This window comes from Bombus vosnesenskii, unplaced genomic scaffold (assembly GCF_011952255.1).
Source record: "Bombus vosnesenskii isolate JDL3184/JDL3185 unplaced genomic scaffold, Bvos_JDL3184-5_v1.1 scf7180000013263, whole genome shotgun sequence".
NCBI lineage: Eukaryota > Metazoa > Arthropoda > Insecta > Hymenoptera > Apidae > Bombus > Bombus vosnesenskii.
This window is the reverse complement of record NW_022882923.1, coordinates 530,019-773,811: the sequence shown is the minus strand read 5'-3', so window position 1 is coordinate 773,811 and position 243,793 is coordinate 530,019. Positions and strand designations below refer to the sequence as shown.

At 39.9% G+C, this 243,793-nt stretch overlaps 1 long non-coding RNA gene across 3 annotated transcripts; it reads right to left on the bottom strand.

The window, feature by feature from the left end:
* Nucleotides 1-340: 340 nt before the first annotated feature.
* On the bottom strand, nucleotides 341-175,456 carry LOC117232142. Of its 3 annotated transcripts, XR_004493075.1 has the most exons (10): nucleotides 175,289-175,456; nucleotides 174,436-174,854; nucleotides 174,047-174,161; nucleotides 173,657-173,940; nucleotides 158,518-158,567; nucleotides 157,781-158,087; nucleotides 2,195-2,454; nucleotides 1,573-2,104; nucleotides 1,318-1,476; nucleotides 341-1,209 (listed from the first exon to the last, which is right to left on the bottom strand). It is a non-coding gene; the product is annotated as an uncharacterized LOC117232142 (long non-coding RNA). The 3 variants fall into 3 exon arrangements; XR_004493074.1 differs by having other exon boundaries at nucleotides 1,318-2,104; nucleotides 173,657-173,880; XR_004493076.1 differs by lacking the exons at nucleotides 173,657-173,940; nucleotides 174,047-174,161 and having other exon boundaries at nucleotides 1,318-2,104.
* Between the last annotated feature and the right edge of the window lie 68,337 nt (nucleotides 175,457-243,793).

The window sequence follows — 243,793 nt, the reverse complement described above, 5'->3', positions numbered from 1 at the left end:
AAGAGCTGGGGGACTTTAAACAAACATCATCTAGTTTAGTGAGGGGTTGTATCGGGTATACACGATCTCGTGTAAACATGACAGATCGAGTCGAGCCACTCGAAACATCCATGAAGGGCTGGTAGTTTTCTTAAGTCGACGTGGAAGCCCCTGTCTCGTTTGAGACAGGTTAGGGCAGCTCTTAACTTCGATTTATACAAGCTTGTAATTTCTATATACATACATATTTCTTTGATAAAGTCCTGTGTGGCAGGTGGACCTTATACCTACATACCAAGGTATTAAATATCCATTAAACCATTAAAATAAATATTTAATTCGTAATTAATTAGCAATTAAGTAGTGGCTTCAACATCCAAATTGTAATTTTATTTTTCCTTCATATTTCGATCAAAGGAATTGAATTCACGCGTATTAGGTATATATACATAGAAGCTTAGATGAATGAAAATAATCACCAAAATTACTTCAAAGAAATAATTTCAATTTGATCAATGATTTTTTAAAATTTTAGTATTGTCCGTATATTTTCCCAGCGCACATTGATAATCAAATAAACTAAAAATGAAATGAAATACTTAAAGTTTCAGCCTAAGACGACTTCAAGATACAACTTTATTCACAGTCGATCGTTTGCAATGATAGCACATCGCTAATAATTCCCAGTTTCTAAATGTCAAATGGTAAAGAGCGGCAGCAGGCTTCCGTTTGCTCTGTGAAAACACGTTGAACCATTAACAGAGATCCGGTTAACACGAAGCATATCGTGGACGATCGTAAAGACGGCAGGAGGCTTGATACGCGTAAATAAACTTCCCTCTCCCGAGGATCTCGTTCGAAAGAAAACACGACCGGCTGTCTGTCTCTCTGTGTGACTTGCAAGTCGGACGATAGGTTTGTCGATGGATCGAGTACCCTTCGAGTGTTCGTCTTTGGAGGGTCGAACGGAAGCCGGTTTGCAGGTCGAACACTTCTCAACGGATTTGGAGGCAGGAAAAGCCAGCCAGATACTTCATCTTCCAAACAGATGCAGACAAGTCTGGCGCCAGTCTTGGGTACCGAGGTTTCTAGTTGAGATTTCGAGGCCACTGGGGACATGGACCACTTTCACTGACCACCCTGAATCTTCCGCTATATATGTTCATTTCCATTGAGAGCCACTTTACAAGGTCGCCAATTCTTTGAAACTTGCAACATCTCTGCTGTGTACTTTATTTTGAAAATTACGTAATTAGAGATTATTATTTTGTGAATTATTAAAAACTACACAAACGTAGCTCCATATGGATTTTCATTAAATGTATTAAAATTTAATACCTTTAATTGTATTCTGAAATAATTTCAATAGTCTATGTTCATTAATTTTACACACAGATCTCGAATACTTTTGTGAGATTTTTGTTACTATCATTATACTAATTTTCGTTTAGATGGCCCAATATGTAAGTGGATTTATATTCCATCGAAGAGAACTGTCTAAAACGTTAATTGAAATTGCAGATGATTTTAAGTACAAAAAGCAAATTTTCTCGGTTTATTTGTGCTAGTAGGTACTTAGAGAAGGAAACGCACGTGACACGGACAATGGCGCGTCGGCCGGAGAAATACAAAGGTAGTCAATAATGCGTGTGATTTGTGCAATAGGCGCCTACTGCACGTGCACCCGGTGCCGCGTAATTCGACGCTCCGAAATCGTTCTAGCTCGAAACATCACCGATGCACATGTGCGCCCACTACGATATCCGGGCCGAGTTGTATCGCGCGCATCCATGTTACGTGCATTCGTGCTCGTCATTACGTGCAGCGCTTGCTCGATACGTATCTGGGCATTATCTCCCTTACGTTGACACTCGCCATCATTGGTCGTGATTTTTGCGGTTAATCGAATGTACTTCCTCGGAAACTCAGGCTGCCATTCGAATTTCGATCTTCTCTTCCTTGTTTCACAGAAAGTATCGTAAGATGGAATGAGTATCAAAGATCGTATCTTTATAGATACAAACACAATTTCAAAGAAATGGCACCTAAACAAAGATTTATACCGCTGCTTTGTATATTTTTCATATTTTAACATATTCTATGTATCTTTGCATTTGTTAATTTCCTGTAAGTATATAAATGTCAGTTAAATGTCCATTTAATGCCGTGTGTCCGTAATTACAAATAGGAAGATAGGAAGAAAAAAACTATTTACGCGATTGAAATGTGGGTCAGTTTCTTGCATAATCTCCCTGAAGTTCCGAAGCGCATTTGGTCCATTTCCTAATAAGGTTCTGTATTCTTTGCTTGAAGGAAACTCTTGTTTTCAAGCGTAGTCGCTGTCGTTGCAGCGTATCTTTTTGTCGAAACGAAACTCTTGTTTTGAAGCAGAATCACGTTTCTTGAACAGTTATTCTGACTTTTGGACCTGATTTTTCTCTTTTCTTGCCATCTTCTGGATTTAGTCTCCTAAATCTGGAAAACACAATAGTCTCCATTACTAATTACATTTATGTAGTTGATATGACATTAATTAACCATACTTCATACTAATAAAGTCTCAAAACGCTCTTATTTTATATATCCAAACGATGTAGCTATACGTTGAAAGATTATACAAATATTCCAATATTAAAGCTTCTATAAATCGGAGATTATACCGAAGCTTAAAGTTTGTAGCTCAATTCTCGATTGAACAATTTAAAACACCTCATCACACCCAAAACATTCGAACTATTCGAAGTTTTCGTGAAATAAAGCGGATCGTCGTATGTTTTCGGTGGATGGCAATAATTAACCGAAAGCACTGGCCACTAATTTCAGCGAATCGTCGGATACACGGGAATGCGATGCAATGATCTCGATTGTCCTGCTGGTCGAAACGATGGACCAGTCATCCGTGGTGAATCGGGGGTGGCGCGGATGAAGGGGAACGATCCATACGTCCGATGGGTGGGCGATGCACATGCACGCTGTGCACCGGAGGCGCCGCTGCATCAATGCACTCTCCACGTTTTGCGCTCGTGCCGGTTGCACGTTGATCGTACCGACATCGAAGATAGGGGATAGGATACATATAATTATGGAGGGACCGTGCTCCATTTCACACGTCACACACCGTGTGACCGCGTCACACGGCCAACGCCTCGGCATCCTGCGTTCGATGCGCTCTGCATGTGCGCTCCGCATGTGCGCTCCTCTACCCGCGATTGGTCCACGGAAGGATTTCACGCAACGACAACCTTCGCTTCCATTTGGAAAATTGCTTGTTTTCCTTGGAAATCGTCTAAATGCTCGGTAAAACTACCAAAATTCCAGCATTTATTTAATGGTACTTTGTTTTACGGAAAAATAGGTAAAAATTACACGAAGTTGAATCCTATTAATTGAATCCTTGTTATTTGTTTAGTTTTATAGTGAAATGATTATGTATGATGGTAGAATTTTGCTACTATTTCTGTTTGACTTCCTGTCGTGCTTACATAGGTCATTTTATTTTAATTGACGCAAATCACGTTCAGTTAAGTAGGCTCATCTTATTTTAATCAGTGTCGTTGCACTCTAGTTTCGAGCACATCTTTAACATACTGTGTATCTGGATCGTATATATATATATGTTAAGATGTATAATTAGAGAATAGAAGCTTCTGTTATCCGAATTTGCAATGTCAATGTTATAAAACTATTGCTATATTTTCAATTTGATATACATATTTTCTGAAACAAATTTATTGACGATTTATAGTTAATTTTTAATATAATTTTTAATTATAGATAATTTTTAATTACTTACATTTCACTCGTTTTCAAATATCGTAACTGAACGAAAAAGAAGTGCCGAAGAAGATCAAAAATCGAAAGCAACATTTTAATACCAGTTACATGTTACATATACATTTTATTTTTATCGTTACTCTGAGACTGATCTACATGGCGTTCCATTTAATCATTTAATTGATCGTATTAACAGAGATTTACATGAAACTTACGTTGATCGAGGGAACGGAAGACGCAGTCAGGGTAGATGTATCGACGGCGTTGCAGCAATTGCAGGGCTGCGAGGAACAACGAACGCGACAGACGTTCGACGATCATACACACACGTGCATGTAAAGCGATTGAACAGCGAATGATTCAATTTGTCAGACCAATGAGTTTGTCAGGTGGTACTCTATGCCACGGTGTGCAACGCGCAAGAGCTCAAATTGGATTTGATTTAACGCCGCGCGTATTGCCGCGCATTACACACTAGAAATATCGCAATTTCTCGCGCCCCATCCAATCGGTTCTCCCGCAGTTCACAATAGATAAAACGTCGAATTTGTTACACCACTGATATTCCTCTTATTTCGTTAACATCGCTTTCTACTTACAAATTTATATATAATTAAATAATGAACATTTTCGTCTTAATCTGGGCTTGAATTTTCCAGAAATAATCAAAGTATTAAAAATATGTAAGCGATGTTTCTGTACATATAAATATTTTGAAATACCTAATTCTCCTCATATAAGTTATTGTCAAATAGCATGAATCTAACAACTTTGATGCATTTCACGAAAATCTTTAGTTTCGTTATATTAAATGACAACTATTTGGTAAAATTCATATATATTGAACGCTTAATTAAAACGTGGCTTATTTTTATATTTGAAAGATCGTATCAAATGTATCTATTTACTTAAGAAATATATAGCGTGAATTTAAAAATTACAGAATTGAAGATTCGTAAATACTTAGTTTCGTAATTCACCATAAGAATAAATTCAGCGCCAGATAATCAGAAATTTATTTAATTTTCTTTCAATTTTCTAATCATATTAAGCTAATATATACCACTGCCAAAGGCTCTGTTGTACGATTATTATCTGTATCTCTATCTTAACACCTTCATCTTATTTAATTTCCACGATATTTAAAATCCATCGCGATTTACGTACTTCTACCCCGTAAAAGTCACCGAAGAATACTTCGAGATTTTCCATCGGGGCTTTACTTTCTCTGATTATGTAACATGAGTACCGCGTAAGGATACCACTCCCGATGGTGTTGTTTCCCTATGGAGCGGGAACGAACGACATTACCGACCAGTGGGCCTGACTTAATTAAATGGCTTAAGTCCTGACGAAAATCCGGGGGTCGATACGGCTGCGGGAAAAATATTTCAACTGGATTAAGGACATAAGCTTTAGAAAAAGGTTACGAAGGAGGAAGGCTAGCTGCCGGGAAGCGGTATAAATTCTAATGTGGCGGCATTATAATTGCGCGGTTTACGTTCGCCGCCGGCCAAGGGCTGTACCAGGTCCAAATTAGCAACGATCATTATTTATGTCTCGCGAGGAAAAGGGGTTAAAATGGCCACTCGTTGCTGTACCGGTTCCTCTAACCCGGAAGACAAAGGGTACACACTCGAGGAAAGGGAACCTCCAGTCCCCAAGACATTATTTATGCGAATGAAACCAGTGCCGAATTACAGCCACCGATATGGCCGCCGTCTTTCGGAAGAACAAGCCAGGGGTAAAGGGTTCGCTTGCTCGTTGTACCTACTCTTAATTTTGCGAAAATCAAGATTTATTTTGTATCTTGGCCGAACAAGCCAATTTTAGAATCAACATTCGTGCTTTACTGCCGTGGTAAGTAATTTTACATTCATCAGTGAAACGCGAATATATTTATGTAAATGTATATTTTAGTGAATTCAATTAAAGAAACGAAACCCGAGGAGAGATTTGTTTCACTCGCTGAATACTGTAATAAAGAATACTTGCACTTTGGATATTTTATACATTTTTCCATATTGTTTACACTCCGTGTATTTTTTCACAGTTAAATTCCCCATTAACGTATCAACGTACAGCTTGTCTTTGAAAGAAAATGTACTTGCATCACTGAGTGCGTTGAATGATTAAGCGATGTGTCGTATTATATATGAATTTTCTTCGAAACTAGACTTTATTCTGTACCAGAACGAGATGTATAAAACGAGATTTAAATCATATATCATTGAGTGAAGAAATAATCAGTTTCCAACTCCATACTATTTTCGTCGTGCATGAAACGTCAAATTTCTTTAAATCATTCAAGTATAATATTACGTAATTGCAGGTAACTCTGTAGCGTAAACGATCCTAAGACTTATACAGGCAAACATAACGAGGCCAAATTCTTCTCATATCGTCTGTGCAACGAAATTCCTCGAACGTTACCTTCGCCAGAAAGCTTTCTCCGCATCTGCCATGTAAATATGAAATCAGGTTCAGTCGCCACGAGGTTTGTCGTTTCGATAACGCAAGCAGCGTGCGTTTTTCAACAAACGGTACAGGTAATTTATAGGACACCGTGACACTCTGTCTGGACTTTATAACGGGCTTTATGGTGTAGCGGCAAACAAGACCAACTGATAAGTAGCTATCTACCATGTTAAACATGTTATCCTAACGTGTTACAGACATGTCTACGCCGAAGCGGAGATAAGCAACAAGTGTGCAGTTCACATCGAGCCGTTTGGGAAAAGGTATTGTGTACTCGCTGCACGTTAATTGTCCCCTGCTCGCCACCCCCGCTCCAGCCAGCATCCCTGTGGACCACCCCCTTTTTTTCGAGCGAACCGAGTTGGATAACGCCACGGCTGCCGATATGAAACGACGTTTTAATCATCGAACAAGTACAAAACCAACCTTTGATTCTCCCCGCCACGCGAATATTTGCCCGGTATTGAAGGGCGAACCGTCGGAAAAAAGTCGCTCGATTATTTCAACGAACTCTTTTGTACGCGTAGGAGAGATTTTTCGGTGATTGTGATCGCAAGTTTTAAAAGATGGCTATTGATTAATCTTCATATATGACGTTTGTAGAAAACTTTATAAATATTTCAAAATAAGGTGGATGTATATGAAAGTATTTTCAGGAAATTTAAAAGAATCGAACGATACAGTAGTTATTACATCGTATAGATATTCCTTTTTCGATGATTGTAGAGGTAATGGGATGGGTTCAGTTACACATTTTTATGTATACAGTTTCATTAAAAAATATATACCAAGCATGATTGTAGGCTGCCTTTATCGCTATCAAATTTTATTCGTCCATAGCTAACGATCTTTTTTTTACATACTCATCGTATCATAAAAAGTTTCAATTTTTGTTTCCGTTAAAATCTATTCAAGATACATTAAGTCTACAGAAATTCGAAATCTAAGTCTAAAGAAGATCGAAAGAAATCATTTGTAAAATTTTATGCATTTAACATATTTGTCAGTAGAATTACCTATAAGGTGGTATGATATAATTCATCTCCATATCTGCATATGTATTATTTAAAGAATCATTAACTATTAATTGCAAGAGTGTTCTGAAAAAATTCTTCGACAAATATTTTGTACTTTCCTAAATAGAAACTATATATTTTAATTATCGCAATTATTATTAAAATACATTAAATATATATTGTAATAATTACAATCTACTATTTCATTTGATTTTAGATTTTATGATATTTAATTTTGTGGAAAACGTTCATCCAGTAATTAATTACACTGTAAGGAAGCTCTTGTGTTGGGTATCTTTCGCAGAAACGAAAGGATACACGAAAACAACGGAACGGAAGAATGATCGCAGAAACCCTCAAAAAGCCGTATTTCACGGAAATAGCCGATGAAGCCTCCTTATGGTCAGCAAATATAATAAAGTCCAAGTCCATATATACGTGCTTATGGTCTCGGCGTGGCAGACCCCAAGAAAATGCAACGGCATGCCGTGTACCCAGGCATGGGCCAAGAAAAGAGGGAGACGCGACCTCCTCATATTTTCTGATTTTCCGCCAATAAACCCCATTACTATTTATCAGGCTAATGCGTCCTTATAACTCCCATTAACAACAATCTATACGGTCTCAGGCATTAGCGGACCTGTATACATGTACCGTGGGTAAATCTTCTTCAGAGAAGAACGCTTTCTCTTAATTGTGTACATTTTTATTCTTCCAAAATTTATCAGACAGAAACGTATTCTTTAAATTTATTGACATTTTGAGAGCGTAGATATCAAGTTTTATTTTAAAATCGATTATCGACGAAAAGAGATAATACCGTTATCCGTAAAATTAATAATTATTATGTTGCATTGACTTTGTAAGCATGTAACAATAACTGAAAAATATTCAATGCTTACAGTATTTTCTTAATGGATAACTTTTGAAAATCTGGAGACGAACGAAAAATTCTTCGAGAATGGAATGACAAACTGTCTGAGGATAGAGAAAGATTATAGAACAAGGTGAACAATAAATTGTAATTGTTACTTGTCAGATTCTATCATATATATGTCGTATATAACATCATAACGTTCCTAAAATGTATTTCTATGATAATCTTCAAATCGTGATTTAATCGAACCAGATTCTAAGAAATATCTTGTAATTTAAACATTTTATAGACAGTCTGTGAACTTTGGACTTATCGTGTCCTCCAAAATACACTCCTTCTTCTCACTGATTTTATTTAAGAAAGTTTCACAGGGGATAAGGAATGCAGTTTGAATGGGTCACTTTCTTCGTCAAGTGTTTCCAGAAATTCTCAAAGAACACTAAACAATCTCCCTTTGGAATAAACAGGAATGCATCATGAGTAATTGGTAGGTCGATACCGCTGAGCATCTGTCACGACAGGTCTACGAAAATAGGCAGGATTATAGCCTGTTTGTCGGCGACCATGAACTAGACTAAACAGTGTCATAGGTCGTGGCGTTAGTCTGTATACATAAACGCACGACGAAGGGTGTACGACCGGTAGCAGCCACTCGACTACCGTCTGTTTCAAGGGTTTTTAGAACATAAATAATTTTCTAGAGGACTTCGAAGACTCGAATCTTTTACTTGATTATTTTGCTACCATGAAATACCGGTGGGACGTTCTTGAGATAACGTTAATTGATTTAAATGTATTTCAAGTTCCCGTTGAAACACATACGTGTTCTTCCAGTTTCTCACAAAGATATACTATGTTATACAAAAGATATGTAAATTAGTTGTGGTGATTAATTCGTACCATGTGTTCTGTACGTTGAACTTCATAAAATTTCACTTGGTGTTTCTCAGATATAAGTAATAGTAAGGATTTCGGATAGTGGTAACATGATTTTAGAACATTTAATATTATTTACAGATATCTAGAAAATGGCGTTCCAAAATTAGGTGTCCTCGCTTTCGATGTAATTTTCTATGAATACACTACCAATAAAGAAAGAATAATTTCCTATATGAAAATACCTTAAAATTGAATCGATCTCCATCCAAACCTCTTTTCAATCTTCGTATCGGTTCCCTAATAATTACCTTGTAATCAACAATCAGAATAAAAAACGAATACTAGTGTTTCTTAAACAAATGACCACTAAGCAAGGCTCGTCCACAGCTGTGTAAGATTTATTCCACGTACGACCTCACGGGTGAAAATGTGAAGGTGGTAAAACGTTGGCTCCCGAAATTTCGAAAGCTTCATTTCGGCCACGATAAAACAAACGTCGAGAAAGCGAAGAAAAGTCCGCGACTGCGGGCGAGACAGAGGTAAGATTCGGGCACGCAGTGTAATATAAACGTCGTAAAATAGGAAGCAGGTGAATCGTATAATTCGCGAAGGGGGCCAGGTTCGTCGAGTAATTCTCAGCCGCGTTGCGACACGGCCCTCCTCCTCTCTGCGTACGCGTTACCACCATACCAGCCACCACGTACGACGACCGCATCGCACCACGTGCTGCTCATATCGCCCTCAGCGCGAACGGCTCACCGGAAGGGGTGAGTCTGCCGTAATATACGAAGAGAACGCGGTCACATCCGATTTCATCCGGCTTCGGTTGTGTTTTTCTTCGCCTGGATATGCTAGATGCGCCACGAGAAATTGTCTACGAGCTCCTTCGCCAACCGGAAATGAATGCGGTTAGGTGATGAAATGCACCGCCTTTCCCTGTTAACCCTCTATTAACGTCGTCGAGAATGGAAAATTGTATATTCAAGTATACTTATTCCATTTTTTCTATTTTATTTTAGTAGTTTAAGATTGCGCTAGTGCCATATGGATTATCCTACACAACTGAACTAATAGATTGTAGACGAAATTTTACAGGTCATAAGTTATCAGCATTAGTAAATATCCTCGCATAATTCAACAAGACGTAAATGAATTTTACGAATCATAATGTATTGGATTATCTTATTCGTGCGAAGATTATAAAATTATAGGAAAGAAATCTGTAGCTTGCAACTTGTCAATTTACTAACATTATTAGTTGGTAAATTATTGTATAAGACGATCCTATTGATGTAATATTGGGTAGTTCGAAAAACTCATAGTAAGTGTTGTATCACTCAGAATTTACATTGGTCAACTCTGTAAATTGAATAGTAGAAAATCGTGATGATGTTACAAATGTTTTCAAATATGGAATTTACGATTATTTGCCTCACATGCTTTATATGTATAAGTAATAAAATCGAAAAATTTATTAAAATCGAAGTTGACCAGTCCGACTTCTGAGAGGTTTGTTTAAGTAAAATCGTTAGGCAATATATTTTTACAAAATTAATATTTTGCTAAACAATATCTTTCAAGAATAGTGTTACAAACAGTGCGTGTCAATAGTAAAGTATAACAACTTCATTGACACGGTATCTCACTTAATCGACTTTCTGTAATTACCACTAAATGAACGAGATCGAAACGAATATCGAAAATGAAGCAATCACGTCGTGTTGATTGTGCGGAAGCAGCAGAAATTCATCGGTAAGATGCACGCATACGTTTACAGTGTTGCGTCACGGAATGAGTTGATAGCGGGCGGTGGATCCACGAAAAAATCGCTGACACCACCTGGGAGTCATTCTGTTATCGTCGCATATTTGGTTTTCCCTGCAAGGCCCCCTTCCACCTGTACCGTTAATGCCGCAGGTATCCTTCGGTAAACAACGAAGCAGCAGGTTGTTCAGATTTTATTTGTCAAGCCCGGCAGGCACCCGTCTCCCTCTCGCCTTCTCTCTCGCTTATCGTCCCCAAACGCATTGAGTGGCCGGCGCTTCCTTCCTCCCCCAGCCCCGCCAGAAATCCGTAGACGGCCAAATATTAAACTTCTCCCCTTCTCGTGCGTACCGATAACGGGAGGTCCCGGTTTCGCCTGTGATACCATCTTTATTCCCCGCGACTATAAAATTTTACAATCGCTGGACAGGGATTTTTATCGACGTGCCAGCTCGTCGTTTCTTTTCTTCGCACGGTCCGCGCCCGCACCCCGAGGAACACCTTTTGTGGTTTACAGCCATTGCGTCCGTATTTTAGCGGGATCAATAAGGAGGAAAATTAAACGTCCAGAATAGGTAAATTTTGCCGTCTGATTTGAGTAATTATTACTTATGATAGAGACAGAGTTGGTTTGGCATAACTGGTTTGAATATAAAAAGAGTGATTTTGTATCATATCATTTATTACATAAAGAGTCGGATACTTGAACTGAGTTCTTTCGAATTTCATGTGAACCATGTTATGTTAGGTTGATTGAGAAACTATTCTTGAAGGGGAAATTAACTTTCTTTATCGAAAATTGTGTCAATTATTTCTCAATGTAATGTCCATTGCTGTTTCTGGCATTCATTGCTGAAATCATTAACGACAACTCAATTGCCCAAGGTCTTTGTTTAAGTATCTTTATAACTTAAAAAAGCTAGTATCCATATACTTTCTAACTGAAACTATTCATGCTACAAATTCTTTCTGTTGCCAATCACTTAACTCCCTAAATAATTATGATAACAAATTTCCGATACCTATTACTTAATTAACTATATTCGATGAAAATCGTAGATTAACAGATGCTCCTTCTGATAACCGAAACGAAAGAGAAGGCCAAAGAACGTCATATGTGAGTGATTTTGCAGCGTCGGTTTCTACGCGCAGGCTCCCTTGTCCATTAGCCCGCGTCCTCGAAAATTATTTGTGACAGAAGGACAATAGGTGAGCGCGCAGCAAACAAGTTAGCAGTCGCCTGATTCCGCGGAGTGGCAGCCCCATAATTGTTACGACATAACCTCCAGATAATCGCATCTAAAGTTTCAGGACGTTTCGCGGAGTTAGTTGCCGGTTTGCTTGGAGCTGGGCATTTAGCCCGTATTGTCGTGCATATGCCGAGCGTGGATGTACACGCTCGGAGGCCTCTTTGCCTACAGGCTCGTTCAAACGGAACGTACGTAGAGGTACGTGTTCCTCTGGCTGTCGGCGGTGAGCCTTGTACCTTCTACAACGCGAATGTGTCCGTAATCCGTTCACGGACCAACTGCCGCCTCCGCTTCCGTACAATGCTCTGTTACTTAAACTTGCGCCTCATTGTGTGCTGCTAATATGCCTCGAATCGTGCGAGATTCGGACTACCGAGCGCCGTCCCACTCCATAATCGCTGTCGTTATGTTAACCGCCGCGAGATTTCTGACGTTCGCTGTGTATTGAATTTAGAACGCACAAAGGAAAATTATGCGTACGAACAACGATAACTTCGTTTCTCTGTCTGGATCTCGGGGATTCCTTGTCTGTCGGCCGCGATCATCAAGAACCGTGAAAAGTTTATTATCTCTGTTACTTTTAGGTAGAATTATTCTTATGGAAAATTTTTATTTTCATCTTTAGTATTTAGATATCTTAATGTGAGTACGTAGGAATATTTTAGTAGATGGAAATATCGAAGGAACTTCAGATACATCGGGATGAATATTTGATTTTTTCAGGATTCGAGAAAGGTTAGGAGATATTGATGGAAACTGTTGTCGAGCACTAATTTTACAATCTCTTAGAAATTTATCGGTTTTTATAACATACAATTTTATTTTAAAATTACAAGTTCTTTATTAACGATTCTTAAATTAGTCTGAATCCTTAACATCTATTCTACCTTCGTATTAACAGTCATGATAAAAAGAACAGCTTTCTAGTTTCGATACACATTATACCTCTGTGATCCAATATTCTCGTATTCTCTCATAGCGAAACACGCGAAACCTCTGACACGACGATATCCCTGTCAAAGCATATAATTCGTAACTCGAAATTCTAGTAACAAATGGTGGTTTTTCTTTTTTCGTCGCATCGCTCCAATCGGTACACTTGATTCCATGCGGCGAAATGGCAACTGGGACACGGAGTGACGCACAGAGGCATGCACGAAGCCGCGATTAATGCGAGAGCGAGCGACCGCACGAATTAACGCTTGTTTCCAAAAGCCCTAACGTGGCCGCGACAATTCTTGAGTGCTGTCTGCTGCAGAGGTGGCTAAAGAGAACGGCAGGAAACGTTGGCTAGATGAAGAGAGACGGAGAATCAGTGACATAGTAAAGTGAGAGGGAGACAGAGAGATACGTTACCGGGTCTACCCCTTCTACGGCTGTTTCTACCTCCTTCCTACCCAACCAACCCCTTTCTCTGACCCCGGGGATGCGGAGCAACCACGTTAAACGTTGGTAATGTTAACGTAAATAGATTATAACACTCTGTTAAGCAGGCAGGCAGGCTCGGGCCTCGGCTCGTGCGAATTACTCACGGATCGCGTGACACGTTCCCCTGTCCTGCCAACCGCTGCTTTTGGCTATCAACCTACGTGCTGCACGCGTCGACGACGCTGTCCTGCCACCCTCGCGCACCCTCTGACCTCCCCCGTTCCCGTCCACTTTCCCACCGTGTAAACGCAATGTCGTGTTTTGGAAGCGTCCGACAAACGAAACCGTGCTCGTGCGATGGAAATTGTTCGGGGTCCTCTCGGTTTTGACGTTCCTTGCTCCTTTTTTTCCTTTTCTAATCCAAGATGACCGACGTCTGGCTCCGCCCCAACTTCTTCCACATACTGTGCCATTTCCTCCCATTTTTTGATAGATGATCCTGAATTATATATATTTTAAGGTTCACTTTCGAATAATACTGGCAGGCAGTTCGTAACAAATGAACACGTAATTAGTGTAATAAATAAGAACTGTGTAAACTCTTAGCGATAGAGGCAGCGATCAGGTATCGTCGGATTTAATTATCAATCGCCGTGCTAAAAGACAACTAGTGGACAGAGAATACGTAATGCACAATGCCAAGTCATATATTATAAGACGCTTAAAGTTAATCAAAGATTTGACACATGCGCAGTCTGGCATTGTACAATTTTTAGAATCAAGGCAATCAGGTGTGAGCTGTGCCATTGAAGACGATGTGTCTCAACTTTTCGTCAGTATTGCAAATATGTTCATCAGAGATCACGGTAAAAATTCTACTTGAAGCTACAGACACTTTACATACAAGTGAATATAATATAACAAAAATAAGTGTAATGAATTGCATGGTAAACAGGATGCGCATTAATTGATTTAACTTTCCTTGCTATACCATTGTCATTGGTTCGCAGGTTAAGAAATGTCTATGTTCTTCACGAAATTGCGAATTCATTACGCTTTCTAGGCAACATATTGGCGGATTTTAATATGTGTTGCCTTGGAATTTATGAAATTTGTGATAGAATGCCTGGTTTAATTTTTTGAAAGGTTTCTCGGAAAACGGTATTATGGGAGGAAATTGGTTGTGCGTTTGGCGAGATAAGCGTTTATGGAGAATTTCCTTTCGGCCTGGAGCCAAATAAAACGATGTTTCTGTTATAATACGCCGCTTTTCAAGTCTACGTCATTCTCCTGAACGCATTCTTTGTTTAACCATTAACCTGCTCGCCTTTTATCGTACGATACATCACCCCTGTTCGTAGGTCACGAGAGTATTATTGCCTCTTACAGTTGTCCTTTCGCATGATTACTTCCGCTTCTTAGCATTCTCACGCACCACTAAAATATGTACGCAATAACGCGGTCATAACGTTTTTATGGCAGGACGCCTGCTTTCTGAACTTCGACTGCGAAGCTCCTTTCGACGTCCATATAAAATTCGATCTCACGGGAACGATGTTCTTCTAAATATTTCATGAATAATAATTATATTTGAAATATACCAGAATTTCTATCGATTGATCTCTTAGAGGCGTAGATGATGAACGAAAACTTTCTAACTTTATAACATTCGTATACAATTTGATATTAGTTGTTAATTTAATTGTACTTGTTAAGATTTATTTTAAAAAATCGTATTTGAATTATTTTCTACATAATATAAAAATTGTGTTTTACATGATTGATATAAAATAGTTGTGTACAAAAATATCTTTCTTTTTGTAATAATAATAATAGTACGAACTATAGGCAATAAATATTTAAATCTTATAAGATGAATCATCTATGAAGTAGCAATCAAATATGTAAATTTAAATCACACAAGGTTCGATCATCTTTAAGAATACCAATTTTTAAAATTCTTATTCTGTGAATCCTAATTCTCTAAATCATACTACTATCAATAACAATAAGCATGGAAAGTTTCCTAGAACCGGTGAACGACATAGACATGTTCAATCTTGGAGGTATATTTTACTGCTTGAAGTACGTTAACTCGTCACCTCGTCGACCTACAAACGCTACTTCCCAACAGGACCCTTGTTTTCCCGAGCCAAAAGTGAATCTACTTTTACTACCGCCTTTTCCCGAGAAAATGTTTAGCAAACTGGCGGGGCCAAGAAAACTGTTAGCCACAAGAAGTCAGCCAGCTGGCTTTATAGTTCCTTAAAAGGTGGCGCATTTTCAGACACGCGGCTCCTTCTCTGTCCCGATTTTCACGCGTCGCGTATGTAACCACGTGTCACGCGCCTAAACGCGGACTAATGCACCTTCCCCGCGGTGACTGAAATCATTTATAAGCTATAAATGCGAGTTATTGACCCGGCCATGCCCCTTTGCGTGCCAATAAAACTGTACTTTGTCCCGACTAGACACGACCAGTCACTTCAGACGCTCTTCCATCCCGACCTTCTTTTATCTCTTATTTACAACTCCTTTATTCGCCGATTCCATCTCAATCAGGCTACCCTGGCTCTATCCGAGTTCGTCGTCCTAAAAATAAGGTTGGCCAGGGATTAAGGTCGTCCCTTACACTTCGTTTCCGTCAGTCAAATGCCGGCCGAGCTGCGGTTCCCTCCTGCAACTTCGCATCCTCCGGTTTAGATTCTGCTCCATTTGATCTGGCCTAATTATTGGGTCGTCATTTCTTCTGCACGATAGGTGGGACGAAAGATCGAGATTGAGATTTAAAATTTTGATGTAGGTATGATATATGAAAGGTATTTTGGAAATATCGATCAGAATACCTGGAAGAACGTGTATATTGATTGCATTAAAGAATTACTAATTTGCATTAAGGAGGTTGCCTGGTTTGTGGATGTCTGATAATTAAACGGTTTTCTTTTTGTTAGTCGATCTTAAATACCTTAGAAATGGGATGAACGAGAAAGAAGCAAGAGAAGAAGGAAGAGAAAAGATAAAGGAAAGTAAGAAAGGGGAGAAATGAAGGGAGACAGTAAAAAGTACTGTGTATACCCGATCAAATAATACTAATCAATTGTTAATGTTTTAATTAGTCCAGAATACCAACGAAATTACTTTCTTATATAGCATAATTACTCGTAACTGAATTTCGACGATACGAGAAACTAAAAATTTAGTTTACCCAGAATACGTGATTTCCTAAGATACATAGACAATAATAATAACGAACAAAATCTGGCATTGTTCTTTCCCACCGACTGCACATTTCGCGAACATGCATTCTCAATAACTATTAGAGCTCACGGTGACATCGCTTGCCGCGATATTCAAATCCAAGCCACGAGTATAATGTCTGTGTTTCAGTATAGATTGCTTGTACTCTCTGTCTGGTTTCCGCGGATCACAATAATTTCGATATTGCCTACCGTTCCCGCTGATCATTTCGCTAAGTACAGCGTCACGGCTGAATTTTTACGGACGTGCAAGCAATATCTATTGTTGGATATAAAAAAATACACGCGTACTCCGTGTCGCGTTTGCTTCGCTTCTTTTTTTTCGTTTTATTCGTCTGCCTCGGCGCATACGTTTCTTCGCGACCCAATGTTTTATAAAGTGAGCCACCCATACCTGAATCTCTCCCTCCACGATTTACCTGCACTCGCGCATCACTCTAACGTGCGGTTCTCCGATTTTTCAATATCCATTCCTCCTTTTGTTCTTTTCGACGTCATTCGCGATATTTCGTTCAGCACCGATTACGATAGCAATCACAGATGTTAAAATATTGCCTGCTTAATGAGTTTCAGTATTCGGAAATTGGAAGAACTAAATGTCTAGGAATGATTGTAGATAGAAATCCAACTGAGACCATTTAGTGTACATTTGAATTCTATTTTCATTTCTGCATTTCTTCTTACCGAAAAACTATCTTTCTTATCCATGGCTTATTGTATAGTTTCTGTAATTTAAGATTAAGTCAAAATTTGTTGATCAATTATCACAATTGCAGTGTTTGTACTGAAATAGGCAGCAACATTCCAGCGTCGTGGATAACAAATTGGCCCGTCTATTTAAAAAATAAATTTCCAGTTACTAGGAATTGCGAATCCACTAGTTAGCCATGGAATCTTTTCTAGGAAAGGAAGTTAAAAAGCGAAAAGAAGAAAGACGAAAGGGGATTGAGTCTCCAGACTGTTCTGGTTCTTCGATAAACCACCTCGATATCTGATGTCGGCCGAGCAAAAGGAACAGCGAAACCGAGTTTTTAATTTGGCGCGTGTCACGTGACAGGTTGGACGGCCGGTAGAAGAGGATTCGAGAACGGAACGAGCGGGCAGCCAGATGAATCTCTCGCATTGTCTGCGTTTCAATGGATACGCCCCGACTCTCTATTCCTTCCCGGTTTTTCGGCGTTATTTTCGGTGACAAATATTATCGTGTCGAACAATGTGATCGCCTTCACTGAATGCTCCAGCTTCGCTGACGTTCCCGCACGGTCGGTAATCTTCGACATTGTTTCTCGGAAGCGTGCCCGCGGCCATATTGGAATTGCTAATGTTCCAGTCTGCCGCAACCTGATGAAAATGTAGGATGGATGGCTTTATGTTGACGAGAATTACGATCCAGCCGTGATCGAAACGGGAACAAAGAATTGATCTATGATTTTTTTGTTGCAACATCCTTTTCCTCGTGTCACGTATAATCTTTGACTTTAATACTGGATATATGAAAGATTGGTATTCTTTCTTAGGCTTTAGAAGCAGTAACTAAACTTGCTGTTACTTTAAACGCCATACAGAAAAACCTATTATCTTTCATTCGAGTCAAAAACTTACGAATAATTGTACTTATTAGCGAAGACAATAATTTTCGATGACTTTCTGTTATGTTAATATTAAATTAGTGCTGAAGAATATATTCAAAATATGAGCATTGTATCAACTTATCTCAGATTCTAGAGTAAGAACATACTTCGACTTCTTCATTTACTTGCTACGGTTTTTCAAATAATTAATATCTGTTGGACGTTATTATTAACGGAATTATCAGAAAAGGGGGAGGCTTGACACTTTTACATATAACACTCCCAGATATTACGCGATGAAGCTCGCGATACGCGCGTGAGGTCCGATACGTGATCGAATAAAAAGCGTGGATGGCATCAGCCTCTATGAACATGGACAGTTATCGAGATTGCAGAAGGTACGGTTATCACGATGAGGAGAATGGAGGATTCCATTCAGTTGGACTCTCGCCGGGGGCGCAACGACGATGGAACGCGAAGCTGAACGACTGTCATTGTTGTCATTTTTACGGGCATTAAAATCGGGGGTCGGCTACCTTCCTCTGGCGAATTCCGATCCGACTAGTAATGAAAGTTCAGTTCCTCTTCCGTTTACGTGCATTACTACTACCCTGAAAACAACTCGATGCTTCCATTTGTTAAATCCGACAAAATCATCATGCATTGAGAAATTATCGTCACAGAAGAGATCATTTCTATTGTAATACAACGATTTCGTTAGAAATCCAAGTTTTGAATGGGAAGATGGACAGTGAAAATGAAAACACAGGTAGGATCGATAGTTTACGTATGAAAGTGGCGAATCGGACAGTTCGAGGAACACAGATCTCGTATCAAAGCGGCAGCTATTCGAAGTGACAGAGAAGACCCATCTCGGCGAAGACAACTTCAACGAAGAGGATGGTGAGCCTGCGAGGGGGTGGTAGAAGGTGGATTACGGCTCGATTCGGCAGCAGGCCCCCTAGGGCACGTCGAGGATCGAGAGACGCGCCATTTCATTCGCCGACTGCCGATATCGCCAGCCCCTTCCAAAATATCTCATTCCCAAACGCCTCGAGCTCTCGATGGATTACAAACCTATCTATTACTTCCCTGTCCCTATCTCTGCCGACGAGGAATCACGAACGAAATGTGCTCGTCTGTTAGCGTTTTCAGACTCTTCAAGATTTCCCAAAGAACGCTTTTTTCAATAGCTTCAATCGCCAACCGAAAGTTACGTTGATTTCCGCCGAAAGGCAGCCTCTGATCAGAAGAACTGATACGGCTGCGAACTGAACAGTTGCAGTCTAGTGTGGTGTGATGTTTGGATTGTTCTTGTTTTGTAGCAACGATAATACGACTGGTTAGTTTCACTATTACCATAGAGAAAAGCTGGTGGTAATTATTAATTACTATATATTTAGATCCTTATTTCTATAAAAGCGCTCCCGCTTTTGGGAAAATATATTTTTGTTTGACTAATCTAGGTATTGTTCTTTTAAGGAAACAATTGCAAGATATGTAATTATAATTGGGAATTGAGTTAGTTTGGAAAATCAGCGAAAGGAGATATACCATTGAAAAATATCACAATATATAAGTTGATGAGAGTTTTGCTAACTCTGATGAGCTACCAATGACGGCACATTTATCGATGACACACAATCTTCTTTGAATCTTTGAAGCAATATATTAACACGCATACGTAAGTCCTCTTTTCGTCATTCAACGCTAAACATAAAGAAACGGGGTGTCTTATTTATCCGCGGCGACATTTCCACGAACGAAAAGGCGTTCCGATTGCTGATATCTCTTTCCTTGAGCAAAGTTGCGAAGGTTGGTTGCAACAAACTAATTCCACCGAGAGAGAGTTGTATCTCGGTTTGCAGCGGGTCGGCTCAGCAGGCGGGAAGAGGATTCTCGCTCTTCAATCCTCTACGGCGTTCTCGATGCGCCGTGTGCTCGGTACACGAGAAGGGACACAGGCATCTTCTTTTTTCGCTCGTGTTTTTTTTTCTCTCCTCCGTCTTTTTTTCCTCTCTCTCTTTTTTCTTTTTTTTTTTTTAAGGGGTGGTGATGATGGGATACTCTCGCCGTGAAGAAACCGGCATAGGCGCGGCGAGAAGCGGCACCTCTTAGTCTAATTGAAAAGTCGGCGGAAATTGAAAATTGCGATCGCGAATTGCGAGCTGCTTTAGGGAAAGCAAAGGGACAGAGTTTGCCAGCCACTGAAGAAGATAGATAGAGGGAAGAGGCGGTGGTCGCGGAACGAACGTGGAAGTAAGCGCGAGCGGGAAAGGGTGAGAGAATGCGGAGGAGAGGGTGCAGGCTAGCGTGTCGGAATACGGTAGAATGAAGATTCAGTGTTTTGTCTTTCGTTGGCAGGGAGATGGAAATGGTGTCGGAGGGGGTGCGAATCCAGCCTCGTATGGGCATTCTTTTAAAGAGTCGTCAATTGTACCGTTCTATATGCCCGTTCTGAGGGTTGATTTCCTCGTGCCTGCATCCAACCATCCATTCATCCATTCATCTATGCATATAGTCTTCGCGGAGTGTGCGCCTGAACAACAACTTCGTTGCTAAATTCCTAGCTCCCACCACTCCGCCACCCCCTAGTAACCCGGCAAACCATCCAAACCTTGCTTGCACCCTCGCCCACCTCCCATCCCTTGCACCCGAAGGTACTTGTCGTTTGAAACGGGACTATGAGTGTGTTCAGTGCATCGAGAAGGAAACGAGGGACGAATTGTAACCAGACCGTCTGTCGGAAGAACTATAATTATGCTTGCTTTAAGAATGAGGCGTCTTTGATAATGCTGTCTACGCACTCGTCAAAAGCTATCGTTTAGCGAGGGAGTGCTTCAGCCGGATTGTTCTTCGGACAGAGATGCTGCCTGGATTCAGATTCTTGTTTAGAAGTATCGTCGTTTCAATTAGCTAACGATGTCAAGTCCCGGAACGACCGCTATTCCGCAGACAGCAGTCGATTTACCTTTCAGATAAATATGTACTTTGTACATTGATCTGCTTGCACAGCGGTCTCGATACGTGTTTCGGTTGCTTTGCTTCTTCAAGGTTGCTTGATTAAATTTCATTGACTGCAGTTTTATAGAATGTTAAACGTTCGAAACGCTTTTTTAAGAGACATCTATATTTTCTACGTTGCAGATGTAGGAACATCGCGTCGACGTTAGTAGGAATTGGAAATGCCAACTCAGATGAAGAACGTTTTATCAAAGATTGTTGCGAATTATCGATTAAAGAGCAACTGGTCAGGTCAAACCGATCGGTCGATATCGCGTACCTCGAATGAATTAACGCTCAAGGTGGAGGAGATTTAATAGATCGAGTGTTAGAGTAATCCAGCACTGTATTTGCACTTGTTGTATAAACGTAAAGTGTGATGTTGAGAACGCGGCAGTGGTAAGATCTTGTTGGGAGTGAAGTATTTCACCCGCACGGTACGATGTCTGATGATGAACTGTCCTCCTACGTTTCGGATTCTCCCTAACAACCGTTGGGCTTCGTCTGTCCATCCGTGCCCTTCCGGCTGGTCCTTTCCCGGGGTTTTTTACCTGACCTCAGAGTCATTAGGTTTACAGTTCGGGGAGGACATGTAATTCGGAATTTCCTAAAGAACGGAATGGGCCTGTCCGTGCCATAAACGGACGGCCACTCAAAATTCCGAACAAAGATATTTAATTAAATGATGCAAACTTAGGATGGTGCATTTAAAATGTCGATGGATGGTACTTTGGTGGAAAATGCTGTATCGTTTTTTTTTATACATCTTGTTTATATAGTACCTGCATCTCTTGGTATTGTGCCTATGGCAAATTGCAAAAATATTCGTAGCCTAATCGTTAGTTTCACATCAGTTTGCTGAAATATTTATTTTTATTATGTCGATATATTGTTTCTTCGTTATTCGCTTTATCCATTCTTTCTATTAGTTCGCTTTACTTTTTAAACATTTCTAGTGAAGAAGATTTACTGCCAAATGGTCGAATTATATTTTTTCTTCGGAAAAACAGCACTTTTTAATTGAACAAAATTAAAATTGCCAATAATTTTACAGAAAAAACACGTAACTAAAATGGGATATAACCCTTCGTCTCGTTTTACCGCTCTCACTCGAGGCAGAAAACAAACCAAGTGAACGAAGATGAACATGAAAGTCGCGTTCACTCGGGAATCTTGAGTAAACGAGTTAATTTGCATTGAGAACGATCGTGATGACGGTTCGAGAAGGGTGATTAGAAAATAGCTGTCCGCGAAGGAAGGAACCATCAAGAGTTCTAGTGATTGCTTGTAATTGGAAGAATGCATTCCCCGAGACCTGACATCCTGACAGTGCGAATTATCGCAAATCCTTTTTGTAAAAGGAAAGAACGTTATTTTTTTCTATTATTAATTATATTCTTTTCAATGGAGCAAAGTATCATACGTAGATTTATTTTTAGCCTTTAATAATTTTGTATCTTATAACAAAATATCTGACCTAAAGAAATTTAGCTATTTCAGAATCTGTGATACTTTAAAAAATAATAGAAAATAATGTAAGTAATTCGATCTAATAAATATTTTAACTTTGCATAAATTCTATGTTATTATTACTCAATAATGCATTATTGAGATAATCTAAATTAATATCTACTTCAGAGATTAGAGACGAGAGCGACGCGCGCGAAAAGTTAACAGTATTTCCCGCGCTCATCAATGTTCATTCGCATTACTAAAAAAGTCAGGATAGTCAATTAATGTAGTTGCCACGATGCGTTTCGCCAATGCTGCAGATTAAAACAAAATTACGTCTTTACCGGTGTGATGTTCGTCGGCGACGAATCGAGCAGCTTTGCCCTACGCTCGTGAGCTGACGCGCGTAATTACACGGCAGGATTAAAGCAACACGTCGTGCTGTAGCAAAACGACAGATTCTGGGACACTTCGATAAGCGTCTATCTGCCCCAACCTTTTCCTTCCGCTTCCCGGCAATACAGGGTGTCTTTAGAAACTGAATTTGACCATAGTATTTTCCAAAATAGTTACGCATCTTAAATTAAATATCCCCGTAGTCTTCTTTGTACTTTAAGACAAATAGTGTAAATTTATTAAGTGAGATATAAAGATTCTATTATACTTGAAAATACTTTGCTTTTAGAGTTAAATTTTGCACATTTCTATTGATCTCTATTAAACAGAACTCTGAAGCTAATTTCTGTAAATCAACGAAGTTTTAGATATATCATTCCTCTACACCTAGCAATATAAATATCGGACATTAGACACTTTGTAAAGTTTCTTTCCCTATGAAAAAAAAAACAAAAAAAAAAAGAATGAAAGAAAGTTTCTATTAATGCACCTACACAAGCAAACCTCCTTATTTTCTTGAAAAACCAAATTCTCTATTCGATAATTTCATATCAGCTGCTCTCTAAAAAGCTATATCGCCCTAACAACAACTAAGAATGAAAAGAAAACTCGCATTCTACAAAATGTAAAAACAACCCCCGTGTTTATCGTGCAGTTGTCTAACGTCGCGAAAGAAAAGGTTTAAATGATCCAGCATGCAGGTGGTTAACGTGGAACCCGGGGGCGTGGGTTCGCCGACTAATTGGAGATTCCCGAAGTTGCCGCAACGAGAGTTCACACGAATGAATTTCGTCAGCGACCTGTGCTCTTCAATTCCAGCCCATAGGGCAAACGTCGAGTCTCCGGCGCCAGCTCTGCATAGGCGTTCGTTGGTTAAAGGGATGATCCCTGAACCTGGGGATGGTTGGTAGTAGTAATTCTGCCGGGGCGGTGTAACGTATGTCGAGCAATAATTATATCGAGGCCCGTTTAAAGGTTCCAAGGAGGGCAGCGTTCCTAGTTTGTCGGAGTCATGGACGAAGTTTAGGGACGGGGGTTGGTAAGGTGGCGCGAACGACGGCTCATACGGAGGCGGCTGGGAGGGTTTTAATCACAGGAGTCCGCCGTTAGGTAGGCTCGGTTCCACGAGCTTGTAGTTTAAACGTTCGTCGACTCTGAGAATGCGAATTGAGAGATAAAACGGGAAAGTTGTGTCCGGGCGCAACGTCTCTCTATTGCTCTGCCGCCCTCTGTCCTCGTTCATCGTTACCGATTCCACGTCTTTGCCTCCGTTTTCTCTGCGAGCCCAGGCTGCCGCTCACGTACGCCGAACTCTCGTTCGTTCGTTCTCCTGGGCGGGCGCCTCTCTAATTTTCTTCGGAGTTCAGCTATGTGAACTACATTATGGAATAATTGCGCGGCTCGTTATTCTCGGCTTCTGTTTTCGCCGGCGGCCATCATTTTCATCCCCGTATAATAAAAGAAATAACGGTGGCGAGTCGCCGAGAGACGCGCCTCTGCCGCGAACGCTCGCCATACAATTGCGTTTTCGATGGGCTTTTACGATTCGCGAATGACTCGTGAAACTATGACTAGGTGATGACGAATCGTAGAATTAACGATTTATGAATAGCTGATTTATCGTCCACGAATTTTTCCGTCTCGATGAAATGGAAATGTGACATTGTGCGTATCGATAATAAATTCTTTCATGGTTTTTGGGTTGTCTTGACAATGATTCAGAGAATTTAATGAGACCGTTGATCATATGAAATAATTAAACGAGACGAGATGGTAACGTTTAATGACAATCATGAATAAAAACGTAGATAGATTTGTAACTAGGTGTATATGATGAAAAGATAAATTCAAAAAAGGTAATAACCGAAACCAAAAGAATAAAGAGAAAAGATAAAAAATTAATATTCCGAACATTTGTAATAACAGCAATCCGTTACTGTTTTCCCTCGTGTTCCAACATTTGGAACAGCCCGAAAAAGTAACTCTCTCATTGACACAGCGATGATGTAAAAATTAATTAATACCGATATTGTAGACAAAATTAAAAAGATTCCATCAAGACTAGGGTGAGGAATATCCATGCGGATAACGGGGGAAGACGTCCAAGCGGAACGATCGGTCTAGGAACATCCACTTTTATTGAATTGACCTTCATCAAGGATTTATCGCGAGAGCGACGGCTGGAGTCTCCGGTCTATTTTGGCCAGGACCGAAATGAGAATCCAACATGGAGGGAGAGGACGAAGGTAGACCGTCGAAATAAACGGGGGAACGCCACTTTAAAGCTGCAATTGCATTGCCAGGAATCAGACCCATTCCTCTCTATCTCGCTTCCGCGTGCTTGGATCGGTCGACAGAGAGAGCGGGGGCAGCTCGGTGAGCATCCTCCCCTTGCTGCCCCCTTAGCCGCGACCCTTCGAGATTGCTGAGCTATTCTCGCGACTGAATGTTTCATTAAGGCCACCCGGTATTGCTCTTAGATAACTCTACGAGGGGTAAATGAAATTTCCGCCATCTCCGATATCGCCACGCCACCACCGTGCCACCTCCACCACCTTTCATCCTCTAATACACCCCTGCCGCCCCTCCGCCGCCTCCGCCGCGTTCATCGTAGAGCAGACCCGAGTCTGGGGTTTAATCAAAGGCCCATTGCTCGTTCGACGGAACGAACCAGTGAACGAACGAAAGCGACGAATTTAATGCTCGTCCGTTTGCCGTTCGCGCGCGCGTTACACTCTGTGTGAGAAGCAACCTCTGGCTGACGAACGAACGAACGAGTCGCTGCTAGATGCGTCATGGAAAACGTTGTTGCTGTTTCCGTAACACCGGCGGAAACGGTGAGAAACGAGAAGAGAGGAAGAGAGAAATTCCGGGCGCTGACGGCGTCGAAAGGGATAGGAAAAGGGGGCGGCGGAGGAAGACGCAGCGGCACGGGGAGGAGGCAGTGGTGGAGTTAGAAGGAAACAGAAGAAAAAAGCGAACACCCTGCAGCCAGCCGTCCACCCACCACTCGTAACGATCTCGCATCAGCCGTCACCCGTTAAATTCATCCGGAGAGAGGACGAACCCTATGGAAAGAAGACCCGGCTCGAAGCGAAACCCGTAGCCGAGCCTAGGCTCTGGGATATAGGATAGGTGGGCGCTCTTTAGCGGAACATACGAGCGCCCGGGACGGAGGCTAGGGATGCATCAGAGAGAGCCTTCTCTGTATGGCCTAGATCGAGACGAACTTGAATGCTAGAATGTCAGAGAAATGGCGAATCCTCATTTGCCGTTTCCGCGAGTACATGCATACACAAAGAGGAAGGAGTTAAACAGAGCGACGGAGACAGGGCGAGACATATACAGGGGAGGGGAGAGGGAAAGATGGGCTACGATGGGCGCTGATGCGACAGAGACAGGTAACGGGCGGCAGAGGGTTGGTAGGAGGTAAAAGGGGGGGGGGCGGAAAGGGAGAAAGGCTACAAAGAAGGGAGAGAGAAAGACACGAAACGCGCGCGCGTGCACAGGGCCTGTGTCTGCTCCGGTGCTGTCTGCCGTGCTCATTCCCGCGATCTTCAATTAATGAAACTCGGGTGCAGTCGCGTCGCATGTCAAATAAATATGTCTCCTGCCCCTTCTTCCTCCACCCACTAGGCGCCGGCCTCCGCTAGCAACCCCCAGCTTCCACCCGCGCGCGCGTTCCCCTGTACGACTCTCGTGTCTCTTCTCGCCGCCCTTCTTCCCGGATATTTCTCATCCTCCTTTCGATTCAAGCCCTCAGCCCGTTCCAACACTTTAACCCTTCTACGTTCTCAACCCTTCGCGTCTTTAGACTTCAACGTAGACGCGAGCTTTCCTGATCGCCTGAACGTACACACGGCCACCATCGGGATCCGCTGCGATCCGAAACCGGGAACCACCGTACAATATTTAAACGTACGTGCTCGTGACAGCTTTCGTCATCGTGCCTCCTTCGTACCACCCTACGTTTCTCAACTTCCGAAAAATCAACGCCCTTTGATACGATGTACTTGGACCGATTCCAGATGGCTGAACGATCTTTGTTCAGGATGTCGACTAACGACGACAGTGATGAACAAATGTTAAGCTTCTGTGTTTACGACTAAGAAAGCGTCGATTTTACAATCTTAGAAACACGCGAGGTTAGACATTTTTTGTAATTAATGACTTAGAGAATAAAGAAAGTGGCAGTTCTCCTAGACCTGTTACGAGCAATTAGCAAAGCGTATCGGTAGGAAGAGCGTGTTAAGATATAGACGTAAAGTCTGGCGGAAAGTCGAGCTGAGGCAAAGGTGGCGAGGCCTTCCTGATTAATATTTTTTTACGACTGCAGTGTGTCCTGTCTTCAGAAAGGGATTAAAAAAGAAAAATGGGAATAAAACGGCAGAGAGGAGCCGTAGAGTGGTGAAGACAAGGAGAAAGACGAAAGGTAGACGCAGTTCAGTACACGGGTCGTCGACACGGTCGTATAATGTCGCTGGTGGCTGACAGTGTATCTCCCTCGACTGGCCATGAGAGAGAGAAGCCAAGAGCAGAAGGTAGACGAAGTAATGGGAAGGAAGACAGAATGTTACAAGAGACGAGAGCGAACGAGACAAATTCCGCAAGGGCGAGGAGGAAGGGGAGAGGGAGAGAAAGAGAACGCGCTTCACGAAGATCTCTTTATTCTTATTAGCCCAACAGTGATTTCTGCAAAATTAAAATTGCCTAAGGAGCTATCATTTGCCTCCCCGTCGTCCCACCCACTCGCCCCGCTCCCTTACTTCCCCTTTTTTCGTATCTCTCGCGCACTTCACTTTGGTTCGGCGTCCTTCTCATGCCAGGCACTTCTTTGCCTCCTGCCAACCAACCAACCAAGCAGCCAAGAGCTCCTCTGATGTTGCTCCTACAGATAAGTGGTCGGCTCTTGGGTTGCCTGCCTGCGGGCACTATTGGTCGATGCGTTTTTCCGTCCTCCTTCCGTCAGTTTTTTCCCCTCTTCATCCTCATCCCTCTGCCCACCTTGTACCTCCGATCCACCTCCCCTCTGCCCCGTGTCATCCCGTCACCCCGTCATCTCGTTCTTCCTTCTCTCCGTTTGCGCCTCTTTCCCCCTTGTCCCGTATCGCGTGCCTTCTCTCCCTCGTCTTTCACCCCCGTGTTTACATTTTATTTTACGTCACGCTCTTTCATTATCTTTCTCATTTCCTAGGGATACCCGTTCGTTCGTGACAATTGTCGGAAATGGGGTGGAAGTCGAGGAGTCGATGGCAAGTGGTTCTTCAAGGCTCCTTCGGATCCGGATTTAAGAGCAATCGTTGAGTCGCGATTCTTCTTTTTTCTTGCTTCTGCCTCGTGATACCGGTCCGCTGAGAGGAAACTTGCTGAGATATCACGTTTCATGTGAAAATTGATCGTAGAGATACACGTAGTGTCTGCGAACTTTTCTAGATGATATTGTTACTCTGAACAGGTTTTTAAGTTACCACCATACTATCTCTTTCTATGTATCTAACATTCGTGCAAGATGCAATGTTCAAGCTGCGCTTTGTTATAGTATAGTTTATTGATCGAATTCTCGACAATGCTAGAAATCCCAAATAAAGTTGTATATGTACAAGCAAATCAAACTGATATAAGCGAAGGAATTATACTAGATAATTATATTGGACAATTCATAAAATAATGTTAATCGTCATTTGTCCAGATAAATATATTCTCTTTCGACTTGGAAAAATACAATAATCATAACAATACTATCGCCCTAATTCTATTCTTATTTTTATCATACACTTTGAGAAAGGCTATTCTTTTCTAGTCGAACAGAGCAACGCGATCCATTTAACTACCCTCTAATGTTACTGCAGATACCAATTTATCGGAGAATTTGGGGAAATTTTCATTGAAGCTAAATGCAAATCAAAACGGACCAACAACCATAGGAATCAAGGAGTCAGGTACATCGTAAAGGCAATCCGAGATTTTGGACATCCTTGAGGAGCTGCACTGAACAGGATTAAGGACAGCCAGTACCGGTGGAATTCTAGTCAATGGATGGACAGAGGAGATGCTTTGACTTCGAAAGGGTCGAGCAAGAGAGGGTGTATGCTATCAAACGCTCGGTATGCCACGGAATGTCTGGATTCCCTTCGCGAGTCGCTCCCTTAACCGATAGACAAATTGACGCGGAATTTCCTCGGTCTCACGCTCAATCGGCTCTGCCACTTTTCTCTTTCGCCATGGAAAGCCACCCTTAGCTAGACAGTGCCGCCCTGTCCGCAAGAGGTTTATCACCGACACCTCACTGACGCTCTGATTTCCAGCCCGCAAACTGCTTTAAACCAACTGCTAATTAATCCTTCATCGCTGCGGATGGCTTTCGAGCTTTGTGCTTCCGCCGTGTCCTACCGATTTAACGAATCATTCGACGTTTGTTAAAATTTTCAAATGAAATTGCGAAATTATTTGATTTTGCGTGTTAGAAGTAATTCGAAAATCATTTTCTCGTTGTTTCTTTTGAGGTACATTGAGATTTAATTGTGTTAAGATTACATGTTAAAGTTTTTCGAGCTAATGCGATTTATTTGCTTCTTCTTCTCTTAACACATGATTCTTAATTATTCCTTTTTTTTTTTATTGGACCGGTAAAATAGCACATGAATCTTCAAAATACGAAGTTAGACGATTCTTTAAATCATTGTATGGTGTACAGCATTTTTTGAGAAAATATTTACGTAAATGTAACGAGTCAGACTATGTAAGTAACTTCTTGGGGTGGTTTGGTTCCGGATCTTCGTATTTGTATGTTTCACTTTTATGGTATAGGTGCTTCAATATAAAAATGCAAAAATCGTGATTGCACAATCATCTGTTTCTTTTGTTTCGGCTCAGTGTTTTAAATTAAAGGTTTTTTTCTGCGAAATTATGCACGGTAATTGTCTGACATAAAAAGCCGGCGAATTGGTAATTGGTGTTCATTAGCACTCATCTTAGCAGCATCTTTCGAGCTGTGATTAAGTTAAGAACGGGTAATTAAACAACGTTTCACCATTAGGGAACTTGATACAGCAATTTTATGCTGTTATTAGTTAATACAATAATTCGGAGGGGAAGCGTATTAACACTTTATTATGTATGACTTCCGTTGCAATCGATGTAAAGTCGTTTGAGCCTACCATTCATTTGGAAATTATCTGATGTTTCTAAGAATTGCAAAGAAAACACGACATTATAATATAACTATCATACATTATTTCGTACTATAACATCGAGTAATACATATTACAGCAAGCGATTATGGAGTAAGTTCTACGTGAAATATGCATATTGCCGCTCATAATTATTTGAACGACATCAAAGATCAATGAACATTGCTTAAACAATTTAAGCTTAAATCATACTACATAAACAAAGTACGGTAGAAATCACATCACCTCCATTCCGTTAGCTTTAATAAAAGGAACTAAACTAAAATAAAAGATCTAAATCATTCTCGAATAATTACACGCAATACTATATAATTACACCCTTTCTGAATTACCCTAATATTATTACCGTCGAATAAATAATCGAACGTATAATTCAGAATCAATTTACAATCCAGAGCACGATAGCAAACTCCAATAACTTAATTGCCGTGTATGCGCAACTCGCAGGAAGGGAAGAACGAAACGATTTGATATATTTTTTTTTCTTTTCACGGAAGAGAAGGAAACGCGGGAAAAAGCTCGCGCAGAAATGAAAGAATGACTGGAGGAAAATAAACAAATTATCGCCCGCAAATTAATGTCTACTCTCGGTCCGTCGCAATTATTCAAGCCGAATGATGGCGACAGGAAGAAAGAGGAAACGGAAGGAAGCGCCGGGCGAGTAGGAAAAACGAGGAACAAAAAGGGAGAGGGAAGAGAAACGGTGCTTGGGATCGGTGCGACAGCTCAGTTCGCTGCTACGATTTCCTGGTATAGGCTGTTGTCGGTGCCGCGCGACTCTGCCTCTTCCCCGACGCCGCCTCTATAACGGGGCTTGAGACCGTTCTCATTAACCCGCGAGCGAATGCCGCTGTTCCGTCTATTCTGTTCTATCTGCATTTTGCACCCGGGAGCATTCGGTGGATGCCTACTTTGATTTGTCTTGGAATATTGCGTCGCGTTCTGTTGAATCGTCTGAGGATCCCCCCGTCTCTGTCTCCCTCGTTTTATCCGCCCATCGTTTCTTGCTTGTTTTTTTTTTTTTCACCCTACCGAAGACGAGCAGAGGGTAATTGGTCGGCTGTTTACCTGTCGAACGCCCAAGAAGATTGAATTTTTTGATTGCCATCCGATAGATTGCTTGTTTTGCGCGAATAAAAAGTTAAAGGAACGTGAACTGGGATTGAGATTAGTTTCTACTGGATAAACGTAAAGAGTTTTATTTCGTTCTTGGACACGTTTAAATAATTGAATATTCTTCTTGTTGGATGTTGGATAAAATGTTTAATTAAAAGGTTACAATATTAAGATCTACTATATATGCATTGATTATTTTAAAAAATGATCTACGTCATTTGCTCGAAATTGATAATAATCTTCCTTTGTATCTTTATATTTCATTAATCTCTTAAAATCTGACTTTGTATCTTTATATTTCATCCAATCCAGAATCGATGATTCTTCATTAAAAATATATTACATTTCATACATAAAAATTTATTTTACTTAATCTACATACGAGTACATTTCCATTAGCTTCAAGAAAGCTTCGAACGTAACGACGTTTGAAGTTAAACGTAAGCTGAATTTCAACAGAATTTTAATTTTGTCAAAATATAAGATTATCTTTTAACCACAATGTGATACTGTACAAATTCAATTTCAATTATGGAAAATGAAAGTCACCAATTCTGAAGATATACCGAACCAACCCTCTGTCTTACCTACGTCTTTTAAGTTTCCCTTTTTACTCAGGAAATCGATATTTTGTCATAGTAGTTCAGTAATTTTGTTCATTTTACAAGTCCGCACATTCGTCGAGATTTGGTAGAACCGCTTTGAACATCATTAATCACGCTGGCGAATAAAATCTCTCCATTGTGCTTAGCAATAAAAAATCAGTTTCACATTGTATGCGAACGGTTGGTTTATTTTTCGTCCCGATACCAAGAAATTTACAATGATCTCTTCGTGCCGTAAACGAAATTGTATTGAATTATTCATCGAATGAAATAGCAGACTCGTATTATGGAAATCTCTTGTTGAGTTAATGGGTGTTAGATCTATTACTATACCCGGAACTGTTCCGTGTAAGATCGTTTTAATTTGTTCTACTAGACTACGTCGCGCTCTCTGATTTCGCCCTTGGCAATTTCGTATCGTTCGAGAATTAGTTTCTTTCACTGTGTATCGATATTGACGAATTTATTGAAATCCATTACATTGTACCAAACTATCAAGCGATAAATAACTGAGAGTTGCAAGTGCGATGAGTCGTAACACGATTAATGAAAGTACGTTGCAAAGGTGTAGACATTTTACGTTGATTAGCGAATAAATAAGTATAAACCTGACATTTCAGGGCTTAAGGTCTGATATGCTCACACTCAGCCCCTCAATTGCTTCTTATTACGAATTAATTCGCTGTATCCGCACAATGGTATCAATTACGAACTCGAGTTTCGTTCCTCTGTTCGCATTAAATTACCGATTATTTTCTTCACTGGTCACCGGTTGCCCTTTCATGAGACGATCCCAGACAAATGATACACGTGCACATATATACGAGGCCATAGTGTCTTCTCTTCTTACGCTCTTGTTACCGTTAAATTTATTATAATTAATTTCCCTATCTATGCAGAGTATCGCCGGATGGACGTGACCGGTAGGTAAGCCACGTTACTTTCATGTACGAAACGTTCAATTCGGTTTATCCAGCGTGTATCTCGAGGTGTGTTCATCTTGGTATTTGGTTGAGCTTCAACTACAAGCTCTTCTTTGTAGAAATATCTTTTACAAACTTCAATTGGGAGATTAACTATCAACGATCAATTATTGTACATTGGATTTAAAGCTTTCTGAGTTTAAACTCATATCGATATATGCACAACTCATTCTCTCGACTTACGAACGTCTTTATCAAAGCATTGGAATCGCTGTCTCAATTTATTTCTACTCATTTTGTTATTAATTCGAAATTAATACAGCATTATAAAGGTTCTTCAAAAATTCATGAAACATGCATTTGACAAGATTTGATTGCGGTAGCCTATGAACAGAAACAAAGATGGTTAAACGAATTTTTCCTTGGAAGACTATTTTTGCATTATTTGTCCACGATGTTCTATTTTGGGAAACAATCCATATGAAAATAGTTAAAAATGTGAACTTTGATATCGAAATTGAACATTCGTCATATTACAATTTGCATATTTCACCATGTCACGGCAATAATGGTACCGCTAATTTTGACAACAGAATGAAGACATAATGCCGTTGTTGCAGTGTAATGTTATTACAATGCTAATTTTACTGCACAATTAACACGTATATCTCTACTATGAGATACACGAAGAATGCTAGACAGAAAGCGTCGCTCCAAAGCTGTTAAACCTTTATATTACACTACTGTGACATTAGTCTTTATAACTTCGTGCTACAACATACAACCGATGACACAGAGTTTAGTCCTGCGCAAACAACGTTCAACAGAAGGCTATTACAGTACCGCGTTATCATAATTATGCTGTGGCTGTAAAACATTGTTAATTGATAGCACTAGGATTCATTAATACAATAATGATACAGCGTACAAACCATATTACATTGTAACCGTATCGTCGTAACATCAATAGCATATAAGGTGTTAAAAAGATAAAGCTTCAATACTTATAATACGCGTCAAAAGGAATAAGATATTCTCAATCGATATAATTTCTAAAATCAATATATTTAGTCCAATGAATTAAATTTACTCGTCTATAACAATTAATACAAGATGTACGATGCTTTATCTACTTGGTATCTCTTGTGAACTAAAGTGATAAGAAAAAGACAAGTCACGAAATTTACTTTAGAAAATACGATCTTGAGAAGACTGCCTTTAAAACACCTTTTTCCGTGAGCTCTTAAGTTGTACATTTGAGTCTTGTATCTTTCCAACTATAGTTTCACTCGTTTTAGCAATTCCAACATGCATCTTTCTACATATATCCCAGATTACATTTTTTAAGAACATCCAACAAAGAAAGGAAATCAATTGTATCAAAGGTTCACAATACCTACAGTTTGAGTTTTAAAGCGGTGCACGTGTTCTCGAGCATCTTTGAGATATATTTTCTAAGAAAATTGATTTGTTAAAAATGTACGATACAATATCCTGTCACAGTTTTTACTTCCTACCACCCAGTATATCTGTCTGTTAAAACGTTACTTAGTTACCACTTAGATTCCCCCAGTAGGAACGATTTTTGTGGAATGCCTTTTGCTTTTCGAGAAATTTAATGTCCGGCTAGGCGCATAAACGCGCGCCTACGCAACTTTAGGTATACACGCGTGTACACGCACGAGTCCGTCTGACCCGTGTGTCAAGAATGGGAACAACGCCGCGGACGGGTGCACACGTGAGCGCGAGCGTAATCTGTAATTAGCGATCCCGATTAAGGTTATTTACGAGCGGTGCGCGCTCACACTGTGTCAGCTATTGTATTTTAATGCCACCGCGCGATCCTCGCCTATGGAAAAAACGTGCGATCCCCCCAGCTGCGGGCGAAAAAGGAAGTCAAGCCGTAACGCTTCGTGTGCAACACACAAATTAACGAATCGGATCGAAATCGCAGCCGTACGCCATCCTCCAACCCTCCGCCTCTCCTATATCCAACCCTGTATAAGTTGTAGAGAGTACGCGTTTGCTATAGAGGCGTTGTGACGTGCTCGCTAATCGCGCGCATTTAAGAAAACGCGCCCACGTCCCTGATTACCTTATCGTTTATGGCCGGTCACGGTCCGCAGAACTTGGAATTCATTTACGAGTTATCGGGACAGCTGTATGTCTTCATCTTAAGAAATTCTATTTTCGGTGTGGTATTATATTAACCTCGAGGATCTGTAACGTCTACGTGTTCTAGTTGCGTGGAAGGTAGTTGAACCGCATTACGAAGGAAAGGAATGGATTCGAAGTTTAGTGGCTGAAATTAATTTGAAACTATTTTGTTACGAACAGGAATAAGGAAGGAAATTGACTCGATTGTGGTTCGAATTAATAATTTGCAACTATTTTGTCGTGAATAGAAAGAAGAAAGAAACGGACTCGGAGTTCCGTAGTTGGAATTAATTTAGGATTATATACTTTGGTATGAATAGAAGTTTTGCAATACTGATTTTTGGGCGCTACTGTTTCGCGTGGAAATCGTAGAAAGTTATTAATAGACTGTAAATGTTCGTGTAAAAATGTACAGTATGCGCACGATGTTCAATATTATACGAAATATCTAAAGCAAGGTACTTACTATAATATTTAAGGGACGTAACAAATGTGTATTTAAGTTTCGCTGTTTTAATTGTATTTAAAGAAATCTCTATTTATATTTCACTCGTTTAACAGTGTTTAGGAATCGTATAACATCTGTAGTCTGTGTGTGTATGCGCGATGATTTAGTTTGCAATATATATTTAATACAAATGTTGAGCATATAGAAATAATGATAACATTGGAATAGGGGACATGAATTCTGCATCGAGCTGAAAACTATAGAGATCCTTTGTTACTACATGTATTTGCGTGCTTAATATACCTGACTTTATGAATTGAATGAAACTGAAATAATTCCTGTTACGAGATGTGTTCTACACTTTCGTTTTGAAACGGACGTAAACATTTCTTGATGGAATTTTTATGTATGATGTATAATAAACGTAGATGTTCTGCATAATACTTCAAATATGGCAAAAGCAGCGCAACACTTTTCCAAGACAATGCTACCTACATCTTGAAGGAAGATCATGCTGACTATTTAATGGTCCGCGACTGACATCATTTGCTACAACTTCTTGAATTCAAATGAAACAACTTCCTCAGTTCAAGATGAAAAATCGAAGAAATGACTCCGTTATTTTACATAATAACACTTGGCTACATGTTGTGTATTTATCAAATCTTTAGTCACTTGATTATACTTTGCAAGAAGAAGAATGCATAAGAATTAAGCCACTGTTGCAATGTTGCACTGAAGGGTTCAACGCCTCCGAACTTTTAGAACTCCGAAGTTCTATTCCAATTAGACAACTCTACTTCAGACTAAGTTACATAATATTTCGTTAAACTTTATGTTAAAGAACAAGAATTAATTTTGACAATACAAAGTGCACGATCTTTCACGATTCTCAGTTATTTTAATCATAGATATTTCACGATGCTACCAGAAGAACAACAAAATAAATATAGGAAACACGCGAGATTCCCATTTGAAGATCAAACTTTAACGAATCGACTTGGCAAGCAGTCACGTAACTGGAAAATGTATAATAACATGGATTCCATAATTCGAGAAGGTAGATGTTCGTCAAATAGTTGGTTTATTGAATTGTAACGAGGTAGAGCTGCGGTCTAGGAATTATGCCTCGAAGCTATCTTATAAATAAAGGTAACAATCAACGACCATTAAAATCATAAGCATGGAAAGGAAGCGTAATTCGCTCGAGTCCGCTGTCTGGATTTTTCCACACAACACACACAAACAATTTTCCTTCAGTGGAACACGTTACCAGTCGCATGTCCGGTTATCGTAAAAACTGCGTCAGGCGTAATGACCTTCTCTCTGAATATGGTTAACCAGTCAGCCAGCCAGAGGTAATAATTAAGATGCGTGGAAAAGTGATTTCGCGCCAAATTGCTTAGAAGCTGACCCCTATGTAATATATAGATGATCTTAACCCCGAGATATTAATTACGGCAAAGCAATTACGGCTTCCAGACTGTTTTCCATGTCAAATTACTTTTTCAATCTACGCGACGCGTTACTTTACGCGGTAAACATTTTCTATAGATCTTTCGGGGCTGAGCAAAGTTCTTAATCATTGAACTTGTTCTGTCTCAACCCATTTTAATGTGATAGACGCAATTTTAATAAGTTGTAATTCGTTTTAAACGCACGATATACTTATGCGATAAGTTTTGACGAAATAAATTATATAGGGGACGTTTTATGTTCTACACACGTGTAATAACTTTGATTAAAAGCGCGGACGGTATTAAATATGTTGTTGATAGAAGGCGTTAATAAGCAGGCACGTTTCGTTTCAAGTCGCGATCGCGAGCTGAGCCGCGTGACGCTCGTAATAATGTTTTCATCGAAAGTGTGCGGATTCGCGCAATCCGCGTGCAACGTTTCTTCGTGTACCTATCAAGCTGACGCATCTTCAGAGATGTGTAATTACTCAATGAAGGTATCTCCGTATATGTACGCACCCGATTGATATCGCAGATTATAAGAGCAATTACCATTAGCATAGCTAATGGTATCAGGCATGCCGGCTGGCAGACATCATGTAACCAACAGATTTAGGAAAACTCATTGTGTGCATATCGTTATCTGTCCTCGAAGCTATCTCTGCTCTTGCGTCGTTCAATGTACTTCTTTGTTATCGCGACAATTTGACGAAACTTGAGGTTAACACGCTGTGGATCTACCTTACCCATTTGATTGCCGAAAGTTCCTTAAACCGGATCTTTCAACAGAATTCTCCTAACGATAGATTAAAAATCTAACACAGATCTAATTAGGCGATACGCAACGCACTTCTTAGCAAGTACTGAATCTATTTTCGCAGCCAGTGCTACTCGATACACAACGATGATGCTTTTCGCAATATACAGTGCGATGCAGTTAACATGTTTTTAACATGTGTTAAAGTGCTTTTTCGCATAAAGTAGAGAAAATTGGAATTACGATATTTATTCGAGAATGAAGTCTTATTAAGTATACATTGCAGACACATTTTGAAATAGTAGTTCTCGCTGAGGCAAGATTAAAGTTAAAGCTAAACTCAAGCATATTGATATGTCTTATAGCGACACAGTACTATAAAGCAAGGGGTTAACCAGACATTGCTACATAGATACGAGACCCAACGTTCATATCGCATGAGATGGAAAACACACGCGTTCGTTCACATGCTGGTTCTTGAGATGACAGAAAAAGCGTCGGTCTTAGCCGACGATCGTGTTGATCCGCAAACAGAAACGTCAGGTCGGTGTAACTTTATAATTAGTATGCGTACGGCCGGACGGCTTTTGAATAATTCCAGGCGGGCGTCTCTCGGCCCACCGCGATGAACTTTATCGACATTAATTAAAAACGCGGCGTCGCGGTCGACGCAGTTAGCATTGCGACGCGTCCCTTCGCTTATCGCTGTGACCGGCCGTTTCGTGGCAAACATTGCGAAAAAGCGAAGGATCACCGGTCCCGTATTCGTTATCAATCTCCTGCTCTCTCACGTTCCGTCTTCCACTCTCAACCCTCCCCCTCAACCCACCGCCTTTCCTGCCCATCCTGCAGACAAATCCCCGTCCCCGCAGCCGTGAACGCCTTCCTTACGAAAGGGGGATGAATATTCATGCCCTCACGCCGCTGTCGTGCTTGCCATCGGACGTCAGTGGTGATCAACTGACAAGCCTGAGTATCCGCGATACCGTATCGGAGGGAAAAAGGGTACCGAGGATCGGTCGACGTCCAGGATCGAGAGAAGCTACCTTCCAGGATTCTTTCAAATTTGCATAAATTAAATGATACTGACGTGGAACACGTATAAAATGAGAACGAGAGCGACTATGCCAACAGAATACCAAATTTTCGTGCAAATATCGATTCTTCAAGTTTATAAATGTTGGTATTAATAACGTAATGAGATAGATACGTCGATTGTTGTCCGAAAGTGTGAATTTATTACGGTGCTACGTGTAAATATGAGGCATATGTTAGCTCATGAAAGTATGCGATGATTTATTATAGGAAATTTCATTGGCACCTTTATGGGACACGGCTAGCATGATCGTATCGTCAAGTCTGAAATCAATCTGAAAACGTATATGACAATTATAAGATGCTTGTGTTGCAGGTAGAGATATAATCGATAAAGGATGCCGTTTGTTGGAAATATTTTGTGCCTCGGTGTATTATACCTGGTAATTTAGCTTTTATCGATCGATCTTCTGCATTACGTAGTTTTCATTTCATTATCCCGGAAATGTAACAATGGAATACCTCACCGTGGACACAACGTCTAATTTGTTAATTAAATCCGACTAAATTCGTTAATTAAATTCAACGTCATCTGCAAGCACTATTGATTTGTGTCATTGCGAACGCATTTACTCTCTTTCTACCCTATCAAATTTCTAACCAACTTCGCAATATCCTTCCGACCGCAATTTAAATACTGCGAAAGCATCAGATTCTTTCCTGCAGTTCCCTTCTCTTTAACAATAAAACAAAAGGTACGGTGAAGTATACTGTTATACTCATATATAATATACTATATCTCATGTATCGCATACTACAAGTTCATACTATTGGATAAATATCGTAGCTATTCAAAGAACTAACTTCGAAGCTGTAGAATTCTACACGATAAAAAATAATGGAAGACTTATTGTCAATAGGAAGATGATAAACGATTGAAAATTAGAAGTACATCAATGATGGATGTTTATGCAAATTTACATTTTTACGAATTAATTTTACCTTCTAAATATTATAACGAGTATTTTGTTCTGGATATATACAAGTAGATACTGTAGATAACAAGTATTTATTATGCATATTTGGATTTCTGGCTTTTTTCATATAATATACGTTCTTATAATTATCTATCATTCAAATTCCCATGAAAATCAATGCATTAATTATGGATCAGAGTTATTTATTTTTCACTATCCTATATACAAAATGTACACAAGCTATATACAAATGCACACTGTATACCAATGTACAGTAAATACCAAATTATTTGTAGAATCATCTGATATGGTTCCTTTTATCGATACGAATCCCTGAATTTCGAAGAACTGAACTCAGCAATCTCTCTCCCTACTCTCGTAGTTCCTACAAAGTTCTAACACGAATCTAAACGCAAGGTGAAAAGGTGCGTACACGTAACAGTATGCGGAAAACGCAGGTGTTGATCGATAGAGGAAAAGAGTGTTCCTCCGTCCCCTGTGGGGGAACTGGCTGGTTCGATAATAGTCCGCTTGTAGCACTGGGCACAAAGAGGATCGGTGTTCGCGCAACCGGAAGTAGCATTATACGCGCGAGTAAGAATACTCGTCTAATTGTTCGGTAGAGATAATTCCTCCCAATTTGCATACGTTTCCTCGTCCGTTAAGCCAAACCGCGTCAGGCGAGCAATTAGCGATTACTGATTAAGTCAAACGGCTAGGCCAGGCCCGTTGTCATGGAACGAGCAAGCCCAAGGGGGAAAAGGGAATTCTGGGAGAGGTAGGCAGGGGTGCTGATGGCGAGCGATTGATATCAGGTGGGAGGAGTGATGGGTGCTGCCTGTAGGCTCGACTTTCTGACTCGTTTACCCAAGCCTCCGATCTATCCGATGCCTCTCTTATTGTATGCTAATTATTCCTCGGGCCTAATCAACTCGCGGCTCTTCACGCGGGACCACTATCTTCCTGAATCCCGGACGTTGGCTGATGTAACTGTGTGCCCCAAAGTCACCCGAATTAATTGGCAAACCAGCGTTAACTGGCACCTGTGGCGCACTGAATTTAACTACGAAACCGATCCATGGTTGTTTCAAGTTCAACGATCATCGGCTTCAGGACCTCTTTGTTGCTCGAATTATTGTTTTCATAACAGTGTCAACTGCAACTTTAGGAACTTTTTCGATTTCGTTTCGTCAAGAATATTATCTTTCGCTTCATTAATAATCGATGGATCACCGGCGCTCCAAATTTTTATTTTTGAGTTCCCTGTTTTCTATCAATTAAGTAAATTTCTCAATTTCTAAAAAAAACCTCGGAATGGGCCTGTAGTTTTAAACCCTGCTCTCAAAAATATTGTATTACTTATAAAATGATCTAATATCTTACTAGACGAATATCTAAGAAAGATTAATTTTTAGTCATCGGGAATCATTGCACTTTTCGCAGGACACCTTAGTAGAAAGTTGACGACGAAAGCGAAAATATGAAAACAATGATGTATCTCTATCGTTAGCAAAAGCACGAACAAAATGAAGACAGCAGGATGGATAATTGGACTGTACTCGCGCACACCTTCATTTGCAATGTAATTATTACGTGAAATAGGGATTCGTTCAGGCATGTATCAGGTGTAGTATTTGGCAGGTGTTGCGAAGGGTTGAAATTTATTACACGGACATCATGGCGTATCGAAATCTGATCTATTCATCAATTTTTATTGTATCTTAAATTGCTATGCTCATGTGATACGTACTTTTTCAAGACATTGTTTAAAACGTTCGACGATAGAAACGAGTAGCCGTTGTTCACGCTGAAAAATGAATGAATTCGTACTTCGATACACGTGTTTTCGTTGTTATTAATTTGCGCTTGTCAGAATTAACACGTTATAAATTATCATTCAAAACCATACGTTTTCTTGTTCGTTTCTATGAAGTGAAAAGGTCTTATTGAAACATTGCGAACATTGTCGTTGGACACGTTTCAAGTAGATACAATTATTGGAGTGATTGATTGCTTAGAATTCTAGCTGCAATCAATTAGTGCCGTGAAAGTTACAGTTTAGCATCGAAAGGGTTTTATGTTTTGCTCGCTACGATTATTTTCATTATTTACTATACTTTTCAAGAATAATGTGATTATTTCATGAAAATGTTTTAATAAATTACTACTTTTGCGGATTTCTTATTTTGTCTTTATTCTAAATCAATTATTGAACTTCGTGAGGCGAACGAAACTCTGTTCTAGTTTCAATATTAGCGTTAAAGAGAAGCATCTGAGGTATGTAAAATGTCTAGAAAGACGAGCATTCACTTTCGATAGCATCAGCTTCAATTAAACAATTTTCTATATTAAGAAGTATAATTGTAAGTTGATCAGTTTATCCTGCGCGTAACTGTTTGTTAACGATTCTGATTTACAGTTAATTCGATTCAAAGGTGGAATGACTTTATCCACGACGTAGACAGCGAAGATCGGTTATCGGTGGAAGAAGAAACTTCAATGGAATCTATTAAACTAGGTCCGGGATTCTATCAATTTGCATAGATACATATGTAAATGAAACAAAGTTGCTCATTAAGCGTGAGAATTAGAAACCTCAATGTGCGAATTTTAATCGCATTAATAGACCGCGGTTCCTTTTTGCCGACGTATAACTATTCGCGAAACAAATGAATGATTTATCCTCGATGATATCAACGTCAGGGTAAGCGATTTATCACAGATAAAAAGGACGTCTTTAGTAATCCCCGGGTGATTTACTAACGAACCAGAATCATATACTTTCCAAAATTATCGCGAAACATACGGTCGGTTGAGTTTCTTCCGCGATACGGTTAACCGCATAGGTACATTTAATTACGCAGTTAATACTAATATCAGTTACACCGTATTAACATTCAACTATGTTAACGAGTTGTTAATGACGCGCGTAATATTCCTTTTTCAAATTTAAGATTATTTGTTTATTAATACCATACAAGGACATGATTCGATTTCGTAATACGTACTAGCTGGTATTCTAATTTTTAAAATTGGAAAAATTAATTAATATATCTTCTGGATTCGTTTGAAGACTCAGAGAAACGTAGTTATTTAAAATTATTGCAAAGAATAGTTGACTGTCTAGACATTTCTGTAACATTTAATTCTTCGATCGTTATTCAACAATAAGCGCTTACAATTAAATATTGGTATGGTGTCATTCTTAAAATGGTTTAATATAATATAAGCTACCTGTAATATCGATTCATTTTAGCTACTAATTCCATTCTTATCACGTTCAAACTAAGCTTGATAAGATTATCGTCTGTTTTGATCTCAGCAAATTCAAATGATAAATAAACTATTTAATTGCTTCATAAATTGATATTTATAATGGCAGAAAATACACAGTGACATCATCCAACAATGAGTAACATTAGTTACTATGATATTCATAACGAGTTGGAATATCCACGGCGTACAATTGTACAATTGTGTGGTTCGAATGTCGATTGTGCAAATCGGTCATTAGCAAATCAATGCGAATCTTTTGAAACGAATTTCGCCATTATCTTGAAAAGTGGCGTAATGACGAGTCAAAGAACAGTTTAGATTAATTGTCATGGCGATGCATCGACGAACGCGATCAAGAAAGATAATTCGCTTATTGCGACAAGAGAAACTCGAGCTTCGTGGATTTTTGTGTTCCTATTTGCATATACACAGACGCGCGGTTAAGCGTGAGAATTAGAAACCGCGGTGAACATAAAGCGAATTAATTAGCTGTAACGTTTTTTCCCTTTTCTCTTCTTCTGCTTCTCCTCTTTTTTTCACTCCTTCCTTCTTTCTTTTTCTATATTTTTTGTTTCATTGACCTTCGTCTTCCACCAGCGAGAGACGAGACGAGCGAATTAATGATTTATCATTGATATTATCTATTCCACTTTAATATTAACGACGGTAACTTTACTCCCGTGCATAACCTTAACGACTTTTTCCCCGACGATTTATCACAGGCAAATTACATCTTCGATGATTTATCGCCGGGCCTGTACGTAAGATAGGATTACCTACGTAAACGCTAAAGAAGCCAACGCACCTCCGCCGCGTGTATTTAACTTTCTCGAGATAACCGCCCCGGCGACATCGATAACCGCAAATGCAGCCGACGCTGTCGTTGCGTTTAATAACCGAGATCCGAGAATTTATTCGGAAATCTCGTGTCGCCAGGTGTACGCTATTCATCCCACCGACGAATTTGCCAATTTTATGAATCTTATAATCTGGATCATCTTTTGTAATATCTGCGACATTTTTCAATCTACCATAGTCCTAAAATGCTTGGATTAAAATATGTTAAAATACAGTTTGCTAGCTTTCTTATCCTTTTGTGTTCTAGTTATAATTTCAACACCGATGAATATTTATTAAGCCATAACTAGTAATTAGAAGACTCTGAAACCCTAAGAATTTTTATTTATACGATAATTTGGAAAACACGTATTGTGAAGTATTCTATCGTTAACCCATGTACAACTGGACGTATATGTCTACATGACAAAATGATATAGATTAAAGTAAGAAAGGGAATATTTTGATTTTCAAAAAAAAATTAAAAAATAATGTACGTCTTATTTCTTTTGTCCAACAGCCAATTGAAATACTTAACATTTTTGCTAATGACATAAGAAATTTTATTTAGTCCTAGAAATATGTAGAATTCTCAATCCTAAAACTACCTCTCGATTACGATCAACCCTTGCAGCTGTTATTCGATATCGACGAATATTTCATCAATTAGTTGTTCAACGCTTCTCAAACGGTAACCCAGTATCGTAGCCAGTAGTCGTAGTTGGGAAGCAAGAACGGAGGCAGACAGCTGTAACTCTGTCTCTTGTTCACGGTCATTATCGCCGTAATTATAGTGTCTCTTACACGCTGAACGCCTTGCGGGCTTCGAGTCATAGACAAGCCCGGGCTACGCCGTGAAAAACCGTACGTACACGTGTGTCATTTATCGTGGATGCCTTGATACAAAAGTGAGCAGTAAAGCGCTAGCGTGCATGTCCTTTTATTTGTATTCCAGCGTGCTTCGTTCTAAAAGTTTTAATTACGTCCATCATAAAAGTCGACACAGTCCGTTCGTTTGTTCCTATACAAGCGTCAGCCTTTCACCTCCTTGCCGCGTACTTTTTTTCCCTACCCCTTTTTCCGCGTGGCCCTGTGGACGCGCGTGCGTCAGCGCGCGTGCCTCGCGGCTCACGCTACCTTTTGTGACAAACAGTCGGATACGTGAGGCGAAACGTCGGCTCAGATTTTGCCCCTTTATGCGGGAAAAAGGAAAAGAAGTGGCGAGTAACGCGTCGTCGTTTAAGACTTTCACGTTTAACGGCCGCAACGCCAGCTTTTCGGCCAGGCTACGCGGCTCTTTGTCTCGCGTCTGGTCTATATACACTTCTTCTCCTGGCAAAGCTCCTCGCCTTTTCTCGTTACGATATCCTGGTACGTTCTACGTTCGAAGGATACTTTGTTTATGGAAAATGACCGTCTGGACCCTCTTGCATAATCGAATCAATATCGGTGAAATTTTACAAGTTAATGGTCACAAATTGTTGACGGTAGATTCGCATAGTAAGAGAAAGGTTGATAATGCAACAAATGAATCTCTACATGTGAATCTTGTAAATTACAAAGATAAAATTATAAAGAAGAAGTTTATATAACCTGTAATTTGCAACTTATTGATCCATTTGTTATTTTATTCACATTTCATATCTTACATAAACAACTTCACCGACTGAGTACTTTAGGTGGGTTCTTCTTACGTGTCGCGCGATATGATTCTCCTATTTCTTCTCTTATCATTTGCATTATATGTATATTAAAAATTTACATAAAAAATACAATTGTATTATATGCAACGCACAGACTACAAACGTAATAATACACTTAAAATTATCATTCAGCTGAATTCATAATAGTTAATGATATCCATTCAACGATCAGAATTTTTGAATTGCAACATGTTTAAACATCTCCTCTATATTAATATTTTAAAAAATGATCTATAGAGTGACGGTAATTTTTATAACCTCACGCGAAGAACTATTATTTTTATCAGAAATTGAAATACTGATCTCATCAACAGATACCGATTCTCTCATTTATAGTGACACGACGTAAAAGTCGTAGATACAGACAAGATTACAATCATCGTAACGAAACAGCAGTGAATTTAAATGGCATTAAGAATTGACAAATCACCGTACTAGACTCGGCAACATTTTCACAAACGACAGCTAAAGTTCCGACTTTTAATTGCTTCTTATTATTTCATTACAAATACTTTTATGAATGTAGATAACACAGAACGAATTCCTTTTTAAGCCTCGGTACAGTAACAACAGCTTGGAGGAATTCGGAGCGAACTTCACGCATTGTTCCATAGGCGGAGCTGATTCCTGGAAGTCAGTAATGCGAAGAAGATTATAAAACCGAATGGTAGAAACGTTAATGGTTTTCCACCGATCCGTGAGTAAAGGGATCCGGAGATTTTTCCGTAATTAGCCAAGCAAGAATTAGCAGCGAACGAAGGCTCGTTGTGGCCGGCCGCGTCTAAATCGCTCGGCTAGACGTTCCTCTAGGAAAATAAATAAATTATCACACAAAAGAACTAACGAGTCGTTAGATGCACAGCTTCTTGCGGCTTATGCATATGGATCTCTGACGCGCGTTTCGTTGATGACCAGATTTCAGCATTTTGTCTATTCTCTAATTATAGAAGCAATACAGCGGCACCAAATTATAATTTGAACGTTTAATCTTTTTCAAAATGGTTTTCTTGTTTCACGTGAATTTTGTATTATTGCCCTGGCTGCAATTGATTGTACTATACTATGTCATAAGATTTTTACAAAATATTGTATCGTACTTATGCTCTTTTTCTGTCAATGTTATGTAAATCATTCACATCGTTGAAAATTCTTACAGAAACTAATTTTATTTCTGTCACTAGATAATTTAGTAAAACGTGGATCACCGACGATCACAGTACCAGTCAACGTGCTAAATAACAGTGCTAAGAAAATTTTCAAATGTTCCGTATACTACGCACGATGTGTTCATAAATAGCGTCTACACGTGTTCCAATACTTTCGTGAGCATATAAAATCAACTTATAGGTCAACTCAAAAAGGACAGCATCATGAAATCACCTATCTGTATCAGCAAAAACAAATTGCAACTAACATTAAATTGCATTCCCTTTGTACGCGTTTTCCAGTATCCCTTCCATGGCCACCTTCTCTTGTGAAACGCGATTGTTCCATGCACTCGTGTGAAACTCCGTACGCGGTTTACGGATCCTGAGCCGAAACGTTTCTTGCTCGTCCATTCGGTGTTTCCCGCGTCGCGTTTTCCCTTTCGTGTCATCAACGGCATTCGAGCGAGTAATTAGATGGAACGGTTGCGTTTTATGGAAAACTGGGTTTCCGTCGATCTGAAATCGCTATCGGACGATCATTGGGCAACCTTCTTCGCACAGGGGTCCCATTGAAAACCGTAGGTGGTTCCCACGTGCTGAAATATAACTCGCAATAAACTAAAGTGATAGTAGGTTAGGTCCTACGATGCTATCTGCCAGCTAATTGCCCCGCGGACTCCAGGTAACGGCTGTGCACAGGATTCTGAAGCAATCCGTCGTTTGTCGTCGAGTCAGGGAGAATAAAGAGCAACGATCTGTTCTTATTCTTTCTTCAACCGTCTTTGGAGGAGGAGGAGGAGGAAAAGCGATCGGCGCGAGTTAAGGAGGTCGCCTCTTCCTGAAACGGTATTCCGGATAAAACAGAAAAATCCCAACAATCGTTGCCGATGGATCAGACTTGAATAGACTTCCCACGTTTCCTTCGAATAACACCTTTCGAAATGCTGCTGCATTCCAGACTGTTTCAGAGAATATAGCAAGTATTCGGGGAATTGCGGTTATTTAGTCCATGCATAATTGGAAAATTCGATTCTTAGAGGATGATATTGTCTGGAACGCGAAAGAAAGTCAACTGAATGCTTGGGAAAGAGATTGCTATCACGAAGAAATGGTTGCGAAGACTGACTATTAGTTGTGTTTAAACTTTGGATATTTATTATCATACAGGGCAATGAAGGTCTAATATCGAGAATATGTAGACATTTATTTGGACAGGACGAAATTCTACTCACGATGTATCAAAATTACTGGTTTTAGTCAGAAGTTGTTACTCGCAACATAGGAAACAAATTGAACTATATTTCGGTATTTATATTTTAGAATAATATAATGTTCAAAGTAAAAGATATTCCAGATCAATGTCGCGATCAAACGAACGGTATTAAAGAAATCTTTCGAAACAAATTTACAATGATTTTCGTCTAGAAAGTAACTTAAAGAGTAATAGAAAATTAATAAAAAAAAAAAGAATAATTTCAAGTAGACTCGTGTTAATCGATGTTAATCAAATTTCATAAATTCCAACCAAAAGGCTAAAAAACACAACTGGTCAATCCTACGTCCTTACGTTTACAGCCATCCCGCCACATGCAAATCCTCGTAGCTCTGAACATTCGAGAATAATCACGGACGTCTAACGTGAGGTTCTCAGAGAAAACTCGAGAGTAAGCCGACTCCGTATCGCGCATTTAAATAGCAACACTCGGGCAACACGCATTGCCTCTAATAACGGAAGTAATTCGCTCTCATGCACCATTAACTCCGTTCGAAGTGATCTCTTCCGGAGACGAACGCGTTTCGGAAAGGGCACTCCTCCTTGCAGAAGATACGTATTTAGCCTTTCAACGCGCGAACGAGAAAGACATATAGAAACGCGAGGGCTCCTGATAACGTATTGCCAGACGGCCTCGTATAATCAACAGATTAGCCGAAGAATAGATCAGACGCGATGGGTAAAAGGAGACTCGGTTAGCTGAAAGCTTTCCCGTTGCCCATTAACGGAGGGGTTGATTTCGTTCTTCGTGAAGGCGTGTGAGCGCCGCGTGGCCGCTTGCTTGCTCATGTGCTGCGACGAGCCGGGAAAATGCGATTATAAGTCACGAGGTGTTCGTCGTGCCACGTCTGTCACCAGAGCTTGAGAGAGCCGGAATTGATTGGATGTGGGGAAGCACGGCAACATCGAAAGATGAAAGACAAAGAGCCTGCACTTTGGCTAACAAAGGAAATGTGTTTTCCTGAAAGCTATACGTGTTACCTCGATCGACGCCGAACCTACACGATTACTCGGAGAAAATGTTCCTCGTCATGGAGGTTTAAGGGATTTATTGATTTAGCAAGATGCTTCAGATATTTCTTTTTAAATTTCATGAATATAATTTGTGCAGTATAATATTGATTTTCTAAATTCCCAATCGGCGTTTAGTTATCGGCTGTTCAGTCTTGTTGTATTTGGTGTCTGTGATAATCTTTTGTAGAATTATTGATCGGTTTAAAGCGAACATTTTTCAATTATTCTCAAGTTTGCGAACCGTTAGAAAATGTTTCATTGAAATCCTTTTACCACTTTTGCGATTTTTATAAATTCTTTCAATCGAGTTTCTAACAACACAGTTTTGTAAGTTTCATTTCTAGATACTGAAAGTGACTGATTTTATTACTTTACTTGTGTTCCTCCTTGCCTATGGATTTTGTCCGGATAATTAATACTACATGTTTTACCGTTAGTCATCTTGCAATCTCTGTCATCATTTAAAGAGTACATATTTGTAAAGAAGGCGTATAATTCATCTAGAAACACTGACATTCTAGTTGGCGATCAGAATCAATTATTTTCAACTGATTTGCTGTAAGTGGTTATAAAATTGTACTTACATTATGTCGTACAAAAGACATAAAGATACAATCGTCAAATTTGTACGAAGAAAGTATTCGAGGTATGAAGTTAAGTTAAAGATACGTCATCCACCAATCGATCACCCATCAACGAAATTGAACACCGGAAAATCATACGATCAACATCAATTTCACGTAATTTCATCCGCGTGTTCCTTTAAATCCCCCTCCAACGGGTGATTTTCCATTTAGTACGGGCGTAGCTGGAATTCCGTGAAATCATGGAATATATTATATGAGCCAGTCGGAAGTCCATCGCCGCAAAATAAACGTTCCGCGCGGAAATGTCGTTCGGTAGATAGGAGTACGATCTGAAAGGATTTGCGCGACGCGTTGAAGCGTTCTTCCTGTACGCCCCTGGCCCCTCGCACGCAATCGAGGCAAACGTACTTAAACACTCGCGCAGGTTCGTTCACACGTATCTTTCGGAATCCTGGTGGTCGTCGATGTAACCAAGACACCGACACGCGAGACCATGACACACGCGAAAATGGAAGACTTCGTAGTGCGTAGGTATCCCAGGGATACCCATCGAGAGATTAGCATTTCTGCTTTTCTCTCAACAATTCCTCGTTCCTGTACGGATTAGCCGTTAATCTGCGCGGGCCAACGGGGAGAGGCGGAGCACTTCAGTCGAGCGAATTTCTCTTCCAGGTACCAGCTGTATCAAGTATTATTTCAGTATCGTCTCACATTGGAGAGCATTTTGCCAGAGATGTGTAGTTCGCCGAATCGAGCGAGTTGCCTCAATGAGGATCAATTATTTTCAAGCGAAATCATACATTAAGGAATTAAACTCGATATGTAGTTTATGTTGTAGCGGTTTTACATTTTCTTGTGGTGCAAACGAGGAACTAGAGAATCGAATGGTAATAGTTCGATGTTATCGACATTTGTTTAATTCTTTGTCATTTATAAATTGATGGGTTCAATGGTGTGCAAATTACTTTGTGCGGCCGTTAAAAGAATAACGAGCTGGCTTACGTTGAAACGTGACAGTATTTTTGACGCGAGACTCGAACGAAACACAGCCACTGGTATTAAACAACGTCGCCCATTACCGAAACTTGAATCTGGAAAGCACGTAGCGCGAGCGTGGTTTTTCTTTGAAACACACGAAGCAGCCCCAGGCCGGTGGCTCGCCAGCCCCCTGCCACCCCTCGCAAATCAAAGCTGCGGCAGTAATAAGCAGCCGCGGCGCCGTGCACAGAAGGTGGACCCACGCTCGAAGGGAGGTGGTGACCAGTGGAGAAGGAGGTAGGCAAGAGGGTGAGGAGGAGGTGGTACCGGGAAGGAACAGTCTTCCCGAGTGGTCATATATGGACGGGGCTTGAGGTCCTCGAATAGAGAAGGATGATGCATTATTGAGTGGACTGTCGAGAGGGGTGTATAATCGCACACATCCTCACTGGTCTGCTAATGGACTCCATCTACCCGTTTCAGCTCATCCCCTCGGCCAGCTACGCTCCGGTGGCAGCGGACATCGTGATATTTTCACTGCCTCAAGATTCATCCGGGGGTGTACCTACCGGCATTACAGATATACGTAGGTGCTGGCACGTACTCCGCACATAGACATGCCGAGGCATGAGGAAATGCTCGCGCAGTGCTGTACCTAGTTCGTTGGATTCCTCGGGGCACTTGCTATTCGCGGAACTTCTTTACCTCTCACTTCTGGCAATCGACTTCTAACAATTGTAATATTCACATGCCAAGTGTATAATTATATATACGTTAATTGGAAAAAGGTGTCGAAAATTTTATTTTACAAGAAAAATATATTTGAGATAGAAGAGAATCTTTGATTAGAGAAAAAATAATTTCGGGATAGAAATTTAAAGAAATGAAACGATCGATGAGGGTAAATGTATAGTTTGTATGTAGCAACGAACGGAGTAATTATGTTTGAGAAAGAAACCCTGGACGACCCGTGCATCCCTTATTTCTACGCCACTATCTTGGTACATACTATATGTACGTACGTACTTCCACGGGCACCAGAGACGCGTTATTATTGGATTACATTTTTAATCCGCCCTCTCTACCGCCAGCACAGCCACCCACTCTCTCTCTCTCTCTAGCAGACCACCCTCCAACCCTCCGTGTCCGACGTCGTACGTAGCTACGACCCCGCGGCGCATCCTCCACTTTCGTATTCCGAATGGAATTACTATGCAGGAGATTTCATTTGTTATATATGCACGCTACAAACGAGTGCATTTTCGCTTAGGTTAATCGAATTATGGCCCCGGGTGTATGCATTTTAAATTCGCGTCGCCTTTCCTGCTTTCTTTGGGAGACGAGCATGTCGCATCGACTTCGCTCTGCCCAGCTTCCAAGTGCGCGTTGCAAGACTGCGCGTTTTCCAACTGACCAAATGGCATATTAATGTTTTATACATTTTCCCTGAGTAGTGGCCGTAATATGTAGTTTCTATCAAAAAATGAAAATATGGAAGGCACTGGTAATTTATTATTACATTTTGTTTTAGTCAGTTCAGTCGTAATATTATTAAGCAGTCTTTTGAACAGTACGTAATACTAAGAACCAGATATAGCATAATATGAAAGCTTCTTCTTAGAGAATAAGGATATCGATTTAGCGTTAAAAAAATTACACAGCTTGACTTGATATGCTAAATATACAATTTGTAATCCTCATCGATCGTTTCAATATTTTATTATATATTAATTTATTTCTCGTAAATTATTCATTTACACGTGATCCTTTTAAGTAACCAGCAATCTGTGAGTCTGAAAAAATTCTCTGTGAGTTCTATTTGTACATATAAAGATTAGAAGCTAATTATAAAAAGCGACTCAAACAACTCACGCGACGACCTAATAGATTTCGTTGCACCCTTGTTCCAGTCAACAAATAATCGAGTCGGTTGATTTGTCATCGTCGGTAGGCGAGGATTCACGATGATCCACGCAACAAATCCAGAACACGAAATCACGATCACGCGCGAGATCGTGACTACGTTTTAAAGCTGTGAATAGAGAGGATCCCTTCTCAAGCGCACAGTAGCCGCGCGTCGTCACTCTCGCCTCATTCATGAATGATCACGGTCGATCGTATTGTGACAGGGCAGTGATTGGTACGTCGTCGAGGCGAGAAAAGATTCATTGTCCTGCAGTCACGTGCATCAGAAAGCGACCAGTCATCGTCCCTCTTGACATAACCACGGCCGAGAAATTTCTTGCCGAATCATGTCCACCGGTTCTTGTTGCTTGTGCACACCTTCCATCGAAATACAGGGATTTCAGACAGCCTGTTTCGAGTAATTTCGATAGCCAGTGTTAAATTTGATAATTGGCATCGCGATTTACAATTCTGTTTGTACTTAATTTTATACTTCTTTATACTTATCCTTCATGGTCGATGAGTTAGAATGGTAAATTACGTAAGAGTAGAGAAGATAACAGATTCTAGCGAATGAAAAGGATATTGAAACAATTTATTTGTAAACTTTCTCGACAATTTCCATTGTTCCTAAACTATTGCACGCAAGGAACGGAACATAACAAATATAACAAACGACTGCCATTGGCTATGGTCATGATTATATTCAGATTAAATTTCAATAAAAACGTACGAGTACAGGGAATGTTGTTTCGATTACGTCTTTGATATAACTTAATGCTCAGTAGCAATTCGATTCCTATAATTGTCGTTAGATTCATTCGACTTGTTCCAAAATATGAATCTTCCAAAGCTATAATACACCTACATACGAATCGATGTCTATGAAAGTCGCCAAGAAACGTACAACGAAACTTCGAAGAGCAAAGACGGACGACAAACATCGGAAGGTAAAGATAGCGGTTTCCTTGAGCCTTCCTTGCCAAATCGAGTCCTTTGCATACACTGCAAACGCAGATGGCAACAACAATGTCCGAGCGGAAGTAATTTCCGAGATGAGCGGCGTCGGCTTGGCTCGCAATAGTGGTTGAACAGTCAAAGTGGGCTCATTTCGGCATACATGCCAGATCCCGCGAAGGGACGCTCTACAGGGAGGTCATATCCTGTCCACCCTGGTGTCCTGACTGGTCGCGCATTAAAGCCACGGGCAGAAGTAATTTTCTGAAGAAGCCACGCAAAGTACCGGGGCCCATGTGGAAAAGTGTGAGAAAAACTGTCCGTGTTCCCGCTCCAAAACGCTGGAAAATCCATGACGCTATACGTGGTACATCGCGTGTCTTTCGTTCATTAATCCTTCGATTGCCACAGATATTTATCAGATGCAATTTTCTATATGAAACGTTCAAAAGCCACAACGATGAACTTCGTAGATTATGCATAGAAAAAACTAACGTTACAAACAATACTTTTTAATTCTACCTTGGAATTCATTTATTTCTGTCATTTCCTTCTGATAAATTAAATTATAGAAGTAAATCGTTTGCTTCCTGAAATTTGGATATTCATTGTACGCAATGAAGTTGAGAAATTTACAGTTGGACCAATTCGATTTCCGAGAAGCGTAGGAAAGAGTTGATGATTAGTTTAGCGTATATTCCAATAAGTTGATTGTAGTATTGGTTTCGTTTGTTCTCTAATCATTTTTAGGAGTTTCATTAAAAAGAAGCGTGTTTATGTTGTTCTATTAATCTTGTCTCCGTAACGATAATTTTAACGCAAAAAATATTTTCTCCTATCTTAGATATTCAAAACCTTTCGAGTTTACATTAATACAAATATTTTTGTTACTTCCATAGGCAAAGAGAATTACTAAACGAACTTACTTTTTCACATTATACATCACACATTTAACGTTATACGCCACAAATTACATAGTTTATCGAGCACAGTTCAACTGGTTGAGCACAAGTGGTTTTATAAAATGACACTTGATGAAAGGGGTGTTTCGTGAAACTCGGTTAAACGACGTACAAAAGATTCGTTTAAAACAACCTTCAAGTTGTAGTAGAGTGTTGCTGGCAGCGAGAGGAGAGAAACTTAAAACGCGAATTGCATCGAACGGGTGGAAAATTAGAAGGTCCAGCAAAGTGATGTCTGCACGGGTAAGGATTAAAGACAAGTGATTAGTAGTTCCGGTTCTCACACTCTGCAAAACAAATAACTGGCACTAACGAGGGCCAATCAATAACCGACGGATAACGACCGGTTTTGCGGGAGAAGCTGCGATCGCGGCAGAAACTCCGCCCTTGAAATCTTGCAGACACCTCCGAGAAAACCACTCCTCCTTCACTTTCACAATGTTGGGAACCTTAACGAGGTCTCGGAATCGATGCCATCATAGTTTCCCTTCGTGGAAATCCGATTCGAATACTTCTGTTAATTAAGATATTCTTGATATACCTATGCTGATTTTATTAAACTAATTATGACAAGATTGGACTGCTATGGAATAGAATGCTTTATTTTAGCTCAATTTGATACTATATGGTAGAAAATTATATGTATATGAGTTAAGAAGAATTGTTTAAGGCAACGAATTATAAGACAAATCATAGAAAATGTATTACTTCTACAGAAGAAAAAGAAAGAAAAAAAGATACGTTTACAAGAAAGTTAATCATAGCAATATCCATGCCACTAAAATTGTTATTCTAATTCCCAGTGAAACAAAATATTCTCGTTTCTTTCAAACTAAATTCTTTCATGGACGAATAGTAGTTTCTAAGTAGAATGAGACGTACTATTCAGCCACATTGCTTCTTCCTCATTCCATGTATTATTAACGTAACTCCTGCATAATATTACTTCACGATCAGGTTCTTTTAATAGAATTTCAATAAGACCACATGCCATTTTATCGTTGTACTTCAGTTAAGAGCTAAAATACAAATATTCATCGATCCTTCAATTAATTATTAAACTGCAGACGTTTATGCATTTACGTGAAATTGAAACGTGCAAAAATGTATAGAACGATAAATATTATACAGAAATGTACAAAATATTTCAACTGAAGTATCTACTAATTATATCTAATATTTAAACAATAAAAAAATCTTTCTTTTGAATTTATTAATTTATACACACATACACGTTACCATGTCTGCATCACTATTTCAAGAATCATATTAAATAGAAAAATGCCAACATCTCAACGACAAAGTAAATCGTTGTACAAAAGACGGAACACGCGTGAGGAGCGATTCCAAGAGGGCAACGGGCATGACTGCGACAACAATGGCGCACAGGAATCTGTCAATCCACGTACACGTCTTCCATGAAAGCGGCTTCCTCCTTGGAGGGCATCCGGGTGCCCCATCATAGCTAATGACATGCACCGACTCTTTTCTCGTAGACAACGCTCGAAAACCGAACGAGCACGGCTCAGATTCTTTCATCCGCTGCCTGACCGAGCTATTGCTTTTTCGGATTGTGTCTAGTGCCGCGTAAAACTCGTCCGCCCTTCTTCCTGCCCCGGCTATGATTAATATAAAATAAATGATTGCCAAGCATCCGGTCTCACAAAAGGCTCTTTCTCTTTCTCTTTGACTGGACTCTTCAATGTCCCCTCCACTATACCGATGATTTAGTCTCTTTTCCTCGATTATTCCGCGTAATTTGTCGGTCAAGCCACCACGGCTAGTTAAATGTTATTTCATGCTTATTGTCCAAGGGAATTGTCGAGCAACGCGTTTCCGATCTACCTGCAATTGTTGCAGGCAGGTTATTTCTCGATTGTGTCGATCTTCGACCTGCAGAAAGCATATATTTTATAGAAAGTTTTGTTCCAACGATATCTCGTGTAATATACTAGTACGTGTAAGTTGATATTTTTACGAAAACAATTGGAGAAATGGAATTTAAAGCAATTTGTTGTCACCTAAATATTATTCTTTAAATATTATTTTCATTATTGAGACAAACCAGACTGTGAAAGCAACACATTTTCTTAAGGATTATTTAATTATCATATAAATTCATAAACGTAAATTTTAATAAAAAAGGAATGAAAAGCCAAGTGGAATTTATTCAATTTAACATTTTTCCTACGGACTCCTCTTTTAGAGCAGGTTTAGACTAACTTGCCGCTACATTAACATCTCATTGATATACAAAGTACTTACAAGAATATTCACAATGCATTTTTTCGCACACGTTGCGTTTTGAAACCTACTAAACGCATACAACCGAAACGCGATTTACACTCCTCGCGATAATCACGAGGTATAATGCGATGCATTCTCAACGTAGCAAGAGAGTTCGTTAAAAAAATTTACGATCCCGTAAACATCAAACTCCCTAGTGCGCGTTCCAGTTTGTTACAAGGGGTTTCTCGTTTAAACAAAGTTGTCAGGTTACAAAAGAACATCCTGCTCGAGGGGCAATCCTTCCTATACATTCTGCACAAGTGGTTCCCAGTATCAGGAAATCCGGTTTTCCCAACCCAGTCAAAGGGGATGGAAATTGCGTGATTGGAAAACGTGCGATGGTCGACTGGCTCGTGTCTAGACGAGAAGAGAGAAGCTGTTTGCGACTTAGAAAGGAAGGAAAGAGGAATTCTCCCGAAGGAATTTCCTTCACCCTCGCGACCTCAAACCGAACGGTGCCAGCGAATCCCTTAAAAAACGGATTTACAACCTGTTGCTAGCGAGGCCACTTAAAGATTCCCCTCGATATTGAAAGAATATCCGAAAAGGAGGGCAGCTTTTCCTCTCTTCCGAACCCGGCTCGTTCCTCAATACCTTGTAGATATAAAAGTCCGGATATTGAGTGGAAGATTGGCGAAAATTCTTGCAGGGATCCGTGTTCCCAACGATCGAGGCTCCCTCTTCGCTTTGGCTTCCTCCGATCGGAACGGATTTATACTGATTTCTGCTATGTCCGCTTCGCTTCGCACGGATTTACTGGTTTACTTATTCGCTTGATAGGTTTCCTTCTTATAATTTTTAATAACATTCTTATTTACTTGTTTAATAATATATTTTATATTTGTAAGTAGTGTAACAAAGCATAAAGATATTTTCTACCATTTCTTCTCGTAAGTATTAAACAAGTCATCAAATACCGTAGAACTGTATTTATCTGAACCTGTCGGAGGATCAGCAACTTATATAATTCAAACTCATATATAAATAATAAGATTTCACTAATTCTTCTCGTTACATAATAAGACTGCAGGTTCAGTTCAAGTGGTTTCAATCGGCAAACGTTCAATTAGTCGTGCGTTAATTAAATTGTCCAATAAACGGAGCTCGAATAAACGGACTTCCAGTGTACCATCGTCGCTAACCCTTTCTATAAATTCAGAAACACCGTGACAATATGAAGTAACGATTCTTCACTGCCGAGTCACGGGATTTAAACGTGACCGATCGGGAAACTGACGCACAGAATCGAATATCCGGTAATAAATCAGTAACGGCGGAATATCTCGCGATTTCGAGCGGGGACCGTTCATCTTTGCGGCCAATATAGTTGCACCGGTGCGCGTAATTCTCGCCTGGAGGTTATCAATGGCGACACGAAAGCACGGGGACACACAGACAACACACCATCGCTGCAGAAGGGAGAAAGGATGCGTAACGTAGCGGCTCGATTTTGCTATTCATTAGAGCCGTCAGTGGGTAAACAAACAGCGGGTACTCGTGTGTGTGGATATGTGATTAACGTGGAAGCTTCGCGTAACCACCTCGATATCAGTCGGGGGTGAACTGTGCACAAGCTTCCCCACAGTCTGCACAACCTCTTCCCACCAAGACTCACCCCAACCTCACCGAGTCTATACGCGAATCGGGCTCATCGATCGAATGTCCCCCAGTCTGGTCCATAGCAAAAACCAGCAAAACCACGATCGCATGTGATCGAGGCACCTTGCCCTATTTACGCTGAAATGATCAATTTTTCCATAAGTTCTAACTTTCATTTAATAGGTTTACTTAATAGGTTGTAACTTTCTGGAATAATATACAAGATCCTTTTGTTTGATACAGGTATTAGAAGTCATTGTATCTTTTCTAACGGAGGTTGTTTCAGGAAGAAATGAACTCTGGAATGTTTTTGGGTAAAAGTTGAATTTTGCGGCGATAAAATGATTTCTGTCTCGAGACGATGAACTCGACGACTCACTTTCGCCCCTCCTTCGCATTTTGGAATTTTCGTTTCGAGGAAATGATGTTATGTTATACCTTATTTGTTACATTTGATTGTTGTAAAATTGATTCCCCAAGATTTGTCTGTCGTAACTGACACTGTAAAATAATTCGATATATTCTACACAATGCGTAATTCCTTAAACTTGCAAGTATGTCACCGTTTTCTCCAAATATGTTCCAAATTCCAGCTATCTGTAACTCTACGTAACTCATAGTATCAGTTACCATTAGCAACTTCATTTCGACTACGCTGGCTAATCTTGAAATTAATGTAATAATTCTGCCATAAATATTCCGATATTAAAGCAGATAATACCGATCGATGCAATATTAATAGGACATTTTTCTACAAGAACCGCATGATGTCGCGGTCGTGCAAAGGCGTCCGCATTATTCATGCGCTATTGTCTGGAAGAATTGGTTCGCTCGATCCAGGAATAGGTTTCACTGGAACAAGTTACGGTATCTTCCTTATTCCATGCTGATATACATCGCGAGGCAAACGTAACGAGGGGGATGACAGGTTGCAGGATGTCGATGAACAGCGTCGCGATTTTGCCTTTGTTTTTAATCACTGACCGAGTAGATTTGATGTTCTACCGCGGAACGTCGTTAATTGGCCTAGGATAGCAGAATAATCAACAGTGCTATTAGTTGGGCGAATTAAAAGCGCTGTTAATGCTAACGTGGGAATATTCTGATCATCCATTGTCTAGTCTGATCTACGTGGCTTCTTATAATTACGTGGTAACTGTATCGAACCGGGCCTTATGCGTGTGTACACGTGTTCCTCCACGCGGACTATAATATCATTTGCACTGCAGATTCGTTCCAATAGACAGAGGTGTGTTTAATTGGTCCGTGATTGCTTCGTGATTGCTTCGTATTTGCACGAGCCAAGATATTCAAATTTCGACATCATTTTTTATGGGTTTTACAGTTTATTGTTCTACGTCCTTGATGAGTTCATCGTCAGCTGCTAGGTGCCTAGGATGGCCCGATAATAAGTGATCCGAAATATAATAAACTGGCAAGTTCGAATATATAGATATCACTATGTCAGAAAATTGGGAATATACAAAATTAAGTTACCATATAGATATTTCGCTATTAGCATATGGCGAGCTAAAAATTGTAGCAGTTGGAGATTTTGAGAATTTTAATATAAAATTTATGTGTGTTCCTCAAGTCTTAGAAACGTCGTCCTTTTAATTCCACCGTGCATTAGTTTCATAACTAATTAAGTTATAATTTTATTCTCTGTCGGGATACATCCTCATGACTTGAAAAAACGTAATGAGATTTTGTAATAATAAACAGACAACGCTCTGTTTTATGAAGATTAGCCATGATCTGATTTACACCATTATAATTCTCAAACAAACTATATGTATATTTTATATGATGACTACTTGAGACGAATATGATCGAGGGATTTTTCTACGAAAGCTATACATTTAAGTAATACGCGTTGCTCAAATAAAAATTCGTATTGACACCGTTGTAATTTCACTTCAAATGCTATCAAGATTGTAAAGAAAATCACAGGTGCTTGTCAAGTACCTTCGCAAATTGACGTTCATTTTTCGCGGACCGTAATATGCGCGCGATAACGTCGAAGTGAGGAATATCGGTTGGACGATTCAGCGTGAAAAGAGGAGGGTTGGGTCCCGGGATCGGAGGAAGGAAACGCGTTCGGGACGGTTCACAGGCATCGTTCCCGGGGGAAGCTATCGGCTCGCGTATCGAGAGGAGGGTGAGCGAACGGTTCCGGAAAGGGAGAAGTAAGAGGGAGGGAAAACAGGGGGAGGGGTGGGCATGCAACAAGTAGTTCGGTTTTCAAAGCCCATTGAAATTGATGGCTTTCCCATACCCTGACAACTCCCTGTGAATCTGCGGCGGCGGGTTCTGTTCGCGGACGAGCTTACAATACATCCAAGCTTTCATCGATATTGCAACGCCCCGGCTGGAAAGGGGATGAGTGAGAACTGATAACGAAGGAAGCAGAGGAAGCCCGTCCGCTGGTTTTATTACTGCATTTTCACCTTGTCATAGCTTCTCGCTTCGGCTCTTTATAAGCTATCGAATGTCGAGCTATTTCCCTTCCTCGTTTCACCATCCCCGTTACGCCACTAAAGAGTGCCTCTGCACGCTTTTCCCTCGTTGTGTTTGCCCCCTTCCGTTCGTGGTTATGGTTTCCCGAACCGGATTTGCATCCAAGCCGCGCCAAAGGGTATCGATGTATCATTCGAGCACCGCCACCGGGCTAAATTAAATTCCACTTGTCGCGCTGCAGCGATGAAAATCACGCGACCTCTCGTCTCTACGTACACTACCGTCCATAAGTATTTTCAGACTTCCACATTATTGCAAATACGTAAGATAGGGTGATGTAGCGTTATTTGAGTCACTAACACGTTCGAGTCGTGTTAAGTAATTCGTCATATAAGTTGTGAAATTCGATTATGAAAAAATCTTGCAATTATGGTAAGAGGCAAGAAATTAACGATAGAGAAACGTATTTTAACAATAACTTTCATAATATAACAAAAATGTTAATTAATATTATTGGCGACATTTTGCAAATTTTACAAATCATGTTACTAATTGCTGATATTATGTAAATACCTTTGCGCAACAGTGACACGTTTGATAACAAAACAAATAATATAGTAAGAGTAAATTTAACAAATTACAAATTACCTGATCATTTACTTGAACCGTTATTTGACTAAAGAAAAATCTATATAAAATCTACAACTTTTAATTTGTCAGTTTACTAATATTATTAATCGGTCAATTATCGTGCAGAAGTGTCATGTTCAAATACTTATGCTCGATAGTGGGTAGTATAAAAATGCTTACCACGTATCTTGGAAAGTCTCTGGTTCATTGGGACGCACGGTGCATTTCCATCGAGGATGGGCGATGTTTGTTTCCGACTTAATTGGATCCGCTTTCCCGATAGGTCTCGCGACGAGAGCCGATTTTCCAAGGTAATTAGAATTGAACGATCGAGTTGAACAACGAGAGGATTAAACGTGTGCCCGATTAATTTTTCAACGGGATTATCAACCGGCATTATCGTATTATTGGATCGCCATGTTGTTTGCTATCTACGATATTCTTTGGAGAATTACTCATCCGGAAAATGAAAACGACCGCCGCTTATTAATGCTGAAATTTGATTGATCACTGACCGGTTAAATTTGCAGAATAATATCTTCCACCGCGCATAGATGTTATGGCTTTTCGGCGTGCTTGTGGCTACTCTAATATGGGTTAAATCAAGACCGCTTTGAAATCGCTTGATAATTCATTGTGACGAAATAGAAATTATTTAACGTTTGTTTTCGTTTCATAAGTCACTGGATAATTAGTAGATTCAAGATAAATATTACATTAAGTTTACAAAATGCAGCTAACAATTATATAGTTGTAATGTAATTACATAATATATAATAATATATATGTAATATATATGTAATATAATTACATAATATAATAATAATGTATAGTTGTAATTACTGTATAGTAATTATATAATTATATAGTGCTAGTTATATTGCAAAGTAAACCATTGTGTAAAGTATTGTGTTTTTATGGCCTTTTTAGAAACTTATCTTAATTCTTCCATTTGCAAATTATTTCATATTTAATATTTATCTATAATTTATCGATCTATTTTTCAGTGGATATGAGATTCCATAGAAACATTTTTGCATTTAAAAATACGTAAAATTCTTCATAAACTTTATCGATAATTGATGAAAATAATAATTCTACTTCAAAACCTTACACATGTAACGATGACCATCACAAGAATTCAAGAATCGCTGAATAGTTTCTAGTAACTTACTAATTTAACAAATTTGAAAACACACGAATGTTCCATAGGTAAGAGTAGGTTCGTCGCTGTAACTCGAAAAATCAGATAGTATCGCGATGGTTGTTGAAAATGTTGGCTGAAAATGCTAGTTGAAAATGAATAAGACGTTGGCGGAGCAACCGGCTAATAAATAGTAGAACATTTTCTTTCGAGTCGACACAAGTACGTGCTCAGTCATACTGTCGTCCCGCGAAAAAGTTCGCGGTCGATCCCCAAGCAGGGGCGGTCTTTGGTGATGCTTAGCTTTGCTTGCAAATTATCACAGGTACACACCATAGGCGCAGCACGTGTTTAGCGTGCACTTTAGTGCAATATGTAGTCGCTCTGCGCTTTAGCTTGCAGTCGATATTACATCTCGCCTCTGGGGACTCCCAGTGTATTAGCAGTGGTTCGCAAATTCGTTCCAAGAATCAAGTTCACCTTCTTTGAAAACCCTACGAACATCTCTCCTTCGTAATCGCAAATGAAACAGAGTTTTAAAACAACAATATCTTACACTCAGAAATAACCACCAAAATTTCAAGATTCGTCAAGAATACATATATTATCTATCTTAAAGAAAACAAAGGCTCTCGTGATTTTCCAAAAAATAAAGAATTGTTAACGTTTCGATATAAAATTGAAGTGAAAAACCTCGCGTATTGAAAAAGATTCTTGCTTGGCGTTTCTCAAGCCTAAAGAACTTTCTACTCATAGAAAAATCCGATTGAAAGACGACGATAAAAGGAACGTAAGAGGCTAAAGCTTGCGTCGATGGAACGTAACACGCGTGACCAGCTGTTCCTAATGATGAATATCGATGGAAACTCGGGCGTTCCCGTGATCAGCGGATTCCCGTCGCGAGCGAGACCGTTACGGTCGGCGATAATATCGATCACACTCGATAACCCGCAACAGGTGAAATCGTCTCTCGACGAACTCACCGTACTCCCTCGAGCGTGGCCGATTGAGCAACCGATCAGCTGCGGCCGTAGAAACCGGTAGATAGGTATCTGCGCGGAAGCGTCGTTATCTTGGTTCAGGGAAAAGATCTCGAGAAGGAGAACCAGGTGAAGCGACCGAGGCCCCGGCGTAATACGTTTATAATGATAACTTGTCATTACTCCGCGCGCGGCTCCGCGCTCGCAGACGAAGAAACCGAGGGGGACCAAGAGAAATGATGATCCCGCCGCTGCGGGCTAGGTAATAGCTGCCGGTCGAAGGAGCATGATTATTGATTAGTTTGGAGGTGCCCGATCGGTGCCGGTGATCCATCAACGATGAAACCCGGCCGCATCGATGCTTCTCGCGTTGCTCCCGCCCTCTCAAGTCCACACACGAAGGACTGGTCTTTAAAAACGCATTACCAGACCCGCGCCCCCCTGCGCCCGGCCCAGGTTCCAGCCAATCAGACCGATAGATTCGAGACCGACCGATCGCACAGACCGTTCAATTATTTTGCAATCAACGATCCCCTTGGTCCTTTGGCTCTCTTCTTTTCAACGGTGCCGAGAAGAAGAAGTTCCGATTCCGAGACTTACACTTCGACTCTGGCGAGGTTTTCTATCGAATTATGGAAAAGAAATGTTTGGATTTAAGGGTATTTTTTTCTCTAGTTTCTCGGTAGTTCCGATTCCTTCTGCTTCTACTTGAACTCGCAGTTCCCTATCTTTCGGATAATGGAGAAGAAATTTTAGGTTTCTGGTTTTTTCCTTTTTTGGAAGGAAGTTTTGATCTTTTACTTCACACTTGAATGATATGATTTCTTATTGTTCGAGTAATGGATAGCAGACAATGGGCTTTTGGAATTTTTCATTTAGTTAGTTCTTGGAGATTCTGATTTTTCAGTTTCCATTTGAACACGAAGGTTTCTATTGTTCGCATAATGGAAATTGACATTCTTGTAAATTCTTCTTGTCTTTTAAATAATTGTAAAAAGATTGTACGGTTTTGGTATTTTGTTTAATTCTGTGGATTTTCGATTTTCCAACTTCCATTCGACTGTGAAAATTTCCTATTATTTGAATAACGTAAACGAGATTTTAAGTTTCTGAGATTTTGGGCGAGTGGACATCCATAATAAGTATATCTCTACGTATATCTAGTTCTTATTGAATCCATGAAAAGTTTCTACGAATTCCAGCACAGCGATTAAAAGTGTAATTTGAACGGACACCTGCGGTTTACCCAGCAGTTCGATTTTCGAATTTCAATACGCAGCCAGCAAGATTTCGCTCGGAAATAATTTCCACCTGACACCAGCACCTGTTCGTTACATTCAATAAACGACAGACGGACTATTTAATTATAAATACCTAATTCGTAAACATTCATCGGTATTTCGATATGTTCAATAGAATTCTACACGATATCACGCTGCTTAATTTCTTTGTATATATTTAAGACAGTTAAAACAATTTTCCAAATTCTTCGCTATCAAAACGCGACAATTATGAATTTATCAGAAATTTAGAATGTATGAAAAACATATAAAATATTCAAAGCAAAATACACTCCATAATATTTAACGAACAAAACAAGTCACTACTTGCATCCATTTTCGTTATTTACTTCTAAAAAAAACACGAATTTGCATAAAGATCTGTAATCATAAGCGTTGGCTGAAGATCCATGAAATTTATCCACTTATTATCTACCATAGGAACGCTATCAAAATGGCGTTTTTTAACTGATCGTCCTAGAAGAGCATATCGTCGAGTGCTCTGAAATTTTTACGATAATCAACTGGAAATAACTTCGTAACTTTATTACGGATCTCCTTGGCCGGTGGGGGTGGCCTAATAAAAAAATATAGGGCGCGGCCTGCTTCAGATTTTACAGGCGAGCTGTGTCTTTAACGCGGCTCGATCATCGTTGTTCGAGTAAAACTCGAATAAAAAATTATCGCCTCGAAATGCAACGCTTTACGACTGCGCAGGGGAACGCAGCGATTGTTTACAGTAAGTAACGATAACTGAAAGTTCGTTACTCGCAAGTATCGCGAGCTACGATTCTCTCATACTAGATGATACTACGTATAGTATTATGCAAAAGTTTAAACTCCCTTTTTATGTGTTACTGTATATACCTACTAATATTTGATTCAGATTATCAAAAATTGTGTATTCAAAGTACGCAGTAAAAATTTATAGAAGCGATCTAATATAAAATTAATAGAAACGATCCACTTCTCAGCGAGCTGCCTGCTCTCCGAATATTTCGAAAATAGGAAGCAGAGCCAGGTGGAAAAAAAAATGGTGGTTCTCAAACGACGAACGTCGCAGCGGTCCATCAACGCTGGCAAACAATAACGGTTGCGAGCGTTAACGAATGTTTATGCGGCTGCAGCGGGTCCCAGTCCATCAAAAATTGATTAACAAGAGAGTCGCACTTTTTCCCCCGGTCTTTGCCCGCCATTCGTTCCGCGAATAAAATATTTTATCTGCCTTTGGCCATGGACTCGCGACCATTTGCATATCAACTGATACAGCTTGCAAAAAAAAAAAAAAAAAACGAAGGAAAAAATATAAAACCAAGGGAAAAAAGAGGAGGGAAGAACGTATGGCGCGGGCACGTAGCTAACTCTCCACGACGTTCATTGCTAGACCGAGGAGAGGGGGGAAAAGCAGGCTGGCGAAATTTACGCGCGGTTTCCCGAAAACAGATTAATGCTCCCTTAAATGCAGTAACTTTGCTCGTGATTCGAATGCAGGTCGATTCGTTCGAAAATGCACGGTCTCGCGCACGTGCGTCGCGTCTGCACGAGCGTTAATTGCCCGCCGGGATTGCCACTCTTATCTGCCTTTAAATATTCGATATTTATATGCGGAATTGTTTTACGCGGCGCGCGAATTTCACGGCGATAAATCGCCGGTTTATGAACTGTACGCTCACAAGCGTGGATCGCAATGAAAAGAGCCGACAATGAAGATCTAGTTGCTATGCAGACTGTGCTAATTAAAACGACCATTGTCGTCGATTGCTGGTTTTTACTATCGTACAAACACGTCCCGACCAATTATCGGCCCTGGATACAAATTCGTTACGATCCATTTTAATCGTGCCACCGTGTCGTTCGGTTTTATCCGTTGATTGGTAGTTGCTTTGTTTATCGCGTTTGGCTAGTGGCTATTATACGGGGCGCCTCTGTAACTTTGATGACAAATTGATGCAATCTACTTGTAGCAGATACAGTCGATAGAGGAAATATGTTTCAGTGGAAATTGTGAAAAAATCTGGTAATAATTAAAATATGTAGAAAGCGTTGTTTGATAACGAAGAAAGTATTTTTGAGACTAAATGTCATTCGTGAAATATAAATAATCGATATGAGTTAGCAGAAGAGATACGCGTATTACTTTGTTGCTATAGATACATTGTACTGTCGGAGAGTTACAAGAAATGTACTTTATTATTAAAAAATCGCATCGCAACATATTGAATCATAAAACTGACAAACGTTATACAATTTTGCTCAACGTACAAAGCGCCTTTGTTTTCTTGCAACTCCTTAATTCTTTTATGGCTATAAATCCATAGCAGACTAAACACTTGCTGCGGATTAAACATACATTGAACGATATGTCGGTGAATATTCACACATTAACAGACAGTTTAATGTATCACTGAATCTTCTGAATGGAATGCATCAAATTTGTAACAATTTTCTAGGACACTCCGTACATCATAACTTTTAGAACTTTAACGTGCGGCAATAATGCCTATTTAATTTGCATAGTACAGCAGAGCGAAGACCAGAAGAATCGAACGAACTGGAGTTTATAGTTTGAAATTTGATAACCGCATTCGAGAGCAGCAAACATTAACTTATGGGCATTTCGAAATCTCCATAACAAATAACGATAGTCGTTAAAGCAAGCTATAACACGCAAATTGAACTTTTACACGTGGTCACGTGTAATTTTCATTGACTTCTAAAGTTCACTATTCGAAGAATTGCACTATTATATTGACATCAGTCGAGCGTGCCGAAATTGAAAGCTGCGCACCTAATGACCGATCATTTGACAGTCCAACGGTCCCGTGGTATTATAATTTCATCAAATCGGCATTAGCCGCGACGATCGGCTCCCTCTCAGTATGTCGATGCCAAACATTAGCCTTACGCGCAGCTTCGAGATTTATGTTATCATTATACGTATCTGAATTTCCACATTCTATGCATTTGCATATTTTTTGCTTAATTTCTTCGCATTTGCAATTAAATCTTCGCATATTAATTAAACACGAATTTCGTGCGGCCGTTTTATGTGCTAATTAGCTCAGACTTGGTGAATTGTAATATGTTCTGCGTATAAAGAGGTAAAGGGAAATATCGAGAACATGTTTATGAAACACTTATGCGATAACAATATAATTGGATGTTGCAAAGTTAGAAAATTAATTGTCCCAAATTGAGGCACTATGCATAAGAAATGGAATATATATTGCGAATTTGAGACACAAGCTATGGATATTAAGAGAGGAAATTTTCTAACTAAAATAGCAAAACGATAGATGAAGTAATTGATCTAGAGAAATAATGCACCAAATTAAAATCCGCTAGACTATACATGTTGCTATGATTGATATAATTTAAAAACCAAACATATAGATATAACTCTCAATATTACAATATAGTAGGAAGAAATAATTGTCTCGTGTCTTATTAATATATAAACACAATATATATATAACATGTGGAAATTAAAAAAAAAATCTTAATTTGACCATTCGATATACAACATCTCCTACAAACTTTGGGGGGGGGGGCAATATGTGTTAAAGTGTGAGTCATTCGCGTGCAGAAGCCAGCCACGATAAGTTTCTCGGTCGACGTTGATAATCAAATTCGTCGTGGGATGACGAATCGGCCAATTAAAGCTCGATCGTTCGTCACGATAAGGGTAACTGGTCGATGAACCAACCCGTATTAAGATACGATACCAGCCTCGTAATGACGGCACCGACGAGCGCCGTCCTGCATAGAAGGTCAGTTGCTCGATTATAAATTTAATTTTTCGTAATAATTTATACGGTCTTTCGGGCAGAACGAATTTGTTTAGCAACGGCCTGGCAACCACGAGAAAACGACACTGTCACGATGCTTGCCCAACGAGCGATATTTATTAAGGGAATAAGACCATTTATTCGATGAACATTTGCGACCCCTAACGCAGCAAAAAGATTATAAATATCGAATAAACGATAATTAAATAAACACATCATTTTTAATTTTATAGGTTGGTTCGATGGTTTTTTGTTGCTTGGTAATAGGAAAAGGTAGAAAGACGAAAGAAGTGACTAAACGAAGTTAGATTAAATGACTTTGACGTTCAAGTTCTTTGAGCTATTTTGTAATATGCAACTCGAGACACCCTTGGTACTTTTTTGTCGATGATCTTCGTGAATCTGCTTCGATGCGGCAATGTCTGATGAGCCTCTCGAACGTCGACGACAATTATATTTCCATTAGAGACTTTGACTCTCTGGACCCTTCGCATTTCTAATAACCGTATGGTCCGCGAACCATTGGTCCCACATATCCTCTAATTCTTGGCCATTAAAAGGGATACCAAAAACCGTTACTACGCATACACGATACGCCCTCATCATTCACGAAGCAGTAATCGAGAATTCGAAGAGGAAAAGGCTAATTGTAGGGATTTGATAGACACTGCTTTCATAAATCTTTGTTTAAAGTATTCAATCTAAACTTTCTGAACGTTTTCCATGTAAGCAATGTTTTATAAAGTGTTTTTGTAAAGTGAATCAAGAAAGGAATAAAAGAGAGATTAAGTGAAACGTACTTTTATTACCATGTTTTAATGCAATTGATTGCTTTTTTTTATTACTGTTTTAAACACATTGAGAATAAATATCGTGTGCGAAAATCTAAATGAAATATGACAGTTCAAACTTTCGAGCATTACTTCTTTGAACAATACCTGGTTAATACGAAAATTAAATTTGCCAGTCTATTCAAAATCTACTTCTCTAATTCTCTACAAAATTTACTTAGAAATTCAAAGTTATATCTTGCAGAGGAAAATTATCAGAATTCTACGTCGTATCGTGAAACTATCAAACTTCTAAATCTATCCGATTCTACCGACGCATAGTCCGCCATTAATCCCATCTGTGCTAATATGTCAGTTACTAAAAAATATTTGTATAAAGATAAAGAACAATGAACGATAACAAACTGGCACAATAACCCACGGTCTAATCCTTTTCTCAACTTTAGAATCGGTTCGTCCAATCGATAGTATTCGACTAACCGAAGAAAGTCGGCAAAATCCGGTCGCGGCCACCGCTTTTAATTATCAACTCCTAATCATCAATCAATTTCGTCTTTATGCGAAGCCTGACCCGTGGCTATCGGCATTTTTTGCTTTCAGTTTCGAAACCGCTCTCCACTCATTCATTCTCCTCACCCTTACACCAACCCGACCGTCATTATAGTCGATCGTTACATGCATGATCATCCAGGTCAAGTTGATTTCCATCGAACTTTTTCTTCCATCGTTTCCTATTCTTGGAACGACATTTATTCTTGATTCGATGTACGTCCGAATCCAGAGAGGATGCTTTTTCTGACTTCACGGTATGCGTGCGAGTTAATACGAAAATTTTATATCAAAATGAGAATTTATCTTTCCCGAAAATATCGCTATTTTAATTTGGTTGTTTCGGATTTTATAAACGATAATGGACATTTTAATGTTGGGTAAGTTTTCGTGGATAACTAGATTGTTTATTTAAGAAATTTGTGTGCTGGAAGAAATATTGACCTATTTTTAACGATCGATAATACGAATTATTAATGTGCATAAATTTAAATCTGAAGATACAAAATTGCGGAACATTATGAACAGTTCTGAAATTAGAATGAGAAAAATGCAGAAACATTCGAAGATGTGTTGTTGAAAGTTGTTGAAGAGAGTAAAGAATAGCTGCGATGTCGAGAAACAATGCTGCTGACAACTGGCGCCGCAGCAGCCAGCAGCGGACACTTCAACAACTAACGACAGTGCCAAGAACATTCCGTTTCTCCGAGCATCCTCTAACTATAACTACAGAAATACTAAGTAAATAAGTTTTTTAACACCAGCAAATTTTGTTCGGATATGCAAAGAATAAGAAACTCGTTGTATTCGATCAACTTTTTATCGAATCTAACGTATTTCAGTTTTTATTACATCGATGCCAGTTCAATCGCAATAAAAGTGTATTTTAGATATAAAACAGATACAACGTAACGTTATGTCATTTCTTGTTGCAAATTGAATAATACTTATATCAAATGAGAAAGCAGTTCCCGCAAATTTAAAAAGAATATTATACTAACCAATATAGTATAATACTTCGAAGAAATAAGGTATGTACAATTACTTGAATAAAATCAACGTTACAAATGAGTTTTCTTTTTGTAGTAAAAACTCGTTATAATAATCTTTCTTTAACAATCGTTGTATTATAAAATGCACGAATAATTCAAGTTATAATAATTCTCTAACTATCGAGCAATCTTTCTATACTTTCGAAGATTTAAAAATAGCTTGCTAAACCGGTTGTATTACGCAGAAAGTAACACAAAGTATTTTTTTACGCAAATATTGCTCCCGTAAGACTTGAAAAATTAAATCCGTCAGCAAAATAGATTCGAGTACATTGAAATCATATACACGTTTACATATAATTAACGTGACGTCACACATTCTACATAACACCATCGTTCCAGCGGATTATGTCGGCAGAAAAAGCCGTGGACGACAGGTCGAGAAGGAGCAACGGTACGAAATAGTTTCTGTCATTTATCGGTGAGAGATGACTGCGCTGAGTGCCGCGGAACGCTGCCGGAGAGATAATGTTTTGCAGCAACAGGTGAGGCAGGTGCTCGACCTGAATGCCGAGCTGCACGCGTCTAATAATCTGGATCTATAGATCAGGTGTCCCGACCCATTTGAACTTACGAGAGGTAATAATTATCACCGAAACAGTCGAAAAAGTTCGAGCCTGCTAGTTGTTCGACTTTCACGGCAGTTGCATAAAATGACACGATACTCTTAAACATTAATAAAAATAAGCGGGTTAGAGTTGCGGTTATTTCAAATGCTTCGTAATGTCCACAATACTGTATGGAACATACCTACAATTATTTACAAATTAAAACTTCTTCCAAGTTGACTTTTATTCCATTAATGTATTGTAAATTATTATAAAATAAATTTACTTAGCTCTCGAATTATTTTGTTTTCCACTTTTCCTAACCTAACGCCAACTTCTATTTGCTCTACCACCGCATTTTTATTTTGATCATATTATTTTTATTACTAAGCGATTTTATGATTATTCGTTATATATAAACATATTCCGCAGAATATTCCACAATTCTACAATAACGTAAATTTTCACTTGACACCACACGAAACTCTAAAAATCGTCACACATAATATTCCCACTCGTAAACGATTCTCACATTACTTCAGACACTAAAAAAAAGGGGATCGACAGGATTCGATCGTTAAAAGCCAACGTATTTTTTCTCCCTACAATGTCGTTAAGTTTCGATGCAGATTGCTAGAAGGATCGGGACAGCAGACATTAATAAAATCTGCAGGATTTTACGATCCCCCTTCCCAACCTGTAACTTTGTATCAAGACCGATAAGTCGGCCGACTGCCACGAACTAACGTTTTACACCGAAGTACTTCATTCTCGCCCCTCTAACGAACAGGCAGACCTGGCAATTCGAAGGGAGTTGATCGGTCCGCGGTCTGTGTACGACTTTCTTGCAGGACCCCGCCCTGCTCGCCTCCTCTTGCCCGAACTTCGAGGTAATCAAGAGTCTATAATTTAGCCCGATCGAAAGGCACGGGCTAACGAACAAAAACGATCACGGTTTTTCGTGTTAAAAATCATCCGAGCCGCTTGACCAGCGCAGCCGTGCGTATTAACGATCGACGATTCCGCGGAACGACGATTTATACAGCATAAACTTTCCCCGTACCTGTGCAATTATTATACGATAAAGTTCCTAACGATTTTTGCGTGAACCGAGATTTCGCCTTGTTGTTAATGCGATGGAAGATGGGCAAAGTGGGCGGACAAGCTGCTATTATAATTTCGAACTGCTTGGCAAACTTGAACCTCGATCGAGTTGACCCAATCTTGTACGAGTTTTATATCCGATTTCTGTATAATTGTAAGATCTCCACTGGACAAGCTGTAGAACAGGTTTAGCAAATCTACGAATTCAGTGGAACAATGTCGCGAGGAAGATTGTAATTTTTATTCATGAAATCTTGAGATATTATCACTTAAATATCATTTACGTCGATTGCTTATTTATGAACGATTCGCACGGTACAGTTAAACTGTTTAAATGTTTTCTTGCGGTTGTATTTTAATCCGTGTACATCATAATTAACCAACAAACTACACTGACAGGATAATCTCCAGGATAGTGAATAATCGAATAATTTCAAATCGCTCAATCCCAAAGGATTAACAAATACATGTGTACGACTTTCGTAATAAAAACATTCGTTAAGAATTTTCCCTAAACGACACCGATTACTGCTCCAACTGTCGAGGCATGGAAGGAGAAGTCTGTTACATAATACACGCGGAGGAATTCGAGATCGTCGTACGTAGTTTCAAAACGACGGCGCAATAGCTTCTCGAAGGAATCGACCTTGGAGCAGCTTCCAACGGAGGGATGCATAAAACATAGGGGCATATAGTGGCGGTCGTATACCGGTTTCTTTTCTCTGTCTGTCCATGCGACTTGTCCGTTTTTCCCCCTTTTCCCTCTCGCTCGACCGTGTTCCGGGGAGCTGCGAGGCAAAAACTCACCCCGAATATGACGTATGTACGTGGATGCAGAAGAGCGCGGTGGTCTCCCTCCATGGCTCTTTCCCTCTGACGCTACCTTTGTCTCTTTTATTGGCGTTCTCCGGAGAATTGATAACGGCGGAACGCCGCCACGAGTACGCTAATCGTACTCGAAAGGATACTCGAGACTGCCGCGGTATTTTTCACGATTTCCACGATCCCTCCGCGTCTCGCCCCCACCTACGCTTTCTGGCCCGGTTCTTCCATACCCTCGCGTCCTTTCCCCGATATTTACTTAAGCTATACATTTTATGCGGAACAACCGCGTGGGTCAAACCGAGATTTTTCGTGCCGCGCTCGTGCAGGGAGGAGAGGAAACTCATTTGTGCGATATGCGATGATATTTCGTTAAACGTTCGCCTACCCTCTCTCTCTCTCTCTCTCTCTCTCTTTCTCTCTCAACTATACGCATGTACGAGTTGTGCTTAATGAAATACCTGGACGCTTTCACGACGAAAGGGACATGATTTCCGACCATCCGGTGCTTGCTTATATTCGATTATTCTCCCGTTATAGAGAGCCTTTCTGTTTCTTGCTAAATCGGCTATTCGTTCGTTTATTGCTTCGTTTTACTGTCATATTTTGTATTCTTACGTCGATTCTTTCATGTTCTTATTTTTTAACCTTCCAGAGTTATGTCCCCTCGATTGCCAGTGCTGTGGTCTCTGTATCGCCTGTTTTATGGGTATTAACATTTATTTCTAAATGTTCCATCAGAATGTGTTCTTAAACTGGGAAGCAATGCTCGAATCACAAAGAAATTAAATAAAACCTCACGCGTTACTTCGCTCGCGATATCGTGCCTTAACAAGTTACTAATTAACCAAACGATAAATTTGCTTGCGATGAAACTTACGACACGACGTTCGATTACGAGTAGTTGATAAAGAGGATCTTTTCTGCGTTGCAAAAGGAACTCAATCCGGAAATTCCAAGCATCGAACAACTTTCAAAAATTACTTATTCAAACACGAAATCGCTGCGAAGCGAAAAACAGAGTTTGTGGAGGATTTTCGGGCACGTGGAGCGCCTTGATCGCATTTTTTCGTGCAAGACGCTTGAGCACCCCTGCGAAACGTGCACATATATACCGGGAAAATGCAGAGGGCGAAGAAGGAGGGGGAGGTATAGGTAAAACGGCAAAGCCGCGGGACGTAACGTTGAATTTATCCGCGGCGTATCCGCATACACGAAGGTATCCGTCTATCTTACTTTATCCCCAGGACGCGGTGCTCCGTATGACAGCCGCGCCAGCTGATCTATCGCATAAAACATAAAGTGGAGTATTCCATTTCTAAGACCGTCGCCCCTCCGCCCGTCTTCCGGAAATATATCACGAAACGAGGCATACGGAAAACGGCTCGGCTCCGACTCTCTTTTCTCCTGTGACGGATGCGCCGGCTTAATTTTTTAAAACGCTCCACTTGCCCTTCTACCAATCGACAACGAGCGTACGATAGACTTCATACGGATTTTTCAAGTATTTCGATTGCACAGACAGTACAATGTTTTATTTTTTACGCCACGCGATAAATACTTTGATCATTTTAGGTTCGAGTGGTTTAGAATGCTAGAGGCATATCGAGATCTTAGAAACTTGAGAAGTTTTAGTATAGGTTAGTACAGATAGTAGTAGAAGGTTTAGTATAGCGGAGAATATTGATCGAGAGATTATAATCGGTGTTACTGAAATAGCTCTTCATTGAAATAAAAATCTTAATATATCTATTATTTGCTTATTATTCTTTGTAATTTAATCCTCCTATATTTCTTATACTTTCGCTTAGGTGGGTTTTTCAGCATGATTGAAAACTAACCAAAAGTATTAACACATGCGATTTAGATCTCAAACGAAGGATAAACACAACGGAGAATTCGGATATCTGGGTTAAGTCGTTATTACGCTAATCGAAACTTATAGCTTTCTGGTCGATTGATTGCAAGACCCGCTATACCGCTTACAGGATTATACATGACTCTATGTACATTCGTGCAATTAGTCACCTCCGTCCAGATAGATCATCTGGTTTCTAAAAGATTAAACTCTTAATCGTGTGTTATACCGCTAACATGAACTTAATTGTTTGACTCAATATGAAAATAAAAATTTCCTGAACTTATGAATGACGACGTTATTAGCCGTCAGTGTTAGTCATAGTTTTCAAAACCGCGACTGAACATTACGTTTGAATCAATCTCGTGACTTCAACACGTGCTGGTCTAGGGGCCAGTATACGGAACAACAAGAGGAATTGCAGCTGCTCCGTGGGGACGATGATAGAGCTCGGATAGCAGCGGCAAAGGTGGTGCACATAGCTTGACGAGTGCCGAAGAAGAGAAGCGAGGAGAAGAGAGAAATAGAGAAAGGGAGCGTGAGAAGGTGGAGGGTGAATGCTCGTGAAGAAATAGACGGAAGGAAGGAAGGAAGGAAGGAATATTGCGAGGCAGAAACGGAGGCACTCCGAATGCAATCCACGTACCGACTGCTTTCAAATATTAATGTCACGTGACTTATTATATCCGAGGCGTGTGCGGTGGAGTGAGTGGCTCTCCGCTATGCAACGCTCCCGTCTCTACCTCAGCCTCGGCATCTCGGCCCGATGAGAAGCAACGGTGCAGACTATGCACCACTGCGGCAGGACTAGCTTGTCTGGGCTTGATTGTAAAATTTTTCGTGCCGCATAGTGGCCCATTTTATCGCCTTGTGCCGCGAGATCGTGGGCGAGACCGGGGGTGGCTGGCGTCCGCGGGGTGCGTACCGTAGGGTTGGAGGAATGATGGAGGTGGAGGCGGCGGCCGACGGAGAAGGCCAGAAGGGGTGCCGGATAAGCGTAGGGGCCGGGGAATTGGGGGAAAATACTCGAGCGCGCCGCAGCTTTTAATCCGAGCGCTCATTCTCGTGGATTCCTTTCTAATTTTTACGCGGTCGCTCATGCGTAATCGAAAATGAAGGAAAAAGGGGGAAAACGGCGTGACGAGGGGGCGGCTGCACACGGGGGGAAGGAGCACTTCCGTCGTTGCAGCCGCCACTTCAACCCTCATTGGGTTGACTTCTTACCACTTGCGCGAGAGAAATGTTATGAATTCGCGTTTTGTCGGCTCGACTGCGAAAATTCCTGAAGAATGCCCGATGATTTTCCTTTTTTTTCCCCTCATTTTCTTCTTCTTCTTCTTCTTCTCTATATACCGGCAATCCACGACCACTTTCTACCAACTCTGTTCGAACACATCTGTTGCATTTTTTCTTTTTTTGACAGCGTACCCGGGTTTCTTGGACCCGCATGGCTCTTGAGCGTATTTTTGTCTTTTTCGGTTACGTCTTTTATATTTGCGATATACGCAGAACTGTTCAAGTATGATGTAATCTAAGGAAAAATAACTTTGTGTTTAATCAAAATGCAAAGTAAATTGTTGCTTCAATGGTTAAGCTATGAATCTATGCATAATTGAAAGTACTTTTTTACAAAGTTATATCGAATTTGTGATTTGTTCCTCCTATCAATTTTTACCAATTACTAATTAAAAACGAATAATATTCGACACAATTCCGCTCTATTGAATAAAAGACAAATACCGATATTGTTTAAATAAAGGAAACATTCTCGACTTCGATGAAGCATTCTCTTTCTCTGGTGCACCCTTTGACGAAAAGGGTCGTCATTTTGGAAGATAGCTCTTCGTTGCTCTCCTTCTCTCTTTTTCTTTGTCCCTCTTTCGAGAATAAAAATTAATATAAAACTCGTTCCAGAGAACTTTCCGCACACCAGGTGTCTTTATAATCTGTAAGTGACGCCGAGTTTCTTGTCTCTCTGCTACTCGTTCTCTTTCCCGTTAACAAAACTGCCTACAGAGTGTGCGCTTTTCTTCAAACGTTTCCACCGTTTTAATGCGACGCGATACCTTTTGCATTGCTTCCAGGAGTGAATAACTTTCAAGTGTATTCCACTGTAATTACGGTTAGACAAGACCGCTCTTTCTTTGCCTCACCCATAGGCGTGCGGATATTCAATTTGCTAGAGTTTTACGATTCTCTTCAACGACGAGGCACCTTCTGGACGCTCGATATTTTGACTCACAAAATTTTCATCATACAAGAACGGAAACTCTCTTAAGCATCTTTATCAAATTACGTTTAAAGACAATAATACGATACAATTGTATTTTTTTATATCATTCTTAGATATGATAAATATTAGATAATTTATCGTTGTGTCGTTTTATATTCCTAGAATTCAATATTTTTGTATAAAATTTTATTATAACAGACTATGCGTAGTATGTGATTGCGGCAAACGAAACGAGAAAAAGGAAGGTAAAGGAAAGAAGTGAATTATCGAAGGATTAAAAGAATGAGCCGAGAATCGAAAAAAGAGATTTCTAAGAGTCACTGTTCCCAGATTGTCATTAAATACAGTTTCTATCATTTTATCTTTCATACATGTTAGTAAATATCTAGCCGCAACGTTATTCGCGTCGCAATAATTACTAAAATTTGTCAGAAGTTAAAACTAAAAATTCTCAAAAGGCATACGTAATTATTAAACAGCCTCGTTATATATTCGTAGGGTAATTGGAGAACTGGAAATCCCATCGCTGCTAACGGCATTGCCCCAGGGACGTAAGAAGCAAAAAGTGAGAGGGTAATGTCGGCCACGGGGTTGTCGCGGGAGCACGAAAACACCAGCTTTACATCCATCATTGTTCCTCGCTTGAAGACTGATAGGCCGCCATTATCTGCGAACTCATTACGATCCCCTATTGATAAAGCTACGATTATGCCGTGGGGTTAATCCGGCCTCCGATTCGGAAATTGGAATTTCTGGCTCTGCCAGCGAGACGTCAGCTACCTTCAAGATTCCCTTCCTCTTCCAAAGGTTACCGCTGTGAGTCACTCCCGTTCGTTTCACTTTCTAACCTGCTTTGCTTGCTTTCCTCCCTTTCCAAGCTTTTGCCTTCACCTGCATTTCAACCTTTTATATTCTGTCATATTTAATATATTATATTATTGGTTTTGTATTAATATTATATAACGATGTTTCAAGTATGTATATAATAATAGACAAAATTATTTAAATATTTAAATATGAAATAACGATATCGTAGTTAATTTCAAGATCGTCAATTGCTTCTTGCGAAGTTAAAAAAGATTTGACGCGGAACTGAATAGAAAAGAACGCGTACTTCTATTATAATTCATTAAAATAACGCTTGAGTAAAATAACACAAATTGAATAACCTGTTCGTGATATTATGTACGAACAATATAGAAACAAACTGGGTGAGATATGGAAATAAATTATGACTTCATCACAACATTTGAAATATTTCACATTAAAGATCATTCTAAAAGATATAACTTCAAAATTCATTCTCTGTATTATCTTAATGCAATTTATGGATTCGAGGGAGTGATTTTCGTTGCGCGATTAACCGCTGAACTTACTGTTACTTTCGAGCATTCAATTTTCCGGAAGCTTAAGAAACGCGGCGCTCGTTCAACCGAAATCGCAAGAAAGTCCGCGCAGCGTTGAAGATTCGAAAGGAACGATTACATGACAGGAAATTACGGTGCCTCCGATCGCGTCTGAGCGCACGCAACCCTTCGGGAATATAAAGGGGAGACCCTTGTAGAGCGTGGTCCCGACAGTTTCGGACACGAAGCGATTGGATTCTCTTCTTTGCGGTTTAGTTTCACCTTTGTTTCGACAATGTGATTCTCCCTGGAACGGCAAATCCTCAAGCTCGTTTAAAATCACAGAATTAAAGAACCGGTTACCCTTTCGATCTCTATCCCTAAGTATATTGGAAGCTTCAATTCAAAGAATTTTCCAATCGATGATATTCTAGTCCTACTACTATCTTCGACTAAAAAATTTCTTAACATTGCGTAACACATGAATAATGTACTAGTGCTTTCCTTAAAATAATATTAAACTTTGAAAGTGAAAAAATAGATGATGCAGCATTTAAAAGCATTTTAAAGACAAGCTACGTTATAGTGGATCTGAGTATCGACCAAGTACTCCTCTGACAAATGAACCATCCGAAGACCAAAATACAGTCTATTTTATTATCTATTTAATGATTAATGTTGAATCCTGAAAAAATAAAAGATTTACTTCCATAAGTTGGTTTATCGTAGAAAAAGTGGTATACGAGTGACAACAAATTTCAAAGTAAATAAAAAAAAAATAGTATTTGTAACGTCACTTTTCTCTATCTCCCTACTTTGAAGCTGATTAATGTGGCAGAGCGATTCGATTATGAGCCTCAATCGTAGATACAGAACAAGAGAACGCTACGCTTAACTCGGGAGACACGCGAGCGCGTGAAATCGGTGATCGTAAGCGGGCCTAATCGCCGTTCTAATGAAGTGTTCCGGTAAACAGATCGACGTGTAGTTTCGCGCTGTTGAACGTAACTGCCGCGAAACACTCGGCTAATCTCCTAAAATATATGATTACGGTCAGCCCCGGTTCAAGAGTGTGTGCCGTTAGAAGAACGCCATTTTTCAGTTTTATCCCCGCCGGTTTCTTAACGCGGGACGCCGCGCGTTACCGCGTCCCGACGAATGCGCAGGTGGTGTCGCGGCCACGTTTGCAAAAAGGCGGAAAAGGAGCGGGTGATATATAGACACGAGGCGAGGTCCGCTCACGGCGCATATAACGTTTCCGTCGGTCCGTTCGTAATCCCCGACTTACGGTCTGATAAAATCTCAATTTATAAGTGTCCCACCGGCCGCAATATCGAAGACCGAAGGCTAGATAGGCCATTCTTACCGGGGGTGTATGGTATCAGGGACGCTGGTATTACTCGTAAGCACGCGACTACTTAGCATGCAAATGCATGAAAGCAATAAACTACTCAATACAGTTGCGGGGAATTCGCCCCCCGATCGATTTAGTCTCGTGTACTCCAAATTTAAAAGGACGCCAGAGCCCGCCAACTCGGAGACCACCGACTATACATACCGTGATCGAACTTGCCTGCTCGACACGTACACCTGCATCTCTCTGACTCGCTCCTTACAATCGAGTAACCGCAAACGACGATAATCTACGGACCCTATCTGCATCGTACGATCGATGTGTTTGTGATAGTCACGAGTCACTGAACGAGTCGTCGACAGTAGTAGTAGCGATTTTCTATTTTCTACCGGTTGATAGATGCACGATGATAGCCAGCAACGTCTAACCGCGTGATTAGGCACGGTATCATCAGCGTTTAGGCACCAGTTGCAGGATATTTCGTTAAGATACCGTAGCCATATGTAAGATACACGACACTGTGTCCAAGTCTTAGGTTATTTATGATAGGGATCTTATAATGGCAACTAATTATACTTTTAGGAAATATTTGGGTATGGTGTCATATACAAGGTGTTCCGTAGGAAAATGCTCCAACTAAACGAGTGTCTTGTCCCTTTGTGGCTCGAAGGTTCTTCGGATAATAACAATTCATCTAGAAGTTTGCAGTTTTTGTTTGTCTTATTGCGTGAGTGCTATTTTTCTAGATAAAACAGCATACGTGTAGAGGATTTTGTGGCGAGAACGGATTTGATTTCAAGATTTTTAGGATGCAGAAGGAGATAAGACGATTTGAAAGGCTTTTTAACGCCTTTCGAAGAAGGGATTTGAAAAAAAAAAGAAAGAAGTTTATCGTCGGGGCAATAAATTTTAAGCGTGCAGCACGATAGGCAGAGGTATAAATGCGTCGCGGTGAAGTTTTTATTCGTCGATCGATTCGCATAAGGACTCCGATATTCCTGAGCGCCGGCTAAGCCTCGGCTCAGCCTCGAGAAGTTAGTACGATAATTAGGAGACGGTATCAGGAGAAATAAATCTCCACGCCGTTCGTATCAGGGATCGTTAGTTAGTCTAGCGTAACATGAAAAACATGCGCAAAAATAGTACTTGCATTCTCCGACGAGTCTAACAGACTGTGCTCGATTCGAAGAAATTTTTAATCTTTCACAATTCCATCGTCTTCTTATGGAAGAATTCAATTCTTTACTTTTTATATCACAACTATTGTATATGTTTCTGTGTCGTTGAATATTCAGTTCATCGTGGGTTGCCAGACAAGAGACATTTATAAAGCGTTGTAATCGTTAATTAAACCGATTGTAATCGTTAATTAGACCGATACAACTATTCGAAATAGGGTTGTTTTAATCTTTTTTTTAAATCTTGGATAATATCATAAAGAATATATATATATATATATATGTTAACTCAATGGAAGATGTGTTTTCATTTGCCGAATCTTTTATTTTAAACTAATTTCCCGATTCTACTTTTTCGAATTCTGTTACAGCGAACCAATAGTACCTATCCTCGAAAAAGGTATTCGTGTGCCACTATAATTCCTATGAAGTTTTTCTAAACATCTCGTCTTTAAGTGACAAAATTGACGCGAAACTTTTGGTTTGTCGCTGGTTAGTGTAAACTAATATCATTTTCCACGAATGGCCATGAAATTCAACGAGCAAGGCTCAGCTTTTAAGAAATCGACCAGTCACGTTACTGGGAAAGGACTCGTTAAATAATGGCCGGTGGACGGGCGTCTGTCATTAAATTGTTAGATCCACATTAGCCACGTTCAGATCACAATCTATTCTTCGATCATTACCCCTAATGCGTTTCCAATTAATACCGGACCAGCGACATTCCCTGATGCGGCATTTTACTAGTTGCGTACGCTGCTAATTCAACGCCAGCTTTCTCTGTTTTTCGAAAATTGAGAATATTTTTACTTTTACATTTCTTATTTTTCTTATGCAAAATATAGAATTCTAAATATTGAATATATATTTTACATAGAATGAAATATATTAAATTATATATATTAAAATTACATACCCTGAAATAAAGTAGCTTCTCTAACACAAATACAAACTAAAATTTTTACCAAATTTTGCAACATTTCATAAGAAAACGTTTCTCCTGGGACGAGTTAATCGATGAAAATTATATTAATGCATTAATTAATTAATTAATTAATTAATTAGTGCAAAATTATATAAATGCATCGTGCATTTCCATTTTCATTGAAATTGTAAGAAGTATTTCAACAATATTATCAGGAATATTTATGTCTAATTATAATGGCACTTAATTTACAGTAATCGTAACGCTTCTAACATTCTTCGAAACACCTCGAGTAAAAGTGACTGAATTTTTACATAACGTTCGCGGAAATAAAGGTAGCCCATTTTTTTTGCCAGGGTTTCATTGGAAAGCCGAAAGTACTGACTTAATCAATCTCAATGATTAATTTAATTTTCATTTTAATGTTTTTCCAGAGTCCGGTGAAAGCGGCAATGCATGAGAGCATCGACGCACTTGTATTGTGCTTTAAATCATTTTCACTGACTGACAGAGTTCTTGAAATAACGATTAACTTTTCTAATTCGCATGTTTCCGTGTTGAATCTTAGAAATTGGTCGTTTAAAAATTAAAATAGAGACGTGATATGTTTTTAAACATTTGCTTCGTTAAGGGTACTTCGTTACTAAATAGTATTTTTTCTATTTGATGCTTTTTCGCAATCTGCTTCATGCATTCCTTACTCTTTGTATTATGTAAATAATCTAAATCTATGTAATTATTCACTGGAAAAGATATAGCCGAAACGATCTCACTTTCGTTGTCGAAACGGATTCTAAATGAGATATTAGTGTAAAGGGTAGTGAATGTTTCATGTATGTAGAGCAGAGTTTTACATACAAAATATAGTTATGCGAATGTTCCTTGCTATACATTACGTAAGATAACACTTATTGTATCTACCAATATTCGCTTTCTATCAAAAGTAAAAGGTTTAGAAATTTGTGCTATGTAATACCTTTGGTATCATCAGTGGTTCTGCAAAAATCGATCGATCGATTTCGAGTGTATAATTTCGAGAATAAATCATATTTTAAACAATGCAAAATTGTCTAACGCTAGAATCCTTTTAGGCCTGATACTATTTTAATGTATGAAATAATTTTTTGAAACAGTCCACGCTATTATTTTCTGTGTTTATAAATATTAATATCTTTTGCTGAAAATCTCGCCAAAAGTAGCTTAAATTACATAGTTTGTGATACTAATAATAAACATAGAATTTGAAAAATGAGTAACTACTTGCAAACGCTTCGTTATAAGTTACAATTTGATGTAGTTTCTCGCAAATAGCAGACATTTTTATGATTTTATGATTAATTGCGAAGAGTAGAACTTAAAAGTCATTCTTCCATGTTATGGAATTTACAAGCAGCGTGCTTTTCGTGTGCGCACATCGACAAAGAAAATCTCTATATTAAAGCGAATCATACTTTCACGTTAATTGGAACATTGTGAATGGTCGGAGACTTAACTCGTTTATTATTTCGTTTCATTCTAATCATTAAACCGATATTCACGTCGATGAATCCTTTTAAAACTAGGAATTATTACTTCTTATGTATACTTTCCCTCAATCTTTCATCAACGTTGATAAGATTAACGGCCTTTCTTTTCCATTTTCATTACTAACAATATAATTCGACATCCTTCTGAAAGTTTCAGAATTAATTAAAATTCGATTAACGAAACTTATTCCTTGTTTTAGTGATCGTATCGGTTACAGCAAATTCTTATCTGTAACGTTAATCTCCAATATACGTATATGTGGTGTAATAAATAATTCGTATGTTATCCATCAATTCATCAGGAAAGCCTGTATTGCAACGATAATGTTAAATATATAATAATGTTTCACAATAAATCTAACTTTAAATAAATGCGTCGACAAAAATTGAATGAGGATACTACTCTTATGTTTATGATCGTTATATCAAGCATTATGGAGTAAAACGACGACGTAAAACATTGCAAAGACGATAACATGAAAGTTGTCTCCTTACTTTCGTAAATATCACGTCCAACCTGTGAAAGTTCCGAAGAAACACACCTTTCTAAGAAGGAAAAGAGCAGAAAATATCGGTTGAATTTTCGTTCGACGGTACCGTAGAGATGACTCTTTGATCATTAAGGTGAATTATTCCCAAGACTTGTCACTATTAGTCGAGGGAATTAGTTGGCCCGAAATCGTGCATAACGCGATAAATTTCGCAGGCATGCTCGTACATTAATGCATGGAACGACGAGAAAGGTGTTAGGTGCAAGTAAAATAACGAGTGGGTTGGTGGCTCGGCTTGGTTCGCAGCATTAAATAGAATTGCGCCGGCGTATAAACAATTGGATCGATAATTTAAGATCATTATCAACCCCCTTTATATTAGTGCCAACCTCGCGGCAGTAAATTCGCCCACGAAGCAGCGGTTCTCACTTTATTGCTCGAATTATGTCAACGCCGTTTTATAAAATCACTAACTGCCCTGACCATAGCAATCGATCCGGCGAAATCGACCTCAAGATACACTTGTCGACTAAAGTTAGAAAACCAAGCACTTACTTTGAAATTATATAGAGTATGTTTCGTTGTTTCATTTTTTTTTTTATTTAAATATATTGTTGAGGACTTTAAAAACATTTATTTCACGAATTATTTACATTTGATTAACTTTGCTGCGATTCTCAAATTTTAGCATCCGAATCTGGATTTCGTTCTAGCCGAGAAAAGAAATTTCAATATTTCAAGAAAATTGAGAGGAGAAATTACACGTAACAATAAGAATTCTTTCGTAGTTTAAGATAACTTTGGAGCAAGTTAAGAAATGTTCTAATAATAGAAAGCCTTCATTTAGATATCGGGATATTTCGATTTTAATATTTGCGAATATGATTCATCAGACACTCGATTGACTTCTTTTTTGTCAAAGAACGATATTTAAAGGACAGGTAATGAAAAATGTTACGAGCTATGCTCGACTGATCGATTGTGTTCGTTAAAAATGAAACGATATAAAGTCTCAAATTGTTCCTACAGCAACGATTCAATACACAACACGATACACAAACATGCCGAAAGTCGAAGTCAGAGAACTTGTACTATGTAAATTCATCTTCCGGTATGTAATTGAAAAAGCAAACTGTAAACGTTGTTCGCGTTATCAAGCTTGAACGATAGCCCCGCATGCTGTTGTACCGTTTATTATTTTCCACGGTTCACGATATCGCGCTGTTTCTTTCATGATTCGCAACGTGTGCTCCGTTCTTCGAAAGACACGAGCGTGAAATTTACGACAGGCCACTGTTCAACAAAAAGAAATCGAAAATTACTGCCCTTCTTCTGTTTTATAAAATTCCTCCCAGTTACGAGTGAAATAGTAGTATATTTTCCTATTTTATTAATATTAGAAATGACAGAAAATGTTGATAAAGCACAAAAAGCATTAAATGAAAATATTATAAGTTAATGGCAATAAAATAGATCTATTCGATAATTTCAATAATTTTTCAATAGATAAATCTTCTTGAATAATTTCGATCTCACTAATTAGTTACCTTTCGTTAATTTATGGATAATACGGGCTTACTTTCGCGACATTTAACAAACCAAACGAATTTTTAGCCCTTTGAATTGTTGCTGTGAAGGGTTTCGACCAGATCTCTATTTAGATATCGGATTACTTTGTACACTGGGTATGCAAACGATCGAACCCTGTATCGTGGTTCTATCTATCAATTTCCACGAACCCCTATTTATCAAGCTGTATAGTGAAACGATCAGGAGGAATTATCGAAAAGGTTAAACGCAGGGGAACACGGACTGCAAGGAGTCAGCACGACCTTCTTAGACCGCCGACTTTCGATCGATTTCCTAATGTGGAACGAGCCTGAGGACTTATTGACCGTCACCAGAAGCCAGCCGAACTATACTTTAACGCTTTGACGAGTGCGTGCACGCGATAGTCGGGGCAGTTGTGACGTCATAATACTGCGGCTGCCCCGGTCGCGTATGTAAATCAGAGGCGAGCGCACGCGAGTAAAATTTCATTTGATCGCGCCTTAATTGCTCTCTACGCAAGACTTTCGCTAAAACCTGTTCGTACAAACTCCGCTTCAAACTCCAACACCTGTTCCACGACTTGCGAATCGGTATTGCACTGAATTCCAATTCAATTAGAATAATACCAGAGCAAACTAGATTATCACTGCCACTTATTCGTTAGCGGTCAGATATCTTTATGATTGCAATCACTATTTTCTATGCTATTTTTTAATGGCCCGTTTCGAATATAGGGAGAATTTCGAATTACTTTGAATAGTAATGTTTCATTGAAATCGCAAAACTTTGGAAATATTTAGGTTAAAGAAATGTATGTTGATTAATGACTATAGTGTTGGCTCCGTATTTGTGTTTTATGTTTTTGTTTCTTTTGTATATTTTAATATTCTTACAATATTTAGTAGTATTTTCGTAGAATTGTTTCTACTCCTCGAGAAAACTTTCTTGATGTTTTGATCATTTTGCTACAAAATTTTAAACAACTATGTTTTGCTTTAATATTGGGAAGAAGAAAGCCTTTGCTTGCCAGTTACACGGAAAAGTAATACGTTAACTATTTAGTCACGCAACTTTGTAAGTTTTATCATTAGACTACTTGTTGGAAATCTCTTCTTTCAACAAATTTATTCCAATAAAATCTCGAATCTCTAACGCTGCAGTTTACGTATGAACCGTCTGCCAGGATAAATGTCTGTTTTTCATGTCGTCTTCTCATGTCACTACAACGAGAACTAGTACAAAAATAGTGCATATTGTTGCGTGCCAATGCACTGTATATCTAAAAATGTGTGCAAGGTCTCTTTTTCTAGCGTGTCAATTGTAAACTTGACCGACAAAAGGAACTACTTGCACGCGAAACTTGTTCAGTTGACAATGCAGCATGATTTATCAAATAATTCGATACATAAATGCTACTGGCAGTGAATCACAGGATACAGTAGAATTATTGCAATTTGTTTGCATAGACGAGATTAAATAGAAAGCTGATTTGGCGATCAAATCGATCGAATCAAAAACGTATTAAAAATTCACCCGATTTACATATGACGGTAAATTGTTGTTCGATTTACGAGCAGGAAAAATTTCTCGGGATTTTCTTCACTTCAGAAATCAACCGTTGCAGTTTCCTTTGACTAATTGCTAGCCGCACGAATTTCACTCGCGACCGTAAATGTCATGCGTTTCAATTCTTCATCGTTGCTCTGAAAGTATAAGGATCTAATTAACAGAAAATGTCAGTTAATTAGTTCTGCTCGGCGGTGGCAATTTCTGACGTCAATTAGGAGCACGAACATACGGGTGTAACGTTCGACTAATCTGTCGACGACGACAGTTGAAGTTAAGAATCGAAAAGTCATCGAATTGTCTCGATCGGATAAAATTCCAATTTCTCGTAGTTTCTTCGACAAATTATGTATTTAATCAAAATAATTTCCGTATGATTTAATCCACTTGCCTGATGACTACTTAGATCCGTCAGCCCTTTGTAAAAATTGTTAGTCCTAGAATTCAAAGATTTTCGGAATGGGATTACACGTTATAGTTCCTTGCAAAATAATTTACACATTAAAAATTGCACAGATGAAGTACTACGATTATAATGTACGTCGTATTATTGTAATCTTCGGCTATAAACTTCACTACGAAATAGTAATTCAATACCAACGATAGGAATAATTACTTTAATGACCTACACGTCATAGAATTCTAACAAAATTACTGATTAAAAATTATTTCTTACGTTTTAAGTGATACAACCTAATGAAACAAAGAAAAGTTGTGTGTTGTACCTAGCAAATGCAAAAATCAAACAAATCGTGATAACGAAATAGCGATGACAATTTTAAGTGAAGCTTTAGTTTTCGAATAGAGAGAAGAAAGGAGAGAAAGAAAGAGAGAAAAGGATTAGAGGTAGTAGGGAAGACACAGAACGGTGAAAACACTGAGGGAACTGGCAGCAAAGGCAGAAGGGCGAGTCAAAGAGTACAGGGGGTGGAAATACTGGCGGCATTATCCTTTAATCAAATATATTACAGAGAATTTATCGCGGCCCGTGAATTAATTAAATGCCGAAGGCCCGAAGCGGAGTGGCCGCATGAAATTTAACATTCAATAAAATAAATCGCCACCCCTTCAGCGAGAACACCTCGGCCACCCTCCTCGCGATTTCCTCGGTCGTCGGTGTTATTAACGCAGTCGTGTAAATTATTGCGTTGCCCCGATTTACGGGGCCGAGTTGTGACGCTCCAGATACCCCTTTCACCTAGGGCTGGAACTCGATAGACTCCTCTTTTCCCATCTACCACTCTCTCCATCTTCTTTCGCCTCAATCTTCTCGTATCCTTCGTTAATCTTGCCCTCTTCCGATTTTCCCGACTCCTGATAGCGCTTTCTCAATCTCCGATTTCTACATCTCTATGGGTCCCCTACTTCTGTTTCTTCCTTCATTTATCCTTCCAGTGACATCTTCCTTCTGATTCTCGTCTTTTTAAAGATTTGGTATTGAAGAAATTTGATGTTTTAGATCGGTAGAACTTTATATCCCAGCTTTAATATTCTTCTACTCTCCATCGGTCTACGTATATTTATCATATAACATGTTTCCCAAAGACGAATTAATCAAAGAAAAGATCTACGAAGCATCCAGAATTATAGAAAGAACTATTACTCGTTCATTGGATTTCGCATAGAATGCACATAATATGTGAAAACACATAAGATATCCACACTCGTTTCGCTGTTTATAAATAAGTATCTGCAAAAGGAGACACTGTAAATATCTATTTCTAAATAAAACAACCCTCTATTTAGATTTCTATTTCTATTAGATCTATTTAGAATTTTCAGAAAGATTCACAATGAATCCATTACCTACGACCGATTTACCGACACCTACTTCAAAGCAACAGAATTCACCAAGTATCATATAATAGACGATGGACCAGTTTTATCAACAGGAAAATGGAAACGTTAACGGACGACTATCCAACTACCAGCCATCACTGACAGCGAGGACTGTAGCCAGGATTTTCGACCAGCCCTTAAGAGACTTTGTCCCAGGGAGCAACAAATCCGGCTCTATCCGGGCGAGTTTATTCGTGCAGTTGTTTCACGCGTGCCGACCCTGACATCGAGCCTGCGAAAATCACGGGAGAATTTCGCGAACCGGGAGCGGAAATGCGCAGATCCTCCGCAGCTTGGATAAAGAGAGGGGTGAATGGACGAGCGAGACGGAGAACAAAAGCCCGGTTTCCGCTCTCGATGTCGCGCGCTCGAGTTAATTAATCCTCTCGACGCGACACGGTCAGGTACGCCCCAGACGGGTATCTTCCTTTAATATCGATAATGCGAGAGCCGCCGTTGAGTGGAGACGACTGGCTGCCAGGGGGGAAAAGAAAACTCAGGGCCGATGTTTAATAGATAGATACGTCGAGGGTGGCTGCGGTTTCTGAACGGCGCGTCGCGTGTGTGCGACCGTGTGTCGCTAACCGGATGAAATCGCCGAGAATCCTGCACAGGATGCGTGTTACGTAGTCCTGTCTTAAATATACCGTGACATGCGAGATTTTTTCTTGTCGCTTGTTTCACTTCCGGATGTCTGCTGATTGATCTGGAGGGGTTAACGACAGCATTTCCTGCGACTATTTAAGTCTTCTTCGAGGTAATTTGTTCTTTTTTTGCATTGAGTAATTATCGAACAAGAGGATACGCACGTCTTTTTATCGGTAACTATATTTTCGTTTGATTCGGTTTATTGAATCTTTCTGTATGCGATAATAACCGTTAATTATATACACTGAGGGTAATAATTAAATATTAAGGACGCATAAGGATGTAAAAGGGATAATAAAATGATTGTCAGGAAAGGAACTATTTAAATACCAAATTGTCGCTCAGATTGTACAATGTAACATAACGAAAAGTATTTTCAATTTGCCTGAGCTGAAAAGACTATACATGCAGCTAAACGAAAATATACATTTACTCTTAAAATGACAAAAATCACCTTAAAATCTCAGAAACACATCCGCTTAAACAATAACCGCGATCAACATAAAGTATGTTCCTCTAAATACAATAAATTTTATGTGAAATATTTCACCTAATAATGAATAGTCAGGCACAAATGCAACACCCTGTATATGAATATTTCTTACACATAGTATTCGAATCGAATTAAATGAACTTGAGTATCGGAACTGATCCGGATTTATAAGTACGTATTGAGCTTGATCCCGTCATTAATTTTATTACCGTCCACGTGCACAAGCAGACGTTGCACGCACGCGCGCGCATTCTTCGCAAACGTGAAATCAAATACACATCTATATTTTAATACAAGCGTGTAGAAATTACGCGCACGTAGAGAGGTAGACTCGTCGGTTACTTACGTGTATACACATAAATATGTAATTTCGACGGCTAGTCTGTTCCAGACTGCGTCCGCCAATGCGCATTCGTGCATGTATCAGGGAGTACGCGAGCAAGTACGTAATATTTGCCTTAGCTCAATCCACACCCAGCTCCTAATTACTTACTGCCCGGCTTCCACGCCACGATGGATCGCTGGTCGCCGTATATGCGATGTATTACGGCCCCGCTGCTACTTTATTATAGGCACTGTGCATAGGCGCGAAGACGTGGATCAGGAGCGTAACAATGTAATCCTGAACGTTGTATTTTGTTACTCTATACACAAACGTGATATCAGTGGTGTAAAGCAACGATGAAAGAACTGGCAGGTTATTATTTCGGAATTTTTATATTTGAGGCTTCTTGTGGGATAATTTATTAAGTAATAATATTCGTAGATAGGTTCAACAGTATCCATAGTAGTTTTATGTTATAGATACCTGTTGCACGAACAGTTTCCAATTTTTTCAATTTCAATTTTATTGTCTTACCTTAAATCGCATAATCAGGCTGACTTGATTCATTTATTAATTTTGTTTATTTGACCAATGCGTTTCAAGTGTCGTTCACTCTTAACGTAAACTATGGTAAGTTGGATTGACAGTGTCCAAATTATATTTTGGTTCAGAGAGCTGTGTGAGAGAAGTAACTCTGCCTTCGCTATTGTAATAGAGGACAGAAAATGCAACGTTATATTTCAGAAGTGGACCTTTGGAATACAAACATGTATTTTTATTATCTTATTGTTATTATTTTCTGCGGACGATCAATACGTATCTACATCACTGTATAGATGGTTACAGAACTTGAGCAATATAATCTAGAAATAAGTACTTGATACGTATACTTTATACTTTAAGATGATCATATTAATATTACTCAGAAATTGTTTGTTTAGAAATATTGCAATAGAAATACATAACAAAACATTATTGTATGTTAATAATGATCCACAATAACTATATGTTAATAAAATCTTCTTCGTATATTTGTTATTCGAATTCATGCTAATAACGTGCCTATTCATTTATCGACTGTGCATCGTTATTTTCAATACACTAAACGCAACTACTGGAATTTGTACGACATACGTAGGTGGATTAAGACAGTATCGGACGCGAATTTTCGATGCGGAAAACGTTTTACTACATCGCGAATTAACCACTCGCGTGCATCAGCGGTTAAAATTCACTCCTAAAATTCATCAACTATTCAATTCTAATTTCCTTTCTCCCGGGAGTTTATGTTCTTCCATCTCTCTCTATCCTTCTTCCATTTCATGGTTAAGTGTGGCCAGCTCGGCGAAGTCAGAGGGTGGCGCCTCTTTCCTGTACGTTATTCTCTATTCAACAGAGGGTGCACGACGTCGTTCCCTTTTCGCCATTTTTACGTTTTAATGTAAAAATGAATTTTACTAGTTCTCGTACGCATCCGACTTTATTCTCGTTTTTTCCTCTCTTTTCTTTAAAAATAATATATTGACGTGGAATACGATCTTCATCTTGGTACATTTGCATATAAAAATTTGAAATGAAATTGCGAAGAATCTTTTGTGGAAAAATTATTTCAGTAATGATAGGATAATTACTTTCGGAATATTCTTCAGTTCGTGTTTCTCAGTAAAACGTTACAAAGTTCAAAAAACACTAAAATGCGTATTTCATATCAAATTTTATCTATAACAAGTGAATCCATTTCCGGTTAAAAATGTATAAAAGATTTTCCTAATTATCTTGATCTTTAAATTTGAATACCGTTCGTGTTCGTTTTTCCATGAACGGTTTCCGCTTTGCGTCCCTTTACTCCATCATTTTTCTCAAACTTCGCTTCAACTCCATTCTTCTTTTTCTCAAAGCCTTGACCTGAGCGCCATATTTTTAATTATCTTCCACGTGCATACAAATAAGCTCCATAAATACTTGTTCCATGCTCGCCTCGTGTAAATCAATCGTTGGCTGGTACCGAGGCAGGACGAAAGAAACTCATGTGTTCCCGGTGACAAATTTACTAGTCTTGGTAACGTTTTGGTTTTCTGTATAGTATTTTTATTCAAGGTCACAGTGCCGTGACGTTCTTCATTTATACGAGTGCTATTACACATTTTCCTTTCCCTCTTTTTTTTCTTATTTTTTCCTGAAATCGATGCTCCATCTCAAATAATTACGTAAAGTGAAATCAAAGATCATACAATTCTTACAAAAGTAGGTTTTTTCAGATCCATTGAAACTATTAATATCGTATTTCAATTAATAGAGATTGAAACGACGATGTTTAGATACCATAATTCCTTTAATCCAATCTTGTTAACAATAAAATACCTCGACGGTTAGCAGCATGTATTACATCGAATAATATCTACGTTATTTAAGTGAAACTGCAATAATAATATAACGTAAGATAACATAAATTTCAAGAGAGTCTGAATATTATTAATAATTAAAAATTAAGCTTTGACCACTAACAAGCTATAAAATAGGATTAAAATTAATATTGAGGAGAACGAACTATCATAATCATTATTGTTTAAGATTATTAAAGATCATTTCACCCTCAGATTTTCACCCATTTAGGTCATTACAAAATTCCCTTAATGGTAAAAGCTTCAACTCTTTGGTCGACATAAAAATCATATTGAAAAGATTTTCGCCGAAAAACCTGAGAGATTCTGGAAGGATGGAATATTTAGTTGGAAGTTTAGTTTAGTTAGTATTTAGTTTAGTTAGGAAGTTGTTTGAAAGATGCAGAAAGATTGTGGCACCTATACAATTCAGTAAACGTATGTCGAAATACGAATGTGCTGCGCTTGAATCTTCCTTAGAAATCGGAACGAACTTTTCGGACAACCCAATATCTATATAAGTATCAGTATCTACATATAATCGCTAAATACATAAAATGCCAAAAAGAAAAAAAATATTCTAACAAAGAAGAAATCTTATCTCCATCTTATCTAACCGCCATCAGTATAATATCCATCTTGAAACCCAAGATAATTACAAGTACGAAAGTTACGTCTCTCTACTAATTAGAGTATTACAAATCTCATTGTTTTCGAAACAAACGTCAATTTGTACAGCGATAACTACTCAATACAGTCGTCATTGAAAACGATTCTTGTATATGAGATTAATCAAAATAACTCCATCAAGGTTGACTTACAGGTTTCCTTTTTGGATGAAGTGATTCTCCCTCGAATGATTCGGTAATCATTAGGCATTCGCAATATAAACTCCGAATTACACTGTCGAGGTCGACGGGTTTGTTTTCACGTGCGTTCCTAACACAATGCGCTGCACGAGTAGCCCTGTTTGTTTGAACAACTGGCCTCTGATGTACATTCATAGCGCTCGCTATTAATAGGCGTAAATGTCGCGGAGCGTACAATTGCGGTGCATAAAGTTTATTCGAGATTAGCCCGCGTGCCACGCAACGCCGACAGAAACGAGAAAAGGGAGAGAAAAGAAAGTCCGAGCTATATCGTCGTCGTTTAAGCTAGAAAGTCAATTTTTCTTATAGGTCACCACTCTACACCTTATTGCGTATTACTATTAATTGCAAGATAGAACGTTTTTCACTCCATCCATCGCGTTAACCCCCGTTTTACCCCAAATCTCCAGCATACCGACGTGGAAATTTTCATTTGTGCCCGTTGTATTTTAGACCGTTGCAAATTTCATGTTGCAAACACTCTGCGAACCGTAATATTGGACAATTCCATCGCAATATCTGATCATTCTTCTGGATATTTCATAATACTCTCGTACGCCCTAGGAAAATTTATATTATCTGTGTACGGTTATCTACACTTAGCAGTAGATAGTTTGTATTAGCACCGATTAGCAAGTTTTCTGACTCGAGCAAAGGTCTGAGGATTGGCTAAGAAGGTTAAGAATGAAAGCGCTAGACAAGAAAATTTATTTTCTATAGTACGAAAGAATAATTCGTATTGAAAAAGTTAATTATATTGTAAGAATCTCGTGTCGATACTAAACAAATTTCTCTATCAGATTTTTGAGGACACGAAAGTATCATAAATAAAAGAATCTAAAATTCAAATAAATCATTAAATGGATCCCCATAACATGTGTGTCTCTTTAAATTCACCGCAAAAGTAAAATTTTTTGCTCGACCTCGCTATCTTATCTATCTACCACACGAACGTATTGTTTATGCTTCTTGAGATCCAAGAAGTTGAAGAAGTATGGTGGAATTATCACATCGACCTCGTGACTACATATTACGCCATTAGCATATCGGATAGATAGGTATAGTGGAGAGTCGCGACCTTTAAATTTAAAATCCGCCACCCAGCGTTGTGCTGAAGGTGAGAAAACACCCTTCGATATTAAAAATTGCGTGGCACTGAGATATTACCCAGGGGCTACTAACAACCACCCCTTTCTCTTTCTCGTTTTGCTTTGACTTTCGCACACCTTCCTTTTCTTTTCCCGTGTTTCGTGCTCTCTTTTACGCGTGTTTTCTTTCGATTTCCACCCCCTTCCGATCCCACCCTTTACATATTGGACTCCTTTATGCAGTCGGCGAACGTAACACAACGAAAGGTATACTTTCTTTTCCTTTCGTTCGAATGTATCATGTATACACATGTTGGCTTTCTATTATCCCTTCTCCTTTACGCAGACACTCATTCATGCACATAATACGCGTAATGTAAATGCACATCCTACTCCCCCGTTTTGCATGCACGCACAATGACGCACAGGATACCCCTTTTTTCCTTGCATAGATTACTCTTAACACATTTATCGTCTAATATTAGAATCCTTTTTTTTCCATTGCGTAGAATACGCGAGTTGTTAAAACCAGTCGGAGGTTCTTGTGTAATATAGGCCGTTATTATCGAAGGAAACGCAATAATTTACACGCGCATGTAACGAACCTATTTATTTTTAATTGTTGCGTTTACTGTATCTCACCGTTAATTGTGTGTCTACTGTACATCTTCTCAGATTCCTTTTAAATTGATAATTCATCATTCTATCGTTCAGTTATGATTTTCATTATCTGTGCTTAAACTGTTATACATTCTACTGACAAATAATGTACCTATTGTTTTCATATATGTTAAAAATATGATTCTAAACATTTCTCATGTACATTAACGGTATTATTATTATTAAGGTGTCTTCACCCGAATTTTACAAGAAACTTATACTAGGTTTCGAAGAATACTTTTTTTATTCCATATCAATTAGTAATTTTCCAATTTTTTAATATCATTCTCGCTCTAAAAATTATGTATACATAGATATATATATACAAAATTTAGTACAAAATTCTGAGAAACTCTAGCCATCTCCTGGCAAAACCTTTTCCTAACTTACCTAACGTTAACTATAAAATTCATCAAAATCTCATGTTTTGCAAAGTGAATATCAGTGACTGGTTTTGCAAACTCGAACCACGTCTGTAACCAATTTACATAGTTTACTCCTGTTCGAATTATCTTACAAATTCTATCTCACTATCACGACTCTTCTTTTAAATACCGTGCACGAATGTTGTACATGTAATACACTTCCCCTTTTTCCTGTAGTCTCACCACAGTTGCCTGTTGTACTGTACGTATCGACGTCTCTCCTTGGACTTTATAACCGGTAGTGGTTGTAACTCAACCAGTTTGCGCACCGATTCGTGTCGGTTGGCCACATTTGCACATTTCACGTGGCAGCGGAGGTGCGAGGTTATTGTACGGATTTGTCGTGCGACCGTGTCGCGTGATCGACATTGCTCACGATCGTGGAAAATCGTCTGAATTTTCCCAAGGGATGAGAGAATGCGCGGGACGAAGGGGAGGGGGCGAGCATTTTCACGGGTGAAACTACCATGACCGGCGCATCGGGTCCCGTAATTGATGATGCAAAGACGCATCGGAATTCTGCCGCGGGAACGGCGAGCAATTTGAATTAGTTTTGCGCGATAAATTTGGGGAAATATCGAAGTCGCGTGGAAACAACGAAAAACTTCGATGTACGCCCGTGAAATTGGAGTCACTTCGACTCTTTACTGTATATTTCTATCAGCACATGTAGGTGCTTTAAGTTTAGATTGTCGTTTGAAACACAATAGATTATGCGAATAATACAATGCGAATTTTAATATAAATTTTTCGTCAAAGATATATAACAATACATTTTTATGATATAAATAGGTGAAGCAGTAAATGGAGTTACAAAATGTAACGAGCGAAATTTATTCAAGATTTGATACTGTTACCTCCTGATATTGTAACATGAATTCATAATTGGGACTTTCAACCTGCTTGATTTAATATATGATAGAAATTTAATTACAGATTAATGGTTAATTATAGGAATTATTACATATACTAATTAGAAATCTGAAAGTGTAATGTGCATTGTTGTTTTTGCTTGTTACGTTGTCATTGCATGAAATTGATTAAATGATATAATACCAATTATAATACAATGCATCATATCTTATTGCCTCTGTCATGAGTCTAAAAATTCGTAAACTTATCATAAACAACGTCAACTGACATTACATGAAAATATTCTAATTGTTACTTTTCCTAGGACTTCCTTATTATACTCCATCGATACTTATTTATATTTCATATCGCAAAAATCTAACAGAAAGTGACCAACGCAAGAAACTATAAGAATATTGTCCAATAACAGAATATAATCTGGGAAGGGTTACTTGGACGATTAGTCGCATTGATCTTCGACTTGGGGTCGAGGCCGGCTCTATCGATTGCTGTGATATATTTCGTCACGCAGTTAGTTACCTGTACTGGTAACGACCAAGGCAATTCGAGCATGAAGGCCTGGTGTCTACACGGTTGCGCGCGTGCACGTCCCGTTCGTACAGCTTAAACCGCCTTAAACCACCTTCGACTACCTCTTCGACCGGCGGCCGAGGCAGTGATGGATCGAGTCGAGTTATCACCACCTCCGGAACACCTGCACCCAAACAGGACAGACAAGAAAGGGTTGGAGAGAGGGTCAGAAGCTTCTAGCTGCGATATCGCGCAAACAGTCAACGGGGCACTCACCCCCGGATATCTAGCGAATAAAAGTTCCGGGTTTCAGGTTCGATCAATTTTTCCTCCAAGATACTCCACCGTAGCTACTTCCTGCCTACTTTCCTTACAGCTACCCTACTCCAAGATAATATAAATCTAATTTTAAAAGAGAACAGGTCGATGTTACGTTTGAAATATCTTGAAACACGAAATTACGCAGTTGTATTTTTTGCAAGAAATGGTTCACGTAATTACCTATGAATGAAATTTTTAACGGGAAATCTAAAACTTCGGATCGTTTCTAGTCAAGTAGCTATTTATCAATTGACGTGAAGTTTTATTTTAAGACTCTTTGCTTTTGATTATTTTTAAACAATTTTGTTAACAACTTTTATTAAGGAGGCTCTATATAAACGATGTATAAAAAAGGGAATAAATAATTGCTGATTGAACGCATGAGAAATTGCAGAACAGTCTTATCCACGTCTGAATCTACTTACTTACGCAGTTTTATTCTACTTAATATTCTGCAATAGGAAGACGGTATATCTTTTAGTCATATCTTTTCACATTCGCTCGATTTAATACTACCTCTGTGGGATTATTTACACAACTTTTTTCACTTCCGACCAATATCTAATATCTATCTTTGAAAATAACCAATTTCATTTTCAGCTCTTCGCGTTAAGAGCAAGAAATTTACGCACGTCTGACGTCTGTATTTTCCTCGTGGAAAAACTTCCATATAACCGTTCGAAACCGTGCAATATAAAATTATGTCTGAACTGAAATCTATAGGAATTCTAAAAAAGATGTTCAACTACTAAAGTACCTGTTAAGTCTTCCAACAAGTAAATTACGTCCGTGGCATAAGCATAAGAAATTGATTTCTTACAAATGTCGAGTTCGAAGAGCCCTGTTAAACGATCATTAAGCGATCGTAAATCGTTAACGCGGCAATTAAAGATTAAATGGTAGCAAGATCCAGGCGAACAATTAAGCAGTGGGAACGCAGTTAGCGCGCGTAGAAGGAACACGATCGCTCTGTGCAAGGAGCTTAAGGATCGTCCTCGAAATTCTTCTGGAGACGTGGCCGCCGCATTGCCGTTAAAATATCGATGCAGGAATATATTTACTGCCGCGTACACCGTGTAAGTTTACCAGGAACACGATTCACCGCGCCCCCGTGGATCTCGCGCCAATACGATGAATATGCAGCAAAGAATCGTGTATTAAATATCAGCAGCCGCCAGGAACGACGACATACTAGCAACCGTACCGGTATGCTTGACCAGCGTACGCTTGATTTTGCTCCTTTAAAACAAGACAATTTGTTTGCACGCTCGATACTGTGCACAGCGTCAGCGGGTGGGATGCAGACTATTTTGTACGTCTCTCTTTTGCTCTTAGACGACCTCTGCCTCCCAAGATCCTTCTGTCTAGATATTCCCTCTTCTCCAACAACATCCCCTTTCTTTCTTAATTCTTTCCTTTTTCTTAGTTTCTCGTCCCTTTTTCCTTCCATCGTGTCTTATTCCGCTCTAACTTGTTTCACTTTTTAAGCGACACGTTTACTTTCACTTTCAGCCCGGCGTCTTTCCAACCTCATCTTTCGCCCTCTGTCCTCTCCTATCGATTTTCTCTATCTTTAGCTTGTTGTGGAATTTTCTCGTATATTTGTTTCATTTCAGATACCATTTATATGAAAATAATTGAATTATTCAGATACCGAGCGTGACACTTCTAAATAACGATATCGTATGGGATATATAAAATGAATCATTTAGTGAAATAACTAATCTTCCCATGAAATATATAAGCGATATAGTCAATTCTCTTGTCTGTTTCTGGACCTAATAATTAAGAAAAAAGATCTATTTATGTGACATTTTACAAATCCATATAACGTAGATAAGTTTTTCAGTAGATACTATTCTTCCATTTTTATGATTTCCTTCTTCTAAATTTTCTTATGAATCCGATTCTACGCTATTTCATGAAATACAAATTCCATCGATACTTTCCTCTCCCTTATTTAAATTTCCGTTCTTCCATGCTCCTTCCCCTCTCTCTCTCTCTCTCTCTCTCTTCCTCATTGAGATACAAAATGATCTAGTTCTTAAGCGGCAACCGGCAAGCAACCGAGAACACGTCGCAACAAACAGATCCATAACTAATATGGGACAGATTAAAATTTAATTCCACGACTTAGTCAACGGCGGCAGGCCAAACTCGGTCGACTGATTAATTGAATTTTAATTGAATCGCAGCGGAAATATTAATTGGAAAGCCATTAAAGACTCCGTGCTGCGCGGCCCCGGGGAAAGCCTCGGTTTCCTCGCCAGGCTAGGGTAATTACCGATTGAACGCAGCGATAGATAACCTGGAATTATTTATGAGATCTTCCGAGAATAAATAAACGATCCTGCGACATACTTATTTGAATTCGGATACAGCCGATGAGTTTCGGCCGGAATTTTGCACCGGTAACAACGTCGTATTATCCAACAATGAAAAATCTGCAATTTGTAATAGTAATTTCACGACAATGGCAAATCTATCAATTGATAAACCTCGACGAATCTATCAAAAAATGCAATCTGCCTAAATTCGAGGATAGTTTCAGTGATGGCGAATACCATTTAATTCATATTTCTCAGCGAAAGAAATGAAATACGTTACTTTTTAGAACATACGTTACGAGAACTATCAGAATGGTTGAAATAACCAATTCATAATTTTCCACGGAAATTTTATAAATTTACAGGTTTTTAGGGATCTGAAAGATTTCCTCCGTTATATATCATTTTTCGCGTATCTTCCTTAATATCTCTGGTACAAGTTTCATATTTCAATCACCGATAATTCTAGCGTTAAAAAATATACAGGTAAAATTGCGGTATTCAGACACGACCATAGCCAGTCGATTCCCCCAGAAAAGGAATATAAAGAGGAACAATGAAAAAGGAAGGAACAGTCCGAAACAGGACACACGGCGGGGCAAGAGAGAAGGCAGGATAGTGGCTCGTCGTTATGCGAAAATTATCGACGAGGCCGGATACACTCTTTAAAACAAAATCCCGCCTCGTAAAGTTCCTTCATTAAACGTCGAAGGTGGCCCATAAAATCGGTGATTCCGAGAGGTGTTCGCGCGAGAAGAGAGAGAAGGCGTCAGGTCGAGGAAGAATGAACGGAGGGAAGAGCTGCCTGCCGGAGACCAGGTATATAAACATACATATAGGCTGGCCTGGGGTACAGGCGCCCCGCGCCTCACGCCGGTTATTGTACGTGTCGAACCCCCGTGGTGCCCCGGCACCATCTCGCGACTCAGGCTATTCCCCCGAAGTCCCCCCTTCAGATGCTGCTTGATTAAAATCCGCGAGCATCCGATATACGAACAGCCAAACTTTGCCCGACTCCTGGCCTCCAACTATCGAGACACCGGCTGCACCCGCTATCCACCCTTTTCCCTTCCACCCCATACCTTGATGCTGAATATATAAATATCAACGCGTATCAGGGAAAATATAATTCGCGCTAGTTGATGCTCTATGAGATTCCTATTATTGGAATCAATGGCTGTTTGCGTTTTTATATCGGTTTTGTTATTTGTTAATGATCCACTAGTAGATTGTGGATATTATATATAGTGGCAAGAAGAAATATTTTCACATACTTTTAGTTCGTAACGCAGTTTTTTTTTATCAGGTTTCACATTTTATGTTCGTAGGATGAAATTTTTGTAATCGTATGAAAGTACGTACTGGCAAATGATATGAAATTCGATATACTCGGAATAAATTAATTGGTATATGGATGCTATGAGTATTTTTCTAGCCACTATACGTAAGTAGTAACTTTTTTCATTTCATCAGAATTAACTTTTACGTAAGAAATGATGTTCAATTTAACAGTTTGCTCTTTTTAGATATAATGGCGTAATTATGATACCGATGTAGTATGCAACATCGTACAGGTAATATAATTTATTAGCGAGTGTAGTATAACTTCAATTAGACATAAATCAAAAACTGGCTATTAAGAGTGAGCCTGGACCCCCTGTGAGCACGATCCCAATTCCTGTATTAGTTATCGGGTATCCTGTTTCAATCGTTCGACCGATTCGAATTGGTTCTCCGATCGAAATTGCTGTATCAACTATAATTTGAGCGATGAATATTGGTTTAGGTTTAGTAATGAATCTCTTCGAAATCTTCTTTGATATTTATACCAACATTTTTTATTTCTCATAGCTTTCCAAAACTGTAGTGAACATTATTCACGCTTATCTTACATTTATTCTTACTTTCAACCACTTAGAAGAATATTTCACAGAAAGGAGGAATATTCTTTTAATTGGACCATAAGCTAACCCAATGGAACAAAGGCGAGACGCTCGTAAAATCCGGAATCGAACGAATTCCATGTTTCGTGTGGACGTTCCTTAAGGCAGTCCCCAGTGCGAGAACCAGTCCCCGTGCACAGTGTATCATATTTATGTTACTCGTATTCAATAATTATTCATCCCGGCGTACAGATTTGCGCAGATAAATTCAAGGTCGATCTCGGCCTCTAGCAGGAGCCGCGCGCCCCAGGGACTCTCCTGACCGGCCGAGCAAACAAATATCATAATTCGCATTGTTCTCGTCTCTTTTTTCCCGTTCGCGATTGAATATAACGAAATGCAAACACAGGAACGTAGGGGAACCTGAAAGCGACTCCGTGAACGGCGGCGGCGGAGAGAGGAGGCGAAAGTATTTCGACGGGACTACGGTTTCGTCAAAGTCAAAACCTCCCTCATTCAACGAAGATCGTTCTGGAATTTAATAATTAACGGACCGCCCGAAGCCACTTGTATTTCCGTTTACGTTGGCCCGCGTTTCGTCGATTCCACTGGTTTTTGATGTCGAATCCTTCGGATACTCGATCAACTATTACCAGATGTAACTTCCATGTTTCGTTCCTGCATTCTGCTCATAAACCAAGGCAAACAATTTATTTTCTTTTTTAGAGAAAAAAGCGTAGATACACCTTGTGTTTGTGGATACTACAATTATAGTAAAGCATCTGCTATAGTTCAGAAAAATCTGATCAATTTGTAGTTATCAATACAGTTGGTAGTTGTTTGCCCAATAGAGTTCAAAGTATTTAGGTGAAACAATTTTATATAGTGTTATTTCATTTTTGGTAGAAGATATTTTTAATACAGAGTGTATTGTACTTTTATATACATATATGACAATCGTCGTACAGATTTTTGTGGGACTTATATATATTTTCCAAATCTAACTTTAACGATTATATACTATCGATATAAATAACAAAAGCCTATTCTAACTTGTTAGATATATTGGCAGTTAGAGACAAGATGGAAACCTATTGAATAAAAATGAAAGATGTTGCATAAAATATTTTTCTGTACTTTTAAAATAGGTAAATTAGGGTCATTTTTCGTACGGAAGCTTCGATCGTAGGCGAGGTTCGTTAGAGAAATGCCGATTCCAAGTGTCGCGATATTGCTTGGAGATTCTCCGTTTCTTTTCTTCGAGGGCCATGCCTTGAATCAGGCACGAAACGAATGACAACGGCAGATTGTTCCTGTCATTCCGTACCGGCGACGTCTCCCGGCGATCATCCGGGATCCCGTGAATGGGCGACGCAATTTCCCCGGATGTCTTTCGAAACCGTACTTGGAGAAAACTCCTGGAAATATCTCGGCAGCCCACGTCCGACCCGGCGTATAATTGAATTTTAATTTTGTAATTCCTCCTGGCGTGGGTCGGTGCCAATCTCCGAGAATATCGGACCTGTCCTGACCATGCTGACTTCTTTACAATTCGTTTCCTTTGCTCGGCTCGCAAGTCCTTGCTGGAAAACAATTTAGCCTGGTCGCTGTTATCGGACCGTCATTAAATATTGTTGCGAATCCGTCATAAATCGTGGCGAGAGTTCGGCTCTGTTCGAAGTAGAAATGATTAGAATATGATAAGATCTTATTTTCAAGAGAAAATTATTCTATCGAATTGGAATTTTAAAAAGATTCTCCGTTACTATCATTGCACTGCACAAGTATTCTTAGTCGTCAATGGACATCTCCAATTTTTTGAAATTTCCGATGCTGACAGAAAATTTAAGAAAAACTTAAGATTTGTATTACAGTTAATCCCTACTCTCTTTTATTTTCAAATTATAACCTAGCAAAGTGAATTGTTATTTTTGAAATCTCTTAGGAAATAAGCTATGCAAATAACAGCGGCGAGCATGATATTGGATAATATAATAATCACTGTTTGTTTTCCCACAGCGTTTAGTATTCTTCACTCCAGACGACGAGATTTCAGCAAGTTTACTTAACCAATCATAACGGAGAAAAATCAGCACGGTAGGGTAAAGTCGAGGTTACCCTTAGCAACGTCCGGGGGAACATCATCAGGCGAACCTTGTAATTTTGATCATTTGACTGGAAATAATCTACTGCCCCCTGTTCTTACCGCAGCATTTATTGTCCGGTTGCAGGGAGTCAGAGATCTCAGGAAATCTGGCGAATCTGAATGTCGATGCAAGTATTATTGTACACCAAACATTTTCGATATCTTTGGTCGTTAGAAGATCGAAACCATAGGAAGAACGATTCGAAACCTACGATATAATTTATAAAAATGCAATTCAAGATATTCATTAAGCTCTTCAATATTGCTAGAGTGCATGTACGGAAAAAACACAATACGAAGATATCCAAAGAATAATATACTTATTGTAATATCTATTTAGTGGGCAAAACAATACTCCGGATTTCATTTGTTAAAATATATTTGCAAAAATATGAATTTACGTAAATATTGATAGTTACTAGATGTTACAGAGAATATCATTAATTTTAGCTCCTCATTGAAATAAAAAAATAAAAAAGTCAAGAATGCCAACAATTGATCAAACGTTGCTAATAGATAATATTTCTTATATAAAAATCCAAATCTACTATAAGATCAATAAAAATAAGATCGCGTAATTATCTAAAAAAGAAAATTCAACGATACATAGAATTAGTGAAAAATCCGAGGGAGACCGATTTGATCGGAAATTCACACGGTCCGACTTGGGTGTACCGATTGCTCCTATCCGTCTCTGACAGAAGGAGCAGCGATTATCATTGTCTGGGCGCACGGTGCAATCTATTTGCGACGAGAAACCAGTCGTTGCGGTATCGTTAACCAGAGACTTACATTAGATGCACGCGGAAGGATTAGATCGTGACCTCGTAATTTCTGGACTCTAACCTTCGTGAGCCAGGACTTGATATCAGCCGGCTGCATCTTCCTTTTCGAATTGACGGTGTGGGCACTTGTTCGGAATTAAACTTGTCTGCGATACGTTGCTACACTGATCCAGATGCAAAAACTTGTTCCAGACATCCTGCAGTTCTAATTCCTGATGATAAATGCGATCTTGAGATGTATAAGGTAGATCTTATCTATCCAAATGTTGTCGTAATACTGATTTAACAAGCGTTAACTTAGTCTCATTTACCTGGCTAAATTTTTCCTATTCCAACCCATAGGGTGAGGATATCTGTAGAATACTTTACGATCCAATACTATGATACTTTATGATTCGAATTAATATTAAAATTCACACTTATTTGGAAGATTTAACTAAAATAGGCAACTACTTGAAAAAATACAATTAATAGAAAGTAGAGTTACCTTACGTACGTTATTCCTAAAATAGAAATAGCACAATTCACTACTTTAAATTATTACCTTTCATCTATATGTCGAAATAAAATTTTCCCAAGTCCACAGGGTCGTTCCAATTATTGTCTAAAAATTAGAAATCATTTGCTTTGAAAGGAGGTAAAAGATGGTATCGGATCCCGGGGCATCCTCAAGGACGATAGACCTTGTTCCTCTCGGTCTTTATTCTTCCGCGAGATGAAGAAGCGAAGTAGTAGGAGGAGAAGTAGGCGGATAGCAGCGAACGTGGGTATCCGAGGCACGAGTTGAAGGGACTATCGTAGTAGATAATTCAACGCGTATCCCAGTAGCCGGTCGCGTCCCTGCACATTGCGTCGGCCATCACAAAGACAAACCTCTGACGCGGCACCGGAACGTTCCACTCTGCACACAATCATCCCACATGCCGTGTACACTGGCAACGCGAGTTTCTCGCCAGGAAGATGAACACTGACTGCACCAAAGCAGGAGAAAGACGAAAACAGAGAGACGAAGGGCTCGGTTAAGGAAAAGGAAATGGAACAAGGAGCGAAGCAGAGAGAAGGACCGAGTATCGAGGAATAACAAAACTCGAGATTGCTGACGGAAAGGTTGGCGCCATCGCGTGATTACCAATTTCGAATTATCCACTTGCTACGCCGATGGACGATACGGTGAACGAGGGTCACTGAAGGAAGCACGATTATTCGGAGTTCTGTGTTTCACCTACGAAATTTTACTTGATAGAAAAGAATATCAAGATCGGTTCCAGACTTGATACGTAAACGTAGCTTCAGTGGTATAACACAATGAATTCAAGTAGATTTGATTGAAATCAAATTGAACATATGACCAGACGTCTTGCGTTTATTCACAGTCAGGCGAGGTTCTTTACACTTCATGTATAAACAATGAAAAACTATTAGAATTGAAGATTAAACTACAGGTTTATACTATATATGACTATCACTAAAACGCTATAATGAAAATCAAAAGTCATTTGTTATTACTTACAAATATGTTTTTACTTAAATGAAAGTCAACACCAATTTTACCAAAATACCTGGATATTTTTAATAGCTACAACGAACAGCTTGTAAATCAATGAAAAAGACACTATAATTTGTGCATATAATTCATCATTCGTACATGATCTTAAAGCACAAGTCATCGACATATGACTGATATATTACAATGAATAGTAGCTGTTTTCTTTTCAGTATTAGAAACCTCCTCGAGGATTTGCCGAAGAAAGTAATATATTACTTATGACTCAATCTATGACTTACCATACTTCACTTTACCTCACTTAGTAAAATTATACGCATCAACGACGCCGAACGCAAGGGAGCGCTAAACACTTTTTACAGAATTTCTCGAAATCGTACGAACCTTGACGACGATCAATTTAACAGAGAGGCGTCTGCCTGGAGCAACCGTAAGGTATTCGAGATAAGATGTTCCCGCAGTTGTTTGTGCCCACGGGATCGACCAAAAAATCAGCCAATAACATCGATGCGCGAGACCGCATTCCAGAACTGGCCGAAGCCATTCATCACCTGACCGCGTTGAACTACGCGTGGCCATAGGTGCGTGTTCGAATGTGAATGTCGTCGGGAGACCCGCACACGAGTCGGCCAGGGCACAGCCAGTAGGAAGACACTGATTGAATTGAAGTAATATCAGGAGCAGTGAGTAATGATCGCTTCGAATTGAAACGCAGCCCGACTACTGATTTCCGTACACGCACAAGAGAGGTCCCAATGCCATCACCGTACGCCGTCTGGTTCGATGTGCGTGCGGATCAGATAGTGTGTAGTCATGCCAGGTGATTATATCGCATTATATGAGAAGTCTGCTACTGTGTACTCAGTTCTCGCGGGTTCTTTGGGCCTCTCCATTCGCAGACTCCTGTCCACGGATAGCTTTTGACCAACTGATCACTCGTCCGCGAAAAATTTATCATTATGAATAACGCTGTTACGGGAATTATTTTCCATTTTGCTCTCGATTTATACCTGATTCGAACGTATTGAAATACTGGAAATTATACATGTAAGTATTGGAAATTATTTGCAACATTATTTGAAATTTTAACCTTCAATCAAATTGCGAATTCCGTGTTTGAATTTTCTTGAAAAAAAAATCTACATTTTTATTGACAAACTTCCAAATATCTGTCGTTGACCCAACAAAAGATTATACGATATATCGACGACATTGATAAGCATTCGTGAATTTTTTCAAATGTTTTCAAAGACTGGAGTATTAAAAACTTTAAATTTATAAAAAAGAAGATATTAAAAAGAAATCACATATTCACATATGGAGAATTAATTGAGAGCACTTTGATCAAGATCTAATTTCATGAAAATAAGTGAAAGTGAAAAATGTCGTGCAATATTATTTTAGAAAATTCCAGTGCTTGAACGACACACGCGAAGAGAAATTATCGAAATCTTGACAAAGGACTTCTTGATTCGACGGTTAACAATTCCTACTAGTCATATTCGAAAGAACCGGATAACCGTTTCTTTTTTCTTATCTCGTAGGGCACCTTCAGATGCAGCAAGATGCACCGTAAGCCACTTGACTCAAGGACGTGGCTACGATTCGACAGAGTTGTGCGGAGTCAATACGATCCTTGTCGGGTCTATAGGTTCAGTCCGGGTGGTCCCGAGCTGCTGGGCACTCGGGGCCTCAAGCATAAGGGCCAGGCGCCCCTTTATTCGCCTGACGCGTAAGACAATGTGGCCCTCGGCATCTGATTGATACGCAATACTATCCACCTATTGTAACACTACGCTTCGAAATATACCCCGTGTATTTTCTGCGCTGTATTGCCTGAATTATTTTTCTACGCGTCAAACTCTTCTGAAAAATATATTTTAATCTTCTTCACATATATTTCACTAAGTAGCATGAAAGAAGGATTTGCAACGTAATTTTGTTGTCCATCTTTCTTCTTTAAGCCATTCTAGCGTTGTCTTTTAGTCATTCTAATTTCTTAGATCAATCTTAATTCCAGATTTTTTCAAATAATTTTGAACGTAACTTTCTTCAACAATGCTCTGATTCTAAATGAAATAATTTTAAATTACAAAAATACAGAGTGTATCTAATAATAATAATTGACAGTGTTCATGGAAATTCACTGAAATGTGTTATTTTTATATTAAAGCAAAAAAAAAATTATTAAATATCAAATTCGTAAAACCAATCGCTGTATAGTCCACCCATCAACCGGTTTAATAAATAAATTAATTAACAAATTAAACATTCAAGTATTCTAATTAATTTCAAAGTACACGCTTAAGTATACTCGAACGTAATACGAATTCCATTCAGTTTGGAATTTATCGAGATAAAGTTCATCAAGTCTAACCATTATCACGTTCTCGCGTTCCGGACGATTAATTAACCCGCATCATCTACTGATAAGAGAGGCGGGCACACGCGTGTCCGATACTCTTGCGACACCCGTTGCATCGGACACGGCGATGCTACCCGTCAACTGACTCAATGATATCTCTGACGTGTCCGCGATGATTTATTCGATATAAGATGGCTGACTTGGGTTACCCGGCAGCCCCTCAACCCCCTTCGGGCCATAAGTACTCTAAACAGAAGCTATTGTGAACGTCTACGTCGAGATGATCGTACCCCACGCACGAAACATGGATCTTCGATACACGCACATCACGTACACACACGTGCTGCTGCACTTGTGTTTAATCGTCAGTCGGAGTTTGGTCATAACCTTTGATGCGGGAGGGCATGGACAAAATACCTGACGAGATAAGATCGCAAACGTTATTTCATTTGCCATTCCCTTTGACGTAAAAAATGTTTCGTGAGGGGCTCCGGTTGCTTCCGGCAATATGTTGGAGTTTGCTGCCATCAAAAATGCATTGACAGCTTTCTCTGTATCTATACTCACGCGGTCTGACCATGTAGGAACCATTGTGCGTAACGGATTATAGCAATTAGTGGAGATTTTAGAAAACAGCGTTTGTTTAACCCTGCAGGGACGATCTAAAAGTGAATCATTGAGTCATTTATGGGAAACTGAAAGGTGGGCAAATGTGGACGATACGCGAAAGTAGATAATGCAATGTCATAATATTTCGCAGGTGAAAGAAAATTCTACTTAGGTTTCACTATTTTTTAAATCAATATTTAATCACTCAATATTTGCAGCCTAGTGACGAGTGTTTAATTTGATTAAAAAAAGCAGAAGACGTGCTTTCATAAATTTATTTATTTTTCATTGTTCGAATACTTTGTATTTTTGTATTTTTGATGTAAAAAAGGCAAAGAAGTTTCCTTGAATAACTTGAATAACCCTATGATATTAATCTTATTTCCTTTAGTTTACATTACAAACTAGTAAAATCTTAATTTCATTCTTTAATAAGTTATGATCATTGTTCATCTGGATTCTTCGCATGAATATTGACGTTCCTGTATCAACAATGAACCGTAAGATAAATACAAGTGGCAATTCAAAGATCAAGATTTAACAAAATGGGGATTAAAAAATATAGCGTGCAACGTAGGTGTTCGGAAGAGGCTTTTGCTGTTGAGAGACAGTAAAGAAACACTAGCGAGTCATAAACAAAGCCAATAAAATATTATATATACGCGGCGGACGAGGCCGAAGAATGGGCCGGTCGGCGGACACAGTGGAGCCATAATAACAGCCGCAACGCATAATTGCCTGAACGATTGAATTTCTATATTACCGCGAAGCCTGGCCAGCAAGATGTATAGCTGCAGAGAAACTGCAATCTACTCTCCGTACACCTTAAGCTTTCTAAGATAGCTCGGATGTACAATAACGACAGACAGAGAAATACTAAGTAACGCCATACATCTTTTAAAAGAGGTGTGTAAAATGTGTACACTGCTCGATGATACTCGCGATATTTTATGCATATTCGTTCTAAATTATTTAGGCTACCTGCACTGTACTGGCAAAAGATTGGCAACATTTTATTTCTGTTATATTCTATCTACATTCTACGCGATAAACTAACTCAAATCTAATCCAAACGTTACGATCTATGACTAGGTGGTAGCAGTTTCTGGTTATTACAAGTTGCCAATTCTTTTTCTGTTCGATATTTTATTCGCTGTTACTCATGAACTAAAAATAGTTTCACACGTGGAGGTGCCAATAATAATTTCTGAAAATAGCTGAAGTTAAGAGTTTGGAAAATCTGACTCCATTAGTTATTTTGACGTTGGAAGAATCGCTTGTTGGACGTTTATAAATTTAAAGTTATATCCATAACTTTAGTCATTTTCACAATCTATTACCAATTTCCACGCAACATGAAAAAGCAGAAGGGAAAAGATTTCGTTATCGATAACTATCAATTATTCACCAGCTTTCGAATCACACACGCAACATGGTAGAGGCGGTTGAATCTGCGTGAACCGGTTTTCCAATTCTCAGGAATTTTCATCTGTTTAAAATGCCATCGATTCCCGAAGACCGTACGATACGCGCCATAGACTAGTGGATGCGAGCCAAACGCATTGCTAGAAACGACATACGCTCGGCAATGAGTTACCGGGAGGAGCCTATAACTCGCACAGTGATATACGACTGTATCTCGGTACCATTTGGCAGACGTAGATATATTATACGCATTCCAACACGACGTGAATTTATTTATTCTATAATTATCGCGTACAATCGGTAATGTAGTCTCGCGTGAACGCGCGCGGGGGATCACCGGCCATTTTATGGCCATTTTCGAATTCGCCGAAGATTGCTCTTTAACTGTCCATTACTAAGTGTTACGGGGATTATGAGGCGGTCGACTTGAGAACCCGCGACAATCACTCGACGAAAGGAGACAGATCAAACGTTGCAACGACTAACCATCGACTCACTTTTCTTTTATCGATAACGACTCTTTTGTAGGAAGTTGCAGGATGTTATCAACTGGAAAATAGAGATGACGAAAATCAAAATAATAATTGAGCGGCGTTAAAATATGAAGAGCTTTAGTGGATTTTCCAGGGTGGACAAAAATTCTTGTCGTCTACAGAAAAGAAAAATATTAATTCAGAATAAGATACTTTCCTCCGAAAAGTACGAAAGAAGGTAGAGTTTGGAATTTAATCGGTGAAATATTAAATGACACTTATTATGGAAGGATTTCCTCACCAAGCAATAAATAAAATAAATGAAAAAAAATAGAAGTTTGCAACACGTAATTAGTCAAAAGTAAACGAGCAATAATTTATCGTTTGCTATAGGTAATTTGCTAAATTTCACAGTACACACGCGACAATGAGCGTATCAATAAGCTTGACGATATAAATTTCCTAATACAAAGTTCCGTCTGTATGTGAGAAGCGTTTCGCCATCATCGAAAACACAAAGGAATCCTTTGATGACATAATTTATCGTGGCACAATAGCCTTTCACTCAAAATAGAAACATTTAAAAGGTATTTATAGCTGTTAATGGCACAATTTAAAATGACACTTGGCATAGAGAACAAGCGGAACAATAAAACTCACGATCCGAACGCTTTCGGATGAGACAATATTTCTCCTGGTCGTGATAAGTACCAGTGGATATGGTGAACGCTCATAGTTCGAAATAGATGCAAGAGCGCACTCTTCCTTTGAAATAACATAATGTAGCGCTTTACGATCCGAATAAATTCGAACCGTGACTATAATCTTATTTTCAGCAGGCACAATAAATTCTTCCAATTATAAGGAAAGCAGCTCTATGACGATAAACTTCCGAGTGAATAAAATTACAAAGCCCGGTCAGCAGGAGACAGGAGAGCTATCAGACGCGAATCTGACGATGACACTCCTTCGTTTTATCGCAGAAACTCTCGAATATATTTTTATACTCATTATTATTATACTCATTCTAATATATATTCTAATTACACACTGCTTCTATTTAAAATTTTTCCACTAAGATCATACCTATACTATACATCAGCCATTACTGTTTTAGTTGTAAAACAAATTACTCTTTTGTCAGAAATTTAAAAGTACTACTTTCTTCTGAAAACTTCTACAAGAGCTCAAACAACAATGCCCAGCTCGTCATTTTTTCTTTTTTTTTTTTTTTTAGCCATATCATCGAAGTCCCGAGAAGTTATGCAAAATACGTGGCGAATGTTACGCGGGCGGGCTGAAATTCACGTGTTCGATGTGTGAAAAACAAAGCAATCTTTGCTACAAAGGAGGATTTCCACGTCGAAAAATGCGAGAACCTCGAGGCGAACAAAAAGAGGGTCACGGAAGGCCGAGAAACCAAGAGAGGCGAAGTTTGAACGAGTAATGGTACGGGGGGTATGACCAATCAATTACTAGTAGTGCAACTCGGGCCCCACACACAGCACCGATATTACCGGGACCATTACCTTTCGCCCGCTACACCTTTGCCGCGGCAGAAGGGAGAAGGGACGACCAAGTCGCATGATGCACGCTTACAAATTCGCCCTCCGGTTACAGCGCAGCCTCTGTTCTCCATGGAAATTAACCGCGCGATTTGCCTTTCAACGATACCAAAGTTCCCTCTAACAATAGACAACATGCACGTTAGAATCACTTTTCGAAATTGCAATATTCGAAGAACCGACATTTTTAATTTGGTTTTTTAGTTTGTGATTGAAGCACCTCTATTCATAAGTTTTCATTGTTGGAACTGCTACATATATTGATTTTTATGCAGAACAGGGAAATGAGGGAACAGAGTCTTTTACAAATATATATAAGATTCCAATGCAAATTTAGAATGACATAAATGCATTAATCTTTTGTCATTTAAAAAGTTTGTGTCCCTTTCGACTAAGAAACGAAAGGATGGATTTTTAGTGTTTGTTTGCTATTCAACGTTTATGATATTATTCTACGAGTTATTGAAATTTAAATATAGAATAATATGTAGGAAAGGGATTCAGATCGAATGTTTTGTAAATGCTTGACCCGGGATCACCAACGTCGTTTCGCTCCAGGCACGTTCAATACGTCCCAGCCACGAGTTGCACCAAAACCATCGAACGAGACAGCACCGAGGAGGATATTTTAATTATCGTCTACGTGATCTTTGTTGCTTCACGGTCTTATTAAGGTTTCTACCTACGTTCGATTGCGTCGAAGACCGCGTCGATTTTATAAAATATTCTTGGCACATTCTGGTCACATTGGCAACTGATCAAATATCTGGCAAAAATGTAGCATCTATTGATCTATTCGTAACCTTTTAAACCTTTATCGAAATCCTAGCACATCGTTGGTTCACAAGTTATAAAATCTGACTGTGTAAAGTACCATTCGTATTTGCATATTTTATATTCTAGCTCGCTGATATATCACGGCATTAGTAAACGACGAAGAAAATAATGCAACATTAACGAAACATGAATCAAACACAACGTAAAATTGCAAAATTCTTACATCCGCCACGGTCCACTTCAGAGTAGAAATCCGAATTAGCAGGGAATAGAGTCAAGCTAATAACGTACATTAATTACCGATCATATAACTCACGGTATTCATCATTTTCGCGGAGATTAAATTAACGGTTATAAAGCTGACGCGGAAGTTCCTGAACGGTTCTCTACTTTCGGCTTGTCAACGATGCCCGCGACGCTTGTCCCAAACCCGTAACCTAGTTCAGCTATTTTTCATCACGCGTAATAGCGTCGATAAATCAAATTAAACATGATGTTAGTGGCCGTCGCGAGTGTGAGCGCGCGCGCGCTCGCGCACAGGTACCGACGAAGTGCGCCCTTAAATCATTGGCGGGCATAACGCATTGGGAGGATCAAAGAAGCTTCAGCTTACGTTGCTCGCTCAGGCTTTTCGTCTTCCTTCCTTCTTTTCCCTTCATTTTTTCTCCTTTCTGTTTTTCTTTTTCTCTCTCTTTATTTTTCCAGGCAGCGTCGAGGCTTCTTTCCTTTTCACGGAGACGCTTGTAATTACCCTTCCGCGTGATCTATTTAGTTTCCGCGAAGTGTCATGGACCATCGAAAGGGTTCCAGAGACTCGGTTCTTGTGCGCACTTTAAAAGACTTCTCGGAATAAAAGACACTCGGACAGAGACAACGACTCGCTTCTGTATTTACGCTGAAAGATCCGCATTGATATTCTCGACAGTTATTCAACCGCATACTTGATATATTCTCCTGCCAACGCTTGATAATGCGACACTTCAATTTTGTACGTTATCTTAGATTCTTTTATTTACCTAAATTTGCTTATTTGTGGCAAGTCGTTCGTTATATAGTTACTTATGCAACTCTTCGTACGTCTTATTTTACAGCTAAATGTGCCATTTTTACAAGAAGCATAGCTTACGTTAATATATTTTGGGAATCTTCTTTTAGAATCAAGGTAGCTCTTGATTAATCTTCATAGCATAGGATGAACTGTATGAAGACTTTCGTAACTAGTTATATATCACATAGTTTCTATAATTTTATTCGTATCTATCGATAACTTTTATCGTAGGAAGAGTGAGAAATAATTTTGGAACACACGTGTCACACCTACTTGATAACGAAAGCTATAAAATTCAAGAATATGTAGGTTAATTTTAGGAACTTAAAAGAGTATCAAATTGGACTTGTTGGCGCAAAAACAGGCACGTAAAAGAGGATAAACGTCTCGTGAGGATAAACCAAAGCATTCTCGTTTCACGCGTACAATATTGTAAGCAGGTATTTTGTCTAAATTCAGAATCAGTCGGCATTCTTCTTGCGAGAGCAGAGCTCGAAATCCATTTCGAGTTTTCGCACTGTTTCCTTCGAATGTTCCAGAACGGGCCATTCATAAATCTCAGAACGGACCACCCGGTGCCCAAGTTTATTCCATCTCGTTCTCCACGTCTCATTGAGTACGTAGATTCGAAGAGGTACTTTCGCGAGTAGCATCTCATCCCTCGTTTCATGGAAAGAATTTTTCCTGGACACTTCGTGGTTCGCGAAGCCTCCTTTCGTCACCCTTTTCCCTCGCGTCTTTCGACGATTCTTCGTTAAGCTATTCGCAAGTTCTCTTGAAAAGGCGTAGGATAAGATGATCGTTGTATCTGAAAGCTCCTGCTGTTTATATTTATATTTTCCATTATCTTATGTTTTTATTGTATTCTTTCTTTTTGCAAGCCTAGTATTAGCAGTATTATAGCATTATACTATGGTTCAACTATTGCTAGATTATAAATCAGTTTGCTTCGATGTTTATTGAAATTAGCTCAACTTTTGAACAGATATCTAAGAAACTGCGAGTGTTTGTACAAATTCATGCTTTTATCTATGCAAATTAAGAAACTTATTTCACCCTCCAAATATCATGCCAGATACTTTAACTTAGATATTTTGTATATCTTCGCGTTTTATTCACATTCTATACAATTTTTATACGTTTAAATTTACGATTTATTCTCTACTTTATTACCTACAATTTGTAGCTTCTTAAAAAACAAAAGGCCTCATTCCCTAAGCTTATAAATAGCTTTAAACGCCGAGAGAAGCTTTGAAAAATAATATTTCATGTATTCAACTATTTAAGACGAGAGGATCTATCAATGTTGACCCGTTTGCAATTCAACGTATTCTTATAACCAAGCTCGCGCACTGGATTATTTTCGAACGCTAATTATCTTTCTGGTGATCCTTTTCTGGCTGGTCAGTATCGTGACAGTCTACCGTAACACACCGCGACGAACATCGAGTGGGAGTTCTTGAAAACAGTCTGTGCCGGTACAATAAGAGTAACCGGGGCGGGACAAGAAAGCCCGGCGAATCCATTGAACAGCAAAGAGTTAGAACCGGGAGGCTGAAAGATACGGGTAGTCCATAAAGGAGTAGCACGCATCAAAGCGACAAAGGCCGACATGCTACGCCAGTGGTCGTATAAATGCGTACCGCGTATGGATTCGCGGAGGTGGCACGCGGGAGGAGTAAAAGCGAGAGGCCTGCACCTGCTTCTCGGTCCATCATGCAGCGTGTCACCCACGCTACTTTACTGCACTGCGAACCGTGTTATGCATCCACGGGACAAGGCGGTCCGAGGATCTATGGAGGGATTTCAGTGGTAATCGAGAGATACGCAGCATCGTCGCGATATTTATTCCTACGGCACGCCGCGCGTTGTTTCATTACGGCCGCCGGGAGCTGCTGCCAAAGCAATTGGCTTCGACGCGCCACGAAAATATTAAGATGTAGCTCACCGCTGAGAGGCCACCTCCACGCCGGAGACATAAATCAATGCCGTGTCTTTCGCGTGCCCTCGTCTCTTTTCTCTTCTCTTCGCTCTTTGCTTCGTTTCTTCTGCCCATACCACCCTCTACCCTTCGTCCTTTTATTTTCTATCTATTTTAAAGTAATTTCAACCGACGCCGAGACGCTTCTTGCAACGTTGTTCCTTGCTTATATTCTGAATACTTGCCGGCCTAGAACTGTTTAAACTCGCCGCTACTAAGTCTCAACGTATCTCCGTGTGCTGTTACTGTCGTAGGCGTTTCTTTGCAGAACGCACTCTTTGGTATCGTGCCGAGGACGAAGGCTAAGGAAAATAGTAGTTGCTTCGCGATTCTAGTCTTTTTAGACTCTATAGTTAGTGTTACACGTGCTAACGTATTTAAATGTAGCGTATAATACGTCGATATGTAGGGACGTTTGACGGACGTGTTTCGCTAGATGAAGCTTTATCGTAAGCGTTTCAATGATGAAATGCAGTTGAACTGAAATGAAGTTTTGTACGTAGTTCACTTACGACGAGTGTATTGGTAATATTAATATTTTATCGACGTCTTTCGTTTTTACCGTGACAATGTGAATGACATGTGCGGTGACTCGTATGCCTGCCTAACTAATTAGGAGAATTTAACATGACATTTTATGTTGTAACATATATTCATCCCATATTTTCCGTTTATCTAATATATATAAAAGCAGGAGGAATTTATACTATCTAATATAATAATAATAGATAATATAACATATAATTCAACAGAACACAACAAATAATTGCCGCACAGAAAACATTATAAAAGTCTCTCTTCGAAGTATGAAAAGCTTCTGTTCGTTAAACATCGGATATATATATTTGTGTCTCTCAAGGAAGAGTTATCAGCTTTATCAAAGACACTTGTTATTTCGTATATGTACGTATCTATAGAGGTTCAGGTGGTCTACGTTGCTATAATTAATTAATCTGTTCGTAATTATATGTAATCGGCAACGTGACTGCACAGTCACGCGCATAATAAGTAAGGCTTAGACCGTCGGAATCCCGTGACTGGTGATAAATTGCCAGCCAATGACTAACTACCGTATGGAGGCGTTCCTGGCGTCTAGGAAAACGCGCTGCATCCGTCGTCTTTTAATGAATCCCAGAAAAGATATTCTTCGATTGATATGGGTTAGACGATCATCCTTCTTCGAAGGATTTATAAGTTTGTGGTTTAATTTTGAATTTTCAATCGTTTGCGTCTAGAATTGGCATACACGATCAAAATTATTCAAAATAACTCAAGATTATTTAATCTCGATTCGCTTCTTCTTTAATATGTTTTTAGACGAGAACTCGAGGAGCTTAGGCAAGTTTTCGATTCAATTTTCACATAGAACAGATACTGTTCATTATACTGACATCGAAATATTATCTGTGTCTTTTGTTTTTATAATGCTGATAATATATAAGAATAATATCATTGTCCAACATCATAATTTTGTCGAACTAGGGAGAGCATTTATAAAATTGTAACCGAAACGCTAAAATTCCAGGTTACAAACAATCACGTTTGATCATTGTAAAATCTATTAATGCACAGAGACAACTGTCTCTACCTGTAATGACACAGTGTTGGAATGAATGCTGGAAGTCACGCACGGTGAACGTCATCTTGCATGTCGTTAGCGTGTTCCAGTGTGATTGAGCATCCGCTCCATGCGTAATTCATGCTTGGAGGAAAGTGATCGCGTGCCCGGGTTCGACTCTGTTCACCATGGCCCGTGAAAATGGACTCCTCAGCCTGATAGAAATTGAATAATGGCTGGAAGATCGAATCGCTCCGCTGGCGATTAATTGAACGCGATTGGGTAAACACTTTCTGCTTTCTCGGCTCACTGATTTTCGACCTATCGTCGATGGCCCTCTCTCCCAATCAGTTTATGCAAATTCTCGACTATCCTGCAGATAACGTTGAGTGCAGACGCAACGAATAAGAGAATCAAAAGACAGAGCTGTTTATGAATCGACGAACGCAATGTAAAATGATGATTCTGAGTTGTAAAATAATCATCGCGTAAATATAGAATTATTCATATTTAAAAATAAATTATGATATATTATGATATAAACTTTTTAAAAGAGACAGTTTGGTGAAATAAAAATTTCTAAAAATTCTAACAATTTGTTTTGTTCTGTAACTTCGGAGATATTCAACAAGCATAACTACAGCTGGAAACGTTGAAATAATTACATAAACATTAACGAAAGGAAACTTAAAGGATCCATTATGAAAACAAATATCTCTACCCTTCTATTCTTTACTTCTAACAAAGGATAATAGTTAACGACAAATTTCCATAAAAAATTCTCCTCTTGTAGATCCTCTTATAAATTTAACCGAAAATGGAACTGCCTAGATTAAAAGATATGTTTATTAACATGCGTATTAAAACCAACATGAAGAATCTTACTAGATACCCGTTATTCAAGTCCAATTTACTACTTGCAATCCAATGTTTATGGGACGAAAAAAGATTCCACAAGATCGAACGTCTATAACCAAGCATAGTAAAAATAGGAACTTTTAAAATCGAAGGAGACATCACATCATACGTGGCTCGATTGCAGAAGAAGAGTGGCGATTCAGTGGAAGAAACGAGTCTGGGCGATTCAGTTTGACGATTTTAGCCTCGTATAAGAAAGATGCTTGGCCCGTTCGCACTTTCATCCCCGAGCTAGACAAAGCTCGCAGACTGCGAACGTCTCTTCTCTCCCCGTACAACATAGCGCAGACGTCGACGGCTCGTAGTAAGGCGGGCAAGGATATTTCGGGCGCGAAAGCCAAGAACGTGTAAACGAAGTCGCCCCCACCGACGTCGAGCGTCGCTACGCGGCGCGCCTGCTTACCGGCGCATAAATCAGAATTATTACGAAGCTATTAGCGTGCCGTGGTAACACCGGTTCGTGTCCTTCGTGCTCCGGCAGAAGGTGGTGCACTCTCTTCGAGCCACCCCTGTCTGCGTTCCTGCATCGGTTTAGCTATAGGCAATAATTAATCATTTCGACGAGAGGCACTTGATTGCGGTGGCTGGAAAGCATTAGCATGCGTCGCGGCTCTATATTTGTCATTTTTCCAGAGCCGCTCGTTCCTTCAAATTTGGAAAAGTATTTGTTCCAATGAAGACGACAGACTAATGGTAAATATACACCATATATACAGGTATAGTAATTCATTTATAATAATTGTCTTTGAATTTCAGCTATGTATAAATTATTGATGAATCAATAGCTAGAATGTTAAAGAATATAACAATACTACATACTCGTACTATATAAAGTGCACTGATCAGAAGACTCCATATACTAAGTTATAATTAAAAAATTAGAGAATCTGAAGATGCCCAGATGCAGATTGCCAACTTGTGTCATTCATACATAGATTTCTTCACGACATGTATTCACCTGTACTGATACGCAACATCTAACAACCTATACTCGGCCACTATAGAATATTCATATCACGGAGCAGTTTCGATAAGATTACACTGTGCCATTAAGAGCGTATGGACGAGCATGTTACTATGCATCTAGGTTGACCGATCGGAAACTCGTGAAATGTACGTCTGACGTTGCTTCTTTGAAGGAAGGGTAGGTAAAATGAACGGTCACAATTAGATATTCGATTGATGCACACAAATTAGATTTCCATCACAATACTATGGAAATCCTTGCAATTTATCGTTTACAACCTAGCACATTCTATTTCTAATTTCTAACTTTAATCGACAATTTAATATGTGTAAAATAGTTTAAACAAAAGAATTGCTATAAAATACCGAAATGTATCAACCAAAAACATCTACCAAGATACGTAAATATGCGAATAAATGTGGGTACTTTTCATTAACAAAGCTCGACAAGCTTCAATATAAATCATAAAAAATGCTTCATTCCACATCCCTAAACAGTTGCAGAAATTCTTCTTTCATCAAGTAAGCCATTGCTATGTTTAGATAAATTAGCAGAATTTAAGGCGCAAGCGAATCGAAGAAATCGAGAGACGTTTCACGGTTGGGTAAATTTAGGCGAGCATTCAACCGGACATTTTGCTTCGGCATTGTCCTGGGCAGCGTCAACGATCCGAAACGGTCGAATGTCGGCATTTTCGCGATTTTCTAACTTGACGACGCGGAAATCCGCGACGCTAGAGGGCGATTCTCCATACATTCAGTCCGTTTACTGCGCGGCCCGATAAGTCTGAAGGGGCTGAGCTCGAGAAGATGACATTGACGGGCTAAGCGCGGGACTTAAAGCCTGGGGCTTAACTCATCCGTCAGTACACGATACACATACTTGGCCACTGTTTGTCTAAGTTGATATTCTCACTGTTCTAGACGGGGCTGAATGTCGGAATTCCTTCGGTTCTTGTTTTAGCTTCCATCCGCGTCTAATGGAAAAGCTTCCGATTTCGGGACAACCAACTATTTTACTAAAATGTAGAAGTGTATTGTAAATCGTACGCGGATATGCGTGGGATGATGTCATTGACGCCAAGTTCGATCAAATAAACTGTCAAATAGATCATTTGTCTAAAAACAGTAAAATATTGTAGAACTTGTGTCATAAAACTGTAGGAAAATAATTAAAGATACAGGCGTGCAAAAATAGTAAAACGAACAATTATTTATTCGACAGACGATTCATTTATTCATAGTGTTCCATACTAGTTTCAGACCAAGAATTAATCAAGAATTCCTTCTAATATTCATATAGTCGAACAAATCAGTATTTAGATTTCCATTCTTCAGTTCTATTGATAAAAATCTGAATTTTCAAGCATCCACAGTCTCATTACAAAGACAATTAAATTTTAAGAAATTGTAAATGTTTACTGCTTCCTCCTGGTTGATTTACCTCTCGAGATGATTGTGATATCTTTTCGTTATTGCTTTCTATTTGGTAATTGCTTCTTGTTGGCTCCCTAATTAAAATATTTGAATTTGTCTTATATTAAAAATTCAACTACAATCATTGGATACCAATACTCGATTTAAGCTAACTGCAAATTCCAAGTTAATGCAAAGGAGATTTATGCGCTCCTGCTATAGCCTACAAAAGGACTCATAGTATGAATTTAGTGACACTATTTCTCCTAACAAGTTAATATATTTTCTTTCAGCCTCAACACCCCTGCTCTTAATATACGACTTGCCGTCTGTGCCGCATTTGCGTGCACGCACAACATAACTGAGCAAAGCACGAGCCAACGTTACATTAATCTTTGTCGCTATTCGCTTTCGCCTGGACTTTATACTTAAGTTGGCCAAAACCGAATCGAGTTAATTGCGACAATAATATGGCAAACAATCGAGAACAGCACTGCAGATTCTAATCGGCACGTTTGCAGCGTAAACGCTCAAGTGATAATTCTAAAGAAAAGAACCATAAGAAAGACCATAAACCCTGGGTTCCCAACCTAGAGGTCGCGATGTGTTTCCTGAAGTGTAGAAGGTTTTTAACGTTTTTTAACAATTTTAAATACTAAGTTAGATTCATATTCCAAACCATTTGTTTCTAAATCAACTGCTCTACCTTATTAAAAACCCTTTTTATATTACAATGGGATTATTTATTACGAAATAAGTTATTTGACTTTGTTTATTAGAAAAGAATAGCACAATTTAATAAAGATTGGCACATATTGTTATAAATGCTATTGGCGTATGATTATTAGAGTAAAGTACAGTATTCGAAGTAATTTTTTATCTATGACAACCACGGATTAGGCGGTCTAAACCATAAATTAATATTGTGCTAATGGACAAAACGTTTATTAAGAAGCCAATAATTTTGGACAGTGGCCGATTCAGCAAGATGGCAACTAATAACGTGCGAACCTGGCCATGCAATAATTGTCATACATAGACATGTAAATTATACTGGCCAGATATAAACGTCAATATGACAGCCGGAGTTTGCCATACCCGTGGTTCCTCCGAGACTCTGCCGCCGCCCGGTCAAAGTGAAATCATTAGTTTGCTTAAATCAATGCGCACGTAAACGTCCGAGTTATTTATGCTCCGTCATTACGGAGACGTTCTCCACAGCTCCGAGTCTTGTCTCCCACTTGACCACCCTCCCGCTTCTCTTTCCTTCAATCCTTTCCCAAGTCCTGAGGTGCTCTTGGCACCAGTGATACGAAGTTACTCGTCGTTCCTTCGCTCGTTCGCGTCAACCAGTGCTAGTCCATTCGCTTATCTTCCTCGTATTTGCACTTTTTTTAATTTAGTTGGTATAACTTTTTTATTCGGTGATTTGTAAGACACATGTTGATCGATACTTCATTAAAATCTTCGTATAAAGCGTTTAAACAAAGTCCTCATATCACTCTTCGTATAAAAGTTTGTAGATAGATACAACAACAAAGATCTTTTTTGCCACATCTATGTACGTGATCGTAAGTGAAGATAATGAGTTTCGTTCAATCGGCACAACTATCTATAGCATCGAAAATGTTCCATTTTATAATCATCACATCAATTTATCAATATCTTAGCCTAAGTATCTATCATATAGTAAACTCTAAAAATCCAGAGATTTCATAACTTGCTGGTATCTCTAGACGAATACAACTCCAAATTGAAGTTAACGTTTTCTACTTTGAATTCTTTGCTATCGTCGTCAAAGGAATACCGAAGAGTAATTTTTAGAAGCATTCTTAGAAACTAAAGCGAAAGGAGTCTCATTCACGACACATGAAAAAAAAAGAGATTAAAGATTCCCATATTTTAGTAGAAACATCCACGGTGTTATAAATTACTGCGAATTACTTTAACCCTCCAATATATTCCACTAGTTATCCCCGAACGACTTGCAAATGCACACTCATTGACATTTTCTTCCGCGGCGAAGCATTAATCAACTCGGCCGCAAGATACAAGACCAATAAAGCGTAACATTTAACGCAGCCCTTAACATTATGAACGGAAGTAGCCAGTAAATCGTGAACATTAACGAAACAGTCCTCGGGGCATGATTCTGAATTCAGCGATGCCCGACTCGTAGCCCGAAACACGCATTACAGTGGCTCGAATTATCGAATTTCCAGGCATGTCTCAACGAATGTTTCTCTTCGAGATTTACTGCCGGGCGAACGTACTGGACGATTACCAGCGGGGACCGCGTTTAAAACCGCTCGAACCGTCCTCCGAGAATTTTCCATTCGTAAGGGAACCTTCCCCTCCTCTTACTCTTTCTCTCTTTCTCTCCCTGCGTGTCCACGTGGTCCGCGAAGAATCCAACGTTACTTTACAAATCTACAGGGCACAGTAAAATCGCGTTAGTTGATGTTAAACCTCGCCGAATGTTTGTTATGTTGTCGCGTAAACAGTAATGAAGCGTTTCGAGATATACAACGCTATAAAACGGTCCGACGAAAGTAGCGTGCGTGTCTCGATGTTCCAGAGAGCGGAGCGCGGCGTGGCTGTCTATTATTGGGCGCGCTGCTAAATGCTCGCACGTAATTTAGCAACATGCACCGCGTGCTTGTACTTTACCCTGATACATTCGTTCTCTGTATTTTAATGTTTGACCGTCGTGTAAGAATATTACCGTCACGCTGACAGAAATCGCCCGTTTGCTAGAATCTTCTGCCACGTTTAGATGGGCTACGCGACTGTCTGATACCAGATGACCACTTTGTTATTAATTCATAGAACCCACTGTTTTCTTCCATAGGAGCTGCAAGACGTACGATCTATACACTCTTGCACATTCGTTCGACCGTTTCGCTTAATCGATTGAGTTTTTTAGTTAGGTTCGTGCAAGTTTCAACTTCGAAGACTGGAGTATGATAATCCTTTGGAAAAGTGGTTTATTAATCGTTCTTCGGTGATGGAACATGTTCCTGTCGTACTTGCAAGCTTGTGATGTATCGAATATTGTCTAGAAGGAGTTTAGTAGCTTGTTGTATTATTTATTATTTTAGAATGTGCTTTCTCCAATCAACGTAATTATTTTCTTAGAACTTTGTTAATGACAAAGTTCAAAGGATAAGATTGCTCGAGTTAAGACATTAATTAGTATACATACTCGTAACACGTGTATAATAGATATTTATTTAAGTGAAAAATACATTTCCAAGCAGAAAATAGCCGAAGGTGAGAAAATTCGTGATTTTCATCAGGGATTCTAACCTAATGAGACAAGAACCCAATTCTCTAAACGTATCGGGTCAAAAGCGATCAACCGATGGTGATCCATGTCGAGATAGGCGCGTCTTGTAATAGGATTGATGCGGTCAGTTGGCAGAGGCTTCAGGGATTTGCGGAGAGCCCTTCAGACAATCCCTCCGACCGATCTTGACAGAACACGCGAAACGGAATTGTTGCAATTGTCTCTACATTTGTCCCTAATTCCTACGTTTGAAATAACATCATTGTATTGTGAATTACTACCGACAAAGAGAAACATTCAGTTATCATCAAAAATTGAATACTTCTTCAAGTATTTGTCCCCCACATATTATTAGTACCATCATTGGAAATAACCAATTATTAAATTACTTTTGACAGTGCTCATAGATCTAAGTCTAAAAGACGATACACTTTCATCATTTGCAATAACGAATTATTTACATCTCCTTAATCTTAGGACAAACTACCCTATCAACTAATTTATAAACAAAATAACCTAGACACTGTCTGAACGATTTTAAAAACTCTATTAGTCCTTCGATAAATTAATTTCAATCTCATCCTATCACTATCTGTATCCATGAAGGAGCATAAACCAATTCCAGAAGGATCTCATAAATCTTGTATCACATTTATCTGTTAAAATTCCAAAACCAGAGATTTCCCCTGCAAGTGATTTCCCCTTATTTCCGTGGTCGATTCGAGGGTAAGTGGATGCATGAGATTACTGGCAGTTGCCTCGGCCAACGAAAGAGCAACGGCTATCGAAAGCAATCACACTCATCGCATCAAAATCCTTGTGCGAGGCTCATGCTGATCGCGGTTCATGCGACCAGGTGTCAGTACTCGGCCAGCCAGGACGTAGGAATGGCAGAATGCCAGGATAGCAGTCAGCTTCGAGTCACGTACATAACAAATGATTGCGGGTCGGTCGAGCAAGAGCAGAGATGAGTGAGAGAAAGAGAGAGAGAGAGAGGGAGAGAGAGAGAGAGAGATGGAGCAGCAAAGAGGAGAATGGGGATGCAATGGTGAGCTCGGTGGCGCGAGAGCGTGCGCGCGCGCGCAAGATCTGTTGGTGGTCTGATGCTCCGGGCGTCGCATCGTTTGTCAAGTCGTCGATATGCCGATCCCGCGGCTCGATTACCATATTTTAACGCCAGCGTTATTGGCTCGCCACCGGCTACTGGAATCTTAAAAGCCTCCCGCGCGACTCACCGCTCGCCACTTTTCAATCCTGCCGATCAAGAATGTCTCGTTTCGTTCCTTTGATAATTCGGTTATGGATTATTTACGCGCGTATTTTAAAGAATACTAGGTAATAGAGAAATGTTTGAACAAGTGCGGGAGATTCTTCTAATGTGAACTATTTTTATATTCAAATTGCAAGATAATGTAATATATGCAGGAAATATAATAATCAAGAAAATAATTGTACATTGTAAATAGAAATAATAAAATGAAAGCCGATTAGAGATTTGTCTCGCCCTCGAAATATTTAGATTATAATTTGATAACACTTGTGTGTTTGAATATTTAGACACTTGTATGCTTGGATGTTTGCTTGGATGCTTTCATATCTTTGCATATATTTTTACGTATTGTATGCAATTTGTACAATTTCCACACATTTAAACTTCCCTTAAATGCCACGGCTACCAAAATTCACGTAACCATCGTACGTAATCCAGCACTAGTTGACCGAAAGTACAGAATTCTGATTCACGATCAGTGTACCGTTTTTGATTTCCGTTGGAATTGTACGATTCGAGTAGGCGGCGCAATGAGAGGAACGTGGGAGTCGCGGGTGTACAGTGGGATGAGTAGTCAATTTCCTTTCAGCGACACCGGTGACATCGACGGAGACGTCGGACCATTTATAACGGTCGCTAATAGATCTCCGGTAAGCCGGCGTGAGGCCGTTTTACAGGTTTTCCGTCAACATCGGAATACATCAGAGGTATATCGTCCGGCGACTAATGGTCGTCGACGTCTACCTCGACGTCGTTGCCGTTGAAACGCGAGCCCCTTCTGACGATGTCAACCTGTCTTGACACCTCGGCCCGGGAATCGTTGCCGCTTGATAAATCGACGATATCCGAAAAATTTGTCAGGGCCGCCTCCTTTCCATGATCCATTCAATCGTTCAACAATTTCCTCAAGAAGCTACGTAGAAGACCTGTCCTCGACTACCAAATCTTTCTGTGTGGAAGACATCGGTATGTGGAGGGAGAACAATAGTCTTCCATATTCGTTGTAGAGTCTTCTTCTTCTTCTTCTTCTTCTTCTTCTTCTTTGCATCATTGACTGATTTTCGTATTTGAGATAATAGATACAGATCATTTATCGTCCTCTGTATTCACGAAGATAAAACCGTTTCAAAAATATGTTGTACAAAGAAAACTTTCTCTCAAAGTCCTTCTCCTTGGAGTTTAATTTAAAGATAAAATGATTTTTAATTATTTTATGCATAAATCCAATAAATATGAACGCAAAGAGACACATCTCGAAATTGTATTAAAAATTTATACAAAATTTAAATTTCTCAATTTAAACGCAATGCTCCGTCACAAATACAACTCATGTGACATTTTCTCACTATGCAGTCTGCTGTTTAATTAAACAATAGCATGTACCAGCAGTTTCAAGGTAGCAGCAGTCACTTCTTGATTCCAGTTGGCTAACAAATCGTAGGGTTTCGTCTTCGAACGCTTCCGTGCGCTTATTCGAAACATGATTAAGTAGCATTCGCGTCCCGCTGGCTGGTAAATGGTTCGTCGGCCGAAGGTTGGCCGCCATTGACAGCAGATTGGAATCATCGGCTCTGCGTTCATTCAACGATCAGATATGTCGAACGTACACGATGGTGGGATGTCGTCGGTGAACAGTTCGGCAAGTAGGTGTTGGTATGAAATTTAAGACACTCGGCTGACTCGGTTCTTCGTTATTCCCTGCCGGCAAATGCTGGCAGCTTGATGCATGGCGTACCGCGTGCAATAATTCGTCATGACTACTGTTCATTCGTCATTTGACAGAGAAACGGTTGGCATCGACGCAAAACTGCATGCAGCTTTCTATCGCTCGAAAGTGCGAACTCGAGGCACCTTGGGAAATTGATATAACGTGATAAACAGAGAGCGAGAATTGGAGAATTCTTGAATGGACCGTAACGTTTATCGCGTGATATAGTGTTTCGAATTATCTTTTAACAAATTTTATTACAAAAGTGAAGCTAAACGTTTCTTAGAGTGCGAAGGAAATTATTATTTTTATTCCGAAAAAATTTTAGTGCTTCATGAACTCTCTTCTTTTCAGACGTGTATTCTGTAGGGTTATACCATCTGTCTATAATGTGGAGGAATATTGTGATACGTCAATAGTCGAGTTAAGTATTCAAAGATGAATCTTCAGTTTTTATAACATCAACTGGGTGTTCTTCGATCAACGGCACGAGTGTTCACAAGAGATTCCATTCAACCGACGATCACCTTTGGTGGTCCAAAATTCTTTACATTCAAAATTAAGTCCACTCATAAGTGGAAATATTCCAAATGTCTCGCAATCAGATCTGTTAAGAACCACGTTTTCTTAACGTATCTGTGATTCGTCAATTTGGAGTGTTCAATATTTTTAAAATTGTATTGTAATATGATATACATATATAGATCACTTTTCAGCACAGAAATTTCAATGTGAATAAGAATTTTTTAACAGGACAGTTACTTCCGTTTGGACATCTTTTATCCGGGCTCCAATAATGCCTAATCATTGCTGGCAGGTACCTGTTTAATCGCGTCACGCTTAAAGAGGGTAACAAAAAATCAGCTGTTAAATCGACGATTACGCGGCAACTGGTTTGTCTAACTTGAAAATTTTCTGCTCAATTTCATCGCTTGCTCGAGCAGGTTTGTTCCAATTAGTAGCCCGTGATTCCCCGTCTTCGTGAAACGAGGGAAAAGGTAGAGCGTGTTCTGCACTGTCATCGTATTCCCAAGAAATTACTTTTTACCTACTTTCAATTAAATCGCAACTTATATCAATCGTCATCACATTTAATTACACAGGATTTTTATTTATATTCTTTCATGTATATCCTCCTATTTTTATTTGTGTACTTCTATATTTATCCTTCAATAAATAAAAAGCTAGAAATCGATCTGTTTACCTGTCGAATAACGCAATCATGGACAGTGACGCGTGATCCTCTTCTCTTTCTTTTTACTCTGAAATCCCCCGGCACGTTTGTAAAGAGAAGCAGTAGGACAAAAGTCGCTATTTGCTTCGTCACGATTTTGTTCATTCTGTACCAGACACACATACACCTACCGTGTACCGACGTACCATTGTGTGCGTGGGTGTTGAATGCAGTCACGGCACAAAACGGCTATTTGCTATCCCTTTTTAGCGGAGAAATAATTAAATTACCGCCGGGATAATCGCATGTTTGATAAACATTTCGTTTAAGCTGCATTTACATCTGAATTTGCGATCAATTTACCACGACTGATGGAACAATCGTACAAATATCCTTTAATATTAACTTGACGATTAATTTCAATGGCATGATGCTATACAAAATTCTTATTTCATAGTATTACATGGTATTATGCAAACGGCATTGTCAGTTTTCATGCAAAGACTTTAATCGACAAAGATTTCATTTCCCAACCAATCAACGCGCCAAGATTAAGCAGTTCGATTATCGGCGATTTTCATATTTCAAGACATCGTGCATTTTCCAATTACCTCGGTTGGGAATATCTTAAAACGACCCATTGTGCATTCCACTCATTATTCTCCGTTCGCAAATATCCTGTTCTATAGTCTCGATACGATCTGGCTCTGAATAGGCAGCTAACTTACTCTTCTTCTGGCAACAACGACGTCTTAAGCTGCTTGGCTGCATTGTTGCTGCTAATGGGACTGCAGCCACTTCGCGGCTACCGCTTGCAGCCTAATTATGATTTATAGTCGCCTGTACCTACAGCATCGAGCATCGAATGCTCTCTGACCACGGGAACCCTATAATCGTTGTCCTTTCGCGAATACCCGCACAATTTCTATAGCCTCTCAAGGCCGTTTATCGAACTTCTTTCTAACTACGATTAATAATATCTCGTATCTTGTCTAGGACTCTTCGAACTTAGAAGGTTATGCCACAGTAGATTTTTATATCGTTGTCGTATTTCAAAAGGAACCACAAATTGTTCTCTCCTGATAAGTTGGACATTTTATCCGAGATGAGTAATTTTCAGGAATTTTTTGTAAAAAGCTACAACATTAATATCTATGCGTATATTTCTGAACAAAAATTCTTAAAAGAATGAAAGAAACGAAAGACTAAGGTACTTGTAGAAATAATTGTTTAAGCTCATGAATTAAACGAGAATCTGCGTTTGGGATACGAACATTTTTCAAAAGTATAAAATCTAACGCAAAATTTACATCAAATGAAAACAATTTTCTCGGAAAGCCAGGCCAGAGAGCAGTAATAGAAGAGGATAGTCATTCGTATAATAATAACCATTAATATCGTAATAACCATAATGACCATTTTATCTACCAAACTGATTTTACCAGTACAATACGATGAACAAAATCGAACTTATCGTAAAGTTCAAAGTACGAAAGCTAGTTCGAAGAAGAAACAATAGAACCTTTCGATTATGCGACTACTAAACTTGAGACAATAAGTTATAAATATTGAAGTTGACTAAAAACCCGCCCCTTCGTCATCTCGCGGGCATCCCTCATAAAGATGCGAATTAGAAAATCTCATCGCCCACGTCCAGGCGACTTTTTGCCTGCGTGTAGGCATCATTAGCGCAAAGGTTTCGTATATGAAATCGAATGCCACGTGTACGAACCGTAGTCAACACAAACGCGTCGAAACCGTCGATTCTTCTGAACGAACTGGTCCGGCAAGGTGAGGGACTTCCGGCCCCGGTCCGCTATTATTCCTGGGTGCCGCCTGGGTGTGACGAAGGTGAGTCAAGAGACGTTGGTGATTTAGGCCCCCATCGACCACGGGATCATCGCGAACGATACACACCAGCACATGTGAACGTGTGTACACAAACGCAGGTGAATCGGTGGGTGTTAATTGTCCCCTCTCTGCTGTTTCGAAGATCAGTAAATTCTATCGTGCCAACTTTTCTCCCATTAATATTTATAACAGTCGCGAGTCGAAGTACCTCTTTCTTGTAATTATGCGATCCCAATGTCTGTCGAGTGCGTTTGGTTTTAAATTCAAATTAATTGTAATGTTTGAAGAAACGTATACGAGATAGCTTCGTATAATCATTCGTTTATGATAGTGGTAATTTTTGAAAATAATAAGTAAACGAATAATAAGCGAAATATAATACATAGCGACTTAATAAAGAATCTTTATCAGAATTGACAAAGAAACGAGTGGTGTTCTTTGAAAAATAACTTATAGATAATTCTATAAAATACCAAGAAATAGAATTTCTTCATTATTTGCCTACAATAATATCTCGATATTATCTGAATGTCTGAAATTTAAAGAAGAGTCCCGAAGAATAATTAGAGTACACGTTATGATAATACGTAGGTATCATATTTGAAGATACGGTTCCGAAGATCTGGATACATTTTCTCACGAATTATGCGGTGCGAGTCGATCTTTATCGTCACGAAGTTCGCACTTCTTTCGATTCAGCCAATTTCGCCGTGGTCGCATGGCGCGCGCATAACTGTGCATAAGCAAAATTTATGCCAGGCGATTTGATTACCATGATATAAACTTGATGCGGATCTGGGCGACAAGACGGGGACATACATCACGTGCTCGGTTCGAGGTTGATCTCTGTACCCTGGTACCATTCCTGGTAACCAACAACGCCCCGCGCGTTCCGATCTTCTTTCTTTTGTTTCTTACTCGAGATATTCTTCCCTGCCTTCTTTCGTTCTGTGTCCACCATTTTCTTCGTTCTTTTAAAAAAACGAGCTAAATAAAACGAAAGTGATATCGAGCGCAGGGAAATTGTAATTTTGTAAATTTATCTAAATTTGTACAATCTTGCAAAGATACTCGTATCATACCTTCATTGCTTTATTAAAGATTATAATTAAAGACTAATGAATTTTTTGTCAATTTCGTTATTACCTAATTCGAAATTAATGCTATTGGGAGATACGAATGGCACGCTTTTATTTGAAAGATACACTTTTCGTTAAAATAAATTTTGTTAAAATACTTCAAGTATCTTGAAGAATTCTAAACTATTGTCTTTTAAAATTTATAACTTCGATTATGTGATACAAGTGCTTATGATTAGACGATTGAAGATGTTTATCAAGAACTTAAAATTTGATATTTTCTACTTGTATACAAATTAGTATTATTTATATACAATGAACAATTGTAAGACAAAGGATAAAATTGCGAATTTCATCATAACATTTATGCGTGTTATTATGCTATTATACGGACTGTCTTTCTGTGAATATATAATAGCACTGAAAATACGATAAAAATTCTATGCAAAAATATGTCCGTCAATGTTTTATTAAAGACTTATAACGTTATAACGAAGACATGAGATGAACAGAAAATGCCACATTCAATATCTTACTGTATTAAATTGTATAATTTTATTGAGAAACATCTTTTTTCTCATGATAGGATGTACTGATAAATGCTACACAGAAAATTATGAGACATCCTGTATAATACATAGTAAACTATGTTTACTAATATAAAACGAAGGAGAAAAAGTAGTACATTTATATTTTATTCAGTATAAAATAATCATACATTTTCTTACTATTCTCCGTCTTAATGTTCAACATGAATATTCAATATCCTATGATATTCTATACTGACTTGAATAATCAATGTTTTAATTTTAGCACTTCCGTTACTTATTATATTCAGAGTAGTATTCGAAAGATTTAAGTACGTACAGATATTCGTATAAAAATAATCAAGATTAAAAAGGTGTAAATCTCAGCAAATCCCATTTTAAAACTCCTTTCATATTAATTCGCCATACTTTCGTCCCTTTTCCTTCTACAGTGACCCATGTCTTCATCATTACTCCATCCTGTTCCCCTGTATGGCTGTACATTGTAAACAGGATAACGAGAACGAATTTATGATGCCAGATCTCTAACGAAACATGAACGGCTGAAGAACTAATTTTCTTCGCGTTGTAACAAACCAGAACGCAATTTAACAGGATGGAACCTCCATTATCTATGCTGTATGCCCACAAATAATTTTCCCACTAGATCTTCTTATGTATTGTAAAATATTACGTATACAATTCATTTTAATATTTCAAAATTTCGTGATGTTTAATTTCTATATCTCAGCCAGTAACGCATGATTCACGCGCATATCGTAAAACTACGTGCCAACTTGGATCTCAGACATCTGTGAACTTGTTAAATAATACTGTTGGAAGTTATAAATGGATTTCCGAATATATATATGGCAGCGATAAAAATTTGACAAATTAGTTTTTGCTTCAGTAATTTTCTAATCGATTGTTTATTTTATGTCACTAATTAGAATTAATGAGATGTTTAACGCGATGAAGCATATTCGCGGCCTGGATAGGTAAGTTCTTGGTCGTTTTATGAAGATCGTGAACAAATGGAAAAATTAATCAAATTATACCACAAACAACGTACACATTAACTACGACATACATTTTCCAAATAATACGGGAAAGATTTAGTGGATTCTGCTTAACATCTACAGACTCCAAGTCATAAAAATTTCTTCATAGTAAATTTATTCTATTCGGTGTAATTCGATAAAAATTAATTACCCATAAGGACACGTCATCAAAACACGATAGAACAAAATCTAATTCTATGAACAATTCCAGTTGTTAAAATAGCAACTCTCGGAATGGAAGAACGACAAATAAGACAATAATACAACAAAGTCCCTGTTGAAAAGTGCTAATTCCATCAGCACTGCTCGGATCGTTACGTTTTCTGATATCTTAAAGACGGCGGCCCGTGGTAAAACCAAACAGGACAATTTGTTACGAGGAGGCAGCCTTTACACCCGTGCACAGCAACCGGCAGCTGAGTTAAATGGAGGTTAGCGCTGCGCTGGCCCATCGTCGGAATTTTATTATTCAGGTTTCTACACACTGTGCCGGTGAAATCTTTATTTGGAATCATTCCAAGAACAATAACGTATCTACCTCCTATCCCCTTGTTCCTCTCACCCTGCCTTTCCTTTCCTCTTCCGCCGCGCGTCCTCCCTCTCGCCGTGTCAACCCCTTCTTTCCCCTCTTCGCCCGTTCCACTGTCTGTCTGTCTGTTTGTCTATCTATCTATCTCTCTCTCTCTCTTTCTCTCAAGCAACGTAACACACAGCGCCAAATAAAACTAAAGGTAACCCAGTTATTTTCTGTTTGCGCTGGCCCGATGATTCCCCCAGATATGATGGCTGCTCTCAGGGGCCCCCTCGTTGGTAATGCCGGCACGCGTGTATCATCGTGCATATAAATCAGTCGACGAGGATCAGATAGGATTTCAGAAATATAAAATACACGGCGATATTAAAAAACAAAAGGAAGCAAGGCCGTGGCACGGAACAAGCGGCGGCGGAGGCCGGCTTCAAGGGGGAGAGAACGATGCTGAAGGAGCTTGTCGGCGGGACAAGAGAAGCTGCGGTGATTGGTGGCCACGATTCAGCCCGCGATACAACTTGTTTACGCGAATTTCGGGCTAATTTATACGCGTTCCGCGAGCTGCGGGATTCGGGGACCTGAACAACCGCCGACCAAAACTAGTTCAATCGAGCCTCGAACGAAATGCTCGCGTCGTGAAGGAATTTCGAAAATATGAGTAACGATGTGAAGATAGAATTGTATATTGTATATTTTCTAGTGCACAGATGTATAAAATATTCGATCGAGTAACGCGTCATTTTTCTTCTTTGTCGTTTTATCTACAATTTCTATTAATTCTATTCACCTATCCATCTAAATTATTTCGTTGTCGTAGAACGCTTCGTTTTTATCAAAATTATTCTTTTATGGCATTTACGTACAGTTTGAATCAGAGTATTGAACGTCTTTCCTGTGAGAAAGCTATACGGAGACTTAAACAAACCAACCATATCCAAGTAAAACAATGGAAGCTGTCTCCGTTGTAAATATCGTTATCTATAACCTTCAACTAGTTTAAATACAAAATACACATTTTATAATACAAAATAGGCATAAAACGATACTGAACGACCCTTGTATCTGTACATGTACGTACACTAAATTAATCCTATGAACAGTTTCCACATCAACATGGTTCACTTTAACGGACCAGATAGTTACGAACTGATTAAACCAATGAATATCTCCCATAAGATATTCGAAACACGTCCAACGTTGCCTAAGAAGTGTTCTCAAATCCCGTATCACCAGATCATCAAGTGACCCCGGTACCAACATCCCATCTCATTCTCTCGTTTTACGCCTCACCTTCGGCTATTCAATTTTCCAGTGACGCGAAACTGGTCGACTTTAAGGGAAAGTGAGTAAGACCTCGGTGTGCAGAATGGCGAAGAGAGTACGCTGTACAAACAGTGAGTCTTGAAAAGTATAAAGGAGCTGTTCATTACGACTAGTTGCTCTAGTTACCTGGCGAAGATAGGGTGGCGAACGTTGGACCAAGGGTATAAAGGGGAACGTAAAAACAATGTATAATATCGCCGGACTACTAGGCAAAGGAAGCTAGAGAAGAGGTCAAGAAAGGAAGTAGCGGAAGGGGATAGAACCGGAGGTGGAGGTAGGTGGGAGCACTCAATTCATCAAGGAGTCGACGGCACGTAATTTAAGACTGCTTTTAACTCTTGGGTGTCGCAATTTATGTGAGCTTCTTACAAAAGAATGGCGCTCTTCTCGCTCCCGTACACATCACCACTAACCCGGACTAGCATCGCCATCCCAATCTCTCCTTCTCCCCCCCTTTTTCCGTTACGGTGGCTTGTATCACCCCCTCGGGCCAACCTCCACCCCCAAACCTCCCCACCTCTTACGTTTCCAGCACCATGAAAGTTGGTAGGTTCAATGACGTTGTGCGCACGAGGCCAACGTTCCACCGAATAGACGACGTTTATTTTTTCTGACCAATTTGTCAGAGATTAGGCTGGTTATAAATTCGCGCCGAGTTACTATAGTCAGCCTACCTCACAATTAATGTCCTGTTCCGCCAGACCTACTGCCATTGGATTTGCTGCTGGTGTTCAACGTCCCTGGATGTTCCGATGAATCCACTTTTCAATTTTCTGCTTTGTGCGATCGTCAAGTGTGAGATACATTCTTGGCTACAAGGATTAAGTGTAGCAAGTTAGAGTGGCCGTGGCTTATTTTTGAGTAAAATGGGCTTTTGAAGGATTACGTGCATCCAAGGAATTCATTTTACTTTTCCGATTTCTTCTTTTATGAACGCGAATGCGATTTAAAGAGAAACTTTCCATTGTTCTAACGAGTGTATCAACGACTGCACAAGTTTTGTTAATCCAGGATTTGTTTGATTTTTATTCTTCAACGAGGAAAATTGATTTTGTCAAGACAGGCAAATATTTGTTGTTTTGTCTCGTACGATATAAGTTAGGAAATTGTAAGATATCGTATCTAATTAATATCTCTTTGAATTACCAAATTTTAACAAATTAACCTTTCGTCCGACGATTTAGGACGATTATCACGTTTTACGTTTATTTTATAAGGCCGCTATCTATCTGCACACTTATAAACTCAGAAATTTATTACAAGTTCAATAAAATCAACAAGGTCGACGAACCTTCGACAACAACGGTGGTTTTTAAATTCTTCGAACCTTCGTACTCGTTTCCTTGTTCGAACATTTCGCCGGATGCAGAATCCTCTATAATCCAGCATAAATGAGAGGGGCATTTTACGATCGTAGGACAAGAACACGGATACCATTTGCAAAGAACGCACGCGACTGTTAGAGGACGGACATCAGCGAAAATTAATCGACCGTAATTCTTGCAAGTCGTATACATAATTAACGAGCAAGTGCAGCACCTGTAGTTACAGGTCGAAACCCCTGTACCGCCTCAACACGCATCATGCGTGGATGGATCAAGAGAAGATTCCGTCCGCCCTTTCCGCGTTCGCTCGGTAGCCGTTAGAGACGCCCCTCCGTCTCTGGACGTTATCAAATTATCGTTTGTTTACACCTAAGCCTTGAATTAATGATTAGAGCACCCTTCCTCCGTACCGTGATGCGGCAGATCTTAAGGCTTGCCGCCCAAACGCCGTATACAAGGTGTCTTTTTGCGACCTTCCACTCTTTCAATTCCAATCATGCTTCATCTTATCCAGGAAAATAACGACATTTCTCTAGAAACATCAAATTTGTCCATACGCTAATAAAATAATCGAACGACACGGTGATTAGAAAATGTTTCCAACTTGAAATAAATTTCCAGCGGTTTCTTACTGATGATAATTGTGGATAAGGTTAAAGCATGAAGCATCGATGAACGAATGTTTAGCTGACGATCCCGTCACCCGTTACATTCTTCAAACAACACACGGACTCGGTGGCCAGAATATATCCCCTTAATTATCCTGTGTGTGCATTCTGAGTGTGAACTCTCCATTAATCATAGGAGAAGAGAAGGGTAGGTTGCCGTCGCTATAGCCGGAGCGATTTTAATTCAGACTGGCCGCTCCATATGTATTCTACGGGGCCCACGAGATCATTAGTAACGTTAGGTGGACACCTCCGAGTCGTTCTTCATTCTGATGATGCCACTGCCTCAGAATCCACCGATCCGCGTCGTCATTGGCGACCGACACCGTATCTGCGCCGGTTCTCGGAGGAAACCGGCAGCACGTCTGCTTCCCCGGGCGAAGGTTCAATGCACGTTGAAAGGAATCAGAAACCGAGGGATTCAATGGGCCTCTGCTACTGTTCACCCAGTGATCTATTGTGCCATCTAAGCCGATCATTCTAAAATATTTTCTTAAGTTTCTTTCGGACCAACGCCACTTCTGGAGATTCTTTCCTTTCGCCAGATAGCGTTCGACTTCTGACTTATCGTTTTCTTCTGAAATATTATCGGCTACTAAGCTTTTAATGCGGTTGCTAGGATATGTGAAACTCTGTACGAAGGATGCTGTACCTTTGTTTGTTTCTCTGTGACAATGATCTTGATGAAGAGTTTCAGTGAAGAAATGAAAATTATCGTGAGATTTCAATACACTTGGACTACTTTCTTTTTAACGAAAATTATCCTTCATTTCTGACAACATACGCAAACGATATTTCCATTTCTTGTCGTCGTTATTATATCTCGCTAACTGGAACGAGGAGAATTCTTATCGTTTGTACAAACTGACCAAAGTCGTGTTAATTCAATATTATCCACTCTACACCTATAACACGTTAGACGATAAAACCTGCAAAATTCTCAATTCTTACCACGACCACCATTTCCACAATTAAACCCGAAATAATGCGTGTCGTCGACGTTGCTAGCAATTATTTCGTAAAACTCAAGCAAACCCTGCAACAGATATTATCACAGTTTAACAGGACGAATTTATCCGACAGAAGCTGCTATCCACCATAGCAGGATGAGTTTAAAATTCCCATATCCTGGTTTAAGACGGATTATTCTCTCGCATCCGTATCTTCGATAGCCATGTGTAACGATAGGGGCATCAAACCAGATAGGAACGATGTTTTATTATCGGCGTTGCGTTGTAGATCGGAGATCTGTCTCACAGGTGACTGTTAAAACGACTTTAGTTCCATTGGTCGAAACGAAACGTTCATTTTCAGGATTATCGCACCGCGACGTGTATCGCGACCAAGGGAAATTCGTAATGTCGAATTTACTCCAGCGTCCAAGGGAAATTGGATCCAGATTTAAGATGGATTATACTGATATACGTTGGGAAGGACGCGTATGCGCGTTATGGTTGGCCCGATGCGGCTTGGGTGTCAAGTTATAGGGTACACGAGTTACACGTAGAACCAGGGTACGAATAACTTCGCTGGCTGCATAGCTACCAACTTTATAGCCAATTCATTTTATACGTTATTTCCCATGAAACGGTCGTTACGCGGACGCATATGAGTGCATCCTATCTTGCGCGGAAAATCCAGCTTGCCTCGCTGCTACGCACTTTTCTCAGAAACTTCGAATTATGGCTAATTCAGATTACAGAGTATAGGGGTACGTTCTCGTTTGGAGATGTTGATACGTTATTGCTTGGTTACAAAGTTTATAGAAGTAACATTTAACACAGTTATGGTGTAGAATTAGAATTTGTGTTATATGCAGATGAACGGTCTGAGAATAAAACGTGAAAATATTCTCTTTCAATTTCACGATACAGCTTCGTCTCTTTGTTTTCTACAACGAGGAGGAGATTTTCTCCTAAAACAATCGAAGATATGTTTGAAACGAGAGAGTGTCAGGATTCGTAGTGGGGTTAGAATTCATGTTAAAACATCCTGATAAATATTATGCTAATAATGTATATGCATTTAAACGGATAATACAATGCTACTTAAACATTTAAACAACGAATTCTGTAATAAAAGAGCCATTAAAAAACCATTAAAGCAATGAGTTAATGGCGTATTATAATTAATTCGATTACGTCGTTACTCGCTAACAATTAATTAGTGTTGCTGTTTATACGACACATTAGACTCGCTCGTGGCCCTAGTTTAAACTGAAGTAACACGACTAATTATCTGCCCACCATACAATCGTATTAATATTACATTAATGGTTACCGTAGCGATATCTTAGCGATTTCTTTCAAATAATATCAATCTGCTTTAATTATTCGATAGCATAGCGGAGTTTTCTTGCAAGACGATCACAGTATTTATGGAGCACGGTATACAAGGAAGAAGAGGCCGATACGCGAGAAGAAGCGAATAAAAAAAGTGAAATTCTCCGGCAAGGAATATTCGCGAGGAGGCAGTCTTTGCGACCACACGCGGATGGCCGAAGGCAGCGGCTGTCGTCGATACATCCTTGTCGATATGGACACGTGTTGCCCGACACCTTTCTCCGACGTGCCTATGGCTGCTCTTTTGGCCCTCCAGGCCGGCTCGTAAACATACAATACGCGCCAGCTACATGCGATATTATACACGCTGCGGTCACGCCGTGTTAAGCCCCGTGACGGCATTCACCGCGTGCCGAACTGCAAACGCATTCGTGACTTTTTAAAAACGTCGCGATTACGTCACATATACGAAGGTCCGAGAATGGGGTCTCATTAGTTCGGTTGATCGCCCCTTTGTTTCTTCGAGGACAGGAAACAAAACGTCTTTGGCCGAGGCGTGGGCGGTAAGATCAAAACCCGGTATCTTCGCAACGCACGTTTTCTTCGAACGAATATCGAGAAATGCTTATTGTTATTGCCAGTGGAATGTTTATGTATTTCTGGAAAGTTCAGAGTGCTATGAAAAAATATATTTTCTTGTATTTTTCGTACTGCAGCCATTGTCACTTGACATTTGCTGCAAGATAACAAACGTCGTAATTTTTGCCTCATATTTTTTTTCTTAATTAAAAATATGAGTTTCTATATGGTGTTGGAATTTGTGTTTGTTACCTAATATTTCATATGAATTAATATAATAATACGTCGAAAGTAGTGCGGTGAAATTTAAACGCGATGAAACTATACCTCACAGATACTACGGTATACCACACTTTATAATAGATTTTCTGTTGCAAACATTTAGAAACCCATAGCAACGTAATATGATACATTGCACCTTTGAAAGATCTAAGACTTTGTACTAACAGAAACACGATATTCATTAGTCAACTATCATTCAGATTACGAACATAATTTATCCACAATCCAACAGCCAAATTGCAAGCTCCACTTAGAATCACTCTCAATAGCTCCGTTAAAATGACAGAAAGAAGGAATATCAACCCTCTTCTATACCATTCAAGTAGTCTGCGAAGAAGAGGAGCTGCTTCATGTTCGCTACAATTGCACCGCTAACAATTTGCCGCTGATTCCCGATTCCTCGAAGCTTTTCAAAGACCGCCCACGAGTAAGAAGGCCGGCTTCGAAAGCTCGAGGCAGGCGTCCGCAAGGACGATCGAAGGTTGCGTCTGCGGCCGGAATCTATATAATCGATTCTGATTGCATTGAAGCCCGGTAGTGGCGGCGTTGATTGGTGCATTCATAAATATCCATTAGCGGACAATGTCGGTAATGATCGGACCTGCAGGCTACGCCCTGCGTCGGCTAAAGGGCTCCGGTAGCATCTCTGGTAGCGTTCGTAGACGCTAAAACAAGACTACGAGATCCTAGCACGCCATCCGTCTACATCTCATCGTCCCGGTGTCCTTTTTTCTTCCTCCACTTCTAGCCTTTCTTTCGTTCTTTCTTTCGACTTGTTTGCCTCATTGGAATACCTGCTGGATGAACGCATTCGATTTTCGGCTGCGTGTGTATCGGATGACCTTCGATCGGTGCTGGCTTAGCTCGTAGAAACGAACGTCAGATCCAAGGCTACACTCGAGAAGCCATCGATGAGGGAATCGATCTGAAACCCATGACGTTTTGGGCTTCGTACCTGTCTCGATGGGACGAAGGTGCTTCGGTGCAGATTAGAGGCCCCATTTCGTACGTGCCTTTGAATCCTTGGCGGAAATGATATGGAATTCCTCAGATTCCTATGTAAATGTTAGTTTTATATTATATTATGGATATTCCATAAATTTATAACAGTCTTTATTACTCGAAGAACGCATAGTGTACGAATAGCTTCGGGACGATCGATAATACTGTGGAGGTAGATTGCTCAGTTTTTTAAGAATACATTAATCTATGTTAAGAATAAATTCTAGAGAATAAAACAAGATTGGATAATGTATCATTCATCAGTTCGATATCTGAAGAATCATACAGAATAATGGAGTAGATTGAATAATTAAAACAATAAGAACTGAAAATTTGATTTCTACGAATCATATCTAATGCTATGCTTTGTTCTGATTATGACAATCTCTGACTATGAATTTTCATAACCAAGTGTAGTAGAATTTCTAGAGTTTAAATTGACGGTGACATGTAGGTTTTGGATAGCAAAACAGCAATATTTCTATTATAATGTTCCATACAGTAGATAGTTTCGAATAGTTTGGAAAATAATAGAGTGGGAAAACTATAATGAAACACACCCTGTATAATATGACAACCAGAGAATCAGTAAAAACTGACCTGTTCCCAAAACTGATGACAAATAATATACAAAAATAAATAAATAAGCTTTTACATAAAATATTTTGAATTCTACACGCAATTTCTCCGACATACTTTCTGCAAAGTACTATTATAGGTACATACTTTGTTTTTCTAGAAAATCATTCATATAGCTCTCGTTATACGTCGAATACTTTTCAGAAATACGCGTGTGCGGCAATAAAACGATTCAAATTATTTGGATAAAACATTAGATGAGATAAAGCGCGGCGAGTGTTACACGCCATACCGTACTTATTTGAAGGAACATAAACCGTGAAATTTATCAGTATGATCGACAGAGCAGGTATTAGAGGAAATTGTTGCAAAAAAGAAGTCAGATGAGTTTTAATAAAACGCGGCACACAAGAAGCGAAGACAGACGTAATTACCAAAGCTAGAAACAATCGTACCTGTTTAATATGCTAATATTGTGTACATGCAAAAACATGTTTTCTAATTGATAAGAACGATAAAACCAGTTCCATGTAGTGGAATCTGATCGAACACCGATCGTAAATTTCCTCTCGCGATAAAACTTATGCGATATGGGGCGCTGATAATTGGACGTGATGAAATCAGTATAAACCTGTTATACTGGTGCCTGGAAATCGATTTCTCAATTAGTGAAATGACGCTTCGTTAAATGATAAAGTTCATCGATATAACTGTCTTAATATTTCCATTTCTTGAAACTCTGCAAATTCTAGTACCAAGATATACATTTATTACCAAAAGATCGAGTATCTCACCCGTGAAAATGAATATCCATGGAGATCAAATGGTTGCAAAATAATTTTATTGATATGACAACTTCTTCAAATAAAATGAAATCTGACACTTACGAATAACTGAAGCAGACATAAATAAACAGCTACCGTCTGTTAGTTGGAAATGGCTGAAATAAAATCAAACGAGGAACACAGTACCTTACCATAGCATTAGGTTGTCCGAAAAGTTTCTTTCGTTTTATAAGGAAATAATGGATGCACAACATTTTTCGTTTCATATTATTTTATCGAATTACGTACGATCCATTTTGTTCTATCAAAATAAAGATCACAACGTTCGTCAGATTAGGTTTCATGTTTGTATAAAAATGTAAAAAAAGGACACTTTTCGGACAACCTAATACTTGACAATTCCAGCGCTAATGTCGAACTGTCCAAAAGTCAAACAAATTTGACTCTTTATATTAAATTTGATATAGTAGATTAGTTCGGTTTCCGCATGACTCATGCGATAAATCATAACTTCTTCCTTCATTCTACCTACCATTTACCGTTGAATCGTTGTTCCTGCGTTTTGCAGGAAGAAGAAAAACCTAACGACGTTTCGATCCATCCCATTCTTCGCCTTCTTTCGACGTACTACGATTCATTCTTCGCTTTTTTCCAAGACAGAACGATACCACGGCTGCACGTGGGTGCACCTTCGGATTATTCGTAGTTCTCCAGTCGCGATCGACGAATCCCTCGAGCCGATAGAGGGGTAGAGGAAATTTATGAAAGTAATCCGGCCTCACTTGACTGCTGATCGGCGTGGGAGCCAACCAAAGTATTTTATTGTAGGCCACGCTCGACGAGAAATCAAACTTTCCGAGCGATAAAATACGACGCAACGGATACAACGAATAAAGGACGTGGGGTGTCACCTGTCCGTATGTTCAACAGGTAACTCGCCATTGTCAGACGACTTTCTGGGCCAAGCGCGCGTTCCCCTGCACACACATTCGATCGTTGCGTGCGGGTGCGGATTTGTCCAAGGGGGAGTTCTATCGATGCGAGGAGCGAGGAAAGGAAAGAACTACCGAAGGAACTGGTTCTCATCTAGTGGACCTGAAAATCCGATCGAATCACACGTTTCGCACCAACCGATCGCCGTTCCGAAATCACGATACGTGCTCCAATGAGATTAACATCGTATAGTGGTTAGTTTCATCTTGTGAAACGAATCTTTTCTTTTCTTTCTCTTTCGCAGAGGTGTAGAAGCGAGGACGACTTGTCAAGAATTAGTGTCTTGCAGAGGCTACTATTGTAATATTTAACGTCTTTTGTGCTTTATTTTCATTAGGTTTGCGAGAATTGTTAAATTACGTAATACGTTGCCTTGAATTTCCTTAATCCAGTGATTGCATAGTGAAAAAATTACATGGATAATATAAAATATTAATTTTATTTGTTATAGATTAATCGACATATTTCAATCAAACTACGTAGTTACTTTACTGGACAGTGACAGAATTGAAAAAAAATACCAAACATCTTTATATCCATTGGAAAACTCGAAACATTTCCATTTTTCCATATCACTGTATTATAAGAGAATCTTTCCTGTATCTACGCCAGCATTTTATGTGAAAATTTGAAAGAACAGGTTTCTTTAATAACAGCGTTTTGCATAGATACAAGATCTTTTTGTTGGAAAAATACCAGAAAAACTGGTCCGAATTCCTGAGGAGCGTATGACGTTGGATTCGACAGATTTCCGAGGATTTAGCATAGACTGGTCGAGCAAGGCGACGCGTATAAATTAGAATCAATCAAGCCTGCTTTTCCAAACTTTCTCCAGATTAGCATCACGTCGAGTAGTTATAATTTGTGGGCAGCCCCCGCTGAGAAGCAACCAGGGGTGTTTCTGGCCTTTCTAGCTGGAAACGTCACGGCCCGCACCCTCGTCAATATCGATACACCCACCTCGGAGTTGATGGCCGCGCGCGCGTCACGTTCCACAGAAAACCGAACGGGAACTTCTCACGGGCGAGCTGGGGCATCGCTTCGCCGCGGACGAAATTAAAATCCTGTCAGAATAATAATACCGTGTTAATCTCTCGTTCAGAATTGGACGTTCTCGATTACACGCGTGCTCGGCTCGTCCTGTTCGCCCGTTCCGATTCCAATCGGGCTCTTCGATTTTTAACCGCTACGACTTTGGAATAAATTATCACGCCGCCGTGCCGCCTCGCCGAAAACAGCTACTCTCCCCTTGTCTCATCTCTTCCTCGCTGACTTTTCAAACTTTCGCCGTAGATAAACAAGAAAATATTATCGACTATCTGTATTGCTACGTTAAGAGCTAAACAACGTGCTTTATCGTAGCACTGTAAATGCATATATTTCTTTGGCAGAGGAACAAAGAAAGACACAACCCGCGTCTCTATAGCCGTGCAAGTAATCAAGCAACGAAGTATTCGTTCCGCATCGATCAATAATGTCAAGAGAAGAAAGCTAAACGCAAAACGTCGAGTTCGTATAGATCGACTCTTTGAACTTCTTCGTTTCTTTCGTAGAAAAATAAAAAGAAGAATTATTGGACCGAGGAATGAACGGAAACACGTGGCAGGAGATCGAAGAACAAAACATCGGCGAAAGGAAGGGAACGCGCGTCAGTTCGCCGCATTGCAGCAGCCGCTGTCGATTTTCTCCGCTAGCAAATACTTCTCCGGCCAACTTTTAAACAAGATTTAACTAATTTTCAGATAGTTTAATATCTTACGTATCCCTACTCGACCTGGCCAGGCGAACGAGTTGAGTCGGAACGACTGGCTCGTCTGCGTTGGAGATGATCGCACGACGTCGAGGGAGGAGGAGGTGGTGGAGGAAGAGTAGAAGGAGGCGGAAAGATGGGGACCCGGGGGTGGGTGAGCCTGGAAGCGAAGTGGGCTGACTGACGTGTAAAGACACCTTCACGTCCCGAAGAATTTAACTAATTATAATATGGGATAAACGGTTTATTCCCGCCTGGCAACCTACTCGCAGCGATACTGATATCCCTCGCCATATTCCCCGCCAACCCTCGTCCAGCCCTTGCTCGCTCTCTCTTCCTGAATCCCCGCCACGACTTGGCACACGTCACAGAAGTTAGCGACTCGGGGCACCGGGCCATGATTAGGCCAGATTATGGAGGTTGAACTTTGAACTCTCGCGAAGAGCAGCGAACGGGGTGGGTTTTCAACCAACGACACGACCCTCTCGACTTATCGCCCACGAATTTATCTGTGCAGTTTTCTTTGAACCTATACTATTCTTCGATTGTGCACTTATAGTATTTTTTATTCTTCTTTCTTTTCTCTTAATGTTATAATTGAAACACTAAAAATCGACTTTTCTTCGCGTATATACATAGATAAAGAAATATTTTCTTGCGATATAACAGTATCTTAATAAATGCAAGAAAAGCCGCACAATTATTTGTCGCGATCCTCTTGAAAAAGAATACTTAAAGAATATCAAGTTTGGATCAAAATCGCTCATAGTAGTCGAAGAAAGCTAACAAGGGCCGGTTTTGAAGTGTAGTACTCACTTTCCAGTGAGCTTTTGTATAATAACGACAACGTTAGAACTACTGTAAATTGTAACGAAAATTTTCTACCGAGGAAATTAGAATGAAGGATATGTAGAAAACATCTAACAAAAACAAAATCCCTAAAAATACATCGCAGTAAACCTAACTAAACTTCTACGAAAAATTGATCATTTTCCTGTAAAGATAAATAGAAAACCTACAAGTTCTTTATCGCGAATACTCGAACAAAGTCCGATTAAACATCTGAATAATCATCAAAGGAAAGTGTAACTATTATGCCGAGACATCAAAACAAGCAAAAGGTAGCGAGGCAAGGAACAGCTTGTGTTGTGACGCAACGAAGTCGCGATCATCGTCATTATTCTTTACGACGTAGCAAAAAGTGGCACACATTGAAACGTTCCCTTGGGAACTGCGTTCGAGATACACTAACAGTGGAGCGGCATTGAAGCACCGGCCGTAAAATCGCAGCCAGTGAGAGCAGAGTGGAAGGGATCCATAGGGATCATTGAAATCCGTGGATCGAGACCGGACAAAAGGCGCGGTTCCTGCAACGTCGAAGGTATTCGCGCGGGCTATTTAAAAATCGTAAAAGCCGATACACACCGCGGACGGTGCTGTGGGACGCGGGCAGAGGTGGAAGACAAGCCAGTACGAAGGACCGCGAAGGATAGCGCACTCGGCACGGAGAGGGGTGCATTTAAAGTAATGGCGTTTCACTGGAGATGCTATAAATTTATCTGCCATAACTTGTTATACGCGGCTCTCCTCGCGTATTTATACATGCCTGCGCGCGGCCACACACAGATTCCGCTCGCTCGCTCGCGCGCTCCTCTGTTTCGCTCGACCGAGTTATGGCTGTCGAGGGACGATGGAATAGGGCGTGGAAACGAAGCGCGCCAGGCAGAAGGAGGAAGGAGACACTGTTCTCCAGTTGAAGCATGAACGTTGCTCCACGATCAATCCGGATGAGCCACGTTGTCGTTCTGATAAGAAGGGAATACGATTAAGTTTCCTCTTTACCTTCTTCGTGTTCGAAATTTCACCCTTTCGCTATCGTAGGTAGAGTAATCCACGAACAGCGCGATATTTCCCATCGAAATACTAGCGGGAAGGATATAAAGGATCCTAGAAAGGCGCCGCCTTTAATGGACGCTACGTCAGACGCGCGGATGAATTAAAACGAGCTGTTTTGTGTCGAAGCGTTAGGTTCAGCGGTTCCCATTATGGCGTCGCAAAGGTGCCGCCGGCAGGGGGTAAAAGAGCCATAAAAATGGCGCGAGTCAAAGACAACTTCACCGAGTGATCAGAAACGACGTTAGGGCGTTCGTTTTCAACCTAAAGTCGATTAAAGGTCAAGATGGCGTGAACGAGAAAGCTCCGAGGTCGTGAGAGACGAAGGGGAGCGTATACAGCGATGGCAGAAAATTGAAATCGTTCGAGAAATCACATGGCCCGTGTGTCGTTGTGCTCTCAGAGAACTACTCTACGGAACGGTGTGAAATCCTAGCGTGTGTTCTGTGTGTTCTTTGCCGTGGTACCGGCACGAGAACACACCGAGTCGCGCATCGGGACCGTGGCCAAGGGAGAGGACGACGCGAGCGGTCCGAAGCGCGCAGTAACGTAATGGACGTCATTAGCCCGTGTAGATTATAGGGCGGCGTGCAGTAACGATCACTTCTTATAGGGCACACCGTGCCACAGCCACAGAGAACAGGGCCCACCGTGGTCAGAGGCTCGTTCCTAGAGGTCGTACCGCGACCGATATCGCAACCGCTATCACTCAGCTTCCGGTATCGTAACATTCCTCCCGTTTCTTTTCTACCTTTCAAGCCCTTTAAACGCACTGTCAGTATCCGATCTTTGATACTTTTATTTTTGTTTGTCTTCCCCTTATCGTGGAAACTAAACCGTAAATGTTTAGTAGAATTGTTATTTAATCCGAGGAAAATTGTAAGAACAAAATTTTATTCCGTGTAAATCTTTATTAATGGACATTGGTATTATCTTTTTGGGTAATATTCAGTATTTTTAGTAACTTCGTAGTCAATTTTTCAGCGGAATGCTGGGTGTAATGTGAAAATGTAAAAAATGAAATATTAGTCATCGTATAGAGGTGTACTTCATAAACAACAGAATTAAATTTTATTTACAATCTAACACGTAGTGAACTAATTTCAAATTCCTAGTTACGTATACGACTAGTACATTTTGTATGTAGATAGTTGAATAAAAGTATGAGGAGTTGTTGATCATATCCTAAGATTAGGAGTATCAAGAAGACAAAACGTGAATACAAAAGAAGCAAGAACTATCGAAATCCGTTTCTGGGATCCTAACAATATTTAAAAGTCTAGCATAAATTTAATAGGATACCGGAACACATCGTATACTTAATTTATGAAATAAATAGCCTAACAGTTTCGGAATAATAATATTGTGCACTGTTTCGTTTAAAAATTACAAACTTCATTTCCTTTGGTGATTACAACCCTATCCTTGAAGCGAAAATAAATATTAAGGAATGATTCATCCGTCAGCGACAGCAGTAACACGCATGATTTATACAACAGGCATTCCCACAAGTCATTAATTAGCTGTAATTGCAGTCGCAGAAATTTATTACAATTCTTTTGAATATGTGCAATATATCCTGTACAAGGCATGCATCGTGGCGCGTCCTGTATTAAAATCTTTTACAATGGGTCATTGTTCCAAGCATATTAATTAATATTTATTCATCAGTTTGTTTGACTATTTAGCTGCACGACCAAATATACGTGTATATAAATGCCTATTTCACATATACGTATGAAATTAAAAATTTTAATACGTACGAATTCATCAGAAAGTTTGCAATACGCCTGTTTAGAAGTATATATATAAAAAGAATATCTTACAATAAGTATTAAAGCTTAATACAATTGCTCTGTGAAATTCTTTCTCCTTCTGCCATTTCTCCAATTTTTCGCAAATCTAAAACCTACAATAATTAACCGTAGAAATCTAATTTTCCAACTACGTAAACATGAATAATATAATCCAGTAAATTTTGAAAACATTTCGCGAGCTATTTAAATTTACTACCGTGGCAGTGGAGATTTTACTTCGAAAATAGATAATCATAATTGCAAAGACATTCGTTATGGAAGTGTTCGCGAAGAAAAATCGTGTCCGGGGAGAAAATAACTTGACGTTACTGGATTCTAGGATCCTTACGAAATACACACAAATACGCATTAATCGCCCGGTAACAGCTTGGCGCGGAGCCATCGAAGGGTCTGCCGACTAGCTTCGTAAAAAGCTAAGCGTTCCGGATAATAAACCAGAGATTTACTTTTGACATTTTTAACGAGACGTTGCGATCGATCCGTTAATTAACGTTCAGCGTTATCAACAATGAGCGGCTGCTACATTTTAAAATATACTGTTATTGTCCACTACAATTAATCTCAATGCACAAAATTATTCAAATTATTTTCTGCTCGTTAAAAAAATTACTTTAAAAGAATTTAATTATAAATGAAAATAGAATATTAATATAAAATGTGAAAGTAGTAAGATTATACAATAATTTTAAATTATATCACAGATATTGGCGATTTATGAACAATAAAAGATTACAAGAATATCTTTTGCACATAAATGTATCACCATTTTAGCTCGAGATTTTTGACATGTTTGCGACTTCATATAAATTTCCGCGAAATCACATTAACGAATTTACTACCGTTTAACATCGCTCCTCATGGAATATTCATAAATGTAAGAAATGCTCTAATTGTTAATTATAAGGTGAACGCGACACGTGCGGAGCCGTTCGTAATTTAGAAACAAAAACTAAGGTTAACTAGCTGAAACCAAGTTATTAAGCCCTTGCCACACGTTTCCAAACTTCTTTCCAAAGTTCCCAGAAACTTCTCTCGTACTCAAATAAGAAACTTGTTGCAATTTTACATGTCCTAAACATCGACCAACTTCTTTTAAAGCATGGAAGCTGAACTTTGAATTCGATTACAAATCTAAAGCATCAAATCTAAAAGCGATTATACACTTTTCCAATATCATGGAAGAAGAAGCAATTTTCTCAAAATTTCACCACACTTAGGTGACATCGATGGGGGTCTAAAGTATTCAAATGAAGCATGGCTCAGCTTGAAACTCGTCGGTAGCTCGTTTAAAACTGGCGTGAAACGGAGAAGAAAGTGCTTCCTGTAGTTTGAGCCCGGTCGAACGGTTAGCTATTAGACAGACTGGAAGAACTGTTGACGTCCTAAGGTGTAGGTAAAACATGAGCTCTCAGTCTTCTCCTTGTCGATAAGTCGATGCGTGATTAGAGGGTGGCATTGTGCTTTGAGGGCTGCCTTCTGCTCCTTGCTCTCTTCTTCTTCCTATTACTCTGCCGGCAATAATTACAAGCGCGGCTTCGGGAGGAGCTCTTTGAGCTTATCGATTTCCTGGAATTAATAATTGCACGGCAAACCACTCCCGTCCCTAACACTGCGCCCCGTTCACTGTGGGTAATCGGCCTGATCTTTCGTCTTTCAGAGAGGCTCCCCCGTTTATGGCATTAATCTATCGTAGAAAAAGTAGACGGACGATTTCTCTCGAAGAGGAAGGCCTTTAAGGACAGAGAGATGACTGCCGCGTTATTCAGTCGTCTCGAACTAGCTTTTCAGTGGAACATCGTTCTCGAATAATCGAATCGACGACACGGTCGATCGATCGTTCACAATTAAAAGATATGAGATTTCTGCGAAAATAAATTTTTGTTTCTCCTATCGTATAAGGAACTCTGTGTATAGCACGGCAGAAAGATGGGAGCTGATATATTAAGTTGTACAATACAGTCAATGGTACGTAATTTTAATAGTTATAGGGGAAAGGTAGCATCCGCTACTGGTTCTTGATATTACATAAACAAAGACTTATAAGGTGTTTAGAGATTCAACGTGTTGACTGAAAACTTATTCCATCCCCTTATTGCGTGGTTCCTCGCTTCCTTTCCCGATACGAGCTCCCGCTGAGTTTTCGGATAAATTTTACGGGTCAAAGTTCCGAAGTTCCAAGGAGCTCGGGAAACGCGATAGACAGCTTATAGGATTTTGCCGTGGCAGCCGGCAAAATTTTCTGCTTCGAATATACGTCCTTTTCATTTGTCCTTTCTAAATTTCAACGCTTCAATCGCCGTATTCCGCCAACGTGTAGGCACTTTCTAAAAACACGTGGAAAACTGAAAATCACTTAAAAAGACAAAATCTAAAAAGACAAGGAAGAACGAGAGTGGGAAAGAGAGAGGAAAAAAGAGAAACGCAGGACCGGAGTTCGAGGCAAGAACGTATCGATATCCGTGCAACGATATCGCGTGCACCATCGAAATCGATAAATAACCAAGGCCCCGGCATAAATCGTGGCTTCGCTCCTTATAAATCCGACTCTGGGCACCAGGACAGACAGTTCCACGCGCTACCCGCCGGATTTTACTAATTTTCTGTCGTGCAGGCCTCGCCTGTTCCTCGTCACAAAGGCAGATAAAAGGAGGGATGCGCGAGCTTCGCAACTTTATCCTCCTTTTTCTTCCTTTACTTCCACCTCCTTCTTCTCCTTCTTCAACTTCTTCTTCTTCTTCTTCTGATTCTTCTTCTGTTCTCTTCCCCTTTCTGCTTCTTTCTGTCTCTGTTGTTTTCCTTGGACCCCGCCTTTTTCTCTTTCTTCTTGTCTCCGTTTCTTTCTCCGCGCTTCTACACCTCCTCCCTGCTTTTTCTGTCTCCCCCTTGACCCCCCCCCCCCACCTCCGTGTCGAGACCACGTGTGCAACTCGTAGAGAGTGGGTGCACCGAGGCAATATATTTCTGGCATCCGTTCCTCCTTCGCCTCGTCCATCCATTCATAATATGCATACGCTTTTGTTGTCGCGTCCCTGTTGGGTCCGTTTTTGTTGGGCCATTAGAGGCCCACGTATCAATTTTTCTTGTAGCCGGGATGCCACCGCCGCGCTGCACCCGAATGAGATTGAAAATCGACGCGCTACATTGCGGCCTGGTGACACGATGTCGATGCGAAAAATTGCGCGTGGGCAGAGATAATAAGGATATGTACAGTGGCTAGGAGAAGTATTTACATTTACATGTTGATTAATTAGGTTCGAGTATATTAGATTTCCTGTGATGTATAACTTGTATAAATGTATAATCTGTTTAAAAAATGTATCATTTGAAAATTAAAGTGTAGGTATGCATTTATCTTTCATAGTAACTGTAACCCAGCAATAACTACATTACTGCTTGGGAACCATCATTTGTGGAAGACTTCTAGATTTTTAATTTTTTGTTCTTCTTTCTCTGTTTCTTGTTTTTGTATAGACACCTATGAAATCGTAGCAATTTGTATATGTTGACTCAGCAGTCGTTGGGAATCAACGAGAATTGGAGATATACATACGAATTGTTTAAAAGTGTACGGGCATCTGAAAGGTGTTAAGAAAGCAATAAAAGTTGTCTTGGTGGATACCTATACTTCTCAAACGAAGAAGAATCGTGGTCGAGATAAATTGCACCGCTAGACATCGTGATTTAAATCTTGCTAATAGAAACCGGTATTCTTAGTCAGTCTGGACACGCTTGATCGCGCATAAATTATAATAAATAGGAATATATCAAAACTTGATAAATAATGGACCGACTAGGAATGTTGTGGAAAATAGTAGTCGATTCAGGATCCGAAGTTCTCGAACCACGGAATATCTCTTGCTCGTTTATTTTATTTACTAAGAGAATTAAGAAATTAATGGATTCTTAACAAATATTCTTAAGCAATATAGAGAATTATTATTTGACATTTGGGAATTGTTGGAACGAAGATGTTACAGTTTTTCATGGTTTTCATATTTCTATTATAAATCTTCCTAATAAAGGTAATAAATTTCTTTTTCTATAATGTGCCCTATTAATAAACGATGAAACGAAATATAATGAAATTCAGATATCAGAGAAATCAAATTTCACCTGTACAAGTCTGTTACCAATAATCAAATAACCAAGTTTCACGCGATTAATAAGCCATCGAGTTCCAAATAATTCAAACTTTTTCGTCACACATTTTTCTTGAACCAACCTGTTCCCTCGATAACACAGTCCATTAATTCCTGCGTGCATCTAATGCGATCCAATTTACCCGGAGATCCACCAGCATAATCCGTCCTCTGGTTTTCGAGCGGTCGCCTCTGAATAATGGTTCCGATCGTCGATCTATTTCTCCAAGACCGGACGAATATCGGCCAGGCCATCGAGAGTTAGGAGCCCCGTCGGGAAGCACGGGTGAAATATGTTCGGCAATTTTTCTTACCACGGGAACGAAAGTTGCATCCCGGTCTCGTACCTGTGTAAACCTTTCTATTCGCTACTTTTGCAATTTCCGATCTCTCTCTCTCTCTCTCTCTCTCTCTATTTTTCTCTACCTGGTTCATTCTGGTCAGGTAAAATCGACTCGAAATCCAGAGCAATCCCGAGAAGACACGCTGAGGGCAGACAGGGGAATCGGACAGGTCGATAGTTCGAAAGAGATGATGATAAATCGCGCCTAGGTTGGGCTGACGCAATTTTCTAATTGCTGGCCGTAATTAAGGGTTATTCCAAGGACCGTCTTCCGGCTGGGGCTACCAGGAAATTGCCTGGCCGGTCCCACACCTTTTGTCCTCACCACTTTCTCGGCATTCTTGCGTTTAGTAGGCTTCTCGCTTCGACCAAGTCAACCAATTTGCTTGTTGGACCTGGTGCTATTAGAAAGTGGTTCAGTTTTATGGAAAAGGGCAGTTGTCATCCGGGTGACTCTTCTATTGTGTTAATAGTAGACAATCAATCTTGTACATTTTCTTTTGAAATTTTGGGAAGTTGTCTTTTGAAATTGTTTTAGATACTTTAAAATATGTAGGCACAAGAGAAAACGGAGAATAATCACGCTAAAAATTAGTTGCAATTATGGGAAATTTCAATACATTTACATAATTTCTAAACTAACAATTTAATCCTTGTGACGGTGTAGCGTAAGATAAATTTCACATCTTAAACGTCATAAGGAATTGAGAATATGTATTTCTTATATCTAAAATGCCAAACATGCAATAAATGTCAAGGATAAAGAAATATATCTACTTCCTCTGGATGTTCCATTGAAAATACCGAAAAGAACCGAATAATATCACTACTGAAAATCAATTTCCCCTACACATCTAGACATATACAAAACCAACTTTCTAGTAGTTTCAGGAATCCCAACACCTGTCCCACACGCGTCATTCAATCTCAAACAATGCTTCATACAGATTATCAACCGATCCTGCGAAGCGACGCTGCCAGAGAAGATAAAATAGTACAGCAATAGAAAGAACCGAGAAGTCAAAATCATCGAAGAAGCAAGGAAACATGGCCGAAATCTTGGTTGTATCTGAACGTTCGATCTTCCGAGCGGAGAACGTGATTGCGATGCCTTATGACTTTCTTTCCCTTTTTTCCCCGGTTTGTCCCCGGGGCCCAGGCCGAAACCTGTACCGATATCCGGAGCCGCGTTCCACCGGAGACGACTTATAGCGGCCGTAGAAAGGTAATGGATCCCAATAAAGCATCGATACGTGTCGGTGTATATCAGGAGTCCGTGGGACGCGTCGCGTAAGGACTCAATACAAGCGTGAACAGGGGGCGCGGCGCGTCCAGGACGATGGGCCATCTCGTAAAATAAATCGGTGACATCTTGGAAGGCTGGTTGGGCGATTTGTGTGACGGACAAGCGACCGGGCTATACGGCCACCGCGAGACCGTATGAAGACGTCACTGGCTCCGGTTCGAGCCTCGTATCGGCAGAATCATTTGTCAGGAGTTTCACGTCGCGCGGCTGGAGGTCTGTCTACTTCTGATCGACCCGCTGATTGACTTATTGTGCAGATCGCGGATAGTCGCCTGTCGACGTGACAGTGATGGCTTGATGGCCCCGCGCGCCACTGTACTGCACGCTCATGCTAAATTGTTTTTCCAATGTAATCAAGCTTCGTCTCCTTCTTCCCTTCACGTTTCTTTCTGTTTGGTCAACTTCCTGGAGGAAATCGAAGGTTACGTCGCATCGTCTTCATATCTCTTGTAAGACATCGGTGTCGGGAATAGAAGATTATGTAAATAGCTAGTGGATGTTTGCAATTGAATAAAGGATAATCGAATAATCCTGAAGACGAGTGAAGCTTCATAGCGTAATCATCGTTGTAACTTCGTATTTGTCATTTTAATTTATGTAATTAAAGGAAGAGGAAAGAAGACTTCAGTCTATGTTTTATTGGGAAAATTTGCACATTTGCGGTTTTGACATAGCGTGGGCTATATGTTTCATGTTATTTTTCTTTTGAAGAATTACCGGTATTCGCTGTAGATTTTGTAGAAAGCGAATTTTTCCTCGCTTGTCGGAAAAGAGATTTCGATGAACGTATAGTTAGTTGTAGAACAGTATGTTACTGATACTAACGTTTAACTAACGTTAAATTCCTAAATTTCTTCCACTTCCTGACATTTCGAAAGTTACATATAGCTTGTATAATCATTGAGAGTTTATCCGAGAAACAGTTCAGAGTTACAAGTTGCAGTTAGATATGATTTGAATGGTGTTCGTTGAATGTCAACGATTATGATATACGATGGGACAATAAAAATCTTTGCAGTAATTATGTAATGGCAACGAAACTTCATTAATCTCGAGCGATGCAAAACAATCTATAAGTTGAACCTGACGACATTTCGATGAGCGTAAAGTTGCGCTGATGCTAAATCACAGCCAGAGTAATTGCGCAATCAACAGGAGCCCTGGTACAACTATCAACGTATTAATTTATCATTATTTCATAGGCTATAGAAAAACATTTGTCATGGCGTACGTTATTCCTTATATCTTTGACTAATGATTAATTAAAAAGACATTAATCCGTGCGTCTTCATTTACATCCAATACACATCATATGTGTACTAAAGCGCCGATACACTGGAATATTCACATTTTTATCGTACGCAATTCGTATTTTAAACATTAAATTCGATTTTTCTATTGCTAAGTTATTGCACGAATATCACAAAGTTTTCAAATTCCGAATCTTCTTTTCCTAAAGAATGCAAGAATTTGGAAACAGAAGATTAAGAAGTGTGAACCAGTATTGAAAGATTGTCCGTAATAGAATCGATTAGTCCTTTTCTAGGTCGACAGAAAAGTTACTTCGATCGGTTATTTATTGATAGTGAAGATCTGAAACTTCTAAATTTCCAATCAAATATCGCATTTTAATATTGGTACATAAGTTTCTCAAATCTGTTTTACACGCATCCCTAGACGTAGCTCATAAGCTCCTGAAACAAGGAGAAACAAAGGCTGAGTAGAAAAATGAAAGGAATAAACTACAATAATAAAAACACCTTTGAGAATCGATTAATATCGTAAAATCCAATAAATAGAAACTTATAATCCCCATTTATCTACCGCTATTAATTTCTCGAGATCTACCTGTTTCAGAGCTGTAAGGCTTACGTAAAAGCATACGTAATTCGAAGATCTTCGATCGGCAGAATGGTGGTCGAACGATAGTTGAAACGGCGCGAAAGGAGCAGCTAAGCCATAATTCAAGAAAAAGGGAGGCGAGCGGGGCACAGTGGAGTGCGTCACCCATTGTCCAAAGGCGGGTGTGGTTTGTCGTTGTTGGAGCAACGCGTAGGATGATCTACCTGGGCCATACCTTGCCCACAGCCAGACTTTGCTCGTCTCTCTAATGCTAATATCGTCTCCGAAATTGTACGAAGGCGAGACATGTCTGGTCGGCGAATTTTGCGACCATAAATCCATTAGCCACGCTCGTGAAAAAGGCTCACTGACAATGGGAATGGTGGCTTGACAAACACTTACAGTTTCTTATACTTCTTTTACCCTGAAAACTTTCTAATGAACTTAGTATTGACTCGTTTCACCGAATCGTTTCCCGATCGATCCTGAATCCAGCTCTATTACACGCTCATAGATCAGTTTACTTGATAAGAAACATAGACACAGGCACGTACAAGGGCCAACTGCTTATTATTACGAGAGAACGTCTAATAAAAATTACTTCCTCGCCAGATCTAGATCAGATAATTGGCCAGATTATCGCCGGTTTTATTTACCAGGGCTGTTTCAAGCGTACAAGTTGGTTCCACGAAAAAGAAGAGCCTAGTAGGCCTTTCGAGTAGCTCTCACAAAGGCTCTCGCGACTGTCATCATCTTTATTAAGTACGCAGTACCTTTCAACCGGAGAGCTGGATTTCCAAGTCTCTTCATCAGTCGTTCCGCTTAATCGGGCCCCGAAATCTTCCGTCCAACGAGAATTACCCAAATCATCGTTCCCCGAAAGCGGCCACCAAAAACGTGCTCATAAACTTCTCTCGAGTCCTCCGGAACAGAAACGACGTTTTCTGCATTTATGGGAGACGTGCTCCTGTCGTTGAATGACACTGCTATCAGCCAGCCAAAATCGCCCGTATCAATCTCTTCAACGGACAATTGAAATTGACACCGAGTCAAGGGGAGGAAGGTCTCACACCCGCATGCCTAAATTGTATCAGCGAATCAGTCGCGGTCCTCGGTCCATTCGGGCCGATTTCCACGATTAACGCGGTGTGCACATCCAACACCGTCATCCAATAAATTCTCAAATATTAATCACGACCTTTTTTCCTTCCTACCACCCTCGCTAGGGTTGCTTTGTGATATTTGAAAATTTATGGCCGTTTAGACAAAAAAGAAAAAAAAGAAAAGGAAATATATTAGGATGATTTTATTGGAGCTTTTAGAGTTCGATACCTGCGTTTCTTATGATGAGCATTGTGGCAAGAATAGAAGGCTATATAGAGCGATTGATACGCTAAATAAAGCGTTTTTAAACATGGAAAATGATTTGTTTTCTACTTTTGAGTTTCAGGACGGTGGTTAAATCGAAATAAATCTTTTTGACGTAGAAATATAAATACAGGTTACTTACTCTTACTGCGCATTCACTGGTCAGAATCCAGGAGGTGTTCATCAAAGGTGCTGTAACAAATAAACGTAAGAATACACGATTAGTCAGTTTCACACAATGCTAAGTTCGTGTTTCATCAATTGTCGTAATGTTATTCAAATGAAGTATAAGTATCTTTAAGTCGAGTGCATCGCATTTTGACACGCAATAAAAAATAAAAGATAGAAACCCGTGAAACGCCTCGACCTCTGAAGCAACTTTATCCAAATAGTTTCTATTTTTCAGCTGAACGAAACAATGTTTTCCCTTTGCGCCAAAAATGCTTTGCTAGCAACATATTAAAAAGAAAGAGGAGAGGAAAAAGAAAGAAAAATAGATCTCATACAACGTTGCATCGTTCTTCTTCTTGGGGGCAGCACGGAGGTGTAAAACGCGGAGTTTTCTCGGCGACGTAAATGCCGTAAGCGCGATAAATTTCCCGTCGGGAAGGGAATTCCAAAAGTTTCCGATTCAAAAGACGCCGCGTGGAGAAGCGGGGATGCGAAGGCGCGGCCATGAATTATGCATGAAAGCTTCGATTCGCGGATTAAGCGAGCGCAACCCGTGGTTCTAGTGTCTATTCTTCGTCCTGAAAGCCGAAGCTAGCCAACCGGAGCTGTCCGTGGCGAATGTTGAAAGATTCGGACCGTAGAGAATGGATAAAATCGTCAAAGGGACCAGAATCTATGAAAGCATCGCCAAAACGATCCAGTTTCCTTTGAATAACTCCATCCCTGCACAACTGCTCTTACTACATCAAACAGTATCACGATCGAAATTACATTCGTCACGTTTCTGTCTTATCAGATACGTATCGAGTTGCTAAAAAATTGACTTTCCTAGTTTCAGTATTCTTCCAACAAAACGACGATGTATTTCTTCGGAACTAATTAACCCTACGTGTAACTTAATATAAAAAATAATAAGGTAATAAATATTTTACAGCGATTTCTAATATTCCCGATCGTTAAATCTTGCCAGCGTACTTCCACGAAACCATTTAGTTTCTCCTCCGCGTATCGATAACGATCGGAGGGCATTATCCTCAGAGAATAATTTATCATACGAAGAAACACCAACCATACTATTTCAAGCGGAGCCGCCGAAAAAATGTGGAACTAGCGAAGATCGATCAAAAATTTCTATCACGAATGAAGGCGAACCGGTACCGGGGACCGTTTCGGCGGCTCAACCACATCAAAAACCGATCGCGCGGGACTCCAAGACGCATCATAATTATCATGGAGCCCCGTTTGCGCGGGTGGAATACGAAGCAGCCGGGGCAGCCAGCAAGTCTCTTCTCTCTCGCGGTATCAGGCATTTCTATTTACGGCCATGGGCTCCCGGGGCCGACGAGTTATGATATTGTTTCGGCTGCTTCTCGGAATCTACGCGATCGGTGACTCGGATAAACCCAGAAAGGGAGAGAAAAAGAGAGAGGGAGCGAAATCTGCCTGCCTCCGCAACCCTATCTCGGTGCTTTCTGTACCTTCCGACCGGTTGGACCGCGGACAGAGGGAAGCGGGGTCAGACGGAGGTATACACTTTTATTTCTTCATCAGGCAACGCTCAACTTGCCTACCTTTTATGATCGTCTGACTGCTTCATCAGTTCACCAACTTTCCGAACGCTGTATGCCCAGTCAGGTTCCTGATTTCATGGTGTTCCTTCCTCTCTCCCTCTCGCTCTTTTTTTCCCATCCGTTCTATCTTCCTCGCTTCCACCTTTTTCTTTCGTCTCTGTTTTCTCTGGTTCATTGCTTGTTGCCGCGGAACGGATTTTTCTTTGTGCTCCACTGGAACGTTTGGATCGCGGATTTCACGGCAATTTGGAAATTGTTACGCGACAAGCTCGACCGCCCTTGCAACAGGCCACGAGCCGGTGAATCGCGGAAATTTTTCGTTCCACGTTTATCGAATGAAAGAATTTGTATCAACTTTGCTGCTCGAACTACGTATCGCGTTTACGGATCAAGTTTAAGGCCGAAATATCATGCCCATTCCCTTTTGAACTTGTTTGAAATGTTTGTTGTGTTAATAGAATTATGCCATTCGATCACCTGCATCGCTATTTTTACGTTCACAAATATCCTTCCGAAGGGTCTGAAGAAACGTTATATAACAAAGATATGGATCACAAGAAAGAGAATAAAAAGAAGACGACTGCGCTTCTCGTAAAATGACAAAGTTTCTTTGTACACCGATTGGATCTCCCAATATGCTAAACGAAACCAAACTATTACAATTTTTTATGTACGAGTTCCAAATGTAATGTGTACACAAGTATATTTGGAGTAACTAAACAATACAAAAATAATAATCAAAACCTCTCTGATATATCTTCCAAATTTTATAGCAGTATTTCGATTAATTTGAAAAAGATCGATCAATCTTTGCTCCCATTTGCTGAAGTTACTCCGAGTAATCGTTGTCAAAGGTTCTCAATAACTTTGATATCAAGTTAAGTAGTTAAGCTCAATTGATTAATAATTATGCATAGTAGGTGATTATGGTCGAACGATTAAATTCGGAAAACAAGTTGACCGTGGCCGACTGCGCGAATCGTCGCGATAAATATCTCGGTATTTAAGAGAAGGATATCCAACTGACGAAAACGCACGTGAACCCGTCGAGGCGGCACTGTCCCTAGAAACGAAGTGCAGTAAAACGAAACAGCGATGACGCGCACACGTGTTCGACACGATTACTATTCCGCGGCCGTGCCTGTCCGGTGACTTATGTTAATGTTGTAATTATATCATCCTAATCTACCGAGTCGCCGCGTATACATAGCCTACGTGTCCACATCCTATCAAATACCCATCTTGAAAACTGCTATACGTGCCAGAATGCAAACTCCACAGTTGCGAAGCGAACTCGCGTTTCTCTGAATCTCACGGACACACTTTGCCCGTTTCAGCTTTTCAGTCTCCTTCGTTTCGTCCCGTCTATCCGCTCCTCTCTGTGTTGAAAGAACCGTCGTGTTAGGGCGGATAAGTGGTTGGAAAACCTCTGGACGGAAGTGGGTTATGTGAACGCGAAGGGGTTTGACCTAGAAAAGTTCCACCGTAGTTCGGTGGATCGTCGAAGTTCCGCTTTTGAAGAAGATCGAGCCGTTTCGAATTATTGCGCTTGCTCTTCTGCCAATAAGTTGAGACGGTTCCTCCAGTTAGAAGGAACGTATTAAGATTCTCGGTAATGAGAAGTTTCGTTAAATAACATTCCTTGGAGATCATTGTTGTAGCTATGTGATTGACGAAAAGTTTTCAATTAACCTGATTTTTAAAAGCTCGATTATCAATATCATAATTTTCGATATCGTTTATACGTAAAAAAATGAAATATACTCAAAAACTTTCAGAAATCACATTGCAAGATACATTTTTCGTACATTGACATTAACAAAAGCTACAAATATACCTACAGAAACGTTTAAATCATAATTTAACATAAAAGTATCATGTGTAACGTTGAAGTGAACTTTTCATCAATTATTCACAACTTTAAGTGCAACATAACGATACCTAATTAGCCCTGCGATTATGTTTGATCCTATCAACGTTGCCAATGTTGTCCAACCTTCGTTGCTGGAGAACTTAAGCATAATCAAATTCCAATAATTCACGCTACCCTAACAGTTTTCCTAACCACAAAACGGGCCGTTTTAACCCTGAACAAAAGTTGATGCAGAAAAGGAGCGGTAGTTGAGAGAGCAATGGCGAATATTCGGTGGAGGGAAAGAGAGGCGAAGTTCCCAGAGAGTTATCCTAGGTTAGTTATGGCGGCGACAGTCCCCGCGCGCGGTTACAGAAGTATTTGAATGGCTGTCGGCCCTTGTAAGACGTCAAAAAGTCAAAGGGAAACCACTAAAATCAGTTAGGGATCTCAACTATGCGTGAAAGTAAGAGGGGACAAGAGAGAACAGACTCCAACGACGAGGAAGGGACTAGGAGATCACACGAAAGGATCGGCGGAGTTTATGGAAATTTTTTTTCCCTCAGAAAAGGACCGTTACACGCGTTTCGCCTATTTCCGTGGCACGACCACTTATTGGCTACATTTTGTCCTTAAGACAATAGTTTGTCGTTCTTTACGACCCCGCCGATATCTCAGTTCGAGAATTATTGTCCGGGAATGTGTGTCCTTTAGTCTGTAAATCGTGAAATATGTCCCGACCCATGCGACCTACAGGAAACGAGGAAAACGAGAAGCTGAAATCTCAATGCGCTATCAATACAACGCTGCACTTTTTCGTTACGTGTATCGTACGGAAAAACATCATCTGGATATTCTGATCGTGATATTCGTCATTGTTATTTACGTAATATATGTTGAAACGAAAAACACGGTTTTTAATAATTAACCCTCTATAATTATAAGAAATAAACATTGTTCATTTCGATGATGTGATTTGGATGAAGTATACGTTTACTTTCAAGGCTGATGCAACTAAGAATTATTTTCACGAACTCATAAAATTTCATCGGTGGAAATCAATCTAGATTCACACGTTCTTATCTGAAGAACAGAAGAGGGAGAGAGACAAGATTAGCTAATTCTACACCATAAAGATCAATTAGTAACAATGGTGTTTAATCTGCTCCGCCATTGAAGAGATTAGAAAAGTTGAATGGCACGTGCCGTGCCGCATGTTTCCCTCATCGACAGCGAAACGAACGCTTCAAGTGCATCAGAATTCATTTGATCGCGTTCCAAGAACACGCGCACGATTCTGTGCAGCATGTTACCCCATACACAGCAAGGAAGGGAGAACGAGAGAACGGAAGAAGGAAAGGGACATGGCCGGTAGAGCCGCGGCGTTGCGAAGATGCGGATACATTTTTTACAAAACGTTTCTCATTCCGCGGCGCATTACTAGAGGAACGAGAGAGGGATGATGCGCGGGGAGAAGCTTGGACAAGGAGCAGGCCACGAACGGAAAAGAGGGAGTGGGAGGGAAGGCGAGCCTGAACATTTCGTGAAACAAGGAAAAATGCGACTCCACCGAGGCACGACCGCAGCATTTTTGTCTTTACAAAATTATGTATTCCGCAGGCCTCCGCCATATCTCTCAAAGCATAACAAGTTCCCTCTGTGTCTCTCTTGCCTCCCCCCCACCCACCCGCCCTCCAACTCACCCCCCTCGACCCACGACCACTATTTCTTCCTTCTTCGCTCTTCTCGACTACGACCCACGAGATACCACCGTCCTTCTTTCATCTTCCACAGCTCGTTTGCTCTTTCTACCAGCCCCTCTCCTCTTCCTTTTCCGGCCGTGTGCTCGTGGATCTCCTCGTCCCATCCGCGCACACACCCACGGCGCGGCGTGCCACGTCTTTCCGCAGATCCACGTCCATCGTTTTCCTACGACGTAGAGTCCGTACGGACGCGAGCCACAGCTACCGAAATCGAATATCCTGCGGGAGGAGAAGCTCGACCGTGGGATAGTTCAGCCTGTTCATCGTGAACACCAATCCTACGCTTTGATTTTCTCGCTACCTTCTACCTGGTTAATAATCCCTTCAGCTGCCCTATACTGGATTGAAATGCTTCCATGTCTCTACCGTTGGATTGGAAGGTTCTTAAATTTCCCGAGTCTAAATCGACTCTTGGTTATGTTTGCACTGCTGTTTGTACTGCTGTTAAGTTCGTTAGACTCGAAGGGGTTTCGCTGGGTTTTTAAGTCAATTTGGTGTCGTGTTTCTTTGTCGATAATGGTCCTCATATAGTAGCAATATAGTAGAAGCATTTTATAAATTAGGGTCTTCGTTCTAATCAAGATGCATTAGTTTCGAATCTTCAATATTGTCATGATTATCGACTAGAGTCGAGTACGGCTTTTACAACAAAAATTAATGAAATATTATTTTTGTTACGTTAGTAGAAAAATTCAGTAACTTCGAATATTTCGCTGGAAATAATAAACAATCAAAAAAGATTGACCCTTATATGGAGTGGCTGTAACGTTACTAATCGTCGTAGCATTAAACAGATGCGTTGCAAGTAACTTACACTATGAATCTAGAAAGTTGTATCGAAATCTGCGTGTCACACTTGGCTAATATTCCTGTTACTGATTCATCTAAGTTGCTCAATGGTTCGCACAATACGACTTCAGCGAAGTAAGCCTTTAAGCCTACCGTCATGTCAGAGGAATCCACGATTTCATTGAGAGACGAGCCAGTTAACACGAACCACGGTTGCCACCGTAAAATTTTCGTTTCCAGATCACGGGGGATCTGGTTTACTGGCGGAGCAGCTTGGAATCGGCGCGAACATCGTCGGTTTCCACGATAGCCCATGTTGTAGAGCCTCGTAACGGTATCCAAGACAGTTCGTGAAGATTTCAGCTCTCGATCGGCCGATGTTCGAGGAATTCGACTGTCGGCCGCGCGATCGGCAATGGTAGACGTTTTGTAGGACCGTTAGACGGTTGTTGACGAGCAACTGTTTGGACATTATGCCCCGCTTCTCTGTAATCTGACCGATCTCAGCCGGTGTTCCTTACGGGGGTTGGGGCGGCTGGTCGTGTGGCGATCCATTACACCTTCCACGCGGTATCTTCTCGCAGCATCTAAGACAAAGTCTCTGAAGAAGGCGAACAAGAGAAGGGGGAGAGAAAAGGTATCCGTGTCAAACGAGGAGGGCCACGGAAACTCCCCGCACCCGACGACATTGACGGATTCTCGTCGCGGGCTCGATGCGATCAACGCCATGCCGATCTATCATTCCATTCGAACAGTGCTCGCCAACTCCTATTAGAGTGAATGATCGCGTGGAACGTTTCTTTATGCTATTCGAGGGATTGTCTCGTTACTTAACAGAACATACAGCGCGCGGTTACAACGATGATACGATCTCCAGAGATAGTGCAAGGTCTTGCACGAAGGTAAACGAATAGTGGAATGAAACAATTTGGAGAACATTGACATCGACTAATCGAAAAGTTTGACTTTCATTTGCGATCGTAGATAATCCCAACGAAATTTCAAAATTGTATTTGTTCCTTCGGAATTACTATATCACTGAAATAAGTTTCAAACGTTTTATTCGACGAATGGTAATCTAATAAAGACATTGCTGAGTATCCCAAAATTTCATGCTTTTTGGAGATTGAGAAAAGCGAAAGAATGAAGTTTGAACATAAATGATTCAGTTAGCATGTGGTGGATTAAGAACACAAGCTACGCTTTCTGCAATAAATAAGAATTTCATTAAAACTTTTGTGAAAGATAACGCCTGATATATTTTAATGACGCTGAATCGAAAACACACGAAGCCATTTGCGGTGTTAATATTTTCTGAAATCTTATTCCTGGGTCCCTACTGTCAGTCATTCTCGTCAGAAAAGCACGTCGTTAATCGGACCCAAAAACACACCTAACGAAAATCCTGATTCCCGGGGATTTTCAAATTTCATAAACAACGTTCGTTGAAACACGATATTTGCGGCTGTTATCGTCCCGTGGTATCTCCGTCTAACCTCTCGAAATTTCATGAAAAAAGCAATCGCCGCGAGGACCCGTTGTAATTCGCGATTGGCCTCGTCGAGGAACGACTTTATTGGAGCTCCATTAAACGGGAAAAGCAGCGAACATCGTGCACGTATATGACCGTCATAAATCGATCGTTGCGCAAATTGCCTTGGCCCAACATCTGGCATCGTGTTTGCCTATCAGTCGGATCACATTCAACGGCGGTGAAGGACAGAGGAACCGGGAGGAGATCAGAATTCGATAAAACCGCTCCAGACCCCGGTGTAAAGTGCTTTACCGCGCTCCGGAGCAGGAGGTAAATTGCGCGTAGTGCTGCGTTCGGATCTTGTAGGAACGAGTTTCGCATTTTACAGGCGTGTGATCGTTCTACTAAACGACCAATCGAATCGTACTGGATCCCCCGTTTATTCGCTCCTCGAATGGATCCGTTGTCGGGCTATTTACTCTTCGAGCCACGAAGAACGAACGCGCGAGCAACTCTGTTCTCCGTGGTCGTCCCGTCGTGCTTTTCTTACGCGCCAATGCGTCATGGCCACGGCCACGTTAACGTTCGTGTTTTCTGAAGATGTTGCTTGCCTTTGGATAGTTCCTTCAATGGGCTATGAGTAATGCTCCGAAGAACATTTTTCTGGCTGTCCTCCTCTCGATTGCCCGCATCTCTCCCACAGATTCCACGCTTTGCTGGAATTAAGTTCGCTGAATGCGGGAACATCATATTGGATGAAACGTCGGTTTACGTCGATAAAGGGTTGTTGTCAGACAGTTTCAATTATATTGCGTTTAACTTTATAATTTTTTCTGCTATTTTCTTTCATTAGCGCGAATGAGTTTTATGCTTATGAGTTTTATATCATCAGACAAATATTTCTTACAAATTAGATACTCGACAAAATGTTTGATTTAGTGTGGCTAATTGATAAGAATGAAACATACAAAAATTCCTAAATCAGCCTTCTGTCACAAACGTGGAAAATTGATTTACTTTTATCGAGTTTTCAATTCTTTGCGCTTCTATTATTCGTCTCACTTATATAGATTGACAATTATAACTGGAATTTAGAAATACACAATATCATTCATGATATAACTTTTCACTTCGATGTCCATAGAAATTTTGTATGAAAATAATATCACAGAAAATATGTTGCATCAACCGTTGCCATAAAAGGAAGCGTTATATTTATATGGATATAATTACCGGGCGCAAGAAACTACCTATTTGCCTCTTTATTACTTTCAGACTCCAGTCGACTTGACTTTCTGTAACATCGTAGCGAAAACGATGTTTAATTAACAGTAACATCAGCTCGTAATTACTTATTGCGTATTTTAATGTATTCCCCGCGTAAAAAGATTCCAGCAGGTCTAGCACGGTTTTTACGAAACTGTCCTGTGATCCAGGCTAACCGATAGCGTCTAGCTTCTACTAGCCGATCGTTAGATATACGGAAACTTTAACGTGGTTCAGCATCACGGCAGTCAGTTATAAGATAGCGACACTATATGATAGTCGCGATGCTCGTTCGAATTTCAATTTTACACAACGGTGTTAATCCACTCGTTGCTAATTGGAAAATTAGTTTGGGCATACGCGAGCAGATCGGCGAATCTGATGGTGATTCGAGGATTCGAAGAACGTCACGAACCTTTTATCCCTTTCTGTTTTGGCTCGCTTGAACCCTGTGAGAAAACGTTCAATTAGCTACGAATGAGAATCGACAGGACGTCTGAAATGACCGTCATAAAGTCTTCGACGAATTATCGTGTTTTCAGGATCCAGTTGAGTCCTCGAAGCGAGAGGCTATCGATAGAGATTGGTATCGGGGAGTCGATTTAAGGTCATGCCCGGAATTCCTGATGATTCTATTTCAACCTCGTTGCCTTTCCAGCCTGATCCTGGCCCATCTTTATGTCATCAGCTTCCTCGATAACTATACCGGGCCATCCCATCTCCTCGACTAATAAAAGTCTCGATTTTAACAGCATGACGGTTCTACTACGGTTCTGATATGTTGATACGTCAAGAATAATGGCTTTAACAGGGTACACTGGTTTTAGACTATTCGAAAGTTTAGTATTCGGGCTTTCTTGTTCTTCGAGTCGATGATAAGTTCTAAGCTCAAAGGTATTTGAGTTTAATTTATATGTTTCTCGCGGTACGTACAATTGGTAAATCTCGTCGCATAAAACGCAGCAAAAAAAATTATTATGAAATACTGGAAACCATTATGTAACTCAACCTATACTCTCGAAGATCATCTGTGATCCAACAACATTGAACAGTAACAACGTTGGTATTTTAAAGACAACGTTCTGCAAATAGATTTATAATGGTCAAAGACACACTCTATAAATTATGTTTTACGATACCAAAAGAACCATAGGCGCTAAAAAATCAAATTAAGCGTCAGAACGAACAAATTAACGCAGATTGGAGGTTTGAGCAGATCAGCGCGCGAATAGGCCACGTGCAGAGGTGGTCGGGGCAACATAGACAAGCGTCCATTAACAATTATAATAAAAGAGCCGGCGTGCGGACACCAGAGGAGACGAACTCTGCTCGGTCCAGGGATAATTTTAATTTAAACAAATGGTCAAGAGGGCGGCATCTTTGTCCGCGTCTTGTATTATTTATGCCCGACTACTCAGAGTGCACGTGCGCCGCTGTGTCATCGGCGGGACGGGTGCGTTGCCTCGTGTCGTGTCAATGTTTTCCTGAACCCACCAGGTATACGACGTACCTGCCCGACGTATTCTCTCTATCTCTCCTACTTGCTTCTTCGTTGTTCTCCCCCCTCCCCTTGTCATCTCTTCGTCGTTCTCTGCCCCTTTTGCCCTGATTTATGCGATTGCGACTAGAGATGCCTCCTCCGCTCATTAGCAACTGGGTTCTTGACCCCTTCGCTCTTCATGGTTAGACTTTGCACTGTTTACAAGGTAAACAGTGTTCCCAATGTCTTTGAATTTTTTGTTTGAATCAAAAGAGGATTACGTATATGGTCAAGGGAATTTGGAAAAAGTTTGCTAATTATTTCGAGAAGGAATTCTTGGTACATGATTGGCAAACTTGAAATTCAAATTTAACGATAGAATTATATATGTATAATTTTGATTGTGATCACTAGGTCGCAAATTCTTATGCAATTTCATACTTTCACGAACATAACTAAGGAAAATGTAATACTTTACGTATATCTTTAAAGTTTGAGGTTACCGATGGAAAACTTGTAGTTTGAAAAATGAGAATAAAATGAAATAATCGAAAGAGTTTCGTTAGTGGAACAGTTCTCTATAGTATCAATATAGAGCTACAAAATCAAATTTTACCAAACTCTATAGTTATATTCTCGGTACTTTTTTTGGAAGTGATTCCGACGAATCGGATATAAAATTAAAATTTGGAAAATAGGTTGCTCAAAGTATATAATCTGTATTGGGTTTGTTGCGCGTCACCGATGACGTGATGAAATTTTCAGATTGCAAAGAGACGCCGATAAGGGGACACGAGGTTCGCAATTTGCGGGGAAATGAAGGAGTTAGGCCGCTCGTTGCAGGCCGAAGCGACCGTTTGACATTCCAGTCGTTGTTATTATCGGCAGACCGGCGGATCTGGAGGGACTCTGATGACTCAGAGCTACCGAGCCGTTCTGCTAATTTTTCAATTTATTCCTCCAATTACGCCGGGTACGCGATACGCCGACAATTGGCCGTTATTAGTTTCGAAACGCGACGTTCAGGCCGGGGTTTCCGTCGTCAGAACGAATTCGCAACTTACGAAGCTCTGACGTCTTCTACCACTCCTCAACCGCTTCTAGCAAACTTTCCCTTCGGCGAAATTTGAAAGAACCTTCTTACAAGTTGCAGCAAATTTTTTGTTAACAATAAAATTGTTAGGTTTTCCTAGCAAGTTAATTTTTGAAAGTTTTTTAAACAGATGAAATGTCTTAATTTAGAAGATGGTAATATTTCCGCAATTTTCTGAAAATTTACTACTAGATGAATTCTTGAGTACATCAATTCTTCTTTGCAACATTTTTCTAGAAAGAAATTGTGTATGTTAAATATACACTACGATTTGCAAACTTGCAATCCAAACTTGCAAACTGACCCTTCCACATTGTCCATTTATTGTAATTTATCATTCTATCCGACGAATAAATCACGTAAAGGTTTCACAACCCACTTAACCAATCATTTACGACATTAGCAAAATAAAAATCTAAAAAGGTCCGATACTAGAATACAAATACGATACAAATCATCCAAAAGCTATCAAATATTAACTAATCATTCCTAGTCTCTCGCTTATCGTCGCACGTTCAAACTATTATCATTGACAACCACTTAAACTCAGAATTCTTCCATTTAGAATCTTAGATCTTGGAGAACTGCATGGAGGACCAATGGCCTCGCGAGAAGCACGGAATCTTCGGGAAAAAGATGCAAAAAGTGTTGGACGCGGTCGCGGTCGCGAAGAAGTGGAAGAAGCATCGCGAACGCGAAAGGAAACAAATAGGGGAAAAAGGCGAAAAAACGAAAAGGAAAAGAAAGAAACGAAGAAAAAGAGAGAGAGAGAGACATTTGCTCGAAGAGTAAGCGGGTCTCGTGAGGAGCGAGAAGGACGGTGAGAATAGCTGAAATCACGATGTGGATGGAGCAAGACCCATCCAGTCGGCAAAGGAGAAAGAGAACAAGCGAGAGCTGGAAGGAGGGGGGCGAGCGTGTCCCGAGCTACCACGCGGCGTCTATAGGCCCTTTGATCTTTGCCGCTCTTCGCTTCTGCCTCGCTCTATCGACACTTCATACTTCTACGGCTGATCGCAGCCATAAAACATTATACCAGGGCTCGGCAGAGAACCGCGAGACCTTCGTTCGACGGTGCCCCATTGTGTCCGCCCAGTGCACAACCTCTGCCCGCCTTTCCTCGCTCCCCCGCGAAACCGTCATCACGAAACCTAGCGAAATAATTAAAATGCGACGCTCCATCGAAAAGCCAGCAACCCGAGTTTTTATGTTCCTCTCCATCGCGGACTGAATGTCTGCAACGGTAGACCTTTTCTCGAAGACCTGTCCTGTTGCAGGTGCGAAAAGTATTAGAGAGGAGCGTGAAGATGATGTTTGTTAACGAAATTGGCGTACGTCGTTGGAGTATTTTTGGTAATAAGACGGGGTAATCGGGGAATTTTAATGGACAGCGAAATCTGTTTACGCTGTTCATGCTTTTGTTGGCTCGATGGTTAGTGCGTTTTGCGTATAAATTAATACGATGCTTGTAGATTTATCTATCTCTAATAGGATTCAAAGTTTGCTTACGTAATTTCATATGATTTTTCCTTCTATAACTTGATCATTAGTTTTACACAAATTGATTAAATAATAAATTGATTGTTTAAAAATTACTGATACGGTGTCCTCCTACGAAGTGATTTGTATTTATCTTCGCATGTTATATAAAAACTTTTGAAACCTAATAACGTGTTATTTATTATATTTTGCAGAACATATACTTTGTTCGCTATTTCGTCACTAAAAATTTTCATTTTTAGAGACAATTGTTCAATGATTGCTATGAAATATAATCAATATTATAATTAGTATTTTGGTTATTGAATACCAAATAACAATTAAAATCATATCAGAAATCAGTTCGTCAGAAATGTAATTTCCTTGTTCGTACGTCGCTTATTGTCAGTATCAGTTGAACGATAGCTTCCGCGAAATAGCAAAGAATTGCCTGCGAGTTTTTGCTGTACAACTTTTACCTGTGGAAATAGCGTTGAATTTATGGGCTATTAATATCTGTAATGCTGCGGCTACATAGACACAGACGTATCTATTAATAGGGCCAGCAAAATACTAGCGTGCACCGCAGTTAACGCACCCACCACGCTCAAGAATGATAAAGTTGGCTGTCGCTCGCACTCTATCATGTTGTTAAGACCGAAGGTGCGACATTTCTGCGGCTGGTTTGAACGTTACTCTAAAATAACCGGATCCGAAGAGAAAAAATTGTTACGACTTCCATCTCGAATTGCAGAATTTATTCCGCCGGCAAGATTCATACGATCTCTATTATACACGATTTCTTTTCATTCCACGTTTAAATGACGTTTCATAACATGAAACATCACGCGAAACGTTGCAAAACGTCGATTACACGTCGCTGATTCGATAAATATATACTATACAATCTTTATTTTTTATTACGATCCAACGATCGTTTCTAATGGAAATTCGTTTAATTGGAAAATAGAGAGAAAAGAAGTAAGAGATCTTGCCGTGAACGTCGTCGAAAGAAAGATGAAAGACGTCGATGGAAAGATTTTGTTCGATATTTTACGACGTGGCGCATTCGTGGTCCGCGACCTCGAGAAACACGCTAGGTCGGGTCATTAAGAGGCCACGAGGACTTTTGTTTTATAGAGGGCTCTACGGTTTAAAGGAGATAGTATCCTTCGAACAGGGAAGGTCAGCCGAATTCAAACGGCCGTCTGAAAAGGTCCTTCTTTCCCGAGAAGTGGCCCGATCGTGTTACACCGGCATTTCGGGCCTCGTATCATGGTAATTATCCATCCTCTTGACTATGGAGACACTTTGGATTGGGTTACACTTGTTGGTTTATGCAATTAGTGGGCATCATTTTTTACGCCTGCGAAATAAATTCTACCTCTTGCCATACGTTCGTGCAGAATTCTAAATTTTCAATTTGTATTTAATATTAAGACTTTCTGTAGACATTGTATATTTGTTTTTAATTATTCTTATTCTTTCGATATCCATTTCACTACTTAATTCGTTTTACCATATCACCTGATTTATTTCTCTCTTATTAATTAGTCTTGAGAAAAATACAATAGTTGTTAACAAGCCTGTTCCCTTCGTCTATGCTTTATATCAAAAATTCATTTCTTTTTAAATTGGAAATTGGTAGTTTGTATTACACAATAAGACAATCAATCGCAGGTCCTTCGTATCTTGTTATTTATGAGTTTCTAGTAATATAGTGAATCGCCTGTTTATATGAAATTTTCATTTCCAGCATCTTATCGTTATACGTATCTATCAATTAAATCTATCAATTATGCAACTAACCGAAAAGCTAAAAGCATATCTATAACATCCATTAATCCACTAATAATCTATCCGAGGTGTATCACATTATATCATCTTGTCCCTTGTCATATCCTGCCTGTTTTTCTTTTCAATTGTACATCAGAGCCGAAGCAAAGCGATAGAGACCGTAGAAGCCATCAATTGTATCCACAACCTCTCCCTTTCGTTGATTAATCGATATTTCTGAAAACGCCCATGGGACCCGAACTCATCTTTCTCGGTCGTCTCGGGAGACTCAGGAGGGACACGAATCATACTGTTACGGATACGATCCGTTAATGACCGAATTAATTTTTCCATGCGACGACGAGTCGTACACACGCCCGAGAAGAGAACGACAGAGACGGAGGATAGAGAGCGTTATTAATTAACTTGATAGACCATAAATAAAGCTCGACCCGCCCCCTCCACCAACCGCCTCCACCACTCTCTGGAGACGAATATAAATAAATAAATGTCTCCGCACGATGCGTTATGTTAATTGGGGCGTTGTCTCACAGCATTCGCACGCACCTATTCTCATTAGCCTTTTACTATCGAACAGGACTCGTTACATTTATTTTATAACCGCGTTCTTCTTCCGGTCCCAGCATGAGTTACCATCCCACTTACGATGTCGTGTTGCACGTTTATTAATGCTTGCAGCTTTTCTTTCTTCCATGTGTCGATCAGTTCACTATCTCGTTGGTGGTTCTCGTTGCGAGAATGGAATTAGATTTTTACATAACTTTTAACATCTTGAAGATTGCAAACACAGAGTTTTTGATAGCGTAACTTGTTTTTAAGAAGTAGTAGACCTATCGATGGAGTTACACAGATATAATGAGGTTTATATTTTCTTAGATTTTTTCAGTATAAGTAGTATTAAAATGGTGTTTAATATATTAGATAATTTATACTTACTTAGTAAACGATTGTTTTCTCAGCAGAGTATTTTCAACCTATTTCAAGTTTTTAAGTTCTTTTCAGCACTCTAATAAACAGAGTAATACTTTGCGGGACTACTTACAAGAATACCCTATAAAGAAGAATTATAGTAAATCTCTATTTATTAGGACGAATTGAACTTCTATCAAGTAAATTCTTTTATTTGAATAAAAAAACGTAATGGACAGAATCAATGAATGTCTATTACATAAACCGTTTATCTTCAGACATCCAGATAAATAGAGCATTCATTTGTATTTACATCACATAAATAAATTCTTTCAGAACTATTACGCTTTTAGATTTCAGTTACATAACATAACATATGGTAAGAATAACAGTAACCTAAGCTGCAAGTAACTTACACAGGTCTTTGATCCGTTAATATCTTGGATTTATTGAAGACACGTGAGACACTATTATTTCGCTGGTTAGAAGAATTGCTAGTTGACAAGGATCGACGAAAGATCGTGGAATCGCAACGCGTACACGAAACGCAAGGGAATTCGGCGATGGCCTGAGAAGTGGCAAGTAACGACTCGCGTCAAAAACGCGACAGATCGTCGTGCATCAAGCGTGGCCGTAACAGGCGCTTCGCGACGCGCTCGTTACGAGTCGGCCTTGTTCTGATCCACGTTGCATTTAGTCAGGACCACCCTGTATCCGCAAGACGCATCTGCCCACGTACGTGGACCGCTCCCGACGAGAATATTTATACAGCCATTGTCCCCGAATCTGGCGCCGATAACTCAGTCTAATTATGCGCGCGCACCGAGATGGATCGCTAGAAAAAGTACAATAGAAAAACGGAACGCTTAAAAATTTGGAAATGGATAGAGATCCTAAGAAAGAATAAAGAAAGAAACGTTTCACTCCATCGATCTTACTATATTTGAATCGTCAATAGTGATAATTAAAATAATTGTCTATCGAATCTGTACTTCTGTAATTATATTACCAGAAGTTTAGTGGCAACTAAACTGTCAAATATGTGTATATATATATATGTACATACAGCGTATGTTCTTTCTAAATCATATAAAAATTTTCGTACGCAGAATTGAACAATAACAAACTCAAATAATGACAATAGATTACAGATACGAATGTAATAATACATTGACATGTTTATTGTATTAATTTTTCTTATGTTGCATTCGTAAACATGACAACGAAATCTAGCCTTTACTGTGTAGGTTAATATCAAAGAGAGGGTACCTGATATTTCACGTTGCTATCGGCTAAATATCAGTCCATATGCAGCAATCAGCTCACAGCACAAACACACATATACACATACTCATACACTGAACATTTTAAAAAACATCACAAATTTTATATTCAATCGCGAGAAAATTCTACGTGTCATCAATATCCTCGCCATCTTAGAAATGACGTTTCGCATCTTCGACGTTTGATGTGATTGGTCATTTACAATTATAGCGTCGCTACTAGCGGCGGGCCCATTTGAATTTTAAATTCAAAGCGGTTCGTAGTTTCTCACTGTGTATTAGAAACAGCAAAATTATTTCAAATAATTCGGAATATTTAAAACTCTTGAAATTCTTAGTAAGTATAAGAAACGCAAAGATAAAAATGTCTATTATGCATATAATTCGTAGAAATATATTGTATAAAGTATTTCAAGTGGAATACTGTTTGTAATATTTTATTTAATAGACGAAACAATTCGTCGTTTAGGTTTTTATTTCTTAAATTGTGTTCAATTTTTGCATAAATATCCGCGGACCATCGGTAAGTTTTGAATTTTGTCTCGAATTTCTAAGTTTCGATAACTCTTGAAAGTATCGAAACTCCTGAAAATCTTAACAAGTTTCACATTCTCCTATTCGAATTACGTATTATTTATTCCCATTAATTCAAATACTGGAGGTACAACTGAATTACGCGAACGATTTCGTCGAATCAACTCAATTTTTCTGTTTACCAGGTTAACAGAATAGAACTGTTAGCGACTATGAAGCAAGCATTGCACCAACAGTTTAATAGAGCTCTCTCGTGCATCGATGATGCTCGAGGTTGATCAACAAAGGCCAAGCTGCTGCGTCGAAACATAATGGATCATTTTCGCGGCTGTCGAAAGCCATTAAACGGCTCATCATGAATTTCACAGGCCGTTCAGGCAATCTGTAATAATATCGTCGATCGAGCAGCACACGTAACGACGATCGGCCGTATCTGGACCGTGCCCGATTCGTAATAAACTGCGATCAACGACTATGTGTGTCCGTTGCGGACGTGTCCGATCGCGATAGCCGGTTTTAGCGCTACGGACAACACTGCTCCGCGTTCTTTGAAAAACCTTCGATGATCATTAAATTATATCGCGAGTGGGTTGTCCATTTGGATTCGTCTGGGATCGATATCCAGAATGACTTTCTGATTCCTCCGGCGACGATTTCGTCGTTGGGAACACATTTCGCGAAGCTATCGAGTCATAAAAGCAAATTATATGTACTTGGATTTTGCAAGGCCAATCAGGTTTGTCCTATCAGCTTCGGAAAAGCTGTTGTTCAAGATAATGTCGTTCACCAACTATCGTGTACGAGTATATACTATATCTACACATTTGACGAATGTCGAATAATATTCGTTCTTTTATGCAATTTTGTACCTGTACATATCGAATTCCTCTATTTATAGGTCACAAAGTGGTACTTAAGAATATGTAGGTTGCTTTGATATTTTACAAAATCCTCAACTTAAAAAGGTACGAGTATGTATAAAGTAACGACTATAGTGAGTAAGATAATATAATATTAATATAATAGTCGAATGAATATTCTCATTGAACACCATATATTTTGTATAATATATTATATGTTCGTACGATACCATAAATTAAAACCTTTTTTTAATCAAATGGATAAATATGCAAATTAATTCAAATATAAGAGAAAACGTGGAACCAGTGTGAAGTATCTATGAATACAAATATTAGCTTCATAGTTGGGAAATGAACACAAATTGCAGTAGACTCTCTGTAGACGGAGCTATTTACTTCCGCACAATAGCTTGCATTTCTACAATTTTCGATGTTCAAACGATCAAATAACACGCTGGGGTCGAGAGATCAGAATCATTGGCTGAGGGTCAACGACCATATTATGCGTTGGCTCGCTGGTCGCGTTAGATTAGAATCGTTTATCGTCCATCAATGAGAGGAAGTTCTCTCTGCGATCAACGGGATGAACTTCAACCAGAAACGACTTCAGGGTTCAGTTGACTGATCGGGAACAAACTTCTGCACGGAGAACGAAGGTGAAGTCCGCTATGAATTGCTGCCTTTATAAAATTTAGACAAATTAAAATTGGATTTTTCTTGTAAGCAAATAAAATGAAAAAATAAAATTGCTTCAGGTAATTTATTTTAAGTAAACTGTAGTCGTACGCACGCAATCAAACAAGCATATTGAGTGCAGTCGAGGTGAACGTAACATCGAAAAGCGGATGCCTGTCGAAAAACTGGTTATTTCAGGGGAACAAGCGTCGACACGAGACGCATGCAGCTTAATTCCATCAAGTGAGCTGGGCCAACGCGCCGGAAGCAGGTTTTATGGGAGCGCACATGTTAACTGAGACAGATCAACATTAATTTCAATAGCACGCGCTCGGTAATGATAACAAACAATTAAGCGAAGTCAAGTCGGCTCGCGGCATGAGATCATCGATGGTGTGAGGGTGTCAGAATTAAATGACACGTAGATGGCGTGTGCTGCCATTACACTCGTTAACGCTCCTCCGCTAACGTAACTAATAGATTATGAACTCTATGAATTAATAGCATCGTCACTGAAACGGTTCTCATTTCTCCGCTTCGAGATGAAGCATCTATCAATCTTCTTTTTAAATTAACATCATATTCGATCGATTTCTCTTTTCAAACAGACCTCTAAACATGTAGATTATTTACTTGTCACGTTGGCAAATACTCGCACATACAATTTTTTTTTAACTCGTTAATCATGTTCCAGAGTTTTAATAAGTATTCTGAACTCTTAAGGTCTTATATTCTTATATTTAACACCTTATACATATCATATACGCACAAAGACAGTTGCAATGACGCAATTATATCTTGTGACACGCATCGTATAGCCGATAATTAAAAAGTTAAGAAAACTGATATTATCGAAACGAATGCGAAACAACCGTGACGGAAGATCGTCTCTCAATGAATGCAACATGAACAGAGCTCAAACGTCTCAATCTTGCAAGCTGAAAAATTTGCATGAACCACGTAGCAGAGAGACATCTGCGCGACAAGCATAATTACACTGTAGGATCGAAGTAATGCAATTACAGATAAGACGATATTGTGCACAGCTGGTTCTAAACCGAGCATCAATCAGATATTGAGAACCGCGTTTGGACGGCGTAAAATAAAACACTACGGTGGATCAATTAGCGAATGACTGCCGCGATAATATCCTGTCTGGAGCGTTGGCCGACTCCGTTCGGTGCAGCGGCAGCAGATCTCCCGGACAATGATGTCATCGTGACATCATAACGTCATTCCGATATACCCTTCGTAACTTGTTGCACTGATCTCGAATGATCGTAACGAATGATATCGTTGCCAATTTTTCTTTCTTTTTTTTTTTTGTTTTTTTGTTATACATACTGTTTTACTTATTCGTTCGATTGTGTTACGAGTATCGGATCTTAATTACGTATAAGAATATCTATGCGGTTGTCCGATGTTTGATATTTATTAATATTATTCTCCTCCTTCGAAAGTTTGACAATTTATTATTTCTTGATATACTGAGATTTACCTACGTGGTGTGAGATATAGATTACTGATCCCTAGGTCAAAATATCGAAAAATTTAAATATTGAATATTCGAACATTTTTAAAAGTCACACTAAAATTTTGAAGCATTATTACAGTCTCCGTGTTTCCAATATACGAATAATTACTCGTTTAAATATCTCTGCACGAATATTGTTAGTCTTTGATTTACACGTATTCAAAAAAGTATTGTAAAAATTCATTTCATTTTGGAATTGTACTTCGGTATATATGATATCATCTATCTCTTCTTAAGAAAAAATATGAAAATAAAATTTTGAGTAAGTGAGAGGATCATTGGAAGAGAAATGAAATCAGCATCGGTGGAATAGCGAGGCTAGAAGAAGCTGCGAATGCACTTAGCACCCCGATCACGCAGTATGGGACACGCGTGCGTGCACGACGTAATTATGGTGACGCGTGGGCCAAGACGCCAGTGCATCAAAGACTGAGAGCGAGAGTGTTTGTCGTTCATTAACTTCTTGCCACTGAAAGAACGGAAAGAAAGGAAGAGAGAAAAGGCGTCTGATAAAGTCTGGTCCGAGTCAAGATCCTCTCCGTCCTCTCCTCTCTTTTCGTGACCTTTTAAATACGAGCCGCGTGGGATTCGCGGATTTAAAAGCAAGGAAACGCGTCGCAAGTTTTGCCGGAGTTGGAAGAAAATCAGCTAGTAACGCCTTCCTGTAGCTTTAGCTGAAATATTTTCGGGCATTCGCTGATTTCAGAAAAATTCTAGCGTGTGAACTGTTGAAACTTTGACATAGAAATTGCCTAATGGTTAGAGTAACTGAATTAAAATAATAATAAATATCTTTGAATTTGATAGGTATTGTGATATTTCTGCTCGATTATACAAATTAGATATTACTTACGATATATCGCTAATCATATTTTTTTATACTCTGATCTCTATATCGATATTCAGTTACATTTTGACAAAACTTCAGGGCAACGTGATAAGCACGAAATCGAAAAGAAAATCCCACGAACTAGACTAGCTACTAATTTCGGTGGTTTAAAGCGAAACAGGGAACTTCTATGCGGCTTTCCCCTCGATTAGAATCAGAAGCACAAATATTCGGTCTCCATACCGGAAGGCGATATTTCGTTTCTTCGTCGGAACTCCGAGGGAAAACATATTCCACGGGAAGTTGGAGTTCGATACGGGTGTAAAAGGCAGAGAGAGAGAATATGTTGGTACGCGTGCCCGTATCCCGCAAGTTTTCGCGGCGTGGCAAAAGCGCTACGGATCGCCAAAGCGGCTAATATAGCAAAGTTTTCGCATCATCCGGCTAGCTATCTTCTATCTCTTCGGCTCTTTCCACGCTTATTAAGTCCCGCCAGTGATTTCTGCAGCCAGCGGGAGGTATTCCCAGTGTATATAATGCTGCCTTCGAGCAGCCGTCAACCCACTCTCCTTTCGTTTCCCTCTCCTCGAAAGAGGCTCATTCGCTTTCCAAGGATTCAGATTCGAAACGCGCCGGAAAAAACGGCCGCCGTATTGGAACTTTCAACCTGGAAATTACGATGTAACTTGGCCAACTTTCCGCCGCAATATTTGCCGGTCAAGCATTGGTAGATGGCTACTCCTAAATCGAACTGGGCTTATCAAATGTGAAACCTTTCTTCCTCGAGTCCATAACATTCGTTACAATTTATACTGCTGCGACAAATTTAGGCACAGATCGATGCTTGGAGTGTTGAATCTTTCTTTTATGGAACATTAGTTTGAAAGTTTATGAAGTTCTTCATTAATTCGTCAACTTGTCATCATCGTCCCGTACATTCTCAATTTCAGTGAAGAAATTTTCACGCTTGTTCCGTTACTTGAAACAATTCCTCTGTATTTCCCGCGCTGAATATTCTTTACTACGTCTTCGCGTATGTTTCGAATGGATCTAATAAATCTGTTAGACGTAAAAATTCCCTGAGACATCTTCAAATTTTCAGTTCAAAACACGCTCAAAACGCAGAATTAACCAAACTAGAGATGAATTATCGATAATTTCTCGCAATTGCGTAATCAGGAAGAACAGATCCACCCGGGATTCGTTTCATCCGCCATTCACGGACTTCCGTTTCGAGAATTTCGCCCCGTGTAATTCCAGCTGCTTAATAATTTCAAATGATACCGGGCTTATCGATAAAAATGGTTACCCTCCTTAGCGGATCCTCAAGGCTCACATGCCCGGTGGATAGCACGAACCCCTGGCGATTTCACGGGTTTATTAGAAGCAAATCAGGAGGATAGAGCCTCTAATCAAAGATACTGATGAGCGGGACTGTGTTGGTTTGGCATTATGGTATTATGCGCTGTCCTCCTTCAGCTCGTTCGCCGCCTCTTCCATTCGGCTTCCTACCCTTATCCTTATACTACACTCTCGTTAGAGACATTATATTGCCTCTCCACCGCTAAATCAAATCCGTGATTGTGAATAGAGCGGCAGGGGTTCTCGGAGCAGTTCCGCGGATCGAACGTCTGTTCGAGTTTTGCGTAAATAAAGGAAACCAAGACATTGAATAAAGACTAATCACATATCGTGAACTATTGGCAGATTTTTGTAATATTTTTCTGCGGACCGTAAAAGACAGATTATATACATTTGATATAATTTTATATATATATTTATATAAAATAAAAATGTTAAATTTTAATTTAATGACCGAATTATGAATTTTTCTATACTTTCGGCAGATATTACAGAATGTTTTTAATACCGTTGCACACCTCGAAGTATAAAGCTAATTATTTTCTCGAAGGACGAATAGGTACTTAATTAGCCAGGACATTAGAGGTCCGCGTGTTCGCCGTGAATGGATCGGCGCGTTTACCAAGAAAATCGGTATAAATCGCCTGTCGACAATCGGCGCGCACAGCCCTGTCCTCCTTCCATTTGCAAGGACTCGAGATAAATTAAGTTGAATCGAGGCGAATCGAGGATCGATGCAGGAAAACATGTCGACGTCCTGCTGTTTTACGGCGGCCACGTCTTAACACGTCCTGTCGGGTCCCAGGCTGTCCATTAAAGGTATTTACTGCATATTATTACCTTCACTTGCCCGATCGTTTACGATCGACGATAATAAAATAATTATAACTCGGTGTCGTAAAACGTTTACGGGGAACCAGAGAGTATCGTCGTGTACCTTTGGAAATCGCGTTGTCCACCTGAGCTCGTTTTCCCGCCTGCATGCGTTCATAGACCAGCCAAGTGGATGGAGAATCATGGTCGGCAGATTGGCTGGCCGTAAAGATAACAAAATGCCCGGCTATCTTAACGTCCACTTTGATTTTTCGTTCGGAGGACGATTATTCTCGTGGAACAGGACGCGCGTCGATATTGTCGAATCGAACCGACGATGGCTTTACGTGAAAAAATTTATCGAACATCGGATCTGCTCTCTCGATTCGACCGTAAAACCGACTAGAGTAGACGGCTAGTATCTAATGACACGTACAATCGTCCGACCGATGCTAAAACCTCGTTCTATGTTTCTAAATCCTTCCGACGTCGACTCGAGCTTAAATAGGCCAATAGGGATGGAAATGTGAGGTGGAATCGCGTATCAACACTTGAGATTGTACTTTGTTAACGAGCTAGACTCGTGTGGCAATGATAAAATGTGGCGATCTTGGGAAATCTTGTTAAGGAAAGATGTTTAACGTATCAATTTGAAGTTCTATAACTTTATTAGATAAGATTCCGGCTATATATTGAATCTTTTTCAAATGAAAATAATGGATTTATTAGAAGTTCATAAAAGTGTGTGCAAAAATATTGTTGCATGGCTGCCATGATAATTTTTCCGTAGTAGTAAAATTCAAAGATATTTTCCATTAAACACTCTATTACAGGGAAATGTTTACGTAATAATCATGAATTCTATCTGCCTATTATAATCAAACATATCTCGTGCATTCGACTTCTCTTCCCGTAAAAATTAATAGGAAGAAAATTTGAAGAAAGTACACACCTTCGATATATTTCTAAGTAAATAAACGATCTATACAAAATCCCCTTAAGAAATGTTCCGTCAATTTTATCCTAACGCAAACTAGTCATCGAAATTTCTACTTCGTTTAAAGTATCCTTTGTGCGAGCCTCGTTAATCTCGGCGGGATGATCGTTTTCTAGAAAACAGAAGCGTTCTGATAGCTATAAATTATCGATCTTTAATGATTCCGGCAAGCCGTGCGTTACAGACCAATAAATCTCGCGGTCCTAAACGATTCCAGTGGACAAAGAAGCATCGGAGTGGAGCATCGACCACAGGCGAGGACCGGACATGGCACTGCAACAACAAAGAGGCTAAGTGGTAATTATTTATGCATTATAGATGGCATGACAGTAAGTGTCGCAAGGCTGAAATTAGACAGCCTCTAAATCAGTATAGACCAAGCTGTTGGATATCTCTCGAAGATGCAGAGACCAGTTGGCTTTCTTCGTCGGGCACGGGGACCACCGATTTCACCATTACCCGGTCGACCACTGGAGTTTCCTCACACCCTCCATGTCGACACCTACATCTAGAGAGAGCTCTGGCACACCCCAACTGACCTAATTGTAACTTATGGCGACCCTAATAGAGCCAACCGTTCACGCGTCTAAAATGTACACCTTTGACCGAATCTATCCGGACCCGTGATTGGTGGATGCTTCTTTATCATCGCGAGTCGCCCTAATCTCTATGAGGTTGTCCGGGTTTCTCGAAATCAGTAAGTAGAAGTTTCACTGTGGCTTAGGTCTGATAATTTGTAGGTATGGACTGGATTGCATGGAGTTTCGGCGATACTAATTTAATTCAATTCATCCGTACTTTGTATGGGTTCTACACTTATATTTATATCGGTGTATTTTTTAAAAGAAATGGGTCCTTTTTTGCAAGAACCGATGAAGGATAATCAGATGAATTGAACGATTTTGTTAGGAAATTTGTGAGATAAGTTTCCATTTTTCATACTATTATTCCAGAAATCATTAGAGTCTTTTATAATAATTTTAGACACACGATGGATTTGCGTTGATAATCAAGGTATTATCCTTGAACATTTGAATTATTTTATATAATTTCATAAGTTTAGTTATCCTAACTTAGAAATTCCTATTCCCACCTCTCATGTGGACCATTATTAACCTATGATAATAGATGGAAATAAAAATCAACGCAACTGCAATCTTACGCCAATTAAATGCTTAAACATTTTCCACTGAATCCTAATACGCTGAATTTTCTAAATTTTCTCCTAAACGTCCGCAGAAACCTAATTTCCGATGTGGAACGTGTTAATTACAGTCATGAATTAACGGAAGCAAGCACCTGCAGATTGTAACACGTGTTCTATCTACGGAACGAACGATGAAGCCGAAGTAGAGGATGCGTGTTACACGAAGCAATTTTTTTCAAGCGAGAATTATGTCGGAAAGTAGGTTGAACTCGACTGTGAATGACACATTTGATTAGATGAAGAGAAAAAGATTGTTTGCTCCGGTTGTTTCTTTGAGGAAGTCGACAGGTGCGCTCAGCGCCACCCAGCTGCTGTCTCGCTTCCAATATCATTCATACGGCCCCAAGTTTCTGACAGCAATTGTTTCTCTACCGTTTCCTTATCGAATATGCTATTGTGTCGTGAAAACACAAACGACTATGCGCCGAGCAAAATATATATTTACCGTCAGACCATTCTAGGAAGATAAAGTGTCTTTCTTGCAGGTAAACTGAACAGCACTGGCTGCTTTATCAACGATCGCGGAACGCGAGCCGAAAGAAATATCGATAGATCTCGCCTTTTTATTTAAAATTCCGAGACGATGCTTTTATTCGATTCATCAGATCAGATGGGCCAAGATCATTTCTTTTGCACAAAGTATCGCGATAATTCGAATATCTCGATTACTGGATCGTTTGTACGATCGAACAACTTTATTTGTGAAAGTTATCTTGTCAGACTTAAATTTTTTGGATATTTTAAAGTCATTTCCATTGTTTGAAAGTAGAACAAAGAAACGATATTTGATTCTTCCAGATATAGAGTACTGGTACAAGAAATAACTGATTCTGATTCCTCTTCTATACACAAATATTTACAATGTTTAAACTCGCCGAGCAACAATTATGAAATAACAAATGGATACATCGAAGTTTCGTCATCCACATTTCGTAACTGCTTTTGTAAAGCGTCTTTTAAAAATATATATTCAAAATAGTAACAAAATTATTAGGATGTTGTGTGATGGAATAAACTCGCGTATCTACCTTCCCCTAATTTAAAAATTGCTCAGTCCATTTCTAAGTGAAAATTTAACGAGCTTCGCACGGAACCTCGTCGAATTTCCAAAGCTTTTGGAGAAACGGAGTATCACGCGAGCAAACGTACGAATGAAATTCATTCATTAGGTCGACTAATTTCAAGAATAAGCGAGAATGTATTTTTTCCATAGGGGGTGTTAGTCTACGCACGCACAACAGCTTGATAAAAGAGGTCCGGTTAATACATAATGTTGACCTTCTAATTTTTAACGCAGTCAGCATTTTCTCTGTCTGGCCCATAGGGCCAGCGTATAGGGGCGGCTTCATCCCCTATAAAGGCGCGACTGGATATCAAAGTCGCTATTTATAAAGAGTCAGGTCGTGCACCAACACCGACGAGCTATGTGGCGTAAAGACGCGGCTCGACACACGCCGGCCTCGATAATACGCATTTCCATACATACACGCGGAGAGGAGACACGCGAAAGAGGACACGTGGAGGGACCGGTCGTACGTATTTGCATATAGAGAGCGTTAGCTAAGGGAAATAGAAGCCGAATACGTGACAGCCTTGCTCTGGGAGGCGATTCTTCGCCGGGAGACGGACACTTCCTATCAGCGAGTTCATTAATAACCAGACGAAGCTGGCCAAAGGTGAACCAGCCCGGCTAAATGGCCGAACGTCTCCTCCCTTCGTTCATGTCCTTTCTCCTCTGCGAGCTTTTAATATCTCACCAATGATCCGCCGTCTCTTGGAACGACCTTATCTGCTCGGCCAGCCAGGAAGCTAGAAAACTTTCGTCTGCTTGTTTGATAGGTTGCTGGTAAAAATGGAGATATCGTGAAAGTAATAAGTAGATATAGATTCTCGAGCTTTTAATGATTTTTATCCCCTTCAATGTAGGTATATAGTTTCCAATTCATAGAAACCAAATTTCAAGCGTGTGTTTCGTTTTACCTTAACAAAAATTCTCATTCTCTTATAGTCTAAGGTTAATGCTTCTTTGTTAATGCAAAGTTAAATGTTCCATTTTCAAAAACTATATTATTTCCACTTACCGAGTTTGTAAAAGATGTCTTTACAGTTTGACAATTGACTAACGAGCGTTCAGTTTTAGAATTTCAGCGTGGTCAAGGAGTAGTTAGTTGGTTGTTCAGAAACGGCTCGAGAGTTTGCGATTGTATAAGACAAAAAATTATTCGAACCCTTCATTCGCGGCTTAGCATTAATCCCACTCGCGAAACAAACGCTTTATCAGACTATGTACTTGGTTTGTTCTACGGATAAATACGGTCCCAAAAGGCAAATGGGATAAATCTGAATAACACGTTTCAACCGACGGCTATGGTGTCCCTTGATAAGGGTACGAAGGGGTTGGTGAATGATTAGAGATATTAATATTGCTCGGTAGAAGGGTGCAAACTACCAAAGTCCTACGGAAAGGGTGATACGTGCTTTACACATTATCCTCTGTACATATACTGTAGAAATTTATAGACAGTCTTTGGTTCGACTGAATCGTGGCTTATCGCTGTCTATCAATCCTATCAGAAATGTCAAAAAAGACATACATATTTCGGACAATAATATTCTAACGATTATATTTTATCGATTCATGGCATGTATTTCATTTTCCACGGTAATCTTCAATTTCTATGAAAACACTTTAAATATTGAAAAATGGCACAACTTACGCAAATTGTTCAGGAAAATGAAATAATTATTTGACAAGTTGTAATAATCTTCTAATAGTCTAATTCCTATAATCGCTGCATTTTTGAGGAAAAATATCCATCACCTTTCTGCCGAGCTTCTCGATTGAGTTTCCTAAGCACCAAATCGTTGCGAAAGCCTATCAAATAACGAATGGAACGATCTTTCTGATAACCACGAGATTTCTTCATCGAGGCACGATTTTAATTTCGCTGTGCCCTCGATCAACTGGTTCTAGGATCACGAGCGAGCAAGGGTTACGTCTCTTCTCTTGGAGAAGATCTCGATCTCCCAACGGTACGAACCCCGACGGAGTGTCGGATCACAAACAAACGCGGATCTGAGGTTCCGCAAACTAATTCTAATCTGGGTGCTACCGACAAATCGCTCGCCATAAATCTGGAGTCAAGAAACCGAGAGCCAAGACGTTCGTAATCGAAGATAAACCGCCGTACCGCGCTACCGCGTCTCTGCTTTCCACCCCACCAGCGGAAAGCAACTATCGTATAGTTATCAAAGTCAAAGCAGGACGCCGAAGCTCCGGGGGGGCACCGTCAACGGAGGAGGGCTGCCACCGAGGGGATGACGTCCTGCTAACTTATCCAGATAAATCAGAAATCCCGTCGAGTTCGTTGCACGTGAACCACGAACGACGACTCGCGTTCCTATGTGACTACGATAAAGTATTTCGACTTTGATAGCTTAAAAGACAACGGATCGTCGAATGCGCCTTTGCGCGCCTATCGAAGTTCGGTTAGGTTTTGAATATGTAAAGGTATCGATCAAAGGGAACGTTATGGTGAGATCGATGATTATTTCGTGGTACTGGTTTCGTTTATTTTTTACGGTGTTCGTTGAAATTTTTAATACGTTTGAACGAAAATTTTCCTATAAACACTTTGCAGCAATTTTACTGAGCTATTTCATTTCGAATGAAATTGACGAGCAATCTATATATTTAAGAAAATTACTTTCAATCAAATGAAATAAATAAATTAATTTTTAAATATCCTTGCCATCGCGCGAGAAACGTGTAAAATTAAACAAATGAATTTCATCATTGTGAAAGGTAACCAAAATTCAATTGCCATAATCTCTGTGTATGGAATTCTTTCCCATGGTAAGTCACCGTAGCTATTCAGTAAGAAAACTTGAAATTTCTAATACAAGTTAATCGAAACTAAACGACTTTAAGTCTGAATAGCCTCTAATTCTACACATTATTTCATCTCCAATTATTGTTCCACGTAAACCGAGTGTTAACAGCTCGAGGAATTATCTGGCGATTAAATACTGCTTAGAAAGCTTCGAAAACCATGAAGCGTTAAGTAAGTGGTCAACCTTTGAAGAAGAATTTAACACTAGACATTTAAACGTTGTTAATCGTCAGCAATAACGATTGACTAATTCTAAAACGATCCTCTGTACCTTGTCACTGTTCCTACGGCTATGTCTTTCACACGGTATTTTACAGAACAAAGCTAATTACGTTTCATAAATCATTCACTGCCAGGCGATTCAATTCTTCTAATCACCGCGACAATCAAGACTATTCGATTTGGTAGATTTTATTGTTCCAAGACCGGCATCTCTCCTAGATAGAACTTGTCATAAAGGGATTCCTGATCCCAATGTCTGACTCGTTGACGAGATTGATCGCTTCTCAGCGACAATCGTTGTCGTTTGGGAACAACGAAGACCCTTTTCCCCACTGTGAACGAACCGGCACCGTGTGCTATACATCACGGAGATTGAAACATTTCCTTATTATTACGAACGCGGGCATAGATTAATTCCATGGTATTACAAACGTCCACGCTCTACCAACATTCATTCGAATAGCTCGGTGATGTCGGTCCGCTTGACACTCGCAGGACGGTTAGCGTCTTTGTTTAAATCGAGCTATGAATACTCTTTGTTCTTCCCCCTCTTGCAAATACACGTGCGGATATTCGTTATGGAACTTGCGTGGAAGATGGAGAAAATACCATCTCTAATGCTATATATGACTGTGTTAGATATTTGGATGTTATGTAATTTTATAAAGAGAATTTAAGCTGGATAGATAGGCGTATCGTCGTATTACGTCTTTATATTCGAAATTAATAAGTTTTTAATTAGAGTGTCTGATGGACGAAGGGATGTAATTAGCTTTGTTCGACAAAATTTCTATAAACGGTGATTTGTGTATCTACGTGTAGATGCGTTTGTCTTGCTGGAAATATTATATTTTAAAGAAATTCATATTATGAATATTCCTTAAGAGATGATATGGTTAAGCATTCAGGGATCTTTTTTCGCCATTTGGAAAATAGTATAGTATTGCAAATTTTTCAAAAGTAGCGTAAACTCTTTCACGTTAAATTGAACGAAGAATATCATTAATCGATTTAGTAATGGAATCATTTAGACCGATAACGTTTCACGATTCGCTCCCCTCGTTTGCGCCGCACGAAAAACATTGATTAATATGGAACGTTTCCTATTAGTGTAATGTGATATAACACCGGTAGAATAAGTGAAACCGACATCGCTGGCTAGAGAAAACAGTAATTAACACGTGGGAAATTTACCCTAAGTTTGCTATTAGATTCCAGTTTCCGACTCATCAATGATGAGTAGTTCACACACCTTGCGTTTAACACGCGAACCAACCCTACTCGCGATATTGCGGCAAGAGAACGCAGGCTATACATATATAGAATATTATTTAAACGAAATTTATAAATTATGTGCGAAACGTTTCCCTTACATTCTTCATTTATTCGTGTAAAATTCAATACTATTAATTTTTTAAAGATAAATTTTCGAATTGATAAGCATCTAGATCTTTTTAGAATCAGAATTGAAAATCACTAAAATTTTCTTGAAATATTAAGTGCCTTCTTATCTGTATGTAAATGACGGCGCTACTCTTATCGTAAAAATGCATCAGGAGTAATGTCATGCAAATGAAGCTGGATATTTCTAATTTCTTTAGATAAGCAAATTAATTGATTTCATACACGTGCCGATTTTAATATGCAACAATTTACAGTCGGAAATGTTGATCTACAAGTTTACTCTATGCAACACTTTATCTTAATTAATAATCATTCTAATGTTTTAATCCAAATGAATAATTACGATTTATACATCTATAGCTATTTCAGTTGGATAATATAATTCATAGTTATCTGTTGATCGTTGCAAATGTTTCAATTACACATAATTTCAACTAAAACTGCGATGAAAGCTTTTATCTTTCTAATTAAAGAATAACTTCCACTTCCTCATAGTTTCACGATTTATTTTCTTTTCCTACTGATATTTTATTTCATTAAGGATTTGGTAGATTTAATGAAATAATCAAGTTTATAGATCAAAGTATGTTAATGAAACTTTCGCAATTCACGAACCAGGAAAGGCGTTTCGATTTAAGGCTTCGGAAAATTTCACCAGATTAGAAATATACGCGAGCAACAATCCTCTGTGATGTACTTTTACTCGATGACACGAGAGAAAAGCATAGTAACGTATGATCATCTTACAAATCAGCGACACTTTTGGACGTCCTTGATGCGCGTTCATAACGGTGAACAACGGGTGGTCCATCAAGGGCGGCGGCCACGACAGATGCTAAAGCGAATCAAGGAATCGTCTCTTCCAACTCGAGTAATTGGTGTTCGCGGTTCGATCATTTGCGGCCGTGTAATTTTCATTACCTGTTCAATGTTGTCTGTATGTCAATCCCTATCGTGCCATCAATATTTTCGTCTCCAATGAAGAACAAAACTCTTCAACGTAGAATATCTCACCAAGAACGAATAGATGATTGCAAATAAGCTCACTGCCCGGATTATGCTCCGATAGGTGTTATTTGAAAGAAATTATAAAAGACAATTGCATTTAACTTCTCGTCTTACGATATTCAATTACATTCTAGACGACATTTAATAGAAACTTTACTTAATAAAAAATTGTTATCGCGTCACAAATTGTTATCGAATATTATATACTCTGGTAAATAAAGGAAGATATAAAATTAATATGTATGAATATTAATGTATATAGATATTAGTAATTTTCGTACTAAACATTTTTTACCGCGTTAATATCAATCATCTATCCATTCCTTTTGACAAATATGATTTTGTTTTGTCAAATTATATTGTTCCTTCGTATCATGCGTCTCTTAAACATTCTGTTACCATTCTATGAGCGATATACATTAACCTGTCTAAAAAATATATCCAGCATACTCATAAATTTTAAGTAGAATGTACCAAGTTACACTGTGCAATACACATGTCTTCCGTGTACGTTTATCGACAGTGATTTCTAACAAGAGAAAATCCACGTTATTTACCTACCTATCGCGAAAATAATCGCGGTCTGTGACGCGCAAACAAGGCGAGTAAATCATATTCGCGTATTCGCTTCTGGTCGCGCGTTGTTCCGCTAAGGACTCTTGAAAAACACGCTTAAACATCCTCTCCGGTTGCTCTGTGTCTTTCCTTTTCTTCCATCCGTACCCTCGGTTAATCTCGTAAATTGCCGTCGCCGAGAGTTGACGGGAATATTTACTAGAATCTAAGTTTATAATTACCGAGAAATCCAACGCCGCGTATATACATATCGGACGTGGCCCTACCGATCTCGTTATAAACTAGGATCGCACTGGAGCGTTCTCCCTCGTTTCTGTCATCTCGCGCGCTCCTCTTGGGCCCCAGCCCTCTCACCGGTTGCTCTTCGTGTCCCTCTTCGTGGCCGCGTATTACGAATCGCCTCTCACGTCAACCACGGCGAATTAATGCACGTAATATGTTGGCCTCGGGCACGTTTACGGGTTTACGTTCCTTCTGGTATAACTTAAGACCAAGCTCGTAACGCAGGGTTGGTGTGTATCGCGGGTGCGCAAGGATTCATTGGCCCTTAAGAAATCGTCGTCGCCGCCGTGCCGATTCAACCTTTCTTTCTCTCGCCTGTTTGCGCCCTTCTCTTTTCCTTTATTTCTCTTCTCTCCCACTCCCGTCAACTCTAACAGTTACGTCGACAACGTTTGGAATTCATACGTATATACCGACGCCGTTCCCAGTAATCAGCTTTCGATTATTTATCACTCTATTAATCCGCGAATAGGCACCGATCGGCCAGCCAATTTGTAATCGTTAACTGAGCCCGATTCGGAGCCTTCAGCCACTGGTCGGTCCTTTTGGAGACAAGATACGTAACGTAGAAGTTATTCGCGCGTGATCGCGAGAGGAATCGCACGTTGGTACATGCGCGATCCCCGTGTTGGGCGACACTTTTTAAACGCTTCTTGTTGGCAAGTAATCTTTCCCGTGGTTTCATGCACTTAGCTCGAGATTACTGAGCGATATACAGGCAATTTTATTTTACTGGTTATTTTCATAGGAGCGTACATTACAGGGTAACGTTCCTCATTTACTCATTTTAAGAAGAATCATACTATAGTTCGTCTATGATATATATATATATATATAAAATATGTTATATATATAAGATATGTTAAGATCAAATTGCTGCGAACGATGATGATGATGATGATAAGTCAAGATGGAAAATTATTTACGGCCATTTACCGATGAACTAGCTTTTTTCTTTTACGATTTAGGTAATAAGTCTTCAGATGTTAACAAAAAAAGCTTCTCAATTGAAGCGCGTTTCTTGTTGATACGTCCATTTTAGGAGACAATTCACTTTGACAGTTCATTTTTATAGATAATTCAAAATTGAGGATTTTTGATGTGACATGTGTTTCCAACATTCATCAGCCATCTGTTTCCCGTCTGATTCGATTCAAACATCTTTTCGCATCGTCTAAAATTTCTGTTGAAAAAAGCGGAGAATGCATCTTTTCCTTTTCTAGTATACGCGAGGTCCTTCAGGTAGGTCCAGGCAATGATATATTGGCTATTACCCTGAGCATAGCACCTGTTAATGCGTTTCTCTTCTGGTTCGCGGTTCAACACCTGACTCTGCTAGTCCATTCAGTGATCTTTCGACGTTTTGCTTTCGTTACTATTCTTTACAAGAATATCGCAGCAGGAGCTACGACTGGAATTAGTATTGCCTTTGTGTCTCTTGACAATTGCATATGTGTTGGAGTTTTCTCGTTTTCTATCGATCTTCGATAAAGGTACCTATGGTAGTGCCCGATTGAAGAATCGATCACAGGTGCATCTCGCCAATAATAACACCTTCTTCTATACGTTAGTATAATTTAATTCGAGTATTTTTCGTTGTTACGCGATACAGAATCCTATTATTAGCCGCGATTCATTCAATATCAATATTAGGAACAAAAGATCTCTCGATTAATGAATCCTGGTAGGGAGCTGGTAAATTGATAAGATGTACAAGCTCGTTTAAAAATCCTGTAAATATCAGAAGATTGCCAGAATTGTGGATAGTAATTATTAGGAAGCAAAAGACACAGAACTCTTCGACCAACAAGTTTAGTAAACATGTTAGAATGTTTATATCAAGCATTGCGATTCAATTTTTCTAACAATAGAATTTATATACAAATGTATATTCGTACGATCAATTAAAAAAGCATTTCTCATTTCTCTATATTTTTATCAGTTTCCCAGCGTTTCGAATCAACCCATTTATTCATCCGCGGAAATATTTCCTCTGAAAGTTTAGTGGAGAAGCATTAGCCGTTCCTCTCTGTCTGAGCCAGCGGGGACTCGTCTTATTCGGCGAATCGACAACCAGCAGGAAGGAACTTTGTTACCCGAAACCGGAATTCACGATACTTTCCATATTTCAGAACTCATCGAGTACTCGCGAATAAAGTACAACGTTAATGCTTCCTTATCCTCGCGGCGGGGTGTGCAGGGAGGGCTGGTGGGGGAGTTTAATACCTTCTTAAATATTCCCCCCATTCTCTTCCCTCCTCCGTCTTGCTCTCGGCTCGGAAGATCTTCGCATTCCTCCTTCTTTCCGCCTCCCCACCCCTCGTGACTCCACGTCGACTCGAGTATTAGAAGGAGGGTAGTGTTCTTAAAGGTAGAAACAAATAATACGATTACGTTCCGTTTCCGTTTATTAAAGAAACAAGATATCGCTGTCTGGCTGGATGATTCCGAAGTCGGAGTTCTTCCTGAGAAAACGTGGCGTCCTTCTTTACCTATGGACACCTCTTGCCCGCTCAAGGCACTCGATACCGAAACTCGATATATTCAAAGTCACGAGAATTACTGCTCGCTGCAGATGGCACGCACTTGCGTCTCCGCGACAGCCAGGGAAAAAACGCGTAAGCCTGCTTGTCCTGATCATCAGACAGAGTTTCAACGATTTCCTGTGCGAGCTTCTACCATATTCGATATCCTGCTGACTATGCTCGTCGTAGCCGCTTTCTTGCCGCTGAAAACGTGAGAACGGCTTCGTCTCTTTCCTGTCGACCTTGAACTCCGAGCGCTTCAAAAATAGCTCGTCGATCGATTCTCATTATTGCTTAGGGAGAAAATTCTAAGGAAAAAAAGTCTCACATTGTTCGCAATTGTATTTTCGGATAGCTTTGGTAGTTCAATGATCGTCATGTGTTGCATCGACAGGGGTGAATACTTTTTGAGTAAACTTTGAAGTAAACTCTTTGAAAATCCAAAGCTGCCAATTCCTATGCTTCGATTTCTCCAACGTAAATACCAAACGATAATATCAATAACCCACGACAAACATTTGCATTTATAATGTTTATCTATCCACGGATGATTTTGCAGGAATCTTAGAATCTCAACGATGAGATTTACGATTAATTTCTGTAATTTTCTAGAAACGAACAAAATTCACGAGTAAAAAGAGTTCACCAGTAAAAACAGCCTGTCGATAAAGCGTGAAGGTGGTTGTTGTTGTCCACCTTTGACGCGGCGATGAATCAGCCAATTTATTCAAAGCCGAGACAGGCAGCGCGTTTACGTAGCACGCGTCAGTAGAAACGGCGTGTACAACGGTCACGTCGCAGAGTCGCAGACGAGAGGAAGAAGTGGTCACCACCCACCCATGATACGACAGGAGCACCAGGTCCAATCCAGTGGACGCGGCGCGACCAGTTAGCTAGTCGAACTCACATGGCGCGCGTATAGCACGTGCGGATATATTGAGACACGCGCTAACGCATTCTAATTATCATGTGCATAATGGTGGCCGCTCGCCAAGCTTCAGAAATACATGAGACCGGCTCACTATAGATAGATATATTTGCTCGGATTCCATAGAAATCGTGGAATATTCAAGTACGTGGTACGCAACGACGTTTATCGAGAGCAAAAGGCTGGAACATTTCGATCGTCTTGTTTGAAGACGCACAGCAGAGAGTGTGAACGTTACACGATGACGGTGAAACATTCTTCGATGAAGAATGGGCCGATGTAACGAAAGCCAGCTGGATTTCGGTGAATCCGCTTTTACTTCGTGGAACTTTTTAAAACTCAACGACGACGAGAAAAAGGATTCTTTTTCTTTCTTCGGTTTACTTTTTTTGTTTCGTCGGACGAAATATTGATGGACACTTGAAAGAAATTCACTCGTTAGAGATATTAATAGAAAAGGAGGATTCTCTCTAGAGATGAAACAGGGGGCCAGGTGTATTTGAAATCGTTAATGACTGTCGAGCGTTCGTCGATTGACGGTCGCGCCGCGGCCATAGTACGAACGCGAAGAAATGTCAAGCGGTTTCGGGCCAAATGACCATTCGTTCGCTCGAGCACAATGACACTTTTTTTTCATCCCGGCCGAGGACAATCACAGGTACGCTCGTTCCTCCCTTCACGCTCTTTATTTCTCCTTCTTCCACGAACCATACGTCATCGAAGCCTTTCGTGTTCTCGTCGAACAAGAGGAAACCGACTGGCATTCAGTCGACAACGAATGCCCATATAGACGAGGCCCCCGCCGTCCCTCGCTCCTCCACCCACCCCTTGGCCTTCCTTCCTCTTCTTCTTCTCCTTCAGTGCTATTGCTCGAAAGGCCCTGGTTTCGCGTCTCATTTTTTTCTACCGAGCCGATCTTCAATCTTCGAGCCACGGCCGTGCTGGTCATTGCCAGGTCGGAGTGATAGATGTGGAAATAATTATAGGCGAACGGTCGCGCAATAAAAGTAAAAACCATGTCAAATTTCGCTGGCCAGTAATGACTTTTGACCATGCAACAGAAAAAGTAAATAATAACTGCGTTACTTGCGTTTGACAATCACCGAGGAATCGATTAATTCTCGCGAACTTTCCTCTGGATAAACCTGAACCCGTCACCGTCTTTCTATATACATATGTAGCAACGTCAGCGTGCAAACGTTGAGAAACAACGAATTTCTCTCGATAGAGCGAAAGAATACAAAGAGAGGTCCGTTAGGTGAGAGAAGAAAATCCCGTAGCCAAAATTCGAAGCTTGGGGCTATCAGAGGCCATGGATAAAAATTACAAACGATTTGTCCCCGTCGCCGTGTGACGAAAGACGAAATCAGTTTGTTCCAAAATCAAAGACCCCGCGAATCCCCTGAAATGATCTCCACGACGAAGGTCGCATCGCGCCAGGCCTTCTCCCGCGTGCCTTACCGCACGGTTCCCCCTTTCGTTCCCGACTAATGCAGCGCCGTGCCCCGGGGCACGGTAATGCCTAATTAATCCAATTAATCTAGGCTCTCGAGCACAAATGACCTCAGCGAGGACCTCAAAGACGCAAGGGGCCGGCCAGTTGTCCTGCGCTCGGCTGATGGACCGGGGCCGATCTAACATTCCGAGAAATTAACGATTACCGGTGATTTATACAAATTCATATTTTAAATTATTGGCCGTCATTAGCGTGCGTCGAGGTATTAGTTCCCGGTGACGTGTAAAAGGCTCAGCTGGCCCCCCTTCCTCCTCTGCTCCCCTCGCCGCCCCCTGACCTAACCCTACGCCGCGCCGCCTCATTTCTCCTTCAGGCTCGATCATCGTTCCGTGGCGTGGGCCTCGAAACGGCGTATAGTATTCGCTCGATCCGTCCAGATCCCGTCCGTGCTCTCTCGCGCTCTCGCTCGACGTTCGGCTCGTTCTCGCGCGCTCGTTCGCTCGCTCGCTCGCTGGAATATATTATCGTTTTGTTCGTGCGAGTCGGAGCGAGATGGAACAGCGGAGAACGAGAGAACCGAGCCAGGGCCGGGCTGGTTGTCATTGGCTCATTTGTTAGACGCCATCCAAAGCATGCGGGGCCTTGATTTAGTGCCTCCACCTCAAACCGCGTGCGTATATACCCCGAGAGATATCTGCCGCGGCGCCCTTCATCGAAGAGACAAAGACACGAATTGAACCGCGCGCAAGTTCATGACCTCGTTGTCGTTTTCCCAACTCGTTCACGGTGTACCCTGTTTCATCTTTTTCACAACACTTCTACGCATCGTTCGATCTAGAAAAGCGAATTTATATTTCCCATACCGTAACGGGAATATAGCGATTCGTATAGCGATGATCGAAGTGCGTTGAAGAATTTCGTCGCTACCCTTTCGGTCGGGTGGAAGATTCGATCAAAGAACAGAGGTTCTCTCATATAAATCCAAGGCTCGACGAGGACCGGTGTACCTGTCCGTTTGGCGTACGATATTTCACCTTGTAAGCGCATCACGGTGATCCATCAGGAAGGAGGAATTCAAAGAGATAAGAGAAGAAGGAATTACACGGGGCAGGTGTAGGTGGTCCTCTCCATTTCCTCCGGCACATTTGCGGAGGCCCTTTGGGCCGACAGATCGGAGCCCGATCTCCCTGTGCCTTGCACTTATACGGTAGCCGAACAACGTAGCCCAGGAAATCTAATTGTCGGTCTTCGACATAGTGGGCAAATTGCAAAAATAAACACGTCGGCGTGCGGCCGCGGTAGCGGCAGTGGCGGTGGCGGCAACGGCAGATAGGAGTAAGCTTGAGGCCGAGGGGTTACAAGGAGGAAAGGGATAAGGGAAGAAGGAGAACGGTTGAATCGAGAAGACCAACAACCAGTCGCTGCTGTTGGAAGTCCGTCCTTTTTTTGCTCTGTCTGTCTCTCTCTCTTTCTCTCTCTCTCACTTTCTCTCTCAATCCCTCCTCTTACTTCCCTGTTCGCTTCTCTTCTACGGAGAATGGAAATACTAATTTTGCGGAATACGGTGGCCGGACTGCGGTAAGCGGCCGTTGGAAGACAGTGGTGTGAGTCGTGATTACCCGAGGATAATTATAGTCGACGTGCGCACGGGTTATAGAAGAGGGTAGATCCTTCGTATCACGTCCGATGTGCGTTTACGTGTGCGTGGGGCTATCACGTGCTTGATGGAGATCCGAGGTAAAGTCATCTTGGTGAAAGCGGTGCATTTCGATCTGTGTTTATCTTCGGCCGTCGAAAGAGATTTCACGGATTTTCACGCTTTTCCGACGTGTGCGATGTACGCAGGCATTTTTATTTCCCTTTCGTGGCGAAATTTATCGGCAGCTTTCGGAAGGATAGATTTATTATTTTTCATATACATTTTCGTATATGTACATACAATACATTCTATCTTATCAATTTATAGACGAAGATCTATATATGTTTTTCTCGTTTTACGCTGTATATTTCTTTGTATAGATATCTTTCGTTTCGATTTCTCTGATAGAAATTTCGTACTTTAGTAGTCGGTAGCTCTTCATGTAATAATTGTCATGTATGAGTGATACGATTCGCTCAAGCTTTCGAATAATACCTTATCTTGATTAGTACCTATAAGCCTATAAGTAGTATAGTTCCTTCGCGAAATTATTTTTGCAATTTGTTGCTTAATAATTATTTCGAGGGTAATTTTCAAGAATTCTGCCAGCTACTTGAAAGAACATGACAGTCCTGTATTATAGGTAGAATAAATAAAATAAATACCCTATAGATAGGACATAGGATATAACTTGCTATTCATCGATAGATTGATTCACTTTTGCAAATCGATCAATTAAACGTTAAAAAGACGTATCTACTTCCTTGTAGAAGGGCGATTTGAAACTTTTCACGAATCGGAGCGTAGGAGTGGGCACGCTTGGTCGGAGCATCGATAGACGAAATCAGGCGATGAAATAATGAGGGAAGAGGAGTTGTCGTTGGTGTTCGGGGAACCGTAAATACCCCGATGAACGGCAATAAGAATTTATTGCAGCCGCCTTTGACGGTAGGCCGCCGGTTTTCGGATTCGAGGAAGGGTCATTTTTGATATCACGAAGCTACGTTAATTGTTGCGTTACGAAGACGGGACCGCGTCTGAGGAGACGCTGAAGGAGAATAAGAGGACGGAGAGAAGAAGGAGGTGATTGTGGTGTTGAAAGAGAGAGAAAGAGAGAGAGAGAGAGGGAAGACCGGAGGAGAGGATGGAGTCAAGATATAATTGCTACATCCTCTTAGTCACGTGCCACTCACGTGGTTCCCAACTGCGAGTGCGAACGACTATGAGGCACTATAGCTTCAAGGTACAGCGCTTAACACCGACGTTTATACCAGGACGTTTCTTGCCGCGTGCTGTGGTTTGATTGATCGTTTAATAAAAGTCTTGTCCCGTACACTGAAAATAAATTTTCCACTCGGATAAATAAATGGTTCTTACAATGTGGTCAAACGAATTATTGTCGTACGAAGCAAATACACGTTCCCTTAGCTAGGAGGACTCAATTCCATTAGGCGATCGTCTTTTATGAACTTGCTATATCATTCCTATATCATGTTCTAACGCCGCTATCTGCTGAATATTTTATTATCCGAGCCTTTTGCACGATCGGACAAATATCATTAACAAGATTTACGGGCCATAAGTTACAAGTTACTAGTGTTAATAAATGTTGTTGCATAACGTAATATCAAGTATTATGTGTTAATGTAACATTTACTAGATTTCGGAGTAATGGAGTTATTTGTGAAAAGTAGAAGTGTGTTATAGGAAAAAGATTATGGAAGTGAAGTCTATCTGGCCTTGGTACCAACAAAATTCGTGCGAAGATCGGCCATTAATTTCTTTTCGAGAGAAAAACCCAGTCGACCTAATGGGAGCCATGGTCTAATGCCTCCTGCTGTGTCTCCCAAAGATCTTTCTTTTGCCCCACTCGTCTACTAATGGCCACTCTTTGATGACAAATATCAGACAAAAGAAAATATATAAATTACTTCGAGAAGCATATTCCTATCGATGACATTCACCGTTGATAACAAGTTTAGTTACCTAAAAATTAAACGAAAAAAATCGACAGCCCCCATTTAAACTGGAAAAAAGCTTTGGGTATAATCTAATCGCCAATTTAAATTCTAAACTAAATCCGAATAGATGATCAGATTTCTGAATAAAAGATTTTGGAAGTTGAATAAGAATAAAATTGAAAGTAAGCAACATATGTAGAAGAAAGCATCGAAATATTAGCTTGATTACACTTAACATTACGTAAATGATCCATATTTCTTATCGCGTATTTTCCAATCTTAACATTAATATTACCAGTAAATTTATTCGTATCGTATAAAACAAGTCTCAAAATAATTTGGCAGAGAGTTTTAACCAAAAAGTATTCCTATTTATTCTCCGCTAATAATTTTCGCAGGATCAAAGGAAACGCAGCTTTATGCTCTAATATAACTTATCCCGAATGATGGAATCGGAGAGAAAGGGCGGTAGCCGTGCGTTATCTCAATTAAACGAAGCCCGATTGCCGGGTTTTTGAGCTCGCAGGTGCAAGCGTGGCGACGTCGAACGGCGACATTGAAGCGTGACACCGAGCGATGCATCAAATCCTTGTGCGAGCGCGCCAGTTGCACCGGATCGCCGTAATTCTTCGCGAGAAGGAATCGCGGTGAAACCCTTTTCGTCGAGCTGCCACTTCACCACGACAGACCGGGCAGCCCCTGTGCGTACACTGGGGCCGCAGAAGCGTCGCGCACACACGCAACCGGCCGCCATACTTTGACAGACACAAAAACATCGGAGAGCCTTGATAAATTGCCCGGGAGAAAAAGCATCGGCCACTCGAGGCTGTTCGGTGGCGCGAGAGAGGGGCCCAAGAAAGAAACAGAAAGAAATGGGAACGGAGAAGAGAGAGGCGTTAAGGACAGGATACATCACGGACTGGTTCCGGTATTGTTCGCGTTAATAGCGCCCAGATACAACGGGACTCAGGCCGATTCCACCCTCTCCGCGCCAGTAAATACGTGCGTTCGAATGAGCGATGCTTCGATTATCTGGATCTGGAGAGCGTCAATTCGACGGAAACGAGAAACAGGAAGCGTCTGGTGTACGAGGGAACGGCAAAGTAGCTGGCTGAATGCAGGGGATGCTCTGGTGAAACTCTCCTTTTCTCTTTTTACGATCGTATTGTGTCATCTGAGCCCAATACTCGAGATACTGATGCGAGTTACTTGCTGTGAGATTTGCTGTAATTACGTATTGGCATTCGATAATTAATACAGTGATTTTAATGGAGTAATTTTGTATAGAAAGGAACTTTGAAATTGTTTCAATGATGCGATTACGTAGCTTCTTGATCGCTTCATGTTACTGACACTGGGGATTTTCTGAAGGCTGTGCTCAAATCATCTTCTCGCTTATCTATTAGATTTAACCATTTTCGATTATGATATCAATCGAAAGACTAACCGATCCATTAGACTTCGCCTTGTTATCGATAATTTCTATTTATTCGTGCGTAAACGAAAAAATACACAAGACGAAATATGATTTCACCAACTGTTCCCTATATATCACATACAACTACTATCAATGTCAAAGCAGATGTTTGCCATGATTTCATCAAGAAATTTCTTCAACTTGGAGAACATATGAGAGATGACGATATGGCTGATTATTTTTAAAACTACATAGTATACTATTTAATACTACATAGTATAGCCAACAGTATTAAATTCAACTTTGTAAATCCACTTATCTATTAACTGCCTAACACCAAACATTGTACAACCTCGTAAAATGAACAAAATCAGTACTTATTTGTACGTAATGATGTCAGAGATAACACCATGTCGTCCCATATGGTTCGGTTTCCTCCCGATAAGAAGCTAAGTAGACCCAACGCTATCTAATGAGGCTTGTAGAGGATATCTATCGGTGAAGAAACACGTGCAACCACAGTCACCGTGTACTTATTTATTCATTTAGCCATTTCGTTAGATTCACCTCTCGTGTAAACTCCGCAAACTATGATTTCCCTTCATCGATAAACCAGTTCGATCGCGCGGACGGAGCACGCACTCCATTATGGTTTCTGTGTAGATTGCTTGGTGGCCTTCCTGCGGGGAACAACGCGCGTCGGAGTTGTTGCCGTGATGGCGAACGTTAACGAGCCGCTATCGCGTGTTAATTCAAGGCAGCGTTAAAACCGGGAATTCCAATATCGCGATGAAGCTTGGTTTTTCTAGCGAAGTTGTTTACATATCGTCGCCATCGATGGAAAACCGACTCGACCCAATGTTCTGTAGGATCTAATTGGCGACAAGGCCGGTCGATAGCTTCCTCTGGAGAACCTGGTACTCTAATAATCGTCAGCAAAGGTTCGGTTTATATTTCCTAGTCATGTCTGTGGATATAAACCCGGTGATACGGTTTACTTCGCGTTTATTGCTTCTAATCAATGGTCATTTGGATCTCGCATGACCAAGACTGGGTCACGCTGAAGACTGGTTTCATTTGAAATATGAGTGTTTGCCTTGGGCGATAACGTCGCAACGTGCTGACGAAGAAAATTATAATTAATTTCTGGTACACGTACATCGTTTGATGAATAGGATAGAATTGGATTTTTATGAAAGCGCAGAGAGATTACGTTCTCTTGAAGGTTCTGTAATAGATCATAGAGTCGATGAAACTGAATGAGCCAATGGGATAGATTAACGTGAAAATATCACGCTTTTAGAAGTTTCGTAGGTCATCGAGTAACGCGAACAGAACGAATCGAAGGCAGTACGTTTCCGGCTAACAGCCGTTTCTAATCGTGAAATAACATGCTGGTAACCCGTGCACAAAGACGCGAAAGCGAAGAAAGACGTTCGGTCGATCTGTACAACTCCGCCCTTCGGCTCACCTGAAAAGATCGTTAATCTTCAAAGAGATGATAGTTATATTGTCCTGTCACGGATACGGGGGATTGTCGTTCGTAGCCGGGCCAGAGGAGAGAACGGAAGATAATGCCGCGGGAAAACGTTCCTTTTTTCGCGTGTCGAGATGTAATTTCAATAAATCATGGATAAGTGGTCGGGCGAAGGGATACGCGGGGGTGGGGCAATAGGGTGGGGGTTAGGGAACAGCTTGCGAATTTGGTATACCACGAGCTCGCAGCACCGTCGACGCTGCGTTGGATTAATTTATCGTCGTGCCATCATTTACACGTACGACCTTTATATTTTTCCTTTCTTTCTAGTTTCCACAAAATCACTCTTGCGAAACGACGATTGAACGAGACCTACGGGAATTTCTTCCGATTTTCCAACGCAATTCAGCATATCCGCGGTAATCGGGCTTTATATCCGCTGGAAATCTCGTGAGCTGCACCCATGGGTGTATGGTGTGTTGCAGAAACAATTACCGTCTTTTGATACATTAATTCGAGGTGACGATGAAAGTATATCGTTTTACTCGGTTCTTTGTTATTTATTTTATGGTTATATTCAGACGAACGATTATTAACTTGTTTGCTTCGTGGGAATTTAAATCTGTGAGATAAAATAAATTTAATAAATCTGTGTCACCTTCCTTTCCTAGTCAATTCTTTAAAAATGTACTAATATGTTCAACAGTATTAATAATTGTACAGTACATTGGAAAATGAATGCCTCCGTACAGTAATTCTAGTGAATTATTTTCTAAGGTCGCAAGTTACTCGACGCTGATGAAATTATTAATCAATTCCAAAGATTCAGTATTTTTATCTTCTGTGTTTCGTTTCTTAGCGTTTAAAATATAAATATTCTTATCATAAATTTATTTGTGACACTTTATCAGTATCCACTATACGTATAATTTCTTGTTTTCAACCTAGATGATTACACTTCAACAAATTTCACCGAGTCATACACCTAATATTCAAAGTTACGAATTAATTTTAAATCGTACTTCCAGCTGTCCAAGACGCACGAACTCATTTCTCAAAGCAGCTGCTGTCGATTGCAATCTTTCGTAGTGGTTTTGCCGTTAAAATTTATTTCAGCCATTTTCAATTCACGTATATACGCTGTAATTAAATTAACGTGATCCAGGATGGCAACACGTTTTAAACAATCTATCGATTAATCTTGCGCGTGTCAGAAAATCTGCACTGTCGAAAACGGTAATATTATTTCGCACTCTGTAACGAGGTGCGGCACGTGCCAGCACAGGTATGCTGGCGTAAAAAGCCTGTTGAAGATCCCCTGATAGCAAACACTATCGTATCTTTCGTTAAGGTGGCTCGTCGAAGGATATTATAACGTTCATTCGCTTATAATCTTAAGCATAGACGACGACCGGCAATTCCGCGCTTAACGAAGCTTTTCCGTACACGAGGAGCGACTGTAACTGCCTGGCCGTGGATTCTCTGCATTAATGCTTCGTGGCGAAACAACAAGATGGAAAAACAGGATAATTACTTAAAAGAATGTTCCTATCGAGTGGTCGATTGGTAGATTCCAGTAATTTATCTTGGATTGAGATATTGCTGCTATGTAATTTTAGTTGATGATTCTTTTAAGATGATTACGTGATGGTGTATTCTCAAGAGAAATATATGTCTAAGATATTTGCCGTGGAAATGACATACATTTTGAAAAGTCGATACTATTTCTAAAGTTTATAAATTCTTTTGAACATAAAATAAATGCTTGGAAATTTGAAAGAATAAGCGCTTCGATATTTTCTTAATTTTTTGAGATACTGTAATTTCTCTTTCTTTCATACTTATTATAAACACAGATTTCTATTTTCTAAATATCTTCTTTAATTTTATGGTGCAATCAGTGCCAACGAGAGAGTATCGATTTTTGCCGTAACAAATATTCCAAGGTGAAATGGTCCAAAAACTGATGGACAACATAGGCTGAAAATATTTCATTCTTCAGTAGATATATTAACCACGACAAGTAATAAATTTATTTGCCTGTATTGTTCATCTGAAAGAAATTTCGGAGAATATCGCTACTTTTCACGCTAACGTAATGTCTTCTCCCCTTAAGCGCGGTGAAACGACATTCGTTGTCGAACGAAGTAAATGAGCGTTTGTACAGTCGACTACAAAGCTCAACTATATCACGGATCGCTGATCTTAGGTTAACCCTCGACGGAGAGTCCAGATTCTGCCTACGGAGTATTCAATTTGAGCGGAGCGAATTGCAGATTCTCACCGACTGCCCGCGGGCTTATTATCGCACTTTGCCGGCTCGAAACATCGAGCGAAATTGCTGCTTTAGTCGGCTCGATTCACTATACACGATGATTTCGAGGCCCGATTTACAGAAGCATTGCATAATCTTTCGATTCCGTTTGCCTTCTTTTCTCCATAGTCTTCCATCTGAACGCGAATCGATCTAATCGAATCAAAGAACATTTTGGAATATATAGTCGATCTCGTGACTTGAGACACTATCGAGATTTTACGTCCGAGCCCTCTAATAAAGTTCTTCGACTTCTTATTGCCTGATTCGAATCTTCAGGTTCTCAGGGGAGAATTAACCATTGGCTGTTTAAGGCAATGGAACGAATCATCGTTTCAATGACTCTATTATTCGGTCAACCGTTTCGAATGCAGCTGGTAACATAAATCGTTTGATAATTTTATGATTGTGTTGTCTTTATCAGAGATGGTAAGATAGATGCAATTTAAATTACATGCGTAAGTACTGAAAGAAATCAAATAACGTGGATGGTTATAAATACTTGTGCAATTTACTTGTAATAAAACCCCTAAAAATAAATTTTCTTTAAAAATCTTTCCGAATAAATTTAACGTTTCCCATCGTCTAATAAATTATTCGTACGTTCTTTGTAACAGTGTTTTTCTTTTAAACTTTGAACGTTACCAACATTATATTAAAGCGCTAAAGATATTTTTAGGATGCAGAAATATTGGAATGAATCAAATATCGAAATACACTTTAGAGGGTTTCATTGCTTGACGAGAGGAGTCGTAAATGACTGCATCTGGCAAAAACCTGGGGCCTCGAAAACCTGACAAGATTGAAGAGCCAGTACGATGAATCGTCACTAATTGATCGTGTTGTAGGAACGACGAAGCGATCAGCGAACCTCTCAAACGAGAGGGTAGGAGGGGCGAAAGGGTTATTAAAAATGCCCTGAAATATCCGACGGATTAAATCGTCTCATTTGCATAAGATACGGTCACCGTAAACGCAAATTTATGGATATGCGAACGTATAGATTCGAGACCGAACAGGATAACTGCTAATAAAGGCTCATCCTGGCAGCAAATAATGAGAGGGTCCCCTGGGTGGTGTGGCGCCACGATATGCGACTAAATATCTCGCATAAGCTTATACTATACGCTACATGATTGCAGTCAGATAAGTTGTAAACATTCCTTGCCCGATGCAATTCTGCTCTATCCTTCCTGTTTACGATTTACGAACAATCTTTAACTGTTCGATGCTTTCTAGGGGAAAGCGTAGTGTATGTATACGTAATTTTCTTTCCTGATTTTATTTTTTTATAACATTCGCATAGTGATTAATAAATATTTCTCCCTGTTGTTCTTTTAAGTTGAAAAATATCCAAAATAGAAAAGATCAATATCTAAAGATTAAATTTAAACAAACGTAACACGAACTTCTGTGCGACACATCAAGAAAATTACTTCGAAATTATCCATGATCCATGGATAACGCAATACTATTGCCTTTCTTACTCTCGTTCAAAGTATTCATGCATGTTTGACACAGACAGTATCCGTGTATACCATACCAACACTATTCAGATTCACATGCACGTACACAGAGAAACAGGAGCGTGTCATTGCAAAGGAGACGCACGCTTCACGGCAGCTTGTTTGCATTAGGCTGGCCGCTCAGGATATTACGTAAAGTCAGAAAAATGCCGGACGAAAGCAAAGTGGACAGCTCGGAGCCGCGACAAAGGGTCCGTTGCTTTTCACCTCGAGCAACGCACTCGAAGGCATCGTTCGTCCGTGTAATTAACGGCGAATATAATTACGGAGCTTCTCGAACGACGCCTGGCGACATTATTCGGGCCATCACACCTGTATAAAAGAATTTTACGCTGGATCGATATACTAAAAGTATTTTCTTGAAAAATGGTTACGTTCGTGAACCGTGACAACTGTGAAATTTGAAATTCTCATTTTAGTAAAAGCTATTGCTTTAATATTTTACACGTAATATTATGTTGGCAAAGTTTGAAGCCGATCTGAAAACGTACATACAAATTACAAGATACACGCATCAAGTCACATCAAAGATCGCAGAAATATTTAAATAACCAATTATTTGTTATATTAACAAGCCTCGATACTTTATGCGATATTATAAATATATGTTTCCTGTGAATATCTTGCAACTTCTATAATATATACATTTTCAGATTGGTTTCAAACCTTGCAATGTTCTACGTAAAACATACAACGTATACGTAAACGTTTTCTGCGCTAAGTATCCAACTAATTTCCTGCACAAGACAAACAGAAATAAAATTTCTATCGACAACCGTATTTGCAAGAGAAATATCATACGTTTCCACACAGATTCGAGTTGTTCGAGATACTTAGGAAGGGTAAATGGAAAATCAAGCGTATTTTAAGACTCTACCGCGTTGGAGACGGTCATATCCTCCCCGTTTATTGTAGACAGGGGCCACGGGAAATTGTGGCCAAAGCAAAGGCGGTCGACTCGCGGTTCGGTAAACACTAAACACTCGTTAGCGTATAGATTGAAACGCAATCTGTATTCGCTGTGGCTACCTTGAGTGCGGCAAAGAGAGAGAAAGAGAGAGAGAGAGAGAGGGAGAGAGACGGAGGGAGAAAGGAAGAGAAACGGATGGAAAGGCCATGGTAACTCGTTACGTCAAGAGAAGAAGGGAGATCCGGGGTTGTACGGCCGAGAAAGGGTAGTTCTGGTGCCCGAAGAGCCCGAGGCCCCCCACTAATTGATTTGTGCTTCAGCAGCCCTCGTTGCCATAACCTTTCTCCGTGCCCCTTGTTCCAGCTCTCTTCCCCTTACTTGGCCATCCGAAGATTCAAGCACACGATACGTTTCTGCCGCGTCTTTTGCGAATACAGTGCGATTAATCACCGAAATATCGCTCCCTGGCTTACAGTTAACAGTCAGACATTAGATTCCATCACTTTGAGCCAAAAGAATCATCACCTGAATCATATTAAACGGAGATTAAATTATTTACGATTCACAGCAAATTTAGTTGTACGAGTTTCGCGAAACATTTTGCATTGAATGTCAAATTGGATTGTATACGATATACTAACTTTAAAAAGAATCTCTAATTCGGCAATATAGAATTATAAATAGATATAGTAATAAATTATAATTTTTCATATCGAACGTGATCACAATTTCAACGATCCGCTTAGCTGATCAAAACTTGGTCAGCCTACCACCCTGTAACTAATTAGATCGAGATAACGCAACTCCTACTGTGCCATCAATCGTTATCCAAGTCCAGAACAGGAGCGATGCATCGGGGATCAAGGATAAAGATATAGAGGACAGGCGAACCCTTTTTATCCGTAGAATTTGATGCGGCATTTGTCTGTGGAAAGAGTCAGGTGCGGTTCACGTGGGCAATAGCTGGTTCCGCGTGCATCTCGGCCGCCGTTGAAAATTTCGAAAACCGTGATCGATAGGACCGCGAGCGTAGGAACGCGCATAGAGAGCGAAACAAATGCTGCCGCCTCGCATTTAATTACAGGAGTATTTTATCGGTACGAAGCCATTGGTCGCCCATTCATCCGTCGTTCTGTCGGTGTTCACGTCCGGGTGCGTCTGGTATTTGGAGGGCAGCGCCGGTTTCGGGCGATGCGCCGCGCTCGACGGCGGCATAGGGCCGACGCTTGCCGGTCCTCGAATATTTATGGGGGCCAAAGTCAAATTAGTGGCGTACGGCGTGCACCTTTTGATTAAGTATCTGTTAACTAAAGGTAATACTTAATAAAGTAACGCTGATTTAGTGTGGGCCAGGGACGCGCGGCATCGACCGATCGTTCGTTTTCCCATTCAAAATAAAAATTCGATATTTATGGGCCCGTGGGGGCCCCATAAGAGCGGGGCCAACCGCACGCGGCCTATGGCAATATGCCGATGGCTTTCGAAGGGTTCACCACGTGAACCGAACGCTGCGCCGCCGCGTATTCTGCTCGGCTTGAACGCTGAATCTGTCGCCTCTATTTCTTCCTTTCTACGAATTCTTCTTTCGTGAGCACCGAACGCGGTGATCTTCAAGGAAATCCGTCGAGCGTAGTGTGTTGTACAAGGAACGATATGTACGAAGTATCACTGATTTTCTTTGAATCTGGTTAATCCTGCTTGAATTTCGGATTTGTGCATGTACGTTTTTTATAGACTATGGATTTTGTGTAGATGCACAGAATATAAATATTGGATATTAAATGTATGTTTCAGGTGTTATTCGACTTTGTAGAATCGTGTACAGTAAATAAAGATTGTTTCCTTTTTTTCATTTTTACTTTAAATACATTGAAAATTAGTGAAATAGATTAGAGCTCTGTCTATGTTTAGTTGAATGAATATATCCATGTTCATAAGCTTCGAAGGGGATCAAAAATAAGATGAATGATGAGTGGATGAATTTGTAATAGAAAAATATATTGAAATAAGTATAGGTATAAGTGTAAGTATAAGTACAAGTACAGAATATGGTGATCCTGATCCTCACTCTTTCAGTGTTACCATACAATAGAATACAATAGGGAGCACGTTCATATATTTATAGCAAAGGACATTACCAAAAGTTAACCTTGGTGTGTAGCTCTAGCTGAGGGCTACAAGAAACAGAAATAGAAATCTACTTATAGCTCTTTTGTTTCTAGACCTTGTAACCCAAAACAACATTTACATTCAAGGGCACAATAATATGCACCTCTCCTTATTTTGAATTCTTTTTTTTTTTTTTTTTGTTTCACTAAATCCTATTTTCTTCGTAACAGCGGTCTCTAGGTCACGGGTATACGAAAGAAAAGCTGTAGAGTTCTTCTTGAAGTAATTACTTCAACAGTTCCTATTTAAAAAATTAATTAAATCGCCTAAAAATTAAAACGACTTTGATACCAAAGTACCTGATTAATATTTAACTCTAACTCAAAAATCAAACGATTAACCTTGATGCAGTTGATCGTCCTAACCTATACGTCGCTCAACCAGATCTAATTCCAACCTAGAAGATTTAAGGTTAATAAACTGGAAGCTATTGGTTCGTCTACTGCTCGTGTCAAGACCAAAGAGTATGAAAGATCTTGAGAGATCGCGAAGATGTTCAATTGTCTCGGTAGTTGACGCGTAGGGGAATCCGGTGCGCATAAAATCAGCATGTACAGGGATCCCGTAGCCTCGAAATGTTTCAGTTTACGTTCAAAAGGACTTTATCTATAAATACATTGATTAATGTCCGCGTCGCCTCGCATTTCATGCGTTCTCTGGGGTTGGCTTGGCCGCGAGAATACGGTTGCCAGGCAATTTAAGACGCATCGAAAAACGCAACGGTCAGTTTGGGGGGCGAAATTTATGCTCGTCCGCCAATGCATCGCCACTGCTTTGGCCGGTCGTCAATAACCACCGTCCGCCGATACGATACACCTTCGGGGCCCTTCTTCGGCCTCCGAATATCCGATTGCAATTATTTCTTCTTGTTTGCATACTTCGCTCGAATCCATCCGGTTGTTCCCAGAAGTCATTGATATTCGCGTAATCGTCGGAACGGTGATACCGAGATCGTATCGGTCCACGAAACCGACGTAAAACGCTCCGGCGCAATGACTGTGCACCGAATATATCGTTACTCTCCTCAGATCCCTTTTCTTTCAATGGAATTCCTTTTTTTTTTTTTTAAAGAGAGGAGACAATTGGAGAGGTTTTGAATAATTCTCGGTTCGCTGTGTAGTAATTAGTCTTCGTATAATTGGTGATGTTAAGCTTCAAACAATATTATTTATCGATTTCATATGAAAATTGTTTTACATGGAATGAGCAGTATAATGATAAAGCAGTGGAATAATTTGTTATCTCTTAAAATCTCTTAAAATAAAAGAAAATTTTCTTTAATAGGTAGAAATGTCAAGAATATTGACGGAATGGGGAAAGAATAGCAACAAGTCAAGAGCGTTCGCGACACTGTGTGCTTCGTCGATGTCTTAAAAGGATCGAAAATATTAGAAGAAGCGTAGAAAAGTATTTTAAAAATAACGGTAGAAAGTCACACGATTAGGATCTACGAAAAGAGAAGAAAAACTCAGAATAAATATAACCTAGAAATATCCAAGATATCCTCGATCAGATCTGGAAATTCTATACTACCAAATTCTGTTTCATACGAAACACAACTATACTTTAGTACCGACCAACGATCGATTCTCGATAAATGATCGCTTACATCGATCGGAGAGTGACTAACGTGAAACACCTTTACCAAAGGAGATAACGGACACGGGAGAAACAGTGCACGAAACGTTCGTCCCCGAATCGGATCCTCGAGTAACTTGAACGCTGTGGAACGAAATCTCATCCATCTTTCGTAAAGAAAATAGTGTGGTGCTACATTGGTGTCCCATCTCGAACAAGGCGATCGTACGCCCGGGCCCGAAGAGGGTGGTGGCTTAGGTGTATTTCAACCTCCGGCGATAAAGCATTTTTATGTCTTTCCTGGCTGTTTGATTTCGAGATTAGCCGGGAATTTTGGGCGAACCCGCATATCACCGTGATTTACGTGGTACCGCCGTTTGGCCAAGAGGGGGGGGGGGCGCGGTCAGTGTAGCGCCCCACTAAAGGTAGAATTCTCTTAAATTTCAAATTTATACCCGACGCGCTGTCATAATCTTGATTCTGACACCCGGCCGCGAAGCTATTTGTTCGTTCGCCCGTTCCACTGCTGCACGGTGGGCTTATTTGTCAGCCCTGGCTCTTGCGTGAACTCGAAGGAAACCAGGGAAAAAAGGAAGAAAAAGAAGAAAAAGAAGGAGGCAAGACTGGAGCATGCAATGCGAGCTCACGACACGAAGCCGACGACAAATTGGGCTCCTCGTATTGAAACAAGAGGACAGCCGCTGGTCAAGTGTGCCGATTCCGAAGAAGATCAACCTCGTTGACACTTGCACGAAACTGATTCGTTTATCTTTCGACGCGACCCGACGTCCACGAATTTCAGTCACGATAGTTCCTCGAGTTTGTCACAATCTTAAGCGATATCCTCGTCAGGCTTAATTTTATTAAGCTGGTGCATACGAAAACTTTAACCACGCCTGGTTTCTTAAAACATCATACAATTCGCCTGATTCTATGTACTTTTCCAATGATTATCCATTTTCACAGTTCCAAATATGCAAGAATTATGTATCCTAGAATTCAACAATTTGTGGAACAGAACTCTTACATTTTCTTCGTTGCATGATATTGCGCAGTCGAACGTGGATTCATGAAAGTACCATAAAATATGAGACATAAATACGACTTCCAATATCGAGGATTGATTTTTCTCGGACGATGTCTTCAGGAGAGGATGGTAAAGTCGTTTCAGCGCGTAATCGTTCCCGGAAGTCCTACTACCGACCGTGTCGCACCACACCTAGTGGGTTGAATGATTTAAAGGCGGAGGAACGTCGATTTTGTAGGGTACGAAGAACAGTCGTGGTGGACACGTTCGATCGGTATACCTTAGGTCGAGGATATTTTAGGTGGTACCGAGGGGCACCGGTTGCCCTCCCGGTGTGAGGACGATTTAAAGCCTACTGGTTGGGCCCAGCTCGCTCATGGTGGTCTATATCAAGACAGAGAACCCACTCGATATCATTCCAGCTCCCTATATCGTTCTTATATCGCACGATATCTTTTCCTCGTTGCTGTGTCTCTTCCTCGTAATTCAATATTTTGCTTAATAACACTTTCAGTTCCTTCTCTTTCTTTTATTGTTGATTAACTGAGGAACTTTCTGAAAAAGGGCATACGGTTTTAAGTGCATTTCCTAGTCGGATAGAGTTTAAGTTTCTACCAAGTTCTACAAGAGCCATTGTCATTATTACACTGCGAATATTTATTCACTTATGAGAAATTTATTTAGGGTGTAAATATAAAAAAATATAGAAAATGTCTGAAATAAAGATCGTTATTATCTTATTTATTAAGTAGAGTATATTTTATTTAGATTCCACTTCTTTAGCTACGTTTGTAAAAATATGAAATTGCGTAAAAATACGCAGTTCAATAACTATCGATTCAAATGTAATGATGTTAAAAATCTCGAACTGGAACTTCCCACTTAATTTATTCCACTCGCCATTTTATCTTATGAAATCTGACTCGAGAAAACTCTCCAATCCATGCTCTGATTATTTTCCAACACCTTCGTTGCATTTATTACTATCTTTCATTTCTTTTCATTTCTTTCTGTTTCTTTTCATTTGTTTCGGATAAAAGAGCAGAAGATCGTTTCTCTAGTAGGATAAGGACGTTTCGTCGAATTCTTTGCATTTGTGTTTCCCAGAGAATCGGTGTTATAATAATTAATCGCGCATTATCATTGGACATGACGACTGCACAGCTAGTTGTCACAGCGAATTTACAACGAGTTCCATTTGCTTACATAATGATAAATCAGCGACCAATTAAATTGGCCAAATTTATAGACCAAGTCTCGACACTTTCTCGATACACAGCCTTGACGCCAGTAATTTGATCGGCGGCGTTTTCGACGAGTATAGACGCGTTACCTGTCCACCGTTAAAATTATACGAGACTTTACGAGCCGGCTCGATTTCTTCAAATACGAAATAGCACGCGAACTCGAGGCGCTGAAACTGATCTTAAAAGCGAACCGATGGTTGTCGATAAGTATTCGTTTTCCTGAAGTATTAGAAGAAAAATTGGAAAACAAACCAAATTCTTTAGAATATTCAAATTTATGTGCTGCAGCTTTGAACAATAGTCTTCCTCTGCTATCCGATAATCTACTCAAATAGTTTAGTTTCCTCGTTATTTTAATATGAAGTTGGTATATTACAGTCGTCAATCTTATGTTTAATATCATCGGAAAGACAACGTAGAAATAGCGCAAAAGTCATAGGTGAAATAAAATAATTATTTCAAAGATGGATCGAGTAGTCTCCTATTCATATACTGGAAAGTTTCAAGAGTGAAAAAATTCATCGTAGCACTCGACACCGAGAAACGCAAAGACTTTCTACAGGAAGCACGAAATTATTTAGAATATAGGTTATAATGTTCCGTTCGAGAGCAGGTTCGGTTACCATCGAACAATTACGTTCAAGCGGCTAATTCAATCTTCGTATGTCCTAATTCAACGTTCGTTGCTTAAGAACTTAATTGAATGTAAGTCTTGCGAGTTACTGGTTCCTATGAAACAGGTGTTTCGTGATTTATCGCCGCTCGGTTTGACCAGATTTGAGAATGTGAGAGATGGAGCGCAAACGCGTTTAGCGATCACGCGATCATTAATTTTAATGACGCAGAGTCAACAGCCTTTTTTTTTCCTTTCCTCTCTGCTTCTTCTTCCCGGACGGAAAAGAAGCTCTGATTTATCGCACTGGCCGAATGAAGACTTTATGTAAACTCTCCGCCAAGTGGGATCTGTTTTCACCTTTGAAGATGTGAAATATTGTCAGTGTAGAGTCGTTAACTTGCTTCCAATTAATCCTTATCATTACTTCGCGCTTCACCGGTTCACGTGAAAACAGGAATCCCAAATCTTATAACGTAATGAAGTACGCGTGACGATGGGAAAGAATCGAGCAGAAAAAGCGATAAGTAAAAAAGAGAAAAAAACGATAAAAAAATGAAAAAAAGGGTTGGTACAGCTCGTTAGACATGTAGATGTAACGGAGCTCTGTACGTCCTTCTTTCTCGGCCGGGTGTGTGTTTTTCTTCGGAGTTCGCCCCGAAAAAAACGGCTTCAGGCCTGTGAAAAACCTATGTCACGAAAATTTTCTCTCGTCATTAGCACCGGTTGATAAGTGTCGCCGAGGTGTGGTGTAACCGCTTGATCCGGCAGGCATTAAAAGTCAAATGCAACAGATCCATTCACTGGCTATAATTACTCGGGGGGACGCTCAGTACGGCACGCATAAAAGCGGCGTTATTAAAAATTTTAAATGTCTATTAATTACTCGCCGTTATACCGACCACACGAAGAACTGTATAAAATGCATTTAATTATCGCACGGGGCTGAATGGGGGAAATCAATGGGTTTCCCTGTGGTAAAGCGACGCGGAGGCGAGTGCTTTTTTTCAAAACCTCAATTTGTTGCTTCCACCGTTCACCCTCGAAGGCAACCGCCCCTTTCCTGTTACCCACCCTTCCGCACCCTCCTGCCGGAGCCCGCCAGTAATGAGGGCGACACCTGAATCCGTGATTACATCGCGGCAATGAAAAGTAATTTGTCGATTCACGGCACGATGGACCGGTTCGATACCGCTGCTACAATTTTCCACTTTTCACGAGTGAAAAGCTCCTGGTCGCCGCTGCTGCCGACGCCGCTGCTACCCACCACCGCGGGGGCGGACGATACGTTTTTGCTCATTAACACAGGCCCAACGGTTCCCCGTATTTTTATATCGATGCCATTTATTGAGTACACGTTAAACGTCCACTTGGAAATGTTCATAATTATCCGAAACATTAATTGGTCCGCTTTTCAATGATCAACAAACGTTGATTGCACTTCTGCACGTGGATGTTGAAAGTTTTATGATTTTTCTTTCTGTAGTAGAATAAATTGCTTGTTTTTTAATATCTTTAAAAAAGGGGACCTATTAATTGATGTGAGTATTCAGGGATTCCATTATTTCTCTGCCCTTACTTTCCAGTGTTTTTCAAACCTTATATTAAATTGAGCACACGCAACAAGTTAGCAGAATATAAAGATCAATATTGCAAGTTCGAGATGTTTTGTTTAATGTAATTATTCCTAAAAGTTTTCCCGTCATTTAACCAAACGTTAAGTACTTCGAATTTAAAATCACCATATCACACTAAACTGAACATAGGACTACAAAGGATCCGGCCAGGGATTTTTAATAATTCAACTTGAAAATTTGTATGTGAATTTGAATTTGAAATGACTTCCACTCCACCCCATGGAATTCACATTCCAAAATTTGACGAATGTTACTATAATAGCGCAAACAAAAAATTTGAAAATTGAATCCCTGGATGAAATATTAGTTTGTTCAACTTAATCTGTATCGAACCAGAAATGTATAATCCATAATAGTAGCAACATATACTTTTTATACAGCCTATACATACACGTGTAGTCACACAGACGGTCAATAACATGTATCTCTGGTGTGCACCATCCAAAGAGCAGAAACTCCAGAAGTGTCACCGAGAGCGAACTTGGGTCGAACGACCTGGGGGCTCGGGGACGATACTGCTTACACATTGTTGACCCGTGGCTGATATATCGCCTCTTCTACTGGCAAGCGGTTCTCAGTTCTTCCTATCGATCTCATCGATTCCGTGATTTAGATCTTGGAATTAGAATTCCTACGACGATATTCTGATCGATTAGAAACACCTGAGCAGGTGTAAATACCTTTCTTGGGAACATTCCTGAACCATAAACGTTAATAAAAATCCATATGGGATCAGACCCTTGTTTCTTTTTTTTTTTTTTTTTAATATTTGTGTACTTTGAAGCGATGTGTACGAGTCAATTTTATAATTTGTGGTATTTTATTTAACCAGTATACACGTTAGTCGAAAACTTTGTTTCGGTTTATTTCGGCCGTTGACGTGTATGCTCGTCATGTAAAATATAAAATTACCATTTACTATAAGAACTGAAAATTTTAGCAAAAAGCAATATAAATGACATTTAGTGATATGTTTTCTTTATACTTGCAGTAAAAATATTATGTATTTTATAAAAAAAAAGAAAGTTTGAAAAAGAAGAATTTGATTACTTGATTATTCTTTTTGGTATATCGATTATGCCCCGTATAATGTATTGCTTTTTATAAACTGAGTTGATTATTTTCCCCAATGAACCGGCTTTTCACCGGATTGTTTTTTTTTTTTTTGGTAATTTTTAAGTGTTTAATAACAATATCTTTTCTCAAGAATGAATCGTTAATTTTTTACCAAATGGAAATGTAATCCTTCCTCGTTTTGTTTTACTTTTTGCGTAAAATTTATAGTAGATCGACGTGTATACTCGTCATTGCTTGATTTTATCTGCACACCTCGTAAGGGATTTTTGAAACTAAATTCCCCAGTTAACAGGTTAATCGATTGAAGGAAGTTCGTGAATAATGGAACTGTAAAAATAATCCGTCGAATAAGAAACTAAGTCTCGAATGTTAATATCGTTTGTAATTTAATTCGTCCGAAGTATGTGATTTTTTCAAAAGAAACAGATCGCTCCATTATTCGCGTTCGTAAAATATTTTGACTAACCAATGTGGAAGACCTCCTTCAAATATTTAACTTTATATCCCTACCCAAGAACTATCCTTAAATGAAGCGATATTTCGATACGTGTACTTGACGTGTACGATTAAATTCGATCACTGAAACAAATTTCTCGGAAATTCGCTCCGTAATTTGCCTAAATTTAACTTCCAACATAATACTTCGAGTTCCCACACAAAACCACCTTTTTATTAAAAGCAATAATTCGACATACGTATACATGTATTTTCCAAGAAACGCAATTAGATTTAATCAGCGACATATATTCCTCGAAAGCCCTTGGCACGCACACGTTCGTCGATTGAAACTTTATTCCGATTCCAAAAGCGGGTGACTTTACGGGGCCTCGGATCGGAATCGTTAGGAAGGGTGCACGCAACCGGCTGATCATTAAATTGAGAACCAATATTGGCAAGGTTCTGCGGCGCAGCTGCCAGCAACATAAACATACGAGACTCGTACAGCCCGCTGGAAGGGCCACCGATGTAGATATATACATATACAATATACATACATATATACCGAGAGTACGGTGTAAGAGCGGGACGTGGCCAGGCGCGCGATGCAAAGCACTAATTTGTAACCAAGTTGTCGCCCTGGTTTGACACTGCAGTAAATACGAGGGTGATAGCGTTGTATATCACTGGGCCACCACTACCACCGCTGCCACCACTCTTGTATTGTCGCATCAGGTACCAAGTGGCTAGAAAATCGTACGGACCTGCCGTGTGTTTCCTACCTTCCTTCGATTCCCTTCCCCGGTTCGATTCCGTTTTTCATGGCTGATTCTACTTTTAGATTCTATAGATCGATATCAAGCGGGGATGTTGTGTTTCATTGTTCACTGTGTGATGTTGGACGAAGAACGTTGATGGCACATCTTGATGTTGTTGGAAGTGCGTAAATCATGGAGAATTGCAGATATGCAGCTTGTGAAAATCTTAAAGTGGAGTTTCCTATGTTTGTTTTTCTAGAAGGGGTTTATATGGTTTGTAGCTTTTATCGCAGATTGTAGATAGATGATGTCTATAGAGATAACTTGGAAGAAAATGTTACGTGCGTATGGAAGTAATAATCGTCGCATTTCGTAAGTTATTAAGATAAATGATTTTCAAAAAATGAATTCTTCCTTAAATCTTCAACGATCTTGTTACATTCTAATGTTTTATGAATCTCGTAAAGATGGAATATAATAAAGTGAATATTCGGCGCTACATCTTTTTCTTTATAATCAGAAGATCTTAGCAGGCTCAATTAAAATGATTTATAAAACACAGGACGTGAACTTGAACAGGCGATAAAAATTGCATGTATTTATTATACATGTTAAAGAGAGAAATGCTTTGATTAAATCGTAAAAATCTACAATATCGACATGATGGATTTCTCTAAGCTAATCAGAGAATCAGAATTATGAATTTACCAATAGAGACGAACAGAAATTTTACGACAGATATTTGAGGGAAAAATGTCGTTTATTGAAAAAGGAAATGCCGCGTTGTCTTGCTGTATGTTAATAACATGTCACTATCGAAACTTGATTAGAAACTGTTACTTACTTCTGCTTATATCGGTTACGTAAAAAATAAAAAATGTTTTCGAACTAAGTCACCAGTTATAGACCAACCATATTAGAATTTTAAGTTACAGATAATTCATTAACATAGAGTAACTAATACATTTGATTTCAAAAAATAATAAAAAGATTTACATACAATTTAAAAAGAAAAACTACAGATATGGAGAGGATCCTTCGAAAAATTACAATTCTTTAGGACTACAAACCTGTTACCATAACAGCGTTGTGTCATTTCTATCTGTTTCTCTTTCTCTTGACAAACGAAGGTACTTTAAAAGACACAGAAAATTAGCAACAGGATACCAATAGTTAACCAAATTATCTCCCTAATTTGATTTTGTGGCACAGGTAAAGTCTGGCTTGGCTATAATATTATCAACTCAAAACCACTGTCGCCGTCAGTATAGAATACCAGATAGTTGCATATTGCATATTAAACGTGACAATCACATGTACACTAATACACGATAACATATATGTATATTCTTGTACGTGAAAAATATTAAACGCATTATTAATGTTTATTATGGCGCAAGTACTTACGCAACTTATAAAGTTGCACTGCCTAGCTGCACTACAGATTCTTCTTCACGCTTGTACCAGTCGAAGCAATGATCGATAACGTGTCGGACTTGGTGACGGTTTGTCGTTTCATTTTAGTATTGCGCTTATTCGATCCGTGAAAGTTATCGGAATGCCATAACATCAAGACGAGAGAATTCTTGACAATTAACCATCCGCTCCAGGCTCGTGTATCACTGGAGACATAACGGAGATACCGAGTTTCTCCGAACCACGACGATTTAACATACACGATGCTTAATCGCGGCAAGAAGCTATCGTCCGATCGATTGGTAAACATACTCCATCGTCGCTTTCTCGTATGATTTCTAATAGAATTTAAGAGCAACATGTCACTTGAAATATTCGTTGGGAAGTCTTCTTTTTATGCAAAATTTGATAGAAAATCACAACCCTGACAAGATGATGTCTTTAAGTAGAACGAACCCCTTAATTCACTTTTCTTTGTTTCGAAATGTCCAATGAAACAGGGTCAAGTTTCTTTTACAATGAGGAAACTAATAATGAAAGTGGTCATGATATGTGTCTTATAAGATATCGCAGCTCGAATCCATAAAGATTAATAGTTAAAATAATAAAATTACTAAATGTCAGGAACTGCCAACACGATGACACTCGAATACATACAAAGAAGATATTTTATTCCAAAGCCGATATTCTAATTAATATCTTTCTACGCTCTCCATTCTTTCATTTTTGTGAATAATCGTATTTAGTCAGAAATTCCATAAAACGTGTTGTCACATAGAGAATCGTGCTAATAAATTTCAATTCCTTTTTAGAAAGAAAAATGTCATATTTCACGCGTCATCGTTAATCCATTTGAAAAAGACTTCGAACGATTATAACCGTTTCATGAAACATCAGATCGCGTGATTGAACTTTTGACCGCGTATCCGGTAATTTTGAAATTTCATTGCCCTTTCATCCATTATCTGGTAACACTTGACCGCCTCTGCACTTCGTATCGTTTCGTGGCTGTTGAATTTTCTATGGTACGTGTCGTTCTTTTATTAGATTGTAAATTTCACTCGTATTCGAAACTTCTGCCCGACCAGTACCACTGTAATCGAATCTCGGGAGGTTCCTATCACGCTGTGTTCTATTTTTCAAAGTCGATATTATCATCGGTTCCGACCGGAGATTTATTCACCGTCATGGCAGCGGCACGTACCTAGCGTTATAACACGAAACGAAATACTTTTCGATATTTATTTTCTCGTTTGGCATCGATTTCGTCGTTCGAGACGATCGTATCGTCGCTCGACACACGAATCGATCAAGTATTCATCGATCTCCAGACCGCGACTAGCTTTCTTCGAATTTCGAAATTTCATATTCACGATCCTATCGACCAATCCTGTCAATTAAGTAATGTAAATGACGGGTCTCTCGAAATATTGTAAATATCGCGGATTAATCCCGCTATGAACAGAGATTCTGACATGTGATCGTTCCGGTTCCGTCGCGCGATGACACGAAAAACTCAATAACTTTAGTTACCGATAAATAAGATTGACGTTTATGTACCGTTAATCGTTGTGTCCCGTTTTGTCCATCGTTTTCGGAATGGAATATCGCAGCTCCATCTTTTATTCTATCCTATCGTTGCAAAAGGGATTACTATTTAAGAATCGTTACCGTAAACTGGAAAAACGTTGACAGTACAGGATAAAAATCAATGCATTTTTATAGCCGTAGTAAAATCACGTAAGATATAATGTTTTAATTTTCATCGTACATGTTAATTGTAAAATGTTATAAGAAACCTGGCAAATTTGGAATCGTTTAATTCAGAAACTGTATAAAACAAGAATTTCTGTTCGTATGGGCAAAACCATAGAAATAGAATCTAAGCAGAAGTTGATTGTACTCGCTAAATATTATAACAAGTATTATACCTAGGATATTTTGTATCTTTTTCTATGTTATGTGCATTCTCGCACTTTTATATTTTTCATAAATGCATGAATACTCGCAGGCTGCTTATGATTAACGATAATATAATTCGTTTCGATGTGAAGAATTTATTGATCGAATGGTTTTGCATGAATCATTACGAAGAAATTAGCGTCAGAAACAGGCTCGAAGAATATTTTAAGCGACAGTAGTACCAGTAGAGTTCAGAAACGTTTTTTCAAACGGTTAATGGCAGGCATACTCTTTAGGGAATCAGTTACGAGTCAACTGTTAACGTGGTCAATCCATAATCGGTAGCAAGTCGGATTGTAAAGTGATCGATCCTGGCATCGCAAGTCAATTTGTTATACGCGTCGCGATAATCAATAATTCAGTCATGTTGGTATTTAATTCGAGTCGAGTATCAATTTCACCTTCGAAACAGCTCATTAACTAACTTGTTCTAGTTACACAGTCTCGAGACCACGAACTGATCGTAAGTTATTGCGTTTCGCTTACGGCACGTAATTTCATTATCCAAAAGTGGCGATATGGTGGCGATATTTATGATGGTATTGCAAAAAAATTTGAAGTACGATGTTTGAGCAGTTTAACTGACTGACATTTATACTATGCACAAGGTAACGTTGATTATAATATGTAGGATACAATTTTGCTAACCGCTGGTATTACGCATTTAGATCATGGAATCATCAATAAAGATAAGAAGAAATAGTAACGTAGCAATAGATTTTTTCAAATAATTCTGCTTTCGTTAAAATTGCAAGGATGTACCTAAAGCTTTATATTCCTCTCTGTATTTTCATTCTCTCTTTACTTCACTTAATTTGGTAAATCTCGTATCAACTTTATATCATCTTTAAATAATCGAAAGAAGAAATAACATTCTATCCAATTAAACAAATATTCTAACTTTTTCCTGTTTTCTAAAATACATCCACAAGAAATTCATCCGTCTCCCAGAGAAGAAATCGTAATTCGCGTGAATTGAAACGCGATAGTAGCAAAAGAAGAAGAGAAGGGAATCTGAGCAAACCAAATAACGCGGCGCGTTATCCGCTTAGTCGCTTAAAAATATATCTTACAATAGAGACATTCCGTCAAACGTCGTAGACAGGCACCGAGCAGTCTGTCGTTCTCCGAGTAGAGGAACGAATGTGACGGTCGGGGCAAGTTCGACGAAGGCGGCTAGGGCTGGAAATTCGTTATTAAAATTAATTATTCAGATCGGGAAAATGGCGATATAAGGCGCGCCGACGGTGGCGGCCGTTTCGACGAAATGAATCGTAAATTGGAGCCGTGCACGTTCAACCCCCGAGAGCGCATCCCTCCGGTACTCCTTCCACGGAGCCTGCCACCGCGAAAACCCGCCAGCTTCTAACCCTTTGTTCTTACCTATTAACCACCCCTGATTTATACACGATTGTTCGCCGGCCAACTTTTTTCATTTTATCCCTTTCTCCTCGGCTCGCGCGCGCGTCCTCGTTTCGACTCTTATTTCTCAGTGGTTTTCAACCGTGCCCGTTGCCGCGTGTTCCGCGCGAACGGATCCTGATTAACTCGTACAATCCCGGTCCACCCGCGCGGCCTGCCGTGAATCTCTGATTTGCATGAGCAAGGAATTCCTTCGGTTTAAACCCCCCGAAGCCCTCTACGCGCTCTCCTTTCTTCTCTACCTATCCGTCGTCTCTTTGCCGCTCCTCCTTGCTCTCTCTACCTCTTTTTCTCTCTCTCTCTCTCCCACTTTTATCCTTCCCTCTCTTTATTCTTCCTTGGCTGAGCCACCGGCGATTCGAGGCGAGCCCTATCGGGAGCGCATTTTAATGCGAGTCTAATTTTCGATTTAATTTCGGTAAAAATGATCCGGCCTCTTGGCCGATCCCGCGGCGCGGTTCGAGGGGGCGGGAGACGAGCGGCAGACTGATTCCACAGCATCCCTCTCCGCGCAACCCCACCGAGCATCCTCCAGCTCTCCTCTCCGTTTCGTCGCCGACGAAAGTTCTCCCCGTAAAAACCCATTTGCATAACGTTTCCGTCGCCTTCCCAGGATGGAAACGAGCGGACACCCCGCGGCATGGTGCGCCCCTGCCCCCTCGCCGCCGGAACGCGACCGTGTACGTTGCCAGCCACAAGGATCTCCGCTTCGACCAACGGGTTCCATCGGCGGAATTTTTCGCGATCAACCGCCAACAAGGAGGAACCTTTCGATTTCCGACGTCTTTCCTGGATATTTCTAGTTGTGAGTAGAATGCAAATTTGTGTGCAGTCATAAAACATTTAAAGATGCAATATCGTCCAAGTGTACGTAATATCACTGGAAGATAAAAAAGTTTTCAATGCGAAGTAAGAGTTTTAACATTTAACGGATAAAATATCTGCGTATAGTTATATTAATAAAAATATAAAGTTGCATAAGTATCGGAATATTTGTGCAGAAGTGCACAGAACGTGCATATCTAGAGATGATTTATGAAAAAGTTTCGAAAACATCGAAGAACCACTGTGAAAATAAAGAAGGAAAGGGGTTGGAGGGTAGGCGCAAGAGAACGAATAAAATTTTATATTTTATATAGGAAGATAAACCGTCGCTCTCTCCCTCTCTCTCTCTCTCTCTCGCTCTCGTTGTGGGCTTGCAACAGAATTTGTAGCCAATATTATTTTATCGACGTATATTTTTTAATTACTTCGCTACAACGCCTCTGTCCTTCGATCTTTAGTCCATCGGGCTGCTTTCTTATTAAGCGGTGGCATTCTCCATCCTGAACACCCTTGAGAATCGGAGTTCAACCCTCTCGTGGAAACAGTATTTTACCGTGAGACCGAAGACGACGGAATACTTCGTATTTACAAGGAAACTTTCTTTTTTCCCCGTTTCTTTAAGTAATTTGTTCGCTTCAATGCTGAAAATGAAATTCTACCGCGAATTCATTCCCCTCTCTTTGACATGAATTTTTCAGTGGAACACTGAGAATATCGATACATTGAGAATGTAATTGTATCTGGGGATGATACTGACATTAGAAAGTTTTTAAATTTATTTTACGGGAAATACAATCCATGATTCTATTATTATTAGATATTCTTTAATCTATTTATTGCTATATCGCAGACCTAATAAACTTTATATATACGATATTATTATATTATATAATAAGAAATATCTGACATTAATTTCACGTTGATAACAAGAAATATATTAAATTTTTCGTATCGACTGTACTTCTCACTTTCTCGCAAGATGCAAAGGGACAACAAGAAGCTGCGCGAACCACCCCGGACGCCAGCAGATGTCGGACATCAGCGACGAAAGGGTTGCAGAGCCAATAAAGGGTTGGAAAATATATGCGCTAATAATCGAAGAAAAAAGTGTCCAATGGAAAAAATTTACGACTGGCGCTAATTAAGAAAAAAGGGTAGGCGAGTCCTATTTTGCGCGTTCTCGCCATTGGCTCATCACGCTCGGAAGGATTAATTAATTCAAAATATATCAATTAAGAATAAGGTTTACTCTTCTAACGTCACCGGGCCTCTATCCCCCTCCAGTCTCGTTCCCACCGCTTCCTGGTTCGCCAGCTTCTTTTTATTGCAAATTGGACGTGAAAAATGACGCCTTGATTAATCTCGCGGATAATTTAAAAACGAAGGGGTTGCCGGGCTCGCACCCCCGATTCCGACGAGCCGGATAAAAATTCAAGACGCGAAATTGCCAATCAACGAAGGGTGAGAGAACGGTGCAGACCGGGGAAAGGGTGGAAGAGAGAACCGATTCGCAGGACGGTCGGCAAGTAATAACGTTAAAAAATTATCCCTCGTCTGAATTTCATCGGTTCGCTTCGACGCGCTCGCTTGGCCGCCGCGCCGCCTCCGCGTCGAGTCAGCTCGCCCGTTACTTCGCCCTTTCTCGTCTTCTTCCCGCTTTTTAATTCGTAGCGCGAGTCAAGTAAGGGCTGGAAATAAAGGGAATAATGGCTCGCGTGCTGCTAAATATCCAACACCGTCCATGGAAATGTTGTTCCCGGTTGTAAAAGCGAAATAACTTCGTTGGGAATAAGCTTCGAATAGCTGACAATATGCAAGCTGTTTAAAAATACGCGACTATGGTATCGCGCGGATTTGATGAACCTCGGTTAATCAAAAATGCGTGTTTATAGCATCAGAAGAGTATTTTATGTATGTCATATTAAGAAAAAGAGAAAATAAGGAAACGAAAATATCTTTTGGATCAGGTTACGAGTTGCATTAAAAGACAACTGTGCTTTATACCTAGAGAAATTGACTTTCTTCTTTCGCATTTTGCGGCAGGCAAAATATCTCATCAAACTGTTGTTATCGCTTCTAATAAATATTTAGATATTACTATATTCGTATATTTTATTAAATTATGTAACTGCAAAATATCCCTTTCATCTAGATAAAAATATTGTATGGAGGTGACACTACACAGCTTGAAGGAGACGTTATTGGTTCAAAGATATAGGTCTACGCTATAGTCTATTCCCAAGTGTATCGCATACTATAAGCTTTTAAAGATAAAACCATTATCACAAATTGTAAGACATTTTTAACAAGTAGGTAAATTGCAGACTCTCCTCAAAAGCTAGAGAACAAAATGAAATAAAAAAGATTCATGATAGAGATATGTTAGGAAAGAGCGAACAACAGTTTCTAAGAGGATCTTCACAGAAAAAGAGATCTGGAATATCAAATGAAACATTAAGATGCCTAATTTTAATATCTTTTACATCTAACCCAATCTTCTATCAAATGTCAGACCAGAAGACTTAGGAGGGTCGATCGTTTTTCATTGCTGGCATCTAATTACACCCGTCTAGCTGATAATGCTTCAATCCCAACCTTTAGATATCGACGAGCACAGGGGAACGATTGTCCAGGGAATACGCGAGGAGCAAGAACTTAATTTGTCTCCTGGAACGCGAGCGACTATCGAGGCCGCATCAGGGCAGATGGGGCTGCAGAGTTCGAGTTCTTCGGGCTTTCTCTTGTCTTGTCTTGTGATGTGATCACGCGGTCTCTCTCTCTCTCTCCCTCTCTCTTTATCTCAGCAGGCGAAGGGAATCGAACGATTTCGACGTTTATTTTGTCGAGTGTGCAACACTTCAACCATATGGTGACAATGCAGCGTCAATGTTCCATCCCAGTGGGATTTGGTGGTAGTGGAGGCGTATAGATGCGAAAAGAGAGTCGATAAGTTAGTAAACTAATTAGCAAGGCTGCCGACAAAGCTGATCTCCTCTGCTCTCCTCTTAGCCATGAGGCGAGTTGGCCACGTTCGTCGCCAAACTTTTTACCTCGACCTACCTCCGATTCTTCTCCTCCACCACCCAGCTATTCGTCCCCTCTTCCTTCTATTTGATTTTGTCCTCCCTCTCCTTCTCCTTCTTCGCCTCACCTTGCCCCACACATGTCCGCCGTACCTCTTTTTTCACTATTTATTTCTTTCTGTTCTCACTGCCACGAAAGGAACGGTTTCCCACGGGAGACCACGCGAGCTCTCTCTCTTTTTGTCTCGCGCCCCGGCCCGAGATTCGCTCGCAACCAATGGATGCGTTGATTCTAATTGTGAGAGAGCTTACCTCTACGCGCGATAATCGTCTTACAGGCTCGCTGGAATTCGAATCTCGAGCGCGACCATCGATTGCCATTCAAGAAAGACGAATGGCTACAGTCGATGGATATGACCGCGAGGAAAAGGATTCCACTGAAGGATCCTGTTGCTGGGATACTCTGTGGAATACTCGGTGGAATACTCGGTAGAAATGGAATTAACGATGTTGGTAGATGTATGTAGATATGCGATATGACGATATTGTTGAAACTCGTGATACGAGGTTGTATAGGTATGTGGAGCTTTAAAACGAATAGCGCGTAATGTGTATTGTGCGGTGGCTTTTGCAATATTACGCTAGCGAACTCGAAACCACGTTTTTTAGCTTGGTATATATGGGATTTAAGCTGCTTTCGTTTGGAGATAAAGCTATGAGGCATTCAATCATGTACAAAATACTTGTTTCAATCCGCTTGACATATTTGTCACGTGATACGAGATTACTGCAAGTGGGAGTCAGATGCGTTCTGTAATCTGGCTTAAGCTTGTGTCTGTTCGCATCGCTGCTTTGGGGGAGTTTTCGGGAATATGAAGGATTGTATCGATAATCTCGACACCTTATTAAAGATCATTTAAGGGATCAAAGAAGATACTTCTTTCTAAAGTGTGAATTCGAACATAAACCACGTATTATATACAATTAATAACAAATAATTAATTGCAAGAGAAAAAGTGCCAACTGATTTCTCTGAAGAAAAAGAGAGAACCTTAAAATAGGAATTTTAAGTGAGCAATTTGCGTCTACTATCCGCGGAACCGGAATCAGCTACCAAATAATTGAAAAATCGTCTCGTTCGTTACGATAAATACGGTGAACAGGTTTGGCAGTCGCAAAGATGAGACAAAGGCAGCAATTTTCTTGGGATACACGTACTCCGTTAAGGGTTGAAGGATGAAGCACCTTCGTACAGGAAGGACTCGCATTTAGCCTTTCATTCGGAACGAAGGAAGCAACCGGGAGTCATAGTCGACTTTCCAAATAACCGAAACGAGGACTTTGGGAGAGTAGCAGCTACCGTCTCGTAGAATCGCTGCGCTAATTGTCTTCGGTACTCTGCCTGCCTTTGACATATTAGCGTGTAGACGAGCTGGCTGTCATACCGTTCAACGGCTCGATAGATAAACCGGAAACGGCAGCTACTCGTGATACATGGTCGGGGGACGCATCAGGAAACGCTGATGCGTTGCTGCCTGAAGCAGCTACCTATTTCGCGATGTTTCTGAGCCTTTAGGCAAAGTTTCATTTGCTGATGTTCTGAATTTTCAGTGGTTCTCACCTTACTCCGTAGGATGTTTTCAAGAAACTCCATTGAGCCTTACGAGGAAGAAAACGAGGCAAAGAAAAGATAAAAATGTATCTTTCTCTTATATTTCTATTGCGCTGTATCTAACTATCGCTTGATCGAAATAAAAACTCAGAAGAAGTTTTGTGACAACCTACTGGCGCATAGGATAAAAGAGAACACACGACGAAATATTTGAAGTAATTCGAAACAACTTAAAAGCAGCGACTTGAATAAAATCAGATACAGGTGACTAGCGAATCACGTAATCTATAAGTCGAATTCTTGATGACGAGAGAGGCAAGAGACTCTGTGAGAACCACTTTCGATTCGGTAACGAACGAGAAGCAGCCGTCGGTGCGGTGACAATGGTAATTATTGTTGATGCTGAAATTTCAATTTTGCAATTGATGCATCGCCCGGAAAGCGATGCCGTTGTGTCTGTGCGCTCTCGTAGGATGGCAAGGGCAGGATGAGGCTACGGGAGGATCGTGTGCACGTATAGATACGCGCAACCACAGAAGGGTGAGCGGCAAACTGCGGAGACGCGAGCCAACCAGAAACCATCATAAAGGTTCGGTTCTCCCTTTGATACCGGTACGGTAACGTATTTAGTTAGACATATCATTCGGTTTCCACCTATTGTACGCTCGGCAAACAAAGTTCCTATTTGTTTGAACGTTGGAAGTTACCCCCTCAGTCCCTCAAAACCTCTGCAGACCTCCGCCCGGTTAAGGGTGGAAAGAGTCGTGTATGTTCTGTCTATCGACGAAGTACTTCCGTTGTCGTCGCAATTATTCCGAAACGCTTTCCACCGCCCTGGCAAAGAGTCGTATTAAAATATCTCCTCTCTAAATTCATGCCCCTTTGTCGCCGGTCTCTTTCGAAAGATCCTTCGCTTTTTCGCCGAAAAATCCGACCGCGTTTCTCCACGGATCGACTTTATAATTCTCCATCTCGTTAGAGAGTTATTACCATCGTAACAACTGTCGATTAAAGAAAATCGAGCTCGAAATACCGTGAGGATATTCATCTTCGGTAGTAAAATTCCCAAGAATGAACAAGGAACTGTTATATCGTTAAAATTTATTGGTATGTTATTTCTAGAATTTATGATAATTTATAATGTTTCTATAAAAGTGCAGAGTAGCAGAAAGAAACAAAAATTGAAAGCTTTTCTGGTGAATCATTATAATCCCGTTTGAATCAATTAAATGGAGCACTTTCAGTTAGTTAACATTTATGAAAACCTAATCACATTTATAAAATTATGTAATAAACATATATCTTAATAGATATATTTTAAAAAATGAAGTGGAATCTGGCGTTGGCACTACAAACCTGATTTAAGTCAATTTAAAGAAATAAACTTCACTTTATAAGATTCGGGCAACCAATTAGAAAAACTAATTTCTTAGTTAGTGAGTTGAACCGCACGACAATTTAGTGGGTTTAATTATTGCGTAAACAATTAAGAAGGAGGTTGGTTGGTGGCATGTTGTGGTCTAAGTGACGTTTGCCCAGGGGATTCCCAAGACGGTTTTATCCGCGGGCTCTCGATAGCAAAGACGACCCGCCTAACGACCGGCACCGGCATACCGACTCCTTCGGAATCGCGGACGACGTGCCTCGATAGATTCATCGAATACTATCGAAGGAATTTCACAAACAATCCCGACCAATCGACACACGGTCTTGGGAACTACCCGGCCGACGGCCTCTCAAACGACGGTATCGCTCACCTGTACACGCTGACAACAAGCAATTCGACGAATTTCTTTTCTCAAGTACCGTCTGGTTTCGCCTGAACCGTCGCGTCGTCGTCTCCTCTATACGACGAATTGCGCCATTATATCCAACGAGGAAAGTAATTGTCTTCTAATCAAAAGAATCTCTCTTGTAGATATGGAGCTCAAAGTCGAATAAAAGTATATTTGTGTCACAAAATTCACGTGAGAGTTAGTCCAGGAAAATTCTATTTTCAATCTCTTCAATTTAAAATCTGACTACTCTGATATGAAATAATAATAAATTTATGAATGGAAATATTCATCTTTAAATAAAATAAGATACATTTAACATGTAATTGTCGATAACACGTATGAAGCAAGATTCGGCAATTCTATTCTATTTTAGATATCCTGGCACTGAATCAATAAGCACAGTATCACGAACGAAATCGAGCAATTTCAACGGAAATTAATTAAAAAACTTAAAACCGTGTGAAGGTTTAACCGCTGTATTGCAACGAAAGAAATTTCACTCTGTTGCCAATTGCACAATGAAACGAGAGCAAAGTTGAGCCGAAGTTTTCGAAAGTTTCGTGCTCTGTCGTTGACGTTTCTAGAACAAAAATTATTCCATTCGGTGTTCATCAACTGGCTGGATCGGAGAAGTTTAAATAGAAGACCCGATCGAATTGGTGGAATCGGAGCTACCCTTGCCGATGCGAGAAACCTGGCGGCCGGCCTTAAATCAAGAAGGCCTAATTCCAGCAAGAAATGGTCGCGGGGCGTTGTTCCCAGGATCAGCTGGCTGGCTGACGGCATTTCTCGAACATGCCTGTCGTACCTCATCGACCGGTTTCCGACCGGTCACAATGATGAGCTTTCCTGGTGTTCTGCGCACGCTTCACACATACCTGCCTTTATGATTTTTCGTGAACCAAATTATTTCAATCGTAGCATAGATTCAGAATGTAGAAAATTATTTCACTCAATTTTTAACTGATGAAACATATAATTGATGGAACATGCGATTTGAAAAATTGATCGATTCGTACGTATATCGAAACATTTGGAAACGTCATAAATCGATGACGAAATTTTAGACGAAAATGAAGATTTCGTTGAATCGTTAGCAGATGGTCGTTTTGTCGTTACGAAGCTCTTCGACCTCGGTAGACAATTGAGGTAGATGTTGGTAGCAAGCGAGAGAATTTCTCCGCTTATCCAGAAAATGTCGTCGGTTCAGTGTTACCCTTCTCGAGGAGTGGTCACCTGAACAGCGGCGATCACCTGCCTTATACCAGCGAATACGGCAAGAACACGTAGAATGCAGGTAACTCTTGGCCGACCTTGGCTAGGTCGAGCGTGCGGCCTCGAGTATGCGACATTGATTGAGCCGCATCTGCGGTCTAGGCTTTCTAGGTTTTTCTTCAAAGCTATTAAGCTGTGATAAAGGACGGCCGATTAAGCATCGGTAGCTTCTTCGATTCTTCGATCCGAGGTGTTCGTGACAATTATCGTAAAGGGGATATACTACGATGTCACTTGGCTATTCCCCAAGTGGTTCGAGTGTACGCTACAGAACGCTGCGTATCTATTTCTTTAGGTATTTCAAGATACGGTGCTGAATTTTTTAATTTTTAATTGTTTAAAATCATATTATATCAGATAAATCAAGGAATAATTGATCGGAGGAATTTATTGTAGTAGAAAAGAAACAGAAGTAGTTTGTAAAACTATAGACATAAATGTGGGTACTTCTGATTCGATGAAAAATTAAAAAATGCAAAAGTAGAATGTGAAAAGATCCTCTCTATAATATAAACAATGGCTTCATTTCATAATTGTAATATAATTCTTTGCTTATTAAAATCTTGCCAAACCTTCAATAATTTATACTGCAATGTGAGAGTGCGTATATTATCAGATCATAAATATGATCTTTGATCATCCTTTGATATCAAAAATAAGGAACTGCAAAGTTCACGATTAAAACAAACCCATTAAGAAATTTAATTAAACGCTGTCTAGGGGCGTCTAAACCGTGGGACGTTTTCAATAAAAGGAACAATTTCACAGGCACGAAAATCAAACGCGGTTATATTCACCGGACCGAATCGTTCGCAGAATCCGTTTTCCTGGCGGATTAATCTGGTCTTCGGGCACGATCCATTTGAGAGTATCCCCGTCGCGTAAGTAGGACGCGGCTTAAACCCTTCTTTCCGTTCTCTCCGTCCGGCCCATTGTCGTACAGCTAAGCACAGATTTATTATCGCGTTGAGACACACCCTCTCCCTTTTCTCTTCGTCTACACCCCCGTTCATCCTCCGTCGACCACCCCCTCTGTCCCCACGTCACCGTTCTTCGGTCCTTCCTAACCGGTCTTAGTCTCGTAAGAGAAATACATTCATCGAGTATTCTATTAAGAATCTGCACTCCGCGGATAAACGAGCGAAATAAGGTTCTTCTCCGGCAAACCCCTCGTTCTTGTTCCATTAGTCGAACGATTCCGACCCCCTCGAGTTCTAGCTTTCTCCCCGGCGACGTCTTACCACTTCGGATCACCTGGTCTTTGCGCAGATTACGCGGGATTCAATACCGAGGCCAGTCATATTTTAACTAGAAAATTCTGTTTCGTTCTACGAGATAGCTATACATACGTTGTGCCAGATTAAACGTTATGGGTTAATAGATTGATTATGTTCGTATCTGATGAGATACGAGTGGTGTTGTGGACTAAAAAGTCGTTGAACGTATTGTTTGTGATGATTTTATGGTATTATAAACGGCTACTCCTTGTTAATATGATTTAGGTACAGTATGTCTACTTGTTTCCTTGTCTCATATTATCTCGCAAGTACCAGATTATGATCGAGCTAAGTATCAAAAAGAACTGCCATAGAGAAGTTGAATTTTAGTAAAAAAATAAATGGTTTAAAAGACGGTAACGTAATTGAAACTGTAATAGCAATTGTACAGGTAGAACTTCTTAAAACTTTCTACAAATATAATTTAAATAATCTTTCTTTATGAATATCAACGAATAGACTATTAGGAAAGAAACCGGGTAATAACTTGTACCACTGCATCTTGCATATATTTTCACTGGAAGAATTTCCGTGAATATATAGAAAATTTCTAGAATCACGGACGAACGAGGTCGGCGAAACTCGTTACACGGTCCGTTTGCGAACCGATTAATAAATTACCCCATCGACGTGTGCACTTGCTCGATGGAATGCCTCTGAAAGATGTCGGAATAAGCAGTTCCAGGAGCGGCCGTTGCATTCTAAGGATAATGACGCGACGTGTAGCACGCGCTCGACCAGACAGGCAGGGGCCATACAGCCAAGAACCCAGCTCCCCTTCCTTGTCTAAACGCGCGAGCAAGGTGCAGCTGTCCGCCCGTGAGGCTCGAGAAAACGATAATTAGCTCATTTCAATAATTGACAAGCCGGCGTTGGCTAGTCGTAACGCATCTGGCGTTCCGCAGGCTCTCTCCGAGTACGAGCCTTGCCAGGAGGATCGCGGTATAACTGCGTTCACCATGCTCTTTACGCGGCCATAAAACGGATGCGCCTATTTCTAGTCCGAACTTCAGCTCGAACGGACGTTCGATGCTGTTACTTGCACGTGTTCAACGAGAATGTGCACGCGATTCCAGAGGCGTCCTTGCTGCAACTGCGTGTGCAATTATCGCCGTTTACGCGAGCTCGAAGGGCACAGCGTTGTAAACTCGACGAAGGATCGAAGAAACCTGGTTTGAAGTTGGCTCGCTCGCGACGTTCCGCCATTATGGGAAGAGAGAACCTCGGAGTTCAATTTTTTTCACTTGGCGCGCATCTACTTCTGGCCACCAGCTACGAGAGCTGTGCAGATCCAGGCATGGTGCAACGCGTAAATTGCCACACGGGCCCACAGAGGTGCCTGAAATTGAATATTATCCGCTTCGAATGAGCGCACGCGAGCCATACGAGCGTCGTTGAAACGTGGAACAGAGAGAGACTCGTCTCGTAGTGACATCGAGATCCGGTCCTATGCATGGGAATAAGGAGGCGTGCGAACGGGACTGGCGTTTTCATACCGGGGACCAGGGAATATCTTGTGTCCCGGCCGTTAGGAGGGTGTTAAAAGAAGAATTCGCAATAAAAGTGACGCGACGCGGTAACGTTGTAGTCGAAGAACATTTAGGATGCGAAGAGAGGATGTGAAATTTCGCTCGGGAAAGTGTTCGTCCTGTGACGAGCGACGCGTCGAGAATTTGATAATCCTCGGATGGGAAGAGAGTTTCTTATCCGTTTTCGGAGCTCCGAAGGATTGACACGTTAAACAATTTTCGTTATTTATTATTTTTCTAACACTACAACTATCCATGTGTAACGTGTATCTAAATATACTTGTGAAAAACACCAAATTAAAAATGAATCCTTTTCTATTCGCTAGTAAAGATAAGTATCATGTTCATCGAACAAGAATGTTCTATAATTCTATCATCCTTCGATTCCTCGCTCGACTATTAAAACGCGATATACTTCGATCGGTCGACAGCCTCGCACAAAGGGGTGAGACAGGGTGCTGCGTTTCTCTATAGCGAGGAATCGCTCGGAAACGCGCGATATATTGACCGGACTGTTGTATCACGGAATCCGTGCATTAATAACCCAGCCGGTCTTTAACCCGTAAACTTTGAAACTCGGACGGGGTGCGATTAAGAGGCTTCTAGGGCCGTTTCGTGCTGCCCACCCACGCCTCTGGTCGAGTAAACTGGTCCGCGGCACCACGGTGGAGAGGGTGGGCAGTTATAGATACCTTGGATCGAAGAGTTTGCGTGAGACGTCGGCAGAACGATCGTTTTGACGATTGCGATTTCACCAATGCCGCACGCGCGCTGTGCGAGCCATTCAGTCAACGAGACAATTAGAGTGCTTTATAATATCGGTCCTGATATCGGAGACTCTAATTGCACCCGTTAATTGCGCGATTGCAATTCGGATTTGAAGTGGGAGGAGCATGAATTTAAGAGCGTCCACGGTCGACGTTGCGAACGTGTTACAAAGTCGATATGTATGTACACCGATGTTACGTAAGTATGTGAGTATACGTGTGTATCCGTATATGGAAATTGAGTCGTTCACATGGATTGCAGGACTGTTAGCAAGAGATACGGATGATTAAATAAAACTTGATATCGCGGCGTATTGTGTTTAATGATCGTTGATGAAGAGTTGAAACGGAACACGACGGTATCATGAAATATATTCTGGTTTTAATGATTTTTCAAGTGTTGCGTTATGATGCGTTAATTTTCATGGCGAAAAATTGAGTCGTTCTCTCTCTCGTGTGGCGTTATTATAGAAATCCTGTTAAGTAATGCTGGATAATTAATAAATTACTAACAGAGCCTCGTTTTAACCGCTGGATATTTTAAATTAAATTCGATCATTATTCTCGAAAATCATAATTTTTAGTGGAAACACGAACCTTTTTCCTTCCCTCGCGGTGCGGTCTGCAGTTACTCGTACGACTTCCACGTAGACACGGGGATTAACTTTGTATAAGGGAGGCCGATATTGAATGCATTCTGACACGCCACCGTCTCACATTATATTCTTTGCCTGATAATTACAACGATAATGAGGCTTTACGATAGAAACCTGGCCAGCGGCGTGTTCCGAACACACACGGCGGTGTTCGGTACTTTTCATTCTTCAATCTCTTTCTCCCTTCCTCTCTCTTGCTCACTCTCTCTCGTCCTGACTCGGCCCCGATGCTTTTGTCGGAATTCGCGGGAATTTTGCTTGTTGGTAACTTTTTCATTCAGCACGCAAATCTCGCGCCGTCTGCCGCACCGGAATATTATTACTCCATTGTGTTTCACGGCGCACATTGTGTTTAATCACAACGCACGTTTCGGCGGGGGCGAAACTTTCGAAAAGCGATGCGTTATTACGATCTCATAACAACGGACCACTGCCGAATTTCTGAACGATTTTCAGAGATACTACGGATCGTAATCAGACCGTAAAATAGGAGGCCCTAAATATTGTATTAATCTGAAAGGAACAGAGATTGTTTTCGAGTTCCCTGCCTTTCCTGATGAACCGACATTAAGTTAGCTTCAGACTTAACAGTTTGTAAGTATAGTATTAGATTGTCCAAAAAGTTCTTTTCGTTTTATAAGGAAATAATAGACACACAATGTCTTTTGTTTTGTATTGGTTTACTGGATTATGCACGAACATAATAATAGAAATATAACGAAATAAATCACACCTAATACAATAAAATAATATAAAACAGAAATTGTTCATCTATTATCATTTTATGAAACAAAAGAAATTTTTTGGGCAACCTAATATATCTGGTATGAACTATTCGTGTTTGTAATGGAGAAATTGTAATAACGTACAAATAGATTCCGATATTATAATAATACCAGATCATTAATCACTTTTTTAAGTCAAAACGAAAACCACATCAAAATATTTGATTACACGCATGAATTAATTTTGTATCAAGAAAAGTATCGTAATATAATATTCACCATCTCTTTAAAGTTTAATAAATTTCAATTTGTTCAATCAATCTTAACCTTACAATACAGACGTTAATAATTTTCATGACTGACAAAGATTCTGTCTATCGCAAGTGATATCGATTATATCGATGTTTGATTATCGATTACATGGAACGTTTATGTCAAAGGAATGTGGAATAACGTTTGTATTCTAAGGTTAATTTCGAACGACTCTATTTTGTAAAAGTAGAAATTAGTAATGTAACGTGCATGCATATTCAATATTTACTCACAGATTGTTGCATCACGATCGCATCATTGCACACAGTGGAGATTCTTCTGTCCACAGAGGCATAAATTACGTATACTCAAATATCCAACCTCCAAACACCATCCGAGAATTCGTCAATTTCTTCGTCGATAGAAGTATGTTGATTCCAGTGATTATTATCTAAATGAGAAAATTAAATATTAATTATCGAAAAGCTACGAAAATGTTATCAATATTAAAATAATAAATTATAATAAAATAATAATAATAATAATAATAAAATTAAGAGAAGAAGAATATTTACGCAGTTTGAAAATCTCTGACACTCAATAGCTCCGTGTATTCACTCGTGTAAATACTTCGATTCTCGAACGTCGATATACTAAATCGATCTCTTCGCTCGTCTCGTCGACACAACAGTCGTTCGGAAGACTTCGTGTAACGCGTCGTCGATATAATTGCGCGTCGTAATTGTGAATGCGTTGTTCTTGTGGTAATACGAACAAAGAAAAGCAAACGAATCGAAATTCATTGAACCGGTGAAAGCTGGATCTAGTTCGGCGACGAACAGTGCGGTGTAAAGTGTAAAAAACAGTGTTAAACTTCTTGAAATTGGAATGCAAACAAACCTATTATCGTAAAGTCAAAGGGGAAGACAACCGTTTATTTAAAACCCGACCCGCATGCATATTGCTGTTCCTGACAACGACAAACAGACAGTCAACGCCTCGTTTATCGCACGAAAGTATGAAAAGTAATTAAAAACGTGTTTCATTGCTTTCGCGGACATCACTCTTTCGACGAAAACGCCTGTGCTCCCCTTCGTTCGAAGAATCACAGATCGTTCTTTGGTGTTACTGGATTGGCTTCATCTGGATGTAATTCGACTGATGAAATGTTCTCAACTCGTTCAAGATGAATGGTAAGTGAAATAGAAATTATTCTTTAATTATTATTAGTTGTAGTTTTCTTAGTCGGTAATGAAGAAAGTTCATTTAGGAGGTTACATAACCTGGAAGGTTAGAATTACACTGTGACTTCAAAATTTATTTTCGGATTGTAAATGTGACTTTTTATATAGATATTTTCTCATTTGGAAGTGTATTCACATTTAATGATTATATGTATTTTACTAAAAGATAAAATAAACACACTTTTATACGACGTGCTTTCACATGTAGAATTTTGAAGTCACATCTATGATTCATGCAACGTATCAATACCATCGAAAAAACATATAAAATACATACGAAAGATCTATCTCTCGTCATAAAAGCATCTTACGTATTACAAAACTACAATGTTTCTAATTTTTGAACACCATTGTATTTAAACTTAACTTGGACACTCTTACACAATAATTTACTAATTAATAACAACGACGAATTGACAAGTGACAAATTATAGGTTATAAATTACAAACTGTTATACAAACAATTAGAATTTTACAATTTATACAAAAGAATGTACTAGCGATAGCAACTTTTGATTCGTAAAATTTTGCTACTGTATTTTGCTAATTTTGTTAATATTAGTTCTCAACTGTGTAATTCAGTGAAACTATCTCGGCGAAAAATTGTATCGGAAGCTCACAGGAAAGACCATGCAAAGATTAAAATTTATCAAGCTATTTTCTAAATTCTGTTTTGGAATAACTGTGCAGGGAATCGTTTTACGCAATACATTCTACTTTATCTGGTTGAAAACTCGACAAACCGCACGGTAGCGTGCAACGGCGTACGATTGGCGACAGTGTGGCGTGCGTGGTGAAAAAGTTGGAAGCGTCCGTGTCGGTTCTTGATACCGTTGGAAAAAAGTTTGCCGAAGGATTCTCCGGTGACGAAAAAGCGGAAAATTGTCGGTCGTTTCGCTCGGACGAAGATTTTGGAAATTGTTAGGCTAACTGTATTCGCGAGCATAATGCGAGAATACACGCTTTCTTTCATCTATTAATTATCGGTTCCGCGAAAGAACCGTGGAAAACGCGGTTTAAGAACTCGCGTAGATTTTCGGAACGGTATCTTCGACAATTCTCTGCTCGTATTAACCGCGTTAATTCGTAGCATTCAATAGTGGATTTACCGAGCGAACACATGTGAAATGTGGCATTAGGTGAAAGGTAGGAAAGCCGCGTGTTTTCGCCTGTGACTGTGGGAAAATTACTCTACACATTCTATTATCTCTAATAGCGATGTTCTCGATCTGCGTCCATTGTGGATGCTATTCGACTGGATTTCGTTGCGTCAGAGCTGCGGTTTTCCTGCCACGGCGTTCTACGAAACGGGCATGGAATCTTTGTTCGCGGGAGTAATGAATCCCGCTCATTATCTTTTTTAATTGGCATCATTTAATGATTCCGACGGCATCGTTTAGAAATCGACTTCCTGTTTCTTAATGTAACGCCGAGCGCCTTCACAATTTCGCCCTGATTCGTTGGAAACCGCGACAGAAGCGTATACATACCTATATTAAGCTCGACTCAAGTTCACGTAACAGATAATAGCTTTAGTATTGTTATTATCTTCGTTGTATGTTTTTACATACGTTACAAACGTTAATCTTTATGATGCGTTACAATTCTAAAATCCGCTATTTCGTATCTAGAAATTTTTCTTTAATTATTTTCTTTAATTATGTTCGGCCACAAAGTTAGTATCAGTTTGACCGTTAGTGGAACAATTCGCAATATAACATTACGGGCACACAGATGTAATTAAGTCCTCGTAGAACAAAACACGAGTGGCCATGAATCTCCCAGAATATCTCCATCTGCCGAAGAAGCCAGCGGCAATTGGGTATCTAAATAGGTTGATAAACGGGGTTCGTCAATGCTGACGAGTTCCCACAGAACCAATCGCCTGCGTATCACGCAACGTGTATATGTACCACGCAACGTATCGCACGCATTCGTATCTTCTCAGACCTGACTATGTTCGTAATCGAACGTTCGAATGATTGATCTACCGTCGTGCCCTTCTTCATCACGTCTGAGCCGGTAATCGAAATGTAATAATTGCTAGTTTCCGTGTAGTTCGTAATAATTTATTAGGTTGGTGCAAAATTTGAATTAGGATACGAATCGTTGCGATATTCACGAAACCTTTCTAAATCTTTTAAATCTTGAATCAGGCATCGTGAAAATTGTCGGAAGTATAAAATTGACATTTGAAGGAGCTTATGTAAAATTATGCGGAAATTGGAATAATTCAAAGTTGATTCGTAAAATTCAATGCTGGTGATTTTTCACTTAAAACAGGGAGCATATTATTTTTAATGAAACTAAGTTATTCTACAATTATTTACATTTTGATTGAACTGTGCTACAGATACAATAGATATATGTTTATATGTAAAAAAAGTATTCTACGATATTTAGAAAAAAGTTTACACGTCGAAGACAAAGAACCGACTCGCGATACAAAATTCCTTCTGAAACAGCAATTGTATGTGCTAATTTGGGATCGTTGAGTGGCGAGTAGAGTCGTTAATAGACACGTGACAGGTGAGCAGGAGATTCATCCTCGGAACACGTCAAGGAAGAAAGGTGCGCGAGGGTTTTCTGATGGAAACGCGATACCGAAAATAAAAATCCGTCATCGAGCATAGGCGAGTCGAGGGCTTCTAAATCGAGAAGGAAAGCGGCGCGTTGCTCGATTCCCACGAAATAATAGAAAATAAATATCTCGTCGATGATTAGTCGCGTTGGTTGCGCGTTTCTTCGTGGAACCCCTCTACGTTGCTTTGCGGTTCGGTGCACCTGGAAAGAAAACCGATGGACACACGTACGGTGGAAGGAAGGTAACAGAAACCAACAGGCATATTTGGTATTTCTACATGAAGGTTCTTTATTTGATTTAAAACAAGCGAGTCCGAATACAGTATTCGTAACGTAATACGGCAAATTCTTAGCATTAAAATAAGAATACACGTCTAAATGATCTTTTTCTAAATGTTTCAATTATTTGTTCTTTGACGTTGATATTTATTGCTCGTGTCTTCGATGAGAAAGAAGGAAGTACTGATTTACATAAATCGTGTCGGACGAGATCGGTGATTATTTACTATGACTAACGAAGAAATTATTCCTGCTCCATCATATTTTTTAATATGCTATCTAGTGGAATATTAAAAACAGAAGACGACGGAGACGGTGACTGATTGGCTTGCACGCCAGTCGGATGGACTTTTTCCATATGTTAATGCGCTTCTACTTTTGTGACTGTAAAACGGCTGCAATTTTAAATTTCGTATTGGTGATTCAATATGAAATTCTCGAAAAAATTGGGAACCAACGTTACTAGAATACTTCATCCTGATAATCTACAAAATGTTTTAACGACACGAAAGTACGACTGCGACGAAAATGTCGGAAATATTTCAATTTTAAGTTCAATTTGACGCGAAAGAAAATTGTATATCTATTCCAATAATTAGCTATTCTATTCAACAAGTTCTACCTGTTTAGATTAAAATTAGTCCGAACGTGAAATTTCCAATAAATTGACCACCGTTCCGACAATCTTGATCGTCACGGGGGCAATTTCACTAATTGCAGCACAAAGCCATCAGGCATTTCGAGTGGAAAAGTAGGTCCAAGTCACGTGGTAGTCGCTACCATAACAGTGCACGAAGTGGCTCCGTTTTTTTTTACGACTGGCTCGTCGATGACGCGGTTGAAAACGAAATCGAACAGCTGTAGAAGAAAAATTATCACCTCCGCGTTTTCGCAGAGGCCGTACGAGAGAGCAGGTGCTGCAATTAAAAGGCTCACAGGCGTCATTTGTTTCCCTGACGATCTTGACGGCGCATCTTCTTGAGGAACTTTTATGGCCGTGGTTGCCTGTCCAGAAGTCGAACAATGCGGTTAAAGAGGCCAGTCATTGTTCGAACGCGCGCGCGCTCATCATTATACATAATTCAGCAAGCTAGTTGAAGAGAGCCTCGTGTACCAGCCATGTTGTTGGTTGTCGGAATGGCGTAATGGCCTGATAATATCCACGATATCGATAGCATCGTTTTCTTCTAAATTCCTTCGTAAGTTTATCCTCCGTAATTTACGCGTTACTCGCGAAACAGATAGTTATTAAGATAGGGATCGAGGAAACACCTTCGTATGGTCCATTATTCTTATCTAGCCGGTGGGAAATGAAGCCGTGCGTTCGCCCGTGATAAAAGGGCGAAGTATCGGGCAAACTTGTGGATCCATTTGTAAAAACGAGGGGGCAATAAAGTGTATCGTCCGGTATCGCGTTGCAGCACAATCGCGAGGACCCTTCGTCGTGAACAATGGCCTCGGGAAATTAAGAAACAATTCACTGTTTTCATGGAAGCACCGAGGCTTTTTATGAGCACACTCCATGGTATTACAGGCATTAGATAGGATTTATTCTGTGAAAAACTTTGCAATGTGAAATATTATTATGAATTTTGGAACGATTTTGATCGGATCTGCCAGATTCGATGAAACTTTTAATGAATTCGGTAAATACACTTTTATGACGATAGTCATTAATCTATGTGGTAATGAGAAGTATAATGAAACAGGATCGTTTCGTTTCTTCAGTGAGATATCTTGATTTCTATTTACATATTTAGTCACTTGGATAGCGTATTATAACTACCATAATGCTAATTATTGCGATTAATCAAAGAGTATGCAAACTTATTACTCAGAAGAAGTACATTATTCGCCCATGACATTCTGTCTAATCGATCACTGTTCGGTAACCATCTGTTTAACTATAATACCTCTTCGTCATCCCGCTATAAAATAAAATTAGAGGATCAGAATATTATTAACGAATAATAACATACATTTCTAACAACATAAACTTTGTCTACAATAATCTCGTAGAATTGATACTAAATTGCAACGGAATCCAACCGAGCAACTGGTCATTTCCTGAGAAACTTACGAAATTCGCGTCTCCAAAGGTTCGTAACTGAATTGAAACGTGTAAAGTAAACGAAACCCGCTGCGTAAACATTCACCGATCTATCAGCAACTCGATTTTTATCATCTCGATCAAGGAGCTCCTAAACTTGAGGCAAACTTTCTATAGCAATAAATTTTCTGCGTGCGATGCCACAATTACCGAGCGCGCGTATGCGTTTCATGAAGGAATTCAACGGAGCGCACTGAATAATTCAACTACCGGTTTCAATCAATATTCGCTAATGCGCAGCTAAAAAAAGCAAGAGAAAAAGAAAATATAGAAATAAAAAATGCGCTACGCCGTGGAGAGCTCGCACGGAGAGCCAGGAATGGAAAAAGAAAATCGCGACGTGACTGCGTGGCGCGGAACGGAGTGAAGAGGAGAGGAGTTGGAGCGAGGGCAATTATACACGTGCCGAACCGGGACGGATGAGTCGAACGTTACCGGGGTCGTGGTTCGAGAGGGTAACAGGTGGTCGAGCAGGAAACATAGGCTATATAAGAGCAGATACTGGTCGACTGGTTAGCATAACAATTGCGCCAGCTACTGTGTTCTACGCGAGCGTGGAATGATTTATGCGTAGGAACGCGCTGCGCGTTCACACGCGCGTCTCGAGCGTCTCGTGCGTAACGCACCGCTTTTCACTCTTTCTTGTGCCGATTCTGCGAACCCGGGGAAACGTCCGCGGTGAAACGCGCCGTCGATCGATCGACAAACTGTCTGAGAAAGCGACAAGCTAATGTTTGTTCGAACGAAGTTTTCCAACGATGGAACGACAAAGGCAAGGATTTTATGTTTGGAGTGGATAATTTGGAAAAAATTAATCGTTGGTTGTATAGATTATTATATGGAATGTTTGATGTATGAGATAT